General features: G+C 41.4%; 5 protein-coding genes across 17 annotated transcripts; 3 read left to right on the top strand and 2 right to left on the bottom strand.

Annotated features, from left to right (window-relative positions):
* The first annotated feature begins 1,104 nt into the window (after nt 1–1,104).
* On the top strand, nt 1,105–6,270 carry LOC122769366 (tRNA (uracil-5-)-methyltransferase homolog A-like). Its single transcript, XM_044025852.1, has 12 exons — nt 1,105–1,186; nt 2,227–2,853; nt 3,034–3,142; nt 3,439–3,620; nt 3,710–3,824; nt 3,904–4,019; nt 4,099–4,210; nt 4,748–4,870; nt 4,945–5,020; nt 5,170–5,286; nt 5,373–5,469; nt 5,841–6,270. The coding sequence occupies exons 2-12, from the start codon at nt 2,231–2,233 to the stop codon at nt 6,004–6,006; spliced, it is 1,836 nt and encodes a 611-aa protein (XP_043881787.1). The 5' UTR covers nt 1,105–1,186; nt 2,227–2,230; the 3' UTR covers nt 6,007–6,270.
* Nucleotides 6,271–6,325: 55 nt separating this feature from the next.
* On the bottom strand, nt 6,326–16,768 carry dgcr8 (DGCR8 microprocessor complex subunit). The gene is made up of 14 exons (XM_044025850.1): nt 16,655–16,768; nt 15,313–16,282; nt 14,236–14,398; nt 13,566–13,708; nt 11,762–12,104; nt 11,475–11,672; nt 11,198–11,299; nt 10,902–11,000; nt 10,665–10,747; nt 10,441–10,541; nt 9,790–9,896; nt 9,467–9,594; nt 9,174–9,287; nt 6,326–8,163 (listed from the first exon to the last, which is right to left on the bottom strand). Exons 2-14 carry the CDS (start codon nt 15,994–15,996, stop codon nt 8,080–8,082), a joined length of 2,349 nt encoding a protein of 782 aa, XP_043881785.1. The 5' UTR covers nt 15,997–16,282; nt 16,655–16,768; the 3' UTR covers nt 6,326–8,079.
* Nucleotides 16,769–18,117: 1,349 nt separating this feature from the next.
* Nucleotides 18,118–35,203, bottom strand: tango2 (transport and golgi organization 2 homolog (Drosophila)). 2 transcript variants are annotated; one of them, XM_044026539.1, is made up of 9 exons: nt 35,011–35,203; nt 34,016–34,130; nt 29,581–29,669; nt 27,975–28,094; nt 26,483–26,600; nt 20,961–21,028; nt 20,590–20,743; nt 19,464–19,568; nt 18,118–19,028 (listed from the first exon to the last, which is right to left on the bottom strand). In XM_044026539.1, exons 2-9 carry the CDS (start codon nt 34,069–34,071, stop codon nt 18,908–18,910), a joined length of 831 nt encoding a protein of 276 aa, XP_043882474.1. In that variant the 5' UTR covers nt 34,072–34,130; nt 35,011–35,203; the 3' UTR covers nt 18,118–18,907. The 2 variants fall into 2 exon arrangements, with proteins under 2 accessions (XP_043882474.1, XP_043882475.1); XM_044026540.1 differs by having other exon boundaries at nt 20,590–20,740; nt 35,011–35,202.
* Nucleotides 35,204–83,352: 48,149 nt separating this feature from the next.
* On the top strand, nt 83,353–237,515 carry arvcfb (ARVCF delta catenin family member b). 12 transcript variants are annotated; one of them, XM_044025414.1, is made up of 21 exons: nt 83,353–83,417; nt 119,207–119,310; nt 125,429–125,637; nt 165,640–165,798; nt 166,644–166,664; nt 172,119–172,759; nt 178,296–178,801; nt 192,040–192,223; nt 197,627–197,744; nt 197,831–198,002; nt 199,504–199,521; nt 201,026–201,097; nt 223,695–223,822; nt 225,250–225,400; nt 226,380–226,572; nt 227,991–228,102; nt 228,303–228,390; nt 229,479–229,532; nt 230,521–230,612; nt 232,557–232,669; nt 236,514–237,515. In XM_044025414.1, the coding sequence occupies exons 3-20, from the start codon at nt 125,446–125,448 to the stop codon at nt 232,656–232,658; spliced, it is 3,003 nt and encodes a 1,000-aa protein (XP_043881349.1). In that variant the 5' UTR covers nt 83,353–83,417; nt 119,207–119,310; nt 125,429–125,445; the 3' UTR covers nt 232,659–232,669; nt 236,514–237,515. The 12 variants fall into 12 exon arrangements, with proteins under 12 accessions (XP_043881349.1, XP_043881343.1, XP_043881337.1 ...); XM_044025408.1 differs by lacking the exon at nt 83,353–83,417 and adding an exon at nt 106,194–106,457; XM_044025402.1 differs by lacking the exon at nt 83,353–83,417 and adding an exon at nt 116,730–116,974.
* Nucleotides 237,516–240,519: 3,004 nt separating this feature from the next.
* On the top strand, nt 240,520–259,479 carry txnrd2.2 (thioredoxin reductase 2, tandem duplicate 2). The gene is made up of 17 exons (XM_044026806.1): nt 240,520–240,595; nt 241,649–241,714; nt 241,809–241,865; nt 241,952–242,096; nt 242,549–242,623; nt 243,556–243,634; nt 244,218–244,280; nt 244,557–244,627; nt 248,517–248,536; nt 248,990–249,081; nt 249,173–249,347; nt 254,534–254,670; nt 256,273–256,368; nt 256,578–256,670; nt 258,009–258,080; nt 258,290–258,387; nt 258,995–259,479. The coding sequence occupies exons 1-17, from the start codon at nt 240,520–240,522 to the stop codon at nt 259,116–259,118; spliced, it is 1,539 nt and encodes a 512-aa protein (XP_043882741.1). The 3' UTR covers nt 259,119–259,479.
* The last annotated feature ends 2,573 nt before the right edge of the window (nt 259,480–262,052 follow it).

The raw sequence follows: 262,052 nt of genomic DNA, 5'->3' as shown, positions 1-262,052 counted from the left end.
TGTGTGCCGCGAGCAAATCTGACCAGAAAACACACTCCTATCTAGATTCTGATAGATCATAATGTTTTTCCCCTCCTCCTATCCTCAACCACCTCTTACTTCATTCACTATATGAATGGTATCTATACTTTTTTACACTTTGCTCACTCCACATGATTTTCCATCTGGTATTGTGGTTGCAAGTTTCCCAGCGACAGCCCGTAATCTGCACATGATCGGCATTCAGCACTCACTAAGTATAAAATATTTACAGACGCAACCTGCAGAAACCAGCAGATGCCTTCCTGATGCATTGCAGGCCCCAGTCTCATTTCCTAGTCTGTGACATCTCCAACCACCTCATCCAATACGACACAAGAAAGAAGGGGTTAACAGCAGCTGAAACCCAAGGAGGAATACAACACCAGAGAGAAGAAAAGGGAGAAGAAAGAGAGCAATACAACATCAGAAAACATGGCAGCAAGGTAGCATTGCAACAATAGAAGTCCTATGTTCAATATATAGACATAGAACCGAGCTAATATAAACCTGGTTTCACACATGAATGCCTTTGTCACTTCTCGCATGTCTTTTAGTAATGTTTTTTTTTGTGACAACACAGATGACTCATACCTCCTTTGGGCTTCTCGGGTGCAAAGATTTTTTGTAATGTTTGACGCCTATTTGTCATTTATATCAAGGAAAAAATGAGCAAGCATGTGCAAGCATAGAGCGCCAGAGCAGAGCAAAAGCAGCATGGGGAAATGGCGTATCTGTCGTGGACAGGCTGTGTGCAATTTTGGCCATCAGGGTGCTTCTATATCCAGTGTGGCCTGCGCGTTATGCTGCCTGACAAGCTCTGAATTGTGGTTACCCCTTTCATTCGCGAATGGACTGTGTTGTGCCTTCAGCTACACGTTAGGAGTCCAAATAACTCAACCGAGGTAGAGCGTTACCTCGGTTGTGTGACGTCAGTTACCGGAGTTCTATTCAAGTCTCCACAAAGTACACGAGACGAATATAAGTTTATATATAAGTGTAGTATTTTGTGAACATGAAGTAACAAAGTGTTCACGACGCTCGAGCCTCGAAATGACGACTCTGCCACTTTAAGAAAGTTCAGAGTTCACGCTGCTGTGTGCACGTGGTCACATCAGACATGGCAGCGCAGTGTTGGTTTGAGTGAGAGACTCGTAAACATAAAGAGGTAAGTGAGGCCTCTGCAGAGGCACGTGCACTTTTATTATGTATTTATTAGGACAGGAGACTTTAAAGAGTCACATGTCAAGTTAAAAACCCTTTCTTTTAAACAAAGACCACTTCAGCTAACACTAATAAACCTCTGCGTGCAGCTTAAACGCATACAGACCAAACTGAAAAGCAGTCACAGCGTCCTGAAATTCATATTCTAGGATTTAACTGCAGCTGTTTTCCATTTTTTTTTCCCGCTGTCACATCGATACATGTACAGTACAGATAGTTTTTCAACAGTGCTGGAAGTTGGAAGTGCCAGTTCTCCCCTTATCCATATGAAGCATGCCTGTATGTCTGTTTTTACTAAATCATTTAATACTTAATAATGTATATGTCCATTTCGGTCATGACATTTAGATCACTCATCACACATCAGTATAGTGCACACAATAAACATAACCGAAAGGGAAGGCGGGAGAAGCAAAAGCTTATCTAGTCCCGCCCCATTATCATCATACATTACGTAATTATTCTTTTCTTATCACATTTGACAAGGAAAAACATGTTTCAGCATTAGGTGGCACTCAGAGATATAATACTAAATTATGAAAATCATAAGTAAACACGTATTTATTTAAATATTCAGTCTATATTTACTCAAAAACTGGATTTATTAGTCACTTGTATATTATATATTTAGATTATTCTTAACATTTCCAACAGTAATTTAAACTTTGAGCACAGTCCATTTTATTTGGCGTCCTGTTATGATTCTTATGAACATCATAGATATACAATAAATATTAAAAACTCTAGACACTAGAAACAAACACTAGACTCTCGCCAAGAGCGGTTGAACGTCATGAAAGTAGTGCACCCTGAGAAATGATTATTCTGGGCCTTAATAATTCATTGGACAGATGAAGTAAAGTAAAATGTATAATAATAATAATGTGAATTAACAATGGTAACACTTTGTTTAACTACACGTCCTTTTAAGTATAACATCCGTTTTAGTATGTTCACTGGTTTGTTTGTGTTCTCGTCCAACAGCGTGATGGCAGATGCTAGTGGCAGCTCAATGGCTGACACGCTTTCCTCAAAAGAGGAGACTCCTGACAACCTCCTCCAGGTGTCGGGTAACGACGATGTTAAGACTGATGTCAAAGCCGCAGACGAGAGCGAGGCCACCTCTGACCCGAGTGTGTACCGCTACATCAAAGAGGAGCTCTTCACATCGGAGATCTATAAAGTGGAGATCAGGAATCTCCCCAAGTTTGTCGGCTTCAACGACCTGAAGAAGTTCCTGGCCAAACACGGCCTCAACCCACACAAGATCAAGCTCTTTGGCAAGCAGACGTTCGCCTTTGTCACCTTCAGGAACGAGGAGGAGCGCGACAAGGCCATGAAGATGGTGCACGGCATGCAGTGGAAGGGTCAGGTGCTGAGCGTCAGGCTGGCCAAACCCAAAGCAGATCCCATCGTGAGGAAGAGAAGGCAGGAGGAGGAGGAGAGTGTGGGTGGGCAGCCGCCGTCCAAGCGGGCGGGGGGGGATCAGGAGGAGGAGCCGCTCAGCGTCCAGATCGCCAATGTGGTGACACCACTGTGGAACGTGCCGTACGAGGAGCAGCTGAGGAGGAAGGAGCAGGAGGTGGTGGGGGTTCTGCAGAGGCTGGCCAAGTAGGTGGCGCTTTATGGTGCTCGGCACGGTGATAGTACATTTTTTAGTACCTGCTCTGGCGAGGTTTCATCTGCAGTTCCTTTAATGACTTCATCTATATTATAATATATTAACTCTCCACATCATACAGGTTTAAATCTGTATCTGTATTTTAACCTTTTCTCACCATTCCTTTACAGAGAGATTGGAAACACCAACAAAGCCATGCTGCCATGGCTGTTTGCACAGAAAGGCAAATACAACAAGATGTGCTGTCCTTTGGAAACAATTCAACCGTCTCCTACACAGGTGCAGCATATTCACACACACCCTTATTTTACAGAGATCCACATGTAGCGTAAAGACCGCGTTCAGATCAGGTATTAACATCCATCATAGCTGTCTCGCTACTCTCTTACTTTTTACTTTACTACTTGAGTACATTTTTAAACCAGTACTTTTTTATGTCAAATGTTATGAAACTAGTGGAACTTTTACTTGAGTAAAATATTACACTACTCTTTCCATCTCTGCACGTTTTAATAATAAAATTTTAATTACTTCACGACGTTCTACTCATGAGTCGTTCTCTTCATGTTCCTCAGACCGAGTACAGAAACAAGTGCGAGTTCCTCATCTCGGTGGGAGCAGACGGCGAGGACAAGACCATCGGCTTCCGCCTGGGGAAATACAAAGGCGGCTCGTGTGCCGTGGTGGGGCCGTCCGACACGCGTCACGTCTCAGCCGAGGCCAAGAGAGTGGTCAGCGAGTTTCAGACGTTTATCAGGTCCTGAAAATATCTGCTCATTTTCAAGTGTTTTAGAGGAAAAGGTTTCCGCTGTTGCATTCAAATTCAATGTTTTTTTCTGCAAACAGGACAACACCGTACTCTGTGTACAGCCCTGAGACGTATGAAGGACACTGGAAACAGCTGACTGTACGCACCACGAGGACCAAACAAGCCATGGCTGTCGTGTTCTTCAACCCACAGGTGAAAGAAAATTCTCAGTTCAACTTATTTGTAAGTAAAAAAACAAGTTTGAGCTTCAATTTTGTTCACTGACTTGTAGAAACTTGAAGAAGAGGAACTCAGTGCTCTGAAGAACTCCATGAGGGAATACTTTACAGAAGGAGATGGGAAAGACAGCGGCGTGACCTCTCTATACTTTGTTAGAGAGGGTCAAAGGTGAGCGGGGGAAGAAGCATTCACTCTCAGAATACCACAAAACATTCAGCTGAACATGTTGTGTGTCTGGACTGTGAAGGACGTCTCCGAACCCGGAGGACATGCCCTGTGAGCTGGTCGCTGGGGAGAGCTGCATCCACGAGGAACTGCTGGGTCTCAGGTTCAGGATTTCACCTCACTCCTTCTTCCAGGTGAGGAAGAGCCTGGACCACTGTAATCTGAATTCTGTGATCTTTAGTGTTTTTTTTTTGTTTTTTTTAATGGAATGATGTGATTGAAGTGGCTTAACAAATACTTTTGACAGGAAATTCCACTCCATGTTAAAATAAATCATTGTCCTTATTCAAGTGTAAGATGGCGGTCACATTAAATATTTAATATTAGAGAGATTGTTAAATAATTATACATGGTGATTATCGCATCACCGGACAATCAGTTGGCATTTCAGTCCACTAGATGGCACCAAGTGCTCACTCTGACTAGAGCTGTTTTGTGAGTATATCACAATATATGATATATGTGAAAGAAATCTATAATCAACATCTCATTTTGTCCAAAAAGCAAATATATTCAGTTTCCTGTCAGAGGATCAAAGAAAATGAAACATATTCACTTTTAAAGTACACAAATGTGCACATTTTGTTAAGACAGTTCATCACTGTGTAAAACACTGAACCAGACTTCGTACAATGATAATCAAGGTTTTATCTTATTGTGTGTTGTGACAGGTGAACACAGCAGCTGCTGAGGTTCTTTACTCCGCAGTGGGAGAATGGGCTCAGCTGGACCAGGACAGCACAGTGCTGGACGTTTGCTGTGGGACGGGAACCATCGGCATCTCTCTGGCCAAGGTAACGTTATCTGTCTTCATGGTATGGTATAAGCTGCAAAACAGATTCCCTGCATTCTACTTTTCTGTCTCCAGAGAGTGAAGAAAGTGATTGGGATCGAGCTGTGCCAGGAAGCAGTGGAAGATGCCAAAGTGAACGCAAAGCTCAACGGTAGGACAGCTGATGATGGTCACACTGATGCCAGTCAAGTAGTTTGATGCCAGAATAACGACGGGATTATAAAAGTAGTACTGCTTTTAAATATACTATTGTCAAATTAGTCTATCGCCGTGTGTCACTGTGTTCCTTTGCATTTTCAGGTCTAAGTAACATCGAGTTCCACTGTGGAAAAGCCGAGGACGTGTTTCCCAACATCCTCAGCGCTCTCGTGTCGCCTCACGTCACAGCCATTGTGGATCCACCGCGGGCCGGCCTACGTAAGTGGAGTTTAATAACTGCGTTATGTGATGCATATTAAAAACTTTCATTTCATTATTTCTTTTCTTGGTTCAACCAAACGCAGATTCCAAGGTGATACTTTCCATCAGGAGAGCAGAGCACCTGAAGAGGCTGGTTTATGTGGCGTGTAATGCAAAGGCAGCCATGAACAACTTCATCGAGTGAGTTGCGCTGACTTTTAATTTGACTGGGTTTTTGTTTTGATGGACCACACTGACCTGATGCCCTCTGGCAGCCAGAACTCACATGTCCAGATTGAGAGACTCGGAGTTCCTCTGCAAAGGCCATCTGCACAATAAACAAGAAAATACAATTACATACAGTAGCACAGACACAGGTTAATTGTTTTTTTAAGACAGTACTTTTTTTATACTCTCATTTTGTCCTGTGCTTATGTGTTGTTTTACAATTGCACTGTGACTAGTTTAATTTCTGTCTTTGAACATTAGAAACTGCCTAATATTAAATGACGTGAAAACTAAACGATCACTCCATAAAAGAGTGAAATCATTAATCATATCTTCCCTGTTAGTCTGTGCAGAGCACCGTCCAACAGAGTTCACGGAGCCCCATTCCGACCGGTGCGATCCATGGCCGTGGATCTGTTCCCTCAGACGATGCACGTCGAGATGCTCCTGCTGCTGGAGAGAGTGGACTACGACTCCCAGAAGCAGCAGCCGCCACCACCGCAGCAATAATCAGGAAGAGACGGCTTCTTTGCCTTTAGAAACAGACATTTAAAACCACCTTAACGCTCTCTTCTATCATGTGTTTAACTATAAGGCTAAGTGTCGTCCTGTAATGTGAGTTAATCAGTGCTTCAATACACTTACTTACTAATTTGAGCTACATGGACTGTGTTCCTGACAGTTTCAGTGAAACGTCTTAAGTCCATCTTTCCTTTGTTATTCAAGACAATACAGCACTAGCGGGTTCTATTGAATAAAGAAGCTTTACCTTCATTAAGTTTGTTTTTATCCTTCTTTGAATGAATAATAAAATAAAAACCCCTTTGAGTCATTAGTCAAGATATTTTATTTTTGCATAACAAATATCACTGAAGTCATGGAGCTCAGGTTGCAATACATACTTCATTTTCTAGGCAACATCTCAAAACAATTCATTGGTACGACTCAACAGCAACACATAAAAGCAGTATTTTTCTCTCCGTCTTCTCACACCGACATACAAGTACTTAGCGAGACTACACACGCGGCGGGGAAAGCACATTCTTAAAGCAAGCTACAATACATCGCGACAGCCTCGTCTTAAACTCATGTGTCCTAGTATGTTGTGTAGAAAATCAAAAGCGAACATTTGCCACAACGCACAGCAGTTTCCATTTTGTGCTAGCATTTATGCATCGTCGTCATCGTCCTGTATTAGAAATGTTTCTACTGTACAGTTGTGCAGCGAGGTTAAGTGTAGTCTATAAAATGCATAAGACTGCATGTAAGCTTTGGTATACAGAGTTTCACCAGCTTGTGTTGGACTCGACGACTTCATCACATTTCTATCACGTCAGTGTGCCAATTACATCTTGCAAGGCTTGTGAAATAAAACGTACACAGACAACGCACACAGTCCAATTAGATGAGTCGTAGAAATCTGCACGTCCCCCCCAATTGTTCCATCTTACTGGCTAAACAATAAATGCTTCAAAGAAAAAAAAGGGGGCTTGGTCTTTGCCCTCCCTGTTGAAGGGCGTTTTAGGTCCGATGTATAAACTCTGAGCCCTTCATGAAATGGATTAACTAAGGCGACGACGTGTAGCCAAGTATTTTTCTTTTTAAGAGGTGAAACTGTTTGCGTGGTTTTAGTGCGAGACTGGAAGGCTGACCTAAGCGCATCAAAGATGAATCTATCTTCTACGGTTACAATACTCTGTGGCTCTGTGCTCTGCGACTGCAGCGTCAGCATGAGGGGCAGGACGTCAGTTTGTTGTTGCCAAAGTGAAACAAAGTAAGAAGAAAAGGCAACAGATACAAGCAGTCATCATCCCCAAACAATCCAACATCAGTTATGTCTGTACTAACAGCGTCATCAGTCAACAAAAATATCCGACAGGACACGAGTGCATGACAAAAGCGCTGAGAAGTGATCACTTTCACGACAGTTTTGTTTTTTTTTCCTTAAAATTCGTGCAAACCAAGACAGCAACTGTTTCAAAACAGCATATTTTGTATTCAATTTCACCCAAAATATCCACAGCTACCATTTAAAAGACTGTATAAACACGTAACGTTGTCTCCCAATTAAATGAACGGTATAAATACACAAGTATTAGTAGTCCCTTTCAAATATTTGAAGCGTGAACATCAACGGATGCCCGTAATGACTGTTAAAACACTGACACTTCAAAAAAAACAAAAAAAAACAAAACAAAACCTACAGAGCAGTGTGTTTTTGTTTTTGCAGTCCAAAGAAGCATGCAGTTTGATTTCGATGTGGTTCATGTGTTGTCAAGTCATGTTAACTTCTCTGCACCCGGGCTGAGTTCTTTGCCTAGTGCTATAGTTAACGGTGCATCTAAAGAGGTAGATGGTATTTGCTCTACGGTCTGTTAGTGCATTGAGTCCTACTCTTGTATCTACCAGCTGATCCATGTGAGTGAGTGAGTGAGTGAGTCAAGGCAGGAAGCAAGCGGTTCATCAGCCTGGTCTGTGTGGAGCTATATTGCCATTAGATCTCAGTGATGCATAATTGAGTGATGGTTGGTGTGTAATACAAGTCTGACAGTGACGGGGCTTCAGTGTCGTGGTTCAGTGACTTCAGACGTCCACAGTGCAGAGAGGTTCGCTCCCTGGCTGCGCAGACTCCATGATGGTCATCTTAGGCTTCTTCCTGGTTTCCTCCTGGGGGAGAAGCAAAAACAAAGCAACCGCAAGAAAACAAATGTCACTTCTTCTGACAGATATTGTGTAGAACAGGGACCAAAACTCGAAATCGGATTTTTTTTAAAACAATAAAGCATCCGTCTTCAACGCCTCAGGCACTCACTTTTTATTCAACCAGACTAATCCCTCTGAGAGGAAGGAACTACAGCAGTAACCGAGAGAATGCCACTAATTGGGACCCTTCAGATTTACAGTAATTCATCCGGATAAAAACGACCACCTCGTCTTTCTTTCTTTCGAACGCTCTCTCGTGTCAATATTTCCAACTATGTACACAAAGTAAACCCTCCAGGTTCTCCGTGATGGAATAAAGGATGAATGTGTATTAAAATGGTTCATCTGATGCTCATTTATGCACGTTCACACAGTTTTGTTCTCAGAAAATTATGAGATATATGCAGCGAGCGTAATAATACCTTTAAAAGTTTATTCGACTAAGCTTCATGTATCATTGTGTGCAACTCAAAAACAAACTGCAATACAACGCAACAATCAGTAGTGCAGTTTCTCCTTCTACTTCCGGGGAGGAAATTTTGGTGTATGCGCAGAACGCAGACTCCAGGCCGACTAAGCGTATACATGCAGGAGTAATCGGACTATGAATCGCATTATCCAGGTATGTTAGTCAGACTAAGACTAGCTCCTTTTTAGTCAGACTAACGTATTAAAATAACGTTAGGAAAATTGGATTTTTAACATGCAGGTAAACACTGAGTGAGAAACGCTGCTGGTTGATTAATCTGCCAAACACTACAACAGAGCCAGTGTGAAACAGAAGGAGGTACCTTCTTTGCATCCATTTCATTTCAAATTGAGATACACTGATTAAGCTGATCTACATTGTTAATATGGACTTAGGGAAATTGGCTGCACTGACACACAAAAACCTTTATCATTTGACTTCCTTAGAAAACCTCAACTGTATTCACAAAAGTCTTCTGACTAAATGGATTAAAAGGCTGGCTCACCCTGTGTTTGGCCAGTTTCCTCATTTCTTCTTGCAGTTTGTTCAAGATGTGCAGGTTTGGCTTGTTCTTTTTGGCGTACTGCTGCAGCTCAATCACGCTCTTGTCGGAGTTCTCCTGCAAGACACGGGTTGCACTGGAATACATCAACTGTTCACTGGCCGTTTTCTGATGCAACAATTAACCGCTGCATGTAAAATGAACCAGCAACTGCCGACAAAGCCGCTTTAAAGACACAAGTAACGTCAGTGAGATGGTTTAACGTTGAGAGCACGAGCACAGAAAACACCTCATACCTTCTTGACCATCTTATTGCTCTCTCGGCCGTACATGCGCAGCAGTGAGCCCCAGTTCTTCACGTGGGGATGGAGCATCTGCAAGATCTTCTGAGACGCTAGTTGCTTGCCAACCCTCTTGTTCTTGCCTGTTATGACAGACAAATGTAGAACATAAGTCACTATAGGCCTCAACTATTTCAGACTGAAGTACTGGTTGTTATTAACAGAGGGGAACATGGCATGGTCAATTAAAGACAAAGAGATTTGCTGGTTCTAGTATGTACTTCACCTTAAATAACTGACTGATTAGCGAATGGTTCACCGTGACAGTTAGTACTTACACCAGCCACGCACAGTGTGTTTCCCACAAGTCATCACATATTCACTCTTCTGGTTTTTCCCTGGGATCACCTCAAATTTAATGCTCGTGTCTCCCATTCCATGGTTTCTGAAAGACGAACAAACAACAAATAAATAAATAAAATAAATTTTGTTTCAGCAGCAGATCAGTTTAAGCTTAATAGCTCTGGCAGACCTTTCAGGCTAATGTTTGTTTGCATGTAGGGCTGCAACTAATGATTAATTTAGTAACTGATTAATCTGTTGACTTATTTACTTGATTAATCACTTGTTGTTCAGCAGATAGAAAATGTTGATCAGAGTTTCCCAAATATTCTTAAATTTCAGTTCAAATATTCACATTTGAGAAGCTGATGCATTAACATTGCTTTAATTATTTAAAAAACTAATGGATTAATCATCAGATGGTAGGTGATTATTTAATTTATCATTGTTACTCTGCTATACATCAACGTAACAGTGCTTTTTTCCACATCTATCACACAGCTGCAGACACAGACGTCAGAAGCAACTTTGGGCGTCTTGCTCAGAGACATGGAGACGAGCAAAGGCTGGGATCGAAACCCCGGTCATAAATCATGACGATGCCATTTTATTTATACGTTTAAGTTCAGTTTCTTTTCACCGCTTACCTTTTAAGGCACTCATGAAGAATCTGATATGGCGAAAGTAGTCCTGCTTTGTTGGTCAGCTCATAAACTCTCGAGTCTTCTATACTGATATGATTAAAATACTGAGAGAGAGAGAGATAGAGCACAAAGAACTCAATTACAAACAAACAACTCAAACTGGTGTTGAACAGTAATGAATGTAATACAGACAACATGAACTATGACAAACAGAAAAGAAGGAGCACCTCCAGTTCATCGCCCTCCATTGGCTTCTCCTCTGAGGTCTGCTTCACAAAGTCAGGGATAAGGATTTCCAGTGTGGCTCGAGCTGCAGCGCACATCAAATTAGCAGTGAGAGCAGAAGTATTTACAGATAAAAACACAGCAACAACCTTCTGTGGATAGCAAAGACTGAGAGATGCCATAAAATCATGTTTTATTATACACAGATCACCTTGATTATTAATATGAAAAATGATTACCAGCTTTATTCTTGGCAAGTTTTTTACTGCTTGCAGTCCCTGTGCCGTAAGTCACCCCATCTATGATGACCGACGCTCCAAAGGGTTCACTTGGGTTCTCTGTGAGGCACAAACATGTTTATTTGATAGGATTATCTTGTAGAAACGAGGGACTTCATGTACAATCTCATATACTACAACAGGGGGTAGTGTAAACGTGTACTGTGCTGTAGATGACAAAAGCATCAAGATTTAAAAACACACCAGAGACATTTTGCTGATGAAAAAAAAAACCAAACAAACAAAAAAAAACTTACCACATTCAAAAAAGTTGTAAACAGGTCGAACCTTAAGGACACGTTGCATATATTCGTGCAAGATACAAACTTCAGATTTTCCATTGGGGTTGATGACAAATTCTGTTAAAGAAAATATTGAAAATGTATAATACACCATGAAAAACAACAGATTTGTACTTGTTTCGCGTCACCAGAGACAAAGGAAATGCATTAAATTGAAATACTGGCTTTACTGATAACAATGGTGGAGACAGGTACTGGCAATAAACACATGATTTGTCTATACAAGCGTTACCTTTCTTAGTGGGTGCATCTTGTACGGACAGTGTGATGAGTTTCTGGTTGGCTGGCAGAATCGGTCTCTCCGACTCCGCCTGCTTCCTCTTCATGTCTCTGTTGAACTGCCTTCGCTCAGCCCAGGTACGGAACTTCTTGACGGTCACTTGTTCAAAGTCAAAGCACTTTTCCAGGTACAGGCGAAACTCTTCCAGGTCTGCGAGGAACAATTCAGATCACGTCATGTCAATCAGAAGCAAAAACAACAAGGCTTTTCATTGCCAGTGCACCATTAAAAACTCTTACCAACTGACTCATCCTTGCACACCTCCACCTTGGCCTTGACTTGTCCCAAGGCTCCTTGGGCAAATTCACAAGGACGGGGCTCTTTAACTGGCGGGCTGTTGTCCGCGCTACCCTCTCCATCTGGACCGCCATCAGTCAGAATGGAGGGAGTGACATCTTCATGCTCCTCCTCTGCTGCAGCAGCACACTTTGCTGCTCCATCTTCACCATTAGCCTCCACAGTGGGCTGGACTGGAGAGTCCTCTGCAGTAGGTTTCGCCTCCCCGTTCAGCTCCTTTTCCTCATGTTCCTTCATTTTCTTGTAATGTAAGCAAGGGATGCTGCTTGTGGGAGGGTCGTGTTTCTGTGTCACAATGAAAGTTGGAACAAAGTGTATTAGCGGTGATGCCAGTGTGACTACAACGCTGACTTAATCCTGACTTTTAAGAGCTACTCTACAAAACACCAATAAACTTACAAAAGGCTGATTTCCTTAATAGATTGTAAAGAGTAAAACACCGGTCACCCATAAAGTTTTGAGAAAGAAATGCAGTAATGACAATTTTCACACAAACCCTTTTGAATTTGTCTAACTATAGCCTTATTCAGACAGGATTAGTTTTACATGAGGTGAAGTAAAGTCATTTTTAGCAGAGCTACTCACCGTCCTACTGTCACTACAGTGACTTTTACACAGGGGTAAAAAGGTCTGGAACAATTAGCCAAGGTTATACTAATCCTGTGCAAATAGACGAGCAGTAAATATACAGTAGTTTTCCGCAGATTTTCAAGCATGGATCGAGGCACTGTGTTGAGGTGTGTCTTCATTTGTGATATGTAAGTAGCGCAGTACTCGCATAACGAAAGGAGGTGAGGCCGCTGTCCTGTGGTAAAATTACATTACTCCACCATGTAAAACCAATCCCATCCAAATGGGGCTATTAACCAAAAACTTTTTTTTATATGATCAGCACTTTGACTAGACATTTTTCTAAGAGGTCCATGGCATCTACAAAAGTCTAGAAATCATCAATAACCAAATAAAAACTAGAACAGAATGTAAGCCATCTATATTCTGCTGTAGCACTGCTTAACAGATTAAAGCAGAACTATGCAGGATTTTTTTACCCTAATGGAACAGCTTCAGAGTCACTGTGATGGTTAAATGGCTTGTTGCAGGGAAGTTAGGAGTTGTCTCCACTCCCCCGAACATCTCTTTGCAGAAAAAGACCCAAAATCAAAGGTGGTCTCGCGAGACATACAAATTGATGTGCAGCACGCGCGCGCGCGCACACACACACACACACCTCCCAGCCAGATACTGGCTATAATAGCAAGAGCCATAACTGTTGTGGGATGAAGCAAAGAGGAAACGAGCAACCGAGTGAGAGAACACACGTCATATCTGTTTTTTTCCCCAAATGGCGAGAACAGAAAAACATAGAAGCATGCAAAACGAATGTCAACCTGGCATTTTTGCTGTTGCACTTGTAAGTATCTTTGGGATAAACTCTCTGTTCTCAATGTATTTGCACATGGCTCAACTGTCCAGGGTGTACCCCGCTTTTGCCCTATGCCAGTTGAGATAGGCACCTTCATGTGGAGGATAAAGCAGCAGAGGGCGGATGGATGGACACACATGGCTCCACGGACATGAGAGCTCCCCCTTGTGTTTGACATTCTGCTTCAAACTGGCAGCAGTAGTTGTAGTTTGTAATAATTGTGTTTACAGATAGAACTGATGAACCCTGAAACTAATAATTATATGAAAAACACTGAAACTGTTCGTCTCAGGGTAATTAAGTGTTTTAGATACAAAACTTACCCTAATACTTCCAGTCCCGAGAAAGTAGGGTCTGGACCAGGTGACCACTCTGGTTTCTCTGTGCAGGTAGACTGGAATGCCTGAGTTATGGAATGTCATGATCCATCCATCGGGGAGAGGCTCAGTGGGTGGACGGCCCCGACCTGGCACATGTTACAATACACGTTTTAACATAGTTTCTTGACGGGATTAAATGTTGTACTTGTCAGGTCTGTCAAGAAAAATGGCTACAGTTTTTTTTCCCAAATTTAGAAAATCAACATTTGATTACATATTTTAAAAATATCTGCCAAAACATTCATATTGTCGTTTCATACATATACACAGTAAAAGCCGATTAACGAGTGAGAAGTCACCACTTACTGCTTTTATTCTTCTCCCAGTCTGCTGAATATTATAACAAGTAGCACATCTTAAGATAATATCTGTATCGCTATCACTGAAAAGCCACATTTATCAGTCCGTCGTCATGTGCGTCTGTTGAACTGTGATACCATTATGGAGGACTACAACAAACAGCAGTGTTGTTCACTTAGGTCGTACAGATGTCTGCTAAATTATTTTCCTGAGGAAACCTCGGAATCCAACCATGTAGATACAGAATATAAATTGTCATATTGTACCCTAAAGTCATATTCAAATGCAAGTTCCAGACAGATCCACCACTCACTCTTCAGGACAGTCTTAATTTTGGTCATCATAGGCTGAACACCTCCTTCACCATCTGACTGATGATCACTCTCCCCACCATATTTGTCCTCAGACAGGCGCATCTTTTTTGGGACCGGCATACCCTCCTCCAGCAGAGCGTCGACATCATTGTCAAATTCCTCCTGGAAGAATGAGTGGTTAGGGCTGGGAGAGAGGCACAGGTCACCAGTGTAAGGGAAGTTTCAAGGCTACACCTAAGAAGAACCTTGAGCTGATGTGATGGATAAACCGAAGAGTCAGTGGAAGAATAAGCAGAAATGACACTGATGTTCGTGCATATCTGTGAATTTCAAGTGAAATACTGATACATGCTGAACACAAAGCATCGTTACTATAATTTAAAATTCATGTGTAGGATTTCAAACCTGCCGTTTGTAAATTATCCAACAGCATTAAATGGGCGGGAAAAAAGCCACAAACCGAGACAAAAAAAGACAAAAAACAAACAAACATAAAAGATAAGCAAACAAATATGGGATATTTGATCATGCCCTAGTTGTGCCTATTGATGTAGAAATGGTCTCAAGTGAACTTTTGTCCCCCAGCCCTTATAGCTGTATATAATCCCTTACAAATGTCTTCCAATTTGTGCTTTTTCTGTCATTGCTATTTTTAAATTGTAGCCAACAGCATAGCTTTGTGTGTAATTCTGTGATTATTTATCTTATTGCTGTTTAATAATGGTAAGGAAAACAACATCACAGTAGTACAAAGCAAGAAAGGGTTTTCCCTATTTTTTTTTGTTTTGTAACTAAATATTTGTGCATCTATGGCTATTCGGCCACACTGTAACTGGGGAAGTGGCATGAAACCAGCCTTACATCCTATACAGAGGTGAGAAGTGGCATTGTTAGATGGTGCATTGTAGCACTGTCAGTCTCAATGCAATGACAGGAGAGACTGTGTTTAATAACACTATTTTGTAAAGAATGTACTGCTGTATCGACAGTGTAAGGCTGACAATGTTTTCATTTAACAGTGAAAGATGTGAAGCTGATGATGACAAGCAATCGTGCAGACACAATAGCAGACATACCTCATAGGAGTAAGTCACAGCGTCGTCATCTGCTTGCTCCTGCTGAACTATAACCTCTGACTTAAAGCCTCCATGCTCCCCGTTGTCATCATCCAGGAAGTTCTCGTAGTAGTCATCCAACTCGTCTAGGACGGCAAACTCTACCTTGTTTTCTAGGTCTGCTTCAGGTTCCTCTGACCTTTGGCCTACATCTCTTGCACCAGAGCTACCCTCAGCTACCTCCTGATCACTTATTGAGTCATGCAACTCACCATTCAGGCCATCTAAGCCATCATCACTTCCTCCCTCCTGACCTTCACCTGTGTACAGAACCTTCCGGTCTTTACTATTGCTGCTTTCAGTGAAACTCACGCTGATCTTAACATCTCTGAGCAGCTTTAGGTCTGGCAGAAACTTGGTAACCGGGGGAGCGTGTCGGGCTGTTCGTGGGCAACGCGTATTGGGACTGGCCTCGTCTGAGAGGTGGCTACAGAAAGTGAGTGAGCCCTTGCTGAGGGGCTGCTGTGGCTTGGCTTCCCCGTCCCCTGGGGTGTATGTGTATCCATCACCACCAGAGCTAACGTCCATTACCTCTGCGTCACTGGACGTTTGCAGGGGAGGTGGTGGAGGTGCTCTGCCCTCATCTTGGCCAAAATCGTCAGGTGGCTCCAAGGGGAGAGGGGGTAGAACATCATCTATCTCCATTTCCACGTTGTTAGCAACTAAAACATATACTACGAAGTGATAGTTTATGCTTAAAAAAATCTGACCTATAGAGACACTTCCTTCTTATTTAAACACAGAATTCATGCAGACGCACATCCCTGAATAGGCCACGTACCAGGAGAGAATATGCTAAGCTGACTACATTGTTCTTTTCATTAATGTAGACAGCTTTCAGAATCACTGTCTCAATTATTGGAAATCACAATGCATTCAGCTTAATATGGAATCGGGGCACTGATCATCCTCCACTGGGATCTTCTGGGAGCTAGAAAAAAAATGAGCAAAAAGTAATAACTGACTGTTAGTTTATGATTTATGGCGTAATTTGAAAGAATAGTAATGTGATCAATGACGTTGCTATATAGCGAACAAGAAGTCCGTTGAACATTAAATCCGCGTAGTATCGCTTAAACACATGATAAACATTTGCCCCAATTCAAATCTCAAGCAAATTCATCGTTCCGTTAATTGCAGTAGGTTATCTCGATATCTTCGCAAGCTGCACAGCGGGCCCCTGTTAATATTAACGTCTATGGCAGTGTGCTAGCGAGCAACCGTGGGGATGTACATATATACGTGTGCAGAAGCGGGCAGCAAAGTCAAACCCGGTCAGGTAGAAGGTTAAATAAATACTCACTGATAAATACACCGCGGTTGTCTCCTACTGGGCGCCTAACTATCGTTCTGAATTATTTTATTTTCGTCCTGCCGCCATAAGGGCTTGACAGCGGGGCCGCCATCTTGAAGAGAACCACAGCGGAAAACCGACTCAGACTCCGCCTCCCACTACCGGCTTTTTCTTGACTGACGGATGATCGGGCCAATCACAGCATCGCAGCATTGATTCAATCAATTAAACCAATCGAATCCTTTGCCAGTTTGGTTGATGGGCAACGAGTTGAGCGCCATAAAATAAGTATTATTTATTTATTGATTGATTTACTTATTTATTTATTTATTTATTTAAATAAACTAATCTCTTATTATATTTTTACACTAAATGTACAATTTCCCAAAGTCCCATCTTATGCAGAACCCTGTCAGATTTGTGGATGTTGCTTTAATAACTATAATGATATTTAACTAGAGTGAAATATCTAAGTCACTTTCTCTGTATTAAAAGTTTGTGATGATATTTATTAAAATGTGACTTTTTAGGACAGTCACTCTCAAAGACTGAGTGAGGAGACACAGATGGGTTGCAGGAGTATATTTTTGCAGGCTTTTACTTCAGTGTGTCTGGACTACCTATTCAAACTGAGGCTATCTGGTGTTAAAGAAATGGCAGGAAAATAGTCAGAAATGCACAAATATGTATTGTATTGGGTCACTCACAATGGTTTGACATCTTGTGGGCCACATTTTCTGTTCCTGTCAGTGTTCAGAAGGGTAAAGACCCTGGCTCCCTGAAAGTTCTGCCAAGCTGAACACAAGTGTCACACAAAATACACCACATCAGTACCACAGATATGCGGCTATGAGCAACTACAATATCCAAACTTGCCAGTTGGGGTCACTAACTAACAGTAGTATTTCTGGATTAATGCACAGTAGCTCCGCTAATGGAACAGAGAGGATAGAGATGTCTCATATCTTTGTTGATTTAATACAATAAGACATTAAACTGGCTCTTGACTTCAGTCCATGAACCTATTTAAAATAAATAATGCAAACGTAGTAGAAATAAGATATTAGTGTTACAGTCAAGACATTAAACTCAGTGTGAGTCGAGTATCAACTCCCCAGTGTCTGGAGTGGCTACATGGCTCATTAAAAGCCTTGGAAATTGAAAGTAAATCAGAGTTTATATGATAAGAAACTGCATTCACAAGTCAACAGTGGGTTATATATCCGAAGAGTGACCATAAACCAGGTGATAAACACATCCTAATTTCCAAGTACAGAATGCATAGAGGACCAATACGAACTGATAAAAGCTCGTAAACAGTTGCACAAAACCTTCTATTGTTTTGAATTTAGAAACAATTTACAGTCTTTATTCAGGTTAAGTGTAACTTATTTCATGCTGGCTGAGAGGCTGGACACATCTACAGGTAAACATGGGTAAGACACAATAAGGAGAAATTAAATACAACTATAAAAGGAGGAGCCAGATGTTTTATTTTTTTTTTAAAGGCATAAAATGCAGAAATAACCAGACAGTAGCATGAACATGTGTGGTTACCAGTTCAAATTAGGTTCCAGGCAGTTGGGTTTATGCATTCTCTACAATCATATCATCACGAACCAAAAGTAACTGCCTGGGTAAATAGTTTTTTTTTTTTTCAAGGTTTTAAATGTATTTCTTCACCATAGAAGCAGTCCAGAGACACAGTGCCTAAAACTATTGCTGTAGCTCGCACAGAGACCACAGCTGTGCAAGGTGTAGGCATAATAAATTAACAACATTCAATTATCTTGCTGATTGACAATCACAGCAACCCATAATGGAAATTATTCTTATTAATGCAACTCAACCCTGCCGTTTAGAAACGTGTTTTGCTCTATAAAGTTTTGGCAATTTTTTTTAAATGAATAATACATTGTTCAAAATATGCATGATTGATTGAACTTAAATCAAGAAGTGTATATATATATGTATATACACACATATATGTATATATATATATACATATACACACATATACACATACATACATACATATGTATGTATGTATGTAGATATATATATATATATATATATATATATATATATATAAAATTAATGAATATGATGGCTGGTGCTAAAAAACAGCTGAAGAAGAAGAAGTGCAAATGGACCTTCATTTCACATACAATGGGCGTTTATCTGGGATGCTGAAGATCAGCTGGATGTGTGGGACTGGTGGTTATGAAGAAAGGCACGCAGTGAGTTCTCGCCATCATGTCGTCACCCCTCCAGTTGGAACTGGTAAGAACTGGTGCTCCATTTGCTCGGGTCACAATTGAGCATGGTGCGCTCTGTGAACGTCACGTTGCCATCCGTGTCGATCAGGATTACTGTATTGGTCCTGAATGGTCGGGGGTGGCATCGGCGACACAGGCAAAACAAAGCACATTAAATATAAAACTTACAACTTAAAATGCTTGAATAATAGTTCAAGTATATAAATATAACAAGAGGAAAAGAAGAATAACACAAAGTATGACTCTGATTAGTTAATATTCCAATTTCCACACTGAAAATATTTACCAAACACCACTTAAAAATGTGCAGGCAGAAGCAGACAGTATCTGGTGCAATGACACAAAAACTGACCCTCTTATCCCACTAATCCTTTCCTTTCTGTGCGGTGGAGAATTGATTACACTGTGGGTTTTTATGTACTAACAATTCTGTGATCCTGCAGCAAAACGCCACGTCCTGTCAGTGACCTCACAAGTAAAGACAGCAGAGAAGAAGAGGATGGTGAGAGACGGTGCGTGTGTGTGTGGAGGAAACTGACCTTGTGCCGTAATCACGTGTTTTAACACATACCGCCGACAGAGCCTCGATCATCGACCTGCTATAGCACTCACCCTGGCTCTCCTGAGCAGGGTCAGGTGTGTTCCTGAAAAAATGAAAACACAACACACAAAATCTTTAGGATGCTTTGGAGTCACATGTCAATACAACCCCTCTCTCCCATAGTGAACATAATGCAAAAATGGGTTGAGCTAGATGACACACAGAGAGAAGACTGCAAGAAAATAGTGGCACTTGAAGCGGTGTGTACGATACTTGTGTTTGGAAAAGCCTCTAAAAAGGAAAAATGTGTTGTGTTATTCAGGTCTCAGGTCCAAAAATTATAAGCCGGTTCACAGTTTTATTTTTTGTATGCAGCAAGCAACTCGACTCTCCTCCGTCTGTGCCTGAGCAGCACCCCGTTGCGTGACAGCGCCTGCAGAGGATCCCACTTGTCGTTAGTTTACAGACTTTTTGAAGTTTCGAGACTTTCACAGGGCGACAAGACCACGCTGGGCTCACCCTATTAAGTTTTTGGTCAAGTTCACCATATGCTCTCTCCTGGCAAAGGTTTGATGTTTGTTACTTTAAATTCTGGGCACAAGTGGGAAGTTCTTTTTACAACTTGAGTTGCAGTTCTGGCCATGATTATACCTGTTGTTGTTGTTGTTGCTTTGATGAGATACAGTACGTTGCACTCTAAACTAAACTAACACATAATAGCACGTAGACCGGTGAGCTTTAGAGACAACTCTAGGTCCCCAGCTGTTCTCTTTCAACATTTGTTTTGGTATCTCACTACTTAAACCACAATTACTTAAATCCCCAAAAATAAAGTATGAACGATGGTTCAGATATGCGATGGTTCAAGTTAGCTCTTTCCTCCCTCTGTCCAGACTTGGAGTCACTGTTCTAAAGCTAAAATTAAATTGCAGCCTTTGTGATTTGCTAATTGACCGATTAATTGTGCATCGACTGCATGAAGACTTCTTCAATGAAGAAGAAGCAAAAAAAAACCCAACCTTTAACTAAACTATAATTTATACATAAATGGAAATTAAGATGACGTGTAATTATGGTGTTGATCTACGGCAAAGGGGACGAGCAGTTCAACGCGGGTCACTCACAATTCCTCGTTATTGAGGACGTTGAGCAGCTCTTGCACCAGTCCTTCAGAGGACAGGGTCTGGTTGTTGACAACGCTGGTGAAGTGGCGCTTTCCCTTCAGCAGTTTCTTCCACGGAGTGTCCAGCAGTGAATTACTCAGGCCATACACTCCTGCTGAGAATGACACAGAAGACACAGGACAATATCTACAATATCAGTGACCTTTTAGCACGTGGTTCACCAAACAGAAGAAGAACAGCAGCATATATAGCACATAAATATAGCAGCACAATAGCAAAACGTCAGGTCTAACGCAAATGGGCAAACGGCCGGGAGGAGAGCTAAATGTGAAATGAGCAGTTTCTACAGCAACCATATTAAAAGCACAGACCTGATTTTAGATGAATGGGTTCAGGGCCGCCTCTGTTTCCATAGTAACACACAGTGTCTTGTTTGGCTCTACACGGGACACAGCGAGACAGAAAATTAGAGATAATGCATTTAGCGATGATTAAACCTGTCCCGGTGTAATTATTAAGGCAGTGGCAGGAGTTACGATGTGTGACACTGGTAACACTGGTACTCAGGGTGAAACAGAGCTAGGGCTGTCCCAGTCGAATGGTCGATTTATGAGTTCTGGTTCTACTCAAATTCTGATTGGTCGACTTCTTTTTGCCGTGTTAATTTCATACAGTCTATGGTTAATTTGATTTCAACTGCACCAAGCGCTAATGGGGGTGTTTTCAGGGCACCCCTGTTTTTTCAGTATTTTGGATTAGCCCAACCCACAAGAGACAGATGGATTAAAGAATTTTAAGTGTTTCATTTTAGGCTACAATCAGACATCGGCAGTGTGGCAGCATTTTACAAAAATAGATGGCGGGAAAAAAAGATGCAAAGTTTGGCAGCAGCTGTTTGCATATCACAGCTCGACTACAAACATGGCATATCACACAAAAACGGGGAGGCTAACTTGTCTACGTTATGTTTTGATTATATGAACATATATGAGAATTGGCATATTTCAATGTTTTAGTCTAATAATCGTTGATTCGTTTTATAACTAATAGAGTGCCATAGTGTTTTCCTGTGCTCATCCCTGTAATGACTGCAGTCCTGGAGAATAGGAACTAAAAGGGTTGTTTCATTTGTATATGCAATTCAAATAGACACAAAACTAAAATCAAACAAAGAGAAAAACATCATCATCAGGTCAAAAACATCTATAAAGAGTAAAGGGAGGAAAATGAATCTGACATTAAGGACATCTGTGACGGCGTTAGTACAGGAGCGCGAATAACAACCTCTGACCAAATTCTTTGAGGAGCAGGGCAAACACATTTTCTGATGTCACTTTTATGGCAGCCACACCACTCACATTAGTCAGTCTGAAATATGGTGCAACACCGTTTCAGCAGCTAAGCTGGAAACCTTCCCAGTCGTGAGCGGGTGAGAGAGGAGCAGGATGTGATGCTGGGCCTGTTGCTCTGCAATCAATTCCAGTGGACACGTTTCCAAAGGCAAAACACACAAACCAGGAAAACAAGGCGCACATGTGGCTTACACCAGATATTCATCACATGTACAAAATGCTTGTTCAAGTCAGTCATGAACAAATATTTCACATGTTATGAGGTGACACAAGTGCACGGGTAATAGATAACAGTTAATTAAAATCTTGACAATGTGCCACTTCTGATCAATTAAGATTATAATTTTTCCGTTCATTTGCCTTTAAACTATTATTGGTTTGAGTGTTTTTTTTTTCAAATAAGTTAATTTTTCAGCTTCTTAAATGCAAATATTTTCTGCCTTCTTTGCTCCATACAACAAAGAAATCAATCAATTTGAGAATTGAGAACGTTTCTCAACAATCAATAGATCAAACAATTATGAAAATAATGGCTAGTAGCAGCTGGAGTCAAATGTCTGGAAGCAGTGAGCATCCACCACCGTCACATGGACCGGCTAAAGTCACCCGATTACATTTCCATCTTTAATAATTAATTACACGTTTCCTCTGGGTGGTGGTGATGATGTGAGGATCACGGGGGCATCAACAAACCTCACATGCACTTTCATGCCCGACAAAAGATAAACATGCCAGCCCCTTTGCAGAGGTCAGAACTCAGCTGTTTGCACAAGAGCGTCTCCTGTCTTGTGTAACTTTCTTGCGGCGCAGCAGGTTTCTAAGGGCGGGACAATACGTGTCCAGGCAAGCTGCGAGAGAACCCACAAAGCTGTAGCTGCACATCACACGTTCTCTTTGACGACAACAAATCAAAGACCTCAATCCTGTTGCCAAATTGTACCCAAACCCAGCTGAGCAGTCTGGAATAATAAAAAAAGAAGACGGTTCCGTCTGTGTATCTATGGTTACTATGAACACAGCAGCACTGGTCAGTGTTGACTCAGGTGAAAGCAGTCACCTCATTATTGCATACACAATAGAGGCTCACTGGGAACCAGATGGCACCATAGAATAAAGGGAAATCAAGGCCTCTGTAAAGCCTGCGACACCTGTTGTCAGTTCCTCTCTCACCATGTCCGAAATACTATTTGGATACCGAATCTGTGCCCTGAATGTAACCAGACCTCAAACACGGCACGTCTATTTACACATAGAATGCCGCATGGTGTATCAAATTGATCCTGGTGGAAGCAGGTGGAGAGAGACATTCGTTTCTACCTGAAACTGGCTACATCATCAGGTGCGCTGTGGCTGAAATGAGGAAACAGCGGGAGGTCAAGGCCGGTGGGCAGCGAGATAGAGAGAAAAAAAAACGAGGGGGGATGAACTTGAATAAAGGCTTTTTCAGATCTCAGTCAGAGACATAATCAGTATGCTCGCTGGCCGGCACACTTTCCAACGAAGAGTCCTCTACACTGCGGCGTCTGAGCGCTTTCCTCATAGCCAGCTGTGGTGCAGTTGCCTGGAGATGGCTGGAAGAGCTTTCAACGCTGTCCACTCAGAATGTAGACGGGCACGTTGGCGGGGGCTCCTGGGTAATGACAACACGTACAAGTGGTTCCAATCACACACACACACACATCCGTGCATGAACACCCACACATACATAAGACATTTTTGCCCATTTTCATCTCCAAGCTATTTAACAGGACTCCATAGATGGTCCACTGTTGTGTTGATGGTTTACCATGACATTTAGTGCATATATACACCCTCATATATGGTCATATTCATAGGCTCAACTGCAATACCTACTGTGATTCATTGTGTTTTCATGTATAAACCTACTGAGTTTGGCTACTGTGGTTTCTGGTTAAATAAATCCCTTGCCTGCAGTTCTACTTAGCTTCAGTTGCAAGCTGAACTTTGGTGCTAAACATGATTAATGTTAGCATTTTAAAAACTAAAATGAACACCTTGCATTATAGCAAAACCATCAATTCTGCCCCAGAAAAGCAAAACTAACTTTACATAGATTATCTAGCATTTTCATTGTAGGCATCACATGTTCCGACACCCTCCTTTCTCCTGTTTCCATGGTGCAACGTACTTGAAAAACAAGTCTGTCCCATGATCTATAAAGTTTGGGCAATTTCACCATTTAGTCAAACAAGAGACATCTATGCTTCCTAACGCACCATATCCAGGACAGACCCTCAAGCTTCTTGTCCTATACAGGATGCCTATTGTAAAGTGGTTTGGTCTGACTTGTCTTGTGTCCTCTTGTCTCATGTTTACTTATTAGTGTCATTCACTAATACATTCAAGGATTAAACATTAGCTGTGTTAATGTGTTCTTCAAAGTTCATATACTTCATGCTAATATGGACACTGATGTTTACCTGGGCTATGCATACCTAAAATTTTATTCTAAAGGAGTAAATCGTTGAATTAGAGTCTAAAACAACACATTTTGTAAATGAATGTCGCATTAAAGGTTTGCACGATTGACTGAAGTGCTGAAACATTAAGAAGTCTTAGTGCCCTTGCCACAAAAGCAAAACAAACATGCATGTGAAAACATCAGCTGATCAGGTGATGGGCTCTTTGCACGCAGTAGGGAAACCACAAGTGCAACTCTTCTCTCTCTGCCTCTCTCTATTCATTGTGCATCCAATAAGGACCAGATTTTAGTGGCAAGATTTTGACATTTGAATCAAGTCAGTAAAAAAATGAGGGCAAATACGTGAGATCTGAGAGACACTCCATGGCCTTTAAATAAGTATGATTAATGCGTTAAAGCAAATGCAGCGAGCATGCTCTGTGACGTCAACGTTTTGTAAAGCTTCCACGGTTCGATTTTTGATTTCCTAATAGCCAACCAAAATGAAGCCTTGAATATTCATTTCTATGGATTTAAAGTGTGTTGGCTACCATACATCTTATATCATTAAGTATCCACTCTACAATTTCACTGCGGGTAATCACAAACTGAGTGAAGACACAGTGTGCGCCAAAAATCAGCATCATAACTCACATCTCTGGGTACGGACTTCCTCTCCATCCGCCACATGTAGGTATTGATCTAGAAAGAAACTAGATGTCTCATTTCCTCCGACCTGCTGGGCACACGGCGGTGAAAAATAATAGGCCGGTGATGATGGCGGTAAAGACGAAGGCTTGCTTTCCATTACCGCCGCATCTCTATTTGCAGTGAGAGCGGCTCTCATTGGGGAGTAAAGCCATATACAGCTATCGTCGCCGCGAAATAAACAACGACAGTCTTACAAGCTGCTGGTGTCTCAGGAGCGTGAGGTGGCGCCTTATCCTTTCATTAAAGAAGAATGCTGATGTAACAGTGCAGGCGCAGTCCTAATGGGTTTATTTGCATATTGTGACAGCTTCAGTCAAACCCAGCGGAGCCATGTAGCTGCTGTTATGTGTCGTCCAGTGAGAAATTCAAAGACTTTTCAAAAGCCAATAATATAATTAATGCTTCTGGATTGAAGCTGCAAACACGTTGATATTTCGTGTGGATATTCCAAACGTAGACCATCATTAAGACATGTCATCACTTGAGCAGTAAGAACAATACTGTGCATTCATGGAGTTTAGAGGGTGGCGTCTCCTTCAAACACTCAAAATCAAACAAACAAACACACAAAATAAACAATGACACATTTCTAAAATAAATAGTGAATATTAAAAGGAACAATCCAAAACCACCAAAAGCAAGGATTGTTTCACATTGCAGTTCTTTGTGGGATTACATTTAATGTTACGTTGCTGCTACTACTATTACTGTCACATCAGTGACAGTGTTTTTTTAACGTTTAAATTAACATTGCTTGCTTTGCGTGCACAAGTACGTATAAACTCGGAATAAAATAACTTTCTTTGAGCTTAACATAGAAAAAGAACACATGAATATCTGCAGGAGGAGCGATACACGTGCAAAGATAGCTTTAAGACAACAATCTCCACTGTAGAAATCATTTTCCTGCCTGGCAGGGACAGTGTTGGAACTGACCTGTCAACCTCACTGGCAGATACTGAGACCTGTAGCAGCGTTTATTATCTGCTGGGGCCTCGATCATGACAGTAATTTAAGAGCTCACTGATCCAACTTTGAGTTTTCTCTCTTTACACATTCACCAAATTCATTTTGGTCAGGCCAGCGAAGCAGAGCAAAGGAGGGGAAAAAAAAAATCATTATTTTTAATACCGTCTTGATTTTCTTTGTCGAAAACCCAGAAATAAGAACAGGTGCTCCTTCACAACTTCAATGATGGCTTCTTCCCAGCTTTCACCTCATATCATCCACACTGAACAATAAAGAACTTTGTAGAACTCTTTCAAACTCTGCAATACATTCAACATGTTGAGCGTATAACTGCTTAAAACCTTAGTGGAAAGATTCTCAAAATATTAAAACATCTCTGACACAGATTTACAAGTGGATGGACAATTCAGAGATAGATTTCACCGCACGGCTCACTCACTTGAAGTCTGCTGTGATGAGGTTGAAGCCATTGTATAGGTTGCCTTCTGCCGATACCTTTTTCAAGTAGGAGTAACTGTCCAGGTCCTTTTCCATAAGGTAGTTAGATACAAGGAAGCCTACAGACAGTAAGAAGAGATGGTTCTTAAACCGTGGGGGGAGTGGCTCAGTGGTTAAGACCCTACCCTGTGTGCGAAAGACATGACGGTCGCAAGTTCGATCCCACCCCTGGCTGATTGTACTCAATTCCATTGTAAGTCGCTTTGGATAAAAGCGTCTGCTAAATGACATGTAATGTAATGTAATGTGTGTTCAAAAATAGTAGAGAAAATATGGCTGTTTGTAAGAGGCAATAGAAGAACATATTATGTAATTATTCTCTCACTGTTACACTGTGCAATCAGTTTTAAAATCATAATGACAAGCTTAAGACAGAAAGATGTGTATTTCCTCTTTAACCTTGATGCAAAATGACCCAGTGAGACCATTAAAAGTTTATTCGGTACATACTCCATTAAATGAATGGTGGTTTTAGTGTATCTAAGTGAAAATAAGGAGAGGAGGCCATTAAAGACATTAAAGCTCCCACTAATGCATTGCTTGGAAGACCGGTGGTTATGTCACCACACCAAACAAGGAAAATAAGAATGAGTAGCATAACCTGCATCCTGTTCCTCCAAGGTAACTCTGCATTTTACCACTAAAAAAATCCATCTTTGTACTTTTATACACCGAACAGTGGAGCAGAATAAGAGCACTCGTCTGTATGAAAAGGGCTGAGAGCGAGACACGTTTATACAACTCACAGAGAACCAGGATAAATGTGAGGCGAGAGCATTTGAAAAAGGGTTTACGGTTTACATAAGTTGCAACAAACAATCCTCACTGCAATATGTATGATAAATACTAATGATTTAATGTTAAATGCATGAGCCAGTGTGAGCAGAAGTGGCTCATTTAGTTCTTAAAGGGAGAATCCATCCCTCCATTGTCTACCACGTTTGTGCAGCACTGTTAAAAACAAGAGCAACACAGGAATGATGACGACTACGGCAAGAGTGCACACGACAAAGGGCTCAGTCATATGGACCTTCTTCTTCAATCCCATCCTGACTTAATATGGATGCTAATACAGCTATGACATATCAATCTGGAGCAAGCATCTGTGCGACGACAAAGTGACAAAATAAACAAATGGGGCAATTTATATATCCCCACCACCTAATCATTTCTTCTGGTGTCTATTTTTTTAATGATGAATACGCATTATAACTGCATCTGCTGGTTGGGAAACTCATTTCCTGTCACGCTCTTGGACTGGAGTTGATATGCGGTATGTATCTTTTTCACCTGACAATGCCAACAGAGGCAGCGTCCTGGTTTGATTTTAATATTTTACTGTTTGCCGACTGGTGGAGCGCCGTGACAATTAAATGTACACCGTCATCTTATAGAAGAAACTCTAGAATTACTAAACAAAACCAGTATCTCACCTCGTCCTTGTGCATCAGGACTCTGTAGTCCTTCCATGTAGTTGGTGAGGGCGGCCAGCTTGCCCCTCTTGCTGATCCCCAGCCATGATCCTCCTTCCTTCCCGTTCTCCAGATCCAGGCCTGCAACAGCAAGGGACCGTCTATAAAGCACAGCTCCAATTTTCATTGTATGTGTATGTATATGTGTATATATCTATCTATCTACATACATACACATATACATACACATATATATACATACATACATATATATACACATGTATATATATACATACATACATATATACACATGTATATATATACATATACATATATACACATACATACATGTGTATATATACATATACACATACATACATATGTGTATATGTATATATACACACATACATATGTATATATATATACATATATATATATACATACATATGTATATATATATATATATACATATATATACATACACATATATATACACACATACATACGTATATATATATATATATATATATATATTTTTTTTACTTTTCTTTCTCAATCATCAAATTTGACAGGGTGATTAGTAACACATTTCTCTCTGTATAGCATTACAGGAAGTCTATAAGAAATAATATATGCTTAAGTATGTGTTTTGCTTGGAGTGCCATTATGTGTAGCTTTGGGAGTAATTAAATACAATCAATCAATCTATAGGTAAAATTTGTGGTTTTCTTTTCACCGTCCTTCTTTACTCGACACAGAAAACATGGCTTCCTGCTTGTCTGCTGCACTTCCTGGTGATCAATAAAGACAAGGCCACTTACACTGACAGTGACCAAGAGAGCCAAATGCTCTTATTCCTGTGGGACGGTGGAGAGAAAGCCAGCCTGATTCCACTGGGAGCTATAGCTTACTTCCCTTTGACGTCATGCAATATCTCCTCTGTCCACCCACCGACCGGCCCCACATATAAGGCTCGGCCATTTATTCCTGTCGCATCACATAAAAGCAGCCATCAATTAAAGGCCTAGCTCTGGAGTCCTGACCCCTCTGTTACAGAGGGGAGAGGAGACGCATGAACGGTGAGGCTATCACTGCGTTTCCTCCTTCAGCAGAAAAAAAAAGGATGATTGATTTCCCCTGCTTGGCTATTATGTGTATTGGACATCAATCAATTAAATACAGTTTACTGAGGGTGGAGATGTCCTGTGAAGCAGCAGGGAGTATTGGATTTTGAGGGGAAGAAGACAGATTTTTCCTTGATTACTGAGAGCTATTTAGCATTGCGTAAAGATGTGTTTGATCCCCCTGCTCTTTAAAAACTATTGTTATTTTCAACATTTTCACATTGGTTTATAAAAAAAAAATACATCTGCATGTGATCCACTATCTGAATTTTTTATTTTCTATTTGCAACATTCGTCTGCAAAAGACTCTTTCCACCATAACCACGGTTAAAGGAAAGTTACACAGAGATAAACTCTACATTTCTGAGCACAACCAACAGCGCCAACTTTCTTGGAATTGACTTGTGCTTACGTGAACTCGTCACACACACACACACATACACACACACAACAGTTCACACTTACTGGAGACCGGTTACATGGATCAAAGTGTAACGACTTACCACTGAGGATCTCATTGTTTGTCCCCCAGAAGTCTGCAGCTTTGGACGGCCGGGTGAACAACTCATCTCTGTTTGCAGCCAAAATTAGCCTGAGGAGATAGAAATAATGGGTCTGAGACGGTACGTGATCTAAAAAGCACATTCACCATGAACTCATACATCCCATCTCCTTTACCGACTGCACCTTCCCTTTGAGCAGGTTGACCCTACAGTTTCTTAAAGGTTATCCATGAGTCACAACAACACTTAGTTTATCTGTGACCTATGCAGAAGGGGTGGGAGAAATAAAATGTAATTAGTTTTCTTTTTAGACAAGTTTAAAGATGATTTCTCACCCAGAACTGTGCTATTTATACTAGTAGAGCTTGATGAAAAGAAATAGCTGCACATGTACTTCAAACAAGGGTGGAAGTTTGGTTCATGTGCGTTTTCTGCAATCCAGGGGTTTTGAAAAGAGATTTTGTATTTTAATTTGAAGCTTGTTGAAAGCAAACATTTGTTCATTTGTTTTCTTACAGCACTACCAGTGAACACCGAGTTATTTACTACACTCGGTCTGTGACCTTATTGATTTTACTGTTCGCAGTGGCAGCAAAATGTAGCGGTTAAAATTGAAAACATTCTGTTGTACATGTCACGCACTACTATCCCACTGAATGTCAGACTGACTGACTGCCATGCAATGGTTTTGGGGGGAAAAAAATGGTTTTGTGTCATGAAATGTACAATAAAATCACAGTTAAATATAGAGTTCAATCACCCGGGCCGGAAAAAGGCCTTTCTGTATGGAGTTTGCATGTTCCCCCTGTGTGCAGTTGAAGATGGATGAATAGATGGATAGTTTACAAAGGTAATGTTGTATAAATTAGGTGTTGGACTTTGCTACCGACGCAGGCTTCTAGTACAAAGCTGGTTTCCCAGCTTAACAAAAGGCCTCAGATGTGTTCAATCACCTTCAAAAAGACTATTTTATTTTAGAAACTCAGGGTGCAAGGATACAAAAGGTCAAGATTAGACAGAGGACGGTGCCCTTTTGATGACGACCAAAGGAAAGAGGATGAAAAAGAAAACGATGGCCCGAGGACAAGTCTGCATAACAAATCCAGACAAGTAATTTAAACACGGAGCGAATGAAATGAAAAGGAACTGGAGTCACCTGCTTCATTTAATCTTTTACATATACAGGTTGATAGAAAGAATTGATTAATGAAAGTAGTTCCCCCCCATGTCAAGGAGGCACTTGTCTCATAAATGTTGTAAAGGACATTTGATGATGAAGCCATGAAAAACAGTGTTGGATCAGGTTCCCTCAGGCCAGGACTGGATTTCTGAACACATACGTCCACAGAAGTAATCCTGTCACTTGTAGTTCATGTCTAAAAAAAAAAAGAGTAAATATCCTACTACAGCATCAGTGAAGAGTTCAAAAAAGTAAATACAACTGTGGGGAAAAATGTTTTTCCACCCACGACGTTATTTACTTTGCGTTTCATTGAATTCTACTCTGCTTTTAACACAAATATTAATAGATAAGAGTCCATACAAGAGTGTGAACTAAATTGAAATCCATTTCCTTGAATGCGAGTCTGCAGTCTAGAAGTCGACCTATATGGGTTTTCTCATATAGTTTGCCTTATTTTTTTTTTAGCAAAAATAAGGCAAATTAAATGTATTGACCTCTATAACTGTATAATTCCTTTGAGTTCGGCAATGACGTCCCTATTTATCTTTCTGGGCGACACCGTGGATCCAGTGTAAGCGCAAACCGATAAACTAAACTGACCTAATCGGGGTCGGACCTCTGTGCATCTGAGGCTAATTGCAGCCTGTTCCCACGGCACTGTGGGCGGCGCCTGAAAACAGAGCTCACACTAATGATGCTACACAAGTGAGAGCATCTGCTATCAGATCCTGGAGGGAAAAAATATATAAATAAATAAATAAATCACACATGAAGCTCGGATCACAGTGACAGTCAGCCAGCTGCATAATGTAGGAGGGATGGTGAGCAGCAGAGAGGTACCAAAGCTATTCATGAATACTGTAAACTTGTTGTGTAATTGTGTAAATTCAAGGATATAAATGACTGCCGTATAGTCCTGTTTCAAGTCAAATTTCCAACACATTACAGAAATGTTTAACACAGGTGTGGATGGTTGTAGAGCTGAAACAATTTATAATATCGAATCGATTAATTGATTACTAAATTAAATCGACAACTATTTTGATAATCGATTAAACGGTTCAAAGATTATTTCATGATTACAACAAGATTTCCGATCGTTTAAACTTCTTAAATGTGAGTATTTTATTCATTTCTTTGCTCTGCATAACAAAGAAATCATTAAAAGTGAATCATTTTGATTTGTGGACAAAACAAGATATTTGAAAACCGATTAAATTGAGAAAATAATCGACAGATTGATCGATTATGAAAATAATCGTTAGTTGCAGCTCTAAATGGTTGTATAGACCTGTACAGAGTGTACCCTTCCTGTCGCCCTACGTCTGCTGGGTCCAGCTTCCCCTCTGACACTCGTGTAAAGAATAAAGCGGTAGAAAATGGAAGGGTGGAGATTCAGAGGAAGTTGGGTCGATACCACAAATGTACCCAGCCCCAAGTGCTGATCATATTACAGGAAAAGAAGGAAGGAATTCATCCTCTGGGACAATGAATGTCTGACTAAAACTGGATGCCATAGGTGTTGAGATAGTTAAGTCACCATTGCGCTCCATGGAGCCATGGCACAAGCACACTTTAAAATCTAATTGTCCTGTTGCTATGACATTATAACATTCAAGAATTCCATCGCTTTACAGTGTGGACCAGCGTAAGTTTAAAATATCAACTTCTTTACAACATTAAATACATAATCATGTATCGGGAATATTTACTCAAAAGGGAACAGACACTTTTGTCCTCAAGAGCTCTATCAAAAAACATTTCAGCCTCTCAGAACCAAAGGAGCTATAATTACAGGTCAAATCATATAACAGTGCTTGTTGGCTGATTGCAGCAAGACTTAAAGTCTGATTCTCTGAACAGTGCGTGCAAGAAAGTCAGTTTCGAAACACAGAAATCTCAGCATGTGGGTAATCACATTTGTGCTGAACATGCACCCACTTCTCCCCTGCAGATATACCATTTTGTCATTTAGTGCTGTGGGAGCATAGTAATTGTATTTAATGAAACTCCCCTGGCTGATATCTTTTCGCAGTAACCCACTCATTTATTTAGATTTTAGACAACACAACACAGGAAACCTAGTTCTGCAACTCATGGTCTAAATATAGCACTGATGTAACTGGATTAGGACACAAGTTCAGGTCTGAGTCACGAACCAAAACACACCTCTGCTGGGTCAGACACCCAGAGGGAAGGACAGAGATGGGCCACGGCCAGGTGGAGAGGTTACGCTCGAGCTCTAGAGGATTATAATAAGCTGGATTTTACATCCCACTGCAACTAAGTTTGACTGCTCGTAGTGAGCGCGTCCATGCTGCCCACTGAGGGCACATGGAGGATAAAGATGGATTTATGCAGGATTGGAAAATGTTGGATTTGAGCTTTTTAAAAAAGCACTGAACAATTTGGGCAAAACAATTATTCTGACAGATTTTGCAATTGCAACCTGATATCTTCAAGTCAAGTTTCAGTTCTATATAGATTTCAAATCTATACACACAAGACACACACATTGTTCAACCCTATTAAATAATCTAAACGTTAGATCAACAGCTTTTTTCCAAGTGGCAGACTGGACATTCCTGAAATTTTACTGAAGCCATCAAACCCTTAACAGTATCAAAGATCTGTCTTAACTTTAGTGCCACAATTAATGAATAAATTAATTCCTTTTTTAATAATTAAAACAAGTTCTTGGAAGCTTCTTTAATTGGAATCTTTTCTGGTTTCTTTCGTCCATATAACAAAGAAATCAGTACAACTAAATCATTGTGGTTTGTGAACAAAATAAGACTATTGAGAACATCATCATTTTGAGATTTGAGGAACATCGATTAACATACTTTGACATTTCATGGAACAAAGAAGTACTCAATTCATCGAGAAAATAATCAACAAATGAATCGATTACAAAACAAACGCAGTCCCACTTGGTTCTTGTAATAGCCTCACAACATTTATCAAGAGATGAGGAAAGATTTAAATGTTTACGTGATGAATTCATTTGATCATCTTTGTCTTTTTCTGCTCCACGTGTCTTTAGATTAAACATCATTATGTCTGTCAACAGCTTGGAGGCAGCTCCCTTGTTTGTACAATAGCTTGTGAAGATGTGTAAATGTTTGCATCTCAGCCGTTAACTACTTTAATGACATCACATTTTCCTTTGTTAGTACTTTCTTTCCCCATCTTCACATAGCTGAACCTTGGGTAGCAAAAACATTGTTAATATGTAATTAATTGCCCTACCTGTAGGCATTTTTGGATGCAGGGCGGGGGTCAAACTTGAAGAAAATTATACACATGGATGTACTGGTGTGTGATGACAGGGGTTTCAGTCAGTCTGCATCCAGCTTAATCACATCTGATGAAGAGATGTAATTAGGGGGAAAAAAGAAAATCAGTAGGCAATTGTGGTAACTGTTGGTGTATGGAATAGTGGCAGTATGATGGTGGTGGTGGTGGTGACATCTGTTGGGAAACAAGATCTACAGGTACGTGCTAAACATGATCATGTAGTTGTCGGGTGTGTTGAAATGTATGATTCAGATAGCGACAACAGCAGCTAAAGGTATTCCATGTCGGCTTTTGACGATCTGACAATTTCAAACCATCTCAAAACTATCTAAAGTAAATTTCTTAGGCATTTCCCATGTTATCTGTATGCTACTGCAATGCTAATAAACGTGTTCTTCAGTACCTAAATGTAAGTAAATGAATTTCCAGTGTGTATTTTAATAACTGTGCATGCACCTTTGTTTTAGGGTGGATATGTGCTTGGATAGTTGTGTGTGACATGAAATCTGTCATATAATTCCATGACTACCGTGTGTGCCTCTGCATGTGTTACCGTGAGTATGACAAAGGTTGCACATGTGATCGGTACAAAGGTTAAAATGAGGTAACAGTTCAGAGCATTATTATGCTGAAGCTACTCGATACTACCAGTTCATTCTGACCTTATGGTAACAGCCCTAATATCACGAAAAGTAACACAAGGTTATAGCTTCGATGACTAGCCAAAAGGCACACTAGCTATTATTATTGGATATACTGGCTAGGAACAAACAAATCTTTCCTTGTAGACCAAACAATGTTAAAGCATCTTTAAAAGCACACTGTCAGCTCTGCATCCACCAGAAAACTTGTTTCAACAGAACTTCGTAAACTGGCTAAATTTAGCATTGCTACAATGAACAACGTAACGATGTCAAAGAGAAAGAAAGGGAATTTTAAATACATACCTAGTCTTAGTGATGCGCGTCACATTAGAGAGCAAATAAGATGAGTTGAGCCTAGTTTGCTTGTTTTGTGTTGACGGCTAAAGTCGACACGGGCTGTTGACAAAGGAAGTGCTCACACAGAGTGACCTCGATATGTGCCGCGGCTCGTTTCATAAGCCTCCACTGCGGACGCGAAGGGTTTCCTTTTCCATGCGTTGTCCTGAGTCCCGCCCACCGCGGTACCACACGTAAACCATATCGAGTGCACTTCGAAGAGGGATTTTAATTTCACGCTGATTGGTCAATGCGCGGAGCATGAATTGTAACACTTCCGGTTAAACTCGCCTTCAGAACAAGAGCACTAAACGTTTTACTGAAACACTTAAACTCGGGTTGTTGTTTCGACGACAGGAACCATTTTTATAACTGAATTTAAATTTAGCTCCTAATAAGTGTTGCTTCTGATAATTTAAATTAGATATATAATGAGTTGCAAGTGCGTTAATTTATCCAACATGGAGAAATTCACTTCTTACAGCAGCTGCATGATACAAAAAGATAGGAATAGAATAACAAACACGATAACATTAAACACGAATATGGAACATGCAACATATGAAAGAACGAAATATAGTATTAACAAAATGTACAATGAACACATTTCACTGAGAGTAACACAAAAAGTACAGTAGCACATAATTGCCTGTTAACATAAAGTTCACATAATGATAGCATAATGACACGGAATTAACTATATGAATAAAAAAAACACAGTAGTAGTATAGTTAGTAGTAGTTATATATATATATATATATATATATATATAACAATAATAATAATAATAATAATAATAATAATGATAAAAATGATAACAATATTCATTCATCTAAAATGAGAAATAATTTCCTTTACTTTAGTGCTTACTTGACACAGTACACTAGCAGTAAGTTATTATAACAATAGAAACGTCCAATCTGGAAATGTGGCCCTAGTAGAAAAACCTATGTAACTGGTTCAGTTTATCATCATATCCTGACTTAGTGGCAATGTTATGGATAATTTAAAAAAAACCTATACTGTTACAGAATCAAATATCAACCGCAAATAAGACAAATTAAGAGTAGGCCTAACGACAAGAATGAACAATGTAATTGCTTATTGTCCAAACCAACAATGGAATAAGCAGTCACTAGTTTCCCCTGTTACTGTGCAGAGAGCACACTGAGCGGTGATGGGGCGGAGACACTTGCTGTGACGGACAGCAGCAGCATCCAGCACTGTTGTTGTGGTGGATGAGAGAGCGAGCAGGGGGATAAAGGCTGCACTCTCTTTAAAAACAATATAATACGTCGCTGTCACCCACAACGGCAGTGTAGCTGCGAGGATACGTAGTAACTTTAACACCAGTTAGGATACTTTAGGTTTGCGCGTAAACGGAGCGCGCGAGCACCTGTCCGTGGAGGTAGTAACAGCTCTGTTATCCCTGCGGCAGCCAAGTTGTATACGCACACAGAGAGTAACGCCGCTGAGGCTGGGACTACCGCTCAACACACCGAGGAGTCTCCTCGTCTGCGTGGAACAAGCATGAGCCGGAGAAACTGAGGTAAGAACCCGTGCGTAAAATCCACGCGGGGGCCAGGTTATCCCGCAACGCCAAGTTTTAGCCTCAGAGGGAGAAGGGGCAATAATTTAACAACCTTACAACAGTGTAGCGTAGAAACAGTGTGTGTGCGCGCGCGCTGAGCTTAATTACAGACGAGTGAGCAGGTGCGTAGATGACGCATTGATTAGGATGTTAAATCACCACCTTATTCACATTGCCTGTGTTTTTTTTTACTGTGGTTCGACAGAAGATGATACATTTAATGCTGCTCCGTGGTTTATTTCGCCATGTGTTTCAATAAAACATGATATACGCGTGCGCATTGGTGCGCTGTTGTCAACAACCGTACCGCTAATGGACGCAGTCAGCGGCGAACTGTCAATCATCTCAGCCTCACTACAGTCCATTGTGTTGCCCCTCCTGTTTGTGAGTGAGTTACCATGGAGTATTTCCGGTTTCCCTCGTCTAACTACCTTATTTGGAGAAGGGGCGGCTGTCAGTGGCTGCTGGACTGATGGCGTAGTTGGGTTGATGGTGTTGTGGTTGTGAGAGTGAGTGCTTCTAAATCACGGCCGAGTAAATGCCATTCATTCATTCATTCATCCATTCATTCACTCGCGGACCTTAGATGATGTCCTTTGATAGTATAGTGTTGATAGAGGCTGGTCAGTGGTTTCACACCAAGCCAGAAGTGTAATGGCCAGGACATGGCTGAAGGTAATTAAAGCAATTAACTGTGTGCACATGCAGTTAAAGGGATAGTTCTAGTTTTTCAAGTGTGGTTGTATAAGGTAGGAGTGGGCAATATGGCAAACACAAGTTTTACATTGATGTTTAACCACTGATTACTGAACAGTGCATCAAACAGTTTCTATATATGTTAATCAGTTTGTACCAAGTACAATGTACATTTAACGAGAGGCTGTGTATCAGACTGTTTTTTTTTAACTAAACAACAGTGCGGACTTAGTTTTGCTGCACTCTAAATCAAACAGGGTGGGAAATGACAGCACTGACCGTACTTCACTATGATTGGTTGATTGACGTTCCTCTAAGTCAAATAGTGTGATGCATCAGCACAAGAACATAGAACTACAATAGATAAATATTGACAATACTATCATATCATCATATCGCCCACTCCTTCACTACTTCATCATTGTACTCATTTACTCATTGTACGGCAGCCTTTTCCTGCTGGAAACTCAAGTATGTGACCTGCTCCCTCTCCCAAACAGAAGTCCATTGAGAAAATCATCATTTTTAACTCATGAGGATACAGGAACGTCTTGGATAAATCCAAACAGAAAGGTCATAAGACAACACATTTACTTGCTAGCAGTGGCTAAAATCAGTTTTTCCCTCTGTCCCACACGGCACCGCCCTTACTGAGGTCAGTGTTGATACCAATAGCTCACAGCATCACTCAAAAAACCTGAATTACAACTTTAATTTGCATTTACTCGCATTACTTGTGATCTTGAATGTAAACCAAACAAAGCCATTGGAATTCTACACAAACACAGTCTCACTCACACAGGCATCTGGTTACAACGCATGTAATCTAGCATTGTACCTGTGTCATGAGTGGAACATACTTACGCTCACAAAAAACTCTGTACAGATGGATAGCGACACCACTGCAACACGGAGGTACTACATGCACCCACTGGAGAGCAATTTGTCCTTTAAGCACCACCCAATTTTGTGGAATATCAAATATTCTTCCAGACAAATGTATGTGGATATGAGGCCTGAATGTTTAAAGGTCAGTGTTTTGGCCCCAGTTGATCATAGAAGGCTGTGTAAGAACAACACGGACTAAAATCACAATTTATTTTTGTAATAATAAAGTTTATTCACGTCTCGTCGTAATTCCTGAATGTGCGATGCTGAAATGTGAATAATTAGTTTTACATTACATTTCTAATCATAGTGTTTGGTCAGTGATGTGTGTGTGTGAGCTGTTGTGTTGCATGTTGTGAAGCTAGAACAGAGCAGCTGAGCATTACTCAAAAACAAGGGTTGCAGGTGCAGGAAAAGACAAGATATCCACATGAGGGGGCTGTAGTGGTCGTGAGTGCTGATGCCAGGTGCTCCAGATTTTGTCAACCAATTTATTTCCAGACTTTTCTGATATAAATGTACTATAAATGTTGTTTATGGAAGGAGGGAGGAAAAAAACACCCCCATTGCTGCCAAAGTGATTAGTTCTGTATCAGAGATCTCAAAATGTCTGCCAAGTAGTTATTTACACTGACCAAATGTGAACCTGTGAATTTGAGCTTGGTGTGCACTGCAGACACCGTCACACAGAACAGGAAAAACATTCACTCATCGTTTTATTAATGGCTTTAATTAGCAAATGTCCAATTATGAATGCATATTTCAGCGTGTCCCATGTGTCATCATGGGCCAACGTTTCCCAAATTCAATCTTAGCCACTGCAGATCTTATACCTCCCTCTACCTGGAGTTTCAGTGTAAATGTTTGAGGGATTTTGCTCTCCTGAATAATGATTTGAATCTAGGGCTGCAACTAACCATCATTGTATCGGTTAATCGAGTCGTCGTTTGGTCCGTGGCATGTGATAAAATGTTGATCAGTGTTTCCCAAACCTGGAAATGATTCAGTTTTAACGGTTTCTTTGTTATATGGAGCAAAGAAACCAGAAAATATCCACATTTAAGAAGCTGAAAAATCTGAAAACTTGTTTTAATTCCTTAAAAACACTTGAAATAGTTGACGGTTTAGCAATATCAGTTTCCCTGCAACAGGAAGTAGCTCATTTGTATTAGTTTCCCAGTCCTATTATTGCTCTGTGATGAATCATGTAACAATGTTGATGTGTCCTCTATTACATATCCTAGTCAGTGAACAAGCTAATTACTGGCTGTCATAACATCATAATGTCACTAATCCCCATAGTTGAAGGAGGAAAGAAAACAAGCATCAGATTTGACCCCCATGGACTTGACGCGACCTGAGGCCAGTGTTCATTTAAAGAACAACGCATGCTCTAATGCACTCATTTATTAAGTTACATTATACAGTGTTTGAAGAAGATTTGCTACTGTCTGCCCTGCAGCACGTTGGCAATTTGGATATCAGCATAGATGGTGGTTACTGTCAAATCTCAAATATGTGGAAACTGGATAGCCATGGCAACCGTCTAATAGAAGTCTCTGAACATCATATTCTGTCTTCTTGTCTTCAACATCTTATTCCAGAACTGTCTGTGGATATCGACTAGCCTTGCACTCTTACACTTGTGTGAAATGTTTCCTTGACAGAATCGAAAGGGATATTCAATCCGAGCAGGACAGAATCGTTGTCGGTTGAATTATGTGATGATGGTAAAACAAAAAGCTCCTGGATTTAAGCTGAGGGTCCAAAGGTTGACGTCAACACTTTTCTGTCAAACATGCAGTAGCCTTCACGGCAAAAAGGAGCAAATAAGAGAGAAAAAAACCCCTCTGCATGCATTTGATTGTGTTTGCAATACACTGCAATATTAGTTGCAGTGTATTGCGAAAGTGTTTTAAAGCAAAGACATCATGCAGGATTTATTACTTGGTAAGAGAAGTGTTCCTCACATTATTTTAGTCTCTTCAGGGTGAGTCATATAATGTAATATAAAGCTCTTATCTGTGCGACCTAACCCATCTATTTAATGCCATATGAAGCATGTATCTCGTAAATCAAACATTAATATAACGTTAACAAGAAATCATAAATTTGGATAAATGTGCAAGTGTCATTTTCCATGCAGCTCTTTCTATCACTTTCTTTTATGCAGGAGTGGTCAGAGCAGATCCAAACACCAGGGCTGGATGATGCTGCAGACAGATTAACATCAGGTAATGATTTTTAAATTGAATTTAGAAAATGACACACTGAGTTTTAAGGACTTCAACAATGACTGGAAAAAGTAGATTTAGAGATTCTGCTTAAAATTTAAATCGAGCAAATTACCATTCATTCATTCATTCATTCATTCATCGTCCACCGCTTTATCCTCCACATGAGGGTTGCAGAGGGGGGAAAATGATCAGTATTCTTTTAATCAGTTGTTAATTCCACCTAAATCCTGTGGGTCATCCTCACAGACTCAGAGAAAATTCGATCAAGAAGTCTGTCGATGCCCTCACAGTGAGGTCTAATCAGCAAGTGAAAAAAGTGTGGGTCCTAGTTCTTACATTAAAAGCACTTATTTTAACCATTTTGTTTCTAAGTGTGCACTTTAAAAGTGAACAAAAAATGACCTATACTGCAATAATGTAATATGTACCAGATCAATGATGGTAATCGTCAGCAAAACTTAACAGCGCACATTCATTATTAGAAGTACCACAGGTGTATTTTCACATATTTCCAAGGAGGCTGAAATGATTAACATTCAGTCCTTCTGCCCGTGACGGATCATGCATGAGGTGACTGAAGCGGTCTCTAATGACGAGTGATTTGGGTAAAGCCAGTCCGGACCTAGCGTGAATGGTCCTTTTGTGGGACAGACACCTGCACAGCTCTGCCTCCTGCTCCTGGAGTGATTAACATGCACCTCCAACCTCGCTGGCCTCCCCACTCCCTACTCCGTCGACCACCCATTCTGGCACGGCGCTGTCGTTCTGGCACCTGTTTCGACATCACCCGTCCTGCAAAGACCACGTCAGGCTGGGCCAACGCTGTGTGACTGCAGGGTTTTGCTCAGATTGTGCCTCTGTTTAGGGGTTAAAAAGTTTGAAGTTTCGTCAACGGTTAACAGCGGGACTTTGTTTTAGCATGGGATTTGTTTTCAGCTTACTTCTGGCAGATGATTTGGGCGTGTTGTTCTGGCGCCGTGCAGGATGTAAACACTATACGTACAGAATAAGCAACACAGTTCCACACTGTGTCATACACATTGAGGGGCACTGCAGCTTGGCAGTGATAGAGAGAGAAAAGCCTAAAACGGAACCATGTGGAACGACCTTTGTTATCTCAGTGGTTTGTCCTATGAAAAGGAGGCATAGGTGAGGTGGTTGTTCAGGATGGAGGACTGACTGACATGTATAATCAGGATTCAGTTTACATTATTGACACATTTCAAGTCTTTTTTCAAGTGTACGAATTTGTTTCCATCATCTAATGTATCACTCTGATCTTTCCATTCATAACAGTCCTGTATTTGAACTACAATCCTAAATATGACTTTCCTCCTGAGGGAGTTTGGGTCCAACCGGGACGTTAATTGCGGTAATACTCATTGATCAAAGTGTGAGAATAGGGTTTAAAATGATGTCACGCTTTGCTTAAAATGTTTTCCTGATTACAGAACACACACACACCTACCTGTCCTTATCGTCCAACCTTAGAGCAGATAGAATAAATATACAACTGTGCGATTAAAACAATGGACAACATTTTTCCACTGTCCGTATCAAACCTTTTAAATACCAGCAGTGACATCACCATGAATCATTTTATCGTGATGCTGTGCTCAGACGTCGGGCTCAGTGCAGGTCGCCGCGTCTGCTACCAGACATGATGACGCATGTGTCAAAATTGGTTTTAAATCAGATTTCCGTGGCATCATCTCTATCCACATGTAAGGACCGGGGGTGGCATTGTTATGAGAACATCCCGCGGCCTATGCTTTGTAACATGTTGATAATCCTCTCCTGAGTCAGTGGCTCCGCATTAACATGGAGCACTGATTGAATTCCTCTTCTGATCGCTCCTGAAAACCTGTCTCCCTCTTATGTCAACCTCTCTGTGGATTGAAACGGTGACATAGCTTTGTTTGCTTTGACAAAGCACTCACATCTATATGCAGTCATGAAACGTGCATGGATAACCCCCACCCTTCCTCCCTGCCCCACCACCTCTCTGTGCTACAGGAGGATTAACCTTACCCTCTACATTCTGGCCTGTCTCGATTATGTCCAGGGATAAGAGCCGCTTAATTGTAATCACTCGAGCTGTCTTGAGCAGCGTAAAGACAGGCGTTCGCACCAGCTCAGGCAACACTGACGCCTGATACACAGCACGACGCTGTAATGCAACACTGTAAAGCGTGTAAAACGTCCACAGTGACCACATTAAGTGACTCTCTCTCTCATGTTTTCTGCCCAGTTGTCTATTTGCTGTCACCGACACGTTAAACCATATGTAAATGAAATCCGTCTTACACACCGTCTTAATTACAGACGCTGAGCTGAGCTGTGAGAGGAGAGAAAAGCAATGATGTACGTATTTATCCATTTAGGCACATCTTTGCCTTTTAAGTAATTACAAAGATAACACTCTGCAGTTAGTATTGCATTTTACAAAGTTGACAGTGACACGATAAAAGCAATTATCATCATTCTCAACATTTCTTTCCTAAATAAAGAGATTTGGAAGAGCATTTACCTCTTTGTCAGATCTGCTGTCCCCTCCGAAAGTATTGTGTTAGGGAATAACCTGACCGCAACATCCATCCATCCATTTTCTACCGCTGCTCTAATTCCTTTTGGAGGGAACTGTATTTGATTGAAAGAAAATAGGGAATCTATTTAGAATACATTCACTTTATTCTCAAAAAGCGAATTTGCATGCAACGTTTTCCTCTGATAATTTATTTTGAAAAAAAAATTCTATTTGATGATTGCAATGGAGCTTGAGAGTGTGAAAGGAAGTTGGCGTCGTGGCACATAATTAAATGGTTCATGTGGGTAATGCACCTCAGCAGATTTGCTTTAGGAGGTAATTGCTTCCCAGAGAAAGGTTGTTGAAACTGATGACATGGCACAGCACCTGTTTGTCTGCAGCATCTGAAGAGCGACGTGTAAATAAATGTACTCTGCAGCAGCTACAGTGACACTTCCCCCGAAACAACAAGGTCACGACCCCTCCATCAACGCTCAGACATGACTTGAATGGTCAGACGTGATCGTTTGAAGTGATATACCAACACGTTTCCCCCATAGTCCAGATAAAATGATAGTGAAATGGTTAATTTACGTGTGGTAAATGTTCTGTTTCTGATTTTCTTGGTGCAAAGTTCAGTTAATGGGCAGAGAGTGTAAATCTAGGCAACCTCATGATTGTGTACTGTTTCTGCTGCCGATCAATGGACCTACCCCATCTCGGCGAGTTGGCCTGTGAGCGATGCAGTGTGGGAAAACCCTGTCCTCTTGAACTTTCCTCTGAGCGAAGGCCCGATCCTCTGGAGATTCCAGCTTAATGTCTGCTCCACTGACAAGGACATCTTCAGTGAATATTTTAAGTAGGATAAGCAAATCGAGGAAAGTCTCCTCATGTTAAAGGGACTCGGTGGAACAGGTGGCCGTCTGGCAGTTTAGTCGTGTCAGCGTGAGGTCAAATCTCTGACAACTTGTCCTTGGTGCAACGGCAACAACATCCGAGCCAATTACTGCTCCCTTAGAATCCCCTTGAATACATTTTCTCCCTTCAGTGCATGAATGTTTATACCATGAGGTGAATTTGGACATTTTGGAAACAATTGGAAAATTCGTTTATTTGCTTTATTGCCCATGAAGAGGAGACTGATATCAATCTGTGCAGTGAAGCTAAAACCTGAACACAGTTAGTTGAAGTAGTAAGTTAACTAGTTTTCAGTGCTAGTTTTTGTCTTGGACCAGGACCTCAAGCTGATTCTCGATCTTTGTAACTAATTATCATATCAATTTTTGGTCATTTATATCAGTGTCACAACCCATTTCAACTTATAAATCCTGAAAAGAGCCAAATTGTGCGTTCTGTAAATCTGCTGCTCAACAACTGCACTATAAGTTTGATACATTAATCCAACTTCATTTCATATGGAATTAGATTTGTGTCAATATTTTCAAACAGCAACAGAAGCAAAAAAGAAATGAGATTAAATCATTCAAAAATATTGCATTTTATTGTTGTTATAAATAAATAACTAAATGTAAATAAATGTAAATACACTCGTTCTTTGTGCTCCGTGATTTGTTCTTTGCGCCATGGTTTTTTGTTTGTGGGCGGGCCTTAGGAAGCTGCCTGCTGATTGGCTACTGAGATTTGGAGTGACAGCTCAACTGACCGGAAGTCGTCACAGTTTTGGAGTCGCAAAAGAACAAATCAGGGAGCGTAAAGAACAAATGATGATTAAATCGATATTTTTTTTGCTTCTTAAAAAGTGTTGTTGACACAAATCTAATTCCATAATATTATGTTATACAGTAAAATAATAAGTTTCCCCTGACCTCGTCTTTGGGAATTACTGACTTTCAATGTCCTCAAGATTAATTTATTATAATTTCTATCAGGAAGTGAAGGCCACCTGTAATTTCATCACCATTTTTTCCGTTAAGCTTTAAAGATGATTGTCATGAATATTTAAATTTTGACGGCAGAGGTTTCTTGAAACAGTTTTTGTCTATAGAGGAAGAGAATGTATGCAGATGTGTGCAAACCTCATTAGAGATTTAAATGGCGCTCCTTGCTCTGACTGCATTGATGTTTGCTCTCCCGCTGCGCTGCTCAACTATTAACTTTTCATGAGCACTCACATGGGGTACAATTGAGGCGTGGAAGGCAAGAGAGAATACATGAATCAATTTGAGCGGATTAAGTGAGAAATCATAGTACAAATACTGGAAGCAAGTGAAGCTTTAAGGAAGGAGTGAGTTTACATTGAAATGAAATTGAAAGGGAATGTGACAGCCTTTCATTAAAGCCTTGTTTTCCCATAATACACTAAATGTGCACTCAGTGAATCAAGAGCTAGAGGAGAAGAATGGATCTCCCGTATTTCTTTTCTTTTTTATTTAAATAAATATAATGAAACTGCTCTTAATTAAAATGAAAATGACTGTACAGTAGGAAACTCTATGCACTATGTACTCTATGTACTTTTTGTTTGCTTACTTTAGCCATAAAAGGGACAGAAAATGTCCTGTAACTAAGTGCTTTCGTCCATTTTTCCAGAATAATTTTCAGTGTCTGGCAGTTATTTACAATTTTCTCAAATAATAGTGTATTAACAATTTAAAATGAAGAAAAACAAAGTTTTATCCAAAAAAAAACAATACTGATTTTGCGTGTTAAATTTGAAATTTGAACACAATAAGACACAAAAAATAACATCTTTATGAGTTATTGTGTCCAAAAACAGGCCAATCAGAATGTTTCCGATAGCACAAACCGTCACGTAATTACGATCAATACAGAATGAGCTTATGCAAACGTGTCGTCTGCGATACACTCGGCGTTAAATTAACTAAGTGATCATATGAAAACATGCACGTTTAATGTTAATATTAACTTATATATGTATGGAGAAACACTCTCCACATGAATTTACATGAATTTACCCGCACACAGCAGCTAATTTAAGCGAGGGTCGCGTGTGACGGCCCTGTGAAGAGGCTGTCATATAAAGACAGGAAAATGTTTTTCTCCCCCACTTAAGAGCTGGCAGCAAACATAAAGAGACACTGTCAGGACATGAATGTGGCGGAGGAGATGCCAGCGTGTTCATCAATACCGGGCTTTATGTGTGGGGAGAGGTTTTTGATGTGCGGGGCTCGCACTGCAGCCGTCCTCTGCAGAGGGTGGAAGCCAGGAGCTTGGCCCAGCTGGGACTCCATGACTCCCTTTCCTGCCTCCCACAGCAGAATAGTTTTCCAGGACGAGGAGAGGAATGACAAGTGCAGAAGTAAACACTTTTGTTTTGAGGATTGGCAACCGCTCCTAAGTTCTTCCCGAAGCTTCTCCATCGACGTGCAGTGTTGATTTCTCAGATGCAGACGCGCGCCGCGGAGAAGCAGCGCCGCAAACGAGAGTCTTTATGCCTCCCAGTGCTGTAGTTGTGATGAAATCAATTCTGGCTGCTGCAGAGCTCTTGCAGAGAAGGGGGAAGGCAACACTCCTGCGTGCGTGAGACTCTTTGACTCAAGTACGTGCAACACACACTCGTGCAAAAGATGTGAGCATGTTGGAGAAATTGAGCTTACTCAGCTCCAGGATCCACATAATTGGCCTAAATTCAATGGCTGATAATTCTCCAAGAGGAAAAGCTTGGACGAGCATTTTCTTTGTGCCCTACTTTGACAAGTACGTTGAACAAATTCAACCGATTTACATGTCGTCTGTGGTCGTGCTGGTGTCCATTTTGACTTTGCAGGTAATTCAGGAAATTCAGCACTAGTTTTCTGTATTGCAGACCCGGTTGAAGCTCCTGCTGTGTGTGAGCCTCTATTTGTGTCAAGGTGTTGGGCTTGCATTACCTCTGCTCTTCAGCCTTGCAGCACCACGACCACGACCACACACACACACACACACACACACACACACACGCATCATGGGAGCCCGCAGGAGCCTGCCATAGCATGAAATGATGTGGATCCATCTCCACAAGCAAAAATGTGCATCTCCTTCATGCCTGCATGGAAATCAGAGCTCGACTGCACCGCTCATGCAGACAGCCTCCTCTTCCATTCCAACCGAGCTCTTTGATAGTGGAGCTGCAGGCCTGCAGGCTGGTGATGCGCTCTTAAATGGGTGATGGGTGTTCACTAGGCAGCTGTATGTGGACTCAGTGGGAGGCCTGAGCTACTATAGGTCCGTAGGGATGGAGGGAGAGAAGGAGAGGAAGAGAGAGAGAGGGAGAAAACTTGGCATCAGTGGAGCTTAGGTTGATTTAATGATTCAGAACATTTATTGAGAGTTATGGAGTGTGTGTGTGTGTGTGTGCGTTTCACACACAGGTAGGAAAACTAACTAAAAATACAGCTTCTCTAATAAGGCGGAGAGAAGAAGTCGTCAGTCTCCGTGTGGTAATAAACCTAAGCTTGGCAGAGTGAGTGCTGTGATCTCTCAGTGCAACGCTGAGCGTGTGAGAGAACAACACTGTACACCGACGTGATACATTGACAAGTAGCACCGAGTGAGATCTGAATGAGAAATTCACATGTCATGAATAATCAGTGTCCAGCGAGCGAAAGCAGCCAGTATTCTGCATAGGTACCGCGCACAGAATACTGCACTATATGTGTTAGAGGTTTATTATTATTACGAGTTTTTCACCGATTTACTATATGATGCTGTTATTTTTGACCAATATTTGTGGCCATTTTTCTCTGACATAATTTAGTCAGATAGTTGATGCCAAGTGCTTTGCTCGCTGTGTTGAACTGTTGTTTTTTTTTATCTTTTTTTCTACAATATACAGTACAATTTGATTTAAAATGGCCCAGTTTTGCCCAGTTTTATGAGCCTGATTTACTAGGTCTACCTCCACTAGGTATGCAGATGTAGTTAAATGGAGAATTTCTGCAGAACAAAAATAAACCATTGTTTTTTTTTCCCTGAAGTCGGACAATAATTCATTCTTTATGCTCGACTTAATGCTGCACACAGCTTCATGCCGTGTGCAGCAGGACAGAGTGTAAGGAGTTGATAACCTCACAGAGAAGTTGGAGGTGCGCAGCAGTGTGTTGCCCGCAGCTCTTCTTTTTTACACTTCACTTGGCTGCTCCGTGTTCCGTCTCTCTCCCTGTAGTGTTCCAAACTGTCAGAAATGCTGAAAAAGAACGTTGTCTTGTGTTATAGATGGATTTTTGATTAATTAGAAGTGACACATACTATAGGAAATAGCCGGTTTATTTATGGCGTGTTACAGAAATGGAACGTTTTCTTCATGAATGTCACCACAAACGTGCAGACACGTGCGCAGCTGTCCATAGGGACATATCTGCTTTGTTTTCCCTCTTAATTACTACCTTTAAATAACCAAATCACACATGTGTTCACTCACTTTTTATTAGTTGTAGTGTTTGGTTACATTTGTCAGCGTCTGGTAGCATCTCTTTATGCCTTTGCTGTTAAACGGTGGCGAGCAAACAGCTTTTGGTGCATTACTGCTCTTCTGGTGCTATATTGTGATTTTAACTTACCTTTTCCAAAACGATTAAACTTTAACACACCATGGTTAATATGAAAGTAACCCCTTAAAGAGAATATATTGTATGAATAAAACAAGCGTTTCAGTATGTGGTGTTATACTGTAAAAAACAAAACAAAACCCTGCTCTAATAAGAGGATGGATTCTGATATACTTAACCTCTACATGAGGACATCAATATACAGTGTCATAGACACTATCATCTCCACACTCAAGCTACCTTTTGGAGATTGGATTGGAGACAGATGTGGGAGAGGAAGGGATGAATAAATGGATGAATGGAGGGGCTGATGGAATAACTGATCCCTGGTGTTGCAGCGATGGTGTCGCTGAGGATGAAGCCATCCCGAGTTCGCCAGAAGCGTTTGTCATGGTGAATGATGTAATCTACTGTAGGCTTTGTTAAAGGATTGTGTGCATGTGTTGACTTATTTGTGCAACAACAACAACAACACGGCATATGCCAAGCTGTGCCTTCCTTTGACTACGAGATCACACCTAGACTATGAGAGTGTGCTGGCTCCAGATAAATGAATAAAAATACTCTTTGCGTTGCTCATTACGTTATGAGTCAGATCTGCATATCTTCTCATCTATCAATAGTGATGAAAATATCAATTTACCGAGAGTGGTAACACCTGTGTGTGACTTCACAGATTACAGAGAAAGAAAATCACTTTCTCTCACTCTGTGGTTGTGTGTTTTTCGATTAACTTAAGCAGCTAAGGAGGCAAAGTGTCGCTCCTCATCCTCCACCATTGTCTGTCAGATAAGTATTGGTTTTGTGTCCCTTTTCTAATGATCAGTTCAATAGAACAGACATAGACTCCTGTGGAACATGAATGCTACTCTGTGTGTGATGGATGTAGAGGTCAGAAAACCTGGAAACACCCATAAAAACTCTGTAAGGTCAGCATATTTCATATTTTTTGGTTCTAACACAGTGAACTGTCAGCTGCTTTGGTTTGCATGCACCATGTTTCCAGGTGTGACTGGCAGCTGTTGTGAGTTAAGTGAGAGGAAGTGTGCTCGGCCTGCCCGGCAACAACCAGCAGACATTCAGTGTTACCCACTACCTGGTGAAAGTAGTCCAGTGCCCTGAAAACACTACATCTGCTACAGCGTTCTGCACCTGCACGAGGCAATGACTCTCCTCACCAGCAGGTGGCAGTAGTTTGTACTCCTCATAGGAAGTGGGGAAGTCTGCAGCAGTTTGTTTATTCCTGTCGCCCTGGTCCATCATCACACAGGCGGACAGACTTTGTGATAGCACAGCGACTTCCACTTTGACACACTGCCCCAATAAGGGCAATGGTTGGTTATTGGGACACACTCTGCGTGTCCTGGTTATAAAAATTTAATTGTGGGACAGAAACAACCTTAACTAATGACAATATTGTTTCATGTCTGCTAGGTGTTTAAACTGGCAGCTTTTTCCTCACGCACAAAAAAAAAAAACCCACACACACTTAATTAGGTTATGTCAGCCAGGGTGCAGTATATGATTGTTGTGTTTGGTTTGTTCCACTGTCCCATATGGCCAAAATTAAATCACAGCGTGATGTAATAAAATCAACCAGAGTAATAGCAATTCACTGACCTGAACGCTGATCTAATTAAGGACACTGATTTGATTTGAGGCTACGTCTACTTATGTTGTCATTTATCAAAAAGCAGCGTGACTTTGAGTAATTTATGCATCACAACAAAGTGTGCTTTTGATTTACAATACTCACAGAACTGTGATGGATAAAATACTGGATTTGATTTGTCTTACATACTTGAATCCACTCTTTAATTTCATGACTTTTTTAAAAAAAACCTCAAACTTTTTCAACTGCAGAGTTTAATAGAAATAGCAAGAACTGTGTGAATGTTCCTTTGAATGCACACCTGATTGACCTTGGGAAACTTATTTATTTATGCTCCACAGATAAAATGAAATCAGCCCACTTCACACAGTCATGATTGGACCTGCCAGCTGTTTAATATGCAGAAAGAATCCAACAATAATTGAACAGGTGATTTCGACGTCAATAACCTCTTTCTGACTGTGGAATTGAAAGTTGTGTTGCTGTGTAGTCTGAGTGTTGCAAATGTCAGGATGTCATATCTGGACAGGATTATGGATTTGGACTTATGGTGTTAACCACTCATCCCAAGAAAGAGACATCTGGATTATTATCTGGAGTGCAAGATGGTGTTGACAATATGAAGTCCAACTGTTATAGGTTTGTCAGCCCCAAATAATCTACTGAACCTTATCCATCCATCCATCCTCTACCACTTTATCCTCCACATGAGGGTCGCATGCAGACTCCACGTAGAAAGGCCCTTGTTCCGACCGGATTGCGTACCCGGTGCTTCTTGCTGCAAAGGTGCAGGAGTGCTAACCACAACTCCAACCATGCAGCCCTACTGAACTTCATATAATCATCTAAATCTGTTGTTTCCTACAGCTCACAAATAAGCCACTGTGATTGCCCACGTGGGATATTACAGCACTGCAGTGAATCTGACCTCTGGCAGCACACATATCGACATGCACTTTGACACCAATTCTAAATGTCATTCCCTCTCCTGGCACATTGCTCCTGCTGGGTTTTTGCAATTGACATTCAGCAGTTTTGGGGCCAGCGTTTGATATTCTGCACAGTTCGTTTGCATACACCCACACTTCACTAGAGTCTTGTTAATTGTGGTATTTTCCCTAAAAAAAAAAAAAAGTCAAGATACAGCCAGTTACATAGCTCTGTACAAGGCCAACTTTGCACACTCATAGCTCTGCCATGTTGAAAACTTGCCCCACTCGTCCTCCCTGTCATCCTCCTCCTTGTACCATTCTAATCTGCTCTTATGGGTCTCAGCCCATGGTGTCTTAAAACCCTCAATCTCCAACAGATGCTGAGGACAGGGAGGTATAGAGAGATTAAATAAGTCAAGTCCCACTGGCTGCAAAGGGGCTCCGACACTTGCTATCCCACATTTAGATCTCTTCAGACTCTGTGACTGCTGAGCTTATGTGTGTTTAAGAAAACTCATAGGGCTGCAGGACATTTGTTTGTGCACCAAACAATGCTTCCATTTCTGCTGCATAGGCTGATGATGGATGATGCACCTTCCATCCGTGATGTCACTCTTTCCTGTGAGTGAGGTCCAGCCCTGTCCAGGATGATGAACCTCTGTGGAATGCCAGCCACCTCATATTAGCTGTTATTAATGATGTGATGGCACTGGATGATGTGAGTGTTGCTATCTTGTTTGTCGTTTGTCAAACAAGGGAAACCCACAGGCAAAGACAGGAGAGACGGATGATCACTTCTTTTCCTCTGTCTTTTATCCGTCTTCTTTGTGCCATCCCTCTGAACTACTCTGACCATAAATGAACAACTACATTTTTATTAGAGCGTGACATTTCAAAGCTCCAATCATCATACTCGGCAAATGTAAAAGATGCTGCTGTGTCTCTTGATTGCATGATTTTAGATTGAGATAGAAGGTAATATACTGTATACATTAGTGCAGCCAGGGAAACAAAGCCTCAGTGGCACGCAGTGGAAATTGAAGCAGTGCATGTGGAAAATCTCATGGCTGCTGTAACCCTGGTAACGTTCAGAGGGAATTTGTAGGATGGGTGATAGATTATTCTCAGTGAGCTTTCACTAAGCTAATACAGTCTATTCCTCAAGTGTGTGCAATGTTCACATTCGGTCCCCGTTCAGACCCCCTGTGGCTTTTAATTTCACCACTGAAGTGTGCACAGAAAGACTTAGCATTTCAGTCATCAGTGTGTTGCAAAATATTGCAGGGTCAACTCCGCTATGTGTTATGTGCAGTATGTTTTTGTGCCGTGCCGTGCCGTACTGTGCCGGGGCAAGTCGAGGCAGGTGGGACCATTGACGAAAAGGGCCATAAAATGACCGTAGGTGAAAGTGAATGGTTGTTTTAGAAGATGGATGGATGGGATGAACAATTCTTATTTTTGTGTCGATTTGTTGTCATAGTTTAATATCAATGCAGGCTTTAGTACTGTTATGGAAATGTATGCTCTTCTTTATGCATAATGACACACTATACACACTATATGCTTGTTCCCAAGGATGAGTTTGGTTACTGGCAGTGTTTTTACTCATCTTTTACGTGCCAGTTGCCTGCCTGCATTCCCTTCTCTCTTCTCTGTCTTTCTGCCTTTATAAAGAAAGATGGTCATTATTCTCTGGCATCAACAAGGCAGCAGATCGGTTTCTGAAATACTCAGACCAGCACTGTCTGGTACCAACAACCATGTCATGTTCAAAGTCACTTAAAGCAGTCAAGTGGGAGGCCTAAAGAAGTCAGAAAATGTTGTTGAAGGTCATGTGGATTGAACTTGATGATTTTAACCGTGCTCTGCAGTTTGAAAGACTTTTGCATACGTCATCCTGCGTTGTAGCCTTGAGGATTTCCCTCTCTAGAGGATTAAATGAAGGTAAGACTTCCATTCGTCCCTCCACACTCTCTTTGACAGGTCATCCTGTGAGTTAGCAGGCCACACGATGTCTGACCTCTGGGGGCTTTCCATTTCCTGTCTGCATATCTCTCCGTGTCTGCCTTCGGACACAAGAGTCCCATTTGCCTGGGTGCAAAAATACATTAGCTCTCACAAGGAGTCACTAAGCCCACACCCATGTACACTAGCAAGGGATTAATTAAATGATTCTGCCTGGCCTATTAACTCGTTATACTTTTATGTCATCTGTTTGGCAAGAGCAGAGACATATCAGGCTGATATACACGTTTTCCTGCGACGATAGGTTGCACAAACCTCAGAGGATCAGTTTATAGCCCATTTAGCTTGGACCTGAACAGGCAAATGAATACAAGGTGCATAGGAAACCATTATCGAAGGATGCAGTGTGATTTATAGGGGGCAGCCATTTATTATAATTTGCCGTTATGGCACAGACCATATGAAAGTCAGTAACAATCACGTTTCTATATTTAAGAATAGCGCCAGCTCCATGTTGTCCCACCGCGCAGGGCTTTGTTTAATCACGCCGCGAGGAACACAATCGGTCATCATTATGTGCACCAGCCATGTTCTGCCAACAGTCGCATTATCACAGCACCGGTGCTTGTTTACAGCTGGGTAGATGTTGTTCAGCAAGTGTAAGGCGTGCTTACTTTAAGGGTCGACACAGCACAATTGTGGAGAAAGGTCACAAAGCAGACTCTGTTATTCAGCTACAACATTTTGTAGAAACTTTTTTGGGGGGGGAAAGAACAGAAACGTTTTATGAAAGTTGGTTCTGAAGATGGATAATGTTTAGTATCAAGTTGGATCTTACAGCTGGATTTCTTAGATTAGCATTAACCCATTAACACCTAAGAATTTGGACTTTTTTGCTTATTTTAAACCAGAAAAGGGTCAGAAAACGTCCTGTTAGTTAAGTGCTTTTGCCCATTTTCCCCCAGAATAACTGGCAGTTATTTACAATTTACTGCATGTCAACATAGTATATTAACAATTAATGAAGAAAAACAAGGTTTCATTTAGGAAAATACAATTACATTTGTTAAATTAGTACAGTTTATTATTTAAAATAACAATGTGCAAAAACAGGCCAAAAAATGGAAACAATGTTCAGGCGTTTTTCCAACTCTCTCATCTCTGGTGACAAAGACGCTGGTTGCTTTTGATTTCCAACTTCTCTTGGAATTGTCCCAATAGCACAAACCCGCAGTGTAATTGCAGTAATGCAAATTGCACTTGTGCAGACGTGGAATCATTTGTTTAAGTTTTCACTCTTTACATTTAGCTCAGTACTCCAGCTGCTGGCTCGAGCTTCACATGGAACGACAGACATGAGAGCGATTATTGATCTTTTCATGTCACACTCGGCCGGAAAGTGAATTTGCCAGTTTGCGTAATGTCAGACTGTTCTTTCAGCTAAATGTGATGGACTTGGAATAGAGACATTGGTTTTACCTTGGCTGTGAAGGATCGTCTGACCGGTCTTCTGACGGAATGCTCCCATTTGTACTTCAAGCAGTCACTGCAGTCATTTGAAGTCCTATGATATGTTGTTTACGCGCGGTCAAATGAGCAGAACAAATGGACATTCACAAACTTCAAACATTGTTTACATGAAAAGAAGAGCGCAAAGCCGGAGGGATAAAAAAAATAAAAGAGTTGATGCTTGATGATGATTGCCTAAAAACACCTAAAGAACATGGGTGTTATTAAAATTAAATTCACAGTCTGGTGATAAGAGAATTTAGAGGCTTTCCATGAATACAGAGCCTTTTATTTAAAAGAAATCTCGTGATCAGATAATGGCACTTTGTCACTGCAGTCGTTTGATTTCAGAGATGAGGTCCGTTTTGTATTTGCCACTCTGTGGCCGTGATTGTGGGTGTTCTTGAAGTAAAAGGGAGTGAAAAGCAGATTGGCAGCAGTCCTATGGAACATAATGGTTTAATATTAAGCACTCCATTTCTTTTAGATTTAAAGGACTGAGAAAATGGTCAGACCAAGGGAAAAGCCATGGCCTTCTGGGGGACGTGCTTTAGGCAGAACACAATTTTACAGTGATGGAGCTCAATATTTAGATCCTCTACATTTGAATGCAAGCATGCAATTCTAATTTGGGCCTAATTTGATTTGCATTCATTTGGAAGTCCCACTTCTCCCCTGTGACCGTGTTACTGAGCTGCCATTTATGCATTCACCATTTGCCTTTCAAGGAAATTAATTGAATTATGGGCTGGTTGATTCATTGATTCGTTTTGTAATATGTATCTTGGTTAAATGGATTCAGAGTTGACTGCATCTACTTCATATTTTTATGGTTGTTTATCTACTAATGAAGGCAGCCCAGTAACCTTGGAATTAGAGCCATTAGAGAATGATCCATCTTGAGCACGGGGAACGGACTAATCACAGAGATGCACAGCAGAGACGCGGGTCATGCTGCAGGAGTGGACCGTGCATTTGTAAAGACATTGCATTTTCATTTTGTTGCAAGTCTCACCAAACATAAATCAGAATGAAATCAGTGTTGTTTCTGTAGGCCACACTCACTCAGTTTGTGTGATGCAGAGAGAGAGAGAGAGAGAGTCCCTGCTCTGGCTCTCTGTGCTTTCAAGTTCTACTCTGCCCTCTTTCCATTAAAGCGATTAATCTGCAACACTTGGACAGCAGCTTACACACACTTGCACACACACGGCTAAATGTTAATACACAGTAATTAAATAAATGATTAGGTGCTATAAGCCTGCTCTAAGTGGACCTATATATAGTGTTGCTGTTATATTGAACTCAACAGTGCGAATCACCTGTAGTATCTGTCTTTGTTTACTGAAAGCCGACAGCACAGACACTGAGCATCTAGTTTGGCCAGTAAATCCAAATTTATTTATAAAGCACATTTAAAAACAACAAAGTTGACCTGAGTGCTGTACAGTTAGACATAAAACAACATAAGAAAACACTAAGACCAACTTAAAACCAACAGAACATTCAAATAATAAAAGCGTTAAGACCAATAGCAAAGGAAAGATGGTTAGATGATCTGAGTGTCCTGGATTGGATAAATTAAGTGTTTTTAAGAGTCTTAAGGTCTTAAAAGAAAATCTTGTCAGTCAAGTGAGAAACTTTCTATTCAGTAGGAGTGATATGAACTGAAGATAAGTATATTACGATTAAATAACATACAGAAATAACTCTTCACATCGATATTATTTGGTCGTGAGTTTGAAACCTCTAAACCTTTGGTTTAGACTGTAAGAAGTGACATCATCACATTGCCGTGTCGCAGCACGAAAATGTGCTTCTCCGGATTTTGTGCACGCAGCGTAAACCACAGAGACGTTCCCATGGTTCTTGGAGTCTTGGAGAGGAGTTTTATGGTGTAACTGAGTAAGTAAATACAGTGGAAAAAGATACAGGAAAACGTTTTTACTGTCTGTTCTAATGTAACCACCACATACATCGACAGCGATTTACAGATGCTATCTCGTTGACTTTATCCAGACCATAGTTTCAGTATGGAGCATAGTGACACATGCTTTTTTCGCCCCTGTGGCTGCTCCTACTGCGAGTACCGTCCAGTAGAGTTTATTACCAATACAGAACAAATGTCTAAGATATGTATCTTTCTCGGGAAGTAATTTAATATAGCTATAAAGAAGCAAACTTGGAGTCAGGCTTCTTTTTTATCAGCACTTGACTCCAGCCTGCTGTGTGGCCTCTGTAACTGTAGCTCAGTCGTGAGCATTGTTTAAAAGCTGCTTCCTCTTCCCGGCTCCTGGTGACAAATCATTTAACAAAGCTGACTCGGACCGCCGTCCCCTCGCTTGCCCGGCAGCCGTCGACGTGTCCTGTCTGGAAATATTGAGGTCACACTAAGCCACTCTGCGGCGGTTTCTAGGTCACGACACATATCACAACTGCTCCAGAGTTGAAATCTGGTTCAGACATCAGCTGCGGCAGATGTGACGCCACATCCGTCGAGTTCCCGAGATATTACCAACGCTGTCCATCCCAGTGTGCTGTTTAACATTGAAATGAAAGCATGCAGCTTGGCTGAACTCTCTTCAGATAAAGATATGGACAAGTTGTTCCATAATAATCATCTTAGCCACTCAGATTGTTTGCAGAGATTAAAATCTTACATCCTGGCCCACTTTTTTTATCTGTGGTTTTTAAAAAACACAAAATCTGCTTATTTTTCATATGCAAGGAGTTGAGACAGAGTTTTTACCCCGTCAGCCTTTTTTATTGTAACAAAAAGTGTTATGTCAGGAACTAAACTACAAGGAAAGTGGTCTCCGTACTGTCTACCATCACCGTTTATATGAGAAAATGAAAAGGCTTGACATATTCCTCACAGCCACAGGTGGAAATGGAGAACACACACATCGTGGCATCTTCCATCTTCTCCCCTGACAGGCGTCCAGGGACATCATCTCACGAGTTATTATCACCCTGTGAAAGGTAACAAATCAATACTTGTCATAAAAGCAAAATCATCCATTTTCAAGCACAGAGCTGCTATAAAACGAGAATCTTTAATCTCTTCTCCCTCCTCCCTTTCCTTTTATAGCTTATGATAATAACATGATAGTCAGACAGAGAGGCAGGGTGATAGTTTTTTTTTCTCCTCTTTTTGTGGATTTTTGGATTTGTGATATAACTACAGTCTGGGTACAGAATGCACCAGGCAGTCATAAAGCAGATCTGTCGAGCAATCATTGCAGCCATTATCTGATAGTGAGTGCAGCAGCTGTAGGGGCATAAAGAGCATTGTGATTTTTCATTTTTGTTTTCATATAATTGTCTGCATGTTAAACCCCACCTCTTTTCACATACAAGTAATAACAGTATAATAATTAACTTAATTGTAATGAAATCCATGAAATGCCAAAATAATAGAAAAGGCTCAAGAACATTTTGATATTGTCAGTAAACAGCATGAAATGACCCAAGGAGCCATGCAACTCAGACAACAGCAACATAATAAAAATCACATATTCATAATCGTGTTGTTCATAATCAAATTTCCCCAAATCCATTAGTTCTAGATTGGATGTAACTCATGCTGTATTTCGTATGTAGTAATAAATTATAAATTTAACCCTGCATTTAACCCTTTCTAGAATTAGGAGCAGCGGGCAGGACTTGAACTGGCAACCCTCCAGTTACAAACCAAGTTCCCTTTCCACTTGGCCATGGGCTGCCCATAACTGCCCAAATTATGCTGAAATGTAATAGTTAGATAAGATATTTTTACGGCCATGCCTTGTTATTTCCTCATGCAGACACGTGGATGTGATCATTGGCTACAAAAGGGTAGAGGCAAAGGTAACAAGGCAGATAAGTCAATAATACCCTTTTTTCAGTACCATGGATAGCGCCACTTCATTGTAATCAGGCTGGAATAAACATAATGGCGCTAACTTGTCATTATGACGTTAAAACATTTGCCATTTGTTGATTTTATATTGACAGTTCTTCAGTTTAAAGCTGCTTTATACGACAGTTCTGCCATTAACCCATTCACACCCATTCATACAGTACAGTGTGTCAAATATCCACATCTGTTAAATCCATTCACACAGAAGTCAGGAGCAACTTGGGGTTCAGTGTCTCGCCCAGGGACGCGTGAGTATGTAGACGAGCCGCACTGAGGATCAATTCTGTGATGTTCAGGTTGAAAGACAACCCACTCCACCAATGCTACACCAGTAATGGCAATAAAAAAAAAAAAAGTGACAGCCATTAGCTTTTATATTGACAGCATATAAGCCGTGCCTTCACACTGTTATTGGCTTTGACACAGGAATGTTTTTTCTTGGACCTTCGTGGTCTATGTGTTATTCCTATAGACCAGATATAGAGAATTTATCATAGTCTTCCAGATGTCAATCAGTCAGGGGGGGATGGGGCTACTCAACTGAGATGAAGGAAGGTTTATGAGAATATGAGCCTATTTCTTATTTGATTTCATGTTTTCCTTAACACTCTCAGTCACTAGTTTCTGCTCTTTGTCAGTAAAACACAATGTCAGTTTTGAAAATGATCCCCACAGCACCTATGTATGGACACCTGTGTGATTGACAGCTGGTATCATCCAATAGAAGCTTGGTTTCAGGTGACGCCTGTCAATCACCATCACCATTTGGTTATTACATATTCCAAAACACTTGGGTGCTTATTATGACACAATAATAGGGATGGGTCAGTGATATATATGTACTTAGATGCACTTTATTTCTAAAGCCCTTTACAACAACCCACAGGTGACCAGAGGGCTTAACAAAATAAAAGCATTACAGACGCACCGCATTAAAACCAGACGGTAAAAACTAATTCATGGAACATAAATCAAATCATGAAAATACCAATTAAAAACACACAAGAATAAAAAGTGAACAAAGAGAATTAAGAGACTAAAAAAGAATAAAAACTGTCACCACACTACTTTTAAGTTTGGATTTAAAAAAGGCTCACATCAGTGATAACACGGATCTCAGGGAGGAGCTTATTCCAGAGTCTGGGGGCGGCAACTGAAAAGGCTCTGTAACCCCGCTGTTTATCGCAAATCTCTGCCGTGCTTGCGAACAGTTAAAATTTCAGTTAAATAGATACAGATATTTTAATTAATCAATTAAGGCGTTCTAAAGTAAACAGTCCCTGCCACTTTCACTCGGCAGGCGTCGCTACTTCCTGTCTCCTCATTGTGGCACTGCTCAAATGAATGAGGGAAACCGGTGGAAGTTACCCGGCTGAAGAAGGAGGAGTTTTCAGTGGGATAAAGGTGGAGAAAGATGCGTTAAGAGATGCACTCCTGCACTTTGAACGTTTCCCATTAGTTTTCTTTTCTTCACTGAGACAGATATCATGATGTATCTCTCTATGATTTACTTGTGATATAAGAATGATCACAGAATCGTCTGTATCGCGATATTACTGGTATTATTATGGACCATGTATCGTGTACATGGTCCATAATAACACCAGCTCTGAGGAAGAGTAGCTGTGTCCTTACAGCACCTCGTTACAGCTGCATCTTTACAGCCGAGAACAAACACAAACTGCAGAGGACACAAAGGTCGACTGTTGCCTCCTGAAAAAAGCACAACATGTTGAGTAGGTTATTGTTACATAAGTGCAGAAACAGACAGTGAAAACTGGTTTGGGATTTATTGTTTTCTGCTTTTTATAGTCGACTGTGTTGCAGGGAATGACATTTACCTCTGTATATGACTGTCTGACACGCTTTTTAATTTCTTCTGTTTAGTTATAGATATTTTCCATTCTATCATACTGCGTCTAAGTCATTTTAATCATTTTAAATCATCAGACGACACCGAGAACGAGAGTATAGCTGCTGCAGACTAAGCCAATCATCTGTCCAAAGACATTTTACTCAACTGCAATTACACTGAGATTGTTCTCAGACTGGAATGGCACTTTTGTACCTTTTTATGATTTCAGTGTGTGTGTTGTCTCACTTTCATCTAACTTTACCTCTCGTTCTCTCTGCCTTGAGTTGCCAATGTCACACACTATTAACTGTGGAGGAGCTTTCATGGGTATGGACAGGGACGGTGGTCACGTTTTAAAATTACATATCGCGCTACGATGAAATCTTGCCGCACAAGGATTTTTCTTCTCACGACAGTGCGAGGCTTTTGCTTGCCTTTTACAATAGATAGTATTTCCATTACATTATTGCTTTCACAGCTCCTGTTCCAGTTAAGAGTTATGATGTTGTGCGAGGGGTTATTACTCCGCAGTTATTGTTGAGGCCTGGTGAAATGTGATTAATGCTGGGCTGAGCTGGTTGCATGAATAAGGATGGGATGTTTAAAAATGCACTGAAGAAACATACTAATGTTTTAAAGTGCACTCTCGCTCCCTTTAATCTTTAATCTTTAATCTTGGAACATTTTCCTGGGGAATCACCCATCTAGTGGAAATCTGATGATTGGTTTAAATGCCTTGGCATGTATGGAAGAAGAGGAGACGGTATCTTCAACACGCCTCTGTCCTTCCTCATGTGTCCGACAGAACATCTGACATAACTACATTCTGTGCCTCTCTCCAACACTGCCATGACTTGAGGTTTGATGTTGAGCTTTGACAGAAATGTAGATAATTGATAGAAAGAAGTCCAGTGGTTAGCACTCTTGCCTTTGCAGCAAGAAGACCCGGGGGGGTTCGCGACCCGGTTGAAACTTCCGCATGGAGTTTGTGTAACCGGTGTAGCACTGGCCACCGGTCATGGTGAGCGCCAGTCGCGGCGACCACCGGTCACAGGTGGCAAGTATTTTGTTTTGTATTTTTATATTTATTATATATTTAACTCCTCACAGGGATTTGTGTGTTTACGCAACTAGGGCTGTCTGCTTCGAAGCTTGAGAGAGCGAGCGCAGTGCATGCTGGGAGTTGTTGTTGTTCATCATGAGCCAAAATTGAATTTTTCTGCCTTTCTCGGCCAAGAAGGCACTTGCTTCAAATGTTATTTCTCATTTCTACTACATAGATGACCCAGTTTTATTAGACATTCATTTTCCAACAGTGACATATGCCTTTAAGTACCAGGTGGGCACCCCAAAGTAAAATCACAAAGGTTCCACATGACAACTTAACCTCCCGTGTCAGGGTAAAATATAAAAACTTTACATACATTTTGTGTAATTATGACATGAAAAGGAAAAATAAAATAAATATCAGGTGTTTATTTCCACGTAGGAACAGTTTTTCTGTTCAATACTGAACCAAACATTGCTTTTGAACTGCAAATATTTGCATTTCAAGCACAGTGGTCCAGCTCCTACACAGTGGATTGTTGATTGGTCACCAGAGAATCATCACTTCCTTGCAGTAATAGGAAAAAACACAAAATGAACCAAAATGAGGAAAAACAACGCTACTTTTTTGTCCAACTTTTCATATTTCTACTTAAGCAGCTGATACATCTGTCACCATCTGGTCCAGATCACGGTGCCATTTGTGTTACACTGCTAAACTGCAGTGTACTGTTTACTGGTGGAAATAAGGCTTTTGTTAATTGTATGTCTTGCATGTTCTCATATATCATTGTTGAACAAATGAACGTTGTCATTTGTGACCTTGCATACGTACGTGGGAGCAGGTAAAGCTTCATGCAGCAGCTCTTTGGCTGTGAACCTCCACTCATCGGTAAGTGAGGCTCGTGCTCACTTCACTTGTATCCACTCCCATGAAATGCCTACACTTACTTCCACCTGCATTCCCGTTGGCCGGGTGCCCGCATGAATATGGTGATGCATTGGATTGTTTATGGGCTGCTATTTTTGGAGGCGCCTCCCTGAATTCATCTTCACGGATCAGTGCAGTACTTTGGCTGCATGCAGTCTAAAAAAACCCACCTAACAATCAGTTAAATTTGCACTCATTTGCATGCGTTTTGGCCTCTTACGGTAATGGAACAAGATGAAACTATTAGCAGACAAACTCGTCATGGCGGATGTGTTGCAACATTAGCATGCAGTACATTTAGGGCCGTGTGGTATTGGCAGACTGATAGTCAAGTTAAAACTGAAAGTATTAGGTTATAAAAATGTGTTATTGATCAGCTCGCTGGCTCTGTGTCGACAAGTGTTGATCAGTTAAATTTCACAGTTGGGAACAAATCAAGATTATCACAGGTGGCTTTCCACTTAGATTCCAAATCCATGCCAAACCTGCTCATCCCTTTAAGTGCTTAACTGAAACGGTCACGTGGTCTATAAGCAATTACGCGTGAAGCCCAAACTGACTGAGTCAAATGACTCGTCTTTGAATCTAAATGAGTGTTTGCTGATATTTGCTCTTGTGTAATCTGATCAACAGCACATTTAATCTCATATTATCTATACCTTATATTATAAATGACCCCTTCTCACTTTAACACTATATTTTTCCCCCCAAGCCAGATTCACTGGAGTGGTGATACGAGGGGCAGCAGGATGGCTGAACAGGTTGCAAATCATTCCCCCAGCGTTAGCGTCGTAAAATCATTCATGATCTCTGCCATCTGGAGGAAATTAGTCTGCATCAAGGATCCTCAGTTGAAAATCTATGACGGAGCATTGGCAGTATTGTTGTTCGGGTTCATAACAGGTGTTCGCCAAAGTGGTTTTTACAAGCGTATGATAGAGTTGAAGCAGAGGAAAGATTTTCTATTCACAGGATTAAATATTGTATATAAGGACACCAAAAACACTGTTACAAGCACATACTGTGGTATACTTGGCTTTTTCTATGTACCTATCAGAACAGTCAGAGCATGGATAATACAGGGTCAATGGTAAAAAGACATGATATGAATAATTTATGCTTTTTAATATTATCTCTGATGATTTAACCACATTTAAAAGTGTTAGGCTAGGTCCTAATTATTATTGAAGTCATATTTGCACTATATTTGTTGTACCCGAGCATTGGTATTTCATTGGGATAGAAGAAATGAGCGCCTGTAGCTTTAAGGGGATTGTGTTGGGGTGGCTTAAGTGGCTTTTCCTTTTGTAATTTTTCCCCAATTATTATTATTATTATTATTATTATTATTATTGTTATTGTTATTGTTATTGTTATCAATAATAATAACAATAATAATAATATCAATAATAATAAGTTTGTGTATCATCAAACTCCAATGGTGTCCAAAAATGAGCCTGAGTGTTCCACTGTTGTCTCAGTCAATGCTGTGTTTTAAGTCCATCCCGCTGAACAACTAGGCTTTGTCAAGCTTAGCCTGAACCACACGAGCTTAAACCACACACTCAGACTTAAGTATAATGTGTGGGAAACGCGAGTATTAAAAATACATGTGGTTCTTGCGGCGGAGAGCTGAAATATTTGCACCGGGGGTGAACGCTTTGACCTTTTCAAAGCAGATATTTTAGCTGTTGTTTTAGCCACTGGATTCCTCTGAGGATACACTGTATACTGAGGTTGTTGGACTTGGAGCAGGCCTCTGCATATTTCTGTTAGAAAAATACATAAACTGTGAGTTCGATGTATGTTTTTTGTACCATTTTTGCATTTACAATACGAGTTGTAACTTGCAGTATGTCTACGTTGAAGTAAGATGTTGAAAGGGTGGGTGCTACACATTTTTATCCTGGACGATGGCAAACAGCAGTGATGCATTCACCTCTGATGGCTGTGTGTGTGTTGGGGGCGTTGCTAATGCAGTGATGGATCTGTGTTTGTTTTGACAGATGTCAATGTCACTGAAAGGCTGTTTTTTTTGGAACGGCCTAGTTGTTTGGACAGTGGTCAGTGTTGTCAGTGCCCCCTTAGTCCCTAAGTGAAACTTCACCCTTTAACAGCGAGCGCAAGCGCACTTTGCATGACCGTAATTACACGCCAAGTGGAAACGGTTTCTGAAAGCTGGGAAGTTGCACGTCAAAGTCAACGTGTGGTTATTACGGTAATTTCACTTGCGCTGTTGCAGGAAGCCGGCGAATTGGCACCTTTGTCACCAGAGAGGAGAGAGTTTTAATTTGTTGGCCTGCTTTTGCACATTGAGGCAAAATGTTATTTTAAATATGTAACACTCTTCAAATTTCAAATTTTGAGTTTGTGTACAACTACGGAATTTTTTCTCAATTAAACTTTTTGGTTTTATTTATTTTAAATTGTTAATACGCTACTTAAACATGCAGTAAATTGTATGTTAACACTTAAGATTAGGGAACAGATATTCACTATTAACTAGGTGCTCACTAACATGCATAAATAGCACACTAGCCCTTTATTAGTAAGTATTAAGCACGTATCACCTTATTCTACATAACCTTATTCTACCTCTATTACGACATGAATTAAGATTTTTCCTGATTAAGGTGTTAATAATCTAAAGTGTTACCAATTATAAATACAGTAACTGCTTGATATTGAAAGTTATTCTGGAGAAATTGACATTTTCTGGCCCTTTTATGGTTAAAATAAGCAAAAAAGAAAAGTTAAGACGTGTTAAAGGGTTAAAATGATTATAGTGCTGTCAGGGAAATACTCTTATATTCTTACAGTTGATTTCCTACATGTATATAAGCTTAATTAGTAATCCAGAAATTAAAAATCATTACTTGTAAAATCATCACAACCCTGCAGCAGCAGTAGAAAAGATTCAACTTAAATAAACACAACACAGATAAATGAAATGTGGAGTGAACCTGTGGGAAAAGTTTGCATCTAACTGGCTTTTGCAAAGTGAAATACATTGTTCTATTCCCCCCCCCACGCACCTCAGTGGGTCACATTCCCGTCCATGTCACTCATCTTGATGAGTTGTATATTGCGACAGGGTCTGGCTGAAGGCTGAGGTAACCTGTGTAAATAAGAGTCACTGGAGCCAGCGACCAAACTGCAATAAAAGCAATAAATCACTTAGTGTTTTCAAACACATTCGTTTCTTCTCTCTTCACTCATTTCTCGTGTCGACGAAATCCCATGAAGTTCAAAAGCAAATATTGATTCTGCAGCACATGCCTGATATATCTCGTTCCCCCTGTGCCATAGAACTCCATCGCTGTCCAAGGAAAACACAGATGAACCGACTGCACCGCATTTATCCCGTCATTTAAATGAACTCAGACACGGCAGTCTGTTAAAGGTTCATCCTGCTTGACTCGACATTGTTCTGCTGCCGTTTGTATTTGTTTTTCTCTAAAAGAGTTCAATCATGACCTGTTTTTGATATCGATCGACATTCTAAGGCAATAAACAGCTTGGTGGTTGTTATTATTTAAAGGCATTTTTTGATGAAGGCAAAACATATTCAACAGTCACAGCCACCATTTGTAAAAACGCACAGTCAGTACTATACTTGTTGTAAATAAGACAGTGACGGCACCACTGATTGGTCACAGTGTGGTCACAGGAAGAGACACGAGCGAGATGTCGGACACCAGAATCAAGCCGAACAATGCCGAACTGTAAATCAGTTCAAAAGACTTAACAATCCGGAAAAACGTGGCTTAATCTCCAACAATTACCAGGGAAATGTCTAAATTTTCAATATTTAACAGAGGAGTCTGGTGTATTTAGCGACAGCCCTGCTTATCGCGAGCTGCATGACAAACCCTGCTGCTGTATTCACTCCTGAGTGCTAAGATCATGGAGGAAGTAGTGAACAAATCTTTTTAATGAACTGATTCTAATGATTCAGTTACACTGAAAACAACTGCTTTACAAGGCACGAGTTTGTGTGTGGTACATACCGTATAAACGTTCCGTGAGGAAAAACCGCCCACATTGACTAGGTACTGTTTGTAGTGGAGAACCAACCTGTGCCGCGCCGTGCCGCGCCGCGCCGCGCCGTGCCGAGGTGAGTTGAGTTGAGTTGAGTTGAAGTGAGCTGGAACCATCGGTGGAAAATGTATTTATAAATTCATAAAATGAAGATGATTCATATATTACCGTGGAACAGTGGTTAGCACTGTTGGCACACAGCAAGAAGGTTCTGGGTTTGATTCCCAGACCTTTCTCTGTGTGGTATTCTCATGTTCTCCCCATGTCTGCGTGGGTTTCCTCCCAGCATCAAAACATGTTTGAATGTTCGACACATGTGGAATGTAGTCAGATTAAGGTTAGGATTAGGCATTGAACGGTTATTGTTTTGGATGAGGATAAGGCTTTGTTTGCAATGGAAATCATTGCAGAGTCATTACAACAATATCTGCACAAACCTCTGTATGTGTGTGTGTGTGTGTGTGTGTGTGTTTGTAGTGAATGAGCTTGTAGTGAAGTGAGCTTCAGAATGAGCAAGTGACTGAATGTTAAGTGCGTGGGTGAGCGACTGAGCAAATTTAGAGGACGAGTGTTTTGAATGAGTGTGTGTGATTCATTATTACTGAATCAGTGTTTCCTCTCTGTGTTACTGGTTAAGTTTTGCGGCACTGTGTTAAATACTGTCTGGCAGCCAAAGGTGCACAGTCCGGTATAATGGAGTGTGTTGCTGCGGTAACGGTGGTAACAGTGAGAGTGACCGCTCCGCCCCCAGCTCTCAGCCTCGTTCCACGCTGCAGTGATCTCTGTTCAGTCCTATCCTCGCGCTGGAGAGCCGCTCGGCTCTTCTCTGGCCTCTGGTTGATCTTCGCCGTGGATGAGCGGGTCGGAGAAGCAGCAGCCAGAAAAGGGCCCGGTTCGAATATAATTGGACTCCTGCCCCTTTGGCCCCAGTATACACTAGCACTAGCGAGGAATATGCACCGAGCGTCACTTACAACTTCAGCTGAACTATAAGCCTTTCTTAAGTTTCTTATCCTCCAGTCAAACTTTGTGGGATTCAACCTAGTCTGAAATGTAGTCTTTAATTTTCAGCATGGTGTGCACAGCCTTTGCTAAATAATCTGATTGGTTACTGCTCTTGGTAACTTCTAACTCAGCGATGTCAAACTCATTTTAGTTAGGGGGCCAAAGACAGCGCAATTTGATCTCAAGTGGGCCGGACCAGTAAAATAATAGCATAATAACCTATAAACAACAAGATCTTCAAATGTTTCCCTTGGTTTTACAATTAATGAAGCATTCTTTTTACACAATATATGATGAACAACCGGAAATAAGATGAAAAATAAGTGCAATTTCAACAATGTTATTCCTAAATTTACCATTAGATCTATGAAGGCACAAAACATTTATTCACAGGTATCTGGAACTGAAAAGTATAGTATATCGAAATTCACAAATTCATCCTGCGGGCCGGATCGGACCCTCTGTTTTCAAATCCGTTTGTAATCAGGACAAAAAACGTTAAAAAGTTAGAGGCAATTAGGGACCTCAAAAAGTCGGCCCTATTATAAAGACGGCCCTATTATAACAACTAACCTTTAATAACCTAATAACTCGACAATAAGGCTGAACGATTTTGAATAAATATCTAATTGTGATTATTTTTGAGAGGAATTGCGATTGCAATTTGATCCGCGATGGGAATCAGAGGGAATTCTTATTTTCATTTGAAAAACACATTTAAGATGATGACTGTGTGATATGTGTGCAGAGCTGTGATGTTCTCTTCAGTCTGTAGAGCATGACGTGTATAGATCAATACAGTAATTGATCTAAAATGAAATTTTGGACAAACATTTTGGCTTTAACAAATATTGCGCGTCCTGCAATTTGAAAATTGCAGTAGGCTGCATTGCGATTTCCATAAAATTGAGCAATCGAGTAATTGACAACACTTTAAATTGTATTCTGAACAAGTTCAAGCACCACACTTATGTATTTTCTGTGTCGTTCGCCTTTATTTACGGCACAAAATGTATTAACCAACATTATTAAAGGCCTCTTTTATGATTTATTATTACTTCATTTAATGTATTAGCCAGAGGTGGGAACTCAAGCCGTTTTGAGTCTTGAGTATTATCTGGGTGTGCTATTCTGAAAGAAAACAAAAAAGTATAATTACCAGGTTTGCATGTATTTAAAAGTATGGTTTTAGTTGGACTAACACAATAATTCATTTTTTTAAATAATGTAAATGTCCTGTCAGCGTTACTGGCTGGAGAAGGGAACTGGCCTTTATCTTTGCTCCGCGATCGTATGCAAAGTGGTCTGATTAAAATGCCAAATTGTATTTCAATAGAGCCAGTGTCAGTGAACACTTTTAGACATTTCATTTTAATTTAATTTAATCTTTTTTTGGCTGGTGGGTGGTGGTGGTCACTGAATACATTTACATAACTGCACATCTCCGTGCCTGCAGTGTTTGGCTGACCTATATATACATATACACACACTGTATATAGACGAGTTTATAGACGATTATGGACACAGATATTTGCTGTCCTGTTGGTTTCCATGGCGAGGAAGCCTCGATGGTGTGGCCCATTATTCATTCAAGTCAAAATCGTTTGAAATAGAATTCCTAATTATCATTATAGATTATTCATTTTTGTCCTTTTATCTCAATTTGCAGCTTTTAGTGCTCAGTGTACAATTTATGAGCGGTTATCATCCATGGAGCATTGATATTAATGACTGCGTGAAATCCGAGCAGCGGTGCTCTATAATAATAAAAATAATAATAATAATAATAATAATAATAGTGATAAGCTAGGAGTGGAGGCACACTGCGAAAGAAAGTTTTTTTGTGTGGGCGCTTATGGGGCCATACATACAAATTCAGTGTTATTCTCAAATGAAATCTTATTCTGAAATAAAAGTTCAACCCATTATAATTTGGAATAAGTCTTCACTTACTTATCCATCCACTTCCTTAGTATGATCTCACTGTTGTGTCTCAATTATTACATGTTTTTCTCTGAAAATCACTGTAAAATATCATATAAACATAACGACACCGTTACGCTATTGTGATTTAGCCGTATTTTACTGTAACTTCAAGTGAATGAAGTCATACTGTATATTAGTGGGATGTAGCATTATTTAACTACATCAATCACTTGAGGATTTGAGGAAGTGCCGTGTGGTATGATGAATTGTCACAGTGAAAGCCTGTTCATTAATTAATTAATTTACAGTGCATGTGGTTAACGACTGTTGGCGTAGATGGAGGTCCATGTGTATTCCTCTCATCCTGCCGCACATGATTCCACAGTGGGCAGCGGATGATCAGAGGGATAATCTGTGGCTGCTCTAAGATTCATGCACAGCTTCGCCTCAGATCCGCTGCATGCCCAGCTCCTGGTTCTCCAGAGAGGTCTCTCTGTGGTGCAGTGGAGGAGCCAGTGGAGGATCTCAGTCGGCGTACACACAGACCTACTTTGTTTGAGCTGAATCTCTAAAATGGAAACACCAGACGTGGTCGTGCGTGTTTCCACCTCGTGTTTTTATGTTTCCTCTGCACAGAGCAGAGAATACAGAATTTGAATGTTGATAGCGCACGTGATGGAAGAGAAGAATCCTCTGTTTCTTTCTCTCCACGCTGCTGGAGCGATGTCTGATGGCTCTGCTACATTAGTGGGAATAAGCCGACTAATTAGTCTTAAACACCTGTGCTCTAACAAAAGCACCTCTCTGTGTCTTCCAGCAGAGGAGACGACAGCTGCGTCTCTGCCAGCGTGTCGGGCTGTTTTCACACCCGTAGGGGGCAGCTGTGCTCTCCAAAAAGTTCCCCCCTCTGACTAATAGAGTCTCACACACCAACACACTCAGTGAGACACAGAGAGAGCAATAATACAAGTTCAAAGAGGTGGGTATTCCTCTGCGACTGCTTATGCTCTGGAAAAAAAAACCCTGTTGTTTATGGCTTCAGCCTTTTTGGATTGTGTGCGTGGAGCAGCATGCGAGTGCTTAATGAAGTCAGGCATCTGCCAGAGACAATACACGCACTTGTTTTGATGCCAAGCACGCTTATACTTACAGTACTTTATATCTCCCTCTGTCTTACTCGCTCCGATTTTAAAAAAAGCTTGTAAAAGCCATTATCGTGAGAAAACAGGCATTTCAAGAAAAAACAAACAAAACAAAACTACGCCTGAGCTGATATGCCGTTGTCCAGGGTCTGCAGATGAAAAATCTGTCTCTGACACATTTACAGAAATATTTATTAATGTGTAACTGGTGTGAAGTCATCTCTCTGTCGTCTTGATCCTGGCAGACACCGGACTGTAATAAACCAAACAATAGCACATTAACATTAAAGGTTCACCAGTAAATTCAGCTTTAATCAGCAGACAAATATTGGAAATACACACACACGACTGCAAGTTTCCACTGTCTCCCCCAATATTTAATTCAGCGCTTGGTAATTATAACTGTTATCTGTTGCCTCTGAAAAATGATTGAGCTTGTCATTGCCCATTAATTCACTCTGTATCCTAAATGAAGTGGGCGCAGGGCTGCGTTTTATCCCCTTCTTTGCTGTAAATGAAGGCCAAGTTTGTGCGTAGTTTGTCCGTACTGCACTGAACATCCCACATGACAGACCTTTGTTCTGCTCACTGCTCATTTAAAAGCCTGGAGAAAATGGGCCCGAGATAAATTAGCCACACTCGAGCGTGCGCACTGCCGGGCCGCAACGAGGACGTGTCATCTTCGCTAAACGCTGTAGGGTTATTTTTTTTAACATGCAGACGAAACGAGCACTCGTAACCGTACAGTATGCAACCCCAGAGACGTGAAGCGTGGAGTCTGCTTTACACTCTCTGTTGTGGAAAATGTTCTGCTCGGGCAGAAACGTCGCCGTCACCTGTTGGTCGGCGCCTCAGCTGAAATGAATCATGTGCCACTGATCGGTCAGTGACAGGCAGCACAACACATGTGACTTCCAGCCGGGCAGTAAAAGAAATAGCGTGACTTATGGTCCCTTATTGTGCGTTGTGTTCTAATACTGTGCCCTGCATTGTGTGATATCCATCTCCTGCAGTGGCTGTCAATCAAAATGCAAATGCTCACTTCCTGTAAAGGTCTTGGGTCGAGGAGGGGACAACAATGGTGGACGAAAAACAAAAATGCACAGATCGTTCTGCGTGTGTGTGTGTGTGTGTGTGTCAAGGATTTACACGGGCGTCACATTTCAGGGAAGTTGTGAATTCCACAGTTTTCCACTTAATGAAAGGCAGGTTTGACTTTTCCTGACGCCTGTGTCAGCGAGGTCAGCGATCGGCCACACAAAACATGAACTTTTTTGAAATGTTGCAAGTTGGATGCGGGTTGCTTGTGTTGAGTTACCTTTATAGAATGGAATGCTTTTACAGAGGCTGGATACAGTATACTGGTCAATATTAGTTACATCTGTATTGGCCTGCAAGTACAGAAAGCAGAGTCCATAAATCCCGTTACATTCTTTAAGTAAAAAACTCTTCTGGTATGATATGTGTTCTGCACATTCATATTTGCGATACTTTTGACATTGTGCGTCATAGATGTAGATTTGGGGAATGATGTACCTTGTAACTGCAGGCTAAAATGACATCAGCTGTTCACTGGGCCTGAATGATTTCACTATTTCAGTACTTTTATAGTAGAAATATTCTATTATTTTTGCTGTACACTGTGCACATTTGCGTTTGACGCTCTTGAATTATATTAAAGTGAATGAAATTAGTTCTTCTTTGGTGATGCTTTTCCAGGCTTTCACCACAGCCTCTTTCAGTTGTTGATTTTCATCGAGTGTCTTTTCAGACTGACTTTAGTTACTTTTCATTGACAGTAGTTAAAGATGAAACTGTCAGACAATCTCCAAACACATGAATGAATGAATGAATGAATGGAAGCACAAGAGAGAGCTGGGTAATGTGATGTCGAGAGGCTGGCGTTTTGAGATTTTCCTGGGAGGCGTCAAAAAATACCACTTCAGGTCCTCAGGCGCCGTCTCCGTGTGGACGGAACTCCTCTCCAATAAAAAAGAAGTATGCATATTCACCTAAACCCTGGAGACTGACTCCGACCGTACAAAACCTTCCCCGTCTTTCCCCTCAGGAACTTCTTGATCATTTGGGAAGTGGATTTTCGAGTCGCCGCGTTGCTGCATGAGGAGGGATCTCCCGATGACTTTGGTTGCATCACTCTTCAAGTTGGCAGACAAAAATGTTTCTGTACAGACGCCTGAGTTCATTTCGCGGGTTACATCATACATGAAGATCAATGAGCCCGTCCCAGAAGAAGCCATGCAAGCCCAAGTCGTGGCATGACCTCCACCGTGTTTCACAGAAGAGCTTGTGTGTCTGGAATCATGAACAGATCCTTTCTTTCTCCACACTAGAGGTTCATTTTGGTTCTCAGTACAGTGCATTAACTCCACCTGAATACGTTTTTGCTCCAGTTTTCATAACCTTTGGGTCTGAAGAATGAGGACCTCACACAGGTAAAAGAGGAGCAATGAGGACATTATAGGTCTTGTTTGCGCTTAGATTTCCTCTGAGAAAGGCAGAAGCCGGTGCTTGAACATTGCACGTGACTCCACAAATGATTACAATCATAACATTGTAGGCGGTGCCACATATGACTTCTCCAGCTCACAGTGGTTCAGACTGTTGTGCTGTGTGGCTGATGTAACACAAAATGAGAGGCAGTTGTTCTATTTCTTAGTGTCACATTCAGGCTGTGGCGGGGAGGAGATGTCGGGCCGTTTGCTGTTGTGAATGGAATAAATAGATCCTCCAGTGTGTGTCTGTGTGTGTCTGTCGGTGTGGTCCTTTATCTTTGACTTCTGAAAAAAGGCTCCGGTGGCTATTGTGAGACATCATCTACTACACATTATACAGCTTGGCCTGTCTCTGCTGAAAGGCTTATGCCCATGTTCGTGCTGAACTGCATGGCCCACTTTGTGCCGTTCCTGCTCTCTTTTTTGTCGTTTCTCTGTGCTTCTATTTGTCCTGTCCAAATTAATCGTACGGAGGAGAAAAACACATTATTATCCCATTTGATGTGCTTTGTCTGTGTATCCACCTGCTGCAGCACAGACGGAATATGATTTGCCTCTATGTTGTCTGTTTACCTTTATGTAATGGTTTGGTCTGTTTATGCAGCGTCAACTCTGGGAGCTGCCACTCTGAATACCAATCTGTTCTGTAGTGTTGCAACGCTGCTGCCTCTGCACGGGTATTTACCACCCTTGGATAACTTCCAGACTAAGATGTATGGCTGAAGGCTTAAATAGATGTCAGAAAGGTCCACACTTGCACTTTCTATTGGGAGAATTCAATATAGTGTGTCTTTGTCGGGTGTGAAAAGAGGACGCAAGTTAGAATCGAGGGTATATGGGCTGAATGTGCAAAATGTTCAGGACATGATATTGAGTTGTGTGAAATGTGTATAACCTAACTTGTCTAGTTCTCGTAATATAGATTTTTTCCCCTGCTGATCGTTTGACCTTATCTTTGCACGGATATACATTTTGACATGACTCAAATTTGATGAAACCAGTTATCTGCCAGCGATTTGCCAGCTACAGAATCTCTGAAAAAAGGGAACCAATCACAAATGGGCACTAGATATGAACGCAGCTTTCTTCTGATTCGGCTGTTCCTCCACGGAGCTCCCTCGGGCCTTTACTCGATAGCCATCGCTCCTAGAAAACTACAGCTTGGCTGACATTTTTTCCATCGCTCTGCATATGTCTATCTAATGGCATGTTTCCACCGGCTCGACTCGACTCGCACAGTTGCGTTTTGGTACCTGGTACTTTTCAAACGACGTCGCCAGGAATAGATGTCCAACACCAGAATCAAGCCGAACAATGCCGAAGTGTAGATGAGTTAAAAAGACTTAACAATCCTGAAAAACGTGGGTTAATCTCCAACAATTAGCACGGAAATGTCTAAAATCTCATTATTTAACAGAGGAGTCTGGTGTAATTAGTGACTGTGTCAGATGGAGTCTGAGCTCTGGTCATAGAGGAAGTACTGAACAAATCTTTTTCGTTCACCGATTCACTAGTCACTCGTTTGTGTGTCGTGTGTAAAACAAAGTCACGGCAGTTTCGTGCAGCGATGACTCCGCCCAGGTACTATATATGTTGTGGAAATGGCACTGTGCCATAAGTGGAAAAGGGGCTTAATTGCGCACAGAGGCATTTTTGTCTAGGTGAATAAACCTTTTTCAGACCCAGATGTAGTCTGGTGTTAGAGTTTTAATAAAAGAAGACTGACTGGAATCTTAAGGAGATGGTTATGTGTTCAAGAGTGTTAGATATGTGAGGTCGGGCTGCAGAAGAGTTTCCACACTGCATTAACTCCGTCTGAATAGGTTTTTGCTCGGCCGCTGCACGCTGAGCTCCAGTTTTCGTAACCTCTACTCATTTCCATTTCTCTAATTCTTTCCGTCCTTTGTTAGAAGCAGCAGACTTGGCAACGATTGTTTGACACTTTGCTGGTGCCAGAGAAAAATGTCCCTGTGTGTGTGTGTGGAAGTGTCTTTGCACATTTCTCTCTGGCAGCATTCATTTTTACAAACTATCCAGACTGGCGGTCAGACCCTGTTAGGACTTTACATGTAGCTGCTGTTTGATTTCTTTCCATTTTTTTTTTTTGTAAGACTGACAGTGATGCATTTTGGGTTTTTCATCATGTTTTGGGATTTGTGAGGCTTTAGAGCAGGAAATTATCCAGAAAAAAAAAAGAATCATGTTAATACGAGAACAGAAACTTGAAAGTAGTGATTTGAGGATTTTGTGCAACAGCAGCAATATCCTTCTCATTAATCCATGTGCCCAAGATGGATGAATATTTTATGGCTAAAGATGAAGCGAGAGACAAAAGGTCATAAAGTCAGCCAACCTGTATTAAATCCTCTCCATGGTGTAAAGATTGGATGCAGAGTCATTTTTACACCAGAAACTTGTTCCCTTTCACAACCACTGAATCCAGTCTTTGAGGCACTTTTGCCACTTTCCATTATGACTTTACCTTCTGCTTTGTCAAGGTGAGCTTTGGAAAAAGGTCTTTCAATATGAACATTCATAAGAATATCAATCAGCCATTCACTCTGAGTGAGTGAAAAGATGAAGGACCGGCAGCTCTGATGGCTTTTCCTTCTTCCCAGAGGGGTTTTAATTTGGGTTCTTCATTGTCGCTGAAATCCAGTAAGACCCCCACTCCCACTCTCCCTTGATCCCATTAACAGCAAACTCATGGGACTTCTGATCAGCCATGCAAGGTCACCGAGCCTCTGACAACAGACACCAGTTTAACTGTGTGATCCTTGTCTCTGTGGCACAAGCCGAGGAGATGAACGATAGGATAAAGTTACCAGGCCTTGTTAGTAGTTATAAATAATTTAAATGATAAAGGAATGGTTGGGACCACTTTTTTGCCCTAATTCTATTAGCATAGCTTCACTGGAAGACTGGAAACAAATGGAGACAACCAACCTCTTATGATTAACACAAACTAGCTCTAATTTGTTGATTACAAGATTTATAGGCGCTGATTGGCAGACGAGCTGGAGACTGAATATAAAAATGAATTCTGGTTTCTTGAAATTGAGTATGACAGTTTGTGAAACCGGAAACTATCCGATACCTGGCGGATGATACCTGCTGTCACTCACATGCTGTACTTTATTATCCTTGAAACGGGAACATACAAAATTGACACGTGATATTGAAGAAAACCCCGAAACTAGTGATTGCAACCATTCACTTTTCAGGGAAAATATTCACTGATGTTATAAGTCAAGTGAGAAGTAGAAGCTCTTTTTCCCCTTTTTGTAAAGTGCCACAAGACTGTGTTCATTTTTACACAAGTATATCAGCAGCACTTGCTCTAAGACAGCAAGTGAAGCTCAGCTTCCTCTAAATTGTCAAAGTCAAATATGCTATATGCTATAAATATGTTGTATTTGCATTTCAATACTAAACGTGCGATAGAACGCGATTAGAACATGTCACTAGTTCGTTCAGAATCAGCTGTTTATCACGGATGACGGATCGTCTTACGTGATTTTATTATTTCCCTAGCAGCCTCCGCATTAAAACCACTTGAAGCTTGGACAAATGCAGCAAAAACGTCGCTTCCAGGGAAGCTCAGCTTCTCCGGGAGTCAATGGAGTGGTGGGTGGGCGCGGACACTCGGCTTATTATTTTTGAATAACTGGGCCCGAAATAAATAAGCTTCCCCTGTTTCAAAGACCAGAAACCGCCACTGAAGTGTACGTCTGCATCCTGGGTAACGATATAAACGCATAACTAAGCTTCATATTTAATACACACGCTTACGATTATTAATCTTCTTATTGAATTACTCTTTGCAAGAGATTATGCTTGCATACTTTCCAATAAGTCCAACTATAGAGTTTCATTATTTCATTCAATCATTCAGATTATTTAAGTGGTTTAACCAGTGGTTTAGTTTGCACTAATAATGAATGATGCTAAGTATTACTTCTGCACCGTAAATAATTTTGAAAGTTCGTTTCTATCATTTACAACTTTGGCATGGATTAAGTCGTTATCCGTCTTACGTTGCTTGCGGGAATAAGCCTTCTGGACAGAATCACATCTGTTAACTCCCTCCCTCCTGCCTCTGTGTGTGTGTGTGTGTGTGTGAGAGAGAGAGGGGTTACTGCCATTGATAAAGAAGCCAGTTCTCCCTGCAAATGATTTCCACACTACGTCATCTGTCAGTATCAATTAACCTCCAGCCACTAAGTCTGGAGCAGTATGAGGCCAAACGCTGCAGAAGCCAGGAGCTGCAAACAGTGAAGATAATCAGAGGAAGTGTTTCTGAAGGGCTAGAAAAGTTGACACACTGCAGGCTTAAGGCCTGCGTTCCATGTGGGAAAGTCAGTGCAGTGGATCTAGGAAGGCATGAAGAAATGATGAAGGTAGATCAAAGACACGATCAAGTTCTGTCAAAGAAGCTCAGATTATCTTTTATTTGCCCTGTACGTTCATTTCATATTTACACGATCAATCTCTGATCACATACGTGGTGTAGCCATGATTTTACAGCTGAACTCAGTCTCCACCAACGTGTGTTCCTATGGTAACAGAGAAGAACCCCTCATGGATCAACATCAGGTTTTCATCCAGTCAAAGTTAGCTGAAAGGGTGTGTGTAAATGCACATTATAACTGTACAAAACAGGTTTGAAAATAAGTTTTGCTGAAACGTTTTCATTGAACTTTCAGGGTACCCCTGAGCAAGGTACACAACCCCCATTGCTCCCTGGGCGCTACTCAGTGTGGAAGCCCACTGCTCCTAATTCTAGGATTGGTCAAATGCAGAGAAATAATTTCCCTAAGGGGATTAATAAAGTATATATATTCTATTGAACTGTCCGTTCTAAGAGATTATACCACTTTTTTGCTTTATAAGTATCTACCGATACCGATGTTACACATATTTTTACATCTAACTGCGTAACAAATATTGTTCTCCTAAAATAAAGAAATAAACAGCCCAAACATGACTCGGCTAAAATGCTTTTGCAGTTTAATTTACGTTTTTCCAGAGCATAGCGAAGCATCCGACATATAGAATTTATTGGATTTTACATTTTTATCCGTCCAATATCTTATCCAGTGATTTTTACCGCACACTATAGTCAGGAAATCATATTGGGATTATTTTTTGATAAGATGTTGTGTTTAGGATGTGATTTGGAATTAGTTGGACTGATCATTTTTAAGAAAGAGAATTTAAATCCGACAAGATTTGACATTTCTAACAAACAAAACGTCCTTAAGGTGGAACAATTCATTATCGAAATCACAGTTTCCAAACAAGGGCTGCAATTTAGGATTTAACAGACTCTCTCCCTATCTTTAACTTCTCATCCTTGCAGAATAATACATATATCTATTTAATTTGATCATATCTCTTGTGGTTGATCTTTTACGCAGCAACTTTTTAAACTGACACAAAATTGTTTTGTTTTTTTTATCACAAATCTAATCGCATTTGCAATAAATGAATTCATTTAGCCCCGACTGAAGAGCGAGATTTTTTTTGGGGGCGGTCATTGAATTCCTTCTTGCAGCACTGCAGAATTTCATCACAGTGGTGTTTTGTCACACATTTGATCTTTATCACATAATTGTATCATCGTTCAATTTGAATATTGCACTTGACTTGTATTATTCCGTGATGAAATGAGCGGAGGGTTCAGTGCTGCACAGGAATTTGTGGTATGATTATTTGACACGTACACACACACGTTGTAAATTGTGTGTAAATTCAGAAAAGAAAATCAGCACAACCTTATCTTTGGAAAGTTGGAACCAGTCAATCTTAGGTATTTGAATAACCTATAATGCTAGTTTCGGCTCGATAACTTACGGCGCTGTGAAACTTTGGCTCGTGTTCTTGGACGATGGGAAGGAATTACACTGTAATTTATTGGCAGTAATTGATGGTGTAATAGTTTTCAGATACAAGGTTATCAAAAAATGAGTTGGAACTATATTATCAGCCCGTGGAAATGTCAATTTAAAGGTGTATTTCACCAAAAATACAGCATAGAACTTGATAGTGGGGAATCTGTGGTGGTACAACCTATTTTCATTTGTAGTGACTTAAAAAAGCCTGTGAAGGTACTAATGGAAAAATAAAGTTATTTTAAATTAATTGAAATATTCTTTTCCTAATGATTCCATTATTTAAGGTTTACTTTAAAATGTGCATCAAACTATTTTTTTCCCATTTAATTGAAGTACTATATTGAATTAAGCAGTTATTTTGATCAGGATCATTGTGAACTTTTCATATCATCCCATGCATTTTCTACAGTTTTCCTGCTTGTTTTTGATTTTTTTTTTTATGTCACCCTGATCTGAATCTTATTTTATTCTTATTATTTTCTTCTTCACACGTGTATGGTTAACCTCATTACTCCTTCCGAAAGACGACTCCATCGCAAAACAAAATGGCAACTGTCAGTCGACTTGTCAGACTTGTCAGCTCTGTTGTGCATGTGCTAACCCTGAAATGACTCAACGCAGCTGCCAAAAAACGTCCACTTGCATTTGAACCCCTCGTAATTTGTGCTACTGTGTGTTAAAGGCGGCTGTATCACTACAAAAAAACACCACTTTGCTGTGTGTATTAGGTTCACTGCAGTCAGATTTTGGTCCATCGCACATTGACAGAGTATACTGAACAGAATGAATGCCTTGTCTAAGTTGGCGCCGTGCAACTTTCTCTTCCGGTTTGTCTTAACCTGCCGTCTTCACTGTGTCTCAGCATTTCTTAAATCCTCTATATGTCGGAAAGAAGTCCAGTCGGGGGCTGCCTGGTGTTTCTGCCTGGTCGCTTCCCAAGTGCCCAGCAGACTGTGACTGAGGCTCAAGCATGGAAGAGGGCGATGGGTGTGTGTGTGTGTGTGTGTGTGTGTGTGAGAGAGAGGCATGGGATCTGGTTGCTGTAGATAGTGGAGCAGGTGGGGCAGGCCAGCTCCTCTGACCCCTCAAAGCTCCATCTGGACTGTGTGCGTGTGTGTGTGTGTGGGGGGGGGGGAGCTGTCATTCAGGAGTGCAAAGCCCGAGCGGGGGAGCAAATTGCTTTTTGATCGATCAAATTCCCACTCAAAGCCACTCCCACCAGCCACTTGCCTACTTTCCATTCTATTTATGGAAACTGCTGTGACCCTGTGTGTGTTTGTGTGTGCATGGATGTGGGCAGGACAGACAGTGGTCGTGTATTTCAGTCAGCGCTCGTGTCACATAAAATAATTCAAATTGATCAATGTTAATAATTAGTTATAGAATAAACCAGCAAAGTTAAATCACGCGTAAAACATTCAAATGGATTGTCTTACAAACATTATATCAATATATATTAAGTATTTGTTATATTCCTGTTAGGGTTTTACGATGATGCACATTTGATTCACTTCAGTCATGTTTCGGAGAACTGTGGGTCAATCCTTTACCTAAAAGTCATGATATTTGACAGTGGTATGACTGTGAATGACGTGGTTATATTGACATGTCGCACGCAACAGCTTTAATGATCAAAATCGTGCAGAAAATGATATTGCAGTAGTCACGATTGCCCACGGTGGCCACTTCCTGTCAGTTAAATCGGGCCTCACATTTCCAAGCTTGTGAACGTGAATGTGTTGTCGCTCATTAAAACCAAAGTGCTACAAGGACGCCGCGGTACTCGCGTGGTTTCACGAAGGCTGATAACAAGCCAATGAAATGTGAAATGTGTTGACAGCACAAAGGAAACCCTCCCTGCACTGAAAACACGTCAAGGGCTTTGAAAGAAACCCAACAAAGCTATAATATGATCACTTCCCCAGCTCCGGTTTCTGCCCAGTGTTGAGTCTCACACATTTTGCCGTTGCTGTGCAGCGAGCACAGGTGATAAATTATGACTCGACGCTGCCACTGATTGTTGAATATATTTTCTAGGATGCCTTTGTTTCTGACTAATCTCATCTGACGCCCAGGGCCGTTGAGAAGGAAGTCAATTCTGTATTTCCACTATTTTCAACAACACCATACATAAACCGTTCAGCTGTAATAGTAACATATAAAAGATCTTTCAGAACAAGCAGTACCAGTGAATGCAAACTCCCCTGTCACTTTTCCTTTTCCAGGAATTGTAAATGTCACCTCATTTGCAACAAGATAGGTTTTTGCACCAGGAAGTGTGCGGCTCTGTTCCGAACAGTCACTGTGCTCAAGTTGCAAATGCAGAAACTAATTTGGCTTTTCTGAAAATCTCTCTCATGATTATTTGGAACCTCATCTGTTTCTTTTTAAGCAGCTCGGAGAGCTCCCAAAACACAACCAAATGAAGAAGAAGAAAAAAAAAATACACCCATAAAATTAAGTCAACACAGCCAAATGAGAAATACACTGCAATTAGTGTGTCTGTATTTGGATGTAAAACGGTTGGTTTGAGAGGAGGAGTTGATCGTGTTTTATTCATCTGCTTTTCTATCATTTAGTTGGCACTTTGTTTATTCCCAGCCTGGTCTCCCAGGAAAAAGATGTATTTATTTACTTTATTTATTTAAAACCATGGAAAATAAATGTTGGAGTTAGACAAGAAAAAAGAAGAAGTTTTGGATTTCATGCGTTTGTAAAGTGACACAGTTATCACCAGGTGGGGTCAGATACAGGGGATTAAGCACATTTTTAAAGAGGTCAGTTGAGTTCAGATCAGGAGCAGGGATGCAGAGGAATATCAGCTGGATGCTGACTGTATCCTCTCAGTCAAAGAGGACGTGAACGTGTAACTTTTAAATTGAAAGTCCACACAGCTTTTGTGATGACGTCAGTCAGTCAGCGCCACACGTGTTCTTCACATGTGCTGTGTGTTTCTTTGCGTGGCAGATGTTTGTTTTCAGTTTCAGAATGAGAATGATGCATTTTTAACGTCACAACTGAGCAGGCGAGGCAGAGGAAGCACACGTGTGTTAACGAAGACCGCACGTCTTCAAAACGTGCTGAGCCGATGCTAATTTGTGACGCCAACATACCACCGGCCACTGATTGGTCAGAGAGTGTCATCACTGGAAGAGTCATGAGCTTGACGCCCAACACAAGAATCAAATGGAACAATGCCGAACTGTAGAAAAAAGACTTAAACGTGTTCATTTCCAACAATTAGCAAAGGAAATGTCTAAAATCTCAATATTTAACAGACGAGTCTGGTGTATTTAGCAACAGCACTTCTGAAAGAGCCGAACTAATCTTTTTAATGAACTGACTCTAATGATTCACTTACACCGAAAAGAACTGCTTTGCTTGTCACTAGTTTGAGTCGCATATAAAACACCTAAAGTAGAGCCGAGTGCAGAGGAGTGTGCTAGTGCTGGAACTGTGTAATGGAAAAAGTACCATATGTGTGTGACGGGGGAAAAAAAATGGGTCAAATCAGGAATGCAGCGCTGTGGTAATTACTTAAAGGTCCACAGGGGGTGACAGTGGGTCCACACTGGAGCTTTAATTATCTGAAAACTACTAGTCAATACTAGCATGCTGCAACATCTTTGACCTCAGTGAGTTAATATATGGACATATTCAACGTCACATGTCTGGAAAAGCTTTTCCCGCCAGATTTAGGATACGAGTCACTGGGAAAACGTGCCGTTTCATGCCGGCATGCGATAGATTGTCATGGACTGATTTACGGACCCACTGACTGACGTCACGCCATAAGCTGGTCGCCAGAGTAGTGGGAGTTCCTCTGATGTTGCTCTTTCAAAATATATTGGCAGGCACAAGTAGTTTCCATACCTCATGAAAAGAACGTTTACAGGCGGATTTGCCAACTTCCAGCCTGATTTATTGAAGATCTAAAAATGAAAAGTGCTAAATTGGGTGTAGAGTGCATGTTTGGTAAGCGCTGGTAAGTGTTTTGCAGGTGATCAACTAAGTGTCTTTATGGTTTCCACCATGGAGAGTCGGGATGATGACATTTGATCCCGCCCATTGAAGTGGAGGCTCTAGTGGAAGTGGTTGAGCTAAAACCAGAAGATATCTGTGCATGGGTCGCTATTGATCAGGTTAATGGTGGCTGTGTTCCATTAAGCTTTCTCAAGGCCCGCGGATGACATGGGATACGACTTTAACATTGAAAGTTGGGGAAAATAGGTAGCACATCCAAAAGTAATAAGGCAAATTATTAGCTCTTTGGCCTACATTGGCCTCGTCTTTCTGTAAAAATACAAACATTTGGAGATGTAGCTTTCTTGGCAAGAGTAAGGTGAATAATGCCAATTACCGGCGACTGCCAACACTTAGCTAATGTAGCTCACCATAAACCCACTGGGAACAGCTGGCTGAGTCCGTCCAGAAGAAATTAAATCAAGCTATTAGCAGCTCTCGCTACTTAACGGAATGCTGCTGAACTCACAGAATTCCCCCTAGTGCTTTGTCAGGAAGGGATTTCAAACTTTTATTTACACACAAATAGTAATTCATTTCTACTAATTGTATGTTTTGCAGGCGTAGAGCGTCAGGAGTGATAAATGTCAACCTGCCCGGATTCTTGTGTGGGTCACTCTTCTTAACTCAAGGTAAGTGTAGCCTCCTTTCAAACATGTGTGTTGTGGTCTGGTGTGGGCAGCGTCCAGGCTCATGTGCAGTGTTTTCAGACTTCAAATACTAGTCTCATCCAGATATACTGGAAAAAGACAGCACAGAGTCAGAATGATGGATGACAGAGATGGCGCGGTTTAACGACGGGCTTGTAAACCTTCAGGATGAGGACTAGATGACGACGGTGTCAGGTTTTATTACAGTTTGTTCAGAGTGAATTTGGGAACAATTGAGAGGTAGCTGATTTTCTTTTTTTCATGGATTATGTAAGTACTTGATACCATTTCTGACACAGTGGATAACCTGTTATTTGAAATAAACGTAGTTCTTTGTACTCTGTGTTAGTTCATGGTAATAAAACTGTGTTAAAATCAAATAATACAGACTCAGTTGACTGCAACGCAAGTTTTTTCCCCACTGGTTGCCGTACCTTGCACAAGTGACCAGAGTCCTAATGTTTTTATTTCAAGGATTAAGCACCTTACAAATAATCCAGGCCTTAATGGTGGTTGCCTGGGAGATGTCAAATTAACTGTAGAACCGCGGTCAGTCTTTCCTTCCGGACTCTCTCTAGGCTGTTGATTTAGTAGAAGTCACTACAGTACGATGTTCCCTATTTCCACTGAGGTTAGTCTTGCTTTTGGCAGCTCAAACCGGTCATTTCGTACTAACTAAAAGCTGAGCCCAACTCCTGGTGATGTTGTGTTTCTGTCGTGGACTTGGCGTGAGTGAGCGACTGTGCTGGCTGTTTTTTATTTATTTTTTAATTAAATAATGGTGATTTGCATTTGTGAAACTCAACCAGGAGCTGCGATGACGTGGCCTCAGATGAGATATCAGTTTCAAGACTTGACTTTAGAGGAAGACTTAAAAGACTGAGGGGATAAAACCGAAAATGGTGAAGACAGCCAAGATCTGTCATGAGGTTATTGAAAGCACTGAGATGGAAGATTGAGCAACCTCCACTGCCTCTTTGGGCCACTCTTTTGTACAATCCCCTTCAGACTCTGGGACAGAGCCACCCATTGAGTGATCCCCCACCATCACTGGCTGCATATTACAGAGTTGTTATTTCTACCTCTCTGCAGTCGAAGAACGTCTTCCTTTATGATTCATCAGAGGTTGTAAGAAGTAACCATCTGTCTTTTGAGGCTCAAATCACACACATGATTAGCCAGCACTAGTCATTGAGGAGATTATATCTTAAAGCAATGTTGTGTTGATTCTTTCCTGTTAATGCTTGAACAGCTCTGTTCTCTAACTGTGCAGCACATGAGAGCTCCTGGAAGCTGCTGCCCCCGGTGTTCCGCTCATATTAATATGGCTGCGATAATTAGCTGATGATTTTTGCTAATCATTCATGAGTTAATCTGGACATTTGTGGATGAATTCATTAATATACAATTATATTATATGCCCCGACTTCCCTTCACAAAATGGTTCTGCAGCTTCAAACGCAAAAACAAACGCATTTAAAAAATGACAGGCTATTCCTAGCTGATAGCAAGGTTATCATAGTTTACCAAATCTAATGAAATAATGAAACCTAACATTTAAAAAAACAAAATCAGAACTAACTGAGTTGTATGTTTATAAAACAAACTAAAACTAGCTGAAGTTCTAGTAAAAAAATGTCCTCCGTTTTTGTCTTTGTAAATTTATTGCATACAAAAATCCTTTTGGGTTCCAATGAACTGTGTTTATTTTTAAAAAGTTTGTATTTGAGAGCCTTTTTTATTGGTTCATTCATAATACAATGTTTTCAATTAGTTTTTGTTGTGTTACACTGTGGGACACACAAGGTTATGTTAGTTAAACACAACATTTGTTATGTAGTTAATTGGGTTGAGTTGGTTAAGTGAATCAAAGCTTTAGTCTTTGATTGGATGTGTTTGTTATTTTTAAAGCTCCTGAGACTCCTGGCTCACAAACAATGTGATGTGTTTCACCAGGGTTATTTACTAATATTTATGTTGTTGTGTTCATGTGTATCTCTCGTCTGTTGGCCATTTGATTTTTACCTGGCACATTTTGCACTTCGGGCTAATGTCTTGTTGACTGTTATGTTTGATTCAGGCATGCTTGTTCGTCGGTCCTCATAAACTTTTAAAATGGCATCTATTATACTTATTATGACCTTTTTGAATCTTGCAAAAGAACTAAAACTAATCAAAACTAAACTAAAACTAAGCATTTACAAAAAATAAGTACAAATAAAAACTAGCAAACCCACATTTAAAAGTAATTAAAACAAACACATTTTAAAAACAAAAGGTCAAAGTAAATAAAAACCAAAAAATAATGAAAAATTCAAAACTATTATAACCTTGACTGATGGTCTTAGTCCACATTTGACAATAATTTGAACGTCGCAGACATTTGTTACACACTACAGCTTTTAATATTAATATCTTCACGTTAGAAACCAGAACCAGAACAAGCTAAAAAAGAACTTAAATGTCAGGAATGACCCGACTGTGAATCAGCCCACTGAAGACTGACCTGTCGACTTCCCACAGACCGACATACACTTGTATCGTTTTACTGAGGAACGGTCAGTTCAGAAGAGATATGTGCGAGTCAATAAATAGAAGCAGGCCTCCCGTCACTCATTCCTTCACACGACACAAAACAGCCTAAGTGTTTCCTAACTTGCCACTTTCAGTGGAGTCTGATATATGAAGTGTTTCTGTGGCGAGGCCGAGCTGCAAAACCATGACACTAGCAGCGGGGGAGGCCAGTAACAAGCCGGTTAGACTTTCAGTTCAGTTCACACCGAGGTCACCTGTGCTGTGTGTGTGTGTGTTATTCCCGGATAAAAGTGTTCCAAGTTGGCTCAACTTTGTCCTGCACTTCAGCTGAATAGAAATGAAAATGGTCCAAAAAGTTTTTTTACTTTTCCCGACAGTGGTGTTGAGTGTGCAGAGGAGCAGTTTTAATAAGGCAGCCTCAGCCAGAAGTCACGCAGACCGTCTCTAAGGACCAGCAGGCCCACTGCCATGAACTCAACAGCTTTCCCACTAATGTACGACTTTATTTTCTTGCTCTCCCTCTCACGCTGTCGCATTTGAGAAGCTGGTGTTTTGTTTGCATTTGAAGGAAGAGGCACTGCTGGCCCACTGAACTGCAACAGCCATGGCCTGTTTTCCAAATAATTAAGATAGAAGGGAATTTATGAGAGTTAATGTTGCCTTTTTATTGTGCAGATACACACTCATTCAGTTTTAGTTTGGTACCTCCCTTCCCTCTTTTACATCAACGATTAATAAGAACAATTCCGTGAGAGAATTGCTGCTCCAAGTGACATTTAGGCCGTGTCCCCTTCAAAATGATTTCTTGTCAGCCAGTCCCTTAGCTTCAGGAAGTGCTCAAATACTGTTTATGACTCATTTTGATTAATTCAGTGTCAGACTAAGCCTGAGGCTGCTGTTTATCATTTTATGCTCTGAGGGCATATTAATGGGCCAGGGAAAATGACTTTAATAAGTCAATGTACACCAAGTGAGAGGAGCCTCTTTATGACTACATCCAGCGCCATGAATTGGTTGAGACAAGGTGAAATGGGATCGCAGCCATGCACTCAACACCATGCCACAGTCATATATGCAATCTTGTTTTAGAAAATGGGTGAAATGATTAAAGGCCCTGTCTGCATTCAGTACAGTAAAACACATGCAACAAGTGAGAAATAAAAAAAAATTGCATGAGATTCAGGAAATATGAGCGTGTGGCTGCTGGACAGCTGATATTTGCAGATGCTCCAGATGTGAATGTGGTCAAGTTTGGTTGAACATTTCATCCAAAGTCCATTATGTGTCTGCCAGTGTCTCAACTAAATACAGTAGACCGACTGTCCTAATTGAGCGGAATACTTAGTATAGCACGGGGGCATATACTGTATAAGTGTTCACTGTGTCTCTGAGTAATAATTACATCCCCCGCAGCAGCACAGAGAGGAAAAGCACTTAGCTCCAGTGGGGACTGCATTGTGGGTGTTTTATTAAATGGCCACAAATTATGGTCCCACCCCAGGGGTACTGCCGTCTACAGTGTGTGACTTGCCACAATTTCTTGCTATTTGGGTTGCAGTGAACAGTGGCCGCGTGTACCCTGGGCCTTTCCTCGGCCTTATTGGTATGAAGAGGTTGAACTCTGGTCCCGGTGGCAGAAAAGGTCACGGTCCACGTGGACCGCCTTTCCAATCTCTTGTCTCCCAGGGCTTGTCCCATTTCCATAATTACGCCTGCCGAATGGATGGGGCATAAGTGACTTTTAGTTTTTCATAGAAAAGATGTGTCAGTGAGGTAATGACATTAATAAAATGGAACCATGTGTGATATTTGATGTAAGTGACAAACTAAGCTTTGTCAGTAAACATTTGGATGAAAGTTTTTGTACAAACATGTAAACTTACATAAATGAATAATAGTCAGTCGATGCACGTTATTAAAAATGGCAAAGTTCTTTCTCCCTCTACTGAACAGCGATACCCAAACACAGCAGTTTGTATGTTATTTGTAAGAATAATTATCTTGGACCACATGCTGCGGCACAGCCTGTTGTTTGTTTCCAGCGTGTGCGTATGAGAAAGCGCCGCGTGGTCCTTGCCCCGGAGTTCTGAGACTGTACTTGGATGCAGCAGAGTGTGGCAGCGACACAGAACCAGCGAGCAGAACTAACCCGGGGTTCTCCCTCCCGCGTGGTGTATACTGCTGCCCGTCCTTCACGCCTCACCCCCTCACCAGTGGGGACTCGTGGCCTCACGCACAGATGGCGTTGGTGCATCTGCAAAGTTTGAGGTTCTTCTGGATACGAGTCAGGCCACAGTGTGATTTCCTCCGCTCCGCACTGAGTTTGCACTGCGGAATTTGCTGAATTTGTCTTTCCTACAGTTGTGTATTCAAATGCTTTCAGGGGTGATGATCTTTGTCCATATTCATGTCAGAACATTCATGTCAGAGATGTTCCCAAAGGTTCGCTCCGCCTTTTATTAGAAAAAAAACACAGAAATGATACTTGAGGACACGGAAAACAAAGCCTCGGTCTCGGAACTGCCAGAAGAAAGAAACTGGGGATGAAGAGAGTTGTTGTATTACGAGGATTGCTGTGATCTTTCCCAGCTATAAGAAGGGGAGTTTCTCTGCTTCTGATTGCCTCCCAACTGGCTTGAGCTGCTCCATGGGCGAGACTACAAATGTACAGTATTCAGCGGTTGTCTGAATCCAGCTGCATCAGATTGTTGTCACAGATGTGTTATAGTACAGAACAGTAACAGAGTTTCCACACGTATAACATTTAACCAAGCTATTTGTTTCCTTCAGAATAAATAAAATGCCTTCAAACGGCAAAATTAGCACTTTATGTATATATATACACAGAAATGTATATTACATACCGTATATACATATATGTATATATACATATATATGTATATAAATATATAAAAATACTGAAAAGGAACTAGCTGAATTTAGTGATTTTTTTTTTACTTTAAATGGCACCTTTCATGTGTCAGTCATTTGTCCCATTTTCTATATATAAAGTTATTGATTGTTAGAGTTTTAACTGTCTATAAATACAAAGTGTTCTGAGTACACTGGCAGATCTCTTTAGGAAAACATAACTCCTCTTAGGACTGTTCTATCCGTGAGACTTGGATTTGTGCATTTCTTCATTGACCCAGTGAAGCCAGGCCAGAATAAACCCTCCAGTGCTGACTCTGCCCGTGCTGGCTATAGATAAAAAAACAAAAAACAAAACAGCTACTTTAACTATTCTCTCACTCAAAACACAAATGTCACTGTGTGCTTTCATCTCTCACAACCAGTTCTAGTGTGTGTGTGTGTGTGTGTGTGTGTGTGTGTGTGTTTGTGTCAAATGCATTTACTTTAATCTTGGTATTTTGGTGTAGTTAGCTCGACGGTTGTTTTTTTTGTTGTTGTTTTTTTTATGTGCTTGTGTGTTTGGAGGAGGAAGGAAGGGAGTTCAGCCTCCAGTTCTCAGGCTGCAAAAACACCACACTGGAATGTTAATTGGCTTGACTGGTCTGCTTCTCAGATAAGACACAAGGCCGCTTTTAATACACCAAAGATCAGGATGTCCCACTGTCTCGCCCCTCTGAGACGTGGGAGAGGAAGACGGTGTGTGACTTTTTCTATCTGTTGCCTCTTTGGGACCTTTTCTGGCTTAAACACTGACCTTGACAGGACCAGTAGTCCTCATGGAGACCAAAACCTGGCCCCAATGAGGCAGAACCTCATTTCTGAGGAGCTGGTTAAGATTAGGGTTGAGATTTGAATCTTGGTTAGGTTAACGTTAGGGTTACTGGAACTGGTTATGATTAAGGTTTAGGATAACACTTTCTTTAGGTTGTTAAAATGAATGGGTTATGCAGAGAGAGGGTGTGTGTGTGTGTGCGTGTGTGTGTTTTCTGAATCCCTCCCTTTCCTCTCGTGCCGCTCTTCCACTCAGCTTTACATCTCGTTGCCTCATAACAAAATAGAAAAACAGCACTATCGCAGGGCGTGAGGTGATTCATGGGGAGAATCAAAGCGCATGTATTATTAAGACTGGGGTGGTAAGGTTTTGAAGTTATGCTAATTTGGAGCCCTTTGGTGCTACAAATCGAAACTGTTTTTTGAATAATCACAGAAGAACAGACATCATTTCAGAACAGACCATCATGGACATCATGCACATTTAGAATAGATACAAATTTGTGATTAATCGCGATCGATTAAACGTGCAATATAGGGATTAGGTAAATTGGACACTCTAAATTGACCATACTGTAGGTGTGATTGAGAGAGTGGGTGGTTGTTTGTCCCTGTGATGGACTAGTGATCTGTCCAGAGTGTGACCCCGCCTATCGCCCTATGTCAGCTGAGATTGGCACAGCAGCCACCGCGCCCCTCATGTGCAGGATAAAGAGGTAGAAGATGGATGGATGGATGGATGGATGTTTTTTAGTTCGTATGAATATTTGATGGCTTACTTTGCTTCTCTACGCCAAGGAAACCATTACAAACATAGCTCTCTGGTTCACAGACAAAACAAGACAAGAGGATGTGACAGTTCACATGCTGCTGAGGAGATGAAAGTCGAAGGCATGAGAATGAGATGATGATGGAAGCAAGTAACAGAGTTGTCTCGCTGACTGAACTTAGAGCTTCATTTCTTTTTAATATTTCTTTGATTATCAACGTTTGCAAAAAAGAAAAAATGAAGTCTACAATGCCTGCAGGTTAGATTATGTAAAACCTCTCTCTCTCTCTCTCACACACACACACACACATTGACACTGAGCATAGTTCCTGGGCTGTATTCTATTCAAGGCTGTTCCTACCTATCATTGTGCTCCAGATTGTGTAACACTCTCCACAGCCTGAAGCAGAATACAATGAGCTGAAATAACAACAAATTGAACCGTGTTTGGAGTCTGCAACCTCAGTGCATGCAGTGTCAATATGCTCTCCCGCATTTGATTTGATGAGCACCACGAGCTCTTTTTGGTGCACCCGCACTCTGGCTGCAGCTATTGACTATTTGTAAGAGGGCCAGGGATTATGCTGTTGTTGAGACAGTGTGAACTTGGGGCAGTGGATGAGGCGTGCCTTGATTGTAAGTAATAACTAAAAATTGCAGGAGTGTTTTCACAGGTGCTGAGAGAGAATCTTTGTTTTTTTTTCTGTTTGCCCATGTGTTCATTCAGAGTGGGAGGTCGTAAACTTACTCCAGTTTCCCTTAAAGCTACATTAAGTCATAAAATGACCTTGATATGTCGTGATAGATTAAATAAACGCTTTGGTTTAGTGTTTTGGTCTGTCGCTCCGCCAACTGTTACCCAACTAAAAACAGCTCTTCAACACCTGGATCAGTGTCGGAAATGCAGAATACGTGAGCCTCAGTAACCCTCTCAGAAACGTCTCGACCAGAAGAGAAGAAAAACACAGGACTGCAGGGGGGGGATGTGTTTAAATTAGGGCTTTGTTAAGAAACAATTAATCATTTATTGTGGTTGTAGTGGCGAACGTAGACTTCATTCCAAAGCCACATCCATAGGCAGGTTCCTATGGGCTTGACTCGTACAGTAGGTACTTTAAGGAAGAGTCACGTAAGGGGTTTGCACATATATTTCCATTTGACGTACATCCAGGTTACATTAACATCCACAAACACACATCCAAGCCACTCTTGATGTTCCAGGTTATGAATGACGATATATTGATTTTCCAAAAAAACCTTTTTACAACCAATCTAGCACAGCTTCTGATGGACACGTCCACCAGCCCAAAAAGCGAGATATTTTCCATTATATCATATCCACCTATCCCTCTATCGATCAGGTTGTTGTTTATAAAAATAAAACAGATGTTGGACAGTTCTGTTTGTGGCATTAAGAGGAGGGATTACTGTAAATGGGATTAGGTAAATAGGACGCTGTAGAAGATGGATGGATGGATAACTATTTTAAACACTTAAGGTTATTTCTTTTGTATAAATATCCCTTCTAATTCTTTTTTTTTTCTCAACCCACAAATAAGTGACACTGTAAAGTTTATTTTAAAAGCAGGGGCTGACGTTGTTGGATTGCTGGTGAGTGACAATTTCTCCCTTCACAGACTCGTAAACACGGGAGACCTCTGAGCTCCAGAGAGACCACACATGAAGGTGAAGGGGGGAGGGGTGAAGATCATTTGATTCTCTGTCTCTCAGCAGTTGATCCGTGTGGCCCTTTTCAGGCGCTTTGTCTGTAGATTTAATTCCTTTAGGACTTTGTCATATTAGACCAGCAGCTATAGACTTGAGGCCCCGTCAGTCTTTGCAGGTTTGTGTTGCTCCCGATAAAAGTCGAGGGCGAGAGAAAGTGAGTCCAGATGTCGATCCACAGATGTAATTTGAAACTGTTGATTTAAAGCTCTGGTGTGTGAAGTTCTGACTGTGACAAAGTCAGAAAAAAAACAATAAACTGTCATTAATGCACCATGAAATCATCCATGAAATGATTTAGAATGCACTGTATGTGATGTAACTCATGAGCCAAGAAATAAATCCAAAAGCACAAGTTGATCGACATCACACAATCTGACTTTCTGACAGTTCACCACCAAGGTTTTATTAGACCTTTGTCACATAGAGTGACACGCAGTGAACCTGCAAGATTGCCATCATCACTCTGTCTCTATCTGAGAGAATGAGTGTCTATAGCTTAGGTGTAAGCCTTAAATGATGAAGGTAGCTCACAGTCAGATTGTCTCGTGACCAGGAAGTACATTGCAGTTCATTCAGCCGGGATTGAGTCCTTTTGTTTTGTTTATTCTTTTATCTGCAGTTCCTGTTTTTTTTTTGTCTTTTTTGCACCTATACATTTTTAGAGGGGGATTAAGTTTTGCATAAGGGAAGACAGTTGGTTGCATTTGCTTCAGCATCATCTCTTTGTGTGAGTCAGGCTCACGTCTCTGTTTGTGACAGGGTTTCCATTGAAAATGTAATGAAATGTCGCCACGGTTATTTTCCTTAGAGCCTTTGATGACGTATGCAACTGTTTTCATCATTCTGTCGGTCAGTCGTTTATTGTAGTAACTTTAACTTTAATACAACACAGTGATTTTTATAGTGCAATCTATTCATTTCAGTTAGGGTTATTTTAATGGTGTGGTGTATTTTGCATCAGTTAAATAATGAATATTGAACTGAGGCTGACCATGAAATGTGTTTTAGTTGCAGATCAAATCACAATAATCACAATTAGACACTGTATTTTCCCCAAATCGATCAACCCCATCATAAACTATGTGGTGGGAAACAAAATGGTGGAGGCAGGAGACACTGACAACAAAACAAAGTACCAAAAGTGCATAGGTTATTTATTTAAACTCATTGACATGTAAATAGTTTTCCCATTTAGAGGAAAAAAGACAATAAGCAGGACCATGTCTCTTTTGCAGGTTGTTGTGACTCAGGAATGAATGCTGATTGTATCCATTCACACAGCAGACCAAAACCATATCTGAACCTGAAGCTTCCTTTCTCATTCTCGCTCATCTGAATGAGGGCAGTGGAGTTGGTCCAACATTTGACCACTCCCTCTGCTCTCGCTCACCTCTATTGTCCTCCCTTTATTCTCACTAAACACCACTGGCAGCATCACTGCTCACATAGATCCGCCCCGTGTTCTCTCTGCTCCCAAAGACCCAGTGGGGGCCACTGAATGGTGTCAAAAGAAAAGGAAAACAAAGTTCGGAAGTGTTCGAGTTACTTCCGCTCATCTCCTGGGACTCCGTCACCGAATCAATAGTTTTTCATTAACCTGTCTTCCTTCCTGCAAATGAGTGGGTCTTGCCTCCGGTGCCAGTTGATGCTGTAGCATTAATGGTGCCATCTCTTTCTCTCCCAACACACTCACACACATACGCTGTCTGTATTTATAGACATGTTGTTTGGAAAAAAGATAAAGGAAATGACATTAATGCACACCAAGATCATGGATACTGTTGCTGCCATCGTACACTGAGACATAATAAATCCAACAGTTTATACACCTGCATAACCTTTGCTCGTCATTCTCGGTCATTAATCATAACGTTTCGTCCCATGGTTGTTTCAATAGATTGTTATATTAGTTTTATATCACTGTTTTCTATGATTAAGCATATAATTACAATTGTTAGGGCCCGAGCCACGAATGGCATGGGGCCGAAAACGGCTCCTGGCCCCTAAGGTGAAAACAGAGGCAAAAGTGAGTCCCACCGAATTTTTCCTGAAACTTGGTGGAAAGATGTGAATAGACCAAGACGAACAAGTCGACCACAACCATGGCCTCAACTCAACAGGAAGTTGGCCATTTTGAATTTTGGTCTCCATTTTGGCAATTTGCACCTATGTAAATGAGCGGACTTGTATTACACGGATCAAAGGTGAAAAGTTGTTGAAAGGTTTTGCGGATTCAAAACACCAAACAGGAAGTGACCCATGACTTTAGCAGACATTGAGTTCCACAGAATTTCCCGAAATTTGGTGGGAAGATGTAGACCAGGGGCGTCAAACATATGGCCCGCGGGCCAGAACTGGCCCACTAGAGGGTCCAATTCGGCCCGCAGGATGGATTTGTGAAAATGTAATCTCAAATACTATACTTTATTTTTCAGTTCCAGATATCTGTGACTATATGTTTGTGCCTTTATAGATCCAGTGTGATCAGTAGGTCGTATTGCTCGTGTAAATGGTAAATTTAGTCATAATATTTCAGATTTTTCTCAGAAATGTCATGTCATGTTCTGTAAAAAGATGCTTAATTTATTGTAAAACATAAGTCATTATGCTGGAGATTGAATTGAGATCAAATTATGCTGGATGTGGCCCCTGGACTATAATGAGTTTGACACCTCTGTTTTAGACCAAGACAAACAAAAAAGCCCACTGTAACCGCGGCCTCAACTCAACAGGAAGTCGGCCTTTTTGAACTTTGCTGTCCATTTTGGCCATTTGCACCCTACGTCAATGAGCTAGGCACGTTGAATTCAAAAAGTTGTCACACTGACTTGCGTGGGGACGCTTGCATCTGGACACGAGGGCCCTGTGATGACCGCGTGCAGTCCTAGTTATAGTTATTTTTTGATGTTATTATCACTCGTAAACGTGCATGCCACCGCCATCAAGATGGGTGCGTGTAACGTTTAAAATGAAAAATTAGGTCGATGAATAAATAGAAAAATACCAGCGTATTGTACCAACCAACACATTTCTAGGTTGCCAACGCATTTCCATTATTTGTCCAGCTGCAGCTTGTCTATATGGTGTAGTTTTTGTGTTCCACAGGTTATGGATTGTTGAAAAGCTTTGTGGTGATGCAGCCTATACTGTGTTTTCTCTTGGGTCTGAGTGTCTGTGTGTGTTTCGTGATGATAAATGCGACCGTGCTCTAAGCAGAGCACTGAGTGACTGGACACAGTCAAGTAGTGAACAAAAATGGGCTGTTTCTTCTATGTTTTCCGTTTGTGTACGTCAGAGTCACAGTAATCGCACAGTAATGCATACACTCAGTAGGGGGCAGGAAATTATGAGCAGGGTTGTAAACATAAACTGTAGCTCACGTGCTAAAAGCAGCAGTGACTGAACTGATTTTGCTGTTGTGTTGAAGCTACGATGTTTATGAACTGCAGCCTAAGCTGTAAAACTGATTGTCGTCACTTTATTTCACAGTCCTTCCCTTAACACAAAAATGCATATGGCAGTGGAATGATGTGTATTACCTTCACTTTACAACGGGTCGTAAAAAGTCATTGTTATATTCCTTTTTTTTCCTCCCTCATTTACCTGTTAAAGATAGAAATAAAGAAAGTGCCTTTTTAATGGTGAATGATGAGGTTACACTCGACAGTGAGCTGCGTGGAAAAATTAGAAGTGATATTAGTATATATTATATATTATATATAATCTTTGTTTTTGAGTTTTAAAGCAGAAGCTTAATATGAAAACAAAGGAAAAAGACAACCTTTCTGGTATACAAAGGCCACTGTATTTCTGCAGTGTGCCCGGGAAATGGAGGGGTGGAGGACTCATCAATTTCTTACATTCTGTGGTCAAAAAAACTGTTTAACCCAGAGTTTAAACAGGTTTTTGATCAGGTTTGGATTTGGAAATGTGCTTAATTGGCTTTCACTCTCGGGTCAAATGACTAATTCCTTCTTCATCTGCTTAATTTTTTGGCAAATTATTTTCTACGTTTTAATCCTGACAAAACGCAGACGAGACGATCCAGTCTCGCAGACGAGACGCGTTTCCCAACCCTGGTCCTTAGGGAACACATCAGGGCAACATCTAAAACATGCAGCGCAGTGTTCCCCGAGCACCAGGGTTTGGTAAACACTAATCAAACGATTTTCAGGGAAAAGATTCCAGGGAAACATGCGTGATTTAAGTTCGACTTCAGACTTCTACAGGATCATTTGGCCAGATGATCTGTTCACATCCGAAGGCAGCCACAGTTGTCAGAAGGGCTCGATCAGGACTGGAATCCTTATCCTCTAGTTATTCTGACTTGTTTTGTTTCCATTGAGTTACTGGTGCTCAGTTTCATGTATGTTTAAAACCCCCCAGGTAAACTCACTCATTTTAGCAAGAAAGTAGATCAAATATTACACACTACACCTTTAAAAAAGGAATAAAAATACATTGGATTTCTATGCACTCTCTCATTTCTGCCACTCTCCCCGAAAGACCGAGAACATCTCCTTTCTCTGCCTCTATAAACACAATGAAGCCAGTGTTGAGGGGGGATGACCTTGCTCCTTGTACAGTGCCAACCTCCTCCCTGCAATAAATTAATCTTGTGCACTCAGTGTCCCAGGAGTGGCGAACACAAGGTGATACAGCATGGCTTTACATTTTGCTATTAATGTTGGTTTCACTTAGTGCCCCTCTGAGGGCTGGAGGTAGTGGCACATGCTGGAGCACAGCATCTGTCATACCTGAGTGTGGGGAAGTGGTGCAGTTCTGTTCCCCAACACCTGCTTCAGTTGTCACTGGCATCGTCAACAAGCACCGCAGCTGCAGCAGAGTGTGTTTTATGTGGTGATGCAGAACCTGGATTCCTGTCATACCGTATATCCTCGACGTAAGGATGTCTTCGTCGACGCCGTGTTCTTTCGTCCGATGCATAAATTCATAAAACACTGCGATGAGAGGATAAACACCGAGGCAATGAAGAGGCTCGTTCATTTCTCCTAGAGACACATAATGAGCTCAAATGATCCAAGATGGAGCCCTGATTCAGAGGAGGTGATTATCACAGCCAATGATTAGGCTTTTTTTTTTTTTTTTTTTTGCATTATTAATGCTCATACAAGTGTGTGCAATACAGGGTCTTTCTGCCGCTCTTGCAAAGCTTTTGTCTTAGACTAGAAAAGGAAAATGGCAACCATGACAACTAACTAAATAACTAACAGGAAAGCCACAATGAATACTTTGCAAACCAACCCAATTGTAGAATGGAGGCAAATTCAGCTGGTGACCTGCCAGAGTGGCTGGTAGAGCTGACAAATTCACTGGCTGCATCCAAAATTTATCAGCATTTGGCTGCCGGTAATTTGCTGCCCTGAAGGGAAGATGAAGGGAAGACAACTGCCATGGTGTCGCCTGGATCCAGATGGCTCAGGGAAGAAGGGGATGGATGCTCGCACTTTATCAGCAGGCCTGCATTCCATACGGCACTCAGTGGCTCGAGTATAAACTATATGTATCTTTGGCTTCTCCATTTCAATCCATGCTCTGCTGCCTGTGTGACAATGTATGAGTTGCAATATTTCACTAATCTCACTAGTGCTTCACACATTTGTGGAGGGCAATCCCAGCTGAAAGGCGGGGCACACTGGACCTGGACCAACATATACCCCATTCCCAAAAAAAACTATTTAATCTCAAGTTGAAATAGATTTTTGACCTGTGGGAATGTGTTTAATTGACAGACTTAATTGACAAACTCAGCATAATGTGCGGCAGTTAGCACAGCAATTGGTATCGATTGTCTTTCGTGAATACCTTATTTATTATAACTTGGGACAGTGGTCAATATGTTGTGTTTCATCTCATTTTATTAGCAATGCTGAATTTGAATGTGGAACCAAAGTGAATTACACAAAATGGTCACCTTTCATGCACAGGTGACGCAGAGTCGGGCAGAAAAACCGCTGGCACTGGGAATGTCCTCCATCATACCTGTAATTTTAGCGTGAAAGTGTGAGCAGGTATTTCTAAAGTGCCTTAAATAACACATAAAAGATGAAATAAACGCTGAAGTAGAGAAATTAAATAGCAGCAGATCATACACACTAAAGAGCAACTTGATGTTGCCTGGAATTTTAGTGAAATACACTGTACATCATACTTAAGGGCCAGTGTCAGATGTGCACGAATTTAGCTCCTGATGCTTAGAAGAAAGACAAAGAAGATGAGGAGGCTGTTGAAACGGGAAAAACCCTTCATTTTTAAGTGTCTCTTATAAGAGAAGCTGTGAAGCAGAAGGAAGAACGTGTAACGTTTAATCCTGTTGATCACATAAATGCACGCTCACTGTCAGTGAACCGCGTTTTCTATGCTTTTCATAGTTATTAATCTGGGGATTAATAACTATTCCTCGTGATCGTGAAGGTGACTCGTGTTAATTAGCAGTTGAATGCAGTAGGTAGCAGACACCCGGACATCCTCCATGTTATTTTGGCAGTGAAGTCAGACAGTTGCCGCAGCTTCCTTCGCTCAGCGGAACATCCTGTGGGATCACATGCAGCAAAAACTCGCCTTGCAGCACCTGAGACGCAGGAATCCCGTGTGGGAACAAACGAGACGACTCGTGCACCACTGTGGACGACTCTCCTCTGTGCTGTGCCCTGGTGGAAATAAGTTTTTCCAGATTGTGAGAAACAAGCGCGAGCGGCGGCGTGTGAATGACAAGACTGAAGCTCGTAAGACTGAAGGAAAACGGCAACCGATACTTACTTTACATATACTCTGTGATCTTCACACTCATTAGGATTTCTTTGTTTGGGATTATTCGTCAGCTGCAGGTTTCACTGTCAGATCAAAGTGATTAGAATGACGCTTCCTGTCTCTCAGACACGAGTCCTCAGCTGTGATAAGGATGATACATGTATCCTTCAGAGTGAGTGACGCATGTGTCAGTGGATTGTCTTCATTGTATCGCCTGGTGTTTGTGTGTTGGGCGGCGTTGTCCCGCTGAAGCACGTCTGGAATGATGTGGCTCATTTACTCTGGGAACAGAGAGACATTCCCATCCTCCAGAGCACATTTAGGAATCTTCCTTTGTTCTGTTTTATGTTGTACACATGTGATACAGCGATTAAGGCTAAATGTGCTTCTTTGAACTTTATCTTTGCTTTCGAAAGCACGGTTCAGCTCCAGTGACCGGATTTGTCTTCTTGATCATTCCTGAATGACGTAGCATCTCTATTTCCCCTCAGTTTGCAGCACAACTACAACCCTGTCTAACAATCGATACTGTACGGGGTTTGCGAAGAACCTTCCATAATATCGGAGCTGTTTTCCTTCTGTAAAGTAGTAATTTGATATTATGGGCCTGAGACAGACAGACCTCCCTTTATATTTACAATGTCTGCTTAGACATTAGGCAGAGTAACAGAAAAAAACATCTCCAGACTTTAATTGTAGTCCATGTCATCTACATATGTAATTGTGTCGTCCTTTAAGCCCCTAATTTAAACCCGATCAGCGCGGAGTCTTTCGGACACGTCGCTCATTGTCATCACAACAGATTGTCTGCAACAGAATGACAAGTATTCCTTTTTTTTATGAATGAGGGCGGCCACGCTCCAGCTCAATCAATGCCACTTAGGTCTCGGCTCATTTCTCCCTCCTCCTCCTCCTCCTTCCTCCTCCTCCTCCTCCTCCCTCACCTTTGCCTCCTCCTGCATGAGCAGAATAACGGCAGCTTTGCTCCCGCACACAAAGTCATTCAGCCTCTGGCCGTCCTTCAGTGAGGGCCTTATTTGGATCTCGGATACTGTTTGATCGAGTCTCACAGCTGCCATGAATAAAACAATCCCGACTGAGCATCGTGTTTCACCTTTAATTAATGCACAGAAAAACACGTCGTCATCTTTATCCTCGTTGGGACGTGTACTGTAAAAACACCCCAAAAAAAAAAAAAACGTCGTAGCAGTTTTATTTTTGGCCTCCTGTTTGAAATGAAGTCCTAAGTAATTTATAGGTTGCTTTAACGGCCTCGTAAAATCCCCGCAGCGTCTTCTAAATAGCTCGAGTGCCTCTAAATACAGTGACGCTCTCAGTAAATAAAGAGACACACAAGGTTACGATGCACTGCGTTCATTTCCGTGCGACTGTGAGACTCAATTAAGAGGAAGTAAAGCTTTTAATTGAAGGTCATTTTCAAGGAAGTTTAATGACCCTGTCGTCTGACATACTATTCATTTATGATGACACTTTCCACAAATATTTGGCGTGGTAACAGCATCCACATCCACGCAATTGCAGCAGATTAAGCGCAGTTACGGTTATGGTTGTGGGTCGGGAAGGATTATGGTCTCGGCCTTAAACAAACCTGGACCGTTTCCATTTTCCGTTGCTTAACGTCAGCTCTTCGCCGGGCTGAGTGCAGCCACGTCCCCACAAGTTTCACCCAGGACCAAAAAAACAACCTAAAAAAGAAATATAAACACACATACTCAACAAGAAATATGATCTTAATACTGTTTGCACAAAAAGTGAGAGCAACAGAAACAACAGTTATGGGAATTACTGACTCAACAATGCAACATTTCTAAATGTTTCTTCAGTTCCTGTTCAATCTGAAGTGGATTTTAAAGATATTTAGATACATCACATTATCTTTATAAACAGACAAACAAACATTTTTAGGCATTAAGTATTTAAAACCATTAGAAATCCTGTCATTCCTAATTGTATTGTGTTAAGTGAAGTATAGTGTCATTTAACCTCTTCGTCCCTACACAGAGTATATCTCTGCATTTATTATTTATTATAATAAAGATAACACTGTAGATGCCACTGTGTCAGAGTAGATGCAGATGGAATCCAGCATAAATGAAGGATTTTTTTCCCCTCACCTAATAAATATTGCATTTTAAAGTAAATACCACCTTTAAAAATATGCAGTAGGAACATAAAAACTCATGTAACCGGTGCCGCCCGTAATGTTTACACTGTTACGGTGTTTTCGGCTCCTGCTGGTTTGATCGATTGGTGTTTGAACTGTGCTTGGTGAACATAAGAATGTTTTTTTTTGTGAGCTTTTAGCCGAGTTTCTTACCTTTCTGTGGGTATGCAGCATGTCTGTGTTTATTAAAGTGAGACGTGGCTTTATGATGTGTTTGTTGCTGTGTCGGGGAAGAAGGGGTAAGAGGGTTGTGCATCTTTGAAATATAAGTCTTCATGTATTTCAGTGTTCGGAGTCAAACTAAGGAATGAAGTAGCTGGTGTGTCTGTGGCGTTTCAAAAAGATTATCCTGGACTATGTATTCACAAATAACCAAAATGTATCTAAAAGCTTTACTTGTATTAATACTAATGACTATAGTTTGCATTACGTGTTGGTTTTGTCACTCCAGCCGTTGTGATTGCCACCTCTTGTTGTGCTGTGTTTGTCAGCGGGGCTGTGAGTACATTTTTCTCCCAGCTGCGGGCCCCGCTCCGACCCCCAGAGGGTCGCGGAGCCCCTGCAGGGTCAATGGAGACGTACGGCCTCAGCTGCACAATCTGACAGAGCTAATGCAGCTATTTGTGATGGGAGTGTCTGCCTGTTATCAGTGGCCAAGTGAGCTCCCTGCAGCATGTCAGCATGACATTAGCCCAGTGTCCACCTGGAGCTGAGCAAATAACAGCATTGGGCTGAGTGGACTCGTGCTATGACACTGAAGCTGGGTTTTAAAATACCACATCATTTTTACAAAAGTAAAAACAATGTGCACGCCTCATAATCATCAGTATGTTATACAGTATAATTATAATTAGTATTTTTTTTATTTAAAAAAAATATATATATATAATTATAAATATTATTATTTATTCTCATCATAATTTTCACAAATTACAGTATGAGAGACTTTGGGCTCTGCAGTAATTTTAAATAACAAAAATACCCAACATGAAACGAATGTCAAATTAAGGGTAGAGAGTTATTTATACTTCACTCAAGTGCATAGAACAATGCTGCAGGTTGACTGTGTCAGAGAGACATTAATACTGTAAAACAGTGACACATTAACCAAAGTAGTTGCCATTTACAGATAATGAAGTAAATGTAAGTCAAAATCACTGGATCAAATGTTGGAAAAGGAAAATGTAAAATCACATTATGAATGTAAAATGTACAAAGATAAATGCATCATTGCAATATTTGTTTTGTTAACCATCTCTATCAGAATATATAGGTATATTGGTGGAAATTCAAAGTGATGATATGTAAGGAAACCAAAACACACGCAGGAGGAGCAACGAGCTGCACATTCACAAACACTGCAGATTGAAAACGGAAATAACAACAAATGCAAACGTGAGAGCTGCAAAAGAAAAACGATCTGCAGAAGGAAACGAAACACACCTAACCCAGCAGAAACACGCTGCAAAAACAAAACACACACAAATTCCAAAACACCAGCACATTCAATAGAGAAGTGCTCCGGGTCTGTAGGGGCGCTGTCGCGCAGCTCTACGATCGGCTGTTGCGATACTCAGGGACTACTTCATTCTTACTTTACTTAAAGACCTAACCCTAAGCATGTTGAACAAGAGGATAAACCTATAACCTCACAGTTTGTACGATCAGTGTTTTAATTCGGCACTAGTTTGCTCTGGGCGTAGTCAGATTTTGTCAAGCCGTCACGTGTCCGTGCTTGACCAATAAGGCGGCTGCTTTTTCGTAAACACAATCACAAAGTGATCGGAACGTCACGCTCAACAGTCAGCTGAGTTCAGCATCAGCAGTTACCTCACTGATGCTCGTCTCCTGCAGGGCATTTAGGGACTGACAAATAATTCTAACGCTGATGATTCAGGCACCTGTTGCAGATTTACACACACACACACACATACACACACACACACACACACCCAGCATGGAGCAACATTAGCATTCATTGACTGTCATTTTCCTGTCTGCACGGTGAATGTGACATCATTTTACACCTATTTCAGACTTTGTGTTTTTCTCTGTCGATTCCCAGAGGAAATATGAGCCTTTAGATATTAAAAGCTTTATTATAGTCACCGACTAACTGTGTGTGTGTGTGTGTGTGTGTGTGTGTGTGTGCCCTTTTTCTGCAGGCAGCACACAGTGGATGTATCAGCGCTTTTCCTTTGAAAACAACTGCCTGTTGGAAACAACATGGATGAAAGCAGTGGGTGTTTCTCAAAGTCAAGGTTCCCTCCTTTGTAGATTGTGAATCCTGCCAAGTCCGGCCTCACGGAGGCGGGACTCCCCCCAAACCGTTTTTTTTTTTTAATCTTAATTTAAGTTTATAATCACAAATGGCAAATGAGACAACACTCTTTCACACTATCTCTATTCAAGGTAACTGTTTCGATCCACTGTTGAGATTACAGAGCTTCCCAGATGAGGCAACAACAGTTTACACACTCGCTCGAATCACCTACGTCCTCTCCTTCAACTCTCAGAAGAACTAACGGCAGTTTCTTCACAGAAGGCATGATTGTTGTGATCCTGTCCTTGATCCGGAGAAGGTTTCACTTAACAAAACATGCATGTGCAAAGGATTGTGGGTATGCAACACAGTCATCCTTGTCAATCCTCCGTGGGAAGGACTCAGTCCTTCACGAACTCTGATGCACGCTGCACAGTGGGACAGTCCCGAGGCTGGGGTTTGATGATGCAACATCTTTGAAATTCAGCCTTTTCGACGGATCCCCTCTTTGCTTTGTGTCACTGCAGCAGACGAGTGCAAAAAAAAGGCAAAAATCACAACCCGGAATATTAGAAAATTGATGAAGTTTGACATTTTCGTATATCAAACAAACCCAGATGGATCCAGGTCTACTTAACTGAGATGAACTTACTGGGCTTGATTCTGGCCGTTTGAGTCTCTAACAGATCTGTGCCACAGGTGCACCCATGGTAAATAATACACAACTCCTTATATGGACATCCTGGGGTGTGTGTGTGTGTGTAATTTTACATTGCATAGTGATATAAAGTAGCAATAATATTGTGCAGGAGTCAAAAATTTAGACCGTCTTTCTTTTCTTTTTGTTCCTAAAAACGAGCCGAGTGAACTTGAACTGTGACGTATTTCCATATTTCACAAATTAAATTTTAAACATTTTGAGTACTTTTTGCGCAGGTGTGTTTATATAGTTGGTAAAAAATTAGATTGCCTAGGTTGTGCTGACAAAAAAAGGATATAAGACACTCTGTATTGCACATTCAAATAGCCTCTGTATATACTGTACGTTTTAACATAGTAATGGAAAAAAGCAGCTGAAATTCTCTGTGTTCTAAGAGTGAAGTTGTCCTTGTGCCCACTCACCAAACTTAAATAGAGCAAAGACAGAGTTTCTGGTGCAGAATAAGCTGTCAAATTAATTTTGAATCTTATTTTATGGTAAAAAAAAAAAAAAAGTTCCATGGGCCTTATTCAGGTCGCCAGAGAAAATCAATGCATATCCAGATTTAATCCAGTTTTATTTTAAAAGTCTGGACAGAAAAAAAGAAAGGAAAGGGAAAGAAAAGGAATCTGTTTTTTGATTCAAACCAAATTTGGAGGTGATTCAAATTAGATTTCCACAGATGAGTTTTAGTCCGTGCACTCTACTCTCTGCTCAAATCAGATTTGAAACAGTGTGAGACACAACAATGACATCAAGTCTGAGCCGCTCACAAGAACATGCTAACATGCTAATATGCATATATTGTAGTCTCCTATCGTGGTCAAGGTAATTAGTGCGGTGGAGCGCTTCTGCGGTGCGACTTGTTCGGAAAGTAAAATGATGCACCTCCACTTTTCCCCCCAGCTGCATGTGTTTTGTACGCCTACATCCAAGGTAACCAAGGCAACCCATGCAGATCGGCTGGTAATGTCTATATAAACAAATCTGATTTGTTTTAACACTGTTGCAGTGGATGCAAATTATACACTGTATTGACGCCCTTCTCATCTTTCATGGCAGTCTGTGATATATATATTACCTCTGTGTGTGATTAATGACTTTAATTAGGTGTTCAGATCTTTTTCTTTCTTTTTTTTACCTCGGTGAGGTCCGTGCCCACCTCCATAACACTTTGCTTTTCTCTAAGATCTATAATTCAGCTCAAAAAACTGGCTGCCTTCCTCCCCACGCCGTAGCCACAGAAGCACTGTTTAATCACGCGGATAGTGCTGAGAGATTCTTCCAGGCTTTTAAAAGATTAAGAGAACATTATCTGAGGGGAGAAACTGGTCGACGGGTTTTAAATACACACTGGATTTCTCTGCTCTTATGCTCTTTTTATTTTTGGTAATTTCCCCATTGCCTTTATTCATCCAGGAAATGGCTTTACGAAAGGTTATTCTTTTAACTCGCGAGAGCTTTCTCCGCAGTGATATATTCACACACGTACACACACTTTTTTATTATTAGAAAAAAAAAAATATCACATTTAGTATCAGAGGGAGAGAGAAGGGTGATTCTGAGTATTTTAGAGTACTTTGTTTGCAGAAAACTATCCAGAATGGATCCAGTGAGAGGAAGATCTCTGGGCAAATATGCCTTGTTGAGGCCAGAGGTCAAAGGAGAATAAGCAGATTATATAGAAAAGGCAACAGTAACACAAATAACCACTTGTTACAACCAACCGTGCTCTCTGAAGACCACACCAGGTGCCACATCGGACCCTTTTTATCAGGTGTCCAGGCTCCTCTGTACCCAATAAAGTGACCAGTGAACGCAGCACAGACTGATAAACCACCATTTTTTTCTGGTCATGTTGTTTTTTATTAACAGCTGTTAAATTTTCTATTTACCTCTGTCAGTGCTCAAGGTCACTCTAGGTCTTTTCTGTCAATGTCAGCCTCTCTCTTTCTTTCTTTCTTTCTTTCTCTCTCTGCCTGGGAGTTATTTTTGCCTCTCGATCTCTCCCCGCTTGTTTGTCACTGCTGATGCATGTTTGTCACATGACGCCTTGCTTTTGTATCCAGTGTGATAAAGCTGCACACACCAGCAAGAGAGCACAACAAAAGGAAGGATGCAAATCTCTACAAAGGGCATTTTTATTTTCTTTTATAAAGAAAATGGCCTGTAGCAGAGCTGCACTCGAGAACCGTGTAGTAATTCTTTCCAGAATAGTAAATTATTCATTTGGGTAAACAGGGATTTAATCGCCTCCCCATGTGCAAAGACCTGACATTTGATGTTAAATTATAGCAATAAAACTCTGGGCAACACTACAGTGCATCTCACTGCCAAGCTGGCATAGACTGTGGGATCTGTTCGATTAAAATGTGGACTAAATAGAGGTAAGCCAACATCGACGTACTGACCTCACAAGTGAGGAGCATATAGTACAGGATTTTATTTAATCTTCTTAAAGGTAAAATTTGAAGTGTGTGATGTGTGACTGTTTGAACATTGTCAACACCGGCTTTGCAGAGGCTGCCACTGTCTCCTAGAACGAGCGTGGGACGTGGAGCCAGTGGGGGAAAAACAAGGAAAAACTCATTTTTGCAACTTAACAAAAGGCTCCACTAATTACATCGACACCTGCTTAACAGTAACAATATCTTAAGAATATGTTTGCCACTTTTTCTCGTCATTAACTCTTAGAACACAGAGCATTTTGGCGGCTGTTTTCCATTATTATGTTAAAATGTACAGTATATACAGAGGCTATTAGAATATAGAAATATCACCAATTATACAAACGCACCTCAGCAAAAATTACTCAAAATGTTTAAAATTTGATTGAATTTGCGAAATTTGGAAACACGAGGGAACGTACGGTACCCTAAACTCAGAGCGTTCTCATAGATAACAGCACATTTGGTGTAGAGCTGTGCTAAAAAGCAAATGGTCATTTTAAAACATAAACATAACCTTAAGTACAGCGTGGAAAATAAAACCCATGGGCAAGAGTGTCCGCCGAGCTCCGGTCCTGTATCTGACATCAGGCAATTCCATCGTTCAACACTGTGCAACCAAAACAAAGCCATTTTGGCAGGAAGCCGTGCTGACATTTATAACCGCAGCATATACCAGGCAGTGTGCCAGGCAACTTGTCTTGAAAAAATGAAGATGGTGGACAGCTGTTTTGCGGCAGAATACTGAAACAGCCGCACCAAAGATCCCGAGAGACGGCAGAGTTGTATCACTGCCATAGAAAGTGCTCAAAGTGAGTGTAGAAGATGGAGCAGTGGGAGCCCACAGGCAACAGATTCCACCTTTAGAATAATCACTTCATTTCAGGTGCAGAATCCAATGTCTGCTGATGTCTTGTTTTATTTTGCATGCTTTTATAGCGATGTATTTTATAAGCGTTCTCCAGAGTAGTATTATAGGGAAAGTTTATCAGAAAGTAGAACTTGTCGGGATACTGCAGGTCTGCAATAATGTCCGCTCCACCTGTTTCCATTGTGGTGAAAAGCACCCGGGGGCATTATCAGGGTCAGAAAATATTCTGCCTGTCATCTTCTGCGGTATGCTGCTCCATTTCCATGGATCAACAGTGGGCTGTGAAATCTGACAGCTGAAAAACTGGCACTTGCACTTTTCTTTGTTTACATTACATTACGATACGATACAATACAATATGTTATGATACGATACGATACAATATGTTATGATACAATAATACGATACGATACAATATGATAGGATACGATACGATACAATATGATACGATGATAATATGATACGATATATGCGATACGATATGATACGATGCGATACAATATGATACGATGCAATATGATACGATACAATATGATACGATACGATATGATATGATACGATATGATACGATACAATACAATACAATACGATACGATACAATATGATATGATACGATACAATATGATACGATACGATACAATATGATACAATACGATACAATACAATATGATACAATACAATATGATACGATACGATACTATACAATACAATACAATATGATATGATACGATTCAATACAATACAATATGATACGATACGATACAATACATTACAATACGATACGATACGATACGATACGATACGATACAATACGATACAATACATTACAATACAATACAATACAATATGATATGATACAATAAGATATGATACGATACAAACTTTACTTATCAGTTTTCACTTGAAATTAATTTTGCAGTTCATAGGACGCTCCGTTACAAAATACTAATACAAAATAAAACATTCCAATTTCCTGCCACTATGGCATTGTAAACAAACTGAATCATGTGAAATGCGGCATTCTTAGGTCGTTTTCATTCCTAATAGTCTTCGTTAGACTCGGTACGATTGGGGACTCGGTTCAATTGGTGGCAGCCGGTCCGACTTTGCAGTAATGGGCTCAGCCATTGCCCTGCGTTGTAGTCCGCTTCCTGTGTTTGGTTCACTTTAAGCGAACCAAGACCTACTTTTTAAGGTGGACCAGAGTTTGCTTCTTTGGTGTGGATCAGAGTTCGGTTGCGCATTCACACCTCCCCAAACGAACCGGACCTTCCGAGCAAACGGACTAGGATTGGATTTAGTAGCTGTGAATGCAGCCTCAGTGAAGTCAAACCTGATGAAAAAAGAAAAAAGAAAACTATTCCTTTCCGTGTAAGCTCATGATGTTGACTGTGAAACATGCCCAGCGTGTAGTAACTCACCGCATGCAAAGAAAGGATCAATCCCTTTCATTTTTGCAAAACCAACATCACCTTTGTTTGACAGCGCTGACATTTGGATCCAGCTGAATCGAGGTTAGATTGATTTGGGCCATGACTTGGCAAACACAGTCAAAGGTAAGAGGGGAGTAGATGCAAGAGACCTTTTTTTTTGGTCAATAATGAAAGAGTAACGCAGAGCAGGACTGTGCTGAGGAGTGTGGAGTGATGGATTGAGTTTCTTGGTCCTGCAGAGTGACAGCGTAGAGACAGTGTGTTACCCGTCTGTCAGCCTCACTCTCTCCTTGGCTTCTTACTCCCTGCCACTGCATCGGCCTGCACATTGTGAAGGAATATTGATACAATATAAATGACAGAAGATTTCAGCTCCACTTCCATCGCCTCTTCAAACTGCTGCCATTTCACAGAGGCTGCGACGGTCACAGCGGCAGCGAGGCAGGCTGAAGTGCGGCTGAACAATATGAATATTTTATTTCTCATCAATCTCATTCTCTTCAAACAGAAGAGCTCCATCGACTACAAAAGGTGCTTTACATCCTGTTTCCAGTTTATGCTATTAACACCACTTCTGCTCTGCTTTCTACTCCGTCAAGTGCACCCGAGAACAAGTTATTAGGTGCTTTTCATGAATATCTAAAAGAGGTGTCGCGAAAAACCTTCAAAGCCTTTTTCCAGAAAAGATGGGACGGGTTCTCAAAATGGAATTAAAAACAAAAATCAGTCGTTTGTTTGCCTTTATTTAAGAGATAAAAGCAAAAGAGAAAAACTCTTGCAGACTTTTTTTGCTGACAGAAAAAGAATGTGATGGCTGCAACAGACTCTCACAAAAAAAGTTTTGCCACAGACATGAAGTGGTTATAAAAGTAAAGCTGGAAGTGCTGGAAGGTTGCACAGTTAGCAGGTTAAATGGTTACTGGTGGAAACTGAAGCATCAACCAATCATCACAACATACATTATCTCAAAGCTCTGTACATAGACAACATCATTGAGAGCAGAGAAACCTCTAAACCTCTGCCTAGACAGGTTGGGGTGAAAGGAAAAATGGGGGAGTAGAAACACAAGAGAGAGACCAGGAGCAGAAATACAAGTATCAAGTTATATGAGTGAGAGACAAAACTCCCAGACTGTATATTGAGTTACATTTTAGCTCCAGCTACCACAATAATGAGTAATAAAAATCCTATAGTCCAGGGGCCACTTTCGTGCACATGGTGAGATGAGATGTCTGATACCGAGAACAACGTACAAGTACAATGACTGTGATATGATAGTGATTAAATCCTCTTATATGCGTTTCCCCCAAGTGTTATACTACCCCTTTAATCTAGACTTTGAAACCTACAGTTTCCTTGTAATGATATTGTTTTACAATGATGTACAAAAGCAGAATGAGCCATTCCGTTCTGTGCGATAACTCATATCGTCTCTGACGTGTCAATGTCCAACAACACTGAAGCGTTGCGGTGGAAAAAATCCTTGAAAATGAAACTGTGCAAGTAAAAAGGAAAAGAAAAGTCAGAGCCTTTGCAGAGGTACAGTCCACTTGGGAATCTCATGAGGAGTCTTTTGTTTTTTTTAGAAAAGGCTTGCGTTACCTGTGGAATTATACATGACTAAAAAAAAGGGACAAGGGCCTCTTGTGAGATGCTGTGGCCGTTACCTTGGTATGTTCTTCTCGTCTCCAGTGGCCACTTTCAGCCCAGTTGAAGCACCGTTCAGTGCACAGTTCAGGAAACTGGGCCTCATACACTTGCTTCTAAAAATAGTAGCTTTATTTTATTTCACTTGAAAAGTGGTTTTAGACGCGACACACACACACACACACACACACACACACACACACACACACGAGTGACTAGTGACTTGTAAAGGAGTTGTTTTCAGTGTAACTGAATCATTAGAATGAGTTCATTAAAACTATTTATAACCACATCAGTATTTCCTCCATGACCTGAGCACAGACACTGGACTGAAATACAGCGGCAGGGTCTGCGATCGTAGGCTTTCAGCAGCGCTGTTGCTAAATACACCAGACTCCTCTGTTAAATATTGAGATTTTAGACATTTCCCTGGTAATTGTTGGAGATTAACCAACATATTTAGGATTCTTATGTCTTTTTAACTCATCTACAGATCGGCCTGATTCTTGTGACTCTTCCTGTGAAAGCACTCTGGCATTGTATCGCTGGTGGAAACGCAAAATAACCGTACCGTGGCGTGGCGTGGTGAGGTTAAGCAGTTAGTAGTGATAAATGCTTCTTGGCCCCGCCCACCCCCTGTGCTGCTGCTACATACACAGAATAAGAAGAATAACAAAAGTTACGCAGTGTATCTTTATGGCTAACCTTTCATGAGCAGCTGTGTTGTTGTTGTTTTAACTGCAATTAGATTTAGGATTGTCAACAATTATCAGTCAGTTGTTCTCCTGGAGTTTTTACCCGCCCGCTCCCGCTAACAATATATCCTTTTTAATTGCACAGTAATCGGCCTAAACACAGTGTTTATTGTTGTGTAATGAGCTGCGACTCATTGTGAGGGAAAAACAAGAATAGGAAGCGCCTCAGTCACTTTTCATTCACAGTTTGTCGCAGGCGCTCACAGTTCTGTGCTATTTAGAACAAACCTTCAGTCGATTGACAGTGTCTTTTGTCCGTCTTCCATCGGTTTGTCCTCCACGTGACACTGTGTGTCTCTTTTAAACAAACATTAATAACTTCAAGTCTTTGTATATACAGCGATATTATTCCTTATCTGTCAGAGTCTGTTGAGGGAAGTCGCCGCAAACGAAATGCTTTTTTTTTGACAGCGGAATTGATTTTTGTGTTTACGTTACGATGACAGGGCACTTTTTGTTTACAGTTATGAGACAGTGACTGACCCGCTGTGGCAGTGGTTCTCCTCAAAAGTACTCCAAGCGGAGGCAGCTGATAATAATGTCCCAAAGCGATTATTAAAAAAGAAAGAAAGAATAACTTCTTTCATGTTTGACATCTCACAGTACTCACACCCTGTCCTTTCTACCTCCCCTTTCCTACTCACTTCCAGATAGATAGATAGATAGATAGATAGAGGGATGGATAGATAGATAGATAGATAGATAGATAGATAGATAGATAGATAGATAGATAGATAGATAGATAGATAGATAGATAGATAGATAGATAGATAGATAGATAGATAGATAGATAGATAGATAGATAGATAGAGGGATGGATAGATAGATAGATAGATAGAGGGATAGATAGATAGATAGATAGATAGATAGATCGATAGATCAAATAGCCAACAGACTAAAGACATAACATAAATAATAATAAATAACCCTTATATAAAATAAACCCAATTAAAGACTAGAGGTTTGATTCACTTATGGACCAAAGAAAACGTTTTTATTATGAATGGAAATGCAAACGTTCAAAATTGCCAGCAGAGAAAACAATAATTACACTTCATTTTAACCATTAATTTACAAAGACGAAAACAAATACATTGTTTGGGACACAAACATTGAAAGAAAGAAAGAAAAAATGAATAGAACAGCATGAATTCTGAGATTAAAGTCAAAATTCTGAGATCAAAATCAGAATTCAGACTTTTTTCTCGGAATTCATTCTGGAATAGTAATAGGAATAATAATATATACGGTACAGAATAACTTAAAAGCACGTGCATAGAGCAGCTACAGCGTCATGACTGCACTCAGCTGACAAGTCTGTTTCAGTCGGTTCATCAGTAAATGCGAGACGAATGGAGTGGAGCAGCAAACTGAGATTGTTCAGGTGCTGAGAGATTCCTCAGTATGTCAGAAGTCTCATTATCCCTCTGCACCAACCCGGCCATGAGATAAGAGGCAGACAGGGAGTCAGAGCGGCCTGGAGTTAACTTCATACAGTATATGCTTCAGTAGACTCATAGACTCATATAAAGTGTGTCTACACTGAGAGAAAATATACATGTTTTACAGTTTATCAGCATTTAACAAATGATAGTTGTGTCCAATATTGGCTATTCATCCCCAAATCACCTATTTGTGAATCTTTTAATTTCTCTTTTACCAATTAGTCGGACTATTAGGGCCAAACTGAAGAGAAAAAAGAATAAAGTCGGAATATTATGAGAATAAAGTTGTAATATTAGGTGAGTGAAGTTGTAATATTTAAAAAAAATCATAATATTTTGAGAAAAAGTCAAATTTACAAGAATAAAGTCAAAAAAAGAATGAAGTCGTAATATTATGAGAATAAAGTTGTAATATTATGAGAATAAAGTTGAAATATTATGAGAATAAAGTTGTACTATTATGAGAATAAAGTTGAAATATTATGAGAATAAAGACGAAACATTATGAGAATAAAGTTGAAATATTATGCGAATAAAGCTGAATATTAGGAGAATAAATTTGAAATATTATGAGAATAAAGTCGATACATTATAAGAATAAAGTTTAAAAATATTAGGAGAATAAAGTCGTAATATTAGGAGAATAAAGTTGAAATATTAGGAGAATAAAGTCGAAATGTTATGAGAATAAAGTTGAAATATTAGGAGAATAAAGTCGAAATGTTATGAGAATAAAGTCGTAATATTAGGAGACTAAAGTCGTAATATTAGGAATATTATTACAACTTTATTCTCAAAAGGTAACAACTTTATTCTCGAAAGTTTATGAATTTCTTCTCATAATATTATGACTTAATGTTTTCTTCAGTTTGGCCCTAATACTCCGTTTAAATGAAAGTGCTATCAAAATAAATGATTTACTATGATTTGAATTCTGTGCTTACTTCCAGGCAGGTGCACATTACATAACGGTGACACTTTATCGTGATGGTTACGATGGAGGATAAAACAGCTGCTGCTGGGAGAGTTTTTGCAGAGTTGTGAAATGTAGAATTATAAACCAGCTGTGCTCCCGGTAATCTGTCACACTGATGGATCTGTTAGCTAATCTGGCCTGCCTGCGCTGTATTTCATCATTTCTCCTCAAACTGAAGCAACATGGTGTTTTCAGTTTCAATGCCTGTCAGGCTTTGCAAAACAGGCCTGTTGTTGTGTCAGGAATTCATTTTACCTATTGAGAGTGAACGTCTTCAGTCACGTTTTCATTTGTGTGCCTGCAGGTGTGACCCGAGGACAGTAAAATCACATTGCCCTCGACTTCCTAAGTGACTTTCCTCTCATCGCTCTTTATTAGGAAAAAGCAGGTGACCTTCAGCCTGCAACTTCTCAAGTTATCTTCGTTTTTATATAAAAAGAAATATCTCTCATTGAGTTTTTCAGCTCCAGTTGAACAATTTAACAAGCTAATGCTTCTCTACAGACGTTCTCCATCCGTTATGGTCTGTGTAGTCAAGGGCAGGATGTATGCACCACTGTGGTTTTCCTGCTGCTGGAGCTCGTCTTCTTCAAGGTTTCACAGTGTGCAGAGATGCTTTGCTGCATTACTTGCTTGTGACAAGTGGTCATTTGAGTTACTGTTGTCTTTTTAATCATCTCCAGTAAGTCCAGTCATTGTTCACGAATGGCACTTTCACATTATACGGTTACTGCTGCTTGACTCCACTCGGTTTAGTATCAGCTTTGTTGTTTTCCATCACGGGAAAACTGCCGTGACGTCTATACACAACACAAACACACAAACTAGTGACGTGCAAAGCAGTTATTTTCAGTGATACTACACAGTCACTGAAGTGAAAAATGGCTTTATCACAATAAACCAGTATTTATCCTCTGTTGATTGATGAGACCTTAGAAATTGACTTGCTAAATGTTAGATTAACGCATGTTTTCAGGGTTTTTAACCCTTGGTAATTTGCCGTGAGAATAATACACAACTCCTTATATGGTCATCCTGGGTTGTGTGTTTATAGGTCAAAAATGCATTGTTTTCGTCTTCTTATGTGTTGTTGAGACCAATTTCTCTTTTTGTTCATTCAAAAATGAGCCAAGTGAACTTTGAACGGTGACATATTTCACAAAGTCAATAAGATTTAAAACGTTTTGAGTAGTTTTTTGCTCAGGTGTGCTTATATAGTTGTGTTATAACCTCTGTATTTACTGTACGTTTAAACACAGTAATGGAAAAAAGCAGCCAAAATGCTCAGTGTTCCAAGAGTTAACTGATCTACAGTTCAGCGGTGTTCGTTTATGGCCGGCAGTCTGTTAACGTCACATTTAAGCATCAACTCAGCTCACTTGGGAACTCAGGAGTCTGTTTAGTGGGAGTTCAAAGCTTATTCAACAAAGACCAGTTGAACCTAATTATTTGGCCCAAGACTCACTGAAAATGCAGACTGCATTTAAAAAGATAAATGTGAGCTATTTCAGTGCGACACATACATAAAGCACCTGTGTAATTACTCAGTGATGGTGCTAACACTTGGTTACTGTCTGTAATAAAGAAGAAACCCCGGTGAAACATGAAAGAGAAGCTAAAACTGTGCTCAATCCAAAGAACAAACAAACCAGTCAATTTTTCCTCCCCTCCACCCTTAAGGCTTCTCAGTGAGTTTTGCTACTTTATTTTGGCAGCCCTATCTCCCTCTCTTTGCCAGTTTTCCTTTCTTTTTCATCATTCGCTCTGTATTTACATCTTGAGAGGCAGCGAGCTCCGGGGAGGCAGAATGATTTCTTCCTGCCTTAAATTAAACACGCGTTGTGTCAAGGTCAGCTCCTCAGGATGAGTCTTATAATGATGAAAAAGTTTGTCTGGACTTGTGATGGTGCTGTGTAATTTATTTTCTCCTCCTTTTTGCATGTGTAACGAGTTGCAACACACTGCTTTCAGCTGAGCAGATAAATTGAAATGCAGCAAAGTCCGAGGGGTTCAGTCTTGAAGGCTCGAATCCATCCATCCATCTGCATTTGTTTTTTTATTAGATTTTGTAATGTGGAGAAATAGGAGAGAAGATGAGGTGGAAGACCTCTTCTCCTCCCTGGCTTTAGTTGCTGACACATGTCCGGATATCCCGTTATTTGGATATGTGAGATACTTTCTGTGTGTTTCAGGTTCTCCGGTTGTCTCCCACGTGTCCAAAAACATGCAGAGGTTCAGTGGTCACTCTCGGTTTCCCATAGGTGTGAGTGTATTTGTCTCTGTCACCAGCGACCCTCATGTGGAGGATGAAAGGTCACGATGAAGTGGTGAAGTCAAATTGATGAGGAAATTTGTTCATAGTACCTTTTTTTTTTTATTAATATTTAAAGCTATTTTAAAGCTTTACAGCTTTTGCGCTGTAACCATTTTGCTAATCCCCTAGAAATTAGTAGAAAATTGCAAAACATTTTTTTTATTTTATGCAATTGAAAAACAGCATGTTTGGCTGATGACTGAGTTGTATAGGTGCTATTTGGACAATATAGGAGTAGTTTTATAGCCAGTTTATCCTGCTTTTAGTCACAAAATAGTGGACGATTGATTTCCATCCATTCCAACTATCAGCACCTTACCCAAAATTTGTAGAAAACCCTATTATAGAGCAGGGCAATATGGCCAGAAAGGAAATCAAATCAGTCTGTATTCAATCCTTATCAAGATGAAATGTGAGAATGTGAGTAAAATATTGAGTTTTGCTGCTGATTGAAAGTTGAACTAAATACTTTATTGTGGTTAAATACCCAAACTACACTCTGCTGAGTGTAAAAATAAATGAAAATACATTTAAATATACATTTACAAATACAAAAAATAAAAATGTCTATCGATTAAATCAAAAAGCCTAAATAGAGTTACGGAAGGTGGCGACAAACAGTGACGTCCCAATAACATCAAAGACCCTTGTGATGGCCTGTTGGGGATGAACCCACTCGCACAGCGTTTGTACGTATTTCATGCTTCCACTTACATTTTAATGGGCACACGCCACTTTTCCCGCATTTCATTGACACAGTTGCCCAACCAGCGGTCATGAGATGCACAGACAGACCCACACAGACAGTGGCTGCTGATGGACTGCAGTGTGCAGTGTGCAGAGGCCCCCCAGCAGCTGAGAGAAGGCCTTGATCAAGTGCAGCATTTCCCCTGAGAGTCAGCACCACAGTCAAGTCAGTCAGTCTGTCTGCATTAATTATTAATCACAGAACTACACTGGATCAGAGGGCGACTCGTCGTGATAGAATATGCAATCGTCTGCATAATGTACTGCAGGTGAGTTCCTGCAGTTATTATTATTATTATCATAAAATGAAGCAGCATCAGGGGGCAGTGTCTTTCTTTTCTGTGTTTACCCAGAGAAACACACAACATACAAGCATCTGCACAACAGCTATCTTTCAATGGTCTTATCATGCATGTTTATTCTTCACAACCGTCCAGTGAAGCATTTTGACCTCAAGCACCGGAGCAAACCAGTGCCAGGATTATGTCAGAAATATGCACTCCGGAATAATCTCTGTCTCGGTGCCATCCGTTGAGGGGAATCATCATCACTCATTCATTAATCGTACCTTCAATTTCCCACTTTGCAAAACTGGCTTGTTGTGCTGCTGCCAAGCCAGAAGTAATGGCCACTTACGCGGGCATTGCGTCATGTTAAGTCGAATATAATGCGTATTAATCAAAGCGATACTGTGAGGTGTGACAGTGTGTGTGTGTGTGTGTGTGTGTGTGTCGGGATCATTTCCATTCTGGAGAGATGCGAGGCCTCGTCCAGAATCCAGAGAGAGAGAGAGAGAGAAGGAGCGATAACTAATGCAGCCGGGCTCAGCTTCACCTTTGATGTTTGTACTAGAAATCCATGTTCAGAGTCTATCTGTCCTTGAAATGAACACACTCGTGAATCCCCGGAGAGGGAGATATATTCTAATCCCAGAGCCAAACCCCGAAGAAGAAAGTTGACTTTGTATCGATTTTAATTCCGACTCACTGCGGGAGTCTTCTTCTGAGCGTCGCTACTATAAACATCACATGGCTCCATGTCACACTGATGCAAATATGGCCTAGATTCAGATCTGCATCTGGAAGTACTTTTCATGTGCGGTGCTGCCTATACATAAAAGGTTAAACCAGCCGCTAATCTCGGTGATTTCAAGCATACATCTATGCAGTTTAAACTCATGAAAGGTCAGCAGGCAATGTTTGCCATTCCAGGTTTCAAACTGTGTTTAAAATGGGCCGAATATAAGTTGCAGATCTATGCCCTTATTAGTGGCTGCATGGACGCCAGCTAATATTTGGGATTAACTATTGCTTATATGTATATAATAATACTTCCCATAACAGTAAAAAGTTTGTTTTGTAACCATTACAAACCCATTAAAGCCTGAGGAAACGTATAAGAGTTTTGATCCCATCATCAATGACATCTTCAAGGCTGCACTCGATTCAACCGTTTTGCTACCGGGCTCTTGTTCCCTCATCCATCAAAAGGCAGCGTATCGCCTCTGGACAGGTTGGTGTGTTTGGTGAAGTGATTCATCCCGTGGTACCAAGCATCAAAACCAATTGCAGTATTCGATACCACTCTTTTTTTTCCTGTGTGCTGTCTATATTACGGCGGTAGTACAGTGTGAATACCAAAGTCAGGCTGGCACATTGGCTTGTTTAAGGTATCGAGCATGTGCTGCCTGCTTATTGAGAATCAGATATTGGCCAGACAGGCTTCTGCCTCACAGATGTAGTGAGGAATTGATTAGTACACTAGATCTTTATTTGTTTACTTCTGTAGCAGCTGGAATATCAGTACGACAAATTCTTGTGTGTAATTGCATACTTGGTTTTCTGAATATTTTCTGAAAAGTGAATCATTTTGGTTTGTGGACAAAACAAGACATTTGAGAACATCCTCAATTCCGAGTTTGACAAACACTGATCAACATTTTTTTTAAAGTTTTCTGACATTTCATGGACCAAAAGATTTCTCATCGTGAAAACACTCGACGGATTAATCGATCGAATTAATCGTTAGTTGCGGCTCTAATACATTTACTAGCTGGGTACGATCTGCATTGAATTTCAAAGGAACACAAACAGTAGCGGATCTGAATGGGAGCCCTGTGGCACGCCACTGTTTCACAGTGGAGCAGAAGTCTCAGGCTCGTGGCCTTCAGTCGTTTTCATGTGGCCCTCAATTTAAATGTTTTGTTATTTTGATATTTCTAGATTTATTTTGCTTCGGAAATACAGTTTTTTATTGTGAATTATATATGGTTTATTGTTAAAAAAAAAAAAAACTTTATTCTGAAAAATATCATGAGGGAATATCATGATATAATGTGGCCCCAAGGTCATTTGAGTTTAAGAGCATAAATAACCACAGCTGTGAACCTGCTCTGAATTGTACTGTATCTACTGCACTGAGACTGTATGCCATGAGAGTTCACCGTGTATTCTCAGTGGTTTGGCTGAATACAAATGTTTCCTTGTTTTTATAATCCACAGATCTCTCTCTGTGAACCGAACAGACGTGTTGACTCCAGCAGAGCTGCTCCTGTTCTATCTCCAGTCTACCCGTGGTCTGACTCTGACGCTCACCGACATCAAAGGTATCCTCGCCTCACTCTCCGCACCTCCAGCCTCCTCTAAACGCTTTGTTCAGCTCATCATTGCAGTAATTACATTTCTGCAACCCTGGCAGTTTTGTGGGGGGAGACGTAACTTTTGTAGTTATCTCTGCTGGAGGGAGATTCACTCCATTGTCATTGAGGAAACTTATATGATTCCTCCCCCCCCCTCGTTTAAGTTCAATGTGTTCAAGAGGTTTTCCTCAAGGGAATGTTCTCTCATTTCAATAATTCATGCAGGTAAATGTCAATTAAAATGTGAGTCTTACACAGGAACACGAGAGGACACTCGTCCAGTCTTTAAAAACAGACTCAACTTTGTAGGAAGTGAGAGTTTGAAGTCTTAATTGCAATTTGGACATCTTATATCCCACGATTGGGCCCAGATATTTTTCAGTGTTGAAATGAAATGCTTTATAAACACGCAGATACGCTTTTCTGACTTTAATCCCACGACTCTGATCCACGACCACCTTACTGTTGGCTGCTTTTGATGTAGGACTAGAAGCATGTTGTTCTAACTTCAAATGCAGTGTCTGGAATTTGGAATGAAAGATAAATTATTTAAAACCTATTTGCGAGGCACTCTACATGCCTTATAGCCTTGTGTGGCACATTTGTTTTGATAACATTTAATACTATAAGCCTTCGCAAACTATTCTGCGCTTTCAAAGAGAGTAACAGAGACAAGTATTTGCATTCAAATGATTTTTTTATGTCGCTTTTTATGTCGCTTCCCCATAGCAAGGCAGCTCACAGAAAAGTGATGAAATAAAGTATGAATGATAAACAGATGCTTTTCTTTCGCTCTCGCTGTGAAAGTGATCAGACAGACGCTCCGTGCTCTTTGCTAAGCTTTTGCTTATCCTGGAATCACTCAGTAATGCCCCTCTGAGCATTAACACTTAGTTAAATGTTACTGAAATTCACACCATCTGGAATCTTAAATTGGAGGGAGAATCGTTCTCTGTGACAGAGAGAGGTGTTTTGATTTAATGTTATTTAATGTATTCAAAAAGGAAATAGTTTTATTGTGTCCGATTGTCATGTCTATAGCATCTTATGATGAATAAGACCTTTGTTTTTCTACACAAACACAACTAATTCAAACTAACATCAAGTCACTCGTGCCGTGCCGTGCCGTGCCGAGGCAAGACTATAGGTGGCTGACTGTATTGTTTCCCAATCAAGAGCTCCAGCAGGTGGATTGATGTAAACCCACACCCACACGTACTCTCCACCCACTCATGCAAACACAGAAGCAGGAGCAGGTGTTCTTAAGTTCTCACAAGCTGCATCCTCGGATGGGCATCAGATGGATTTAGACAAGGAATTAATCTGCACTGCAATTACAGCCTCTGGAAAGGGGCAAATTGGTAAAGAGGGAGGAGGAGCGCCACCGCCACCCTCCTAGTCCCTAATCAGGTGAATGTTTCTAACTTAATAATGGGCACTGATGGTCACACTCAATTATCCTCATCTTTCACCTGCAAATCTGTTCCTCTTTCCTCATTATAACCCCCTATCCGTGCCCCTAAGGACATGCACCACATGCTGCCTCTGCTCTGGGTGACCTCCACGGGAGCTGTAGATCTCATCTGTGTCTTCTTTGATTCCTGGAGACAAAATTGAATAGACATTTTGGAGAATATGCAAATTGGGTTGGGTTGCGTCGACCGGTGTGAGAGGACTGATGCAACTCAAACGTCTCGGACGGAGAACGCACATCGAGTCGTCAGGGAAACTACAACACCATCTGCCTTTTTATAATTATGCAGTTATTTCATGATTACTTTAAAAAGGACAAAGCGTATTAATAGACGTGACACAGACAGAAGCTGCTGATTTAAGTCTATAGTCCCTTTGCAGGGGAGTTTTTCAAGATCATCCAGAAAGCACAACAGAAAATACGACGTGGCAATACACATAATACAGCAGTTCATACATAATTTATTAAAGAGCAGCACATAAAAGTGGCAGTAAAGAGCAGCAGCTGAGGGTCAGGTCGTTCTTACTGTTCTGCGTCAGCAGAGCGCCGCTTCACATGTCCTCATGTGCGTACACGAGGTTCAGCCGGTCAGTTCAGACTGAGGCGAGGGTCACCGTCAGTCTAGTGCACCACGCATGAATACTCAATCTCACTTTTCCATTCCGGCGGAGGCTATTATTCGCCGGGACTTCTTCTGTATTACCTTGTGCCCCGTTGCAAATGTGTGGGTCCCAGCGAACTTCTTCAAGTTTCCATGGTTACAGTCGTTTTGAGTCTCTCTTTCGACCAAAACAAGAGTGCGCCACCTACTGTAATGGAAAGTGTTGTGCTACAGTCCACAGAGACTTTGACTGGACGTGTAGTAATATGTCTATAGGTATAATGTCTCATAATACTCTCATACCAAAGGAATAAGGAGGAACAAAGATGAACTGTTGTGATTCCAGCTTGCTCCGGTCAGAGTCTGTGCGGAAACATTTCCATATACACACAGAATGACAATCGCATCTCGGCAGTGAGGGAAATTCGAAAAGGCTTTAGCTCAGCCAGATTCTCCTCACTTAAACACATTCAAAATCATTTTTTTGTTGTTGTGTCATATAATAATAAGACATTCACAGTATAATCTGAGAATAACGACAGTTCAATGCTTTCAAATTGACCACAGAGAGGAGTTACGACAGGGGCTCTTGTCACCGAAGGATTTGTACTAGCGGAGTCAGTCAGCCTTAATGAATACGACGGCAAGGATCTATTCCAGTGAGTGACCGCTGCATCTCATCGCGTGTGGATATATTTATTGCGGTGCCTATTTTTAGAGCATAGGCTTTTGTGCTGAAGGGCATTATCACTGCAAGACACTGCATCCAATCCACACATGGAATATGAGCCTGTTTACGCCTTTCCTATTGTAAAATTCATTGAAATCATGTCTTTGATGAGCTCTTCTCCACTCATAAACTTCCTACAACTTGACTTTTCCCGTGTACGTAATTGAAGATGGGGTTAAAGTTACAGACCTCCCCTCTGACCGAGGTCATTAGCACACATCTGCTCAACCAAAGCTTTAAAAAACTAGGGCTGTCACGGTGGCAGAGGGGAATTCTTCAGATGCCCCTCCCTGTGCATTCTGGGCTATTTTGAGTATGGGCCCAGAAGTCAGTGTTTAATGATAAGCTGTGGGGCGTCGCTGACATGCCTTCCATATTATTCCCTTTATGACTCAGGAAGCAAAGGCTACGCCCACCACCACCCCTATACCCAGTCCATCACCGAGTACGACCAGTTAACATGGCTGCTGTCAGTTATTTGAAGTAGTGGATAGATTTATTGTAAAGTGCAATTTCCCCAGCACTGTTTACATTCAAGTAATACATCAGGAGTGTCAAATGAGCATCTAGTCTGGTCAAGAGGGGGCCGGTCTAGAGGAAAAAAATGGTGCAAAAAACCCCAACTTTTTATTAGCGAGTGACCAATATGAGATATTCATTATGATATTAGAAAGTAAAAGTGCTTGTTTTGATATGAAACGATGTGTATTTCACAATAAAAACATAGAAATGAATAGAAAATGTAGCAAATAATGATGAGGATAACTGTATCTAAAACAGCTTAAATGTGATGTAATTTAATGTTGGCCGTAACGCAATGATTACAACCGGATGTCTTATTACTGTGATAAAAAAATATTGCTAAAAAATACATTTAATCTTATATTCTGTCTATATTCCTGTGTGGTGGGCGGGCCGCATGTAATCGATTGGACATGTGGCCCCCGGGGCCGCCAGTTTGACACCCCTACTACATGATCCCGGTAAATACACCCGTGATTAATGTTATCATTTACAGCAGGTAGACTTCAGTCACATGGATGTCAACTTTAACTTTATTGTTATGAAAAAAAACAACAGCAACAACAACAAAAACCAGAGCTGGAGTTAAGGAAGAGTCTTGTCAGAAGAGACTCCACTCCAAATAAATAAATCATCCGCACGCAGCCAACATCAAAGACGGATTGTGTGCCTCAAAGGGAATAAGGGCATTGCACTCACCAGTTCTTATAGTGAAGAATGAAGCTTGTTTTTAATGCACACACACACACACACACACACACACACAGTGTTTTTGTTTCATCTGCATTGATCGCTCCCCGCTGACTCGAAACCTCTTCTTGATTATCGCGCGTCTCGGTGGCAAGATCGGCTACAGCTTACTCCGATGTCTTTTATCATCCCTCTCTCTCAGACAGATAGGTGCGCTTTATTGATCCCAAACTCGGAAAACTCCTCCACGGTCCATAAGATGATGTCACAGCCTCGTGTATATGAAGACACAAAGCCTGCGCCGCAGCCGGGAAAACTTTTGGAACGATTTAACTGTTAAATAGAACAGAGATGGCAAGGATTGGCCCGTTTCTTGGCTTCGGGGGCGTTTTTGCACAATTTACTGAATTCACAATTTCTGTTTCGCATTAGGTTTGGAAAAATGAGATAATATTTCTTAAATAGCAAACTATGAATGTGGGGAGTCCGGGGCCCCGCGGTGGCTGCCCACTCTGCCCAAAGAGAAAAATAATACATTTATTTATTTATTTATTTGTAGGGAGAGTTGAAGAATGCCTGTCTAAAGTGTACGTTATTATTTTGACATAATGTTTTACCACTTAAATCTGTTTGTGTTACTTTTTAATTCCTCCTTAACCTTTTTTCTCTTGTCGTCCCCATGTTTTTCTTTCCCTTCTCTTCCAGCTCTCCGTGCTTCTCGCGGTCTCTTCCCTCTGCCTCGGTTAGAGTGGGGGATGTCTGTTTTCTAACACTTCTTGGCCCGCTTATCTACTCGGTCTGTATTGTGGTGGATTGATATTTCCAACCCCATTTGTTATTGTGCTGTCAGCCTTCTTGATATCATACCACCATTGGCTTGCAACTGTTATCTAGAAATCATGGTTGTTTATAGAGGACAGTGTCCGTGTGTGTGTGTGTGTGTGTGATACCAGGCCTGGGTGTCTGCGGGGAAGTTTGCATGTGTTGGATTTGTGCCTGCAACCACACTTGTCTGTCAGAATGCATTATTCTGTGCATGAATTTAACCGATGACGGTGCCCATTCCTCCGTGCTGGCTGTGACTGTTTGTTTGTAGGGACGCAAATCATTCGTCTCCACCTCTTGCCTCATGTGCACAAGCAAGAATCTTTGTTTTTGTCACCGTGTGCCGTGCTGTTTTGTTCACGGGCCGTGTTTTCGCCTCGCACTGAGTTAGAGCTGCGGTAACGTGATTGTTTTTATGACAAGAGAGAATGGAGCTCAAACGTCTGGGCGCTTCTCACATCCAGGCGTCCTCTGTGGGACAAATTTGACCTCGCTCCATCTGGGTGTTGACTCCAGAAACTAGTTTAAAGTGGTTTGATCATAGACTCTCGGCTGTCAGTCATTCACAGTGCTTGAAGTTGGCTCGTGCTCAGCACCAAAGGTTTTTCCTATTAGTTAGAGTACAGACACTTCCCTCAAGCTGCTGGTAGTCATGGAAAGTATGTTATAAAAATAAATATGCAATCATTTGTTGTGTCTGACTAAGTTAAAAAAAAAAGATTTCTGATTGTTTCAGCTTCTTAAATGGGAAGGTTCTCTTCATTTCGTTGCGCCATGAGACAAAGAAATCATTTTATGGACCAAACGATGACTCGATCAATTGAGGAAATAATCGACAGATTAATCGGTTACGGAAATAATCTTTAGTCGAAGCTCTAAATTGCCCACATTCACATAAATGCAACCATTTGCAAAGGAGCTTTGTAACATTTAGAAAAAAAAAGCATCTCTTATTCATGAATTATCTCTTTAAACATCATCAGTAAATCAGGAATCCTGAACTGAACTTGTTCAAAACATTCTGTGTTCTTAAATCAACAAAGAAATGTCAAAGTAAGTCTTTGAATTTGTAGAAATGTACATTTTAAAACATCAGCAATGCAAGAAAGTCATCAGAGTCCTATCTTGGCTCATGACTCAGCCTTGCTGATGCCGCACACCCACCTCCTTGGGTCAGGGGCACGTTAATGACATGGTGCCCCCCTCCTCCCCCTTCTCTTCCCTCCCTTTACCGCTTTGTAAGATCTGTACAACGTGGACATGGAGGACTATGACGTTCGCTCGGCCGCCAGCATCCTGGCCTCCGTGAAAGAGCAGGAGGCGCGCTTCGAGCAGCTGACCCGAGCCCTCGAGGAGGAGCGGCGCAACGTCACCGTGCAGCTAGAGCGCGCCAACCTGCCTCCCAACTCCACCGCCAGCCAACCACTAGCGTGGCAGCAGGTGGTGATGCAGGTAAATGACGACGCCAGCCAAAACACCCGCTGTGTTATTCAACCCGCAACCTGCACCATCAGCAAAGTGACATCCGCACCTCATCTGTTCCTCCCTTCCACTTGAGCAAGTTCATCCATCGTCATGTTTGGTCACAATCATTGCTTTTCATCACCGCCGGAACGCAATAATATCTCTGTTCATGTGGGACACTGTTGTGGACGCTGTGCAACACTCCTTCACCCCCCCTCCCTCGATGCCATTGCCTGTCATCCAATCCCATTTCCCTTTCTTTGATATTGTCTGGTGGTGCTGTTGATTGGTTGTGGCCCGTCTCTGGCCAAAGTATGTGTTTGGGGGGCTCCGTCAACTCTGTATGAGCAGGAAATGTGTGATGCAGAAATGAGACAGCTGTCACAACAACCCGCTGATCGACACATCTTCAAACTGTTTGCCGCTGAGAGGAAAAGAAAATGCAAAGGTTAACACTTCCTCTATTAGCAACTCCAAGGTCAGACATCATATCGTTTGGTTGATTCCTGCCTTTGAGGGGAACTCGGGGAAGGATTGTGTTTGTGCTGCACATCATCCGAAACCGTCTCGGACACATTTTTTAATAACGAGAATTTGAAAGCACAGTCTCGTAAACGCAGCACCTGCATCGCCGGGATAGATCACCTTTAATCACGGCAAAGTGGGCGCGCTCATGTTTTATTGATACAGAGAAACCTGAAGAGATGGAGCTGCTTTGGCTAAATTTGCCTGTGGTATTTATCTTGTGTCACTGTTCATTCTGTACAGGGCTCGCTGCCAATTTGGCCTCATGAAGAGAAAAATGAAGAGAGAGAGTGTGTGTAGTAGTCTGTGAGGACATTTTGACCATCATTAGGGCTGGTCTTTAAACTTTAAATTACTTTTTAAGGGTTAAGACCTCAAAAGGGTTCAGTTTAGGTTAGTGTTAGGGTAAGGGACGGGTGTACAAGAAAGACCCCACAACTTTAAAGGGCTTTTTCAGGGTTAGGGATGGTCAAGGTTAGGGTAAGGGGCTAGGAAATGCATTATGTCCATAGTGTGTCCTCACTAAGATATGAAGGAAGGTGTGTGTGTGCATTTCACATAATGAGGTGACATGAGAGAGGATTGCGTCAGGTCCCTCCCCCTCTATCTCATCTTTGCGTACAATGGCGGCTGCATGATGAATTAAAACGGAGCATGGATCAGTATCTTTCGGGGGGTTTCGACTCACAACCTCAGGTCCAGTGTACCCAGACTGATAAATCAGATGCACGCAGACAGCTAATGAGAGGGAGAAGTTATTGATCAATGTCCTGCCCTGCTGCAGAGAACTCACCTTTGAACACACTGTGTCTAATCGTCAGTCACTTTTCCCACCGTTTGAGATCGGCGTGGTTTATAATCACCGCTGCGCCGTAGCGAAGGGTCACTGAGATGTTTTTCTTGCGTCCAGAACAGTGAGGCACGGGCCCTGGACAGCAGCCAAACACCCCCGTAAATAACACGCTGGTGTTTTGACAGCGCTGTGTGGATTTAAGCCATCAGAGTCGTTTCCTCACTAAATTTAATGTCAATAAGATTTGTAGCCCGACGCCATGTCAGGGGTCGGTGACGAGACTTTTGGTGAATGTGACAATATTTACACACAATAAATATCTTGTATGGATTCCTGTGAAACGGTGCTACACACACAGTATGTGTGTTACCTTGTGTATGTCTTATACCACTGGAATGACTACGATGATGTTTTTAGGTTTAGTGAGCAAAAGGATTTTATATAGGATTAATATATCACCCTCTAATGCTAACATAACCCACCAGAGTGTGCATGACTTGGAAGACTGTAGTTCATGTTATTATTGTTTATATTATTTATTGATATTTCTTTTCTTATGTTGATGTCGATGCAAGATATTTGACACCTTCCAAGACCTTATTTCCATATTTCCAGCGGCACTACTCGCCTCGGCACGGCACAGTTTCACACCCAGAGTGACTAGAGACTTGTACAGTAGTTGTTGGAGATTAACCCACGTTTTTAGGATTGTAAAGTAGTTTTAACTGATCTACAGTTCGGCACTGTCCGGCTTGATTTCTGTCTCTTCTTCTAGGGCACTAAAAATAATACCTGGTACCAGGTACTACGCTAGTGGAAACACTACTTAAACCGTGCCGTGCCATGCCGTGCCATGGCGAGGCGAGTAGAGCTGCTGGAAATACGCCATTATACTAATTGAATTCAGATTCTCACTCACTTCAATATTACACTTTATGAGTTGCTGTCACGCAAGATAACCCGTGATTATGCTGCGCTAAAAACACTCCATTAGCGTTACTGAAGAGGTGCTTTGTCGCGATTCAGTGACATGGACCGATGCGCCTCACAATCTGCATTCACACGGCCCCGAGATGTGCGTCACACATGCTAAGACCATGCGCTGCCGTCCTTAACCTTCGGTAAGTGATTTTGGCCTGGAGTGTTATCGCCAAGGCTCTGAAAGGTCAAGCGTTGCGTGATGACAGTTCATTGTGTGCAGAAAGGCAGACAGCACTCAGACAACCATGTCTGTCTGGAGCGAAGAGAGAAGGTGACCTCATTTCATATACACCAGACGTCTAATCTACCCACTGCCGCTGCCCGGTGCATGCATAGTTCCCATCTCTTAGTGCAGACAATCACCCAGCTTTGAAAAGGCTCAACATTAAAGCTGGTCTGCCCAAGACTAAATTGACATTTCTTTAGTAGGGAAATGAATATGATTTCGTCTTGACATCATGTGCAATTCACAGCTTTTAAACTAAATACATGAAGAAGACAAGCAGATTTTCCCCACAATACGCCCAAACAACACAAACATTCAGAAAAACAGTGGTGGAGATGTTCTCCAGCCTCCGCAGCGCGGCTTGACCAAAAAAGCACCAAAAACATTACGATACCATACGATTAAATAAAAAAAAGTGAATTATTGGCGTTATATTTAGGTATATAAAATTGAGAGAGATTGTAAATGCAGGGGGAAAGGAGAATATCACGTGAATCATAGTGACCTGCTGCTTGGGACGTATGTGGTGACCTTTGATCACCTCCTATTATCGTACATTTTTTTACCCAGAAGAGTGACATTTGTCCCCTGACAAGAGAAAGATAAATGTGAACTGTTGTTGAGCCCTGGAACTCGTGAATTATTTCTCTTCAGTGGACATCATAAAATGCTGGTGTTTGGTATTCGCTGCTATATTCAGTGGGATTCTAACCCTGGCTGAGGGATGCTATCCCTTGTGCAAATGTTGTGGGAAATTTTCAAAGGCGTGTGAGCTTCAGAGAGAGGGAACAGTGCAGCCTTTGATCTGTGCCTCTGTCTGTGGTGAAGATGTACAGGCCCCGGCCCTGCAATGGCACCGCAAATACTCAACCCAACAATCCCTTCACCCGCCCTGCTCCCACTTTTATTCCCCCAGCCCTGTCTAGGCACAATGGATACAAAGGGCTGAGGGTGCTATAGCGACAGAAGATCTATCCTTCCACTGGCAGGGCCCGGGAGCTCCTGTACCCTCATAAATCACCTGCCTAACAATGAGCCCTAGTTTGCCCCCTCCCTTCCTCTGTCTTCTCTTGTCTTCATCCCTCCCTGTGCCATCAAGAACCTTCTCGCCTCCCATAAATACCCTAATTACCTTGGGGTGAAAGTGCCTCTTTGTTTATTTCTGTATGCCGCACTGTTTCCGTCGTCCTCCTTTGCTTATTTCCTCGCAGCCTGTGAGAAAAGTTCACATTTCAATTCAAACACTATTGCTGTCAGTTGACAATGTTTCCATAAATGAGGTAATACCTCAACAGTTTAGAGGGTATTTTAGTCTGTGTGAAAGTATTGACTTCTTCATACAGCAGAATGATGCAAATAGAGCAGCAAGTCTATGAAATCATTTCAGCGCTGAGGATACATTTTCCACTTTCTGCAAAATGCCAGTATATCTTACTGCAGAGGTTCTGCACCTTCCACCTGCCACCTTCTTCTTCTTCTTCTCCATCCTGGTGCATGCTTTGACCTTCAACAAGTCAGCTTGACCATGCCTAGTGTATTAAGTTGCTGCCATGTGATTGACTGATTAGATATTGGAGTTAAACCTAACAAAGTGACCAGTGATTGTCGGTGAATCCTGACATTTTAAGACCTTGTTTACTGCTGAGTTTTTGGAGTCCATTTGCTGAACCACAGACGATTGTGTACATTAGGATCACAAAGACTTTTGCCTGCTTAAGTGCTCAGGCTCGACTAAAACAGTGAAGTGTGGGTGCTATTTATGTTCTTGATCATCATTTATTCACTCCCTTCTCACCATTAGGAGACACGCTTTGAACCACGCCGCTAATGACGGAGGTGGGCAAGTCCTTTCTGTGTCTCGATTCGGCCCAGGAGCCGCTGAGGAAGGACAAGATTTCTTACTCAAGGCTGGGGTTGTGCATAATCCACTTGTTCCGATAAACACAGAAAGAGAGGTGTCTATAAAATAGAATTTTTGTACTGTGGGCCATTTATGTTTCCAAGCCTTTCTCTTACAACCCAGCCAACCAAACACTGGTGGACTTTGTGTCGACCGTGGCGCGCCTCTCTGCCGTTTGATCACAATCCATTAAACCATTATGTTCACTAAAAGCATCAAGAGTGGAGTGAAAACTGCTCCCGTTTCCTTGACCACACATCATCGCCGCGTACTTCCAGAGGAGCTAAATGTCTTTTTGCGGCCACATCGCGCGGAAGTCCTCGTACTTGGAGATGACCCTGGACCTGCCTGTTAAGTTCAGAGACTAAACTATTTTTGCCCAATGTGTTTGAAATAAAGCGTCCTCCTCCTCCTCCTCCCGGGACACCTACGCCACCTGTGGAATGTGACCTCACCCTCTCTCAGTCTCCACCAGAATATCCAAACAAGGCCGGAACCAAAAACAGAAGACGCTTAATTGAAAACAGTTTTAGAGGTCTGCCGCGGGGCCTGAGGTGTTCTTCGAAAGTCTTGATTTAATCATCATCATGCGTTTAACTAACTGCTGTGACATTTTTACAACATGACTTACAAGCGTGTAAAAAAAAAACGAGGACCAGAAGCTGCGGTCAGTTGTTTTGCTCGGGTAAATTTGCGCTTTATTGAAGAGAACATTCCTTACACCTAAAGGACTTAGAGCCAAACTTTGTTTTGGCCACAGCTCTACAGAGAAATCAAAGATCTTTGGGAAAAGAATAAAGACTCAGGCGTGTATTTTATCATCTTTTTTATCATTGGGTGGGTGTACAGTAGATGCAGCAACGCTCGTTTTATACGGTCAACTTATACCAGTGCAGTCATACACACACACACACACACACACAGATCAGAGGATTTTGCACTCAGGCTGACTGACTGTATGAGGTCTGGCATTGCCTGAGGCTAAACCGACTGTAAAAGACTGGACACTACAGAGGCAGGAATCTGCAGACCTTTGCTGGTGTGTGTCAAACAACACACACACGCACACACATGCACACACATGCACACACACGCACACTAACACAGTCTGGAAATCATGTAATTTGTCTTCAGCTGAAGCCAGACTACGGGCCCCTCTCTTTACATGTTGGAGGATTTGAAAGGGGTGAAGTGGAAGGAGGTTGGGCTCGGTATGTGAGCCGTCTGAGAGTGATGCTAGTGCTGCAGGAATGTGTGAAAAGACGGGCTCTTCTCTTTTCCAAGGGCCTCATTCAGGCGGCTGACTAAAAACAAAGTGTTTAGTAAGCATCTTTTCCATGGAGTGTGTGAATCTTTTTGATACATTTTGAATTTGAATTTCAGCCAATGTGAAATTCAGTATTTGCACTTTGGGATGGGACGTTACAGTATGTACTGCTAGTATTATTCTGATACAGTCATTTTAGACCATTTATGAACTATGAAGCTGTTTGTCCTGAGTCATTTCAAAGACATCAATTTCCTCGCCCATAAAGAAGAAATAAACAGCCCAAACATGACTCAGCTAAAATGCTTTTGCTGAATTTTATGGACATTTTACAGTCGCTGCACGTGATTTATAGGATTTGGATTGTATCGCATTCTACATTTATATTAGCCAGATATCCTGATACTCTGCTGGATCAGAAATTGGTCAAATGGAGTTGCAAAAACCCTAAATGCCACATAAATGTGTACATTAAGCACAGGCTGTAAAGACGACAGTGAACAGAATATGAGTTATTCATCTTAAAATAAATGAAGCAAAAAGACTGTATTGAGTTATATTTGTATAAAGTATCCAGCCTTTAACGCAGCTGTGTTTTGTTTACTTCCTGTGGCTGCTGCTGACCTTTGACAACGAATACCCGCCCCACATCGTCCAAAGGGCCACACCCAGCATTCCTAAAGAATGCCAGCTATATGCTATAGGTGGGAAATGTCATCTATCCTGCAGTGCAATGCAAAACACGCACTCTTCGACTCTCCACAGCCAGGTATAGTCTGCGATACTGTGAGTGTGTTAGCCAAGGTCAAATAACAAAAACTAGCTCAACAGATAGAAACGGAGTCTCTGAGTTGTTATGTGTCACAAATACACTCATTATATAAAGAAGAAGATGCTTGAACAAGCACAGTTAATCACTCTGGGAACGGTGGCTGTTTGCACACTTAAACAGTAGAGTGGCAACGTAATATGAGAACACACAATAAATGATTATCTTATGCCTAATTTAAAGGGCTTTAGTGGCTCCTGAGTTAGACCTGGGCTTTGTTTAAGTGAGAGAATCTATACATGTAAATGGAAACGTGTTAGTTCTATAATAAATCTGGGATTTTACATCGTCACAAGGTTAAAATCACACACAGCCCTAATTCAATGTCTGGAAAAATAATGGCGTTTATCTTAAAATGAATGTGAATGAAAAATGACTGCTTTTTTAACCCTTAAAATAATTTAGAACGCTGCTGTTTCTGCACGTGTCCCAGTTCTCGTGACATGATGGAAAACAAGGAAAAGTCTTTTCCTCTTTTTTTTTTTTTGTTAATAGTTGTATTTCATTCTTGCAGGATTGGGACATAAAAGCAGACAATAGAAGCGTTTGGTCTGAACTTTATTTCCCAATGTGAAAGGGAAAATTGCCTTTTTTGCAAGACAAAGGTCCCAAATAGATTGGACTCTAATCCTCTGCATCGCTGAGTAGTCGTTTTTCAAGGGGGGGAATAAAACATGATAGTACAAGTCATTAGAAAAGGTTTTTGCTTTTTTTGCAAACTGTGCCATTGTTAGAATAAACAGCAGTGAGCCTGTAGTAGAGAAGATCATCTTGGTCCTGTACACACATGCATTATTTTGTTATCAGGCTCCAACATTGTCCAGTGAATATTATAAACCCCCTAAAGTTAAAGATAGTGAAACAAAACACCATATACGTTGCTTATCTTTCTACTTTCTCTATCTGCTTCAACTCATTTCTGCTTCCATCTGTTTCTCTCTCTGGTATCTGGAATTTAAAAAAAACAACCACCACACGCACACACACGATTCAAACAGATGCGGCTTCACTGGAGGTGTCTGGCTGTCGACGCAGCCTTGTTGCCGCACATTAACTTTTCCACCATCTGTTTGACACGTTTGTGCTGACAGAGTGAGGCTGACTTCGGTTAGGTTTGATTACAATTCCTGGATTTATTCGTACATCTCGTACATTAATGTCGGTAGCAGGCGAGGACGTTATTATTAGCAGGCGAGGATGTGGAGGACATTACAGGACCCATTTTTGCAGAATGCTTATTGATGCCACTCGCATGCAGCCATTGTGGCAGTATGGTTCAAAGAATGGCAATTTGTCACTAGTGATGAGATCAAACCTTTATTTAACCCTTGGAACACAGAGCATTTAGGCTGCTTTTTTCCCCATTACTATGTTAAAACGTGCAGTAAATACAGAGGCTATAAGAATGTGCAATATAGAGTGTGTTTTTTTTCATTTTCACCAACTATGTAAACACACCTGAGCAAAAAGCACTCAAAAGGTTTCAAATCTGGTTGAATTTGTAGAATTTGGAAATTTGCCACGCTTCAGGGTTCGCTTGACTCGCTTTTATCAACAGAAATAAAAGGAAAAAACAGTCTAATTTTGTGACCTTTGCACAATTATTGCAACTTCATATCGCTACCAAAAAAAGCGCAACATAAAATGAGTCATCATTTTGACTCAACAACGCATTTTCTACTGTATGTGACCAATAAACACACACAAACAGGATGTCCATATAAGGCCTTGTGTATTATTCCCACGCCAATTTACCAAGCATACGTGAGCACAAAGGGTTAACCAGGAAGTATAGTAATATAAGAATTGACGTAGACTCCTGGTTTAAACAGTGACACTTACGGAGTAGGAAGGAACTAAGCGCTTATCCACTAGGGGGCGTCTCATCTTCAAAAAAAAGAGCTTGAATGGAAGTTTACGGTAAAATCAGTCTATTTCTCACATGATTTATAATATTATTGAACATTTTCCTGACTCAGTCGCTAGTTTCAGGTTTTCTTCAATGCAACATGATGACAGTGATTGACAGCTGGTATCATCCAATAGGAGCCTGCTTGCGGGTGTTGCCTTGTCAGTTTAATTTGAATTAAACAGGGAACATTTCACCAATCCCGTCTAAAGAATTCAAAGTTATACGTGCATGAAAATCTGACTGAACTTGTGTATTTTAATGAAGAAATGTGAAGTTGTTATGATATAATTATTGTTCCTATAGTTCTTATTGACCCAAGGGGAGGGGATGAAGGACCCTTGCACAGTTTGTGGGGCCAAAGAAAAGCGTAGTGAGCACGTAGGGCTTCCCAGTCACTGTTTTGAGATAATAAATCACAAAATCTTGGCCATGTGAAAGTCTGTAAAACGTTGAGCCAACAGTGAACTATATCTGGACATTCTTATCTACTCTCACGAGTATTCTAGAGCACTTAATGGATTTTATAAATACGGTTATGAAAGTCACTCAACACTTAAATGCCGTAAATGGAACGTGACATCGCGTGTGATATTCCTCTTTAACTGCTTTTTTGAATGGTGGCGTTGGTCGGATGAATTGTTAATCACACTGTTGGAAATAAGAAAAGGTCTCGATGTAATGTTGCATGGTGGACCATGTCTTTCATTAAGAACAAATGTAATGCAGTAACATTCAGGGAAATGAAATAACACTGGCAAGCGGGTGGAATGCAAAACCTCAGCCATTTCCGCTCCGTTTGGAATTTCTCCTTTTTCTCCTGTTTATTTTAGACCAGTCATCCTTTTTCTCTCTCCTGTTCAAACTCCTTTCAATTTGCTAAACGTCTATCTACGTTATTAGATTAACATTCCTATTCAGCCTTGGTCACAGTCACAGCTACTTGAATGTGAATTCTTCCACGTACGCTCCACCCCTCCCTCACATCAAGTGCAGCGAGAGGAATGGGACAAAGAGTCGCAGAGAAGGAGCTGTGTGTGCATGTGAGTGTGTGAAAAGGGTGTAAAAAATCTGCAGAGTATGGGGTGCCTTTCCTCCAGGAGGGGCAACTTTTGTTTTGTATGTGTGAGCCCCTGCCCCCCCCTCTTGTCCCTCCTTTTCCTGGTCTCTCTCTGTCTTTGCCAACAAGGAGGAGGGGTTGATTGGTTGACAGACAGACGCAGCTGGAGTGTATAGAGGGAGCTGGTCCCACCCCACTAAGATGCCAGTGAGCCAGAGATAGAGCGAGAGACACAGACCCAATGAGCAGGATGAGCGGAGAGAGACAGAGAGATAGGAGGAGAAGGAGGAGGAGGAGGAGGAGAGAAAGCAGCTTCACAGCTCCTGCTGCCTGTCTGGGAACCCTTCTTTTTGTTAACACACCTCCTCTTTCCCCTTTCTCTCAGCCCCAGTGGTTTTTGTTCTCACTCTGGCCAACTTTTATGTGTGTGTGTGTGTGTGTGTGCATATTGCACATACACAGTTAGTTTGGCTCCATTCCTCCTTTCGTTATAGGGGAGGGGTGTAGTGCGAAGCGATGCCCCCATCTCTTTCTCTATTTCCATACATTCATACAGCATCTCTCTCTGCTGAGGAGAAAGTAGGCTCCTCTTTTCAGCTGTTTTCAAAAAGGTAGCCAAAATCATATAGGATAAGGTCATTCTCATTTCAAAGTAAAAGCATTACAGCTCTCACTGCTACATATTATACATCATATAGTATCCCTTGTAGTTGTTAATACATTAAATATGATACAAGTGTCATTGTTGCATCTTAAAAGTTTGATATGCATGTTTATCAATGGCCAGTAATAGAATATAAAATATTCCTTATCGTCCACTGTAAGAAACTAAGTAAATATAAATTAGTAATTTGTAACCGCTAACATATTTTGTAATCCTGGATATTATTCATAAGCAGTGACATATTACAGCCTCTATTGGCCATATTGGGTGTGATTCAGTGTACTTGCACTACCATTCAATGGGAAATGTGTCCATTTCGCTATGCTGGAAACGAGGTAACAGCATAGTTAAGAATAAGGAATTTTGATTTTGGTCCAATCACAGTTTAAAAGAAAGTAGCTTCTAGTCTATACTCCAGTTACATCCAATGGTGAGATTGCAGATTGTAATAAAGTGATACACATACGTCCATGTGTGTCAGGAAACTAAGCCTTCTAAGATGCTGCAGTGCAAGATGGAGGCCTCTCTAAAGTGTAAAGAGTACATTTAGAGGGCTTATTCTAAGGCTACACAATATATATATATATATATATTTATATTGTAAAATGATGATCCACACATAAAACATACTTATATATATTTAGTAAAAAATAGTTTTATCTTCTAATATACCGTACTAAATGTGACTGTAATGTGTAATTACTTAAATCAGTAGAGTAAACAAAAACCCCAAAACCTAGTGATTTCATATTTGAGAACATCTGTGCTTTTATTTTGAAACGCACCTTGCCCCACTTCCGGTAGTGCCCTGCCTTACTCTGTCCGGCTTGACACGGCGGAGCAGAGGATGGCTGCTTGCTTATGAGCTGCTGCCTCTGCGCTCACAGAGGGAAACCTCAACGTAAATAGACGAGGAAAGCGCGAGGGGAGGAGAGGAGAGGAGGCGAAGGAGAACTTTTTTCAGACAAGGTGGAAATAGTTGTCACGCGTCTCCGCGGGAGCTTCTTATTTTATCGGGAACGAAGGGGGGATATTGGACCATGCCTGCTGAAGTGAAGCAGGTTAGTGTTGCTGAGACTGCCTCTCGCTCTCTGTCTGTCTCTCTCCTCTTCCCGTGTCTTCTGTCTGTTTTTTCTACTCTTTCTCTTGCTAATTGAGTCTTTATTGTTTAGATGTTGTTGAAACCTTTCTATTTTCATCCTGCAACAGTACTCTCTGTGTGTATTGTGAAGCTTTATTTCTGTTACATCTTTCAGGAGGATAGTGCTAGAGCTCTCTCTCTCCCCCCTCTGTGTGTGTGTGTGTGTGTGTGTAACCTATGTGTGCACGTTTGTGTGTGGAAATTTCATGCCTGTGCTACAATGACATGAAATACTGTATGGACTATGTACTTACACCACTTAGTGACCATTTCATGCTGTAAATAGTCCTGAACATGAAATATGTTTGCTGGTGGTCCTGTGTGTGTGTGTGTGTGTGTGTGTGTGTGTTCTGCAGTAAAGCACTGTGATGACACATGGGTTCCATGACACATCCCTGGGCTCTGACCTGTCCGTCCTATAGAATGATGAGGTGTGATGGTCAGACGAGCAGTGAAGTATTGCAAGTCTGTCCCCCGATCACTCCCCTGGTGACAGGATTTACAGCCTGAGCTGTTAGTGCCAGTCGTGTGAGAGACATGGCATTAAAACGCTCTTTGTCTTTGACTTGCACAGATACCACAGGAATGTGCTTTTGTTAGCTCTCGCAAACTGTGTCTCTGCGTTTGTGTGGGTGTGTACGTACCGAGGCATGATGTGCGTACGTTATTTGGAAGTGTTCCCTGTGTTTGAAGTGCATCCACTCAGGCAGCCCACACCATCACAGCGTTCTTTTCCCCCGCCGAGCTTGGCAGCGCTCACATGCACTAAAAAAAGGAAGAGCGATATCCAAAAAGAAGGAAGGAAAGTGGAGGGAAAATAATCTGATTGAATAAGGTCAACCTCTCATCAGCAGTTACTCTCCTCTGCTGGGAGGAGAGGGGTGGAGCTACCAAACCCCACTGTTTGGCAGACAAAAACATTCTGTCGGCTCTGATAGTAATGCATTAACAATTCCCTCCTGGATGGATGCCACTTGATAACTCAAGGAGCTTCCGCCAAAAAGAGATTTCTCCCTCACCCTCACTTTGTTCTTTCCATCCCTGAGTTTTGATAAGTTTGAACGCTGCACTCCAGGTACGCGTTAATGGATCAAAAGCAGAGCAAACGTTGCCTGTTGGAATTTGTTGGCTTGGATTAAGGGAATGGGGTATGAATTGCATGTCTACAACTTGAGAGCATGTCCCCTCCATATGCGTCCCCAAATAGGTCAAAGACCGTGACCCCCCGTAGGACTGAGATGGTTGGCATACTTCGGCGTCGTAGCGTGACCTTTTCAACTCCACACTGAACATTCCGCAGCTCCAAAGCACCTGCTGGTCAACATGTGTCCAACTCACACTTAATCCATGCGTGGATCAGTTTCAGTGTCTAATGTTTTCGTTCGCCTTCCTTTTGCACAGTTATGCTATCAGGCCTCTGAGAACACACGCCACATGCACACACCCACACCCAGCAACTAACTCACAAGCATCCGTGCTCCGGCCAAACCTACATGACAAACTTTAAATGAATATAATTAAGTTGTAGGGAAAGTCTCCCATCCAAGAAAACAAACAACAACAAACTCAAGTGCTAAGAAGCTACCAAATTCGTTCAAGATGCATTCAATGTACCTGGTAAATGTGTGTGTTTGCAGTCATCGATAAAACATTGTTTAGCTCTGTGTCTTTTCATTCTGAAGATGCAAGGGGCACAGAGAGAGAGAGAGAGATGCTGCTCTGCCTTGACCCCGTAACGCTGCAGCAGAGCTTACAGTAAGCAAATGTGGATTACTGCATCCCACAATTAGTGGAGGCAGCCTGCACCAGACCACGTCTGAGTTAAATATAAACTGGCCTTTATTTTAGAACTTTGCACCAGCAGGCTAGCACCCAAAACCTTATTGAGTTTAGTCGCAGAGGCTGAGGTGTCTTCTGCTCATGAAAAATAGAACAACAGATTTGTCGTGGAGGAGAAAGGAAAACATCATGAATAATCCAGTAGTCATCATCTTGCCAAGGTCTATCAGAAAGCCGACTTTACTCTTCCTCCGCAAGAATAACAAAATAATTCACCAGTGATTCAGCCCGACTAAAGCAGGTCTTGTCTTCAGACCGCTGGTTACTGGCAGATGCCTGACAGCCAGAAGGGCTTTGAGCCGCTGCAACTTCACATTGCACCCAAAATCTGATGCTGTTTGATTTATTACCGAAGTTCATATACAAACAAAATCACTGTCACATTTGTCTCCATCTAGTTTTTTTTATGGCAACACAACCGCACTTGTGCATTCTTTCCCGTTCCTTTCCTCGGGCTCTGCTCGTGTGACTGTAGAAGACGTGCAGATCAATATTTGAAGACATTTAGAGCATGAGGAAGAGGCATTGTTTTGGGGCGTGGAGGTCCAACAAGAGTAATGCCAATGACCGGAAACATATGAGCACTCAATAGCTGTGGAGAGTGCATCCATGTAAAGGGGGTTGGGTGGATGAATTATAGGGAGTAGGGGGGTTATGAGTGCTGTTGTGTTTTGAAACGGGTGAGAGTCTTGGAAGAGCTTTGATCATATGGTGACACACGCTTAATGACTGGTGATACCAGATGGCCTTCCCATCACACAGCCTGTCCATGCATACAGGCCATTGTCACCCATGTTTTCCATACTACTCCTCATGGCTGCACTTGACCCATGGCGTGAAACAATATGGCAGCAATGGCGAGGTTTTGTGTCCTATTTCAACATGCTCATGTTGAATAGAAAGTGTTTAATTACAGCAGGAGGGTAGAATGGTTTTTAGAACCTGTAATGCCACTATCCTCAGGGAGTGAGTCAAATAAACAAAACATGTGCTGGATACAGCTTTCCATCTGTGCTGATTTCTCTGCTGGTTTATATAATTGTAGATTGAATATCTCTGGACTTATTATGTGACTAATTAAGGAATTGGAAGTATCTCATTGAGCTCTGGAAACGTCCTTAATTTGAGTTTACATAAGCTACATTTTATGTTTTTTTTTTCTCATTATACTTGAATTGCACATTATTGTCTACAATTGTATTACAATGTTGTTGTTTTTCTTGATTGAATTTAAAAGTGTGAAGCAGACGCAGTGAAACTAGTGCTGTCAGCTCCTGGAGTAATATCTGAGCTGCACAATCAAAATCCCTCCTGCCGCTTTGTCACTACCCTTTCTTGCTCGTTGCCTGCAGTTATTAAGTCATGTCACTCGGAGGAGAACAGCTCAGTTTGAGGACATTAGCTAGACAATTGTACAGATCTACATATATGAATCAAAACTTAATTGACAATGATAATTAATGGGACACGACTTAAATAAATCACCCTGGTATACAGTAGTTATAATTATTTGTGGTAGCTCTCTGAAAGACATTTTATCCTTTCTTATCTGAAATCCCCTAATGCAACTTTACCAGACATCTGGTCTACCAAGTGTGGTTACACAAACATAAGAAAAATGTTAAATATCAATGGTATTTGACCCCAGCAAGTTTGACACCGTACTATACATAGTGCACTGTATTTTCCTGCTGTGGATCATATGACCACAGCGTCAGGTTTTCGGTGTTTACTCTGTGGTTGTGTTCTGCGGAGCATTGGGGGTCTACGCCACTCAACCCTTGGCACCACGGACTCACACTTTCTTCGGTCCAAGCACATTTGGCTGGCTGACAGCGTGACTGAGGCAGGCCTGCGCTCGTTCGCTCACTGTTTGACCACTGGTGAGGACCATAATACTCTCTCAGCTTTCATCATCACGCTGATGGAATTAAAAAAAAAAAAAAGCTGAGTGGCAGTAAATTGGAAGACTGGAGAGGGATGGTGGAGATGTATGCGTTCATACGGCTATGTTTGGAAACAGCTCTTGGGGAAGATGAAGCGGCGCATTAATGAGATGGCAGCTTATTATCTCGCTGGAGCTGTTCTTTTTTTCCAACCTATTCAGCTTTACAGCGTGTCAGCTATCAAAAATGTGTGCAGAATGGATCCCATATAAAGCCTTAATGTACGTCTCTGACAAACACAAGAACAAATCAATGTTCCTTTGACTTTCAGTGACTTGTATATGGCCTTTTGGCTAATGGTAATTGTGTTTTCGCTGCTGCCAAATACAGTAAATCCTCAGGAGGTGTGGTGAAGACATAGTGTCAGTCAGTTCTCCTTACAGCACACACATGCTAGAGGCTACACAGGAACATCACCTGGATGTATGGCTTATTTATTCCCTATTTTGTCTGCAGGCTACAGACGGAGTAGCCCTGTGTATATGGTAGTGAGATTCATATTGTCCCCATATCCAATAATTACATTTATATCTGTAAGCAAACAACATGAGACATGTTTTTGCAAAGATTGCCGCATTGCAAGCACAAGATACTTCCTCACATTTATACTGAACCAAGCATAAGGTTGACAGGAGTCGTCAAAGACTGTATTAAGAAAGGTTTTCCTTCTTATTCCTCCATTTTCTCACTCTTTGTGTGCTTCTTCTGGGGCCTTTTTTAAAAGGACTGGGCCTTTTTTTTTGGCAGTTATGTATAGTTCATACAGGCTCCACCTCCTCTGTCCTGCAGCTGAGGACCTCTCAGAGGGGCCCTTGGGGGCAAGGTCAAAGTCCTCATAAAGATTCTCTCAACTAGAAACGCAAGAACAAAAGCCTCTCCGCTTATCCCTTTCTCTTTTTTAACCCCCTCCAGTACCACCGTACATTGCACTACAGAGCACATCCAGTGGAATTGTGGGGGCTGGGGGTGTGATTGAAGGCTCGGGCTCCTCTTGCGTGTTTAGTCTGGAACTTTCTTTTGAGGGATTAGCCCACTTCCTGCCTCTGGGCCGGCCACTGGAAGCAGTTGGGATGCTGGAGAGAGCATCGATCCTCCATCATCATACCATCTGTCTCATGCTGCCTTTTGGGATTAATGATTGCTTCTGACAGCTCTTTAGTAGGGCTCCATCAGTGCCAACCAACCATTCAGATTACACAGTGGCAGTGTGAGGAGTCTGCACATCCTCTGTTTATGTAGTGGTTTTTTTTTTACTTCAGTTTTAAATTTTAGAAATGTACCAATAATGATTGGAAAGCAAAGTGCAGAAACATTGCTTCAGAATGTTCCTGTTTTTTTCCAAACATGTCAACAAGAGGTCAAACACTTTTTCATTTGAATCGATTGAGCTCCTCTGATATTTTCTGTTTTGGCAGACACTCGCTCTGATAGTGCCTGATGGCTGAGCTATATTTGCTAATTTAAATGCCTCTTTTGCTGAAAATGTGTGTATACAATACAACGATTTTCTTCTGGTGATTAGTTTCCATAACATTTTTTTTGGCAAGTCTCCACTCCAAGTAAACATGGCAGCTCATGAGAGTAATGCAGGGTCCACAGAATGTTGCGTTTAGATGAGTGGCTTTGAAGTGCATTCAGTGACCCTCAGAAATGGCGTTATTTCTGCACATGCATTACACTGAACTAATGCTTGCTGCTGTTGCCACCTTTTGGAAATAGATGCTCAAGTAGGTAGACATCAGGTAATTCAAGAAGTATGGAAAGTGATGCAAAATACTAACCATTGTTTAGTTGAGTGTCTTTTAAATATGAATATTGTTTTTTTTTCTGGAATTCCATCACGTTTACTTGCATTTTCTTTTTTATTTCTGAATTGTTGATTGGTTGGACGAGGGGCAAACCAGTGAACAACTGTGTTTTCACTTACATTCAGTCTGTAGTTCAATAATAATTCTGACACAGTCTATTGTCTCCTTTTTGGAACGGCTCATATATTTCCAACAGCATGTATTTGCAGAGCCATGTTTGTCAGAGCTTCGTCACAAAGCCTGGAGGGACTTTGAAATGAGGGCTGGCTGTTACTGACCCTCTGATGGTTGAAGTGTGCTGATGAGGTCTTTATTAGAATGCTGCTCTGGCCCCTTGCAACACATAATAGTTGCTGTAACTGCCAATGGCTCTGGTCCAGGGAGAAAGTAAGAAAGAATGATGGAGCAGGAAAGAGTGAGAGGGAAAGTCCAAACCATTGCAAGCTGACCAATCTTGGAGCCACAGCGCTCATTACTACATGCAGCCAACGCTGGCACAGCTCTGACTCCACTTCAACGAAACCACGAAAAGAACCTTGTGACACTGGGAAAGATACACAAGTACCTGGCATTTTTGGTACTGCCAATTGTACTATGCAACAGTATGTACAGTTCACTGCTTTCTACAGGAGAAGCATCTACACACAAGGCTGGCCGTCATGTACCATTAAGTGTGATGGCACAGCATTGTTTCCCGTGTCTCTTAATATGTGTTTAGCCCATTCTCAGAGGAGCCACTGGGGAACAAAGGAGTGATGCGCCTCCTCATTCCACATTCCACATGTCTCTATTGAGTTGTCTAATGAACCTCTACATGCATGGCCTCCGAAAAATACAATCTCAGTCCATCACGCACCCTCATATTTAATTTGTTTGGAATCTGTAATAGGCTGTGAAGTGTAGTGTCGTACTGTGATGATCTGTGCCAGCCAGGTCTGTGGTTTTGTAGGGACAGATGCCAGCCATCAGTAGAAGGTGCTGTACTTAACACTGCGTGCTGGGCAGTGTTGGCCCTGTTGTGTAGGCTTTCAGAGCTGCCAGTATCCTGTTGCTCCAGCCAAGCAAGCTTTTAGTTCGGTAATAGGACATTGAAGCTGCATGTTCACTTTCTGAAGAGGGGGCAGCTGAAAGTTAAAGAGGAAAATGTTGTGTCATTGAGAACGAGATGCAGGGCGGTACATGAAACACTGGACAAATCGCTTCCTGTGTTTGCTTTGGTTGAGTAACTCTGCCGGCAACCTAGGTGGTGAAGAGCTACGAGCTGCATTATCGGGCGGGTGGCAGTGGGTGGTGCAACAGACCAAAAACACTAAACCAACACAAACAAAGTAAACAGACAGAGTTTGTCACCACAGTTGAAACTTTTTAACATGGTTCCTTCAAGGTTTCCCATACATACATTACTCTCCACCGCCACAAATTGCTGTCTGGTTTGATGAAATTTTCAGCATGTACTTGAATTATTGAATAATAATACACTGGGACAATGTCAGTTTGAGAGAGAGGAGAGTCATGACCTGATGGTGCAAGTGCATTAGCTACTGGGCGTCTGAAATCCCCAAGTTTCTAACATTATTTGTGTTTCGTCTCAACCCCCACCCAAACACTTTCTGTACATCTGATGTTTTGGGTAACTTGCTGTGAAGAATCACAGCATATATTTTCCCCCTGGCACCTTGAGCCTCAATATTCATATGCACATTTATTTATCTGTGGCTTTTCTACCATTGTTACAAAACAGTTTTTTCTCTGGAGTCTTAGAAATTCAAGACGTCTCTGTTTTGCACCCCACTTAATCAATGAGCTGTATTCGGGCATGTGTTTGTATTTCTTTTACCTCCTCAGATGGTGGACGTGTGGAAAAGAGTGCACTAAACTCAGCAGAGTTTTCAGACTTAAACAAACAAGGACTGTTGATCTAGAACTACTTGAATTTCCAAATTCTTTCCACCATAACCTTGTACATTTAAGAGAGTCTTAATCCAATAAAACCCACTCATCGTTTGTTTTGTACTCTGTCTCTCTTGAATCTGGCTCTGAGTGTGTGTGTGTTGGGGGTAGGTTCCTGTGAAGGAGTGGCCAGCTGCAGCCTCTGTTGTTCAGGCCGCAAGGGAGCACAGGGAGTGTTTTTGGGGTCATGGAGCAGTTACATTCCAGACTCGAATGCTCAGATGCGACCACTCATTCCTCACTTTTAACCAAGCCATAACCCACCTCCGCTTTTTTCTCTGTCCCTTATCTACGGTCCTCTGTGCACAGTGTCTCAGTGGCACTATTCAGGCTTCTAGTGTCTAGTGCTGGCCTGCAGAACATGTATCAATCTCCTCCATATGCTGTGCAGATGATGGACCAGAAGGTGTAGGTGAAGGACACCAGATTGACTGCACCGTTTCCTTGCTCTGCCATGTTCTCACACCCCTCAAGTTGTTAGTTTTAACAAGACCATGTTAGAGTGTTGTGCAGCTAATGATGATAAAAGTGTGCTGACTGCTTTACACCCTTCTGTTATTCCCTGCAGAAATGAACTCAGAAAAGTACTTACTACTGTCAGGGGCAAAGCATTTTTTTACTTTTGCTCCATTATCTTGACACCATTTTATAAGCTCACAGACTGGTGAGCAAAGGCCATCATGTACATTCTCTAAACTACCCACAGCTAAATTGTAGTATAATAAAAAACTCTTTTCCACCCATGGTCTCAGTGCACCTCGGCTTGCCTCACCTCGACTCGCCTTGGCACAGCAGGGTTTAGGTTCCACTACAAAATAGTACCTACTCAACGTGGGTGGAGTCATCACTGCATGGCTGCCGTGACTTTGTTCTACACGCAACACACACAAACGAGTGACAAGTGACTTGTAAAGCAGTTGTTTTCAGTTTACTGAATCCATAGAGTCATCCATCCATCCATGTTTTACCGCTTTATCCTCCATAGGAGGTTGGTGGGGGGGGGTGCTGTGGGCGAAAGGCGGGGTACACCCTGGACAGTTCGCCAGTCCATGACAGGGCCACATATAGATAGGTCTTCTTGCTGCAAAGACAAGAGTGCTAACTACTACACCCACTGTGTGGCAGTGCTGTTGCTAAATACACCAGACTCCACTGTTAAATATTAAGATTTTAGACATTTCCCTGGTAATTGTTGGAGATTAACCCACATTTTTAGGATTGTTAAGTGTTTTTTACTGATCTACAGTTCGGCATTGTTCGGCTTGATTCTTGTGTCAGTCTGGCACATTGCGACGTGGTGCATAGTGTTGCCTCAGCTCTCTTGGAACCTCACCAGAGCAGGTACTAAAAAAGTACCAGGTACTGTCGCTAGTGGAAACGCAAAATAACTGTGCTGTGCCGGGCCGAGTCGAGCAGAGCCGGTGGAAACACGCCAAAGATGTGCGTTTGCATTTTACTATATGACATTTTACTATATGACAACACAACAAACGTCAATCACACTGATATCCATTCGTATGTGAGATTTATTATCATCAATTTTCATTTGATGCTAAATACTATTATATTAGTGTTGATTACTACGTGTCCTCAATGTCTGAAGAATAACCAATGGATAGTTATCACTACCTGGAATATACTATATTCTCATAGGATACATTATATTCAGCCCAAACCTACCTTTAGATTCCCCAGTGATTAAATACTGAATTTGTGCAGAATGTGGTGAATGTCTTCCCCCGAAATAATTCATAACTGTATTTTCTGTTGGGCTATAAATGATGAATATGCAAATATGTTGTGGTGTTTCAGTGATGACAAATTGCCTGCATCATCCAAAGAGTCTAGAATTATTCAGACCAGTCACTCTGAAATATGGTCATCGCAGCAGGGGCTGAGAGTTGGATACTAAATATGTGGGATGGACTTGAAAGGGAAAGCTTTTGGGTCCCTTGCCACATTGTGGTGTGGAAATCATAGTGGGCACATGCACAGTGACCGATCTGCAATCACAGGCCTCCGTCCTCACTCTGCTATTGCAATCTGGGGCTTGCAGGCTGCAGTACTGGCGTGATGTCCCTAGTCCTCCGACCCTGGTTCCCTGAAGCCACACACTGCTGCTGTTGTGCTGTACTCCAGTCTCCGTGGCAAACAAGCTTCCTGTCTTCTCTCTCTCTCCAGCACACACCAACAAACCTAATTAACTTTCCCTGTTGGCCTCATGCTCCTGCCTGAGCTTTGCCACAGCTGTGCTCTCTGAAAAGTCCTCACTACTTTGGATGCACTTTCTTCCTGAGTGCACAGATATTCCCAAACCTTAGTGGCACCTGATCTCTCATGGATTGTTTTGAAGTCAAACTTAGCCAGGTAGCTTAGAGTTTGCTCTTTCTGTTTTGAGAGTTCAAGAGGTCTGCAGTGTCTAGAGAAGGTGAAAACTTTCTCTTTTCACTTCCCCTACTGAATGGAGTTTTGACATGTTTACATTGCAAAATCAGTTCATGGATGCTGACATCTGATTGCCTCAGATGTTTCCATGTGTGAATCATATGAATATTTAGCAGCTTGCGAACTTCAGAGGGTCAGCCTCTGAAGCTCCTGTTCCCTGTGAGTCCAGGAGAAAAGGGCCACAGGCATACTCTACCATCTCTGTGACCAGACAGCTGTGTCCCCTGTGGATATGGAAAAGCTAACAAAATATGATGTTAGATAAGCCTTCATATTGGATTAATTCTGTCTTGGTGATTTATTTAGGAATGTGTCCACCTGTCTAAGCCATACATATCAAACAAGCTGGACGTGCGTATCCTAGTTCTGCACTACGCTCTGGTTTTCAGTTAGGCTGCTTTGAGTGACGAGCACATGCCCATATATCTTTCAGTGCTCCTTGGCAGGCAGAGCTGTTTTAATTGTTGCATGCCTCTGGAACATGCCTTGCTAATGGGGCTGTTGGAGTCCCAATCAGTCAGCAATATGCTCTCTTTCTCTAAATGTCCCTGCTCATACAAGCAGGGCAGCCTTGATGATGCAACCATCTGCTTTGGTGTTGGTGGCCTGAAGGAATCATAAGTCTTTCATGCATTTGTTAGGCCATCACACTGGGATCCAGCAGGGATCATGTTTCATGTTAATGTCTGCTGGGTTTGTTTTTGTGTTTGTCATTAGGCCGGTCCTGTGAAACAGTATGTGTGATGAAACACAGAAGCTGTGCACTCAGACAGTCGCACTAATTAATTTCTTTGATTGTGACTCCCTAATTTGTGTGCAGTGGTGTTTTGATGTTATTCCAGGAAAACCTCTGTGGTTTCTTGGTTTGGTAATTCCAATTAGTGATATTGTGACACTCTGGTAAGATAGCTAAGTAAACATTTCATCATAGTGGCCAATCATCTTTTACATTGCTGAGCACTTACAGAGGTAGAAGGTCGTGGTATTGATTGAAATTAGGATGACGCTTTTCCCGTAAACTTTCATTTGATTTGCATAACATAGGAGCTTATTGTTTATTTCCCGGATTCACAGTGGAGCAGGCTGGGAATCTTTTCTTTTCTTTGAAAATAGCCAAAGGCTGACTCATTGTGTGTTGTCCTGCAAGTCCATGGAGGTACTCGAGGGGGGTCTAATACCTCACATGAGTCACGGCCCATGTGACTCCACAACAAAATCTCCCCTCTCAATCCCCCCCTTCTCCTGTACAGTTCAGGGCCTACACTTACAGTAGCAGATGAGGAGGATTAACCACTCAGGTCAAAATGAGCATCATTTCACGACACACTGTTTGCCGTCTCATTATTCCTCCTAATCTTTTCTGGCATTGTAACAAGTGCTGCAGCTCCTGGCGAGGAAAACAAACCTCTAATAGGAGGAGATGTGAGCACCTTGTCACCATATGGAGCCCAAAATTCCACAGAATCGCTCTCTAATCTCTGCAACATGTGAGGAATTTGAAGCCCTTGTTTTCAGGAGAGAATATCAGTCCACTCCCCATGTGGCACCTTTTTGGCATGCAGTGTACAAGTGCCATTCCAGACACCCCTGTAGTATGGTGCCCTTTGAAACACGCACATACTACACATCGGAAATCATCACGTCAGTGTTCTTGATTGTGTGACTTGATTGTTGTGCTTTGGTATGTGGATAGTTAGATTTAGATATATATAGATAGGCTGGGTAGTGCTGGGTGCTGAAAATACAATACTGAAATGTTCAGTATCAATATAAAAAAGGTTAAGTATATGTCAATATTTTTTTATGCACTGTACAAAAACACTTTGAGATGTAATATCTAATTACTATGACAGATTTGCAAAGGTTTTTGTAGTTTTTTGTCTATAAAGAAGTTTTAAATACAATTAATTGTTTCTACCTGATATTTTATCGCAATAAATATCAGTATCAACTAGGGCTGAAACGATTACTCGATTAATTGATGACTAAATTAATTGTCAAATACCAGTTTCTATGACTTTTTAGCTTCTTAAATGTGAATATTGTCTGGTTTCTTTGCTCCATATAACTACGAAATCATTAAAACTGAATCATTTTTGGTTTGTGGACAAAACAAAACATTCGAGAACGTCGTCATTTCCACTTTTGACAAACACTGATCAATATTTTTCAACATTTTATGAACCACACGATTACTCAATAAATCGGGAAAATAATCGACAGATAAACTGATTATGAAAATAATGTTATTGTGATATTAGAGGTTGGAGTTTGGCGAACCAGAAAAGAGATCAAACAAATCTGGAATTGAACCCTGTTTTTTTGAATTGGCCAATGTTAAAATAAAAAGGTTTTTTTTTGGTTAAGAACATCCTATAAGACCCATTTTTAATCAAGAGCACGGCCTAGCCTACACTTGAAACCAGCGGAGCTTGAAATATGTTTGTGAAATAATGAGGATTTGTTTGTTTAAAACATGCAGGAAACGAGCCAGACATACAAAAAAGAAATGATGAGACTAACGCAATTAATACCACTATTAGAATTCCTCAATGTACTTCACTCAATCATTTCTTTAATGAAAAAAGGCTTTTATTCAATTTGTTTTTTAGACCTTTGGTTGTAATGTATCAGAGCCGGCAACAGCCAAAAGGATCCTGGTGATTTGTAGCTGAAAAAAGTGTGGAGGTTAAATGTGTCTTACATTTTTTTCAAAGGCTGTGTTTTAGAGGATACGCCACTATATTTAAAAAGTCACTTTTTGACCTGTTAGAGAGTCTTGTTTTTCGTCTGTATTAAAATGATCCTCACTCAGACTGATATTAATGTTGTGGCCCACCACACCATGTTAAAGGGTCATTTACACATCAGTATTGTGTATCTCAGGCTAAATTTACGGTTTATTTCAGTTGATGAAACTGACTGGCAGTCTGGAGTTGCCTTCACATTGAGCGTCATAATATTGTAAAGGAGGACAATGGATGCATTTTATTTAAAAATGTGCATGAAGCACTCATAATAACAATCATATTCTCTGTTTTTATGTGGATAATTGATCGTAGCACAGTGGCAAACAGCTTCTCCAGGCTCAGCAAAAGAGCCTGAGTAGGGGAAATTTGGAGTTTCTCTTATCTCAGTGGTTCACACAACTTCTCACCTGCTCGCTGGAAGACACCCGAGTGTCAGCTGTGATGAAGCAAAGGAGTCATGTGCCAGATATCAGTGAGCTGCTTCTGTGGTGTGATGGATTGCCAGACATCATGGCAGTTGCAGCAGCTTTGCCATTGGAGAGGTTCTCCACCGGCTCGCTAAATAGCTGCTGGTGACTCAAGAGTGTCTGCTTCACCAGACTGACTGATGGCCTCATTCTAATTTAGCTTTTCTCTTCTTAGCTGTGTCAGTATTTTTAAGTTCTCATGTTGATGGTGAGGTGTTTTAAGACTTCCGGGACAATAAGTTTCCCCTTTTTGACTTTTATTGTATATATTTAGGTATTAAAACTGGGTTTTTGAGAGAGAGACAGCATTTCCGCAACTACCAGTAGCTGTTATTGACACATTTGTTTCTACACACAAGTTCAGTGTTGTCTTACATGGAACAGATGAGCTCTCTTTGCGGTAGAGTGACCATAGAAGCCTGCGGTTTGTGACACAGTGTCTCTCTTTTCGTGAGATGTTGTTTGGAGGGGATGTTGGTTTCTTGTTACACGACACAGTGCGTCCTGTTGAGAGTCATCGTTTCCCTCCCGGTGTGTGGACAACCGCGTGGGGTTGTTGCACACACTTGCACTTTGCATCCTTGGATCATAATGCAGGACACGCTGTTCCCAGTTTGATACATTCCACAGGTTTAGCTGAGGTCTTCAGATATCATCCTTCATCGGGTTTTGTTCACTACATCGCTGGCCGGAAAAGTTGTTTTCATCATTTTTGAAATATTGCCTTGTTCCTTCCTGAGGCCAGTGGACTAATGGGCTTTAGTCTGTGGAATCCACTCCACTGCTTTCTCTCTCATTGGCTGATTTTTGCTGAGGCCCCAATGGGGCAGGCAACAATGGACTTCATATGAAATATTCACCATGACTGGGGCATTCCAGCAGGCAGTCAATCTGAGCACAGCAGTTTAGTGGTTAGATAAAAATCTGCTCCAATTGAAGAGAGAACACTGTCCCAATTTTCCAGGGATCCAAAGTAAGATTGAGTGTTCATTTTGTTATTGGATGGTGCGTGTCTGGTGTCTATATAACCACTCCCTGGCATGCAGAGTATGGCCCTGTCTTGCCTTTCTTTGTCTCTGTCAGAATCTCAGCCTAATGAAATAAAGTGGTATCCAGAGTGGTGATTCAAAAGTGAAGCAATTGTTACACATCTTATTTATTTGTTGAAATTGCGACTGGCTCACGGCACTGCCAGGCTTAGCGTCAGGGCGATGCTCCACAGTGCTCAGGTGGTTGCAGCCTGGATCGCGTGAAAGATCGTCAGAGTAATTGCGGTGAAATCTGGGGATGTTTCGGGTTGAAGAGGTGGCGTGAGTCCCTGTAGCGTCAGGCTCGTCTGTCTCTCTTCTTGTTCCAAATTCAGTGGTCGAACGTGGATCTGTGATTGTGAAAACACTGGTTTGATGGAGCAAACCAGAGATTAGGGGTGACCCAATTCAAAACTCAGTATAGGTATCAGGATCAGATATCAGAAGAAAACATCCTGAATCTGATATGATCCAAAACCCCTAAATATCTTATACATACTTAACTTAACACAGGCTTTAAATACGTAATAAAATGTAGCAACAAAAGTTGAATTGAGGTATTTAGTGGGCTGTTTATTTCTTCTTCGAGGAAGCTATGTTAACTTTTTGTTGTCAGTAGAGTAGAAACCACATGGGCCACCATCTTATTCCTGGGGATAGAAAAGAAACCCCAAGCACCATTCCACTAGTTTATAACCGGTTCCTGTATTTCTAAACACTGAAATTGTCCACATGTGAGTGATTTTAATACAATGGGTCACAGAGGCCATATTTGTGTATGAGGTTTACATTCCTGCTGAAGCACAAAGGAAGAGGACAAGAAAACTAAAGACACAAAAGCGCAGGATGTTAGTGTGTATTGTTGTTAGCGCTGTTGGTGTCAGTCCAAGCTCCCCACATCAGTTCCTACATGGAGCTTTTGTAACCTTTGCTGTCCTGCGTGAAAAGCTGACAAGGTCCTTTTCAGAAACGTGCATATCTGGCCTTATTCTGGAGAGTAAATCTGACAAAAGCCCAGTGGTGAAATTCCGTTTTTCCCAAAGAAATTTTTGTTTTTCATTGTCCAAAACTTGGCTTCCTACAGCTCTCTATCTTTTAAAATCCTTGGACACTGTCCTGTTTTTCTTTTCTTTTCTTGTCTTTTCAATATTCTCACAAATAAAAGTGCTGTTGTCGTGGTGTGTTCATGTGTATTTGTATATGTGTGTGTTCAGTTGCACAGCTGTGTGTGTGTTTGCAAGAAATGAGAATTACCCGACTGTGTTTGGGAGGCTTTTAGACAGTCAGCCTTGTCCACCTCTGCTGTGAATGTTCTGATGATGATAGTAATAATAATCAAGTGATGTCATGCTGGAAAATGATTGGCAGAGGTTATTTCACTCAGCAGCTTGAGGAGCCTGAAAGCGCCCTTATTCTTTTTTAAGGAGTTGCTAACACACCTTGTACAATGTCATGATTAATGCTGTGTTTAAAATAGAATGTAGCCTCTGTTTACAGCTGCTGTTTTCCAGCCAATCCTCCTCGAAACCATTAAGAACTTGTGTGTATTGGAGCCGACAGAGTACATGTGTCTGGCTCGGGATTCGACGTTGTCGCGAGTTATTTCTGGGCTCCACTTACATGCTGCAGAATTCATTGTGAGTTGTCGAGTGTAGCGCCCCCTCCTTCTCCTCCACCTCATAAACCCACCTCCTGACAAAAACTCTCCACAAACTTAGTCTGGCTGCAGTCATCTCACACCATCCGCTCTATTTTAAGCCCTCAGACAGAGGCCTGCTCCCCCTTGAGTGGACCCCACTCTCTCTGTGTGGGCCTGAGTGAGGGCCTCTGCTAACTCAAGACTTCTACACACACACACACAAAGCAGCCCTTGCCAGCTGGTGCAAAGGTAATAGCAGAGGTAACCTCCTGGATGATGCAGCCTCACTAAACCTCTGCTTGGGCACAGAAAGTCAGAGGAGGCTGCTCATTATAGTTTTCTTTCTTACAGAGGAGCTGATGTGTTTGTCAGTGCCGTCCCAGTAGGTCAGCACAGAGCACCATGCTCATATAATGTTGATTTTCTTTTCACTGGACAAAAATAGGACTGCTTTTCGACACCGTTTGGACTCGTTTTCTTGTGTTAAAGCTGCGGTGGGTATGGCGATTTTTGTTGTTGTTGTTAATGTTATTATTATGTCCAGCAATACTATCAGACCTGACCGGGGGGGGGGAGGGCGTTTGTGTGTATGCAGCAGGCGGCAGACGGGGACAAGAAGCATTTATCCCGTCAACAACCGAGTTTATTGAGCGTTACAATTCACTTCTTAAATGTTCTCCATCATATTCGGACAATGTTGCTGTTTCCTCCATCGGTCTTGACGTTAAACTAATCATTGTGTGCAAAAAGTTACACACTCCTCTTCTAACCATTGGCTAAATTGCAACAACACAAAAGTTGTAGAACTCTAGTTTTTATGAGACAATGGGTCATCAACTTCTGTATATTTTAAGTATTATAATAATGATGCAAGCCCCGTTTTTGGATAAGTTTTGAAGGGCTGTGCTCTTAAGCCTTTTGTGTCTGTGCGGATTGAGCCTGCCAGGGTGGGGTTGGATTCCACAGTGGTCAGACAGCAGGAAAGTGCGAGCACCCGTGTTTCCTTCCTGTCTGCACACAGTTTGCCCAGCTTCCCTCGCTGTTCATCCCTTTGTGCCAGACATTTGCCACAATATACACACATAAATACCTGAGGTGACATGGACCAACCCCCCCCCCCAGTGGAAGTTAGCGTGTCGACATTTTACATGATGTGCATGTGCTTCAAATGTTAGGTTGAGGGTGTTAAAAGATTTTGAGCAGATGATTCAAATTAAAATGAACCCATAATGTCACATGTAAATATAAACCATTAATATGCTGGATTAATTAACATGTCAGATCCTGGTTTCAGGTTCAATCGTGTTTACTAAACAGCTGTGTTCATCAGTTCTGGAAAAATACTCATATCTTTTGCTAATTAATGCCGGGAGACTGGGCTAAACTCATTTAGAGAAGCTGCGTGGCATCAAAATTGTTGGTAATCAGATGGCCGGCTTGCAGCGGACATCCTCTGTCTGACAGAGACAAAACACACAAGCTCCCCAGTGTTCCCGGTAATGACAGCTAAAGACAAGGAGGTGCAGTTGCTTCCTCAAGTATGGCATGATGGCGGTTGCTTTTTTCATTTTTAATAGTAGGAGAAAGTATGGTCCATCCGTCAAAGAACGATTCAGGTTTGTTACAACTTGTTATACAACACAGTGATTGTTGTTTAGATTAAATCATAGAAAATGAGTCTAAATTGTTTTATTTGGAGGTTGAATGGAGAGTTATTGCATTCGCGATGTTGTTGGTTGTCCTTCACTGCACATGTAAACTGTGTGGACAGCAATTCTGGTCCAAGTTGAACCAATAAGTCATTGTGTGAACTATAATAAATGGCAGTCATTTTTCTCTTGGCCTTGATGGGCAGTCTGTGTAATGGTCTGACTGCTTATGTCTCCTGCATCTGTTTAACAGTCATGATGCATTTCCACGACTCTGCAGCAAACCTGCTAAGTACAGTGCTATTTTTACCAACAAGAATGATGGCCAGGACTATAAAAATCACTCCTTAAGTTGTAAAATATAAATCCATGTGGGTGTGAGAAGGGGAAAGTAATAAATATCCAGAGGCTGAGTGACTGGCTCTGTAAAGCTGTGTGGGTTTAGGATTAGAAGTGGCTCTGGCTGATGTCCCAGAGGAATCTGAAGTGTTGGGCTGAGATTTCCTTCCTTTCAGGAGTCACGTCTTCACCAGTGTTTGGATGATATCTGTCGCCAGTACTTCCCTGACCCATCTCTCAATATGACAGTTTGGATCTGTGTGCTGTTGTCATTTCTCCCCATACAGCTCTTTTGGGTCAGGATCCTGTTTATGGGATACTTACTGTAAATCTTCAGAAGTCATCAGTATTTTCTGTTGCACAGAACAGTCATAGCTTGATTGCTTGATTAAAGGCTGGGGCGGGGTTAGCAGACAGATGCTTGCCCTGCAGCTGGCTGGCTGAGTGGGAGTGGAGCTACATTGAGAAGCAGCAGTGCCAGCAAAGTGGGGCTTAGCCAGACACTGAGAGGAGATTATCCATATTTCATCTGCGTCCTCCTCCTTCTAACCACCTGTAGTGCAACACAACACAGACCCAGAGCATGAATAGTGTATGACTCAGGAACACAATTTTAAGAAGTGCTAACAATTGAAAGCAAAGAAAAAGATGTCCTCTCAGGGAGAATGAATGTAATAGACGGGGAGTAAGTAGTGTGATTCAAAGTTGCCCCACCCATTTTACTGTGTGTTCACACCCACAAATCATGCAACGCCCTACACCCTAACCCTGCAGGGTCATTGTGGTGCAATGCACACCCTTGAGAGGAGGAGCCAGATAGAGCTGAAAGTTTATTAATCGATTATTAATCGATTACTAAATTAATCGACGACTATTTTGACAATAGATTAATTGGTTTGAAGCTTTTTTTCATGATTAAAGCAAGATTTCCGATTGTTTAAGCTTCTTAAATGTGAATTTTGTCTTTGTTTCTTTGCTCTGTATAACAAAGAAATCATTAAAAGTGAATCATTTTGGTTTGTGGACAAAAAAGACATTTTGATGACATTTGAGAACACCGATCAACATTTTTGTAGGTTTTCTGATATTTTATGGACCAAACGATTAATCGAGAAAATAATCGCCAGATTAATCAATGATGAAAATAATCGTTTGTTGCAGCTCTAGAGCCAGAGCTTTTGCGGTAAAATAATTTTAATTTCAGTAAAGTTGCCTTAAAACCACGGTATGCAATATTATCGCTGCTAAGCTAATTGTTAGGCTAGGATAGCAACCGTATATGATTTTGCATGTGAATATTCCTCGTACGCAAATATACACAGTGAGTTAGCGAGAGTCTCGCTAAACATGGTAAGGCCTGCGATGAGTGTATTTCCAGCATGAGTGTAGATCCAGCAGCATTGCACTCATGCTGATACAGATACAGAGTATCATATCAGCTCATCCCCAACTGAAATGACTCACATTGTAAGGTGGGATAGTGAAAGTGCAAGTGTCTTGGCGTTCAGGATGAGCGCATTCTATAATCCGTCCATAATCCATGACGGAAATGAAACAGCGTTGTAAAATCTCAAAGCTGATCACACAACAGCATGACACATTGAAATATTCCAACTTGTGCGTTTGACGGTGACACTACAACACATCTATTGCGTTGCGCCCAATGACAGTGATGGCTCTTTGCGTTGACTTTGTACGTAATTTGGTTGCATCATGACAGATTTTTAAGACACATTAAGACACGGTTATGCAGCATACAGCCTCACGAGTTCTCACCGAATAATTTATAATGTAGATTCCTTGATGTTTTTAATTAATCCGACAAATGTTTGTAAAGCAACCCACACTTCATAGTGACGAAGCCATGTCTTCAAAGGCACTATTTATTTTTGTAGAGTGGCCTTTGCCGGAAATGTACTCCGTGCTAATTTTGCATGCAAAAAAAAAGGCACGGTACCAAAACTATATTTTAGATATCTGCCCAGTTTAAAATATTCATGATCAGCTTGCAGCTTTCAAAGTGATTTGAAAAGACTCTCTCTTGCTCGCCCAGTCTCAGAGATTCACACACTCACAGGAACACAGCACCAGAGTGAGAGCTGTGTCTATTGTTCCTCTGCATTTTTATCATCTACTCAATATTCACAGGATATCAGGTGGACTTGTTTCCATTAGCTTGTAAATGTTGTTTTTTGTGGCACGATTAATCTCTGATTAAAAACCTTAACTGTGACACAGTGTCATCTGTAGCAAACCAATACGGATGCTGTCTCCAATTTAGCCCTGTTTACCTCTTCTGGAGGCCATGGGATGCATTATGAGCAGAAATGGCCTTTCTCGGATCAGATCATTAAATGGCTCCTTGTGCAGACTCAGACACAATTATTTTTCTTTTCCAGCTTCTACCTTTGTCTTCTTTGTTTCTGGAGTTTTTAGATCTGTGAAAATAGCCCCTTTTTCTACGTGAGCTAAGTGTTAGGTAGAGATAGGTTATTGCCCGTCACTCAGAATTCCATTTTGAAGTCTTAAAATCAGACTGTTTATGCAGAAGACAAGGAATAGCCGTGGTTTATGAAGAGGGAATCTCTAGGTGCCTCACAATTCCATTTGATTACGATACATAGAGCTGTGATTCAATTGTGAAACAGTTATTAATGCATCAATATTCCATAATGAGAGAGCGGTGCTGCAGTGACAAGCAGAATTGTTTTCAAAATCCGATTATTGATTTTTTCAGCATGGATTCCTAATTGTTCTAGAGAGAATTACAATACAAGTATCTTTTCCTCACCTGTACTGCAACATAATCTGTCAATTCTGAAACTACGTCTTCTAAAGACCGTGTCGTGTTCATATGGAATCACTGCAGTGACCTGTTGTGTACTCATAGACAGACGTGCACTTCTACAAAGGGCCTCCTGAGCAGAGTAGGTCAGAGTGGATGCAATATCACATTTCTTTTCATCTGACAGAAAGGGAATCATAAATAAAACTAACTGGGCCATAGCTTAAGCCTCCTGATAGATTTATCCAACAGCACAATAGCTCCTTTATGAGACACACATACATCCGCCTTTTTCTTATCTCACGCCCCGTTGAAGGTTAGCAGTAAATTGGCAGGGATTTCTCCATCTGTCAGTTCTTGCGACTTGTCCTCTGCCTCTGGCTCTGACGCCGTGCCATTGCCCGCAAAATGAGCACAATCTTTTACCAGGTGGTTGGCACAAGGCTGTAAAAATGTCCCCACAGGAGGGTTAATCACGTTTGACTGAGTACATATTTAAAAATCAGTCGCTTTTATTGTGATGGACGGCATTAGCTGTGCAAGGTGTTATCTATGTGCACAACGGCCACTTTCCAAGCACATTTCTGGTGATGGCCTAGGTGCTTTGGAGTGCTTGGACTCTTTTTGTAATAGATTTTGGTCAAAGATTTCTAGTAACTAAAGAATGCATTCCATTCAATATAGTTTTTTTTTATGATATTTGGACATAGATCAGCAAAAGCACACATTTGTTAAGAATTATAATGTTGATGACATCCTCCCCTCTACTTGTAGAAACCCCCGCACACACCCCTCCATATCCCCGTCCCAGAGGAGGACATTAAGTATTTTTCCTAAAACAGTGAGAACACCCTGCCAAGCCTCTTATATCCTACGTTATACCCACCCCAGGCTTTACTGTTTTCCAAACAAGAGACACAGAAAGGGGGGGTGGTAAATTTCTGCTAAATGGTGGACCCTGTGGCTGCACATGGAGACACTTTTTGTAGAAAGGTTTTCAAGGGGAACAATAAGTGTTGCACTGGTAGCCTTTCAGGAAGTGGAACATATGTTCCCTTTCCAACTCCCTAAATCTCCAGTAGACCTCACATGAACTGCCTCCTCCGTGCATGGCAATCACTAGTCCTCTGACATAGTCATGCTGACAGTGATCCAGCGGCTGAGGGCAGGGCACCCTCCAAAAACCCAGAGTTTACACCGCCACAGTAAACCCACCCACCCGTCACCCCGCCCACCATCAATCAACCGCAGCCTGCTACCACGGATCCGCTCTTATAGCTCTGAATCCTTCTTTTTCTCTGGCCGCCCCCGCTGTCCAAATAATCAGATGTCAGACATTAGGCTTCCCTCTACAAGGTTCATTGTTTTTAGTTTTACTCTCCACACTCCAAGTCGTTTCTCATCCCTTTTTTTAAAAAAGAAATCTGTCATGTCCCTGCACAACATATTGATATTCCTTCTAACTCTAGTTTTTCTCGTCTTCTAGTTTCTGAGAGCTACCATTGTATTCAATGAGAGTAATTTTGTTTTGGCTCTTAATTTGACTCAAGGTCTCGAATTTTGAGGGCAACATTTGTGGCATGTGACTGCATTTGCACGTGTTTGTGTGTCTAATTGATGGCATATGTAAGAAATTACCCAACATCTCCAAAACATCACCTGGGAATATCAGACTTTCTTGAGATGAAGGTAGTATCGAGTGTTGCCAAGGTTCGACCTAGGGTTTCCACGTGTCACTAGGTAGTCGATTTGCAGTGGGAAAATGTAGTCGTTATTCCCTGTCGGGAGGCAATCAAGCTTTAGCTGCGGGGTTTCTTTAGTTGGGCTGTCGGTTGTGAGAATTGGAGGTGATGTCAGTCTTTGAGGGTGTCAAGCAGTCTGTCTAACCCGAGTTTTGTCCCTTCATCTAGGTGCTGCTGCAAAGGAACAAAAGGGCACAGATGGAGGGGGAGGGGGGGTAGAGGGGGTAGAGGGGGGCTTCTGGGAAGAGGTAGAAAAAGCATTACCAGGGTGGGAAATGATGCAGGCGTCTGAAACCAAGAGGCCAACCGTGAAAGAGATGAGAGAGGGAGAGAAATCCAGATTTGGCCCAGGATCAGTCACCAGAGACAGAGAGATTAGGGTCCCATCATTCTCCACTGCATCATCAGGGCTTTGGCCGTCTCCCCTACAGCCATTTTTGTGCATATCTGTATGCTTTGCCCCTGCACAGCGTTAACTAGAAGAATATTTAGATTTGAAGAATGCACAAAGATCACGGTCAGTTGGGCTTGCAATCATTCCAGAGAGCTAGGACCTCTGTCCTGACTGTAACTGAGATGAGGCCTACTTGGCTGGCCTTGGATGTGACTGAAAGCGCCCCCTCCCTTCTTTACCCTGGGAAAATGTGCTGTTTTGGGCCTTGGCCGTGCATTGTCAGCTTCCATAGTTCCTCATTCTCCCACTTGACTTCCCTTTTTGCCACAGCTTCATCCCTCAAACAACACAATCGCAGATTACAGTTTCTTTTTTTTTCTTTTTTTTTAATGGATCACTCTAGTGCACTAAGCTCTCACACTGTCGTTTCCCTCCCTCTCATTTGAACCTCCATCATATCATCCTTTGCTGTGGAGAGCTGCTGGAAGTGCGGGTGGCAGAAACAGAAGAGGCTAATTGGAAATTGGACAACCCAAGGTTAGCCAGACAATCTTTGCTGGAGGATTAATTGCAAGAGCCATGTAATGATTGCTTGCATGTCTCAGCAGTGAAACCCTGTACGTCACTGCACAGGGCTCGGCCTAAGACTGGGCATGTTGTGTTTCTGAAAGGAAGGTGACTCCAGGTGGCGATCAGACAGCTCGTGTTGTCCTAGCCTGAAAGTACCCACAGATCAGACTGACAAATCTAATTCCTCTGCACTGAGGTTGTATAGGAGAGCGTGAGATACTAACACCTGCTGCAGTATAATAGACCAAAGGAAACTGTCATAGAAATCTTTTCTTGCAGAGGATTGTAAAGGTGCGTGGACTTTTTCTCAACAGGAACTTGCAGGTGGATGTGAGGGCAGAGGATGGCAGTACTGGAGTCGACAGATCACTGAGTTCATCCCAACATCTGAGAACTTTGATAGAAAAGGAGTTTGTGGAAAAATGTTCATATTCCTCAAGCAAAAATGCACTGTTTACAAAAGGGAGCAGTGTAGACATCCGTTAGTAAATAAGAACCGGTGAGAAAAGGACTACACAGACTTTGTTTTATAGCAGAAAATGAAATCGACAAAATGAAAAACAAAATACCAGCATTTCAGAATCAGAATATCTTTATTGTCATTGTAACATGTAGAAAGAAAATTAAGAGCAATCCTTACTAGTGCATAGACCAACAGGAAATATTAAATAATCTATTAAAAAAAACAAACAAACAAACATATAAAGTCAATGTTAAACTCACAGGGACAGCTACATTCAAGCAGGTTAGTGAACATGACCCTGATACAAGCAACAAAATAAACTACCTTAGTTTATTATTAAGCCAAACTCTTTTAACTCAACAATGACGTTTTCATGTTGTCACTCACTGAGGAAGGAACATCTGTGTACACTCTGTCTCTCTCCACTTCCACCATTTTACTTGACTATCTCTCCAGCCTCAGACTAGGCCGAGCAGCTTATTGAACGCAGATGATGAATGGGTGTGGATTGAAGGGAGATAGCAGGCCGCTGCTAATTGACACCACTCTATCACTTCATCTCTTGCTTTTGTATGCGACTTATTCCTCCTCCTTTTTCCTTTGTCGGCACAGCGATCTGTTTCAGTCGAGATTAGTTACTATTAGGGAGCTATGTGTCCCTGCGTGGTCTATTGTACTGAAATATAATCCACTGGAAATTGCTTCAGGGCCCTTGTCTCGAGTATTGTTTATAGGCACTGATTGTGTCAGACAATGCTGAGTTATAGATGAGTTCTTAAGTGTCTTCTCGTTCTTTGTCAGATATGCAAAATGCTTTAGCCGCAGTTTGTTGTAATGTAGCAATAGGGCTTTGTTTTGGTGTCGTAGTTGTACTAATAATATAGTACATATTATATTATATTATAGTATATTATGTGTTGGAAGAAGTTTACCCTCCAACCATCAGATCACAATTTCATTTCATCAATCTGATTAGTAATTGCTCTTTTCTGAAGTTTAATTATAGGATCTAAGTTTGTTTGTGTTTCCCCAAATTTCGATTTTTTGACATATAGGGCATTACAAGTGAACAGTACAATATCCTAAAGCAGGTTACCACACGGTTGTATTGGCTAATTCCAGTCATTTCCTCATGATCTTCATGCGTGCACTCTCTCACTCTCTCTTATCTCTTGTACCCCTCTGCCTCTTTATCATTCATCTCTCCCAGATTAGCCATTAACTCACTGTGCCCCACTTCTCCTGCCCTTGAGTAAAGGGTATTCTTTTCCAAGTCTTCCCCCTCGACTCTGAATCAGCCTCGTATTCCCCGGGGACTCGCAGACAACCATGCTAGCTCATAGCCAGACGGCCTTTAATCATTTATTTAAGGGCGGCATCGTCTCGTACAACTCCATTCTCTCGCTCGGCGCGAGCAGAAGCGCAAGGGAAGGTGAATGAGCGACACCGCGTCAAGCTTAGATCAAAATGCCAGTTTGTCAGCAACCCTCTGAGGATGCCTCCGTCTTCTCTTCCTCCCGCCTCTCTGCCAAACACTTTGTCAAGAACGTTGCATACGGAAAAAGTGTAGGATAGCGCTGCATGATTAGAGTCAAAATTATAACAAGTTATTTTTGTTGGGATTTTAAATCAAGCATCAGTTCAATAGTGACTTGGTTATAGATTTAAACTTGCACTGTATAGGAATTTGTGAGGTCTAATTGTGACGCTGCAGGTTGTAACAAATGGAAGGTGAAGTCGGAGAACTGCAGGGAAATGATGAATTCTTCAGCTTCAGCTCATGAATATTCATTCATTTTTAGACAAATGTCTTAATTGCACTTTCTTATCTCAACAAAATGATGCCGTCACCTCGACTGAACAACTTTTTTTAAAAATCTGCTCTGTGTCGTTACTCATGTCAAAACATCACCCTTAAATCAACCCCTGGTTACTGGCTCTGAGTTTAAAAAGCATGTGATTTGATAAGCAGGAGAGGTCGGATGGTGGATGGGATGAAGTAGAAGAAAATAGTGCTTTTATTATTTCCTCCGAGCAACCTCTGGATCCACTAATTGAGCCTTTTAAAGAAATGAAACGCCGTTTGTTTGGTCCACAACTGAAGCGACTTAATGTTCATTGCCTCCCTAACCCTGCCTCCTCCTGTGCAGGAGAAACAACAGTCATGCTATAAGAACCATAAGGAAAACATATATGCAATAAAAAATTGTGTATGTGCCTTGTTTTCATTGGAACATTGCACGATATAAATGGATAATGTGTACAGTCAGCCTGTCCGTCCATTCATACTGCTTATCCTTGCGTGTCCTTGGTTGCAGGGGGACCTGGTGTCTATCACTGTTGATGTTGTTAGGCACGGCTCACCCTGGGCAGGTTGCCCAACTCATAAAATAAGGTCTTATCCACCATTGTTGTCCGCACTGGGCACCGAGTGACAAAGTTAAATCCCATTCATAATTGAATAGAGTAAGGTTTGTTCATTGGAGATGAATAATCACAGTTTTCTGAATACCATTTGAAATGTTGTTTAGCTTGAGGTCAGTTGTAAGAAATATCTTTTCTGCAGCTCATCAGTGGTTGTGTGTAGATGAATGTACCTCTCTCTGTGCAGCAGGTAGCCTTCCTAGTCATTAACCCCAATAATGAGACCTCTCTGCAAGTGTAATGACCGAACAAGGCTCAGTTCAGGGTGCTAATTGACTCAAATTTAGTGGATGGAAAGGAGCAGGTGAACGGTTTTCATATTCCGTGTGAGCCCATGTCTTTTTCCTATAGCGGGGGGACATGGGGAGGCTGGAGAGTTGTTGCGTTAGAGGAAGATCCCTGGCATTGGTGTGCAAACTTTTGACTGATCAACAAGAAAGTGAGGAGAGATCAATGTGGACGGATGGTGTGGGGCCCCGAAGCCAATCAATGGAAAACAATTCACTGAAGTGTCTTCAAAGATGTGAAGAAAACAATCAGACATTCCTTCACAGTGCATCCTCTACAGCTTCAAGAAAACACTGTAAAAAAAACAACAACACCAACAATCTCTCCCTCGCTCCCTCCTCGGCCTTGACTCGGACTCACATCGCAGCTTTTTGTAATTGCTTGGACAAACATGATCCTTTTCCTATTTGTCTGTGACCGTAATTATGTTATTATAATAATAGGAAGTCTATCAGTGTGTTATGAAGATAAAGCGGGTGTTGTTTTGTCAGATACAGCATGTGGAATTAAATTATATTTCCCCCAGGCAGTTGAAGGAACAGGAAGTGCACACAAACAGCCTTAAAAAAAGATTATGGTCACTCGACCTTCCTAGAGTATACTGTACATAAGACTTCCTGCTTCTCCCTTTCCCCATGTATCCACTACAACATCCTACTCCAGCTGTTTCCCTTACCACCCTCTCTATTACGGGAGATTTCCTCTCCCTTTTCATCCCCCATGCTTTTCCTTCCCCCACCACATTATGAGCGCTGTAATTTTGTTACACTCACGCAGAGCAGCGTGCCATGCCAGGGCGTTGCACCTCTGACCACGGACTTCGTATCGTTTTACATCAGCAGGATGTGCAGTAAGAAGCACTTTTCTTTTTCTCACATGTTCACACATGGTCAGTCGGGGCCCCGACGCTCACTTTCATCCTACACCCACGGATGCTTCTCCCTCTCATAGAATCATGACTCAAAAACAGGCCTCCAGCCCTCCTTTTACTCCGTTTCAAGTCTCGAGAGGTGAGGAATTGCTGGCTACGCTGCATTGCAGTGTGTGGATATGTAATAGTGGGGCCAAATAAATCATGAACTGTCACGACAAGAAACAAAATAGAGAAAGTATATTCTTATCGTTTCTTACTTGTTTATTGTACAGACATTGTCAAGAGTACGTGTGCTCACAGATGCATTATTGTGGGTGCTGGAACCAAGTATTGTTTTGCCCAAAGGCAACTGGGTGGTGGATGTCTTTGTATGGTGTCCCACTTTTATTTCAGGGAACTGTATTTCTGGAACTATAACTATGAATTTTCCCACTCCCTCAACAAGTTTTGTTTTCCCCCCGCAGTCTTAAGTAAGTAACCGTAACTCTCTGTAAGCTGGCTCATAAATATCTGTATTCCAGGGACATCTGTGCGCTCTGAGCGCATTTTCTCATGCACGGGTTATATTGTAAAATAAAAATAGTGCTGCACTCGATCTGTTTCTGGTCAATAATATCAGAAATTCAATTTGCCATCAGTTCTATGAACTGATGTAACATTATTACATTTTAATTCAAAGCTGCTGGAGCGTTCTCCTGTTGTCAGGGATTTCCTGTTCAGGGAGTGTTTATTCCATCCTGTGCTTAAGATGATAAATAAAACTATGACTTTTTTGGTTTGTTACAGTAGAGGCGATGGCGGCACGTAGAGAGTAACAGCCCTCATGTGTATTTTTGAGGAATTGAGTACTGTGATAATGAGAAAGTGAGTGACTCTTACAGAACCACAACTTTTAGTACCACGAGTGTTTTCCTTCTCAATTCAACATTTCTTTTTACAAGGTGGGATAGTGTGTATGCAAATGTTCTCTGTATATGATTAGGACACATTTTTGATGGACTGCATATCTTTGACAGTGTGTTGTTTTAAAATACATCAACTGTGATAGTAGGACAGGTTATCTTTCTCTTGACGATTCAACTACTGGGTTTCACACTCAAACTTCCCTTCATTCTCACCGCATACATCATGCTCTATTGTCCTCTGCTGTATTTAAATGTGGCCCATTTAAGGTTTCACCTTCTTGTTTATATAATAGAAAACAACCTGGATGTTGTGCTGGTTTTTACACCTTCTTGTTTATATAATAACAAATGTAGCAGGAGTATATAAGTCTATCTTCTCCGTTTGTGCAGGAGCAGAGCCCCAGCAACGCCACATCCCTGGCCATGATGCAGGAGCCCCAGGAGGTGGTGGAGGAGACTGTCACCATAGAGGAAGACCCCGGCACCCCCACCTCCCACGTCTCGGTGGTCACCTCTGATGACGGCACCACGCGGCGCACAGAAACCAAGGTATGACACGAAGGTGCACCGAGCAATGAATTAGAACAGAGAGCAACTAGGGTTGTACGATATTATCACACACAATTGGCTATAAAATGTATTATCAGATATTGGCAAAAACACAAGATCACGCACCAAGATGTGCCACTGACTACTGATATACTCAGTAGTAGTGATATATATATATATGTATATTGGTTGTATATATGTATTGTATATATGTATATATATATATATATATATATACATATGTACTGTATATATAGATGTATAGATATACTGTATTATCATATTGGATGCATCCCTAAGCGTAACACTTTCTACTGCCAAGCATAATATTGTTTTTGTATGATACTGATTAATGTTAGCATTGTGAAAATGAAAAAGTTTGTTTTCTTTCAAGATGGATTTAGAAAGTCACCGTGTTTCTGACCTGCTGCTTAAGCCGATGGACAGCGTGTTGTACTTTATGAGGCTGATGTTCCTCTACAGTCACACATTAGCAGGAATCCGGAGCGTTTGTATTGTTGTGGCACATGAGCGCTGAACTGAACCGGAAAAAAACCCAAAAAAAAACATATTTCTTCTGAACTGTTTCAATATTGCTTGATTGTAGTTGAAGTAGATCACTTCTTTCAAGCCGCACAGTTCTTTACCTCAAACCTCCTTGGTTTCCATCCTTGAGAATTCTAAATCCCATAATTCCAAAGCTCAGAGTGGTTTCAGCTCCCTCTCATGGCTCAGTTTATTTGGTTATTGCATTATTACGAGCCAAATCCCCCAGTTTTGTGCCTTTTTGAATACTCCTTTGTTGATTTGTCCTCTACTATGTTTTGTTGTTTTTTTTCTATAAGGATGTGTCGGCCAACGTGAAGGTGAGTGGACTTTCATACCAGTATGGCTTTGCCACATTACCACACTGCCATTGTATGTTCGACTCTACAGGCTACAGCAGCAGTGCCTAACACAGTCTTTTTCATCACAAGCCAAATAATGCTCCTGTCTATACTTTTATTAAAGTTCAAGTCACTGCTTGCTGCTTCCACGTCCTGGGATGAGACTCATGCTGTTTTCCGTATTCCTTCTGCTTTCCTTCTCTTTTTGTTCCCATTTGTTTTTGTTTCTGGAACTTATCTTTCAGCATCCCGTAAAAAAACATTGTAAGAGGAGACAAAATAGCATTTTACAATAACACATTATACATCCCTGTAGCAGTATGATCGTGTATGGATTATCATTATAATCTTTAAAACATTTAAAACAACCCCAGCACTTACACGGCACTGTGGAGAGAGGTGTTTCTCTGAGGGTCAACCCCAAATCATGAGAAAATAACACACGTGAAATCACTAATCTGCACCCTCGTCACACCAGCGTGTCCTTGTTCATTGTGTTCTTGGAGTCAGTCCACATTTCACTTCAAATTTGGAATAATGATCACTCTGTAGAACCCACGTCCGATTCTCATTCGGAAACTCGGAAGCACCTACATTTTACGGCATTTTGACGCGCCAACATTATCTGCAGTGTTTTGTTTTGGTATGTGTATGTCGCTACGACGAACAGCTGCTGCGATCGGAGGCTTCTAGAGGAGTGGAGAGCGCCGTGTGGAGCTCTCACTCAGGATACGGGAAAACTGTAATTAAAAAGCCTCACCAGGGAGGGCCTATAGCCCTACAGCCTTTTTTCTGCAAGGGTATTAGCCACACACAACCACACACACACTCATATGATTTAGGAACATGAATAAAGGTTTTTGCTGCTGAGGAAGGGAAGGATAAGGGACCGTTCACATGCAGTGACCATCATCCAGAGGAAGCTCGTGAATCAGTTGTTGAACTATGGGATGCACCTACACACTGCTGTGAGGGAAATGTGCTGCTGATAATCCAGGATTTTGTTACGTGCTAATAGTGGATGCTACAGAAGCACTGTCTTTAAAAGCTTCATCCACATGTTAAGCATGTGTTTCTAGATGTTGCATGTGAATTGCCCCTAAAGACACCTTGTTTCGAATAAGGAAGCAGATTTAAGTTCTGGATGAACTTCAACATTTCTGTGCAGAGAAATGTGCCCTCACTCAGCTGAGAACATGTACAAAGACACCTCTCCACGTGTCTTCCTCACTTTCCCTCTCTCTTCTTCTTCTTCTCCTCCCTGCATATCTTCTGGCTGACTCCCTCTCATGTGTTGCCCCCCCACACACACACACACACACTGCCTTCCCTATCGCTCTCATCATTTTGCAGCGACTCACTTTTATTTATGTTCTTATCTGTTCTTGAGAGCCAAACTCTTGGCATACTGTCTAATGCTAACGCACTCGTTTCCCTTGATGGTTATCCCCTATCTGACTGCTGGAAGATGAAACGCAGAAGCTTCACCCATCTGCCTGATTTGCAGGCAGAAAAAGAAAAAGTTTTTTCGGTGGTAAACATATTTTCTCGTTGATTTAGCATCAGCAGTAATACTGGGTTAGGATAGTGGGGAAGGAGCAGGTGTGGTGGCTCTGTATGAGAGAATGTCTGAGGTTTGTTTGAGGTCAATTATGACGCGGAAGTGTTTTCTACACACGATCAAACACCACGATGTTGGTGTGTGTGTGTGTGTGTGTGTGTGTGTGTGTGTGTGTGTGTGTGTGTGTGTGTGTGTAAGTCCGAGCGCGCGTACCTGGTCAATTAGATCCACGTCCATCCTCCTGTCCCGGCATGCTGTGCTGTCTTTTGGCAGTCACCCAGCCCTGGTTGTCCTGCTGACAGACACGATGAATGGAACGCCAGTCACGTTGGAAGGAAGAGCTAAGCCGGAGCCAATAAAAGCGGCATTCCTCGTCTTTCCTCCTGGATATGAGCTAATGAGAGTCGAGGCGCAAGCTACACAAAGAAATAAAAGCACTTTTGCTTCCCTGCACACACTGGGGAGCCAGTCTTGAGCAGGCGGTAATAAGGTATTTACTCCTCCCTGAATACAGCACAACTCCCAAGCTATTACAGAGGAGCGGCAACAGGGTGAACGTGCATTCCTTGCAGTATTTGGGATCTAAAACCGTTTTTTTAATGGGAGTACATCGAGGGCAGTTGGGTGAGGAATTCTTGGAAGTTTGCTTAACATTTTTAGTTGCATAAGAGCTGCAGCGATTATTTTCCTAATCGATTAATCTGTCGATAATTTTCTTGATTAATCGCATGGCCCATAAAATATACTGTAAGAAAACCTTAAAAAATGTTGACCAGTGTTTGTCAAACCCTCAAATGTCTTGTTTTGTCCACAAACCAAAATTATTCACTTTTAATGATTTCTTTGATAAAGAAAATATGCACATTGAAGAAGCTTAAACAATCTCGCTTTAATCATGAAAAAAGCTTCATTATCAAAATAGTTGTCGAATCATTTAGTAATCGATTACTAATCGATTCATTGTTTCAGCTCCAGTAAGCATTTGTCCTTCAAATCACTCATCCATTGTCATCACATTGGTCACAGACGAGAAAAAGGGATGTATGTGTTCTCAGCCAGACAGTTTCCACGCACAGTTAATTGGAATAGGGTTGCATTAACATTTCACTGGTTTATTTTCGCTAAAAATTCTCTTACACGTTTAAAGTTTCCGTCTCCGTGTCGCAGCATCTTGCATACGTTATTCTTCACGGGCGCATGCAGTCGCGGCAGACGGTGGAAGGGGACACTGTGCCCAGTGCACTGCAGCTACACATGAACACTCGTGTGGTTTCATTTATCTGATGATAATTCTTTGACACACTTGTTTACCACTCACCACAGCCAATCACCCAGCGCGTCCGCCGCTCGGCGAGTGTGACTCACACGCCGCGTGACACGTGCGTCTCAGGCCCACACCCTTATTTATACTACTTTCTATCATAATAGTCATATAATCTGTCATGGCTGATCCATGTGGATGCCCTAAAAATGAATCACAGTCCGCACAATCGCAGCCCGCTTAAGAACACGACTTACTCCCTCGTGCTTTTCCCGCTAACCTCGGGCCACAGTATCCATTTATGCAGTCAGTAAAGTGAATGCCACAGAGGCTGTGAAACTTCTTACGATGCTGTAAAGTGGATAGTTTGACGCCTGCGCCCTCCATTTTTATTTTATTTTTTTTACCAGCTTGGTAAACAGTAAAAGTCATGTGTCTAACTGCCTGTGGCTGACTTTTCTTTTTCTGCCTTACCATGCATGTGCACACGCGCGTAGTACATCCCCATGTACGCGGCGTCACATTATCACGCTCTCCACCGTTTTAACCAATTCTCTTTTAGCCCTGTTTACCCCACTCCGGCATATTACAGAGGCTTTTTTTGACCAACTCCTCCTTACCATTTTCTCTTGCATGACAGTTTAATGCCTTGTGAAGTTCAGCGTACTTCAAAGAGTGTTTGAAAACTGCGTGATGGTTCTCTTTGCAGCCCTTTCAAATTGCCTAAAAAGCAGCTGGGCATATGAAGACTAGCAAGCTGCCGCATTTGCCTCTAGTTCTGGGAGCCAGAAGGAAATAGAATAAATAGAATATTTGATGGTAGAAATATGACGCTACTGAAAATAAAATGTGATAAAATGATCAGATAAGAATAAAAGCATTCTGGCATAACTTTACTTGGATAATTGGGATTCCCAAACCAATAATGTTTGAAAGGAAAAAAAGAAAAAGGAAGATTTTTTATTTCCTAAATGACATTTATCATGTTGATTTAACCGTTTCGTGCAGGGTTTGACATTCGGCTGCTGCAGTCCTCTTGAGAGACAAAGGTTATGAGCAGGGCCCATGATATGAACATCAAAAACAGCCTGGTTTGGCTTGGAGTCCTGATTCACCACCGGGCATTGAGAGGATGGACGTGAGCTTGTTATTAGGAGGCCATACATGTCATATTTAGCTAATGTGAGGTCTTTATTTTTAACCATGCAAAGCCGAGGGAGAATGGCGTACTCAATAATTACTCTGAACATGGAAATGAACCTTGGCTTTTCCTGAAACTGCCTTTGTTATGCGGCTCACAGGCAGTGTGTAATCAAGAACCAAGGACAGCGGAGATTTCTTGTTTTAACCGCGTTAATGAGGATGCTGTTGTGAACAATTGCTGTGTGGTTTTGGTTACTGCACCGCTGTGGTGTCTCGATGTTGTTACATGCCTTTGCATTTTCCCCTAATTGAGATCAAAACGTTGACCTTGGTGGGGGGAAATGAAGAAAGCATATTGCAATTAAGTCGGCTGGTGTTGAAAATGAAATCTATCAGAAAAGGGAATGAGTCTAGTGTTGTTGTTTTTACAAGAAACTCAATCTGTCAGTGTCAAGTAGGAATGAACCTTGTCAGGCACAACACGGACCGCATTAGACCTGCACCCCTGCTGATGACGATTTATTTTCATCAACCTCATTAATTTTGGTGATTAATTTATAGCCGCGGACAAAATAGCCAATTATTGGCCACGACAGAATTCACTGCACAGCAAATTGGTTTCTGTATGAGCGGAGAGCCCATGGATGGAAGAGCGTTCCCTCTCTGTAATTCTTCAGTCAGACAGCAGCAGAGATGAGAAGAGAAGTTACGCAGCTGAAGGATTGAGTGAGCAAGAAGGATAGAAATATGCAGGAGTGGTCATCAGCGATGCCACCCTGCTTCGCTCCTGTGGGGGGTGTAAAGTATCCGTGGCCTCAAGATGTCTCAGTTACAGCACAATCAGTCGACTGAGACGGTGTTTGCAGGATTTTGAGTCAAGGCAGTGTTTTTTCTTACAACAGATAAGAGCAGGTGTAAGGAAAGTGTTCCACAAAAGCCCATCGCTTCATGAATTATCATTTTTAATCCCTTTAATGCGCCATAGTTCTTTTCAGGGTTGAACATTTTGGAAAACCGACTGCTAACGAAATCGACTAAGTAAATGTGTGAGTTTTCCTCATTGATCCCTTTGTGTCTTTGTCATCCTGTTTGATTTTGTGGCATTCTAAGGCTGGAGCCTCACTGAATACATGTACAGTGTGCGATGGCTGCTTTAGTGCTGCGTCTGGTGCAGTGCTGTAGTTTGCAGAGCAGCTGTGGCGGTTATTTCTCTGTTTAACACATGTTTGGACTTGAAAATATGCTCTTAAATACTCTCCCGTGCTCAACCAAATGCCAGGACCCTTCAGTGTGAAGTTCCGCATAAACTGGTCCTGCACATAATTTCACAGAACGTTTAAAGAATAGATTCAGGGCACAGATACACTGATGTGTGCTTGTGATATGTGACAGAGATAGGTGTCAAAACTAGAGTGAAAGGTCATTTTGTTTCCAAATATGCCAAATGTGTATGTGTTCCCTTCTGCAGGTGACTAAGATGGTGAAGACGGTGACCACGCGGACAGTGCGCCAGGTGCCCCTTGGCCCGGATGGCTTGCCCTTGCCGGAGGGCTCCTCCCCACTGGGCAGCTACACGGACTCCATCGACCGGCGCTACATGAAGAACGGAGGCGACCGCTTCATCACGCCTCAGGCGACCTCCACCCTGACGCGCTCCTACAACAACTCCTACAACGATTCATACTGCGAAACCCCTGAGAGCCAGTACATTCGCCACTATGGCCTGCACGACGGCTACGCAGACCTGACGGACAACTACGGCAGTCTGTCACGCGGGGTCAACTTCCGCCCACCGCGCTACCCCTACATGCCCAACAGCTACCGGCCAGAGAACAGCTACACGCTGCCTATTCGCAAGGATGACTATGGCCATGTGGCCCAGCCCCAGGTGCCCATGGGCAGCAGCACTGTGGACCTGAACCGCTCGCAGCCTGAACGCTTCCAGCCTGAACCGTACGGACTGGAGGATGATCGTCGCAGCTTGGGTCCTGAAGAGGAGGAGCCGTATGAGCTGGAGCCCGACTACTCCACTGCTAATCGCCGTACCCTGCAGGGGGCCAACCGGGGCCGCACCCACCGGGAGCCTCTCCGTGATGGGCCCAGAGTCAGGTGAGGAGAACTAGTAACTTAACTAACGTCTGCTAATTGGAACTGCAGATATGTAGAGTATATTGTGTTCATGTTTAAATCCTGACAGATTGTGTTGTGGCTGAAGGTTGCAGCCAACTGGAACTTGAAGGAGATCATTTTGTTCTTGAGCATGTACTGTATGCATAGTTTTATTTTCATGGCGGAAAGAGTCTTCTTGTTAATATACATGAGTGCAGAGTTTGCCCTGACACTGAAGGAGAGTAGGAATATGATTGTCTTGCTCTTGTTATAAAAAACACTACCCTACACCATGCGTGCCCAAGTAAACAGAGGCCTATTGTCCTCGAGCAGCTCGCTCCATGAAGCGTTTAATGAAAAAACATGTCTTTGATTAATGTTTTGTACAAAGTTACCGAGCTTGTTGTAAAGGTTACGAATGATTGGAGATGTGACCGTGGATGAAAGGGAGGAAAGAGAGGATGAAAGAGAGTAGATGCGTTTTTATGCAGCCTTTGTTGAGGGCAGTATGAGCATGTTAGCTGCTACCAATACGATCCCAGAATGAACTCTTGACTGCCTAATATCTCCCAGACACTTCATTGCTGCCCAAACGTGGGCTTGTAACGCATGCCCACCCACAAGTGAAGCAGAGGTTTGAAGTTGAGTTGGTGGAAAGTGCATTTTAAAGACTTCCTTTTGAACATTGATCTGTGGCGGGTGTTTTTTTTTTTTTTAAATATCTGCACTTTGCTCCCAGTCTTAGGGCAAAATGTTCCATTTCCACTGCCAGAGCTCTAAAAGAATAGAATTTAAGCTTGGTTTATACTCACCTCTAATGCAAATCTAATGCAAAGGTGCCAGCACATTCTACTATCACTTTTGAGAGCTCCAAAAGGTCCAAAAGCAGTTACAAGACCAGAAAGACAATCACATCTTTCTGGCATCTCAGAGAGGAGCTTTAATGGGGTAATGAACAAAGACACACAGGTAAGAGGGGACGTATAAGCTGCATAAAAAGTCACAGCAACTTCCCTCATCTGTGACATCAAAACTCAAATGTATAAATGAAAGAACAGCGATTCACTCTATTCTCTATTCTAAAGTAACTATTGAATGCATCTGCAGACTTTTTGTCGTCGACTCCCTGCTTAGCCACAGTTTCTTTCCCTGTCACCGAGCAGTTCAGAGCATGTTGATGCTTTAAGAGGTCAGACTGGGAAGAGTGTGGGTCTCAGCCTGTGTCACCGTTAATCATGTGACACAGCAACCAGGTTTGTTTGCGTCTTGTCAGCGCAGTAGTTTGTTTTGCTTCTTAATTCAGCGTATGTAAACGCGCTCTGATTTGCAGGCGCCCAGCTGGATCTAAAGGCCCCTCCGCTGATGTATACGAGGCAGGAAAAGAGCAGATGCCTCATCAGACCGCGTCTTTACACACTTTGGACTTTGGCTCTCATGCACGCACGCACGCACACACACAAACACACACACACTCAGTCAGAATCCACATCCTCAGAAAATGAGTCACACTTTTTTCCCGACCAAGTGAGAGGCACTTGCTGTGACAGGCAATTTGTAGCCTGCCTTACATGTGTCACAACACAGCCCTAAGTGCTACATACACCCCTTCAGCAACACACACACACACACACACAAATCAGCACACTCACAGATGACACACACGCACACTTCGACAGCTGCTCACGTGAAGCCACACACGACTGACTGCCGCCTGAATAATTGCAGCAGCAAATAAAAACACAAATGTTTGTCATGCTCTCATATCTGCTGACATCAAAATATCATGATACTATAAACCTTTATATATACTGTATATATTTTTATATATATATATATGTGTATATATATACACATATATATATATATATATATATATATATATACATACATATATATATATATATATATATATATATATATATATATATATATACATATATATATAAATATATATATATATACACCCCCATATATATATATATATATATTCTTCCCAAAAAGGAAGTTGCAGCCCCAAAGTGCTGTAATGAAATTGGGAACCAAAGTTGTTTAATTACAGTTTATCGTTGCCTTGCAAGCCCTTAATTATCCACCACTGAAAATTAAGATCTTCAGTACCAAAAATGTCTTTTTGTTGTGTCACTGCTGTGGAATCCTTCTTGCGTTAGCATATGCATGAGAATGCTGACGTATCTGTGGCCGAGTTTGTGAGGTTCAGGGTGCGTGAGGACACCTCTGTCTTGGATTTGGACGATGAAGTACGTGTCTGTCTCATGTCTCCCTTTCACTGTCTGGATGTGAGTGCGTTGTGCTTTCTCCTTCGGTCCAGTTTGTGTGCATGAGCACCGCTCTGCACACGTGTGTCGTGATTCCCTGGTGATTAATAGCCGCTTTTGAACTCTGACAAACTACAGTGGCATCTTTATGCTTCGTCTGTGATAGCTTCGCTCTCCTTGTGTGACGTGCTCCACTCGACCTGCTCTTGGGCACCCAGGCATCAACACACGTAAATACACATTTGCTTGTCATTTAATGGAGAGGAAGGGGTTTCATTCCGATCCAGTGGTGTCTGCAGGGAACAGCCTGTGGAAGGGATGTGATCCTCATCAACTCAGCCCTCTTTCAACCTGCCAAGACGCTTTCTCTCTAGAGCCAAATACTCAGTATACTATTAAACATCCCTTCTGTCATGTTTGAGGTCTCTCAGAAGTGTCCCCTATAATTATCGAAGAAACTAATAAGCAATGTGTCTCGCCTTTGATTGAATCAAAACATGTCGTCAATGCTGTCAAAACAGGCTGACAAATTACAAAGAGGCAGGACATAAACGCTCCGTTTTTTTCCCTTCTTTGTTTTCTGTCCCACAGAGACGCATATAAAAAAAAAACGATTGCCCGTAATTCATAAATGCACAGTGTGCTCGGCAGTCATCGAAGAGCTCATAAACGTCGCGGAGATGGAATGTGAATGCATCAGATGTAAACATTGGCTCGCAGAAGAAAAGTTCGGGCGCCGCCACAATTGTAGGACGATGAAGTTATTGAGAGACGATCAAGGAGATCATGTGACAAAGACTAGATGAGAAACAAATGCTGCAGTTTGTGTCAACCTCATATCGACAGTGTCGGTTATCTTTTACTCGGTGCTTTGTGTCTTAGAACAAAACAAGCGCGCCCACCCATTTGTAGACAGAGGCACAGGAATAGCCCGGACATTCAGCGGGCTCAATTAAAATGAGGAGAGTGATCCGCTGTAATCATGCTCGGAGCATTGCGTCTGGCAGTGGACAGCCTTTTCACATCCAATGAATTGACCCCCCCCTCCTTACACACAATGGTGCCAATTTAAATGCAAATCCTGACATTCCCATCAGTCAGCGTCACGAGGCATGCTCTACCGAAGGCCCTGTTGCGTCGGACCGGATCTTAATGAGTCAACATCTGCACAAGTGTACGTCCTGGTCTGTGTGTGAGAAAAAAGTGTGGGGAAATAGAGAGGGTATGTGTGGTAGAGGCGAGGGTGATTTACTAGCGATCTATTAGACGACAATGATGGTGAGCTTTCTCTGAGAGTCTAAGTCCTGCCCTTGTTGCTCTGCATTTAAATGTATGGATTGTCCATCTGACTTCTTCGCACGTGTGCATCGCCTCTGACTTTGAAGGCGTTTGGCGTGGAAATGCGAGAGATATCGCTGAAAGAGCAGCTTGCCCCTCCTGAAACAGGTGCATATTGAACGGGTACTGCACATGTTACATCTTTCTGTCTCACTAAGACCAAAGAGAGGCAGAATAATAGCATCAAGAGCAACAAATGTTATGCATTGCTATGCAAATATAATATAAATTGTCCAGTCCTCACTGTGTGGTGTGTGGTTGATGGTTGATCGTCAGTCTCCATTCGCTATGTGGAAACTCCTTGAAGCAATTTGTCAGGCTTGCCAGATTTGTCCAATCTAGCTGGAGGTTGTGACGACTCCAGCCAATCACAGGCCAGGACAGAGTTAAGGCAGCAGGGTAAAAAACAATTCACCAGAGAGAAGGAGAAGGAGAAGGAAAAAGAGCAATATAGGAAAGGTTCAGTGGTTAACCTGTAAACAAGAAACAGAGCAAAATGATGGTTTTTTTTGGTTATCATTTCCTTTGTCATCTCAATTCAAAATGCAGAGCGATTCTCCAACTATAAACTCTTGAACTCTGCTTTACTTGTTTATTTACGGTGCTTCGATCCAAACGTTTTCCCTCAATTGGTTTAGTTCCGTTTAAAAAATCTCCCCGAGCACATTGCAACACATAATTAACGCCAAACTCATTAAAAATTATTGCTGGGCGTGGAATTCCCTGCCAACCACCAGCTTTGACCACCATTCTGTTCTACCACCAACCACCGTACATCAAAGATGGTGAGAGGAGACCGGCTGAATGTTGTGACGAGGGTAAACAAGTCCCCGAGCTGGGTGTGGAGAAGGACTTTGCGTTTGTACACAACCCTAATTAAATTCCTTCCTCCGTGTCTTAACTTTTCTTACCCAAACATTCTCCCCGTCCCAACTCACTGGTGTGCCTTGAGAAAGAAAAGTTTTGTGACTCTGCGGAGCATTTTTCTGACAGTTAGAAATGTGAGTCCCCTGACTCAGTTGTTGCCAGTTCAAGTGAAAAATGATCCCTGTGATTAAAGACTCGTAAGTAATATGAGTATATCAAACTCCAGAGTGTGGATCACAGACACTGAGAGGCTTGGGACACAAAGCTTTTTCCTTTGTCGGAAAATTAATATAGCTCAACCCTGTTTAGGCCCCCAGCCTGAACACTAGAAATGACAATGAGGCTAATGCTACCAGAGATGTCCCGGAGAGATCATCATTAACATTTTAGCAACTGCATGATAGTTCGGCACTGTGAGCAAAGGAAGCCCCGGGGGCATCGGAGGGCTCAAAGTCGTCCCTGGGGGACAGCACAGCTCCTTCTCTGTCCCCTGAAGGAAAAGTCATCAAATCCATTCGTGACTGAATGTGACGGTTTAAAAAAAAAGAAAAGAAAAAGACTTCACAAGACCTTTCCTTCAAAGCTTTGTCTTTGGTGGTGCCTTTTTTCACGCTTTCCTTGTGAACTGCCTAGTTTTCCTTTGTGCAATCGCTTCCTGTGTCTCAATCACTTTCACTATGTCGTTTGAAGTCTGGTGTGTTTGTTGCTACCACCTGACAGGTAGGAATAATAAGGAGGTTGCTGTTTACTGTGCCACCGCCGTCCTTTAGAGAGTCCTGCATTAAAGACGGATCCAAAGCACAGTCCAACACGTCTCCCCTTCTCTCTTTGTCCGTTTCCTCCATTATCGCACACATCTTTTAACCTCTCACCCACCCTCTCTTCCGCTTTCCCTTTTACCCTCATTAGTCAGTGGCTCTCACCTCAGTTGGCTTCTCTGAAAGTCTGTCTTGCGGCTGAATAATTCCTCTCTTGGACAAATCTGTCTGAGTCACCCTCCATTTGCCTCGTCCATCTCCTTTGTCCTCACCGTCCTCTTTTCTGTTGTCTTCCAGGGGGTATGCCGATGACCACATTGAGGCAGAGATGATCGATGAGCGCCATCCTTACATCCATGGCATTTATTCAGCGCCGCTGGCCCAGCCAGAGAGGGGTAGCATGGCCAGCCTGGATCGCATGGGTGGCCGGCGCTCACCCTCCATTGACAGCATCCGCAAGGACCCGCGCTGGCGTGACCCAGACCTCCCCGAGGTCATCGCCATGCTGGGCCACCCCATTGATCCGGTCAAGTCGAACGCCGCCGCCTACCTGCAGCACCTGTGTTATGAAAATGACAAGATTAAAAAGGATGTGCGTCAGCTGAAGGGGATTCCTGTTCTGGTGGGGCTCCTGGACCACCCCAAATCCGAAGTCCACCGCAAAGCCTGTGGAGCCTTGCGCAACCTCTCCTACGGCAAGGACAATGACAACAAGGTGGCCATCAAGAACTGCGATGGCATCCCCGCGCTCGTGCGCCTGCTGAGGAAGACCAACGACATGGAGGTCCGAGAGCTCATCACCGGTAAGAAGAAACACTTTTCATGTTGCAGTAAACAACAGTCACACAAAAAAACGTGGGATGAGATACCGCCAAGTTTTAACCAGACGTTTCAAAACATAATGCTTCAACTGACATTTGCAGCCCTCAATCACATCCTTGTCAACTGACAACAGTGAAGGACATCTCTCTTTACAGCATGTTGCCATTGTTTAGTGAAGCTTTTTACTCCTACACATTTTTTAGTATTGTATCGGCTCATCTCTACTGAAAAGACAACTAGTTCTTAGAAACATCCAAATCTGATGGTTTCTGATCATAGTATTGTTTTAAATACATACAATGTGTATTTACTTAAACATACTTACAATACTATGGTGTCACTGACTGCAGGTTCACACAAATAAGCATGAAAGTGACATGATAGCAGTTGAATTCACCAGTCTTTTTCAAACACATTTATATATACTGACTTTGTTGCCATAATCCTAGACTCACGACTGCGAGTCATAGGAGATCAGGAGGAACAATGTCTTATTCCCTGTCCCTGATCAGATGATTCATACTAATCTTACACTTGACCACAGTATGTGATACTTTTGTATCTCGGTCATCAACAAAGGGCAGGAAATGTTAATGAGACGCCAATTCATCCAAAGTACTGTACCCAGTCTGTAGGTCACAGAACACTACACTTTAAAGTGATTTAAACTCTTTCCAAGTCTTTTTTTTAGTCTCATTTTATTAAAATGGTAATATTTATTCAAAGTAAGCAACGTATTGCCTGGCTAAACCACTGTGAAACCACTGTGAAAACTGTGAATATAAAAAGAAATGCCTTGCATTCTAATAATTATAGTAGCAATAATAATAATAATAATGATAATAATAATAATAATAAAAAGACATTTATTTGACTTGATTTGATAAGACAGTGCTGCAAGAAAAAAGAAAATAGAGGGGCTCTCCATGGAAACGCTAATTAACACTGATATCAGAGTGGGAAAAAAGCAGTTGTAACTGCATTGTGTAAAGAAATGTGTCCTTTAAAAGAAGCTATTGATTCAAACTGTCAAAACAGAGTGTGAATGTGTGTATGTACAGGTATTACTAATGTTATGAGGACCTAAATCTGTTTTACACAGTCAATGACTCCATTTTAAGGTGAAGACATGTTTTATGGTTAGATTGAGGTTAAGGTTAGGGTTAGGGTAAATGTCAGGGTCAGGGTTAGGATGAGGCCAGTAGTAATTGTGGTTAAGGTTAGAGTAAGGAAATTAGTTCCAGGAAATGAATGTAAGTCAATGCAATGTCCTCTAAAGTCATGGAAACAGTGAAACTGTCTCTGCTTATCCCCGACCCTATACGTGGCTGTTATGCACACTTTGCAACCCGAGCAAGGGCCTTTGTTTTCATTGAATGCGTTTGGAAAAATAAGAAGTGTCGTGATATTGAAGTTTCCAGCGCCACCCAAGACCAAAAATGTTGACGCTGCGGTTGTAAAGAATGGACATCAGTGTGAGATAATGGCCATCCACAGCTTCCATTCAAAGGCATTGACAGTGATACCGATCCTTAAATCCCAGCATCTGGTGACCTGGTGTCGGCGCGTGTGTGAATGTGTTTCCTTTGGTGTGACAAAGATGTCACGCTGAGCGATGACTGTGCCACAGCAGAAATGATCGCCTTTACAGCATCGTGTTGCTCCTCATCGCAGCTAAAAATAACGCTGCACCATAAGACAAGGAGGACAGACCAGAGGGAGGCTTTCTACCCTTCCCCCCCGCTCATTATCTACCCTCTTTCACTCAATCAAGATTTTGTTTTCTCTCCTTGATTCATTATCTGCACTCTCGCTCTCTCGCTCCCTCTTTAGGTTTCCACAGCCAGTGGCCCCAGTGAAAACAGGCCAGTCACAATGCGAGCTCGGCTTACAGCCTCAGCTCGTGTGGCTAGAATTGGCCGTGTTTTTCTACAATTAAATATAATTGGGGGGGTTTAAATAGAGGCCCCTTTTCCTCAGCCCATGTGTGTAAAACCACAGAGAGCTCTGCAGGGAGAAATGGGTGATTTTTTTTTTTTCCATCACACAAGACAGACAGACTAGAAGCTCTTATTTTTAGAGCTCTGTGCTGTTTAGTGTAATTCTATTTCCCCTCCTGGTAGGCTCTGGGCTGTTTGTGCCCTCTGGTAATTACCTCCGTGGAAATGGAGATGATGAAGCAGATTTGTCTGCTGGTTTTCCTGAAGGAGACGTCTAAGTCTGGTGCACTGCCAGTCAGACAGACGCTCTGCTGCGCACGCGTGTCATCCGGATGAGGAGTGCACGAAGTGCAAGTTGGCGAGCCGTAAAGATGATCGGCGACGACGTCTAGACACACGTCTGTGACTGCTCTAAGCTTTTTCTATGGAGTGGCTGAGCGTCGAGCAAGTGGATAATAAGATACACATAGTGTACAAGACACACAATGTACATTACATCATTTATATGGATCAGTGCAGCTTTAAATGTTAAACTTATATTTATAACATGTTAAGGAATTGTAAAAAAATTATATTTTAACAGTAGATCAAACCAGTGGTATCACCTTTATATGAACAGAAGGTATTTATTTATTGATTGCTTTAAAAGCAGAACGTCTATAATTAATCAGCATTGTGTGAACTCAGTTGACAGATGTGTTTTAAAGTTACACACTTGCCATTGTTAGTGTCATTAACAATGCCGGTGTTGTCAATGTCAAGTTAAGTTAAGTGGATTTAAGTTAATTACAGAAACACTACACGGTCTGTACTTGTAAATCACCACAGGTTTGTTGGCAGTGTTGTCTTTAAAGGCATTTTAAGGACAATCAAGAAATGTTAATAATGTGCTGGATTGTATTTGGGAATACTGTGAGTGTGGACAATATACATATATATATATAATTGAGTTATATTTGTTTGTTTGTTTTGCAATTCTTGCTCCGGCTACTTAATCTTACAAACACAGGCACTGGTGCATTACAAATGATTCTTCCTGTAAACACGCTGATCAATGACTTTTCAGTCAAACAAGCGGCGTCATATCCATCGTGCTCCTGACACTGACTGCACCCAATTACATTTTTAATGACTGGATTATTTTACGCTCAGTATTTTGGCCTCAGCTCTGTTTCAGCACATAGAGTAGTCTGTGTGTGTGTGTGTGTGTGTGTGTGTGTGTGTGACTCATCGTTATGGAGAGCGTACCTTTAATGGTGAAATATAAATAAAGCAGGATGTTGGTGATATGGCGTGCCATAAATAAACACCGAAGTTGGGGAAGTTCATGTCTTTCTGCTTTGGATGAAGATGGATGAACAATGAATGAGGCGCATGTAAATGCAGTGGATCACCGCTCTAGATTATTGTTTATTTTTTATTTTTTATTTTTTACTGTGAATGAAAGCTTATGCTCACTGTATGCGATCATAATATCATCACTCAGTAAAATGCCTGTACTATTGTTACAAAAATGGTGATGGATTATTAGTTTGCAAGCGGCAATTTACAGATTATTTTGATTGAATTGATTCATCTGTTGATTATTTATTATTTACTATTATTATTATTTTATTATCATCGTTTGGTCCATAAAACGTTAAAAATGTTGATCAGTGTTTTTCAAATGTCTCGTTTTGTCCACAAACCAAAATGATTCACTTTTAATGATTTCCAAAGAAAATATTCACATTTAAGAAGCTAAAACAAGCAGAAATCTTGTTTTAATAATGAAGAAAGCTTCAAAACGTTTCAATTGATTATCAAAATAGTTTCAAAAAAAAAAATAGTTCAAAAATCCCATTTTTAAATGGGAAAATAGGTACATTTTTGTCAACAAGGTAGTCCTCCATATTGTTCTCTACTTGGTACAGTAGTTGCAGTAAGAGGCAGTAGTATCATTACGTGTGTTTGTCCCCAATAATAACATATAAAAAAAACAATTATCTACCTTTATGGTTATTTCTTGTCCAAACTTAACTAACACGAGGATCCGGAATGCAGAATGAGAGTAAACATCTAGGGGCACGTCTGGAGGTTCCCCACTGTGCTCTCAAGGACACAAGTCGACATTTGCTGTATCAGAGTCTCACACTGAGGAATCCTGAGGTGTCCTTCTCTCCTCCCTCTGTCATGTTTCTCCAATGCACCATTTTTTTCTCCCACCCTTTGTCTTTACCAGTGTGAGTGTGATGGATGGCATGCAGGGGTGAGGAGGAGGAGGAGGAGGAGGAGAACGGTAATGGGCAGAACTAAGTTAATAGCCCTGCTTGAGGAGCAACATGCCTGCCACTGGTGCCTGGCAAATTCAATTAGCCGCAGCCACAGATTCAGTCCCATTCCCAGTCCCTGTCCCAGTCCCTCCTGCCCTCACTTCCAGGTATTAGAGAGAGAGAGAGAGAGAGGCAGAGGAGTAAATAGGGAAATGAGTAAAGCTCTGGTTTCCCCTGAGCTCACAGCTCTCCTGCTCTGCCCTACATTTTATTTACACGCACAGTTTTGATCGAAGCATCGTTGGCTCATGGCGGACAAAATGCTGACAAATAGCCGACAACTGAAAACTGCCAGTTGGCGCTGGCAGTGGATGATTGAAGCGGCAGGTGATGGTGCACATGTTCAACCTGCCCTGTGGCAAGATTGCAGTGAAGACGAAGAAAACAGAAATCAAGGAAAAAGGCTTAAATGTTTACCATCTCTGCATTTTCTCCTGCTTATGGAAATTCAAGCATGGAAGTTTATTATTTTTTTGTTATATATCACAATTTATTTCTTTATTTCATTTCACGCAGCATTTCTACACGGTTTTCTTCATGACCAGCCCGGCCAGGCTGTTTACCCCTTTAGAGCGTTTTTTGGCAGATAAACAACATTAATAAACCAGACGCTGAAAAAAAGTTTGACATAGTTATGAAAGGTCATGGTTAAAGCCTTGGAATTTGATATTTATGACCCTGCTGGGATTTTATTAGATAGCAAACTTTGGAGAAAACAAACCCACACGTTGAAGTAAAACATTGCCAGACAACTTTCTTATCATCTTGCTCGACAGCAAACTCAGAGTAGTCACATCATCTCTGAAGTTACTTCAAATGTGGGTGATAATGATGACTTAGCCCTTTGGCAAAGAAAATAAACCTATTAGTTTGTCTTTTCTTTCTTTTTATTTGAGTGCAGGACACAAGCGAAAAAAAAGGGACTATAAACAAGACAGAAAAGAAGAAAACAACACAGAAATGGGTCAGTGAGTCACGATAGTCAGAGTTTTTCATTCCTTGTTTGTCATTTTATGAAGTGGCTCCTCATGTAAGATCATACACATGCAATACATGCATAAATGTACACATTCAAATACTTAAAATGTGCTTATTTCCCTTTCAAAATCAGGCTTTGTTGTGGTTTTTCGAGGGATATGAGTTCAGTCACTGCGGTTGTTTGTCTGCTCCTCCTATTACGACAACTACTGCCGGTTGTTATTGCATTAGCTGTCCAAAGCTGAAGTCCAGAGTCCCCTTGTGACACTCTGCGCTTCTAACTTCCTCTCTCACGTTGAGTCTGCGGAGCATTTTGAGACGAGGTGTCACGTTGAGTGATTCTGATTCCACCAGGCCGGGCAGTGTTTCAGCCCAAAGTGCTGGAGGTAATGGTGGAGAGCCAGAGGGGGTTGTTGGGCATCAAAGCTTAGGCTACATCCATACTACTCTGTTTTTGTTTAAAAACACACACAATTCTGCTTCAGGCTGTCATCCACAAAGAAGTTTAAAAAAGCTGTCGGCTCCATTTTAGTGTAGATGAGCAATAAGTGAGACCTTTAAAAAAGACGTTGCTGCCACAAACATGAATCTTAACTCCGGTATCTTGATTTGACTGACAACACCTGCTTTATCGTCTGTTTACAAAAGGTGACACTGTGCTGTTGAAGAAGAGCTGAAACTAGCGATTCAGACCATTAACTCCTCATTTCCCCTTAGATTTCCACTCTAAATGACTGCTTTTTGAAACCAGCACAGTGGTCCCCTGGTGGCTGTTCAGTATAATATTACTTTTGCATTGGTGTTCTCAGGAGAAGTGAAAGATGACTTCCACTTTTATTATCCTGTCTATGGCTTTACACTGTCTATATACTCTCAAAGTCAGACTAACACAGCTAGATAATTGCGATTAGGAGTACATTTGCTATTGCATGTACAGTATATGTTCAAAATGTGGCCCCAAACTGGCACAACTATAAAATAAATAAAATATAATAAACTCTCTGAAACTAAACAAGCAGCTGCAGAGGAGAGTGTGCAGGGACAGTGTACATGTGTACCTGAGTGGTAATATGATATATGTTTTAGATGTTTTACTATTGAATAAATGCTCACCTGGGTGCACATTGTTTTTATCTGAAAAATACCTCAGAATGTAGTTAAATACACTGGAGTATTGATGTTAATATGAGCCCTTATTTAACTCCGCTACCTTTTTCCACTACCATGTTAAAATGTACCGTTTATACATAGACTATAAGAATGTGCAGTATACAGTGTCTTAGATCCCTTTTTTCACCAACTATATAAACACACATGAGCAAAAAGTACTCAAAAGTGTTTAAAATTGGATTGATTTTGTGAAATTTCCAAACACCTCACAGTTCAAAGGTCACTGTGGATATATTAATGAATCATAACTTTGACTCAACACATAATTTTTTTAAAGCCTGAATATGTGACCTACGAACACACACGCACACCCAGGATGTCCATATAAGGAGTTGCAAGTTGTAGATGGATGACGGTAAAATCTTTATGTATATCACACTACAATATTATGCAAATGAAGGAGTAGTTATTCTGTGATTTATCAATGTACTGTTTTGTCTCTTCTTCCCCTGCAAAAAAAAAATCTGTAGCCCATAAATGCTCTAAAGCTCATACATTATTAGTACTAGCAGCACAGTGTGCATCACCTGTCTTTATGCTCACATTACTAATTTCCTCCTTATGTGTTGACTACATGCTTGGAGGTCGCTTGTCACGTCCAAACAGGGACGCCAGTGACACAACAGTGGGGGTAATCAAGCTGTCAGCCCGGCAGCAGTCGCGGATGTCGGCTCACTGTCATCGCACCAGAGCGCACGCACACACACGCACGCGCGTGCGACGAGAGCACGTTTGTTGTTAACGAGATTCATGACTCCCGCTCACACACTCGTGGGTTTGTTTGGTCTGAATGACAAAACTGACCTTGTGAATGAGGAGAGTGGAGGAAATGATGCTCAGTGTTGTAATGTAGCAAAGTACAAATACTTAGTTACTGTACTTTTCACATACTTTACTTCGCTATTTAAATTTCTGACGACTTTTACTCGGATACATTTCCCTTAACCATCTTCGTTCCTACAAAATAAAAGTTGAGTTGGGGACGTAATGCCTGTTTGTCGTCGCTAGTTGTTTTTAGCGGCACCAGCTGTTAGCCGCTAAGCTATTAGCCGCAGATTTAGGCTCCAAGTGGACTTAAAACACACCAGCAGCTTGTTGTTGCTGTACCTATTATTCTTTTATTGTTAAGAAGCCACAATAAATGTCATATTCAAAATTGTAAATGACTTTTGATACTTAGGTACAGTCAGGTACTTTAAGACTTTTACTCAAGTAATATTCTAAAATGATTCTAGAAGTATCACTTTCAAGTACTTTATACAAGACTGATGATACTAAAGAAATGCGACTTTGTGAGATTTAAAAAATCTTTTGAAGGAAATTTATCTGGGTTTCATTATGTTGGGTAAGGTATTTGCACTAAATAATGTAGAGATTTCGTGCATGTGCATGAAATGGGCTACTTTTTCACACATTAGATTAACGTCGTCCTTGACTGCTACCAGAAGTAGCATCTTTTTTAAGTGTAATGGAGCCAAATTAAAAAGAAAATTAGCTGTTGCCAGAGTAAACACGTAGCAACTTAATGCAGGGTTCCCGTGGATCCTTAAAAGGTCTTAAAATAAATCTAAAAACAAGGCTTTAATTAGTGTTAAAATGTCTTAAATCCCTCTTTTAAAAGTCTTGAAAATGTGAACACTTTTATGATTATCTTTATGATGAAAAGTGATGAATTGGTACATTATTTATAGACAGCGGGACCACTATTTTTGGCCCAGACGTCACAATATAAACACCAGGAAGTGAATATTCTAACTTTTGCACTGGACTAAAAAGTCATGTTTTAAGTTTAAATAAACATCTGAGCAAAGTAGTCCCTAACTAATGTGTTTTGGGCAGCTTTGTTGTTTTTCTTTATTGTAAAAATTGGTCAATTTCACTCCTAGGTGGCATTTAAAAAGTCCTAGAATTGAACTTGCCTTAAGCTGCAGGAACACTGTAAGAGCTGGGGTTGTAGTATTATTTTACAGTATTTGTATGTGTGACTGCATGGCTATACATCCCAGAAACACATGTTAGTTAATGGATCCAAGACTGTGACAATATATAATATAGGCACAAAAAACAAAACCATACTGTACCAATACTAGTGTTATTTCTTCAGTCAGAGCTCCAGTTGTGCCGGTGAAGGAACATCCATATTGAAATGATGCCTTTGCTTGTTTCACTTAAATCTCAAATTGCTTGCAAATGAAGAAATCAATTTCATATTTGTTGAGAATGTTGACGTAAACACAGGAAGCACAAAATGAAACCAGCCTTCACGTAGCAGTGTAATTACTTTTTTTTTTGGGCTTTGGGGAAATTTGCTGTGAAAGTAGGTGGTGCATCAGTCAGTCAGTGTTTACCCAGTAAACTCTGGGGGTCCAGTGGATTAGGTTTGAGGTTGAGTGTGACGTCAATGATGGTCATACTAGACTTAAGTAATAATCATCTACACTGTCCAAAAATGTTCAATCACATGTGCCAATCTCATAGGGTGGACAACCATCCACTCTCCCACCTATTCTAAATATCCCATATTGCATGTTTTTGGACTGTGGGAGAAAACGGATGCACTTCTTCTTGCTTTTGAGTTTGTGTGATAATTAGGGCTGCAACTAACGATTATTTTGATAATCGATTAATCTGTCGATTCTTTTTTTAATGAATTGATTATTAATCGGATAAAAAGGAATAAATCTCTCTCTTCCCAAAAGGGAAATGCAATTAATATATATTTGACCAGATATTGCTTAAGTTTCCGTTAAAATGTCTCACACGGTCATATCTACCTGTTTTGGCCAATTTAAAAACAAACAATGGACAGAAATGCCCATTGTTTTGTCCAGTTTTGTTGATGGATAAGTGATGAATTATCTTACTACAACTGTGAATCTCCTTCACCCATGGCTCCATCATGCTTCCTCTTCAGGTTCCTCATGCAGCGATGTTGTGCTGCCATGCCTATCGATTATTAAAATAGTTGGCACCTAATTTAGTAATCAATTTTAATTGATTAATTGTTGCAGCCCTCATCCATACCACTGCATTTTCATTTAATAACAGTATTTTCAGTTAAAGCCAAGTGTTTGAGCTCTGATACGTCTAAAAACATATATCACGTGATTGTTCAGGTACACCGGGGAAAGTTGATTCTCTCCTCTGCTTAGTTTCAAAAAGTATAACTAACAAGAGACAACAATGGGGCGAAGTAGAAGATTTTTGCTCGTCGTGACTGAAGCGCAGCAGACTTCACACATTGAAACAGAGTCAGCAGCAGTTTTTTTTTAAAGCTTCTTAGCTTTCAGGACTACTAAAATACCAGGGCAGTCTGGAGGATGACAGCGGTTTCCGGAGCAGAATGTATGAAACAAAAACAGGCTCGTATGGATGTGGCCTGTGGCTGAGCGTGGAGCCACAGATCAGCTGCTGCAAAGGGACTCTATTTCAGTCACCAAGTGTAAACAAAGCGTAAATGGACGTCCAATGTTTCTGTTCAACTTTATTCATTCACTCAGTGCAAATGTGAGGAAACTGCATGTAAAGAAAACCCTTTTTTTTGTCAATGCCTGGAGTAGGAATCCAGCCTCCCCCCCCCGGAGCTATTTTTAGTGCAGACCTGTCCACTGAGACTGTTTGTGTGCACAGAGCATGATTCAACAAAGGAAATATTGACCGTCTGGAAAATGTACAGAAACCATTTCCGAGAACAGGGGCGGGAAGGTTTGACAGTTTGACTGTTCTGCTAATGGTGTGTTATCGTTAGGCAAGAGGGAATCAGCGAGTGCGGGGTTTCTGCACATGTGCACACCAGTGCATTTCTATAATGTGCACACACAATGCCATGCATGTTCCTTTAAGCACGTCTGTGTGAGTGCGTGTGTGAATAGCTGGAAAGCAAAGACGTTGGCGGTGAGTGACTCTGTCAGCAGTTACAGGCAGCGTTTGCAGCAATTGGACGCAATTAAGGGATTTTAAAATCCTTACACCGATAAAAAAAAAAAGCACCCATTACGACAATTTGCCTCAGAGTTCACAGACGTGATGTGTACATTTTTAAATTCACGAGGACACATTCTGGTGATACATAATTAAGTCAAGTGTGTGTGAATAAATATCCATAAAGACCTGTCCAGAGTGCACCCTGCCTCTCCCCCTATGTCCGCTTCCTCCCGCGACTGGAAAATAAAGGGGTAGATGAGATGAGATGAGATGAGATGAGTGAGTGATCCATAAATTAGCATAAATGTGACTTAATAAAACTCCTTTTAATTTAAGAATTCGCATGAGGATCGATCCGTCTTTGAAGTTTTCTCCTCAAAATAATCAAGTGCAAATTTGTTGCACTGCAAACGGCCAATTTAATGCGTCATTTTATCAAGACGTACAATTTAATTTTACAATTTAATAGTAAAGGGTCACTAATCATTAAACGCTGCAGGAGACAGGGATTGTTGAGTTTTATCCGCAGATTATTAAGATACTCACATTTTAGTATCACAACTCTCTCTCTCATCAGATGGGCACAAGACATTGACTGCAGCAATTAATCGATTAGTCGATTATTGCTCGGTTACTAAATGAATCTTGCTCTATTGGTGTAGTTGTGAGGCTGTAAGCTGCTGGTGCAGAAGCGATGTTTGCGCTCAGATCGCGTGATCTGCGTTATGCTGAAAGGTTATGATCAAACAATTCACCTGCTATCTCTACTTTTAACCTAGCGTTAACCTTAAAAGGTTAAGGTTTTGACAAGCTGGCCGATGGGAGGGAGTGGGACAAATAAGTCTTAATTGTTCCCGCTATTGCTAGTTTTCAGTCTTACAGACTCAAGCTTTAATATAATAGAAGAATTCCCTCCTGAGAGATGTTTGCCATATGTCGTCTGTGTTGGCAGCTTTTAATGACCTACAGTTCACAGCAATCTCCTGTGTTATTGTCTCTATTTACCCATGAGCGTTTCATAACGTTCACCACATGGTTATTATTGAAATGATGACAACGGATGTTCTTGTAACCCAAACCAATACCCTCCCAAAAACTTGAGCATATTATTGTATCGGGACAATAAAACATTGGGAGAAAGCAGAGTTAATAAAGACAGCAGCTCTGACTGCTGTCAAACATTTTTGACAATTTATTTATTTGTTTACTTATTGCCTGGCTCTGCAGCTTCCATGTGTCTGATCTTTCGACTGCTGATGCCTCAGCGTAGCATTTTATTTTTCCGTCTGGGTTTGGCAGCCTCACTGTGCTGCCACAAATGGCCTCCTCTCTGCTTTGTCTGCGTTGCCTCTCATTGTGAAACCTCAAGGTGCACATAACCAGCTCGGTTTGAATCACCGGGTTTTCTTTCTTCCCGTTTCCTTTTGCACAAGTGGAAAATGGAAAAATGTGCTGGCAAACAGAACATGTTTCTTCTTTCTTCTGCTCGGATTGTTTGTGAGAGAAGAGTGTGGTGTGTTATGTGTGATGACAGAAAAGCTGTTATAGTTAATATACATAGATTCCATACACACAGAATATACATCACACAATACTGCAGTAGTTTAGAAATGACATAAAGCATCATAAGATTAATGTGACCTCACTTTCCCTCCTGTGATATTATTCTCACAGTCATATACGGCTGATATACAGTGAGTATTGATTTAAACATTGTGGTAATCAGTTCAGCTCTCAGGGGAGAATAATAAAAGTCTTACAATGATATTCAAATACAGTTTAGTTTGTGTTTCTATGGAGCCGTGGAGGTGACATAAACAGAAATATTTTTTAAAGCACATGTGCGCCTTTTACTAAAGCGCATGCATGCTTTACTAAGTCGTACGTGCAAGATAAGAAGTCGCACACGTGCTTCACTAAGTTGCACACGTGCTTTATTAAGTCGCACGTGCAAGATAATAAGTCGCACACGTGCAAGATAATAAGTCGCACACGTGCTTCACTAAGTCGCACGGGTGCTTTACTAAGTCACACGTGCAAGATAATAAGTCGCACATGTGCCTTACTAAGTCGCACACGTGCTTTACTAAGTCGCACGGGTGCTTTACTAAGTCACACGTGCAAGATAATAAGTCGCACACATGCTTTATTAAGTCGCACGTGCAAGATAATAAGTCGCACACGTGCTTCACTAAGTCGCGTGTGTGCTTTATAAGTCACACGTGCAAGATAATAAGTTGCACTAAGTCGCACACGTGCTTTATTAATTTGCACGTGCAAGATAATAAGTCGCACACGTGCAAGATAATAAGTCACACGTGTGCTTTACTAAGTCACACGTGCAAGATAATAAGTCGCACATGTGCTTTACTAAGTCGCACACGTGCTTCATTAAGTCGCACACGTGCAAGATAATAAGTCGCACACGTGCAAGATAATAAGTCGCACGTGTGCTTTAATAAGTCACACGTGCAAGATAATAAGTCGCACGTGTGCCTTACTAAGTCGCACGTGCAAGATAATAAGTCGCACATGTGCTTTACTAAGTCGCACACGTGCTTCATTAAGTCGCACATGTAAGATAATAAGTCGCACGTGTGCTTTACTAAGATAATAAGTGACCTATTATCTCACATGTTCAACTTATTATCTTGCACGTCGCTTTATTATCTTGCGTGGCTTTAAAAAAAAATCAGTCTCTGTCACCTCCAGGGCTGTGCATGTTTCTGCTATTGAAACCTAAAGTCAGTGTCACAGTGTGTTAATATTACACCAGTGTCACGCTCTTTCTCACGCCTCATGATCCGTGCCTACTGTATTTCTTTCTTCTTATCACCGTCATCTGAATGTGTCCCCTTTTTTATCTTAATCTTCCTCCTCCTCTCCTCCCTGCAGGAACCCTGTGGAATCTCTCGTCCTATGAACCCCTGAAGATGGTGATCATCAACCACGGCCTGCAGACCGTGACCAATGAGGTCATTATCCCCCACTCAGGATGGGAGCACGAACCCAATGAGGACTCGAAGCCCCGTGACGCAGAGTGGACCACCGTCTTCAAGAACACGTCCGGCTGCCTCAGGTTTGTTTGGTTCAGCCGTTTCCAAAGCGATGAATGTTGCAGCTGAAAATGTTCTGAAGCCTTAAATCACAGCTCTGATCAACGTGCAAGACTATAAGATGAGGCATTTTTATACTTGATGATTTAATTCATAAACAGACGGAAGACAGCGCTGCATAACTGGAACACAAAACAGAGCACTTCATAAATTATCCATGAGCTGTTTAATTCAAATTTGCACAGCGTCTTTTTAAATTAATCATTAATATTTAATGTTATCGGAAGCTTAATTACAAAACTGAAAAAATAAATGTATTTGTTTTATTTTATGACCTCTCATGAGCGATGAGTGGAAGCTCTGGTTTAGTCCAAAGGTTTGTTAACTCTTAGAACACAGAGGATTTTGGCTGCTTTTTTGCATGTTTCCATGTTTAAACATGCAGTAAATACTTTTTTTTTTTTCATTTTCACCAACTCTATAAACACACCTGAGCGAAAAAGTACTCAAACTGTTTAAAATTGTTAGTGAATTTGTGAAATTTGGAATGACGTCACAGTCTAGGTTTCATTATTAGATTTCAGGTTGGCTGACGGATGCATCTCTCTTTTAATTTCTGACATTTTGCAGCCAAGCGGCGTTAATGACGAGTTGAAGCAGTCGGGGTTTCTCTCCACAATCTTCCTCGGGTCTTGTTTTTACTCTGCGTCCTGAGATAATGAACGGTTATGAGTTGAAAAGCCCCAATTTATCTGCACAGCACACACCGACATACTTCTTTCTCCCACTCTATTATTACCAAAGTGGTGTTGATTGCTTCCTCAGGAGCAGGTATTATGGCATAAGAAGCGCCCCACTGTGAAAAAACATACATTACATCCATTACAATGTCTGTGATCCGATCTAAAAGGACTGTATGTGTTCTTGTTTATGGCTGATCGTGAGGGATAAAAAACTCAATAAGAAGACATTTTATTGACTGTAATTTGTAAATTTATATATTCATTTATTCTAATATGAGCTGTGTAACTTTTAGACAATTCCACCCTGGGGCCAATGAGCAGCATTAGCTTCACACTAAGCTACAATTAAATAATCACACAAATGAATTCAGTCTCAAGCTTGTTGTGGCTGAAGAAAAGAAATTGTATTTTAGTATTGTCGTCCTCCGCAGACGTCAACTTGGATGAGGAAAACTTTTACCCCCTGTGTGAGCCGCAGTTATCAGGGAACAGGAGTAATGAGTAACTGAACTAGGGCTCGTTTACTCATAAGACTTGACAGAAACACAGTAAAGAGCAGTGTAGGGCTTTTATTTTCTTGGAAAGAAGTGACTTTTTACGTCGACTTTATGTCAATCCCAACTTCTCAGTATCTCAGATCCACTGATGATCCAGTAACACATTGATGATCACGTGTAGTTGTGAATCGAGAAAATCGCGATTATCATGAAGCCTTAAACTGAACTATTACAAACCACAGAAAATATGCATCAAATCCAAACTTTGAACATGCACAAAAAACCAAGTCCATGTCCCTAGAAAATTAGAGCACTTTGCAACAGCTGTGATTTAACCTTTATTACTATTAATGGATATAATGTACTTCACTGTGTGACCCTTCAGAGAGCTTTAAGCTCTACACCACAAATAGATGCATTGCATCCACTCCTCTATGCATAATACACATTCATTTCTGTGTGAGCAGTCAAAATACAAAAGAAAAACCCAACCCTGACATGTTCTGCTCTGTTAAAAGAAAAGATTTTATCAGAAATTGAAGCAAAAATAGCGAGTATTACCTACGTTTAGCTTCTTAATTCTGAGGACGTGCTTCTTTTTGTTGTACATGAGAAAAAAAACGAGAACTCAGAGGAGATATTTCATCAATTGATGAATTCAAGAACATCGGTCGGTTAACCATTACTATAAACACTTCTTAGTGTAAGCTTTACACTGTATTCAGTCAATTTGAAAGTAATTTAGGTGTCAGGTAAAAAAAATCAAGTGAATCAGAAAACATCCTCATTTAAAAAAAAGAAAGTAAAAAGACAAGCTGTCTCCAGCCCAGGATGACAACTTGAGTGCAACAATGTTGAATTCCTGTTATTAACTTCCAAGTAGTTTTTCCTTCTCTGCTTATCTCCTCTCGTCTACTTCCCTCACTCAATCTGTCATTTTGCTTTCAGCTCCGAATGACTCGGGTGTTGCAGTAGGTGTAAGTCAGGGAGTGTGAATGTGGGTAATCATCTCGTTGTCTCCTCCCGGGGTCTGTGCAAAGCCCCCCCCCCTCCCGACTGTAATCCAGGGAAGAACATCTCCTGCAGTGGATGATGGTTGAAACCCAAATCAATGCAACATTCAAATGGAGCTCAGACAGAAAGTTTCACGCGTCCCTTCGTTGCATTAGATCAGTTCCAGCTCGGCTTCTGTGACCGTAAAAAGAGAAAAGTGTGGAAGGGAACGTGCTTGTCGCCTCGGAACATTTCCTGCTGAGTTGAAAAGCGTCGTTAATGAATATGCTCTGATGTACTGTAGCGCTGGAAAGTCAAACATCAACATTCTTTGTGACTTTTTCTCATCTATTCACTATCCACCCTCACCTCTGCTGCCGCACACTTTATCCCACTGCTGTCACACCTCACAGAGTCTCCATGTCGTTCTCATTCCCTTGACCCCCTGATGCAGGCACTGCTGCTTATGAGAGTCCATCGCCATGGCAACTGTAACCAAGCCCCGCTGTTGCCTAGACGCAGGGTCTGCGAGCTGGGGAGAACGCGCTGATGCCAGGGAGAATCTGTTTACTTGCGCCAACAGAGACACAGCGTACACCTCAATCAAGTGCAGGGTAGTTTTATTAGAATGGTCGATAGATGCTGCCTTATTTGCAGTGTTTACCCTGGGGGGGGGGCAGGTTTGCACACGTGTTTCCGTAATACGATAGCAATACAAGAAAAACCAAATTCTGTCATTTGTTATTTAAATAACCTTTCCTTAACAGACAATGGAACCCATTAAGCTCTTTATTTGTTAAGCGCACTGTAATTCAGGTGCACCTAATGCTTCAGAATCACATATTAAGATGTCCACATAAATAAACTCATGTCCAAAGACCAAACATAGTGCATAGATGTGACATTTGATTACTGTGTAATCCTCACAGCCGAGGATATATGGTCTTTTCAGTGTCGCCGTTGACCTTGCTCGGTGACAGCAGAGGTCAGCCGCGTCTCCCATCCGTCTCCATCAGTCTCCGTCACTCAGTCCCGCTCCAGTCTATTCCCCCCAGCTGCTCTATTGTCCTGTGATGGCCACGCGACTCTGCGTGACCTTCACACCCACACTCAATCTGATAAAGCAGGCGCACGTCGTCCAGATCCCGGCGACGGCCCCCGTCAGCGTCCGTGCAGATACAGACAGTCCTCTGAATGCGCGCCCACTCAGTCTCTCTGCCTTTAATGATGAAATGCTAGGCCAGAAATAATGAGACAGTACTAGTAAAAATGTGTTTTTGTTCTGTCACAGTCAAAATCGTCTTAAAACATTTAGGTTTCACAAAGTATTTCCTGGATAATAATGAAATCTTGTTGTTTAAGCTTATAAAAAGTAAGAAGATTTCAAGGAGATGCTTCTGCACTTGTTTGCCACGGAAAAGAGATTGCCCTTGTTTCTCTTAGAGCTGCTGTTTCATTATATTTTGGTATCGTGTTGTTGTTTTTCCCACATCAAAATAGCGTTTTGACGCTGTGCAGAACATGTCTGGAAAGTCTCAGTATTTAATACTTGAACCTCACTCAAGTGGGGCCACACGGTGGTGTAGTGGTTAGCACTCTCGCCTTGCAGCGAGAAGACGCGGTGCTTGAAATTCTAACAACCAGCCACCAGTTTAAGTTGTTTTGGTCTGTGATTTAATGGGTCAACCAGAAAATACCCAATGTGGACAAGCTGAAGGGGGCAGATCACCACACTTCATTCAGTGCATCAATTCCCAGAATCACAGTACTGACGAAACATAATCAATTCTGCACCACGTCCTGCTTTGAATCATCCCATTTCCCTAATTTGCACATTCATTTTGGCTTATCTTCACGACCTCATTACCTAATACCTCAGAGTGCACACTGCTTATTACGTATTACGACAACAACATTACCAAGAAGAATGAGTATCACATTGTCAGATAACCAGTGCATGGACAACAGAGTCTTCCAGGAGGTCTGCTCGTCCATAAACCCACCGCTAAGACAACTGCTCCCTGAAAAAGACACAGCTGACAGTAAAACTCTTTTTGTGTGTGTCTGCCCCTGAACTCTCTCCTGTCAAATAAACCCAAGGCGGGCGCTCCTCTGGACCGGTTTAGAGGGGAAGGTGCTTTTGGTTTATGAGTGGGTCCAGATGTCCGGTGCCGTCTGCCCGCTCTTTGTCAGAGATGAGTTTTAATTAGCGTGAGTTGTGGGTCACCGCTCGCACCCTGGGCAAGAAGATGACTGGTTGTCTCAGTCCACGCAGCCATATAAAGCACTGCTTCCTCTCCACAAGGCTGCCACTCTTCTACAGGGCTAACTGGGGGTCGGCTAATGGGATTATGTGGGTTGGAAGCCTCATAAATGAAGTCCCTGGTGAGGAGCAGGGAGGCACAGCTATCCCTTAACCCTCTTTAAAGCCCTGCCTTTCACAGTCTGTCGTACAGCCGCACTGAGACTGCAGCAGCTCTGCAGCTCTGGGTGCTAGCTGATGTAACACGGATGGCATTTCCCTCCATAGCAACAAAAAAAAATGACATTTAGACACATTGTTTTTCTCAAGATCAAGCCGTGGGTCACATGCTGAACCGGGAAAATCACGCGATTGACAGGTGTCCACTCATTTGTGCCGTGCGTGATGTTATCAAGTGAGGAATCGGCTCACTTTCCCATAGACTTCCATTCAAACCGTTATTTTCCATCCAGGGTTTTCGCCCTCTGGTGGTTATTCAACAACTTTCTGGTTCTCTGGTCTCATTCTGCAAATTGGAAAAATACATCTAATGTTTTGTGGCGACCGTTGCTCAGTGGTACAACGAGTCGTCGTTCAATTCGAAGGTCGTGGGTTCAATTCCCAGCTCTGCTAATCTTCATGCAACTCAACCCTGCGTTGCTCCTGCCGGCTGAATGGCAAAAACTTTGAGTGGTCATAAATTAAAAACAATATTAAGTGCTTACAAATCATTCTTTAATAATGTGAAATGTGTCACAATAATCATTATTATATTGGCTGATTTGCTTTTGAATTGCTGTATCAGTGAGAGTCATAGTCACATGAGCAGCAACTGTAGAAAGACCAATTTTCTTGTGTTTCATTTAATTAATAATACTGGTTTTTGCCATCTGTAAATGAACATAAGCGGTCGATGCCCCCCATGCTCACTCGTATCGTCTTTTCCTGTAGAAACGTGAGCTCGGACGGAGCAGAGGCCCGGCGCAGACTGAGGGAGTGCGAGGGATTGGTGGACGCCCTGCTGCACGCTCTCCAGTCAGCTGTGGGGAAGAAGGACATGGACAATAAGGTCTGACTTAAAACAGAGAGAATTCAATACAAATGTCATCCACAGATGACGTTTACGCCCTGATGCCGTCTTCTCTTTTGTTCCAGTCGGTGGAGAACTGTGTTTGCATCATGAGGAATCTGTCGTACCACGTCCACAAGGAGGTGCCCGGAGCGGAAATGTTCCAGGACCCTTCAGCACCACAGGCCCCTGGCTCAGCAGGGCCACAGAGGAAGAAGAAGGACGACGCCGGCTGCTTCGGAGGGAAGAAGGCCAAAGGTGAGAACGAGGAAAACCAGATCACCACCAATCAGAGACATGCCATAAGAGGGTTAAACCACATAGATGAAAACCAATAGTTGACTGAATTTTTAAAGGTCTCACTTGTTCAGTTTCTACATAATTACACTGATTGCATTGAGTCATCAACTGCACAATGTTACTTCGGGTAACATATGACTACGAAAAGCCATAGAAACATTAGAACGAGAGGATAATTCACAATAATAATACACTTAATTAAGATTTCACTCTGGTGCGAGCTCCCACTGTGTCAGGAAACGTAAAGATGTGCGTGCAGACATCACAGAGAGGAAAAGAAGGCGCTTTATTCTGCGACTGTAACCTCTCGCCTTCAGTATGTCCATTCACTGACATCATCGACGTCTGCTGCGTCGGGAGGTTTTTGTCGTCGCCGACAGATGTTCTGTGTACGTGCGTCTGAATCGGCGTCCTCCTCGTCTGTTAGGCTAAACGACGGCCGTTATCTCGCGGCTGTAAAACAATAATGGCCGCCATTAATCGGTCCGCCAATGAGGTGTGACTACCAGCCACTGACCTCTGACCTGTAGCGTCTCACCGGAGGATCCTTCAGATTCACGGGGCCAGGGACGACGCGGACGCTTAAACGTATGCGGATTTATTAAAGAAGCCCATTAACCGCTCGGATACTTCCACGCACGCAGCAAAACACGAGATGTGCTGCTGCTGCTGCTGCTGCTGCTGCTGCTGCTGCGGCGGCGGCTGCTGCTGCTGCTGCTGCACCCTGAAGCTGTTGTTTGAGGAAAGAGGCTCAGGTAGAGAAACATTAAATGCAGCCATAAAAGAGCGCGCGTGGAGGCAGGCTGTTTAACAACACTGTCGGCAACGGGCTCGGGTAATTTGTCACCCTAAGTAGGCCATGTTTGTCCTGCTCTTTAGTTTAATGTCACTTTCCCTATAAAGCATAACATTATGATCAACACGCGCTCGGCAGCCCATGCTTTGTTTCGGCTAATAAACTGTTTGACTCGTGGCTGTTTACGCTCGCCGTCAGCAGGTTTAACGAAGCACGAATGCAAATGCTGGCCGTTTTTGTGGTTTCTGTGTATATACTGTATGTTTCACTGTTAAGTCAAACCTGTGCTGCCCTAATATCTGACAGTGGAAAGTCATTTTTGTCTTTTCTAGACTTTCTCTTACAGCTTTCTTTTTATTCGTCTGTTTCGTCATCTTTTCTGATTCTTTTTTTCATTCTCTATAAAAAAAACATCCCAACTAATGTCAGCTCTTTGCACTTTTCATAAGAAAATACCTACTTTTTCTTTTCTGCTCTGCTCGTATCTACACTTATCGTTTTCACCCTCTTGATGATCCTCTTTTGTAGAAAACGGTTCATGTGTATTGCACAGCTTCTTTACGCGCACATTTTTTTCACCATGCCTTTTCTCTCTTTCCCCCGCTTTGTGTTTTTTTGTTTGTTTTTTTTTGGCATTGCTGCTGCTTCCTTGGCTAACTATAGAGGAATGGTTTAATCAAGGTGAGTGTACCCCCTTCAACCCTTCTCCCTTCAGCTCTCCTCATGCTCCTCCTCCTCCTCCTCCTTGTAGAATAGGTAGAAGTAGGTTTGGGTGTCCTTCAAAAAAAAACGGAGAAACTTGCAAGGACTTTAGAGAATCTGGGGATTTCACTCATTTTACATGCATTCATTCCCTCGCCATCCCCAATCACTGCACCATAGCATCCCATGTATTAGTTCTTCCAAGGTCTTTTAAAATACAGTAGATTAGCAGTAAAGTGAGTGGTTGGTGAAACAGGTAAGTCTGTTCCATTTTGCCAGGGTGTAAGTAGAGCTTGACCAATTATCTATAATCTGAAACACATATTCTGTCTGAATGTGTGTGTGTGTGTGTGTGTGACTGAGCTGAGACTTTAAGACTCAAGATAAAAACAAACTGATTTGGAAAAGGTGCCACTGACTTTCTCCAACCTCTGAGATGGAGTTTAGTGTTAATGTCAAGCTCTGCTGTAGGCCCTGCTACTGTGTGAGTGTGTGAGTGTGGACTTATTCACATTCTTGGCAAAAGCTGATTGAAATAATTGAAGTCAGAGGTTGAAGTCGGTTAACTTATGGCCCTTTTCCGCCTCGGCACGACATGGCACGACACGGCAGGTTCAGGTGGCCTCTCCCCCACAAAAAAAAAGCACCTATACTCAACGTGGGCGGAGTCACCGCTGCACAGTTGCATGAAACTGCCGTGGCATCATTTTACACGCAACTCACACACACACAAACGAGTAATTAGTGGCTTGTAAATCAGTTGTTTTCAGTGTAACTGAATCATTAGAATGAATTGCGAGGGCTATTTAAATCATATTTTTCATAATGTTTTTTAAAGGTAAACCCCACCAGCTTCTGTTTTGCATCTGCACTCAACACTGATCTTTTATATATCACTTCATCATAGGAGGACAACACAAACTGACTGTTATCGTTCTCCACGTACTTAAAAGAACGTAACGTGTTAGAGCATATTTTTCACATTAGAACGTCTTACCTCCACTTCAGACTCACTCAGTCACTGACCACATGCTCATGTGAGATGACCTTTAGCTTTTTACACTCAGCTACTGTGCTATTCCTGTGTGTGTGTGTGTGTGTGTTCCTGGAGCATATACGTTATTATGTGAACACACGAGTGTTAAAAATCCACAGCAGGTGACAGTGTTTTACGTCTGTGTTTGTACGTACCATTCTCGCTGTCTGTGCTTTATTCTCAGTGGGTGTGGAAGGGATTATGATCTTGGATTAGACAGATTTTGTCACTTTGTACAATCCCAATTGAGGTCTGTTGCACCCTAAGTAGCTAGAACCTATTTGTAATTTGCTTTATAAGCATTTTGAGTCACAAAATAAGCTATGATCCAAAAACACGAGCCTTCCAAACCCATATTGGTGTCATCCTGGTATCTGCAGTATGTTATAGTCATGTGTATCTTAATATGACACTGACATGGTCTTCCCTCCTCTCTCTCTTACTCAGGCAGAAAAAATTGTGAGAATGACAAAAACTACGACACACTGGATCTGCCCAAGCGCACAGAGCCGTCGAAAGGTAGGCGCTCATCTGTTTACACGCTCAGCACTGGTTTGTTTATTCCAGTGTAACCTCCGTGATCCAGATGTTGTGTAGAAGACCACACAGAGCAGCCGCAGACATGAATGTGACTTTTGTGGACTAAATATTCTGGCATTTGAAGGATTTTAACGGTTGATCAGTTGCTTCGTGAAGGAAATAATTTGACAAATAAAAGAACACTTTGTGAACTATTTCTCGATTTAACATTTAAACATTAAGCAGACACTTTTTATCCAAAGCATAAGCGACATAGAGGGAGTCTTGGAAAGAACTCCAGAGTGGACAGACAGAGGGTGAGTGGGCAGAGGTGGATCCAAGTGCACAAGGAGATGGTGGTGCAGAGTAAGTGTTTGGACAGAAGATGCTCTTGGAAGAGCTGGGACAGACTGTTCTGGTAGCGCTCGGTAGGTCATTCCACCAAAGAGTCTGGATTGTGTTGTGCGGAGTCTTGTAGTCGAGGGGTAACATAAGCCTATAAGACAGTGGGAGCAGACCCATGAAGCACTAGCCATTATTTTCTTGATGAAAGTTAAGTGTGCAATCGATTCTCAGTCTTGTGTTTATATGGTAAATAGAAATCTAACCCCAGCAGCTGATTTCACCTAATCAAAAAACCAAGCAAAGCCACCTGCTGCTGCCACTGGCTTCATTATATGCACGGCCATTAGACGTGGGAATCAATTCTTTAATTCTGAGAGTGTCAAACAATTATTTGAATCCATTACGGAAACACTTGTTCTGGCCTCATAAGAGTGACCTTTCTAAGTGATTTTTGTGTGTCGTCGAAAATAAATGTGTTTGTAAAAAGAAAACACATCTCACTTCACAGCATGAGGTTTATTATAATAAGCCGCCGAAGCTATTCGCTCCATCTAAATATCCCATTATGGTCAATATTAGCAATCGGTAGCAATAGCTGTGTTCACTCATACTGTCTTTGTGCTGGTTGTTGACAGTTGTAGGAGTCAGCAAAGCAAATGAGTATATAACTGTATGTGTGTGTGTGTGTGTAGCTGTCAAGTGGTGTCTTTGGAATACACTTTTATTATTTACTCATCAGCACCTTCATCACTGATAATTAGCGACACGAACACGGTAAAGTGAGTGATGCGCTCCGAGGTCGATAATTCGTGTTTTCTACTCGCTGGCATGCAGAGCTGTGGCGGTTACAAGTGTGCCGCCATTATGTTACACAATGTTGAAACTACACCCGTCTTGAGTTTTGAATCCAGAGCGAGCAATTAGTGTTATAGACCTAAATGTCACAGTTGAAATGTGTGTGTGTGTTTGTGTGTGTGTGTGTGTGCTCGCACGCGGACAAATCGTATTCGACGTTTATGAGGAGAAGATATCGCGTGGATAACAAGCTCAATCACCAGACTATGGACTGTTAAAGCACATTTATTTCTTTTTCCTCTGTGGGAAACACATCATCAGCTCAGGCGTGTCCTCCACCTTCCACGACGTCTCCCGGTCGTCTGTGCAGAGATTTGCAGAGAGAGAGAGAGAGACAGCGTGTGTGTGTGTGTGTGGAACCCTCATTCAGCGATGATGGCGAAGAAAGATACTGGGGATTACATGTGTATCCTGGGCCTGATCTGATGTTGGGCAGTGAACCCTGGACCTTGCAGTGGGCAGTGATTTATCTTGTTGTTTGTATGTATGTGTGTGTGTGTGTGTGTTTGTGTATTTAGGACCCTGTCAGGGCCAGTAGTCCTCATGGAGACCAAAACTTCATTTCTGAGGAAGTGGAAGTTTAGGGCTAAGATTTGAATTTGAACTGTACGTAGACGAATAGCTGCACAAATACCTGACAGTGTGCTTGTGTCTTGTTTTTAGCCGTGTGGGGCCAGAGGAACAGGTTGTAAACACAATTTTGAACTATTGATTTATCACTATAAAAAAAAGTTGTTTAGCAAGCAGCATCCAGCAGACACAGGGCTTAGATTTTCGGGCCAGGGCTGGTTTCAAAACATCGATTTTCCGATTCATTCTGATGTCTATTTGAAAGCCCCGTTATCGATTCATATAATCCATGGTTTAGTTGTTTAATGTCTGCCATTTCCTGTGTCCTTTGCACAATAATGTTTGCTTTTAAGGTCCAGATTCGTAAACTGAAGGTTTATACTGTAACGATGATGTGTGAATACAGCAGCGCACAACAACTCTGCATATGGCTGTATATTTTAACACATGCTACTGTAAAGGTTTCATTCCTTCTTCTTCTGTGCTTACTGTTGACTGTTTTTTTGACTCCGTAAACCTGATTAATTATGCGTCCAGTTCGTCCAATAATAATTAATGGAGTGACATTGTCGGTGGAGTTGCACCAGGAGGGTGACCTGTTGCAGTTCATACATCATTAGAGTAGTGCAGGGTTACTGGCAGTGCATTATTCATTGGCAGTGAAAAGAGCAAAGAGTGGCTGAATGAAAACTAGCAAAGAGGTTTAAAAAGTAGCATTTTGATGGCAGAATTTGTCATGAACATTTGCCAGACTGGAGAAAGGTCAGGTGAGGGAAGGAAGGAAGGAAGGAGGGAGAGACAGAGGTTGTGATGTGCCACGACTGAATGTGTGCTCCTCATTTTTCTGAAAGCAGACGTAAAAAAAACAAACAAAAAACAAACACCTGTTTAATTAACTGGAGATAAGGAGGTTTTTTTGTTTTCACTGCGGTTTCATTAAACCTGAGGAGGAAGAGGAGTTGTTGGCAAGAGTGGCGAACCTCACTGGTACCTCACATCCCTGCAAAAGATGCATACGACGACTTGAGTACCAGCACGCCTCGCCACGGCATGGCACAGCTCGACTCTACACGGTTTGGTGTGGTTTTCTATTACTATAGTACCTCCTCAACATGGACGGAGTCATCATGAAACAGCAAGAAACTGCCGTGACTCCCGTACATATATATATATATAATAACATCTGGAAATAATCCACTATTTCTATCACCAGAGCTTATTTCCATACGATGAATCAATGTGTCAAACTGCGTGTCATTCGCGATGAGCTCCCAATTGATCACAACCTCATCAGCGAGCACCAATTACTTATATCTGACAATAATGGCACTATGAAGAAGCAATAAAGACGACGTCAAGCCTCGGTGCTTTCCATGAGCTCGCCCCCGTCATTCACACTCGTCTGCCTCACTTACTTAATTCTCTTTCCTCTTGCTCTCTGCTTCTCGAGTGCTCTCTCCGTCCCCGGGAGATTTATGGTGCGGCCCTTTCTTCTGACAAACACACGTCGAGATATCGAGAGAAAACGGCAGCGTTTTTGTGCAGCGGGGTTAGTGTTGACAACAACAATAGTGCAAGCTGTTATGTCGTGCGTTGTATAACCCTCATTGATATCATGGAGATCCGTTCCTTGTGTAATGAGTGTTGTGCTATAGGAGTTCTCTGCCTCTGATGCATCGGAGCTTTTTGAAAACTCACAGCCTCGACTGTGCAATAAGGAAAAGAGAGATGGGCTTTCATTGTTTTTCCTCTGCTGTTGCTGCTGCTGTACAGAGAGGCGAGATATTTCACTTAATGGCTCTGTGGCACGTATCTGATTCTTTTAATCCCCACAGTCATAAGCCATGCCAAGAGAAGCCATTGTTTATCATTTTTCTCGGAGGCACGATAAACGTCCTGCCACAGTGAGCAAATATGTTCAAGCACATCCATTTTTCAAGATAAAGAGTTTTTTGCATCATTAACTTCCAAGGCTGCTCCACTGTAGCACAATTCCAGTGGGGGGTAAAGTTTTGGCCTGTTCTCCGTCTACTTCACAGCCAAAGTTAAAGCAGAATATCAAATCGTTTGTTCCATATTTCAAACCGACCGGCGGCCTCATGCAGGTGCTCTCTGTTTTCTGTTGCCAAGGAATCTTAACGGCCAGGTAGTGAGGGCCGAGTCCTGGCCCTCCTCCTCATCCTGACTTCCTGCTGTCGAATTCCACATCGGCCTCCACACTCACACACTCACACATGGAATGTCACACATGAAGGACGTGCGCAAGGACGAGGTGAAGTCTGAATAAGTGATGATCAAAAGAAACAACACCATTGAGATTTTCTGTGAATGAAATGTTCACAGTGTTATCTGTTATATTGCCAAAAGCATGTTTAATTTTGAACTAGACTAATAATTATATATAAAAATATTGAATTTAGTCTTAAGTCTTAGAACACACAGCATTTCGGCTGCTTTTTTCCATGACTATGTTTAAATCTACAATTTATACAGAAGAATCTGCAGTACAGAGTGTCTTTTATCCTTTTTTCAGCACAACCTACACAACATTTTTTATTCATTTGCACCAACCGTATGAACATGACTGAGTACTCGAAATGTTTAAAATCGTTTGTGAATTTGTGAAATTTGGAGTCACAGTTCAAAGTTCACTTGGCTGTCTAATTGTTCGACTTCTGCACAATTATTGATTAAGAAAATGGAAAAACCTGAATATGTGACCTATAAACACACAGCCCAAGGACGTCCATATGCTGTGTATAATTTTCACGGCAAATTTAAGCACTAATTTTAAAAAGAGTGTTGTGAAGTGCGATTACTCAGCACAGCATTGAAGAGCCTGGTCAACAAAGAGAATAGTATAAACATATACTTTTACGATAAAATGTACAATTTAACACCACTCTTAGTAGTTCTAGCAGTGAAACATGGCAAGAGTAGAAATTCTTGCAACCACAGCTGCAGGTTTTTTGTACCGTTATTAAAGAAAACATAATTATTGCAACAATTTATTTCAGAATAAAGTTGTATTTTACAGTTTAGCTGTTTGTACAGGAACATTATACATTTTTCCTAATTAATTTGAGGGAAAACTTTTTTTACTGTAAATTAAAAAAGAAAACTATGTATAAGGAACCCCAGGTGATATTTTACAATCACTCTGTATTCTCGCATATATTTCCATAGAGTCAGAATTATAGAGTCAGGTCACCGCCAGCATCACTTCATGAACATGAAGTTGTATTGGTGCATTTTTTTTTTTTGCAGTGAGAGATATAAAAAAGAAAGAAAGAGAAAAGACGATTCAGTCTGAGCCTCAGGAGACACATCAGACAGGGACATAATACATGAGGACAGTAATGGTCTTCTACACATTCCCGTACAAAGCAACAAGACTAAAAAAATGTCACAATAGCACATAGACACGTGTTTACACCACATCCACGTGTGCCGTCTCACTCCAGCAGGGTCCACTCCACACACATGGATGGATCCAGACTGTCTGGCACCTTCTATTGCTCTCAAACTCTTTGTAGCCTCATCCTCACGGATGCCCGTGTTTTATAAGGTTTAAAGAGTAGTGACTGAATGGTTTCATACGTCTGTTGTCTAAAATGGGAAGAGAGCTAAATGGGAAAATAAAGCCGTATCTTCTTCTTAATCACATAAAAGCTATAAAACCTAGAATTAAACTTCAAAAATAATAATTCTTCACCGCACCACCAAAAGCTATTCTATTATCATGTCTCTGCTCTAAACAATTCCCCCCGAGAGGCAGCATGAGATAAGTGTTGTCTACGAGTGGAAACGTTGTATTCCCTCACTTGTGCTTCACACTGTATGCGTCTTGGACAGAGTGGATGTTATCTGATATTAAATAAGCCAATTAGAAACGCAGCCAAAAGCCTTTTGAGGCTGAGACACCGTCCAACTGTTGCTGTGTTCTTAGGGTCTCGTCACAGTGGTAATAACAACACTAAACCACACAGTTATTGCTCACGCAGTGGTGCAGCGACTGGTTAGCTGCTAGTAACCTAGTTAGTCTGTTTCAGTTATTTTGTTGTTGTTGTTTTTTTTGGCACCTGACGTTGTTGGCAGCTTCAGGTGCGAGCGCCCCTCTGGGCCAGCTGAGATCTGCAGCAGGTGGCGGGATAAGTGGGCGAGATAAGTTGGAGACAATTAAATGGGATAATTGGAGACGCGCGAGGATACGTGTGAGGAGAAAAGTGTATGAACTGGCAATTAGTGAAAGTTAATCAAATGTTCTTTGGAAGTAACTGGACCTAACTGTTCTCAGCACTGGCACATTTCCTGTTCGGGAACCTCAAACTCAAGAGGGCGTTTTCTTTTTTGGAGACCATATATTGGTATGTTTTTCTCCCTTCTTCCTCTTCGGAATATACTGTATCATATATATATATTTAAATTAGGGATGCACCGATATGACTATTTCCGCCGATACCGATATCCGATATTAATATTGCTGCTATGGCCGATAACTCGATATATGTTTTTAAAAAAAAGTTTCTGAGATGATAAACGTTTGTACAGAATGAAAATCACGCAAGCTGAATTTTTGAATGTCTTCCTTTATTTTCAAAACATGTTTTACCTCCAAATAACAAGGTCACATAAGACACAAGTAACCAACTACAAGTAAAGGTTTTTAGAAACCTTTACCACTTGTAGCAAGTGTGTAACTAAATTACAGTACAGTTTAACTCCCTCAACTCACTAAACTCCTGTGAGAAAGTTTGGATCATAAATTACAAACATGAACATAAATAAAAATAATACCCTGCCAAAGTTACTGTAACCGAGATAAGGGCGTCTATACTGGGTACGTAAATAAAGTCAACAACCCTTCCTCCCGGCAACAACAACCGTGCCACTTCCCTTAACAATAAAACTACACAACAGATATGAGAAACAATACCTGACAAGCTCTACTAAGAGCTGCCATAATAAAAAAACATGTTAAAATACTTTATCAAACTTGCCAGTATTCATGGCAACCAGATATTTGCAAAACATCGGAAAAGTAGCGCCGACTTGGCAGGTTGCTGCGGGGTTCAATATGCGCTATCAACCGTCGGAACCCTCGGCTGGTCGTCAAGAGCAATCATTTCCATTACCTTGATCGTTATAGCCCTGGCCACTGTCTTCCTTTGGTCGAGTCCCAGCTGCGCTGCTTTCTTTTTGTCTGCTGCCTAATGTTACTAGCGTTAGCTTCCTGCCGTTGTTTGTGTACTTCAGGGTGGCGGTTTTTCAAATGACATAATCAAATTTGTGGTATTGAATGACTTGACGCGGAACCCCCCTCGCATTACCTCGACTTTGCAAGTGTTGCATAATGCTTTTCGCGTATCTTCTATTGACACCCTGAATAAACGCCCACACCGCTGACATTCTCTCTCCTCAACACACACACACACACACACACACTTGTGTTGCGCTTGCGTCACTGGCACTGTCATATGCCCAAACAGGCATATGACAGAGTAAATCGGCGCAGTTTTACTCATTGGACCGATGCCGATATGTTAAAAAATGACGATACCAATATTAATGCCCATATATCGTGCATCCCTAATTTATATACATACATAAACATACATAAAGAAAGTGCTTTACATATATATATATATATATGTAAAGCACTTTCTCATTCCTAATTTGTCATCTTCCAAATCAATTTTTGAATCCTTTTAAATCCCACATTTTGGTGCCATGCTGGATCTGTGCCTCACAACCTGGATACAGCACTAATATTATTATAGAAGTAAAACGATACTGAAGTGTGGTGCTGTGCTGACTGTCCAGGGAAAATAGAAAAGTGTAGCATTGATATTGTTTTCGATATTTCTATGTTGATTCAGTGTCATGTGAATACAAATGGATCTACTTAACAGCAAGAGTAAATTTGACTTCAACCTGAAATTGGCAAGTATTTCCCAGTGCAATGTAGCCGTATGATGTCATGTCTAATAGTAGTCCAAAAACTCAGTCCAGATGTGAACTCTTCCACTCACTCCCTCCCTCAATCACCTGAGATTAGAACTGAATCCTGATCTGCCTCACCACCAGCCTCTGTTTCCTCCTTAGTTGCCTCTTCTTTTGTTGGAAATAGAAAAATAGAACTTAGCACTGCACACAAAGAATAAACAAGTAATTATGGGAAAAGCAGTGGTGAAATTTTGGCTACCCCCCTCTGAACTCCTCTCCTCTGGAATGATTTTACACAGATAGTGATGAAAAGCTGTGATATCAGTGAGAGAAATGAACGCAGAACACCTCCCGGTGTTTTGTAGGAAATGCAAAGAGGTTTCCATAATTATTGTATTCCCAGGACGTCTGTTCTTCTGTGTTTCCAACTCCAACAGCGATCCACATTTTCTCTTAAACTTTGCTTACTCCACCAAAGAACTCACTGCCTTTGGTCGTTCCTTGTCCTATGATGCTATGAAGTGATAATTATGCTTCAAGAATGATTCCAGGAAAGTCTGTGGAGGTGCAGTGAGGTTTACTCACCGGCTGAAACCTTTGTTTGGCCCCTTTTGAGGCAAAAGATCACTGCTTCCTTGTTTCCTCAAGAGACGTTTTAATCTAATTAAATGCAGATTAATGTTAGTCTGACCTGCACTGGTGAACACACAAGACAACCCGGGAGAATTTGCCGCTGTCCTGTTACTGCTAAACAGTACTTGAAATATTGGTCGTAAACAGTCTAGACTGTTGTAAACAGGAGCGCCTAAATGCACCCGGAGGACTGCTGTCCTTGCATGGAATCGAAGGAGAGGGTCAGATGGGGCAGAGAGGAGTCAAGCGTTGGCCGTCGTCCAATGAAAACGGTCGCTCCCTCCTTTAAGGTTTTACTCTGAGCATAAAATCCAGCCGAGCTGCACCGCATGTGATGCTCTCTGTAACACTTTAGGTTTGAAACGGACGCAAACAAAACAAGTGGAAAGGAGTGGAAAAATCCAAGGTCTCGGTGCCGTGTCGAATCTCAGGGGTCTGTGAGGAGGAAGACATCAGTTTATGTCAGAGAGCGGGAGGCGTGAGCGGAGAGACGCTGACATGAAGCGCTCTTCGATGGCGAGAGTTTCAGCCAGTCTTTTTGATTGGTCTATATGAGAAGTGTTTTGGAGTTTAATGTGCGTTTCATTCGACCCTGGGTTCATTTAAGCCAGCGGGGGCAGCTCATCTCGTCCTCATTGCCTTTCATTTGACTATCATAAGCACACACACACACACACACGTTTAAATCCCCATTCAAACAGCTGTCCGTGCACAGTCTAGCCTCAGTCTTACATGCTCATTCACACACTGAAATACTCACACATGCACAAACTTGTTTTTATGTCGTAGTGAGGACACACCATAGGCACATGTGGTCAAAATGTCCTCAGAAAGATAGGTTTGTACGTCTTTTAGACCTCACAGTGAGACCACACACAGAGGACATTACGTTTGAGACTTCCCCTGACCTTAACCATATGTGTCTTCACCTTAAAATCATGTCTTCATCATTTACCTTATAGGGTCTTGCTTTTTGTCCCCATACTGGGAAAGTGTGAACTAATGTAGGTCCTCACAACATGAGTAATCCCTGAAGCACATACAGGACAATGCACTGTGCCCTTGACCATGAGGGTGGTATTATGTGGCTATTAGAGGTGGTGTTGTTTGTCAGGGTGATGCAGCGACAGAGAGAGAGAATATTACCTTGGAAAATTGACCACCGCTACGTGTGGAGATGAATGTGTGCGTGTTTGTCATATGAGGAGGAAAGCATAGAGTGCCGTCCTCCAGGGTGAGAGTTAATCCAGAGTATCCATCACACTTCAGCGTGCCATTCCGCAGAGGGGAGGGCGGGTGAGGCTGGAGGGAAATGCTAAATGAGAAATGGCTGCTGACACCGGCAGAGACACGGGAAATCCCTCCACTGTCGAACGCCATCACAGTCGACATCCTGCATTCCTGATGAAGAGCCGAGACACGGGGTGCACTTGTTGTAGGGCGACCGGTGTCCCGCCGTCCTCTAATCCATTAGTCTGAAATAAAGTTGAAATAAAGGCAACAAGAAAACCAGGAGCCATATTCATTTACTCATATTTCATTTTATTTTATTGCAGGGCAGAGAATAAACGTCCGCCCCCCTCAGCATCTTGCCACCTCTTCCTCCATTTGTCTTTTAAGGACATGGATGTTTTGCTCCATTGCTGCTGGATTACAGACGTTATTGCCTTTAAAACAGACTCGCATTCTCTGGATGCAGGTTATTAAAAGCCCGAATCAGACGTGGTCACCCACAACCACGCCGCTCCGCTAAGCTGGTTTATCTCAATATGCCTGTAATTGTAGAAGAGCGAGACAATGACAAGCTTCTCGTTTCTCGGCGAGCCTTTTTCATTCTGTCATAAAAACCCGTGTGTTTGGCTGCTTAGCTTAAGTAACCGTTGATATTTTCGAGAGGTCGATCCATATTGGATTTTTAAAGGCCAGTAGAATAATGATTGTTTGGAGCACGGTTTGAAACCCAAGAGCCGGTTAATCTGCCAATGAAATGTCGTGGGATTCAGAGAAAATGTGCAATAATTATAATGGTTTAATATTAAAAAGATTAAAAAGAATGGAACACTGTTTTATAAATGATATAAGTGTGTTTCCATGATGACCTACTGTAATGAGTAGTGCCTCAATTATCACAGGACGGCAGCAACGGAAAGTGTTCGCAGTAGATTGCGCGTGTGTTTGCAGAAGTGATGAGAACTGCGAGGTTCATTGAATACTCACTTACCTCACTCTTGTTTCAGAGAACCGGGGTCAATTTCTTAACCTAAAACACAGAGAGTCGTGTGGCACATGTTGGGAATTCTTTTGACAATACTTTTGACACGCGGCAAAACATGGCCCTAAACTTAGTAAATATAGCAGTTGACCCATAATTCGTGTCAGGCCATGGCTGTGGAGCCTCCCTACAGAGGAGTGATCTGCGTCCCCACATGATGGGAGGAGGCGGCGCATCCTTTGGGCACGATCAGAACCAGTGTCGCGATGCCGAGGGAGCAGATTAATTTGCGAAAACGATGAATCTGTCGATCTCTAGTGTAAATTAAAACTCTTCATTATTAAGACAATGGCTTTTAGGACTAAGACGAACAGGATCCATGCATGTATTTAGCGGCGAAGCGTCTTATCCCCCGCACAAGTCACGACTTCCTCTTTCACTCCGTCCTCCGCCTCGCTCCATTTTACCCACTTGCTTTCCTTTCCTCTGTCACCATTGTTTTTCCTCCCATTTTTCTTTTCATTCTTACCCCCCCCACCTACCATCCCATCCCCATCTCTGCCTTTATTATCTCTACATTTCATGTTTTCCTCTCCTCGCCTCACCTGCGAGACAAGTACAACTGTGGTGTTCCGGGAATCACCTATGAGTTGGAATTTGTGGGGCACGACATCCTAGCGGCAACCTAAGCGTGTTATTTTATTCTTTTAGGCTCAGGTGAGTAAATGAACGGCAAATAAACTGGGAATAGGAAACATTGTCCACTGCACAGCTCAGCTTTTCGCTGGTCCCCTCATTTCTATCTTTATCGTTCTTCTCAATCTCTCTTTCGCTGCCTACTTCTATATGTTTCTCTCTGGCAGCCCCGTGCTGATGCTTGAGTTTTTAGTTCTGTTTGTGTCTGGGCGAGGACGTGACTTGCCTGGGTAAAGAGAACACGCACTCAAGGTGATGCTGAAACACTCCCCTCTCTCTCTCTCTCTCTCTCTCTCTCTCTCTCTCTCAATCTCTCTTGCACACACACACACACACACCAATCCACTCTAAAGTACTTGTGTATCCCTGAAAGCTGCTGCTAAACAAAAACTTAGACAGAGCACTTATTCTTAAACTAGCATTTTGGCCAGTCCCGGTGGAATTGAGGGATTATGGGAATTATAGGTAAGGATACAAAGGTCTGTATTCACACTGATGTGATATTACATAATCATTTCCTTGTCCTCATTTGCTTGTTGTTGGCCCAACCGTCTCATATGAACGAGAGGTGATGGAGAGTGGGTTTCCATAGCAACCCCTAGTACCACCATCATGTACTCTTTCATCTCTTTATATTGTCTACATCAGTAGGCAGAGCTGTTTTAGAGGGAATATGGGAGGATGTGAGAGGGACAACGGAGAGCAAGAAAGGGGAACATAGATGTTATCTATAGAGCATCAGTCTCCATCTGCAGCCAAATGAATAGCATAGTGCAGACATTTGTGTGTGTGTGTGTGTGTGTGTGTTGGATGCAGAGTGGTCTCGTCTCCAGTAGTGTTGGAGGGTAGCGGTGGAAGCGGTGGAAGGATCCCCGCGTTTATGACGTGTGAGGTTTACATCAGCAGACAGCTGTGGGTGACAGCTGCCAGTCTCAGGCCCATTCATATGAGACAACCCTCGCGGGACTTTCCTGTGACTGTCGCTGAAAGCAGAGCACGTCTCACACACATGACTGATGAACACAGAATTACATCCGAGTCGCTGTCTCCCTGTGTGTTTTATTCAGTTGACTAAATTAGATTTACGTTCAACTTTATTGTGTCTTTAGCTCCACTTGACATACAATTAAGTACAAACACAATGCAAAGAGCTTTATTTTTAATTTGCAGAATATACTTGTCACTGTGCTGAATCTGTGGTTTCTCACAGTGTACAGTGTTGCTTTACACACAGTATATTCCAATGCAAGGTTGGGGATATGAATTATTTCCAACATGTATGTAATACTTGTTTAATTTACATAGAACACATAAAATAGAGATTCATTAAATTGCAACCTTTGCTATTTGTGTTGTTTGGAATTCCTATTTAAAAATGCTTCATTGTTACCCATTAGTTTCAGGTAAGTGGTAATACTATGTTGTGCTTTGTAGCATTTCCGTGATTTTACTGGATCTGGAAGGCTGGTTCTTAAAGGAATACTTCACCGATTTGCATTTAGAATAGTATTTTGGAAAAATTGCGCTTCCCAACCTCAGTTGAGAAACATCTTCATTCTCATCCACCAGTGAAACTTGGTCCGAGGCTTAGAACTGCACCGCTAATTCTGCACTTTTTAGACCCACTCGTAGGGGGGCGGGACCTCATTCCCAGAATGTAAACAGTGTCCGCCATCTTTGCTAACAGTTACGCTAACAGGACCAAGTGTCATGCTTTTTTTTTCTCTTTGACTTCCCATTGTCTTATCTGCTTGAACCAGAGTCCGACCAATTAGCATCCAGTCAACAAGCTTCTAAACAACACAACACTTCTGTAGTAATAGTGAGTAAGTGCTGTCACAGGTGTCGTCATTCAGAGTCGAGAACACAGAGACATGAACACGGTTTACTCCCTCGCTGCTTGTCCAAGTTGTTTTTATTGTCGACTAAGAGCAATTGGATTTATGACATTTGGCTTTTACCTGTCAGACATGAAAGTAGCAGCACCTGGTTACAGTATAAACTGAGACAGAGAACATCACAAGGCCCCGGCGTGGCTTCACGCACAGACAGTTGAGAGCCTCTATCTGACAACAGTGTCTGAACATGAGCTGACATTAACTCTGAAAGCTATTTGTTCAATAGTGGCAAATATGAAAAAAGGCACAACTTTCCAAACTCGGCACAAGTCGAAGAAGTGACATATCTTGTCAATATGTTTTTCATCCAAAGGGAAATAAAATCTTCACCTGGCAGAGACCCTAATATAAACACCTCCACCTCAGGCCCTGGAACACTATTACATTAGCAGGAGGAACATTGGAAACAAACAGAACATTATCCCTGTTGATCTGCGGAGAGGCCTCATCGCTGTGAGGCACAGAAAATATATGTGGCTCAAGAGCGAAAGACTTACTGACTATGTTTCTGTCCAAAGTACTTTATTAAAGGACTTCTTGGATGTTCCAGACAACTTGGTGTCTATTTTTTTTTTTCCTCGGTGTTCTTGCCGCCACTGTGTGGACTAAAAGCTCGCAGCAGGACTTTGCTGGCTTGTCAGCACAGGAAAGAGGAAGTTCACCCCGTCGCTGCAGAAGCAGCTTGATGAAAAGGGCCCTATTGTGCACAGCGGTAGGAGACAAAGATTCTTGGAACAGATTTGGTATTGCTGGAGCGGGACCCCTGTTGTGAAATGGCAAAGATGGAAGACTAGATGGACTGAAGTATGCTGCATATTCACTCTGTGCCATCTCTAGTGTCTTCCCTTTCGATCTGCTCTGTCTCTGCCTGCCATCCAACCCATCACACCAGGACATCTCTGTGGCACAAAGGTGATGGGTTCGCTGTCCAAAAGAAGAGCTGCACAGTTGCTACCTTCTGCCTCTCTTTGTTAATAGCCAACAAACTAAGGCCAATCCACCACAAGGGTATGCTAATGTGTTCTGCCCATAGTGATGCCAATAGAGGAGAATATGAAGCTTTGCCTCCTGAACCCTGTCAGTTTGACAGGGTGAGCCAGGGGTGAACAGTCTTTGCAGCTTGGCAGTTTTCCCCCGCTTTAGCTCTGCTCAGCGGAGAGCAGTGGAGAGGAAGGGGGTGAGCCTCCAGCATGTTCTCCCTCTGCTTCAGGAGAAGGATATTTTAAAGCAATGATAGCAACCAGTCCATACCGAACCAAGCAGACCATTTCAAATGGTATTTCTCAAAAGCATCTTTGTTTTCAGTGGGCTCACGGTGGAGCAGGCACTACACAGACACTGTATGTAAATAGACTCAAATCTCCCATTTCTGCTGGGCCGTATACCAGTTTTTCTATGAATTATTCGTATACCGCAAGATATGAAAAACGGAATATTCCGCTAAGGGCTTAGCTGAAGAAGTAACTCTGGTAATAATAGCAGCAATACGAGCACACACACACACATCTGTGCCTCTCTTTCTCGCTGGGCACTAACTCTCTCGCGCTCAAGGAAAAAAAATAATAATGCGAAATTTTGAAAGATACTAAGATATGAACTTTTGGTCATACCGCCAAGCACTAGCTGATAATCAGTTCTCTCTGCACTGCTTACAATATAAATTGGACAGTTGCACCTTGCACTGCATACACTGACTGCTCTTCAAAATGAATATACATTCTATTTATTTGTTTCCCCAGAAAGAGGAGAAACAAAAGGGGGAGGAAAAAAGCTCATATATCTAGATCAGACGCCGTTTGTGGCTTTAGAAACACGCTGTGACCCATCGAGCACCTCCAGAGTGAAGTGCATGTTGTGAACTCCGCCCACCGACTTTGAACTTCACCCACAGACCGTGAACTTCATCCTCTGTTATCCTTCCAAACGGCATTAACTCTCACACACGGGGCCCACACTAACCCCTGCCAATTAACGCGTTTTGTTTATGTGGCTCCACTGCTCACCTTTTGGTTTTTAACGAACCAGAGGGAGTCATTATTTCACCGGTAGCACGCTACTTTAAATTATGTGTGCCATCAAACCTGCTGTGACTGTGCCCTGCAAGAGTCTTCATTAGCACTGTAGCACACTCTCCTGTGTGAATGTGTGTAAAGACACTCTGACACAAAAATGGTGCCGGCAGGGTTAAATGTGCATGAGTTTCAGATGTGGAATGAGACTGGGGACCTAACGACTTCAGGCTTCTCCGGTGGAAACGTCTCATTTAACTTTTATTTAGTGTGACCCTGTGGTCAGCGTTGCTCTGAAAGTTTTCCATGTCTGTGTGAAACTTACCTGTGAAGACTAAACAATCATTATTTTTAACTTGCTTTTCCCATATTTTTAAGAAAGACAAATACTTCCACAAAGCTCTTAATGTGGCAACGGGAATATTCCTGTTTATGTGTATATAAAAAAAAAGAAAAGCATTTTGTTTTTATTGATGGAATGAACTAAGTGTGAGAGATGGAGATGAAGGGCAACAAAAGCAGCCACAAACCAGAATTGAACCTGTGCTTCTGCAGAAAGTCACAACTCCCTAAGGCTTGTGTCTCTGATGCAGTTTAGTGAACTGCTGTGTTGTTGCTTTGCATACAAATCACCTGAGGCTATGTGTCGCAAACTAACTGTAAAAATCCCACCTCACACCTATGTCCTCTGTTATGTCACGAGAATAATCTTAATTTGAAATGTGCAAACAAGAATACTTGTTTTCATGATCCATATCATATGTTATGTCTTCTTCAGTCTTTGTATTGACTCGACAAGTCCCCATTGAGTCACGGACAGCGATAAATCATTGTGTAGTGCTGTGTCATGTAAGTGGGTCTGGGCAAGATGGGTTATGAATAATATCTGAATATTTTTAGGTTTTGTCCTGATGTATGAGATGATGTATGATTCTCGGTTCTCGTTGTACATACTGTAATATTCTTTAAAGTATTGCATACTTAATGATATAATATAGTATTATCTAAATATGACAAGGCTAATGGGATGTGTACTGCACTCGCATTATCCCAACCATTTCCAACAATCCATGGAAATCTACATTTATATTCACAGAAATGGAACATTCCTTTCTCACTTTTAGAACTTGGAATGAATTAAATTCCACACAAATGTTAACACAGTTGTATTATCATCGTGTAAGAGTTGTTATATTATTTGTGTAACCGTAGAATAAGCTTTTTATAATGCTATCATTGTGGGCTGCTACTCCATACTCAACAGGAGCCTGAGGCAGACAAACTACAGCATATAGCTGTCGACCTTACTCGCTGTTAAGGGTTATCTAAGAGGAGATAGTTGTATTATGTTGGAGAGAGACCGCTGAGAGAAGTCGGATAAAGAATCTGTTTTTGGGTTTTTGACGATGGCGGACCATTGCGATTGTGTTGCTGAAGAAAGAGCTCATGTGTTGTGCCAAAAAGGGATCAAATTTGGGTTTTAGGTTCACGTTGGGGCAGTGCTGGTCCGTCTTGATTGTCGTCATGTACATTTTTGTGCACATTATTTAGGTTACGGGTAAAGGAAGGAAGGAGACTCACATTATACATTATTTCTTATAAAATACAAAACAGATGTCATGCATACGGGTTTCCTCTAGCCAAGGCTAAATTTTGCAACCCCTGTCCCTTTACTATTAAAACAAAAGTTCAGGAGCAAAGATAAAAACAGGGCAGAAACAACAAAGATAAAATAGAGACAGAAACAATAAGTAAAAGCACAGGAAGCTAAAACTGTACAATAGTATGTGAAAGTCAACGTGAAGTTAGGGCAGCTGCTTTGAGCGTCTCCATGCACCACCCGCTGCGTCTCCTTCAGACACGAAGTGATACCCTGTGTTTCTTTAAGGAGACGCCAAGGGACGCGAAAGAGCGGCATGATGCTCTTGGAATGAGAACAGGCTCGAGAGACAGTGACTATAAATATGGTCGAATTCAAAGAAGAGTTTTCTTATATAATTGAATGTATTTTTAATCAATATTTAAATGACTAAACAGCCTCTGCTATGTCACAGTATGAACATATCCAAAGTCTAAGACAATATAATATTGATAACAAACAAGAAGAAACCCAAAGAGGCCCAGTATGTGATGTAGGCACAATGGATCAATGAGCTTTTTTTCCCTTTGTGCTCAGGTGACAGATTGGTGTGTTTGTAAATGTGTGTGTTTGTCAGAGTGTATATCTAGTTCTACACAATTGAAGGTAACTATCCTAGAGCAAGACAGGTGGCCGGAGAAATGAATCAGTGAGTGTCCCTACCTCACCTATCAGTGAATCCACTATCATTTATCAGCCTGTCACACTGCCACACATCGGCTTTAATTGCAGTCAATATAGTGAAAACTGCTTCAAGCGTAGTAATGCTGTTGCTCTGTGCCGAGGTTCGCTCAATCACTTCAGCTTAACTTTGTTTCTAACCCAGTTTTCATGCACCGCAGCATGACAAAGCCTCTCCTCTTCAGTGCCCAGGCACTAATTGAACTGCACCTCAATTGCAGGAGTTGTCTTGCGCTTTGAAAAATAACCCACTGCTCCTCCCCTCTCACCTCATTTAGAGATGAACTCAGAGCTCCCGAGAATTTTGTGCATACTGTATGTTCCCGCATGTGCCCATTTGTATTTGTGTGTGCGTTGAGGCAAAGCTGTGTGTCTGTGTGTGCGTTTGTTTGTTTGTCGCTCCCTCTGTATGAGTTACGAAGCAGAGCGCAGCAGGAGTCTTGGAAGGAGGCCACAGTTGTGTGTGACGTGTGCCAGAGCCACACCAACATTAAGTGCGGGGGGGGGGAGACACACTGGGCTGAGCTCAGTGGAAGTTGGCACTGATGTCGTTCTTTGTGTCTTTTTGGTGGTTGGACGAGACAGTGTGGTAATTCCTCTACTAAATGTCTATGTGTGTTTTTTTAAGGGGTGATGTGTACTATAAAAATCATCATTCAATGATATACTGCTATAGTAGCTAAGTGATTTTAATATTAAAATCTGTCTTACATTTACATGCAGCATCCATACTAACCCAGTGTCAATCAAGTCTACCTATCAAATCTGTCTGTCTATCTATCTGTCTGTCTGTCTGTCTGTCTATCTATCTATCTATCTATCTATATAGCTATCTAGCTACCTGTCTGTCTAGCAAGCTAGCTGTCTGTGTCTAGCTAGCTAGCTGTCTGTCTGTCTGTCTGTCTAGGTAGCTGTCTGTCTGTATCTATCTAACTAGCTAGCTGTCTGTCTGTATTTATCTAGCTATCTAGCTACCTGTCTGTCTAGCTAGCTAGCTTTCTGTGTCTATCTAGCTAGCTAGCTGTCTGTCTATCTATCTATCTATCTAGCTACCTGTCTGTCTGACTGTCTAGCCAGCTAGCTATCTGTATCTATCTAACTACCTAGCTGTCTGTCTGTATCTATCTATCTATCTGTCTATCTATCTATCTAGCTAGCTAGCTAGCTAGCTGTCTCGCTAGCTGTCCTATAACATTATAACATAATAACATTTGAAACAGACTTATAACACAAATTATGAATGTTTACATTTTCATGTTGACTTTGGTGTGAGACCATAACAACAGTATCTGTTTAATCCATGTGTGCTGTGCTCTCGTCTGGCTCAAGCCGTGAATCCACCACACCACTGCATGTATGCATATTTCTATAATCTCACCATGTTTGCAGTCTGTGTCAGAGTATAATATAACAATAATAATAATAATATCACCCTGGCAACTCATCTGCCCCTCTGAGTCGTATTTCTGTCAAACAAACGGGAAAACTAGAAATGAACAGGTCCAAATTCTTGCGGTAGACGATGATAATGACAGCAACAATGCTACAGTAGATGGATGCTTACAGAGCTCTACCTGCCTGGTGCTGTTTGACTTAATCTCAGTGCTGAACATAAGCCTCAGCTGTGGTCTCTGAGCGAAAGCTTTTGCAGAGATATTCTGCGGCTTTCCAGTGAGGATATCTTATAAGATAAAGGAATAAGCCTAAGACTCAAGGATTCCTCACCATTATCATCCTCCTTTGTGAGGCAGTATTTGTTTTCTTTTTGTCCTCAAAAAAAAAATAAAAATATGACACTTTCATAACTTACTGCACACACCAAAAACCCAGAGTTTCAAGACGGAATGGATTAAATGCAAAAAGAAATGCTGAGAACAGGCACCATCTTTGTGTGCAGGCAAACTTGGCAACAAAGGTTCAACATTGCTGCCGTTGTGTGCAGAGAGAATCTGGCATGGAGATGAAGTGTATGTCAACAGGACTTTCTGCAAGACGGTCTCCAGTTTGCTGAGCGCGCACCCAGTAGACTCAGGAATATGAGGAGCGTGCAGAATGCAGCCGAATGCCTGGTTTGCAAACTTCAGCCCTCTTGCGTCACCTCTGAGGAAACCCATTGATGTGATTCATGTTTTCGCACATGGTTACAAGTAGGATCTTATGTGTGACGGACGCTGCCTCTGCTGCTTCTTTGGAAGTAGAAGACTTTTGAAGCGGCAACATCCTCCTGACCTGGCAGCTCCTCCCACACACATTCTGGTGCAGACTTGGCATGGTCCTGAGGGGAGACGCCGCAGGGATGAAAAACACTTCTCTTGGAGCGCTAACAACTATGTTGCTGCTGTGTCGGAATCTGGCAGTCGCAGAGTGTGCTGAAGTTTCCACTCTCCCCGCAAATTATTGGTGTGAGATGTGGATTTAGAGGCACACAACTGTCAGCTTTTGTGTGTCAGTGGTATTTCTCCGGCACTGAAACGGGCACTCTTCGCGCTTTCGCTGTTTTATTTTCGTCAATAAAGAAAATGAGAGCTAACCCTAGGATAACCTCCGAGGAGTTTTTGTACAAAGTTTTCTGTTGAGGCCCAAGTCACATTCATATAAAACAAAAACTTTTTTTTTTTTTCCTACATTTTATAAATATAAGTGAGGGCCTTAACCGCCTGTGTGCATCAATCAACCACGCTTACTTTACACCCCAGTGCCCTCTTCGCACTGGGGTTTTCAAACATCATTTTGGAAACAAATCAAATCAAATCACTTTTATTGTCATTAAGCTGTACATACAACAAGTAGTGCAACAAAAAGAGAGAGCGTTTCCCAGGGATCCAAAGATTTAAATATTTAAATACACATTTACACCCCTCGGCTCACGCACATTCACACTTCCCTAAGACGTTAAGCAGCAATTGTCAGTGTAGAGATCAATGTAAACATCACAGTACAGTTAAAGTGCCAAGTGAAATGCTATGTAAAAATATGAAAAACAAGGCTGGAGAGAAATAGAGCAGAGCAGATTAAGGTGCAATAATGATTGTCGTCCAGATTCATATCAGCAGTTCAGCATTCTGACAGCTTGTGGAATAAAGCTGTTGATCAGTCTGTTGGTTCTGCCTTTTATGCTCCGGAAGCGTTTGCCTGATGGCAGCAGTTCAAAGAGTTTGTTGAGAGGGTGTAGGAGGTCATTGACGATGGTCAGTGCCCTCTTCTTGCAGCGGGACTGGAATAGTTCTTCGATAGAGGGGAGGGAAACTCCGATGACCCTCTCCGCCCCCCTGATGATCCTCTGCAGGGCTTTTTTGTCTGACATACTGCAGCTGGAATACCATGTGGAGATGCAGTATGTCAGGACGCTCTCAACTACACCTCTGTAGAAGGTCGTGAGGATGCTGGGTGGGAGAGAGGTTTGTTTCAGCTTCCTCAGGAAGTATAGTCTCTGCTGGGCCCGTTTTGTGATATAAGAGGTGTTCTTATTCCAGCTTAGGTCCTGCGAGATCTGCACACCTAGGAACTTGATGTTCTCCACTCTCTCCACTGTACGGCCGCTGATGCTGAGGGGGGCGTGCTCTGTTTGTGACTTCCGGAAGTCGATGATCATCTCCTTCGTTTTGTCCACGTTGAGCAGCAGATTGTTTACCCTGCACCAGTCCTCCAGGTGTTGCACTTCGTCCCTGTACATAGCTTCCTGACTTCCGTGGACGAGTCCCACCACGGTGGTGTCGTCCGCAAACTTGAAGATCTGGTTCCCCTCGTGTCTGGGTGCACAGTCATGTGTCAGCAGTGTGAACAGCAGTGGGCTGAGCACACAGCCTTGGGGGGATCCAGTGCTCAGTGTGATGGAACTGGAGATGTTTTTTCCAACACGGACCGTCTGTGGTCTCTCAGTCAGAAAGTCCAGGATCCAGAGACACGTGGCGGTGTTAAGATAAGATAAGACAACAGAAGATAAGAGGAGAGACAGATACATCAACTTGTGTTATACTTTACACATTCTTGAGCATGTGGCTGCCTGTGAGGGTCCATATGACGCAGAAAGAATGATCATAGCAAGCTGTTGTTTATTTATCATTGTTATTGGGAAGAAATCTCCTCTTAAAAACCCACTGTTTTTACAAGAACTCACTCGTGTTTGCTCATCTGGGATTTGTTCCGATGTAAGAATAGAATGAAAGCACAATTACGCACGTTGGACTGCTGACATGCTTTTGTAACATAGTCAGCGACTGTGTGTGTGTGTGTGTTGTTTTTCATTTCTACAATATTGTAAGCTCATAGAGATTAAATAGTCATAATGTTCATTATGTTGCATAACATTTACAGTATGTCTCTACAGTTTACTTCATATTGAGATCATGTCATCAATCTAACCTTGATTCATTTTCTTCAGAAGATATTAATGAGAGCGAGCCACTGATTCAAAAGACATTTTAAGTCATGCAGTTGCTATCAACTGTGCCTGTTCCCTTCTGTGGAAACTGCTGCCATAAAAAATGTATGACTCTCTCCGGAGAGGTGACCAGCAGAAAATGACCTTGATGGAGGAAGTGCCCGTGATGTACTGATCTTTTAATTGGATTCTTGTGTTAAATCTGTTAAACCAAAAGTAAGAAAAAATCCGAATGTGCAGGAATGGAGCTGATCTGATGCGATTTGACGCCTCTGTCTCTCCCTGCGTCTGCTCTCTGTGTCGTACGGCAGCTGATAATTATGTTTCCGTTCGATGGAGGCCTAATGATTGGCTGTAGTGGAATTTGCCATGTGTCAGTGAGATAAACCTCTTAAAATACTCTGGTCAGGGCTGACAGCTCAAACACGACTTGTCTCCTCATTTATAATTCTGAAGTGTATTTGTAAATGTACTGCAGCATTTCCTTTTGACGGCGTTGCAGACTAGTGGACAGTGCCTGTTTACCATTCTATGTATTTCCTGTCAAACCTAAATGGATACTCAGGGTTGTCTGTAGTTATCAGACCTAAGCTCCTTCCTTCCTTCCTGTTTCCCTATGCTGAAGAATCCTCCCGCACTGTGCTGCCTGTGCCTTCATACAGCTTAATGGCCCTGTCTGTTTTGTCAGCGACTCTAACCAGGATGTGTGTGTTTCTCTGTATTTCCCTGCAGGCTTCGAGCTGCTGTATCAGCCCGAAGTGGTGAGGCTCTACCTGTCTCTGCTGACCGAGAGCCAGAACTACAACACCTTAGAAGCTGCAGCTGGTGCTCTGCAAAACCTCAGCGCTGGACAGTGGACTGTGAGTCCAGGGTTGGGGGAACGTGCAAAACATAATACACAGATATTTCAGCTTGTGATTAGTGCAAAAAAAAAAGAAAGAAGTAAAAGTCAAGTAGGATTGCAAGGATGAGAACTGAAAGTGCATTTCAAGACAGAGACACAATCGAACCTGGCAGCCGGTCGCTCACACAGTAACATCTATCAAAAATGGATTTGCTAGTGTGAGACTGAAAACAAGAAAAATGAGCACTGTAAAGCCAATGTTTAAAAAAAATCATAACAGCAAAATACCTGCGATACATCACACTTGCAGTACTTTCTTATACAAGCACTTAGATATATGTGTAGTTGATGCATTCTGTTTGTAAGAAAATGAGTTTTCTGGATTTCTATAACTAAAATAGGGCACACCTTCATGTCTGGTCAATGTGTGCTTCCTAAAGCCAGGTTGAAGCATTTGTTCCAATTAGAGAGTCTGCGTGTGGAGCCGCCGCGAGTCAGAGCAACGGTGAATTATCAACAGGCAAAAGTCAGTCGTCAGATGCAAGTTTACTCGCGGCACTTTAGACGTGAGAGCGATCACTTATGTTTTTCAGCAGGCCGGCTGTATTCAGCCCACAGCAGCATTATCACAGCAGTGTTTCACTTAACACCCATGTGTCAGACTGTTAACACATCACTCATTCCTCTGAATCTGCGAGTAGTGCCGGGGAAAAAAATAAAAATACACCTTGACTCCTAGGATTTCTATTTTTTTTTTTTTTGAATTTCATGAGATACCATCCAGCCCTGAGTCTCATATTTAGTGATCTGAATAATTCAGCAGTAGTGATTTTCAGCTAAGGTGAGCACTTTGAGGAGGAATCCTCTATTTTTTATTTTTTTACATTTCAAAGCTGATCAGAATTGGCCAGACTTGAGGTCGTGCAGAGCTGCAGGCCGTCACACTGTCACATCACTGGACAAAGGATGTCCCTTCTTCATTTAATCCTCATTCTTTGCTGTCACTTCCATCAGTGGATTGGCCTGTTTTGGGAGGCTCGCTACTGCCACCTGGTGGTTAAATTGTGCCTCTCCTCGGCCTAATTACGTCCCCGGGGGCATCAGTACTTAGAAAAGACACCCTTTTATGTAGATCCTGATCTTTTATGTTACAAAAACATCAAGTAAAAATGTACTGATGTTTAAATTAAGACAAATTATATGGTGGTTGAACTTAGAGCTCCACTGTGGAATGAATTTGCTCAGACCGAGGAGTAGTGCTGAGCTGGCTGTAGTTCCTGAGTGGTTGATTAAAAAGTCATAAAAGAAGTTGGATTTGCAGCTCTCAAGTGAGAATCTTTAATTCTCCATGAGCATCCGAGAGGATACTGCGTTCTAACGCTACAGGATGAAGGTAAACGTTGAGAGAAAGAGGTAACAACGTGCCCTCTGTCTGCTTTCCAGTGGTCCAACTACATCCGAGCCACGGTGCGCAAGGAGAAAGGCCTTCCCATCCTGGTGGAGCTGCTCCGCTCTGACTCTGACAAGGTGGTCCGAGCTGTGGCCATCGCCCTGCGTAACCTGTCCATCGACCGCCGCAACAAGGACCTGATCGGTAAAAAGCACCCGCCGTGAACACCGCGCAGACGCCAGGCAGCATTTTTATTTCTCTTTCTTCAAGCAGAAGTTCAAACATTCAGTCACATGCAGTCTTTACATACACTATTTTAATGGAGACGTGTTAAGAAGGTTTGTTCAGTACTTTCCATGACCAGACTCCTCTGTTAAATGATGAGATTTTAGACATTTCGTTGCTAAATGTTGGAGATTAACTCAGATTTTCAGGATTGTTAAGTCTTTTTAACTGATCTACTAACTGATTCTTGTGCCTCTTCCTGTGACGGCACTCTGACCAATCAGTCCGACGACGTCACGTATTATAGTATCAGCTCACCTGAGCAGGTTCTAAAAAAAGTACCAGGTACCAGTTTCTATCGCTAATGGAAAAACAAAATAACCGTGCCGTGCTGAGGCGAGTAGAGTCGCGGTAGTGGCGCCATTAAGTCTCCACTATACACAATTTACAAGTAGCAAATGACTTAAATTTGCACAACTATCTGAATATCAAAGTTTCTGACTGACTGATTATGCATAAAAAGGGATGTAGTCTTTTGGTTGCAAAACAAAACATTTTAGCCTCAATCCAAGTGCTGCACATCAGAGTACATCGGAGATAAATAAATAAAACAAATACAATATAAAAATGACTTGAAAGCAAGCACTAGGCACCAGTGGAGAGAAAAAACTCTTAGATGCCCTTTTAACAGGAAGAATCTCTGACAGAACCAGACTCAAAGCAGCCATCTGCCTTGACCGATTGCGGTGAAAGGAAAAATGGGGGACCGTGAAGAGGTGGGGGACAGAGGGGGGGAGAGAACTAGAGGGAGATGAGGTAGAGACAGAAGAAAATAATAGCTGCGAAAAACTGGATCTAGACTTCCATTCAAACTGTTTTTGGCATCCAGTGATATCCCATCCAATGGGTAATCATCACAGCACCATCATCTGCTGAACAATCCGCCTTCACCTTACAGGGAGTTATGCCATGCGGGACTTGGTGAGCAACCTGCCCAGTGGTCAGCAGCGGCCAGCGAAGAACCTGGAGGAGGACACTGTGGTCGCCATCCTCAACACCATCCACGAGATCGTCACCGACAGCTCTGAAAACGCCCGCTCACTCATCCAGGCCCAAGCCATCGAGAAGCTGGTCGCCATCAACAGGACCAGGTAAGACTTCTCTTCAGTACATCACACGGTGTTTCATTCATATAATTAAGGTGTAACCCTTTGCATTTTACCCTTGGGTTAGACTTAATTGCAAAAACAATATAGTGCCTTGCCGTTGATGTTCTTGTGCAAAAACCTTTTTTGGAATAAAGGGAATAATCTGTGAATAATGTCAGTATCCAAGGAACCTCTGAACATCAGCTGCAACCGTCTCGGTTGTAAACAAAGATGTTTCTGCTGCTTTTTTTTCCTCTCAGACATCCTTGTTTGTAAATAAAGCTTCTGTTATTGGTTCCGCCCGCTCAGAATGACATAAAATCAGTCTGAATAAAAGAGAGTTAGATGTCTCCGTGAGAGGGAATGAACCTGTGATAATTGGCCTCCAGTTTTCCGGGCTTCTTTTTCTTTCATGTGTGGTGTTTTTGTAGTTTTCCTTCTGCATGTACTGCAGGCCACACAGTTTATGCAGCAGCCAGTGAATCAAAGAGACACAAACATGTTCATGTTCACCACAGATACAGATACACAGATACAGTGCACAAGAGACTTACAGCATGACCTTGAATACTATATGCGTTGTGAGCCTAATAAATTAGCATTCATGGAGGATAATGTAATGTGTCTCTAATGGCCTGAGCTTGGCTACCACAATACTATACTCTAACAAGGCTGAGCCCTCACACACACACACATGCACATACCACTCAGCCCGCCACACATTAATTAACAGGCTTTCAGGACTGGAGGGCATTGTTATACAGCGGTGCCTCCGAAGCCGCTGCTTATACAAGTGATTAGTCATTTCTCTCAAAGTTCCCCTCAACAACTTGATAATGAAAGCTAACAGACATTATGGCCCGTAGTATTTAAAGAGGTGTTTTATATGGCAATAACGGACCTGCTGAATTGAAGTTGGTTTGCACAACATCACGTGACGTGTGCAGTTATGGTCGTACATAGAGTCAGGGCAGATCACTGGAATTGACTCAGTATATATATATATATATATACATACAGTATATATATATATATATATATATATATATATATATATATATATATATATATATATATATATATATATATATATATATGTGTACACTCAGAGCGCAAAGAGCTAAGATTGAACTCTAACATCTTTCTTTGAAGTGAGCCCCCACCCCCGTGTAATTAATGCTGGTGGCTCAGAGGAAGCTAATGAAGGGAAATGTGCGCTCATCAGGCAACGAATTAAAAACTAGACCCTGGAGCCACCCGGGGGAATTGAAGTCTTTGAATAAAGAGATTGATAGCAGCAGTAGCGACGGGCAACTATCACACAGAGTGTTCCGAAGAATTAGATTTGGTTTCAGATTTTTGAATTGCTCGAGTGTCATCGTCATACGTTGTTTTGGTTTTTTTTTGACTTTCTTGTGCAGCCAATCGGGACGCGAAACAAAGGCGGCGTCTCACGTGCTGCAGTCCGTGTGGGGTTACAAGGAGCTAAGAAACGCTTTGACCAAGGACGGCTGGAACAAGAGCCACTTCCAGGTACACAGCCGTGCTCGTGGTGAAGATTTGTTGAAGGCTTTTTTTTGTGATTTCAGCCCCTGAAAATCTGACTTAAACATTAGGAGATTTAGCAGAGTTTCCAGAAGAACCACGGTTCTATCAATAACGTTTCTTAGAAAGAACTGTAAAACAGTAAATATCTAATGTTTTATTCCGGTGTGTTAACATGCTGTATTTAGCCCACTGTGACTGTCACCCCTAAATCAACCAAGAATGGCAAGCCCGGCTATGATGACACCACTCTACCCCTGATGGAAAAGAACCAAGGTCAGTGAAAGTGCTGCGTGTGTGGCCATTTTTTTGGCCTGTTTAGAGGACAACGAGGTGGCACAAGATATAAGATATTACTGAATGTCCCTAAAAAACAAAGAAATATTGACAAATTTTCTGAATTTTTTCATAAATGTGTTACTCAAATGGAAGTTTTGGAGGAGTATTTCATACTTATTTACTGCAGGAGTGTGTGTGTGTGTGTGTGTGTGAAACTGATTAACATTTAACTACAGTGCCTATGTTCACATTAATAATGGAACAGCGCTGCAGCATTGCCTCAGTGTTGCAGCTTCATATCAGAGACAAATAAAATATAAGAGAGTGGCTACACACACATTACACTTGTATGTGAAGGATCGATTTGTTTTGTTTTTTAGATTAGATTCAAAAAACAATACTACAATACAATCATGAAGCCCTGCAGATACAGATTAATAGAAAATATAAACTACTTCTGACATGAAATATCCCCCCTGTATTGTCCTTTAAACAGGTTTAAAAAAATATAATTTTTGGCTCAGTGTGTGTCCACTTGCTGGTGTTTTTCTCATGATTACATTAAAGCACCATGCTTACCACATTGTTATTATTATTATTGTTATCACCCCCCTGCCTGAGACAGCCGTGGTGTGTCACATGTTATGATTCCAAAATGGACGGTGGTGCTGTTGAACTGAAACCTGATTTTTAATCCTTGTCTTTGAGTTGATGATGAAAATTCCTCCACCCATGTGTTCTGCAAGAGTCTACCCAAGCCAAAAAAAAAACCAAAACGGATTTCTATAGCAGCAGCAGTATGTGCGTGGGAGGGAGGGACTACTTTGGCCCAACAACAAACATCTCATTGACAGAGGAGTCAATCGCATAGCAACAGATTTCACATCTTCTTTTGGCTGCCATGTTTTTGTTTGCATCCATACATGCACACGGCGCTCATGCCTGCCCGCTCTCAGTTTGCATTACGCAATCGCTCGACGGTAACCGTTACCCCCCGAGAGAAGCAGCAGCAGCAGTTTTGGCTCAGTGACTCAGTGACTCAGTGTGTGCTGCCTTTGTACAAATGGTATATGAATGCTTTTCAGGCACCAGGAATTGTGGCAGTGGTGATATGATACCTATGGATGAGCTGGGTCCAGGTAAGAGCCAGACTGCATGATTGTCCTCAGCCAAAGAAGAGCTGGACGCTTCTCCTCTCTATCCCATAGTGTCTAATGTGATTGCACACCGTCATGTGTTTCAAATCCGACAATTCAAAAACATTCCCGACATTCTAATCTTGGTCTGATGGTTTAGGACCGAGCTTAACGCACATGACACACTGTTTTGATGCTGTGTGTGCAAGACCCCTCTCTTGACAAGATGTTTGTACAAAGCTGGGCCGTCATTAGACGCTTCACACCAAAACTGAAACGTTATGCACTCACTTTGACCGTTCATATCGTTTCACGCGTTTTTGCTGTGTTCTAAAAACCACAATGTTACTGGTTTCTTCAACTTTTACTCAAGAGCAGCTCAGTCTTTAATCATCTGATTATAATCCAACACTAAATTAACCTTTTAACACCTTTCACTGCATGTCAAAGTAGTGTATTAACAATTTTTAAATGAAGAAAAACAAAAGGTTTTATTGAGAAAAAGCACTGTAGTTGTACATGAACATCAGGTCTTGAACTATAAAAGACATTTGTAATAAAACACATTTGAGTCTTTGTCTCAATGTGCAAAAACAGGCCAAAAAACCCAACAAAAAGCGAATTATGCACAGGTGTTTTTCCCAACTCACTCCTCTCTGGCGACAAAGATGTGGATTCAGCAGCTTCCTGCAACGGTGTGGGTAAATGTACCATAATAAGCACGCATTGACTTTGACGTGTGACTTCTAAGCTCTGTGTTAAAGGGTTAATGTGTAGGATCCAACTCCCAGTTAATTGTAGTACTTGAGCTGAGTCTCAAATTTACCCTGCGTGCGTTTTGGACGTGTTGACACCTGAACTCATAGCTGCCCACTTGAGATACGCACACTCGGAACGCTCTGGGCTGATGTTAATACCACATGTGAATAATGCCTTTGAGTTAGCGAGGATCAGGAGCAATTAAGTGACCTTTGTTCTCTGACCTCATTAGACGGTTACACCACCATCGACCAGAGAGACAAGGACTGCAAATACAAGACCGTCGACGGCTCCGTGGACCTGACTGAACGGGAGCCACTGAAGGTACAAACAAAGCTCATTTGATCTCCTGAAGGACGAGGGCAAGAAATAATCACGTCTCACTGAAATGTTATCACGTCCAGGCCCCTGTGGTGGTCCTCATTATCGCCCATTAATCCTAGAGATTCTTCAAATCCGATGGAAGTTGTCCTTCTCTGTTAATGTTGCTTGCAGCAGCAAAAAGCGTCAGATCTGCGAGCCACCAGTTAATGGAGCTTTTGGCATCTATGAAGTCATTAATCTGCGACTGATTAAAAGAAACCACCAACAAGATGACCTTTGTGTTGGCAGTGAACTAACTGCGGCATTATCAGGTGTCGTCTTCTGATTAGACAGTCGTTTCACATCGCTGCCAAATGTTGCTTATTGTTAAGCCGACTGGCCGTCAGTCACAGGAGGATGTCTGACATAACAGATGACTCCCAACTACTCCACTCCTTGTGATTTTTATTGGATGTACTTAAACGTTAGATGATGGGATTGAAAACTGACACACCACAATGGACGATAACCCTCTTTCCCGACTCTCTCTATATTCTTCCACTCTCTCGTTTCCTCCTCCTTTATTGGTGTAAGCATCGGCTTCATGTGAGCTTCAAAATGATGAGATAGTAAGTCATAATTATGAGATACTAAGTCAAAATTATCAGATAGCTAAGTCATAATTATGAGATAATAAGTCCTAATTATGAGATAGCTACATCATAATTATGAGATAGCTACATCATAATTATGAGATAAAAAGTCCTAATTATGAGATTGCTACATCATAATTATGAGATAAAAAGTCCTAATTATGAGATAGCTACATCATAATTATGAGATAGCTACATCATAATTATGAGATAAAAAGGTCAAAATTATGAGATAAAAAGTCATTATTATGAGTTAGTTAAGTCAAAATTATGAGGGTAAAAAAGTCGAAACTATGAGATAAAAAGTCAAAATTATGAGATAAAAAAGTCAGAATTAGGAGATACTAAGTCAAAATTATCAGATAGCTAAGTCATAATTATAAGATACTAAGTCATAATTATGAGATACTAAGTCATAATTATGAGATAGCTACATCATAATTATGAGATAAAAAAAAGTCAAAATTATGAGATAAAAAAAGTCATAATTATGAGATAAAAAAGTTATAATTAGGAGAAACTAAGTCAAAATTATGAGATACTAAGTCAAAATTATGAGATAAAGTCAAAACTATGAGATAAAAAGTCAATTATGACTTTTTCAAAAGTGAAGTTATGAAGTGGATTTGCATACAGGCTGTTGCTAGAATGGCTGGTGTTACAGAAGTGACATTTAAATAGTCACGGATGTTTGTTATATTTTGCACAAAATTTGCTGTTGTTGTGAAATTGGGTCGCAGTCATTTGTCATCTTTAAAAAAAGTGGGTCCCCTCCATGTACAAAGTTTGGTAGTACACTTCTACACTATAGTGTGTTAAGAAAACAGGTTAAATCACGGGTGTCATTGTTGATTTGGATGTTTTCTTCCTCTGACATGTTGTCAGTACGGATGTGTCCATGTAGCACCAGCTCTTTCTTAGTCAACTGTAATTATTCAATTCCATCTTCAGAATAACTCACAGCATGTTTGACCTCAGCGTGAACACGCTGTGAAGCAGTCGTCCAAAGGTGTCTTTTCAAATCTACCGTCTGTACTTCCCCCGAGGTGTTCCTCCTGCGTTGACCGCAACTTGGCTGTAAAACCGCTCTCTCCCTCTTTCATTTTGCATGTGTTGTTCTGCAGTTTTGTAATCACTTGGACTTCTTTCCCAGCTTACCTGAAGGCAGGGAACTAACATTGGCTTCTCTGATCCTGGATGACTCTGTTTGTGTGTGTGTGTGTGTGAATGTTTCTCTGAAATGTATTGACCTCTTTTTTTGTTTTGCTCTTTGTGTTTTGTGTTTTTTTAACCCCTCCTCCCGTGGCCGCAGAATGACACAAATAGGAAACACTATATCAGGAGTAACAGGCCTGCGGTCAGTCTGGTGGACGCTTGTGATGTTAAGCCCCAGCCTGTTGACTCCTGGGTCTAAATGCATGCATGGTAGGTCTGACGTTTTTGAAAAAGCACCGCAAAAATAACCACAATTCCCTTCTGAGTTGCATCGTAGCACCCTGTACGCTCATCCTCTCCGTCTGTTTTCCTTTCATCCTCACTCTGTTGTCACCCTGCACCCAGAGCAGCCCGCGACAAGTCACTTCAGTCTTCTTTAAATTCGTGTTGGCAGTGTATTTGAACTCTAAAGATGGCGTTTCAAAAAAAAATAAAAAATCTCATAAAAACAAAAACATTGAAAGAGCATCTATTGCAGCAAACTGGTGTCTCTCTTGTTAGAGTTCAACATGCCCCAAACCCCTCAGTCAAAATGTAATTGTTCAGCTGTAGCTTAGCAACTGCAGCCAGGCACTGAGGGCTGAGCGTGCATTAGTGTTCTCTCCGTGTTGTTGAAGAAAATCCTAATGAGAATAAATTGTGAGTATGGTTAAGGTTAGGAATGAGGCTTTGTTTTCTCTGTCCAAATCAGTGGAAGTACACGTCAGTGTCTTCAGAAGGAAACCTGTGTGTTTGTGTTTTGGTTTGACACATATAAAAATGCCCTAACCCTAGTTTTAAAATAATAGGATTAAGACATGCACATTTAATGTTGCTGCTGCTGTTTTTATCATTCAGCACGTTTGGTGCCGCTAGGCAACAAAAACATGGATGCTGCAGAGGCTAATTGTTTAACAAGCAAGCAGGTGGGTCAAATGAAAGACATGCAAAGGCAAGGAAAGGATCAAGAGAATGTCCTCCCACATATGATGTCATTTAAAAGTATTAGAGAAGGACAAAATACAATACAATTGAATTTATTATAGAGAATTCCAAGGTCATGAACCGAGACCGTACGCAGGGAATGGACAAAGTCTTAAAACAAATGAAATGGACATTCATAGTCACCACCTCCAGCCCGGCTCCTATTGGACCATACACTCATGTCCACTCGTACTTAATCGCCTCTTTTCCTCTAAATGGGAGCATCATTTTCAGGACCCACTGCCCTGCATGTTTTAGATGCTGCCCTGCTCCAGCACTCCTGATTTCAGGAGCAGCCTGGAGTCACAGCCATTCATTAGAATCAGGTGTGTTGGACCAGGTTTAAACATCTAAAACATGCAGGGCAGTGGGCCCCGAGGACCAGGATTGAGAGATGCTGTTCTACAAGACCTGAAATCAGTGATTGAGACCAAACAACTCCCCAGGAAAGTGTTTACTGATGTTATAAATCAAGTGAGACTCATTTTCCCATAGACCTTCTTTCAAAAGCGAGCAGTGGAATCAGCCCCTGGTGGATCACTGCTACTTCCATCCTTGGTAAGCTTCACTTTTCCAACTAGCAAGCAGCGTTCAATTTCTTATATATGGTCTACGGTCATGAATAACACGCAGGATTTTAAATGTCATTACCTCGTTATCAACAGGTGATAAAAACCCACAGTAACTGACGGTGGAGGCTGCAGTTCTTATTTTTTACCTCTAAATTAACATGCTCCGTGCGTCGTTTCTCCTCTGTAATACATGAGCCAAAGTACTTTGGTGTGTGTGTGTTTACAACTTGCCACCACCTGTCTGATTAAAATGTACACTGAGCCTCACTCACACTGCTGCTGCTGCTGCTGCTGCTGACAGCCTTTGCTGAATCTGGTGGGAAATGATGAAGGGGAATCATTCTCCTGCACTCGAGATAGATCCTGCAGAGACTCAGTTATGCCTTAATGAAAAGCCGCACTAGAAAAAGAAGAAAAGGACACACACACACATTCTACTATACGCATAAATACACAATCTTGTCTCTACACTGTTGTATACACCCTTTCTTCTTTCCTTGGGTCAAAGTGAGATGATCTTGGATAAATAATTCATGTAGGCTGATAAGTTTATGATGGAAGCCAAACTCATGCCGTATAATGAGAGCATACGCATTTTCAACTCGCCTATAATATGGCGGAGGGCGGAGATGTAATGTGAATTCATGTGAGGGAAGAGCGTACATGAATTTAATTTACATACGTTTTGAGGTCTGGAGTGCTTGATTTGAATATTTCATATTTGAATTCACGGTATAAATGATTACTGAGTGCTTTCTTATGTAACTTAGACGTCCATTTTTCAAATTAAGCCACAGGGGGAAAAAAAAGAAAAGAAAGAAACGTAGCATCGTTGTGCAGGGAGTAGCATTGTTGCCTCACAGCGAGAAGGTCACCGGTTCAGATCCTGGTTTCTGTGTGAAGTTTGCATGTGCGTTCTTTACTGAAAACATACAGATTAGGTTCATTAAAATAAATACACACTGCAATTCCATTTATTTACGTTGCAGCAACCGTGTGACTTTTAGTGCTTGAGGGGTAAAAAATGATTTAATGTCTACTAAATAGCTTTTGCAAAGCTGCCAAATGATCTGGGTGAGCTTCAGTAGTCGTCACTGTTGCACCACAGCATTTCCATCTCTTCCTCCTCCTCCTCCTCCTCCTCCTCACTGCTGTTGCCCTCTCCTGTGCCAGAGGCTTCCTGTCTTCCTCGTAGCTCAGTCATCTTTGTCAGTGGCCATCTGTTCGGCTCGTCTCCATCTCTCGCATTGTCACTGAAAATTGCATCACAGAATGACTCTTGAAAAATAGCATGACCTTTTCGGTGTATATTGTGATTGTTGCCATTTCAGTAAAAGGTAAAAAAAAAAAGAAGAGTGAATCATCAGGTAAGTCGTTTTCACCGATCCGCAGGATTTCATCTCGCACATGAAGCATCTGTTTTGTTGTCTCTTGCCTCCATTTGCCATCTGGACTGTCATGATTGAAACGTTTGTTGACAGCGACGAGATTTGTGAAGTGCTGTGATCGCGCCAAGCGACTGTCTCGCTGTCTGAGACGAGTGGGATTAAAACAGGAGCATTTCAGTCCAAATCCAGTCACAGGCAAAATGTGCCTCCAACTCGGAGCTTAAGTTTTATTTGACACTTCAACAGATAATTCAGATTTTTCTTTTTGGAAACAAATTCCATGAAAAGACAAAAAACTGTGTAGATGAACTTCCCGTACAATTATACCACTTAAAGTAAAAGTTTTGGCAGTTTGAAAGGTTACTTGAAAGAGACGAGTTTTGCTTCGTGTTACTCGTTAGAGAAAACTAACAGTGATGGAAATATCAAGTATAATAACGGTCATTTTGTACACGTAGCACTTTTCAAACCAAGGAAACGAATGGAGTGCAGTTTTAAAATCATGAGAACAATGGAGAAAACTCATATTCTACCAGATATTAAGTTTGAAAATAAGTATTAAACCCACGTAGGTGCTACTAAAAAAGACTGCAATAACTATAGTATACTGATGAAATACGGCAAATAAGAACAACCAGACAGGAACTTCCATTTGATGAGTTAAAATAGATAAATCCAGAATTTATCTATTTCAACCAACTAATGAGTGAACTTCTTCAGGCTCTCAAATCTGATCCTCAGCACACTAATGTGTTTCCAGGTGAATCCATTAAAATGAGTCCTCTAACCTATCGATCTATTATTTATTTTTTACAAAGAATAGTTTTAGAGTACAATGATATGTTGTACTTTATATTGTATATATATTGTTTTTATCACTTTTTGCAGATATAACCATCAAATTGGCTTTGAGGATGAATGCTACAGTAAAACAAGTAGTGAAGGTTAACAGAATCATATTAACAGTGTTTTCATTTTGGTCTTTTCATGAAATTTGCTGAAAATATTATCCTTTAGTACAATATTTTGGTTAATACTGGTCATCAACAAGGGGGGAAATGGAGACGTGTGGGCTGTAAACTCAGGAGAGACGTCTTCTAATTGTGTCCTCTCTTTGTCCGTGTGCTTCAGGCTTAAAGTAAGAACAGCGCGGCGCCCCAGCTCGAGGAGGACCTCTCATATCACCACTGCCATTTCACACGGAGCTTATCTTTGAAGTTGGACTTTGTACAGAAAAGAGGATTTAAAAAAATAAAAAAAATTAAAATAATGATCACAACAGCGACTACCCAGCAGCAGCCAGCATTCTCATGCTTTTCAGAGAATATTTTAAAAAGAATAAGAAGTAACCACTCCTACTACTTACTCATATCTACATTCCCACTGGACACCTTGTGATTTTTTTACAGTGTTGACTCTCGGCGAGCTCTGCCGGTGAAGGAATGGACAGAGGCCGGTGTTGGAAGGAATGGAAATGTGGAGGCAAGTTGGCAAAGTGGAGCGAGGGAAAAGGGAAGTGAGACCAAACGTGGTGTTGGATGGAAAGAAACGGGGGAATCAATGTCATTGATTTCAGTTTTTTTCACGCGAAAGAAGATTGTTTCTTCAGTGTTTTTCCGATGGTTTGAGGAAAGTTTTGATTTGGTGCATTCGAAGGTGACTGATTGTTGTGCGACGGACACGAGAAAGTGAGAGTGAAAGGAGAAGAAACCGAGCCTAAAAAGAGATGTAGCATAGTGGATCAACCTGCTCGCATAGATTTACAGTCCGTTTGGTTCACTGTGTTTTTTTTATCAACAAACAACAACAACAACAACAACAAAAAAGTGCACTGAGATGCTTTGAAATCAAATGTGATTCAGTGGTGATTGATCAATTTTATATATAAAAGAAAAAGAGTGAAAAATGGAAGGGACGACGTGTGTACAAGTGGTGGAAAAACTCTTTCTGTCAACACTGCATTACAAACTAAAAATGGAAAGACTTTGTTTCATTGGTGGTCCGACATGTACGAGCCATTCAAAGAACCGTGGTTACATGTGCAACCACTCTGGTCATGTGATGACGTGGTACCTTGAATTTCCTGGTTGGTTGCTCTTTGTCAATGATGTGTATTAAAGAGGATATAAGGTTGTTTTTTTTTTTTGTTTATAAATGATTTGTGTTTTTTGGAAACAGAGGCAGTGGATTATTCTCTTGTTAAAAGGATAGATCTAAAAACATTTTCTTTTTATTTTTGTTGGTTTTATATAAATGTATATTAGGTTCAAAATGAAAAAAAAAAGAAGAAAAAAACACGGAAGGAAAAAGCAAATAAAAAAAAATCACGGACTTCTTAGTTGTGTATTAAAATCACATTATTTGGAAAGCACATCTCATTTAATAAAGGGTCACCATGTTTGTAAACAAGAAATAACCACGTAACTTAAGTGTGTGTCAAATGTTGTCGAGTTACGCCGACGATCACCTATTTATATTTTGTATCTGTCGAAAAAAAACAAGGTTTCCGGAAAAAAACAGTTTATCTGCAGTGTTCTTTCTAAAGGCGATGAGTACATAACTGTCAAAACAGACACAGCGGAGGGATCAGGGGATCGGATAGAGGTAGTGGGGCAGACGAGAGGTGGCAGTAGTGTTAATAAAAGTCCCTTCATTTTTCTCTCAGATGCATTTAGACAAATTTGCCCTGAATCCTCTTTCGCAGGTGCATCTTAAAGAGAAACATTCAGTTGTAAGCATGAGGAGAATCTGTACAGATGTTTATATTTTATTCTTTCCAAGTGCCAGTTTGTCTGTGGTGTTATTTGGATATTAACTAATTCATTTTGTGTGCGGGAAGAGAGTATATGTGTGTACGAGTGGATCTGGATATTCAAGGCAAAGAAACAGAGTTTTGCATTACACTGTAAAAAATCTAAACAAACGAGTTTGGTCATATAGTATATATTTTTACAAAGTTCTAGGGTGAGCAGTTTGAGGTGTAGAAAAACCACAGAAAGAATCTTATTTGCCATTTTGCTCTTGCTTGTTGAGACTCCAATCAAAATCAAGCGGTCGCGTGTACGGTCTCCTTCCTGTCTCCTAATCCAGCTCGACTAGGAGACAGAAACAGAGTCCAATCCCGGTTGGTAACACTCATGCGTCATCAAGTCGAACAGCATGTGCCTGCATTGAAGTCTGATTTTTTTTCTTTGCAACGTATGTGACTTTATAAAGCTTGCATATTTTACACAGTGTTTACAAAAATTGTATGTTGTGGTTAAAAATCAATAAACAAAAAAAAAAACAAAAAAACAACTTACTGTATAAATTTTAATTTTAATTCAGAGGATAATATAGTTATCACAAGACCCAGCGTCCCTACTGTGTGCCCTCAGACGTCTGTGCTGAACCCTCACTACGACATACATAGACCCATATGACTGTCTATTCCTGGCTGCACTGTGCAACACCACAACCAAAGGATTTGGAGGTGTATTTGCATGTCGTCATACATGTTGGTTTTTGTGTGGATGTGCAGCACATTGCGCGTTTACGACATACGATGCCCAGCAACTGTAAAACAAGTGCAGAACGCGGACACACATTGAATCAAACAAACCTACCTGTGTAGATAAAGCTGATCTAAGACCGTCAAAATAAAGTAACTGTTCTACTCAGTAGCAGATGTGTTTGTACCTATCACGTGCCTTAACCTTTTCCATGATATATAAAGATAAGTGTGTTTTATATAACGTTGTCCCTCCCTCTCAACTGTCATCTCTCCATCCCGTTTGTTAATCTCTCCTCCTTCTCCACCCCTGTCAGCCCCTCCTCCCTCCTTGCTCCACTCGATTCATTCGTTCATCATTCGTCCTGCAAACCCCCCACCCCCTCCTCTAAAACCGAGTAGTTTAGACTGTCGGTGGGTTTCTGCCTTGTGTTACATTGTATGATAAACTTTGAAAAGAGATAGAGTCATTTGGAAAAAAAATAATAAAAATGGTTCCGATTTCTTAGAGGAGAAAAGTTGTTGATGCTTTCGTAGCGAGCAGAAGCGATGCCACAGTGACAGAATGTAATATGTTAATTTTACTAATACCCAGAGGCAAATATTACGCTTGTTAAACATAATGGAAAAATACTGGTTTGTAGAGTATAAATTTGGTGTGTTTTCAATAAACCATGCCTGGAAAGAAACTGTTACCTGTCCTTGCGTCTTCTGTATTGATGTTGTTCTCCAGGTTTGTCTGTCTGTCTGTTTGTCAGCATCACGTGAAAGTAATTTCCTGGAAATGGATGTCATGGCCTAAAGAAGAAATGATTAGATTTTGTTTATTGTATTGGCACTGTGGGGAACAAAGTGGCCTTGGCATAAGATTGCATTCTCCGAGTGCTTTCTCTGTTATTCAAGAGAACGTTTTTTAGTTTAAAAGTAGTCATGTACAACATATAGACACCAGATGTGGCATAGAACATATACAACCATAACATAAAAGGAAAATAAAGAAGAGAAGATTTCAACTGTCTGGGTTGTTAGATATGGATATGGTTTGTATGCAGTGTTCAATGTTTTTTACAAAAACAAGAAATATAGGTTTTCTATTGCCAAACTTGCACTTTTTTCAAAGAAAATCAAGTATTTCAATACATGAACAATGATGAATCTGTGGACAATGCCAGAAAAGATGTAGTACAGCTCCACGATGGTTGTCACAAAATACACAGTTTATGTCTCTTTTAAATGTTACCATATTAATTGGCAGGATAATGCTTGTGAATAATGTTCAAGGACACTTCCTTCACCTTATGCATAATGATGTATTTGTCTCACCTGACTCACCAGTCAGCTGCTTAAAGCCATCTATAATTTTCCAAATATATGGTGAAAAGTGGATTTAATTAATGAACTGTGCCAAAAGAACCTCTTTATGTAATGTTTATAATTTCACAGGCATTTTTTCTACATTGTAAACACAGTTGTTACAAGTGACAATTTGTTTTATAATTAATAGTTTAAATTATACTTGACAATGTCCATATATCATTTACATTAAAGATGTGAACGTTGATATAGTCGAAATTCAAGGATTTCATTTCTTTTCAGGCAATTCTTTGGCCACTACAAACCCGCTCAGGGTCCTTTCATAACAACAACATGGCTGCCTTGTGTAGAGGCAGGCACCGGTGGAAAAGGATTCATAGTTTATTTGTTTTAACAAGAAACCTGTCAGGTAAAACTATCATGTTTTATTTAAAGTAAGAAAATGACAGACTTTGGTTATAGTTGAACGTGTTGTTGGAAGTACAAATGTGATTCGTTCATGTCATTTCCGTCAGTATCACGTATCACAGGTGTTAATTACGTTAACTAATAACGGCTGCGTTCCATTTCAGCTTTCACAGTTTCAGGGTCCATGTTGGCTCACTGTCACACCGTCCTGACCTTCATGAACCGAACGCAGCCATCGTTAGTGTTGAGTCACCATGCTCTTACATGACAAGTATGCTGTGAAAAACCTGATATCTTTCACCTTTTAAAAGAAATGACACTTGTCAACGTCTTTCTCAGCTAATTAGTTTTACGAAGAAGGAGCTAGTATTGCTAATAAACTGCCGTTAAACACCGCGAAGACGAACATTCGGCTTGACTTTGCGACTAAAGATGACAGAAGGTGATAGAGAATGGGCAGTGGTGTAATATTACGGATGGACAAGGTAAACAAAAGGGTTACAGCCACATGGGTTAAGAAAAGTAAAGGTAATGTGTTTAAATGAGGCTTACTGCAACACGGATGTCAAGTGCCATTAAACACCAAAGAAGATGAAGAACAAACTAAATGAGAGAGAACATGGAACCAGTGTGCCTTATTGTGGTTGCAAACTGCTATAAAACCCAGAAGAGGTGAAATAAGGACATAGCTGGGAGAAAGGTTAACTTATATGCAGGTTAATGTCAAGAAAAAGACCGGTAAATGCAGCTGTTATGTCACTAGAAAAAAGACTTTGCAAAATAAATTACAGTTGCTCCTGACGTGCATCAGTAGGAGTTTGTATGCTTTGTATTGCTGCCACATGATTGGCCATTTCGTGATCAAATTGCTCACGTGTGTGTATAGCTGAACCATTTATGGAATAGTACAGTGGGAATAATAGTGTTCTTCCAGGTGTATCACACAAGTCAGTTCACATTGAATTAAAAAACGTATACATATAAATCCTATGTGAAAGTGGAGTCATGTACACACTTTTGACTTTGTTAATAATCATGCAGTGTTCTTGTGCAGGGAAGTATGACTATGACCTGGTGGTTATTGGTGGCGGTTCAGGAGGGCTTGCCTGCTCCAAAGAAGGTGAGATCTCAATGTTTTTACGCAATTAAATCCTTTTCAGTGCGTTCATATACATCTCAATCTAACATTACCATGACATATCCACTGTCTACAGCAGCACAATTGGGACAGAAGGTTGCCGTTTTAGATTATGTGGAGCCATCTGTCAAAGGTAAAATAGAGGTCATTGATACCAATTGTTGTTTGAAGATTTGATCATGTCATTGTTAAGTCCTCTGGAAATGCTTTTCCACACAGGTACCAAGTGGGGGCTTGGCGGTACGTGTGTTAATGTCGGCTGCATTCCTAAGAAGCTCATGCACCAGGCCGCTCTGCTTGGCACTGCAGTCAAAGATGCTAAGAAGTTCGGCTGGCAGATCCCAGGGCCAGTCTGCCATGACTGGTGAGTGGAAACCAAGCACAACATGGTTTGTCATCATGCTGAGAATTAGTAGCTGAACAGCACCATCTAGTGCTATACTTGCAGCACGACAGCAGCAAGGTTATAAAATGAACTCGAAATGAGAGTGTGAATAAGTTATCCTGCTGGATTTGAGTTATATCTTTGTCTGGCCATTCAGACGTCCTTGCTTATTACATTTATACACTTGGATGTCTTTATTATTATTAAAATGACCTTCGAAAGAAACTTAAATAAAAGGAGATGATATGAGAAGTGTAGTGGGGTAGTTTTTGCCTTGTTAATAGAAGGAGCTGTCTTGGCTTTATTTTCCTTTTTAATATCTTTTGAAGTGTACTTAACACACATATTGTGAAAAGCCTCATCTTTGCACTGTCAATCAGGACTGCAGGGGTCTGATGTGTTTACATTAATACCTGTGCTGTGTTCATCAGGGCGACCATGGCAGATGCTGTTCAGAACCATGTCAGGTCACTGAACTGGGGTCACAGAGTTCAGCTCCAGGACAAGTAAGTGACTTCACATCAGCTCGCTTCATTCACACTTGTTTCTTTCTGGGATCAAGTCTTAATGAAGTAATTAATTGATTTAAAGGTGGTAATAAGAGATCAGTAAGTTAATACAATTTAATATGTAGGTAGGTTTAGCTGGTCTTACAGAGTTTCATTAGAGAGATTCAGTTTTTTTCTCAGCTGTTAAGCAGATATGATGTATTATGCGTCCACAGCTGAAGGGACTCCTACTCAGTGACTACATGTTGATTGAGTGACTGCCCAGGGGCAAACAGGTGTTCACCTCTCTGTGAAAGCTCCTAGTATTATATATTTTCTGTCCAATGAGGTTTTTGCCGAAATCCAATATGTTAATAATTCTTTTAATATGATGTTGTTTTCTTTTAATTAACAATTAGCTCTAGGCTGTGTTTTCTGACCAGATTAGTAACCAATAGTCCTTGTTTATCTATCGCAAGTAAATTATGTATGTTTGTGTAATTATACCACTGTAGCGATCCTTACTCTCCTGGTGTAAGATACCACATTAATTTGATTTAAGAATTTACTCATTTATTTAAAATTGAATTATTTGAAAAGATTAAGTCAGAAGTTTAAATAAAATGAATTGGTTTAATATTAATTACAGCTCTTTGTTTTGAATTTACAGGTTTTACACAGCTTACTGAATTTCATGAAGAAATCTTATCATCACCACAACATAGACTAGTAAAATGTTTGTTTTTCTATCAGAACTGAGAATGAAATTAGAAACACATACAAAATGTCTGTATCTAATGTGTTTAAAACTTAATGTTTAAATGTAAAGAGTAGAGTATGTTATTGAGAAATGATGACAGGGTTATGAGTAAATCTGAAACAATCAGTGGTCTGTTCTCCTGCTGGTTCATGCACCAGTGGCAGTAATGTCTTCATTTTCTGTTTGGCAGGAAAGTAAAGTATCTTAACGTGAAAGGAAGTCTGGTGGACGAACACACTGTTAAAGGATTAACCAAAGCAGGAAAAGAGGTCAGCTGACAAATTCACATTTACTTTACTGACTATTATAATTATATTTAGTGGGCTTGACACTTTTTTCTTTGATGTATTTATTTATTTATTTTCATGTTTTGATATTTACTACTTCTGTTAGTTTAACATGCATTTATTGTTTTTTGTTTTTTTAAACTGTAAAGTACTTTAATATAATTTTGAATGTTGCTCCATAATTAAAGGTATTATTAATATGTTATTGTTTTAAATTACTTATCATATGTCTATATTTAGCTTTCCCTATTTCCCTTTAATTGAAAGCTTTACTTTTTTTAAAGTGAACATTCAAACTTGCATTTTGAACGTAGCAGTTTAAGTTTCTGTTTGCTTTAAATTAAAACACACAATCTAAGTTCAATCAACTTTGGGATCCTAACTTACTGTATATAGATAACAATGTATCAGCCAAGTGCTGTTTCAGTGATTTCACAGAGTGTTTCCATCAACACCTGAATACACAATACTGTGGAGACAATTTGCTTTCATTGAACATTTCCTTGTTTTTAAAAGGATATGAACAAAGAGTTTTTCCACTCATTTCCCCTCCTCTGTCATACAGATGGTCGTCACTGCCAAGAACATCGTCATCGCTACAGGTGGACGGCCTAAGTACCCCACGAATGTAAGCATCAAAATTATTGTTTGTCTCTGTCTGTGCTGTTTGGTTGGTTGGATTCATTGTAGACATGAACGTGTGTGAGAGAGTTAAAGACCTCACAGCAGCAGACAAAACAGCTGAAGTGAGTTTTGGAAACATTCCACTATGGCACATACAGATTACACAAGTCTCAACACACCAAAAATGGTAGGTTTTAGAGAGCAGACTGTTATTGATAGATATGGTGATAGCTCATTGATAGGTTGATGGTTATGTTCGCTACTTTGACTTTTATTGCAGATCCCTGGAGCGATGGAGCATGGCATCACCAGTGATGACATATTCTGGCTGAAAAAATCGCCCGGAAAAACGTGAGGATTATTTTTATTTTATTTTTTAAAAAACACCTCCCTACATTAAACTGCAATACTAAGTATTAGATCTTGATATAAAGACACTTATCTAAATCTAAAATACTGATGTCCCCGAGATTCTCTTAACAAAGAGGTACAAGAGAAACGGAGCCTCCGACCTTTGCAGTATTAATGTCTTGCTGTACCAGGTTCTACCATGCTTGCTGACACAACATGTCCTACTGTCACGCACTGTAATCACTCATCGGTGACATGCAGTTTGTTTTTCTCCTTTCCTGTCAGCCTGTCCTCGCCTCATGATTCAGATTAGCGGCGTGCATCCTGACCTTTACAGAACAAGCCCTTTAATCCAACCATTTAGCTCCTGTCATCACCTGGTTAATTGGTCTTTCCCCGATGTTTCCTCTTGGCACAACATGCACACGGTGACAAGAGTTTGTGGTGTACCTGGGTTGCAGCGGTTTGTGTGGTGGAAACAGATAAGCGGAAATAATTTAGATATTTAAGCTTTGTGTGTGTCTTGGCTGTATACCTTGGGAGCGGAGATTTTAATTGTAGATAATTCTAATTGTTTTTCAACAGATTTTAATGATTTGGGCTGAAAAGTTCTGCTTGTGTAGTCAACATGCTGCACTTCACCTGTGATGCTGTCTTGTTCAGCATCACTGGTTTCTCTATTATGTTTCTTCTATGTTGTATGTGCTCTGCTGTTCAACCACTTGGTGGCAACACAGAATCAGTTACAGTTCACAAAACATCCTTACAGTGACCACGGTACCATTGAGCAAAACACCTTTGTATAGGAAGCAGAATTATCCACTCAGGGAAAGCACTTGTGTTCAGGAAACCCTTTCATGTAAGAGTGCAGTGGTTAGAGGAGTCATCTGCCTCCCTGCAGGCTGTGAGCAGTTAGCTGAGGGTTAGCGTTAGCTTCATTAATAGGGGCACCAGGTTTTGCTCCTGCAGAGCTGTCAGCTTTGCAGGAGAAGACCAAAAGACATGTAGGTCCCAGCAAATGATGTGTGTCTAATGGGCCTTGGAGTTCACACAGAGCTAAATGACAGATTTGGCCTCAGGGACTAAGCCCAGAGCTGACGACCTCCATCATGTTACTGGGAGAATGTGCTCAGCACGTGCCAACAGGACTCTGATATTGGTCGAGGTATAAGCTTAAGGTGTACTTGAATAATATGGAGCATATATGGATTCCATATTGCGACATAATCTGATAATATGTATTGACTACACTTACAAATAAAAATAGGAAAATATCATCATTTACAGCACTGTGCAAAAGTCCTAGCCCACCATTAGCTTTGTTTTTGGCCTCGCTGACGCAAAGTGACTTAAATGTGTTTGTAATGCTTTAACAGGTCCTGTATTATCCTGGGGTAATGGGACTTTTTTACAGCAGCCATCTCGAACATGACATAGTGGGACAAACACAGATGTTACCGATGACATTATCTATATATGGGGTACAGGAAAATATATATACAGTACATATGTGTATATATATATATATATATATATACACATATATATAGATATAGATATATATATATAGATATGTATAGATTTTACACTTTTCCTGTATTTTAGGTTTTTTATAAATAGATTGAGAAATAATTATATATCTCGTAGAATTTTTAAAACAACAAATCTAACAATTTTAAAAGCTTATTAAAGGTAAGTGTCATCTGCTTCAGATAAATAATTGCATATGTTTTTGCATTGTATCAATTATTAGCATCCATGACAAATACTTCTTACCTATCTCCTTAAATTACAAAGGTACAGTAAATTACAGAAGTTTAGCATAGAGTCTCCGTGTTTCAGGACAGATATTTGAAGCATATTGTATGTCCTCATGCTTCAACCGACCACTAATAGACAAAATATTCTTATCATTTACACAGGACAGTGTCTACTGTAAATCCAGTCTTTTTGTTTATTTATTTTTGAAGCTTCTGAGGAACAATCAGAAAATCTTTGACAGGACCTGTGGGTTTAGTTGACGCCTTAGCTCTGAAAGCACGTTACCTATCTACTGAAAGAGCTGAGCCTCAACAGTTTTCTGATGTTTGTCACCCCCTGATTTAATTCCAGTGTAATATGAGACCACATGGGATACGTTTTATTAAACACATTTACAGTTTAGACTGTTTGATGTCTGTCTGTGACATTTCCTTTAATCTAGTGTAGCAGTTTGTCTCAGACACAGATAGTGATCTAAGTGGGGAACAGGAAACAGATTCATGTTACTACATTTTTGTGCCGCTAGACTCATTAGTATTTTCTGAACTGCTTTTCACTGCACTTTAAAATCACACTGCAGAGCAATGTCAGATATTATGTTTTCCCTGAGGCCAACAGCATTGATATGTCCACATGCAGTATTTATGTGGCTCATAAGATGAAGATTCTTTCTCTTTCAGATCTCGGGGGTATCAGTGGGTTTCCGTTGTTCTTGCACTGAAGCATGATGACAATAAAGCTTATTGTGATCTTAAAATCTTGTCATTTAAATAGTCATATGTACTTTATATGGCAGGTATTGACAGGAACCAAACTCAAATGCATTCTTCTGATATAATCCAAACTTAAAACATATTTACATAGAATAGATACCCAGTAGTGTGGTGACAGTTCTTATTGTTTTTTGTTCTTTTTATTCTTTTAGCTCACTTTTTATTTGGTGCTTTATTCTTTGATTTATGTTTCATGAATTTGTTTTTACTGTCTGCTTTTAATGGGTATTATGTCCCTGATGTATCAGGATTTGCCCATGAAATTCATAAAACAAATAACAGTTAACTTTTGCAAAGCCAGAGTCAATTGTTATGGAAGGAATTTTTATTCTAAATGGTTTTTAAAAAGGTTTGGATCTGATTTGGAGAACATTGGCAGTGTACAAAAAACGTTCAAAATCATTTGAAAGAAAAAAAGGCCTTGGAAATGATTCAAAATGCCCCCAAAATGTATTTTAAGGAGGCATAAATGCCCCCACATTTCTTCACAACATGTTTTCCAAATGTACCTTCATACCATAAACATCACCATGATAGAAAAGGGTCAGAAATGGTTATAAAGCTGTATCAGCATTGCCATTTATTTGACACATGTAGTGTACCAGAGTAGACTTCAGACCAGTGGATGACACAATCAGACTCAGTGAGTAAGAAGCAGGGTTAGGGGAAAGGACACAGTTTGTTAGTGATGAAAGTGCAGAATCAAGCTAAAGCTCTTTGCCTAATCTTCTTTAAGCCACTTGACAATACGTGCTAAGAGCAGCTGTGCGTTACATAGACGTGGGGAAAATGGGCACTGGGGCTTTTAGTGGTTGGTGTTAGCACGGACAACCGCAGGAAGTGCTGCAGGCACCCAAAGCTGTCAGGTGGAGCAAACCCAAAGAGAAGGGAATACAGAGCTGAAGTGGTAAAAACAAGGCAGACGGGGGGGGCCTCATCCATGCGGGTGATGAGCTTCACTCAACGGACTGATGTGTGGACTTGAGCCCTGAACATGGCACACCCCATCCGCAGGGATTAGCCTAAATGCTAGCAATTAGCCTTCCTCCACACTCAGATGTCAATGCTGGATTAGATTTGGGATTCACCTGGACCACACACGCCCACACACACACAAACAACCTTTACTTTGGCCCTTTTGGTACATTTTCTTCACACCTCTTCACTTCCCCCTCTCAGGTTATTAAGTTTTATAATTCATCACCTCTCTAATTCTCGTATTTAAAGTAAACTTTTTCAACTGTGGACTTGCTTTTGTTTTATTTGGCCAGTGTGTGCTGCACAAAATGATGACATGTATTTTTTACTGTAGTACTGGTTCAACTGAGAGCTTGTCTTTTATTTGTTTTTCACAGACTTGTGGTTGGAGCCAGCTGTATCCTTTGTCTACAGAGAGCTTGTGAATGGAAACACTGCACAAGTCTCCTGGTGATTAGTTGAGAAAATGTTGACTTATTGACTCAATTTCCCAAACATTTGATATCAAATTATTTAATTATTCAGCAATATAATACTTAATAGCACTAACTACTTGTTTAAAACTCAGGTGTTACTGTATATCTGAATGTTCAACATTCAGAATAGCTTTGACTTTTTACAGTAGAAGATGCAACACTGTAGGTACTGGTTATTTAGTGAACCAAGATTAAGTTACACTGTGAAATTTCTCCAGATGCAGTTAATGTATTTTGTTAATTAGCTGTGTGACTTATTTTTAGCTATTTATTGATTTGTAAAAATTTATCCGATGTTAAGAATATCACTTGTGTGTACCGTACATGCAAACTATGCACTTTAATCTTTAATCTTTAACCTGTTGTTGCACCAGATGTGGCACTGGAGTGTGCAGGGTTCCTCACAGGTATCGGCTTAGACACCACAGTGATGGTTCGCAGTATCGCCCTCCGGGGGTTTGATCAGGTATTGCTCCCCCGTCTGGATTGTCTAACTGTTACGATTGTGTTTTTGTCATGTTTTTGAAGGTATATGTATATGTTTTTTTCTTATGCAGCAAATGGCAGGTCTTGTGACAGACTACATGGAGACATATGGTACCAAGATTGCATGGAAATGTTTCCCAAAGAGAGTGGACAAACTGTCCTCGGGAGCCTTGCAGGTTACCTGGATTGATACCCAGACAGGCAGCGAGTACAAGGACACCTACGACACCGTGTTATGGGCAGTTGGTGAGTCTGTGTGTGTCTTTTGATGTAAGTTAGAAACAAACCTGAATATATGGAGGTAAAATGGAGCATTAACACCCTGAAGTGGCAGTAGCTTATATGTGGTGGTTACAGAAAACAGTGGACGTTTCAAATCTTATATGCTTGAGAATTGTATGCAGTTGAGGCTAGTGACGCAAAACTGAGGAAACGTGATTGGTATTAGTCTAGACCTGATACAAGACAGACTACGCAAGGCAAAACTTTAATGTGTCATGTTCTAACTTGACAGTGTAATGTCTTGCAAAACCTCACAGCAACTTTTAACTTGAGGAAATCAAAACTTTTCTTTGTGATTTTGGATATAAACTTGATTTCTACTCTTACTTGTACATGTTTTTCCTTTACAAAGTGGACCAGATTTTCTTTAATTAATTGGGTGGTAAGGTTAAGATTAAAGTAAGGATGATGTCCCTGTTTGTTTACATAACAACAATCTGCTATCCGACTGATATGTCAGGTCGCTGTAGAAATATGACATGCTTATAAATGGCTTATTCTGTAGCCATGTAAACATTAAAATTATATACAAGCATACTTGAAGAAAGCATATTAAATTTTTGCCAATAAACCCTCCAAAATGTATCACAGTTGACCTTTTAAGTTATTTAGGTTGATTCCTTTTAATTATGATACAACGACTTGGCCACAACGACTTCCCTATTTATCGCCTATTTTTAAAACCTTTGTCGGGATTACATGTAAATCAGCACCTGCATTTTTCCCTCTAATAATAAAAGGTCCCTGAAATAAAACGGTGCTATGACTGTGTTCTCCCTGCCACCATTAATTTCATTGTCATCCTAAATAGAATGCAGTGTCAGCAAATACAGGAGAATCAAGGCTGAAAACAAAGTAATAAAGCGTGAGTGATGGGAATGGCCAGGGGAAGTGTTAATCACCCACTGCTGGTTCTCTGGTAGGAGAAGGGCAGAACAGGGCAGGATACACCCAGGCACAGGGTCACTGTATTCCCCTCTTTGTTCTACTTCTTCTTCTGTGCTTTCCTGCCTATGCCAGCCGTGCGGAAACCAACCCTGCATCTGTCTCTGCCATCCCTGCCCACAGCCCTCTGCCTGCCACTGCTACCAGCTCCCTGCCTCCTCTTTCTCATCTATACGTTCTCCATTCCCCCCATTTCACTTCTGCTTTTCCACCAGCAGCATGAGTAACAATGGAGGGAACATCCGTCAGAGTCACAGCCGTCACTTTATTTGTGTTGGGCCTTTTCAAAGACAACGCCGTGTTTCCGAAACTCTGACTTCCAGGTTTTTACTTTATGAGACTGTGTGTGTGTGTGAGGGAGGGAAACGAGGTCCTTTTGCTCCATGCGTGTGACAGTGACAAGGATGTGCGTGACCCTGCAGCTGAAATGACGTTCTTTCTTTCCCACATCATCTCAGCAGAAGACTGTTGTTGAGAATGGAATCAGCATAGAGTGCGTGTATCAGTAGGTTTTTGTCATGACATGTGTGAGATTTTGCCTCCCTTATGTCTCCGATCCTCGTTAGAGTGAGAGTTCACTGTCACAGAAACTCAGCCAAGCACTTGATATTATTAAACCAAACATATATAGTTTGGATCTAATTGACTGTGCATAAGACTGCCAGTCATTTAATATGGCAGCCAGTATTAGTCAAAACACTAGCAGCGATTTCCTCAGTGCTACTACCCAAACCTTTGTAAGGTTCCTATATTCACTGTATATCCATTGCAACTTTTGTTCCCATATAGTCTAGTGAGAACCAGTAACATGGTGGCCTCTGCTCTTTGATGTGTGCCAGCAGGAGTTATGAGTACAAGGCCACTTCCCTTTATGTGACCTTACACTAGGGGCCAGGCAGTGTCCCAGGCCTCTGTGGAGTTATTAAAGGCCAGAGGGGACCGGGGGACAGTATCACCACTGTCCGCTACATCCTTCTCACCAGCCCTGCCCGCCGCCACCTTTCCCCTGCTCTTTCCTGGCCTCATGGCCGCTCCCCTGTCCAGGTGTGCCCACAGAAACACACCAGGAAACAGAACATTTCCACACTTCCTGTCTGCATGCGGATAGTGGACACATTAGTCTTCCTCCTCGCTTTGCTCTGCTGTATGTAAGGACCTCATTTAAAAACATTCCCTGGTTAGACTCTCTCAGTTTAGTTCAGACAGCTCCTCTGTCTCATTTTTTCTTTTCTTTTTTTTTTACATTTCCCTTTGGGTTAGCAAAATTTGCAAAGGGCAGTTGAGAAAACAGCATTTGTTAAGTTTGAAACCAAATATGGTTAAGAATCTTACTGTAGCACTGTGAATCATTCAATATATATATATATAAATAAAAAGTGGGGCTGTTTAATTTGTACTATTAATTTTGGTTATTTAGTCCAGGTGAATGATTAAACAATTGTGATTGACATAGAAAAGGAAACGGAACATGTGTCTTATTTAAAAGCTCTGTCACCATTTTTTTTCAAATTATATCTACATACGTTTTCAACTTTGTTAAGGTCTGTGGTGATCATTTTGAGGCTTAAAATCAACAACTAGGCACTTCTAAGTTGTTCTTATGCCTCTGAAGTTTTCATTTCAACTCTGGTTCAAGATTACTATATAAATTATTGTATGAAATAGCCAAACTGCCGTCATATTTAGTTGTTGCTTAGCTCTCGATGCATAATTTCACCTGTCCACAGAGAAACACAAGTACAGAAATGTGGATTTTTAGTTATTCACACAGACATTAAGAACTTTGTTTCCTGTGAGCCCGCTATCAATTTGCATAATAAACCCATGTAATCAGTCTATGGCATCCTGTAAAAATCTATGCTCCTTAGAATAACAGTCCCCACATATTTTGCTCTCCCTTTTGTCTTTGTTCATTTGATTGATCAGATAAGCGTCCAGCTCTCATTTCAGCTGTGTGGTGGTTTGTTGTGGCTAATTAGTCTCGCCATCTCGGGGCTTCCTTTTAATGTCACAACACGCTTTGTTCAAATTGACCACAGTGTGTGTGGTGTGTGTCCCAGCTCCTGCCACGTTCCTTATCAGAGCCAACTCACTGTTGTTGCGTCATCACCTTACAATGGAGCCATGGTCACTGCCACAGAGCGGCACTGATCGGAATTACAGACAGGAATGCTTCATGTGTTCAGAGAAAGTTTATACTCACCAGTCAGATTCTGCTGATAGAGAGATTTGATGGCCTATACTAAGACCTTTTGCAGTTCCTGATGCTGAAACTTGATATTTTACAGCAGAAATATGAAAGTATGTAACACTTAAGCTGCAACAGCTGTCGTAGAGGCAACACCTTGACAGGGTGTCGAGCATTATGGACACAAATTCCCTACTTTCTATCAAGATTTATAAGCTATATAATATAAACACATAAACTGCACTGTAGAGCAGCAACTAACGATTTTTTCCATAATTGTTGAATCCGTCGATTATTTTCTCGATTAATCGTTTGGTCCATAAAATATCAGAGAACCTTAAACAATGTTGATCGGTGTTTGTCAAACCTGGAAAAGATGATGTTCTCAAATGTCTTGTTTTGTCCACAGACCTCATTTAAATGGTTTGTAAGATTTCTTTGTCATCCAGAGCAAAGAAATGAAGTAAATAAACAATTAAACAATTCGGAAATCTTGTTTTAATCATGAAAAAAGCTTCAAACCGATAAATCGATTATCAAAATAGTTGTCGATTAATTTAATAATTGGTGAATTGTTTCAGCTCTATTAAATATGATAACCAAATCTCTACATTTATTATCAGTTTAGATGATGTTCTTGTTATACACTAGTTACAGAATATGCTTCTAATTACATTGTTGGGTAACACATAAATGATCATATATATTTTAAATAAATATTCCTAATCTGAATTAAAGCATGAGTGTTAAAATGGGAATATAATCTCCAGGTTTATTGTAAAACATTCCTTTTTTCTTTAGAGGCTACATTTATACATGGACTATTCCAGCAGTGTAGCAATCGAATATAAGAAAATATTTACAACTCCTGCGTTTGGGAAATGCTCATGACTGCCTCACTTCCTCCTCTGTGCTCTCTATCTCAGTCAGCCACCCATGCTGTGGAGCAGTAGACAGGTCCCTGTAGCCCCCTGGTCTGAGAAGAGGGGGAGCACGTTGTTCTTTGGCTCCAGTCAGGAAAAAGGGTCTCGGGGGTTTGTTATTTTTGCTGTCCGATAGCATCTACATTGGTACCTCAGTGCCGGGTGTTTATTATGCTACCCAGGCAGGTTATGAGGAGCTATGGGGAGGGCGGAGGAATGAGTGGTTCATGCTCCATCACCATGGAGACTCAGTGTCGACAGTGTCAGTCAACCATCTCCCAGGAAGTGTCAGAAATCGCACCTTAGTTTGTCCCATGGGATTGATGGGATTACCAATGCCCAGCTGCTCATCAGTTCTCCGTATCTCCAGCTGACCAGATGTTCTTGACAGAGAAACTCTATATAAATGTCTGTGCTCTGTGGTCAACAGTGACTCTTGCTGTTTTGTCCATCTGACACTTAAAGTATTTGATTTGCAATGATTCAAAACAGTCTCCAGAGGATGAATCCTTATTTATCTCCTGACATTTCACCTACATGTTTCAATTCAGCGACATGTAATGTAATTTCAAAGTCTTCACTTGTACAATAAAATAGATTGGCCTGTGCTTGATAAGTTGGTGCAAAATTCCGTGTCCTTATTCATGGTTCCCAGATTATGTAGTGTAATCATTTGGTGATCCCTTGATTTTTCATCATGCACCATCTAGCAAAATATCAACTGAATATTGTAGTATTTATATAAATAATTTGCCATTGTCGCGTTGATGTCCGCTTCCTGAGGGAGAAGGTGTTGTGCTTATAATGACATTGGCAGGTAAAATCCTTTTAAACATTTGATGTTGGCATGCTGCCATCATTTAGCATTTAGAGAGCTACTGATATAAAGCTTTAATTTCATTTTCAGTTTTCTCTTGGCTGTCGACACCACAAATAACCTCTCTATTTGTTGCATCTAGGTTTAAAGTACTTTAATTCTGAATTATGGCACAACTACTGTAATACTTAACATCATCTCCTCACCTCTGTTCTGAATTGTGAACAAAGGTACAGTACGTAAGAAATATTGTCCATTTTTCTCTTCTTGACCTCAGGTAGAGCCCCTGAAACCAAAGCCCTGGGCCTTGACAAGCTTGGTGTCCAAGTCAACAAGGAGACGGGGAAAATAGTTTTAGGTGCTGACGAATCCACATCGATGCCAAACATATACGCCTTTGGTGACATTGGGGAGGTAAGTGTTGTCAACTCTCACAGCAGAAACAGACCTCCTAAGATTTGGAAACAAACACTTACAGACATTTTCAACCATCATAGAAAATACTCATAGGTTGTGGTTGTGAACGAACACTAAAAAATATGAATATATGCAAAGAAAGTGCTTTGTGAACTTGTGTATATTAATATGTACTCGTATCACATTCACTCTTGAATATTATATGACATCAACAGATTCGGTGTTGAGGACATTTGAATGGTAGGCACAGGAACTGCCTACAGCCTAAGCATTTTAATAAGCAGGTTTACTAAAGTAAATAAATAACAGGGTTATGTTTGGTTGATGTTGCACTGATATTTTACTCCAGAAATCGTCATTTTATCACATAGGAACGTTTATGTGCAATGTACTGTATAGTAAGCGGATAAAGCAGTAGAAGATGAATGAATAACAGCAGAGTTGTGGGCAAGACAATGTTTTTCATAATTTATTATTCCTCTGATTTTTATTTTTATTTTGTGAAATGAAAAGACACAAACACCTTAAAATGGATTGACTGCAAGATAAAAGTCTAAACTTTAAATGATAGCAATTTGGATTTCTAGTATGTCTAAACCTGGCCCTCAAGATAAGAGTTGTGTGGGTGAATTTATCTACCTCTGTCTGATGTGCAAACAAAAGATGAAAAATCAAACTTTATCATTACCTCGAAGCTACAACATTTATTTCTGATCAGGAACAAAATATACTCTTCCAACAGTAAGTACTTGGCAGGCGACTAATTATGGAGTGTAGCTTTTCCAGCCCATCAACACATAAAAACTGGCCATGTTAATACTAGTTATACCTGCTGAATGTAATGTCAGTGTTGTTGTTTCATCGCAGCCAGCTATGTGCTTCCTGTCTGCCTCCTAGGCCTTATGACACACACACACACACTTGCAGAGCATCTTTTTGATTGGCAGCTTGCTTTGATGAGTCGCGATTCAACACAATCTGTCTGTCAGCTCGTCACAGTAGCTCTTTTTTTTTCCCCCTTTGTAAAAACCAAGATGGTTTATCTTTCTCACAATTCACCCGTTGCACTTTTTCTTCTTGTTTTTTTGTTGTATTTTTTTTTTGGGTCTCAGGAAAGAGTGCTGCCAAGAACTGCATTATAATGACTCATGCTGTCTGATATATAAACAGTTACTGGAATGCCAGTGCACACATTCACACGCATGCAGAAGTGCAGGAGATGTTTTGGACAACAGGATGTGCAGTGGTAATTTAACAAGTTTATGTCATGCCTTTAGAATTGCCCCGCAGCCCTACTGTTTCCTGTACACCTCACCTTTCTGTGTGTGTGTGTGTGTGTCTATCCATGTGTCCATGACTATGTGTTTGTTTCTTTTGGCAGACTTCCAAATCAATAAAGTGAAAAACACTGTGCGCTAGATGGTTTAAATATTTAACACTCACCACTGTCAGTCACTCATTCATGGTTCACTAATTGTTTGTATTTACATCTGTTCACCTTGAAAAAAAGCAGGTCAAATATTTCTAAAAATTAATGTCAACCATATGTTTCATTTGTTTACTAATGAAACATTTACTAAAACATTTTCCAAATTTCAGGGTCGTCCTGAGTTGACTCCGACAGCTATAAAAGCGGGAAAGCTTCTCGCCCACAGACTGGTTGGTCAGAGCACTGAGATCATGAACTATGACAATGTAAGACATGTGTACACACTAGTGTTTTCCTCTATCTTGAAGGGAAAAAAAAGCATATCGTGGCCCTTTCAGCTTCTTGTTTTATGCTACTTCTATTAAAAGGTAAATAATATAATTTCTGGTATTTTGTGGATGGGATCTCTTAAGCACTCTTATCCACCTGAATGTATACTGTTCTGGGTTCATTTTTCTTTGTGTTCCTGTGACAGGTGCCTACCACAGTATTCACGCCGCTGGAATACGGCTGTGTAGGTTTGTCAGAGGAGGAGGCGGAGAAGAGGCATGGGAAAGACGGCATAGAGGTAACAAATATGATGAAAAAGGAAGGTGATTAGCACAAAGCTCTCCAAAGGTACCTTATATACATCTTCATTTACACATCAGAACGGAAATGTTTCGTACGACCTAGGTGCACATAGACACAGAGTATTGGAGCTTATATAAATAAAACCTAATGCAAAAAGTATATTGTTAATGTCTTAAATTATAAGCCAGGATTAAAGTTGGCCACAGTTGGACATAAATCTTAAACTTGGCAGTGTTGTATTCATGGAACAACACAAAAGTGTTTTGTTTTGATCAAAAACTGAGAGAAGGAATTTCATCCCAGTATTTTACTTAAATTGTGCTTTTAACTACTTTTGTGTGTAAAACCTTTAAAAATAACAAATGTGACATGTAGAAAGAATTGTGTTTCTAATATTTCTGCACATTCCTAATATTAAATGACTGGCTGCATGCCACGCATGCACAAAAGTACAAAGTTACACAGTCAATGTTGGTGGCTTCACCTGCTGTCAACATGCATGAAAAATAAATGTACCATAAGCTCTAAACACACACTGAGGTGTGCGTGCACACGCCCACACACACACACACACACACACACACACACAATGCAAAAGGGAGCAGCACTGTGTCTTACCTGCTCACGTGTACGGTGAGCCCGATGCCCGCCAACACCTGCACAAGGCCGTAGATAAACGGTTTAGCCGGTGAGGTGGGGCTCGCGGCTGTGACTGACAGGCGAGCAGAAGGCCTGATTGAGGTGTGTATGGGGTGATGACAGGAGCGCCGAGATCTGAGGAGGAGCTGCAGCACCAGGCCCCCGACAGCTGCATGGCCGTCGACTTGTGTCGGCACGTTAGCCCCATAGAATAAAATGCACCAGACACACGTCTCAGTCAGGACTTTGAAATCTCTCAGCGTCGTAAACGTGGAGATTTCGATGTAACTCTTGCAAAGACTGTAACTGCGTGCAAGAATTGGCACAGTGGCAATACCGTACGAGTGATGGCACATCCAATCTACCTTTTCTGATTTTATTGATAAACTGTGGTGCATTTGTTTGCATGCTTGATGCATTAAGAACAAGACTGTTTACAAAAGTGACTTGCTTGTTTCAGGTTTACCCTCCCGTAGGGCTGGTGAACAGTCTAATGACAATAGCCTGACACAATTAGCTTCTTCCACTTTTACTCACATCACACGTTTGTCATGATAATTATCAAAAATTGAATGATGATGATAAGTAGAAAGTTTTTTTGCACTGAAATGAAAATGAAGCTCTTCTGGTTTAAGTAATGGTCCACAACATGCATCTTCTCTTCTAGTGATATGTCCTGTGTTTGTCTGTGTAGGTCTACCATGCTTTCTACAAGCCTCTGGAATTCACCGTCTCTGAGCGAAATAGCAGCCAGTGTTACATAAAGGTACATTTGACTCACTGAGTTTTTATAGTTATTTTAAAACATCTGTATCAATTTAAACACTGCTGTCATTTAAACAGAGACTAACTCAGTGTCTGACCTCTGTGTCTTTGTCTGTGGTCGAGCGATTCCTCTTTGCAATCTAAAAGTGCCAATAGAGTTGCCATGAACACCTGCCACCGTGTCTTAAATGTGCGCTTTTACCTCCTCAGGTGGTGTGTGAGCGTGATGGAGGTCAGAAGATCCTGGGTCTGCACTTGACTGGTCCAAACGCTGGAGAAGTCACGCAGGGATTTGCTTTGGGCTTTCAGTAAGTGCAAGGAATGAACTCCCCAGAATACACGCAAAGGCAAATGTTTTCCGTTTACCTTAGTCCAGTGGAATGACTATGAAAATAGTCATGGTGTTGAGTTGATATGTTTTAATTCGGAAATGAATAAGAACATATTTTAGTCAGTACACATTAAAATAAACATTAAACATGAATAAAAGACTTTTAGAGCAAGGATTAATAAAACAAAAAAACCTCCCAGCTTTTCTTACACTCAACACTGGGCAGCAATGTCTAATTTTCACTTCTAATTTCTTTAACCTATAATTTAGGAGATGTGGGATTTTAAATGTACTTCCTTTTGTACATTTTATTCGAAACATCTTACCAACAATAGACCAACTGTTTGATGTCTTAATGAAACTTCATATAATGAATTGCTAATTAGTTACTGATGTTCTTGGCAAATGACGGCTTTTGTTTCATAGTAATTTCACACACCATGTGGAGGACAAAGGCGCTCTTGCAGAAATGATTGAAAGCACCAAACTGCAGGACTTATTAAAGAGCAGTAGAAAAGTTATACAGTTGTCAGTCAGGAGTCAAGGCAACATGAATGAACTCTCTGTGTGTCTGTGTGTCTCAGGTGTGGGGCAACATATTCCCATCTGTTGCAGACAGTAGGCATCCACCCGACATGTGCAGAGGAGGTGGTCAAGGTCCACATCACCAAGCGCTCTGGCTTGGACGCCACTGTCACCGGTTGCTGAGGTTAAGCTCCTCGGTCTCTGAGCACTAGTGAGCACACAGGCTCCCTCAATGGCAGTAGAAAGAAGTTAGCCTGGGCGTTTCGCGCTTTCTCCTCCTCCTCCTCCTCCCTCTCCCGCGCTGACATGGCCTCATCAGATTTATGATGTACCTCCTGTGCACTGGAGTCTCATCTGAGGTCAGTCATAGAAGTCCTGCCTAGGTGTAGTTGGTCATGTGATAACCAAGCCTGTGTATCGGACATTCACACGTACACATGTTGTGTGTATGTTTTTTAAAAGCACACACCACTACAGATCAGGTTAGTGAGTGCCAAAGCTGCAGAGTGAGCTTCTTTTAAATAAACAGGCTCATCAATCAGGATTAAGGCCTGTGCCCACGTTTTGTTGAAACCATACGAGAAAACTAGAACGATCCCTAACGTTTTTCTGAATATATATTCTGCAAATATTGTTGTTTCTCTGGCTGTACTTCCTGTCCATTAGTCTTGGAGGTGACACATACCACACACCCCCACCCCCTCCTTATCCCCCATGACACTGATGGATGGCCCCAGAGCCGTCGCCGCAGCGACACCGCCCCATTTCCCATGGACACACACAAACAGTCGGCAGGCCGCCTGTCTGTCAGCCAGTGAGGACCCGGGCCAGGGAAAACCTAGCTTGTTTAGTGTCCGAGAGTCCAGCAGACCCCCAAACTGTTTCTCCTCCTCAGTCCGAAATCATGAAGGTCTATAGATGGACTGCAAACATGTGCTGTCAGAAGCTGTGTGGATGCCACAGCCCAGGCACAGAACAGCACTATCTATTGACATCAGTATGAGATGAGAGCTGTATTACAGCTGTACTACTCACCCTCGCCCAAAGGTGGCACTGTCACCCTCCATTTCTCCATATTTATTCTGAAGGCAGGAAAGACAGCAACATAATAGTATCCAGTAATCACTGGATATAATATAAGCCTGAATACATTCAGGTTGCACATATAATCCCTTTAATCCCCGTTTATAAAGATGTATTTTCTGGGTGAAGCTGCAGAGCACGCTGGCTTTATTGGTGCCAAACCGATAAGGGTTATCTGTTGTGTATTTACATGGCTGACAGGTTAGGCCTCAAGAGTCATCACTATCGAAGATAAGGTGAGTTGTTTATGTCAATAAAGCAATAATAGACACTCACTGTTGCCCAACACGCTCATACGCTCAAGCAGCTGCCTCCACTGGACATCTTGCGTCTATTAAGTAGAGGAGGAGGAGGAGAACTGTCAATATGGCTGTCCGCTACAGAAGTAGGGGAGCTAAGAGTGAGTAGGTTGGTGGTTGTAGTTTATTTTTATTTGAAGTCTAATCTGTCCTGTCTGATTAATGATTTCGATGAGGGGAGTGACAGCGTGCCAGGAGATGGAGAAAGGAAAAAGACAGCGAAGACCAGGTTTATTTGGACCGGGGTTGGAGGAGAGAGAGCTGAGTTTCAGCCCTGGTTAGGGAGGGAAGGGGGATTCCTGTGTGCTCTATTCAGGGCCGAGGTGCTGACTGAAGGACCCTGACCTCCGCTCAGCAGGAACAGCTTGACTCTATCACTCGGAGCACAGAGGGCTCACATACTGCGGTGCTGCACAGCAGGGGCCTGGGGGGCAGGGGGGTCAGGTTGAGGGGGGGGAAATCATCAACGGAACCAACCAACACAGAGCGGTAGCGGCGTGTTTGCCCAGTGTAATCAAGTCTATGTTCCTCTGCTTAACGAGCCACTTCAGAGACCCCAGGCCGGGCCCAAGGCAGCGCGAGGGAAGTCATTGAGGCCGTCAATGCAACTGTAATGTCTGTTTGCTTTTTACTCTCCACTTCCCTCCAGCTTTGTCTCGTCTGTTATCTTACACACGGTGGCGACCACTTACCAGCTAAAAAAGGAAATGTTTCATGTCAGATCTCCACTGTGAATGATTTCTTTTAATTGTCATTGATCGGCTCCTCGCGCCTCCGACTCCAACACCAGATGACCTCACCTGTGTCCTGCATGAAGCAGTCAGGGTTCAACCTTCAGGTCAGCCAGTTAATGATGACCTGCATTAAAACCTAAAACTTGGGTGGTGCAGGTCTGATGTCACCTGGCTGCCGACTTTAGTAGTTGTAAATAGAGAAGTGTCATTTTCCATTAAAGCGTTGCATTACATTATTTATATGTAAAGTGTTGACAGTGTCTCCATTAAAGTAATGATGCCGACTGATTGAGTGTTTTGCATAAATGATTACACAGTTAATGTGTACAAACCTAAAGTTCAGCATACGTAAGAAATGCAGCCTCTTCACTTTCATTGTCAGTTCAGAAGACTGTTGACTTTTTCACGTCTGTAAATAGGAAAAAATAGGAAGTAAGGAAGGAACTAAATAGGAAGCTGCACAGCCTGCAGCCAGTTTGCTTAGCGCTGATGCAGGAGACGGAGAAACCGTTTGCCTGGGGTTATGTGCAGAACTACTTGGACTTGTACTTCTAAATGTATGTCTCCATCTTAATATTGAGCCGTGTCACAAGGGGGTGGTCACACGCTGACCCCGAGTCGTCTCCGCTGACAGGCGGCTCTGCTATGCGGCCCTGTCACTCAACCCTCTGCACCAACAATGGCAGAAATTCCACTGTGTTTGTTTGGTTAAGGACGGAGCTCTCTGAAACCCCTGAACCTCCTCAGGATCCACGGCAGCCTCTCTCACCCGCAGAGTGAAGCTGGTGTCTGTCCCGACGCAGACAGTGGGAGTAAAGTTCACCCTCCTCCACAAAGAATACCCGGGCCCCATTTAGCAAGTGTGTTTCTTCTGTCCCTCCACAATGGAGCAAACAGGCTAAATCCACCTTGAAATGCACTTAGTAGAACATGTCAACATGTCAGGGTGCGCTCGGTTCTATGTTCAGTCTTAATCCAGCCCATTGAACGCTGACAGTTGT

This window comes from Solea senegalensis, linkage group LG5 (assembly GCF_019176455.1).
Source record: "Solea senegalensis isolate Sse05_10M linkage group LG5, IFAPA_SoseM_1, whole genome shotgun sequence".
NCBI classification, from domain to species: Eukaryota; Metazoa; Chordata; class Actinopteri; order Pleuronectiformes; family Soleidae; genus Solea; species Solea senegalensis.
Note: the sequence above shows the minus strand (reverse complement) of the source record. Positions and strands in the feature narration are given on the sequence as shown.

What these genes read in the sequence shown, in the direction of transcription:
- LOC122769366 (XM_044025852.1), top strand. Translation starts at nt 2,231, where the DNA reads ATGGCAGATGCTAGTGGCAGCTCAATGGCTGACACGCTTTCCTCAAAA. An exon ending in GTTCTGCAGAGGCTGGCCAA is followed by an intron (nt 2,854 to 3,033) that starts GTAGGTGGCGCT and finishes ATTCCTTTACAG; the next exon opens with AGAGATTGGAAACACCAACA. An exon ending in TTTGTTAGAGAGGGTCAAAG is followed by an intron (nt 4,020 to 4,098) that starts GTGAGCGGGGGA and finishes TGGACTGTGAAG; the next exon opens with GACGTCTCCGAACCCGGAGG.
- dgcr8 (XM_044025850.1), bottom strand. Translation starts at nt 15,996, where the DNA reads ATGGAGATAGATGATGTTCTACCCCCTCTCCCCTTGGAGCCACCTGAC. An exon ending in TGGAGGGCGATGAACTGGAG is followed by an intron (nt 10,542 to 10,664) that starts GTGCTCCTTCTT and finishes TCTCTCTCTCAG; the next exon opens with TATTTTAATCATATCAGTAT. An exon ending in GCAATAAGATGGTCAAGAAG is followed by an intron (nt 9,288 to 9,466) that starts GTATGAGGTGTT and finishes CGTGTCTTGCAG; the next exon opens with GAGAACTCCGACAAGAGCGT.
- tango2 (XM_044026539.1), bottom strand. Translation starts at nt 34,071, where the DNA reads ATGTGTATAATTTTCTTCAAGTTTGACCCCCGCCCTGCATCCAAAAAT. An exon ending in CTCATCACAGCAGACTTCAA is followed by an intron (nt 21,029 to 26,482) that starts GTGAGTGAGCCG and finishes TGTCCCGTGTAG; the next exon opens with AGCCAAACAAGACACTGTGT. An exon ending in ACACGTGATTACGGCACAAG is followed by an intron (nt 19,029 to 19,463) that starts GTCAGTTTCCTC and finishes CCGACCATTCAG; the next exon opens with GACCAATACAGTAATCCTGA.
- arvcfb (XM_044025402.1), top strand. An exon ending in TATGGATGAGCTGGGTCCAG is followed by an intron (nt 229,533 to 230,520) that starts GTAAGAGCCAGA and finishes TGACCTCATTAG; the next exon opens with ACGGTTACACCACCATCGAC. An exon ending in CTGAACGGGAGCCACTGAAG is followed by an intron (nt 230,613 to 232,556) that starts GTACAAACAAAG and finishes CCGTGGCCGCAG; the next exon opens with AATGACACAAATAGGAAACA.
- txnrd2.2 (XM_044026806.1), top strand. Translation starts at nt 240,520, where the DNA reads ATGGCTGCCTTGTGTAGAGGCAGGCACCGGTGGAAAAGGATTCATAGT. An exon ending in CCTTTGGTGACATTGGGGAG is followed by an intron (nt 254,671 to 256,272) that starts GTAAGTGTTGTC and finishes TCCAAATTTCAG; the next exon opens with GGTCGTCCTGAGTTGACTCC. An exon ending in AGATCATGAACTATGACAAT is followed by an intron (nt 256,369 to 256,577) that starts GTAAGACATGTG and finishes TTCCTGTGACAG; the next exon opens with GTGCCTACCACAGTATTCAC.